The following is a 243,671-nucleotide window of genomic DNA, read 5'->3' as shown; positions in this document are numbered from 1 at the left end:
TAGGCTTTACACGGTCAGGATTTTTGGGGCCGATCAGCGAATTAAAAAAAAAAAAAACGATAACCGATCACCGATCCAATCACAAGATGGAGGAATGTGTCTATTTAAATGGCCTGTTCATTTACTGTATATACTTGCGTACTTAATTGCTCAAAAAATTATATTTACAATAAATAATGTATCTTTGTTCCTCTATTTATGCCAGTGACGCATCGTGACAGACAGAACAAATGAATGGTCTTCTATTTGCTGGCTGGAAGTACATACAGTAATTAATGTATCCACTTTTGTTTTGTTGGTGTGCCGTGAGATTTTTCAATTGTAAAATATGTTCCTTGGCTCCATAAGGTTGGAAATCACTGCTCTCATCAGATCGTGTATTCTAATCAGTCAGGTCAAACAAACATTACATGACAGAAATAATGGGTGCTAACTTACTGTTATTAAATTACTTTATTTTTAATTAAATTACTTCACCCACGCCGAAACTTTAGAGCGTGAGTCGACAGAATGGCGGCATGTTTTCGTCCAACCGTTCGTGCTACCGCTAGCTTGCTAGGCTACATGACATTTTATTGCCTGCTTGTGAGCCGTATCGTATTCAAAGTACGCGAACATACCTCAAGCAAGCCTGAAACGAACGTCCTCTCCTGTCCTGAGCATCGGTGACCACCAACACACGTTTTTCCACTCTTGTTGTCGTCGCCACGGTAACGAGTGTATCCGGTCGCATTTGAGCTGACAAGATAAAGCCCAATGATCGTAAAAAACGGGATGCGGTGGTATCGAAATACAAGATTTTATTGCAGTAGTCTGACAGTGAAATTGTGAAAGAGCAAATTTGACTTGTAGTCTGACGTGTTGCCAGTCTCAGACATGGTGTCTCTCCCACAACGCCGACAATTGTTTTTTTTTTTTTTTTTTTTAATAACTTTATTGGCCGTCAGGTATTTACAGTACTACGTCAAAAGACATGCGACAAGGCTAAAAATAAACTAGCGATTGGATTCAAATATACTGTGCACGCGGCGTTAATGTCTTTTGCGGAGCATTGAGCAGATCGGCGAATTATGACATTAAAGCTGATCAGCCGATCAGCATAAAATGCTAAATATCGGCCGATACCGATCAGCCCGATCAAATCGGTGTAAAGTCTAATTGTAACTGGAGTGAATCCTTGGCATCGGAGGCAATCATATCGCATTGTAATTGGACTTTATCATAACTAAAGTGAATTGTATCACATCGTAATAGTAGCAAATTGTATAGCAATGTATTAGAAGAAATCACATTGTAGCGTAATAGTCAGTCCTTTGGAATCGTAATTAAAGGGCATCATATCGCGGGGGAGTGGAAGGTATTGTATCGCATTGCAATTGGAGGACATTGTATCGCATTGTATTTGGACTCAATGTAACTTTTATCACATCGTTATTGTAGTGAATTGTATGGCAATGTAATGGAAGGAAATCGTATCATATCAAAATTGCAGGGAATCGTAACGCATCGTAATTGGAAAAACATTATCACATAGTAATTGGAGGGAATCATATCGCATTGGACTGTATCATATCAGTTCATTTTATAGCATCGTGATTGGAGTGAATCGTATCACATCTTAAGTCGCTTTATACGTATTTTGAATGCATCGCGTCAACATCCTTATCGGTGTCAATGATGGAGATTCATTCTTTGCATCCTTCCTTCTGGCTTTTAGTGCGCTTGCCGGCATTTTTTGTTTGTTGTCACAACACGTGACAGAAAGATGACCAGCCGACTGTAACGGGAATGATTTGACATCAGTCGTTTGTTGCTGGAATATCATTTTTAAGGGGCGGGGAGGTTCGCAGAGACACCCCCAGTGGCCCCGAGAGCTAATGGAGTTGAGGGGGGTCTCGCTAGGGATGCTACTGACCTATGGCCCCTTTTTGTAAAAGCTTTGCCCCTGTAGCAAACCATTGCGGGGAGGGAAGGCAGAGAGGGGCTGGCTGTGTTTACTCTCCGGGAGAATCTTCTTCCGCATCTCTCAACATCCCCGTTATGTCGCGGCGAGGTGAAAGCTCCCAGGCGACAGCGACAGCATCTGTCTGCCATCGAGCGAGGCGCCAGGGATACACGGCGTGAGATCTCGCCATCTCGACCGCGACTCTCCGTGTCAACTTGTCGCCGATCAATACGCACAGACGCTGGCTTCGGCTCGACAAGGTAGCTGCCGCGGGATCCCTGACAAGCGCCGATCAATATGGCTGTGTTCGGAATCCCTCCCTATCCACTGTAGTGTGTCCTATATAGTGAGTTTGCCGTTTTTGTGTCGTGAGTATAGATTATTCCCTATGTAGTGCCTACAATGTATCCCACAATACATCTTTAAAAGTAGTGAACAATGATGGTCACTAGAAAGTCAAGTGTATGCCTTGCGCTGTTAGAAAAAAAGAATTGTCCACTTCTGTTTGCTTGAATTTGTTATTTTTTTATTATTTTTGTTATTTTTGGGGGAGGAAAAAAAATCATTAGCTGTGGCGTGAAAATATCTTTAACGTACGATAAGTAGAGGACCATATCTAAATAACATATGAAGTGCTTCGTTTGTACAAAATTTGTAAATTACACTAAGCTTAAAATGGTCAAATGTTAATATACAAACCCCAAATCCAATGAAGTTGGAATTTTGTGTAAAATGTAAATAAAAACAGAATACAATGATTTGCAAATCCTTTTGTAACCTATATTCAATTGAATACACTATAAAGACAAGATGTTTTATGTACAGACTGATCAACTTGATTGTTTTCTTGCAAATATTCACTCATTTTGAATTTGATGCTTGCAACACGTTCAAAAAGAGCTGGGACACGGGCATGTTTACCACTGTGTTGCATCACCTTTCCTGTTAACAACACTTGCTCAGCGTTCGGGAACTAAGGACACTGATTGTTGAATCGTTGTAGGGGGAATTGTTTCCCATTCTTGCTTGATGTAGAACTTCTGTTCCTCAGCAGTCCGGGGTCACCATTGTCATATTTTGCACTTCATAATGCACCTGCACACATTTGCAATGAGAAACAAGTCTGGACTGCAGGGAGGCCAGTCTAGTACTCGCACTCTTTTCCTACGAGGCCACGCTGCTGTAACGTGCAGAATGTGTCTTGATGAAATAAGCTGGGACGTCCCTGAAAAAAGATTTTGCTTGGATGGCAACATATGGTGCTCCAAAACCTGTGTGTACCATAGGCAGGAACACACCCCCATACCATCACAGACGCTGGCTTTTCAACTTTGTGCTGAGAACAATCCGGGTGGTCCTTCCACGAGGACACGACGTCCGTGATTTCCAAAAACAATTTGAGATGTGGACTCGTCAGACCACAGCACACTTTTCTACTTTGCGCCAGTCCATCTCAGATGAGCTCGGGCCCAGAGAAGCCGGCCGGCGGCGTTTCTGGCTGTTGTTGATATACGGCTTTCGCTTTGCTTGGTAGAGTTTTAATTGCATTTGTAGACCAACTGTGTTAACTGACAAAGGTTTTCTGAAGTGTTCCTGAGCCCACGTTTACACAATGACCCCGGATTTTAATGCAGTGCCGGATAGTCAATGTTGGTTTTCGGCCTTGCCGCTTACACGTAGAGATTTCTCCAGATTTTCTGACTCTCTTGATGATATTATGGACCGTAGATGATGAAATCCCTAAATTCCTTACAATTGTCCATACAAATGTTGTTCTTAAGTTTTTATCTTAAGACTATATTCTCACGTAGTTGTTCACAAAAGGTGCCCCTCGTCCCATCGTTTCTTGTGAACAACAGAGCCTTTCGGGTATGCTCCTTTTATACCCAATCATGAGACTCCCCTTTTTCCAGTTAACCTCTTCACCTGTGGAATGTTCCAAACGGGTGTTATTTGAGCATCCCTCAACGTTCCCAGTCTTATGTTGCCACTGTGTCATCTTTTTTAGAATGTGTTGGAGGCATCAAATTCATAATGTGAGAATATTTGCGAAAGAAAACAATCATCTTAATCAGTTTGAACATGTATTCTTTTGTCTTTGTAGTTCATTCAATTGAATATAGGTTGACAAGGATTTGCAATTAATTGTATTGCTTTTATTTATATTTGATACAATGTCCTAACTTCATCTGATTGGGGTTTGTAAATAATTTATGTGCTCAAAATGTATTACGGAAGGTATACTAGCTGATTTTTCCCCAAAAATCTTGACTTTATCCTCCTAAAATTATGACTTGACGGAAAACCCCTAAATTTTGACATGTAAATTTGTGGCGCGCTTGCCGAGGCTCAAACTGCCCGGCGTCTCCCCGAGGGGGACCGATCGAAGATGTTACATGCCAACTGGCTGTCAAGACGATTCCGTCAGCCGCTGTTTAAAGATGCTGACACACCGTGTTTAGGGTCCCGATGTCTTGTTGCAAGTGATGGGAGGCTTTTAGTCCCGTTTCTCCCCCCCACCTCCAAACTGCCTTTATCCGTTTAAGTGTTCACTCGAGTGCGACGATTCCCGTTTCACCTCCCACACGTGTCTCCTGATACTTCTTGCCTACTCAAGCCTTCCTTTTCAGGTCATCTGCCCGCAACCCTTTGACTTTAATTGGAGACTTTTTCCTCCTCAAACTTGGTTTCAAAGAATGCAGCTTTTTTTTTGTTAACACGCAAACAGCGAGCTGATTTCAATAAAAAGCTCTTCAAGGACGAACCAAAGTTCAAACCAAAATGACTCATTTTGCTGCAGTGCTTTGGCCACACGCAATGCCGACGCAGCAACTTTTCGCAATTTAATGTTATCAGTCTAGTATACGTGGGTCTAATTCGATAGCAATCAGACCCTATCTCTAGGACCAGTTTGTCTTTGAGGAACTTTGGAAATGACCAAAATGACGTGGAAATGGTCGCTTCAAACCAAAATAGCAAAAATGCTTCACACACGCAATAACGAAAGCTAAAATGGTTTGCAATTTAGCGTCGCCCATCTGCCTTGTACGCAGTTGATTTATTGCTTTGAGGTCCAATTTTTCAAAAAAGAGGCTTCCAACTGTTTACTTGCCACTCCCAGTTCTGGTTTAGTCTCAAACTAAACGTAAAAGGAAGACAATTACCCCATTGTGTATTTAAAACAACCGCATAGCTTCGCCTTGATAGTCTGTTTAGCTTAATGCTAACAAAAAAAATGCAAATCGCCATAGACGGGCTAACAAACGGCATCGTGACCCAAAATGGACACGTTAAACCAAAATGACAAATACGGCTGCCGTGCTCTGCCCACACGCAATGGTGAAAACTCACATTCTTGGCAATTTAGCATTCGGCTCATTAATTTCAGGGAAACGTTAGCCCCCGAAACCTGTTTAACTTAACAAAAACATTTGCATCCCTGTCACAAGTAGACCCGAAAAACAAGTCCCAAGACGCCACGCCTGAAAAGACACAGGGAGTCAGCCATTTTGCTTTGAGGCGGACATTTTAGGCTCATTTCCAGGGGTCCTTCAATAAGAAACTTCGGACAGTTTTTGTCTAAATCTTACCAAATTCAAACCACATACAATGGACAGTGCTAAATTGTAAACATTTTGGGCTTTGGTCATTGGTGGTGGGCGAAGCATGGTGGTGAAGTTTGACTCGCCATAAAGCACAAAACTCTTATAATAACTAACTTTGGAAATTCAGCGGTTAAACTGAACAACATAACATTTTGTGGGCACGTCTACAATGAGTAGACCCACTAAAAACCCTTAAGAACCCGTGCCTGAAAAAGACACAGGAAGTCAGCCATTTTGCTTCGAAGCGGCCATGTTAGGCTCATTCTCAGTGGCCCTTCAAAGATTTTGTCTGATTGCTTGCAAACTTGAAAATTGTCGCCGTTGGTGACCATCGGTGAGGTTTTGAACAAAACTTGTTACCGATCCCGTGGTGTGTTGATGAAGAAAGCTTTGCGGGGCGGGATCAGATTCCGGTTGGACTCATCAATGTTTCAAAGGATGCCAGAGGGGGAACGGGAGAGCCGCTGCACTGCCTCGCGATCCATTTCTCTCCACTTCCGCGTGGGATTGAAGCATCAGAACAGTGGGTGCCCCTCCCTGGTTCTCTGGACCTCTGGAAGTACTTCTTCCCGGTGGCGCGCTTTGATCCTGCCGCTGTGTGACACATGACCACACGAGAGCCCCCGGATGGGCATTAGCGCAGGCTTCAGCACACCCGACATCCGCCGCCGCCGCCGCTCAAATCATTCATTAAATCAGAACACAAAAAGTAACTTTACTTGAATGCCTGGCCATCAATATTTCATGCCGGCTGAGGATGAATCTTTGTCGTTTTTGCACTGCGGGCGGCGTGAATATTGCAGGGAGATTCATCGGCGACATCATCGCGCCAGCTCTCGGAACTCGCGTCGGCCTCATTTACATACGTATGTTTGAGTTATTTATTTGAGCGCGCTAATGCACACGCAGGTGCGCGTGGGTCCACGCGGTTTGAAAGGCTAATGCCTGCCTCGGAACACAAACGTTTGGAAATGACACTTGTGTGACAACAACCTCACAAAGTAAACAACAACAACAATCGTTCTTGTAACACGTTCGAACATAGTGAACGTTAACGTGTCCGACGTGACTCGCATACATCAATTTCTAACTGGACGAAGACGATGAATTAACTGTTTTGGATAAAAACTGGTTAGACAAGGAGTTGTTGACATTGCCAACCACTAGCCTGGCACACTTCACAGATCCACGCCAACCACGATTGTCTGTCGATTCACGGCACACTTTTCGTCAACGGAAATGTTTTTACTGAATAAAGTTTTTTGAACAACGTTCTTTGTTTTAAAAGTTTTATTTTTACAAAAACAAATTCATATTTTGGGAGAATAATGTTTTTTTTTCTGTTAAATTGTAATCTTAGAAGTAAACAAACGGTGATTTGTTTAAATTTTTTTTTAGTTGTCATCTTTCAAGCTAGTGTGTATTTATTTCAAGGAAAAACGCACTTCTTTTAAAAAAAAGAATACATTTTAATAATTTCTTTCAAAAATGTTTCTCTGAAATTTTTTTTCATTTAAGTAATCTTACAAGTGTATTTGTTTGGAAAAAACGGTAGGTCACTTCCTTTGGGGGGAAAAGTTTACATTTTTAGGTTGCTTTTTTAAAAAGTTGCAAGCTTACAATGGCAGGAAAAAAAATACCCTAAAGTCGTATATTTTAGAGAAAAAAACTTTCATAAATTGTCATTTTATGACAATAAAGGACCATTTCTTTAAGAAAAATAAATTGCATGCTTAAGAGAAAAAAAGATGTAATCTTGGAAAAATACAAACGCTTGTATTTTTTTTTTTTTTTTTGTTCGCACCGCGTCCAATTATTTGAATGCAAGATTCGGCACTTCGGCGACGACTTTGAGCAACTAAATGTTTTACTGTACATGACAGAATACTTCTCGCCTCTGATTGCCACGAAGTCAGCATGCAAGTAGCTAGCGGTCTCATTTTATTGTATTCAGCCGCTTCAAAACCGCATCCATGTCCACAACAAAAAAGACACGTGAAGGCTTTTGTAGGAGAACGAGGACACCGTGGCGCTAAAAGGCCGTCGCGCTCTCGCTTATCACTTGTGCTCAAACTCGTCTTTTATTTCCCCCCCGAAGACAAAAAGAAACCTTCATCACATCGATCTGCTTTGAAGATGCACGGATTATTTGGAAGTTCATCGGGTGGGACCGAAAATGTCTTTTAATTCCGGAATGGCACGGGTGACGCTTAGTCGCGTCTGCTCACCGGCGGGAAGGTGCTCGCCTCACACGCAATCATTTGCTCATATCTGATGCTAAACGAAGCGGCTAAACACGCACGCGCACGCACACACACACACAGACACACACACACACACACACAGACACACACACACACACACACACACACACTGGCCCTCCAGACTCACGCTGTTCAGGGCCCCAGACCCGACTAATGGAAAGCTTTCAAGATGGCCGCAGAGAAATGTCGTCCCTCTTTTGGCCCCCACTGATTTCTAATGTGTGTGTGTGGGTAGTCTTAGATTTAGAATCACTCGCACACAAGCACCTGGGGACATGCCATTATAAACAAGTCTAAGGACTGAAAAGGGCAACATGCTGCCCCCCGGCCCCTCCCCGCACGCACGCCGGCCTTGGATGAAGTTATGCGAGCATCTGCATAGTCATTTGAACGTGTCAAAAAAAGAAAAAAAAGTCCAAATCTTTGTCGAAACATTGTAGTGTCTTGACTTCTGAGTTAATTAATTCCGTGACCACCCGCAAAATATCTCAGATCATCTTTCCCCAATGAAATTAATGAAAATGCCATTAATCTGTCCCAGCCCTGTTAAAAAACTTTTTTTTTTATTAAGAAAAATAGCACTCTACAAAATTGTACTGTATAAAAATATTACAACAAACCGTAATAACATTTCATTTGAATAGAATGTAAAGAGTTTGTGAATCATGATTTCCTGCTTCAGTGCCCATTGATATTGTGCTTTTGGTCTGTGCGCCTTGGCCACCAGGGGCAGTATAATACAGTCATACATAATACACGAAGAAGAGTTTCACAACTAAATGACTCAGCCAGCTGGAGTAATAGTTGTTTCTCTGCAGAGGATCAATAATATATGCCTGTAATATGGTCTAATTGTTATAACTAAGGCAACATTAGTGCTAATTTCGTTAGCCCGTCTATGCCGCTATGCATTGTGTATTAGCATTGGGCTAGCAGACTTTGGTAAGTTATGTGGTTTGGTTAAATACAAAACGTGTACAGTGGACCACTGCTATTGGCAGGAACAATTGGGAATAAACTGCCAATAACCATTTTGGGGGTTGCCTGCCCCCCCCCCCTCCCAGAAAAAAGTGGGGGGGGAAGAAAATATTTTTTAATATTTTAAAAACATCTAAATTAAAAAATATGTAAATATATATTTTTTTAAATCCACAAATAAGTAAATGTGCGTGTACCGAACTATGAGTATGCAGAGGTCCACTGGAATTCTTAAGTTTTATTTTCCATCTTCAACTGGGAATGGCAATAAACAACTTAAAGTAAGAACTTGGCCTCTTTTTTTGAAGAATAGTTCACTATCTGTTGCTTGTTGTGAACTTGACTGCCACCATGGCTAGCGCTCGTAATTCTAATTTTTGCTCGCAATTCAAGAACAAAGTAATCGTTCGAGCAAAAGTTCGTATCTTGAAAAAAGTGTAAGTTGGCTGCCTCGTAAGTCGACGTTCCACTGTACTTGTATTATCTCTCAAATAAGCTTTTTCTGTTGTTAGCGTAAAATGCTAACATAAAGCTACTAACGCATAGCTTCATCCTGAAATAAAGCTAAGCGGTTAGCCGCATTTGAATCTTTGCCTGCTCCAAGGTAAACAATCTTTTGTCAACTAACGCAAAGTTATTAGCTTTCGAAATTCATAAAAATTCCGCGCAAGGCTGTTCGGCCAACTTGCATATTCATTTCAATGTGTCAAAAAAATCTTTATCTTTTAATCTTTAAGAATTTTGAGGGCTAATTATGTGTGTGCTGTCAGTACTTTCTGGATGCACTGTATTTTTACACGTTTGTATGTTTCGCGCGCGCGCGTGTGTGTGTGTGTTTGCGCTAAAGGTATAAAGTAGCGGTGTTAAACGGTGATATGGAGGTCGATGTGTCTCTTCTTGTTATTATTTTCATGCTCTCTTCTTTTCTTTCTGCGGCGTCATGAATTATTTGTGCGCGCGCCTTGTTGCAGCACTGACAGCTGCTTTGCACCGTTTGTCACATGAGGTGAATAATGAATAAGCCTCCGTGTTGAAGGGAAGACGTGTTGGGCGGTGGGTGGGGGGGAGGGGGGCGGTCATGTCTACGACCCAAACTTTGCTGAACTCTTTGAATCCGCCGATGAGTTAATCGGTGCCGTTAGCTCGCGGGTTCCGTGCCCAGAACTCGTCAGACCTGCACAAAACAAAGCAGAGCAAATATTATGACAACACACACACACACACACACACACACACTGCAGTATAACAAGCAGCGGAGGCACCCAAGGGGAGTCATCGCAATCTCACTCTTTGTGTTCTCTACTCATCAGCAGCTTGTCTCTTTACCGTCAAACAAACAAGCGCCTCTGTCGTCTCGTTTACATAAACGCTTGAAAACGACACTCCGCGGTTGTCTTATGGACACTTGAAAATCCATTCAACGTGATTAAAGGATGGTTTCGATTCCACCGTGGACAAAGTTGTAATGTTACAATAACAACGAAAAAAATTGATCTTACGAGAATAAAGTCAGATTTTTATTTAGGGGGGGGGGGAAGTCATTCGTAAGGAGAAAAAAAGGTCAGTTTAAAAGAAAAAATGTTTTAATATTTACAGCACAAATGTTTGATATCCTCTAGAATGTTTTTTTTTTCATTCAAAAAGTCAATCTTACAAGAATAAAGTCACATTTTATTTAAGGGGAAAAGAAGTGTATTTATTTTAAATTAAAAATGTCAGATTTGTTTTTTGGATTTTTTTTAAAATCCATTTTACAAGAATTAACTCTGATTTATTAGGGGTGGGGGTTATTTTTCAAGGAAAAAGTGAATCTTGAAACAACTTTTTAAACAGTTTTTAAAAATTCTGTGAAAAAGTCATAAATTTAGTAGAATATGTCAGTAAATAATTTGCAAGGACAAGAGTTGTAATTAAATTTGATTTTAGTAGAAAAATGTAAAACACCATCCATCCATCTTCCATACCGCTTATCCTCATTCGGGTCGCAGGGTCTGCTGGAGCCTAGCCCACAATGCAACACAGTTTTCAAGGTATACAGTACTGTATACGGCAAAAAAAAAAAGTTGTTGCACGGAGATTTGCTAGCGAACGCACCTTTTTATTTTGTCATAATTAAGTGTTTTCACTTCTATATCGCACTGTATTTATTTTATGTTTTTTACTTCGGGGGAAATAAGGTAAGTATAACTTTGTTGATAGAGCTGGAACAGATTAAATGCGTTTCCATTCATTTCAATGGGAAGCATTACCTCGGTTCGCGAACGGAGTCGCGTAACCGATTCAATTTATGAAATGGTCCCGCCACCTCTAAGTACATTTTTCAATTCAATTCAAAGTCGATTTTTTTTCCAGGAAACAAATTTCTAAGGATAAGTCGTATTCTTTGAGATAAAAGTCATAATCATATTTTAAAAAGAAATATAAGTGGGACTCATTGAAGAAAGCTGTATTTTCTGAGTGGGTGAAAAAAGTCACACTTCTGGGGTTGGGGGGGGACAATTCCCAATAAAAAGGTTATCATACAGGAAACATTTTTCAGAAGTCTTATACTTAGAAGTTATTTTCAACTTTTAAAAATATATATATAAAATATATATATTTTTTTTTGCAAGGCAACTATTTGACTATTATGATAATAAACTTGAACAAATACGTTTTATCTCGATGTGTTTACTTCGTATGTGTTTTGTGTCTTCTGGAACCTTCAGGTAAGAACCCAATGTTGCAGTACCAGCAGGAAACCGTGGGGGCAGTGTTTGGATATGCAAGGGGGGGGGAAAAAAATTTCCCACCGACATCGTAAACCTCTCCTCTTCTAGACCACCACCCTCATTTTGTCTGCAACTCTTCAAATCCTCTTGTGTGAATTCAGTTAAATATTTCACAAAGAAATATGTATTAAAGCTCGTTAGACTGTGTACCTAATGAAGTGTCCACTGCGGGGGATCTAGGTCAATTAGCTTAAGTTGACATGTAAAGTTCTTCGATTTTACATTTTATTTTCTCCGCATTTTTGATTTCATTTGTTGTATTTATTTTTCATTCCAAATGTCCTGTAAGTAGAGTACATGCGTGTTTGACAATAAAGCCGACTGCATGTTTCTCACCTTAATGAGCGACACGAGTGAGTATCACAATATTAGGAACACAGGATCACATTGCTTTTATAGGCTAAATTTGCATTTATTTTAAATATATTTGAAGTGCAACTACAATGTAGCGCCATTTTTTTATCCCTTTTTTTAAAGTGCATTAATAAATCATATTTTTTTTTTCACAGACGTGGTCCATCCCGAGCCGAGCCGTGATTGATTTGTGCACGTGGCCCGAGGCATGGCGGGAATGTGGTCACGTTTAATGGAAGCTTTTTTCTTTTTCTTTTCTTTTTTTTCCTCTTGAGATTGACTTTTTTTCCCCTCTCTCTGGGGAACATGAAATGTTAAACATAATAATAATTCTAAGAGATGATCGTCCTCCTTCTCAACGTGCGCTACTGTGTTTTATTTCCACATGGCATAACTCATCCTCTTCATCGGGTTCAGAATTCCTGCTCTTCCTCTTCTTCTTCTTCTTCTTCGTTGGCCTTTAAAATATTAAAAACGCCTCCGCAGGCCTCGTGCATGTTAACCAAATGAGGCGTGAGGAAGCAAAATCTCAAGATGTCAGTCACTGATTTCAATCACAAAATTCCCTTTAAACAAAAGAAAAAACACTTTTATTTTGATGTTTTTCATATTGTTGCTGTTCTGAACGTGTTTTTTTTTTTGCAACTCAGCAGATAACAGATCAGCACACCTTCTTTTTGATGGGGGTGCAATAAACTTTGGGGATAAAAATTCAAAACAAACAAAAGAAATCAGCGTTTTGTTGCTGATGCAAACACGTGACCCGAGTGGGCAAAACAAACATGCGCCCGGCAGCAGCGGGCGCACGTGCACGCAATCACAGCAAAAATGCCAAACTTGTTGTTTTTATTTCACTCTGGCCCAGCAAAACTAGTGGAAAGCTTTGCAAATGAATTAAAAAAAATAAAAATAAAAAATGTCAATCGTTTTTCATTTTCTGCAAATAAATGTTCTAAATGACAATATTTGGAAGTTATGTTATCAGTATTTTTTATTTTTTTTTGGAAAACAGTTTCCTTTTATTCAAATATATACCAACAGCAAAATCAAAGAAACTCATCGTTTCACTGTGCTTATCATTTTTTTTCAGAGCTGTACATCGAGTCAAAAATGCAAATAAAAATGTATTATACTCATTTTTGTAGGTTTGTTGTTAGCATTTTTTGTGATTTTTTTTTAAACTGCATTTCTATTAATTATATTCCAAATAAATCATAGGACTCCTGGGGCGACCCCTAATGAGACAAAAAAAAAAAAAAAAAAAAGTTGAAAGTTGCAACAACAACAACGTTAATTATGTATTACAGTCATACAGTTTTATTTAATAAGCCTTTTATTACACCGTTTTAATCCACTTTGAGTTTTTTATGATAGAATATTTAATGGGTCTTGCTGACCATGCTCACATTATTTGCTATGTTTTCTTAAAATGTATATTTCTGATTTCACTTACTAAAGTTTTATATACAAGATTTTTATTCTTTTTAGGCACAAATTGAGACTAAATTGTGAGACAGGCTCTGCATATTTCAAAATTTTTTTTAAAAATAACTCTCACGTGTTGCAGTTTGGTTGGGGGGGGGGGGGGGGAAGTGAGGCCAAGGGATCATTTTGTAAAGAAAAAAAAAATGATAATCACATTTGTGAACATGTGCCATTGAAAATATTTGTTTTTTATTAAATCATCATCATCACATTTCACATTTATTGTGTTTGGTCAAACCAGTCCAAAAGGGCAAAAAAAATAAAACATTTTTAATAAACAAACAGCTGCTGAATGGTGAGAAAGGGAAGAAGAAGAAATCCTCCAATCTGACTTGATGTTTTGCCAGCATGACTTCAGAGGTCAAGTGACAACAAACAGAAAAGATTGCGATCTTTTTCTTTTTTTTTTTTTTTTTTTTGCACGCGTGCTTAACGTTTCTTAATAAAACTAAATGATGAATGATTCTCTTTTGACGAGGTGGGAATCGGCTCGTACGACGACATGACCACATTTTGCCAAGACGTTACAGAGATCGAAACAGCCGCGATGCAGCTGCAATGGCTCGATGAGCGCATGAAGTCTGAAGAAATGAAATAAAAACAAACTCTTTGACTTTTTTACGATAAGGACATATGTGGTATCGCCCATATGAGACGTTGCCATATCAGTACTTTTGAAACGTCTATTGTTACTCTCCGTTTACTCAACAAGTTTTTGAAAGCATCGATATCAATATCTGTATCAGTGATACCAACCTGTATTTTACTTCCATTGCGATATCGATATCGATACCAGCCTCGATGTTTGACTTGTTTTCGTCCATCAGATAGCGACGATATTCGTATTTGCGTATCAGGACACACCCGTCCGTCCATATTTTGTCCCACGACGGAAGACGGGAGGCGGGTCGGAAGCAAAGTTTTGCTTGCGCGTGGCCGTCACTTGATCCCGTGCTGCGTGTCCTTGTGCCTTCGCAGGTCCACCTTCCTCTGGAATCCTTTGCTGCAGAGGTGGCACGCGAAGGGCTTGTAGCCGCTGTGTTTGCGACTGTGCGTGATGAGGTTGGAGCTCTGGCTGAAGGCCTTCCCGCACACCTGACACTTGTGCGGCTTCTCGCCCGTGTGGATGAAGGTGTGCTTCTTCATGTCCGACTTCTGGTGGAAGCGCTTGCCGCAGTACTGGCAGGCGTAGGGCCGCGTGTCCGAGTGGATCAGAAGGTGCGTGGACAGCGTGGACGAGCGCTTGAAGCTCTTGCCGCAGATCTTGCAGTCGAAGCTTCTCTCCTGCAGGGGGCGACGAAGAGTTAGTCACCGTCAGCGGGGTCGTTGTATCGTACGATGTAAAACGTTTACGTGGATTTACAACAAAGTGCTGTCAAATCATGACAGGGAAAAAAAACTGTAAATATAAATTAAACATTTGCTTTGCTTTAAATAGAAAAACACAAACAGGTTTACATTTACATTAATAGCTTGTATATTACTTAACCATTCACTCACGCAAAATTTACAGAAGAGATACGTTAAAAGAATTATATGTTGCATTTACACAAAACACCAATATCCAGTAACCATAAAAACATCACGTGAAGCCAGGCAGTTCCCAGAGTGCATTGCGCCATGCAATGTTGTATTATTGCAGTAATAAGGACGTAGTAGTTCTTTCTTTTTTTTTTTTTTGCTTTGCGTTGCAAGCATAATTTTGATTGCCAAATGAGTTTGAGGTTGTGAAAACAATGTTTTGGGGGGGACTGGAACAGATTAGCGGCATTTCCATTCATTTCATTGGGGAAAGTTGATTTACGATATTTAGTGATGATGAGCTTGGTCGCAGAAGGAATTCAACTCAGAAATCATGGCACGGCTGTATTATACGTTATAGCGATTACGTGATTATGGAAAACATATGACGGCATATTTGCGGCTCATCGTTAGCGAATTCACCCTCTTGCAGATTTTTTGGGGGAGCCTATCCCGTCGTGTTGTTCGTGGCAAATCCCTGCTTATTCACAATTTGTTTGTTTGATTTCTTTTAAAAGGCGGGTCGTTATTAGTATTTTTTGGAAGCTTTTTGTGTGAGGCTAATCACTGTTAGACCCGCCTGACTTGAAGAATGAGTGTTTTTGGTATACAGCGTTCCCTCGCTGTATCAACATAATTCAACGTTGCATGGCGCAATGCACTCTGGGAACTGCCTGGCTTCACAGGATTCTCTTTTTATGGTTACTGTATATTTGTGTTTTGCAACAGATTTATGTAAATTCAACAGAGAAATATAACTCTTTTAACATATTTATACTGTCAATTTTGCATGAGTGGATGGTTAACACACATTACAAGGAATAAAATGTACGTATTGTAGCGTACAGTACTACTGCGCAGCTATTGTTTGTTTAAGAATTTAGAAGGCGTTTAAGCGTATAAAACGTTTTTGTATGGTTAATAGGAGTGTGGGGAAGATTAACAAGAGTTTGGGGACGACAATGCGGTCGGTACTTTGCGGATTCCACCTATTGCTGAGCGCCCGCGACAAACGAGGGGTCAAAGGTCGCGCTGACCTGCGAGTGGACGGCCTTGTGCTGCTCCAGACTGACGCCGTGGCCGAAGGTTTTGCTGCAGATGGGACACGCGAACGGTCTGGTGCCGCTGTGGGAGCGGCGGACGTGCACCTCCAGGCCGTGCGGCGTGGAGAAGACCTGCCGGGACGCACGGGGGGGTGTGGGGGGGGGGGGGGGGTTACACACGTCATCGTCGTCATCATCATGCAACGGCCAGAGGTGGCAAAAGTACTCGCGCGCTTCATGACGTTGAACCTCGCCAAACGTGTCAAAAATAAAGGAACTGCATTTTACTCCAGTTTGCGTCATCTCCATTTCAGCCAATCGTGAGGCTCTACGTGATGATGTCACCACGAACACGTCACGTGTGTCCTCAAACATGTCCGCGTTAAGAGTTCCTTCAAGAGATTGTAGTTCTAGTAGACTCACCTGCTGTTCATTCTTACGCACAAAGCACAACAATGACCATTTCCGTAAAATGAGGGTCGGGGGAAAATACCGCTACCGAGGCATCGAGTACTCGGGACGGCCGCCGATACAAGCCACCCAAAAAAAGCTGACATCGAGTAAGTCCTCCTCGCCAGCAGTTGGCGCTACACTGCGGCGGTTTGACTCCCTAAAATCAGAAAGACCGAAAGGTGTCGTTCGTTGAAAATTTAGGGATCGAAAGTCAGCATTGGTGAGTACTCAAGAGTGAATATTTGTATTGGTATCGATATGGCAAACAAAATCGACAACCTTAGTTACAATTTTGGAGCTGTCTGTTTCGGAAGAAAATTAGGTCAGGTTTTGTGATGAAATGACACGCAATGAAAGACTCTTTCGGTATTCCCCCCCCCCCCCCAATTAGCCCCTTGATTGCGTTATTTGTAATCAATTACAAAAATGAACCTAACTCCGCGATTTCCAGAAAATATTTCGAGAAAGGTGAGCCGCGGGAACCGACCAAATTTCTTCTGAAAAATATTCATTTGTCTTTTTTCATCTATTTATGTGACGAAATGTCCTTCCACGAGGCGAGGCGGCAGAAGCTCCATAATGGACCCGAGTAACAACTTTGTCGGCATTTTGGTTCGTGGACGTGAATCCCGCCACTTCCGCCATTTTGTCACCTTGCCGCACTTGACACACTTGTAGGCGCCGTCGAGCAGCAGACCGGCGCACGCGACATCCGGCGGGGCCTCGCGGCGGCGGGCGTGCGGGGGCCCCCCGTCGTGGAAGAGCAGCGAGGCGGCGGCGTGGCGGCCGAGCGAGTGCTCCGCGTAGAAGCCGTGCGCGGACGGGGCCGGGCCGGGGTAGAAGCCGTGAAAGGCGGGCGGCGGGTAGCCGCACCAGTCGTACGGCCGGAAGGGAACCGAGAGGCCCGGCGCGTCGTCCGCCAAAGGGGAGAAAGATTTCAGCGAATCCACTGGAAGAAAAAAAGCCAGCGAACGTTCAAGACGACAAAACGTGAACGGACTCCGGCGTCAGCTCAGACGAGCGGTCGTCAATGAAGTGACGCTTTTCGCGGCGTATCGAACTGGAAATCCGAATTGCTCACCGGGCGAAGCAGACGGCGACGGCGGCCTCCACAAGCCTTCGCACTCCGGCGCCGGGTCGGGCGCGCAGCTCACCGGGGACGTGCGAGAGGACGCGGCCTCGTTCGGGGCCGGAGGCGACGGCTCCGCGGTCTCCGGTGCCTCCTGCGGGGGACACCGGCCACCATCACTCCGCGGACCTACATCACCATCACCGCCGTCACGACAACGACAACAACAGTAATATTAACGTGATAATTAGTTACAATGTTGCGACATTTTCCCGGGACACCATTTTTACTATGTATTTCCAAATCATACATGTAAGAAATGTTCCTTTCAAACATAAATAGCACGACTAAAAACAGTAATTCGCCTCAATAAGTCATCTTTTTGATATTGTATGATAATAAATGTTGGAAATGTGAACATACACATTACTGCTCAAACGTCCAACAATAAAACAATATTTTGCACGACTAAAAACATCCATCCGGTGATTTACCTCATGGATTCATGTTTTTGTTTGTTTGTTTGTTTGTTCGTGATATGTTCAAATGTGCACATCCATACGGGTATTGACTGCTTAGTTGTGCTTAATTGTTAATTGACAGTAAAATCGTATAGTTGAGGTTCTTAAAAAAGCACATTTTCGCTTCGCTTTCAAAGGAACCAGCGCAAAAACAAAACATCGAATCATTTGTTACATTTGAATGTTGTCAGAGTGCACACACACACGCGTGTATTTACGGATCAAATGTTTATTTTAACAGTAAAACAGGTTTAAAGAACGCCCTTTTTTGGTTTGCTTTACTTTTGTAGCGAACATATTCATAACATAGCAGCAAAAAATACGAACAATTTGTGATATTTTGACGTTTTAGTGCAAATATGCACACACGTAAAAGTTGAGGTTTTAAAACGCAATTTTCTTTCCTGACTTTTGGATATTGAGAAGCCGCAACCGGTGAAAAATACGAACAATTTGTCACATTTCAACGTTTGAAATTATAATAACACACAGAGTGGAGGTAAAAAAAAATCCTAAATAATGAAAGGTGATTTTCAAATGTCGTGCGACGTATCAGGTGCGTTTGTTACCTGCGCAGTCGTGCGGCGCTCGCGGCCGGCGGTAAGTGTGCGCCCTCTTGCTCTTCACCAGGAACGCGCGAGGCATCCTCGCCGCTGCCGGTGCCGGTGCCGGTTTCTCCTCCGAATCCTCCTCTCGACCTTCCTTCTGCCTTGCGGGGGGAGGCCACGGCCGCCCGGGAGCGCGCATGCGCCACGCGCCGCCCGCCAGGTGTCACGGGGACAGGTGACGCCGAGGAGGAGGAGGAAGAGGAAGAGGAAGAGGAGCCCCCAGGCGTTTGCTTGCACTATCCAGGTGAGTGACCTGCACACAAAAGAAACTTTATTTTATTCATGGGTTTTGTTGTTAGCCGAAAGAAGAAAAAGAAACACACCTCCAGTTATTATCATAATTTTTAACTCTGTCAACAAAATACTGCACTCGCTGGCTGCCTTATATTGGCCAGAAATGTTTTTTATGTTCAAGATGTATTTTATTCTCGTGGTGCCTTGACTTACGAGTTTGGTCATTTTCCATGTACTCATCAAATCAATGTTCCCCATTGAAATGGATTGAAATGTTAATGTATTCCAGACCGCCCCTCCCCCCCCCCCCAAAAAAAAAAAACACAATGAAATTGTAACGTTTTAAAAAAGAAAAATCGCATTAAAAATCGCTAAAAAGAAACAAGCAGTTTTTTTCTTTGCTATTTTTTTTCCCCACGGAACTTCATCTACTCTTTTTTTGCTTAATTTTCCGCAGCTTCGCCATCTTTTCATAAAATGACACCAACATGTTTTCAATAAGGATAGGACTGCATTGCAAATTACAAATATAAAAAAAAAACACAAATACATAAGAACGTAAAGAAATATAATAGCAGAATAGTGTCATGAAGCCGAAATTCGCTGCAGTAAATCCGTGTTTTGTGTGACTTTAAGCGGGCGTGGCCTAATGAGTGACGTCAGGAGCTGTAGTAAATTAGGTAGTTGAGTATGAACTTGGGGGGAGGGAGTAATAGAATAAAAATAAGTATATGAGCTTGAAGCAGAGCAAAGCTTCTTGCAAGTGTTTTCATTTTCTGCTTGTCCCGTTTGCGAAACGGAAAGTTACCGGAAGTGTGTGTGTGTGTGTGTGTGGCTGAGCCAGTTGATGCACACACAAAATTAAGCACACAAAAACACACAGTCAAACATACAAAATAAAAACACGCACGTACGCACGCCTCAATGCTCAACAGGCTTTGAATGCGCATGCATGCTGCGCGTTCTCGCGTGCGTCGTCAATCAGGAGGAGCAGAATCGCGACAGGATGCGAGCGCGGACGCGTGCCCGAGCGCGATTAGACTTCCGCTCAGCGAGAAGCCCGCAGATAGGACGCGCGGGACGATAAAAACCTGCACGTGCACACGCGACCGCGTTTCCGGCCGGCATGCGCGCGCGCAGTCAGCACCGACACACGCACACACACACACACAAAGGAACGAATACATCCAATAAACAGCATAAAACACACTGTGAGCGCGCACAAAACGAACACAAAACACACACGCACACGGAATCAACAAACACGACATGAACACACAAGAATATAATTAAACCAATACACCCACAACGAACACACAGCAAATAAACGCACGAGACAAAAATGAACACACACACACACACAAATGAATACATTCATCCAAAAAAAAAAAAGAAAACAAACACACGCACGCGTAGGTGCACGTGCACAATCCAAATGAACACACACAAAACAAATAATTGTGTATTGTGTTTACAATACATAAAAAGAACACACACGAAATACCACTCACGCACACACACGTTCAATAAAGACACACGTGGAAATGACCACAAATTGAACAATTTGAAGTCCGCAAAGTTTTTGTGCAACTTTAGTGAGCCATTTTTTTCCGCCCCTGAGTTGGGCTTTTCGAAGTTCCACACAATAAACATTCTGAAGTGTTTTTCATCCGTGTTGGTAAATCACAGCTGAGATCTGAAGGCGCAAACACACACACACACACGTTTGTGTGACAGATTACCATCTGACTTTTGTGGTTTTGGTGTTTGAAATCATCAGCAGCCTCCAATCGCTCGCCTCCTGCCCTCATAAAAGCACAACAACACACCAATAAAAGTTCAGCAAACATTTTATTGTCAACTCCTTGCACCCAACAAGTTCACTTCCGTGTGTGCGCATGTGTGTGCGTGTTGTACTGCAGACTCCCAAAGTGCTTCATAATAAAAAATGAGTCGAACGCCGACACGGTCCTCACAGCCGCCGGACGAGCGAATGTACGAGTCTAAGTTCAGAGTCCCGATTGAGGTCCAGATCCAGGTCCTAGTCAGAGTCAAGGTCCGGGCACCAGTCCACATCTACAGTAAGTCCAGGTCAAAGTCACGGTGCACTTCCAAGTCCACGTGTGTAAAAATGGAGTGAACACAAGAGGAACAACTTTGGGAACACAACAAAGTGTCCTGAAATCAACATACACACAACAAGCAAACAAACAAACAAACAAACAAACATCTCCCTCCTTCCCTTCCTTGTGCGATGTCTTCTTTGTTACCACGACAACTGATTGCCCCCCACCCCCTGCTGTAAACAGTACAGTCTTTGTGAGGTACGGAGGCCCCCGAGGTCCATTTCAGTTGATTTTCCTCTCCCGGCCCGTCTCCGGGTCAATTTCAACGCAGCGAAATGTGTTATTTCTTTCAGGTCAGGAAGGAAGCAAAATGTCCTCTTAAAAAAAAAAAAAAAAAGTGACAAAACAGATGCACGCGCACACACACACACACGGACACACACACACACACACACACACACACAAAGACACAGTCGAGTTGTTGGTTTATAAAATAATGTTCATATAAAATCCCATTGAATGAAGTGTGATATCGCCTAAAATGTGTTGTTGTCTCTTTCTGTGAAGCTAGTGCCCCGCCCCCTGCCCCCCCGCCCCCCCCCCCCCCACCCGTCTCTGTGGCCTCTGTCACCGCGATAGCTTCCCTGCGCGTGTGTTGAGCGCCACGGTTCCCATCTGGAAAGTTCCATGCGTCACACAGCGGTGGACCTGCGATTTCCGACGTTAGCGGCGGCGGGTACGGAGAGCCTCAAAGCTTCGCCGTCCTCTTCTTCCTCGTCCTCATCCTCGCTGTCCGTGCCGCCCAGTTTGGGATGGAGAACGACGCGGCCGCCGCCCTCGGCGGCGTCCTCGTCCGAAGATAGGTACGGGCCGTCGTCGTGAGGGTCCTCGCGGTGGCGGCGGTGGTGCGCGTAGTGGTTGATGATGCGGATGCCGTCGAAGGCGGCCGGCTTGGAGGAAACGCCGCGCTGTCCTTTTAAGCAGCAAATCTGCGCCAGCGAGACAATTTGGGCAACATCAGAAAAAAAAAAAGACAAGACGTAAGTATGATGTCATTTAAAAAAAGATGACGGCTGAAGAGGAAAAGCATGACATCACCAAAATCGATGAAAGAAATGACAAAAAAAAAACAAAAGGCATAAATAAAAAGGAAAATACAACATCATTCAAAATATAATTAAAAGATAATTATAAGAAAGTGATGTCATCAGTAACAAGACAATAATGATATCATTTAAAAAATAAAAATAATAAAAATCACAGCTGCCGATCATTACATTGGGGCTCAGAGGCTGCCTCTCTGCGACCCGTGAGAGCGTCTCGCTTAGGAGCCCAGAGACAAGGCACGTATTTGATTGACAGGCGAAAGTTCCGGGGAGGCGGGGTTTTCGGAGCATTCAACAACACGCCCGCAGCCCAAAGAAAGTCTAATTCAAGCCTGATTTCACACACACTGCGATTATTTAAAAAAAAAAAAAATTTTTCATTTAAATGTATCCTGCTTGTTAACACAAACACTTCTCTGTGACGCGTCACATTGCAACATGCATGTGCGTTTTGATCCCCGCCAGCGTTTCTCAACCGTTGGCCTCCTCTTTGCGAGGGACGGGTCGCCGTGTGGTCTTGACAACTCGACGATGTCGCGGGGCTGCACAGGAAGAAGCGCTTTGGGTGGAGTTGACACTTTTGACTTATCTGTTCGCCTCACAGTCAAACCAAGCCAGGAAACAAATCTCAGGGCGAAAGAAGGTGCAGAAGAAGAAGAAGAAGAAAAAAAAAAGGTGTGAAAAGCTCAGTTGTCACCTCATGTTTGAGCTCTTGGATCTGATCTTTGAGTTCTCTGATGTACTGGTTGGAGTCGCTGTGGTTCAGCTGGCCCTGCACCTTCCCTTCTTCTTTCTGGACCACAATAAAAACAACAAGTCATAAGCCTTTTTTTTTTTTTTTAATTGAATATATCTGTACAGCGGCGGCACGGTGGCCGACTGGTTAGAGCGTCAGCGTCACAGTTCTGAGGACCCGGGTTCAATCCCCGGCCCCGCCTGTGTGGAGTTTGCATGTTCTCCCCGTGCCTGCGTGGCTTTTCTCCGGGCACTCCGGTTTCCTCCCACATCCCAAAAAACATGCATAAATTGGAGACTCTAAATTGCCCGTAGGTGTGACTGTGAGTGCGAATGGTTGTCTGTTTGTATGTGCCCTGCGATTGGCTGGCAACCAGTTCAGGGTGTACCCCGCCTCCTGCCCGATGACAGCTGGGATAGGCTCCAGCACGCCAACAGTGGGGCTAAGTGAGGAGAAGCGGCTCAGAAAATGGATGGATGGATGGATATCTGTACAGTGCTAATGTCAAATCATCCCCAAACACTGTATGTACATACTGGGAAGGAAGTCATTTTGATGAAACAAACTCAATGACTTATTAACGTTGAAGTTGAGGTCACAAGGTCGATAAGGCCGCCACTCGGGTAGGTGGGTGTTTGGAGGGCTGGCGGGTGACAAGTCCCCCCCCCCCACCGTATTTAAAAATATCAACTTCCTGCAGTACCGAGGGGGTCCCAATGGACCCTCGAAAGGAGGTCCAGATACAAGCCCGATGATGTTTTTGAGGGTTTTATCCAGTTTCCGGGAGCTCAGCTGCGACATTCAGCAGGTGGCAGCCAGCCGGCGAGCGGCGGCCGTTAAACGTCTCGGGAATGTTTTTAGTTTTATTTGGTGTCAATCTGCCAGTGAGGAGCTTAAAAAAAAATAAAGCGTCACATTGGAGTCAAGAGTGAAACCACTTCCTGCGGGCCCCACAGACGCCGGGACTGATAACAACTGGTCGACAAATCTGCTTTCTGAACAATGGAAAGAGAAATCATTTGACAGCCATAAAAAAAAATATATATATATAAAAATATATTTTATATATATATAAAAAAATATATATATATATATATATAAAATACAGTGATTTGGAAATTTGTTGATTTCTTTGGGGAACGACCGTTCAACCGTTATTCGCTGAAAGTTGTTGACTATGCGCCATTTTTGTGCTCAGGCCAAAGCAATGAAAATATTATTGTTCCGACAGCAGATGGAATCGTATTGTTAGGTTTTACTCGTTGAGTGTTTATTCGTTGTGGTTTGAGATGTCCTGTTTTGTTTGTGATCCTTGAACGCGCCTCATGCACAGTCAAAAATGAAACTGAAAGTAGGTTTTTCCTTGTCCTGATGCAGCTCCTATTAGCTTGTGTCATCTACTTTGTCATTACAATTTGCCCGTTTTTTGTGTGTAGATGCCAAACGGCGTGTTTAATGAGTTATACCGTCTGTGTTAAGTTCCAGTGCGCATATTTGTTTGCCATGTGACGATGTCACATCATTTTGTGCTAGCGTGTTCTTTAGGCTAGCATGCAATACTATTGATGAGCCTCATGTAAAGGTGGTTTGTTTGTGTTGAATAATTTCACTACTACATCCAGTTGTTATGTATGTACCATGGGTTCAAGATTGTGTGCCTTCTAGATGCACAGTGTTGATGCTTTATGATCCTCTCCATTTGAAGTTTTTTGTTGCCATCTTGTGGCATCTACATTCAATAACCAACCTTTTTTATGAGGGGTCGTCAATTACTTGGGAAATAGCCATTCTACGGTTGTCATCACACATTTCTGCCTCTTTGCCATCACCGGCACCCCGCGAAAGTTAAGAACAAAAGCGACATTCACAAAGCTAAAAATCCTGCGAGATTTACCATCTTCTTGCACAATAACGATTCAATTTGTTTGACATTTGAGGCCTGTTTTAATCCAAATGGCTTCACCTGAATCTCAAGCTCGGAGATTTGCTGCTGCAGCTCGGCCATGGCGGCCATGTTGTCAGCCTCCCGCAGCCTCACCGCCATCACTTCCTCTTTGCTCTGGAAAAAAAAAATGCATATTTAACAACCCCTTCTTACCCTCGTCTCCCAGCATGCATCAGTGAGAAGTCCACCTCGCATTCCCTCTCCGCTTGTCGCCGTTTGATGTCCTGCAGCTGCGAGTGGAGATCTTTGTTCTGAGACGTCAACGTCTGAACACGCTCCTGAAGGCTTCGAGCTTCCTGCTCCGCTCGCCGCAGCTGATTGCCATGAATTTGGTTCTGAAAAAATAAGAAGAATTTATTTACACGGGCGAGTGGAGATGGATTCATTTTGGAAATCATCTAAAATACTAAAAGCAAAAACGGTACACATTTCTGTGTACATCAATACGAATGAATTGTAAGCCTTTGATAACTATTTGAAAAAGCGACGAACCACACGTACACTTCCAAACAATTTTTATTTGTTTGTTTGTTTGGTCTGACCTGCGTCTCCAGCTCCAGCATCCTCTGTCGGCTCTCCCGCATCTCGGCCTGCGCCTCGGCTTCCCGCAGCCGCACGCTCATCAGCTCCTCCTGCAGCTCGCTCAGCGTGTTCTTCTTAGGACTCTCCCGCCAGCGGCCGGACGTCCGGGCTAGGTGGCGCTGTGGGGGGGGGCGCAGAGCTGAACTCAGTAGGATGTCACATAGGGTTGCAAAAAGTCCAGAAAAAGTTGGGAACTTTCCATGGGAATTAACAGGACTTTATGGGACACAATGTGAATAAACCAGAAATTTAGTCAACAAAAAAAAAACTTTTTTTGGTCAATAAAATAAAATCAATAATACGAAATAAATACTCCATTCACTGCCATGGACGTTCATATTAGTCAACTGGAATCCAACCGTTTACTGCCACCGACGTATATCTCCGTCAAGTATGTTTTTCAACGGGCAGCAGTGGAAGAGCCTGCTTTGTCTGTGAAATTCAGGTTTGTAAGCCAATGTAATAACTAACAGATCCCTGTAGATGGCGGCATTACATTGCTTTGGATTTTAGATCAGCACAGCTTTTGAGCAGAAGATAAACATTAGGGGGTAAATCTTGCAAGTTCGACAAGTTTAGCCACATCACACTCTAACAGAGCATTCACTGTATGTACAGAGTATGGGCCCTGGTGGGCAGTTTAGACACGACCTGGCCTAGAGTGAATAGGTTCCCACCTGCCAGTGGTCCTCCAGGTCTCGAACTTGCTGCCGCAGCTCCTTGAGGCCCGTGAGCGCCTCGGCCTCCCTCACAGTCACGGCCATCAGCTCCTCCTGCAGCCGTACCACGTTGGTGTCGTCCGGCAGCGACGTGTTGCGCTAATGCAGGGAGCAAAAAGGATGTTCAGGGATATTTTAGTCCATTTTGGTGCCCAAACAGGCATGTTTAACAAAGCCAAAATGAAGATTTTTTTAAGGCTTTATTGACCTCTCATTTACTAGATATAACCTCCAAGGGTCGGTTACATGGGCTCAATTTATTTGAAGGCATTTTGCAATTTGACTTACCGTATAAAATAAGTGCAACGATAAGGAAACATACCTTTTACTGTATTTACTGTAATAATTCCTGTTAAATAATCATTTTTGAAATATTTTAATTTATTGTACCATATTTTAATTGAATTGTTTTATCATTCTTGATTTTACATCTTAAGGCTCGTTTATTATGTCTTTTGTCGTATCCTACGAACCTCACTGGAGCAGTGTGCTATTTATTATAAAACAATATCATAATGAAAGCACCTTGAATGTCCATTGAACCCAATTTGTAACTCACCTTCTCCATGTCCAGGATCTTGTCCTGCATCTCTTTGAGCGCGCACTGGGACTCGGCCTCCTTCAGCCGGGCCTGCACCAGCTCTCGCTCAAGCTGCAGCAACGCCTCCTCCGAGCAGCGTAGCGCCCCCTTCTGACGACAACCACACCAAGCACAAAAAGGTACAGACTCATCACGCCACGTCAGACCGCGCTATCAATGATGACTGATTATTATGGTAATTGATGTTAGCGCCGGATTTGGATTGTGAAACCAAAGTCAGTAACACATTAACTAGTATCGCGGTGTAGTTGATCAAGATTATTATTTAAGTTATTTTACCTCATCTACAACTTATTGCAGTAATTACCACTATATCACAGATTTTGTTTTGTAGCTTTTTACAGTTGTTACTCTTTTTTTTTTTTTTTTTTTTTACAATATTTTTGTATCATTTTATAAAGTCGTATTTGTTTACCGGTGTTTATATTGTTTTAAAAGTGTGTTTAAAAACCTGAGCGCCATAAAGGCTAGAAAACATGCCTAGGCTCTATTTAAATAGGGTATTTCTATTTTGGGTTTGGAACGTAACCCCGCGACGGAGGGGGGGGATTACTGCATATCACAGATGTCAAACTCAAGACCCGGGGGCAAAATCTGGCCCGCCAAGTCATTTTATGTGGCCCGCGAAAGCAAATAATCTGTGTCAACTTCCATGAGTCTTGCTCAATTTCTCATATATAATAAACAGTATCGTTGAGATATTGCAAGCATTTTCTGTTTACAGTAACTTGAACAATAGTTGAACAAACTATTATCCTTGACTTATGATTTCAAAACTAGGAATCCATCAATTTGTTGTGTGTATGTAATAATATTAACGAGGTGACTAAATATTTATATGGTTTCACAGTCAACAGCCCTTTAAGGGAAACTGTGACTACCGCGTGGCCCGCGACAAAAGTGAGTTTGACGCACCTGCTGTATATCATCATCTGTGACCTGGCCCATCTGTCCCATTTAAAAACGAAATACAAAAGTTTCCCCAGCCCTGTTTTCACATCTTAACGAATCCATCTGAAATCCATTTCAAGGCGCTTAAGAGCGTTGGTGGTTTAATAGGAGCAACGAAAATGGTGCTATCTTGTTGCCTGCTGCATGAATAAATCATCCAGATTTCACATTATGTAAAACATGCGCTGGGATTAAAAATTAAACATGATTATGTCACGAGAGCAGATGTGTTGGGTGTGAAGACATTTGTGAGTGTAGAACAAGACGTTCTACACGCGTGTCCACGTGGGACTTCATGAGTGCGTTCACACGCAGCGACAGTCGTCATTTCCCCACCCTCACCAAATGTAGCCAGGGTTGTTAGCGGAGATTACAGAGAGTCTTTGCTGCATGTGTATGTTTTTGGTCTGCTGTGTGGCCGTCGACATGCTCAAGCTAAGAATCGACGGCGGCCTCGTTATTGCATGACAATTGCTATTTTCACAGGTTGCGACTGCAATATCTGTATGCCATTTATTTTTAAGGGTAATGCTGTACAATGAGTTTGAAATCAAATTCAAGTGATTTGGGTGCATAGTTTGTGATAGATTTAGGGTTAGGGTCAAACCTTTTCCACCAAGTACCACCATAATGACCGACATTAAAAGGTCCCATCAATTGATTGGTATGAAATCAAGTGAATTGCCACGGCAACAGTTTGACCATTGACACTGCGTTTAAATATTGCAAAATAAAATAACTGAACTTAATTCATGATTCAATTCAAATGTATTGTACGTGGAATAAATACAAATTGTACTCAAATAAATGCTTAAAAAGAAGCAGTTCTTAAAGTTGTTGAAATGCAATGTTAAGTTAAAGTTAAAAACAATTGAGCCGTTTCCGCAGTTTAAGAGGTAGAAATGCAATGTTCAATTCTACCTCCTAAGTCAGTGATTCCCAGTGATAATAGGCAAGTAAAAACAATGTAAGCACGGCATCAATAAGTGTCTGTCACATAAAACAAAAAAATCAGTATGTTTTCACCCCGCTTGACATATTGGCACAGGCACCACTTAAGTCTGGGTGGGCTCTCGTCCGCAGCGGCGCCGCCCGGTGGCCGTCCTTACCGCTTGCGGCTGTTGCTGAAGCTGCCTGATGGTTTTCTTGGCCTGCTCCAGCTGAGCGCCGGCCTCCTCGCTCTGCTGTTTGACCGTGGCCAACTCCCGCTTGACCAGGTAGTTCTCCTCCGCCTCCTGAGCCCGAGTCACTTGTCCCTTCGGACGCAAACGACCGAGAGCGGGGAACGGTGGAGGGAGGTGGGGAGGGGCAAGGTGAGCACGACAGCAAGTGAAAGACGGCGGAAGAGGAAGAAAAAGAATGGGGTTGTCTAAAAGGACATGGTGGCTTTAAAGGGGACTAAGAAAATTATATATATTTTTTTTACATATGAACAAGCAAGCACACACTGGGCTTGTTATACCACTTTGATCCTCCAGAGGCGCTACAGTAGCACAAAAGAGGCCATACACGTTCATTGACGTGACCTTCCACTTCTTTGTGTTGGAAGGAACATTTCGGGATTCATTTAGGAGAAGGTGCAAATCGAGGTGGGCGAAGTGTGGCCGGAGGGCCGCAGATGGTCCGCTCCGTTCTTAAACACGGCCCATCAAGCATTTATATGATCAATAATCCTGTAATATTTGTTACATTCATTTAGCATTACCCCCTAAAATTGGTTAATAAAAATGTATCATTACATAATTTGTTACTTTATGTATTTTAAATTAAAAAAATAAAAAAACACACATACATTCAACACATCTTAAAAATGTATTACATTTGTTCATTTATTTATTGTTAACTAGCAAAATAAAAATTGTAAAACAAAACATTGTTTCATATACATTTAACAGTTTAAAATGCCCTATTAAATTATTGGCTAATTCATTTACCATTCCAAAAAATGAATAAAGAGACTCTGGGCGAGAGGTGGGGTACACCCTGAACTGGTCACCAGCCAATCGCAGACTCAATGCACACCTACGGGCAATTTAGAGTTTTCAATTAACCTCCCATGCATGTTTTTGGGATGTGGGAGAAAACCCACGCAGGAGAACATGCAAACGCCACACAGGCAAGGCCGGATTTGAACCCAGGTCCTCCGAACTGTGAGGCAGATGTGCCAACCAGTCACCCGAGCGTGCCACCCCTAACTTTTACATTATATGATCAAAAAAATTGGTTAGTTATGTTTAAATTACAACACGCATTACAGACATAAATTATACTTCTAAGTCGTGAGGGCAACAGGTGACAAAGTGTTCCTGCCTGTGCCATTCACACGATGCAAATTAGGATTCCGCGCTGAGATAATTACATGACATCATCGTCAGATAAATAAGTCTGCTGAATCACTGTTAAAAAAATAATAATCAGCCTCTTTATTGACTGCGCTGCCCCCTAAAGGCTTGGAATGTGCTCGCTCGTTCAGGTGAACAATATTTCACCGTTTAACTGGAGTCTGTCATTTGTGAGTACCTCATGCACTTATTCAATACTGTTAACGGCGATAATTACCTGGTAAATTAAGAAATGTAGTATCATTTCCCCCCAATAATTGCATCAATAGCCCTTTAGGACTTACTAATAATCATTGGCATGCGGCGCAAAAGAGGCAGACAGGAGTGGGGGAAGTTGCAGCGAGAGGAAAAAAGAAGGGAAAATAATACCTGGATCAATCTATCTGCCAAGGAAGCACTTTCCTACAAAAACCACAAAATCCACAAAAGAGAGAGCAGAGAGACAATCCCGAGGAGAGTTTAAAGCACACACACAAGATATGCAATGATTTTTACGAAAAAAAGAAATGCAATGTTCATTTCTACCTCCTAAGTCAGTGATTCCCAACCAGTGTCAGGGCATATTTGTGTTCGTGTGAGCGATCGTCAGGTGTGCTGCGGGAAATTGTCCAATTTCACTTACATGGTCTGGAAATGATTATATATTTATTACAAATACTCTATCTTTGTTTATATATGTATGCCAGCGACGTATAGGACAGGTAGAACAATTAAATGCTCTTCCACTTGATGGCAGAAGGTACAATTAACCTGTGTATCAATCTCTTACCGTTCGTTCAACAGAATTATCGCTTTGTGTTCAACTAAACAGGCCCAGATTTCACACCAAGTACATCATTATTTCAGTAGACAGGGTTCCCCCGCTATATTCCGCTCCAACTACCGCCGCCCTGTTATATTGCAGATTTGTGTTTTGTCGAATGTATCTGTTTTAATCTGTGGCTCATAATTGATACAAAATGAGCGATTTTGATTCCATTATCGACACTGCTCGCAGATCCGATTCCTCATCGATTCTTATTGGGTGAGGGAATGAAATAACACGAATGGCAGTCGTCGACTTACTCCCCCACCCCCAACTTTTTGTATTGAAAAATAAATAAGCGGAATCATCAGGCAAACAAAAAATGTATTCAATTGAATTACAGAGAACTGATTTTCGATTCGCATCGCTAATAGAGATACTTTTTAAATGGGTTTTTACATCTTGTGATGTTAATATAAATACTAAAAACAATATAGATAAAAATGCAGTAAAAATTAATCATGAGTACCCATACTGACCTTAAAATGTTTCTTTTCATCCCATTATTATTATTATTATACATGTACATTATTTTCTATTCATTCTAGTTTTGCAATTTTAGTAAATAAAAACGTATACGATCGCTATACATAATGAGTGTGCCTGGAATGTTAAGAAAGCCCTGTTGCGAATAACGTTATTTGACGCCCGCCCAAAAAGCTTGCAATTGCCTAATGATGCCAGAAGACGGCAGCAAAGCACGTTTTGTATTTGACAAGGCAATGGCTTGACTAAAACGAAGCACCTCTCCTCACTTTAACATAGTTTCTTGACTCCAAGACACCACAAGATAAGATGGCACCAATGTAATTTTTATATTGGAAGTTGATTTAGCCTGAGCACAAAAATAGCAAAGGTGACTTTTTCAGCCAACAATGGAGGATAATTCCCCCCTCCAAAATTCCAGAACAGACGCAAATGCTCAACCGAGAATGTACGGGGGCTTCATCGTACACTTTTTTGATATTTTTGTTTGTAAATTATGTGCCTTAGTTCAATAAAGGTTGGGAAACACTGGACTAAATGTTTACATATGGGGGTGCAAAAAAGAACATTACATGCAAGATGTGAGAGATGCAGGTGGAAAAAAAATTCAAACAATGACAGGAAGCTGTCAGGAGAGAGAGAGAGAGAGAGAGAGAGAGAGAGAGAGAGAGAGAGAGAGAGAGAAGGAGAGAGAGCAAGAGAGAGAGAGAGAGAGGGTGTATGAGGAGGGGGGCGCAAAAACGAGTTTCCACGTTGGATGAGTTAGTGACAGAGATTCTGTGATGAAGAACAACGTCTGGACTCAGTTAGAATCCGACCACCCGCGTCATGCTATGTGCGGACCCAGCGCAAACCCGACATGCACGAACGACAAGCACGCTCGGCTCGGCCTCGGTTAGCGGCGTCACCGTGGCAACCGACCGGCCCGGTGACACCCAAAACAGCCAGTTAGTGCGGTACGAGGACGCCGCCACAACACCACGAAGATGTGAGCGACACTCACCTTCTCCAGCGTGTCGATCCTCTGCTTCAGTAGGCGGTTCTCCGTGCGCAGCCTCTGAGAGAAAGAAAAGTAATAAGTTCTGGAATGTACCAAAAAAGATGCAATAAAAAACTTTTTAAAAGGCAAAACTTGGTTGGCTAGGCTTACTTTGATCTCCACCTGCTCCTCCATCTCTTTGGTCTTGATGGTGGTGTATTCCTTCTCCAACCTGACGAGAGTAAAAGACAAGGTGAAGAGGCAGCAGGATGGAGTTTCCCCACTTGACCACATGGTGGCGACACAGAAAGCAATACAAATTCTAACTCCAATTATGGGTGTCCAAACGTTTACTTCCAAGTGTCGCACACAGAAAAGAAAATCAAAGGATGCAACAGCCACTCTGAATGTTACGCCTTTAAATTATTCAACACGCTAAAATCAGCCCATCAGTGTAGGTTCAGATACACGACTCAATTACGTTGTTTTTATAAACATGTACTATATATTTATCTAAATAAATAAATAAATAATAAAAACCCTCATCTGAGTGATCACGCAAAGAGTCACTGATTTTTCAGCATTTTTGGGTGCATCTTCCACCCCAAAGCTGGCCGAAACACAGAGCACAAAGTGGAGTAGACAACTCCCATTTATGCAATTTGCTGCAAACTTAATTTTCTGTAGTGCTATGAATAGAAAGTTCATATTATTTTCGATTTTAATAACTTTTTGGGCCAATTTTGCAAATGCAGAATAGTCCTACATAAACTAATGTTGTAGTAGTAGTAGTGTAAGGTTTCGACATGATTTTTGCATTGGCAGAAAGGACAAAATAAATGATCATTTCGACAACAGAGAATCTCCGTGTTTTACTTTCTCGCCACAGGTACCAAAAATTGAGAAATTATAAAGTTAAGTAATATTGTATAACAATATTTACATACTGTATTTAGTGTAATGGCATGGCTTGGCAGCGGTCAGCTGCGTCTCGCTTACGCTTTGCACCCGCAGACATCTTTTGGGGTAAAAGCTCATGTGCATTTTTGACTGGCTGTTAAATCTGCGAGAAAATGTAATTGCAGCAAAGCTAGTGGCCAGCGGTCGTCGAAAACTAGTCGCAGAAGCCCGCAAACTGCGCGACAGTTCAGTCAGGTTCGGCCACGTCGCTTGGTGTGCGGCAGTCCTGACTGAGCAAACTTGACTTGGGATTTAGGACGCAGTTTGGGTCTAAAATGTTTTTCTCCACGTACAAGCCGGGCGTTTGCTTACTTTTTCATCTTCTTGGCGTTGTACTTGAACTGATAAGCCGCCTGGATGACCTTGTCGGGGCCACTGTCCAGCTGGCGTGGGACGACCTTCTGAAAGTGCTGCGGTCGCCGGTTGGGGTGCAGAGCAGAAGCCCGATGAGTTCAAAGTCACGCCCGCAGACAAACTACTATTCACGACGTAGGAGCGAGCAGTCGTACCTGTAACATTCCCTCCATGTCCAGCTGGATGAGTTCCGCCTGGTTCATCTGCAGGATGGCCAGGCCCACTCGGAACACGATCTCCAGACCCTGATAGCGGACAACACCACTACTGTACAACACCACTCGGCTGTACATTAAGCCCGCGAGACGTGAAATAAGTTGCACTAAAATAGGACTTATCATTTCAAAAAGACTACACCTACATATAACGGTCCTGTGTGCCAATAAAACAAATATAATGAAACAATTCCTCCTCACTACTTTAGCTTATACCATGACCAATATCAAGCTCTGATATGATCGTGACGAATCATCACATGAATCTGACATCCTCGCATGAATAAAGTCAGGTTGTCGTTTGGTTTTTTTAATGAAAAGCGTATTGATACAGGAATAAAGTCCTATTTCTTTCAAGAACAAAGCCATTTTTTCCTGAGAATAGAGTCCTCTTTTTCAGAAAATAAAGGCATCTTTTCCAGAGTAAAAGGCATAATATTGCAAGAGTCAAATTTTATTTTTGAAACTCACTCATTAAATAAATGACTTTCTTCCCTTGTTAAAATCTATATTATGACTTTATCTTGGAAAAACATACAACTTTATTTTCCTCTGGATTGTGATGTTCAAATCCTGACAAATTACATTTTTGTTCTTGCAAAGAAGAAACAAATACTTTATTCTTGTAAAATTACAACTTTTTTTCTCTAAAAACAATTTTCACTTGATATCGTAATGTTACTACCTTTTTTCGCAAAAATAGGCAACTTTTAAATTCCTATAGCATTTATGGGTACACGTTTAATTAGTTTTAGGATTATGAAGGGGTCCTTAGAAAGCTAAAGTTTGAGAACCCCTTTAGAGCAGGGGGACTCTGCACAGATTCTCCAGGAGGTGGCATTAATGAACAACCAACAACAGAATGTTTTTTTGTCTACTTTAATCTTGTCTCTGGCAAGTACCCACCTCGCACATGAAGATGTCGAAGATGCGGGTGGCAACGGGCAGCGGGAAGGAGGTGAGGAAGATGGTGAGGAACCAGGAGGAGGCGTACATGGAGGTGTGGAAGCTCTGTGCCTGGAAGTGCACGTGGAGCTCGGGGAGATCCTCCTGGAAGGAGAAGATAGTCCAGTCACCTTGTTTAGTAGTTTTGTAGTCGGGGACTTTCCTGCATATACAATTTGGAGGCGGAAGATGATGAGTCGCAAATGACGGATTTTGTTTTCTACTGCAAATGTGTCGGAAGAGATAATTTTCCGGTTTTGGGTGTGCGAATGATCAGAACGGTATTGCCTTTGCCTCAATTTGAGCCAGGAAAACCCCTGGTAGTAGCGCCTTGATAGAGTCTCCTACCTGGATCATGCTCTCGAACTGGTACATGCAGAGGCCCAGCTCTGCCATGCTGGGCTTGAAGAGCTCCCGGAGCCTGTAGTCCTGCATCAGCTTGACAAAGACACAGAAGGCCTCCTCCTCCGGCATCTGGAGGGGCAAAACTCCCCGTGAGGATTTCGGCTTTGCTAGCCAAGACTGTGCGAAGACGTGAGAACGCGGCGATTACCTGCATGAGCAGCAGCCCGACGATGAAGGCGCTGCCTTGACAATAACCCACCTCACGGTCCACCAGGGAGTACGCCTGAGGAAGAGCAAACAAGTTGGGCCAGAAATTCATTTATACCAGGCAACTGAGACCCCGCTAAATTACTGTATTTGAGCCCTAAAATTAGATCTGGCATTTATCAGCGTGTGCCTTTCACACAAAATTCAGGGAAGCGGGCACAGACGAATAACTGCTGCAATTTTGCGTAAACTCTGCGTGAAAGGGGCTCGTCGTCGGTTACCTTCATGACATTGAAGAGAACCTCCTGGCCCAGGCTGTCCTTCTCCTTGAAGAAGTCGTGCTCGGGGTAAGTGCGGGCGATGTCGCGGCGAATCAGCTTCTCGCAGGGCGACGTCATCTTCAGCAGGTCCGAGTACTGGTCCTTGATGGCCATGTTCTGGGCGTTGCACAGCAGCTGCCACACGATGGCCCGGAAGTGGTGCGGAATCCCTTTTCGGACCAGATCCTGAAAGGGAAATTCCTTAGTATAGTTGGTGTCGTTCAAGTGTGTAACACTTTCAAGCCAAGACCGTCTTACACTGTATGAAACACATTTGTGTCAAAGCCAAAAGGTAAGCTGAGCTGCATAGTTTTGTTTAACGCACAGATTAGCATTAGCTAACTGTATACGTGTAATTGTGTGAAAAGCGGAATATACTTGATTACTCGTTACGTTGGTGGTGGATATTGTTTGGCGATATGTCCAATGCATGGACCACATGCATGGATCGGCACACAAGTGAATGAAGTGCTGTCTCCTTTCGTGAAAATGTTTTTTTTATTGTGTTTACAATCCGTACACTTCAGTGACAAGTGCTGCCCGAGTGATGATTTTTGTTGTTGTTTTTTTTTTTTTAACGGATGCTCCCTTTTCCCCCCCCCCAACGCTTCTGCACGTAGAAGCTGCTGGCTTAGTCACAACCCCCTAGCTCCGGCCCCGGTCGTCATGCGAATGATAGCTGGGCCCGGCATTGGCCAGCAGTATACAGGTATGGGGCGTGGTTTAAAAGCTGTTCACTGGCATGAGACAGGGTTGCCATATGAAAACAGACTACTTTCAGCAAGACAAGAAACAGCGTGTGAAGTGTAATGTAATTTTTTATGCATGCCACAGACAGCTTGGAACAGGATTAAGGATAGCTGCATATATCAAAATCTTCATTTAACCACACAATTGTCAAGATTTCATACAGTACGATTGTTATTTTTTTTATTTTCACTGTGGTTGATGACAGAAAGCTCTTAAAAATAACAATAACGATCACCCAGGTCCATGTGCAGATTTGTATTGTTATATGTTGTGCTTTTTGTTGCCAATTTCAAACCAATTTTGACTGTATTATGCAACAGAACCAGGCAAAGCAGAGGCCGCCGTTATGGTGCGACACAGCAGCCCTCCAATTTTGTTACGTGATAAAGAACTAACATAACGGTCCGCAATAATGTTATTATATCGTGTGTGGGTTTGTTTCCATGCATTATTGCTGACACGATGTGATTAAGAAACTTCCTGTGCTGACGGGGCACCCTGCTCTTTCCTGCTACGATGTGTGCACGTGTGTGTGTGTGTGTGTGTGTTTGCGTGCGTACATCTGGTCAGCCCAGGGTGCATCTCGGCCAGAGGTTGACTTTGAGCAGGACTTGTGCGAGTTCAGACAAGATTGTTGCTCTCGAGACACACATGTGCATTTTACAGGCACAATCGTCGCCTTGTTACAGCATGTTGAAAATGTGTAGCTCCCGCAGGTCAGCGGCAGGTGGCGCCACTTGTACAGCTGGGCCATGTTCCCATATGTTGGACTGTTATTTTAGAATAGTACAAGGAGTAACAATTCAATTCGGATTTGTTTACTGTCAATGTGAACAGCAAATGGGGGACGTAGCGGGCGAGTCGGACCTCTACTTCAAAACTTCAAAGTTCAAGATGTGTAATTTTAGTCGTACAGGTGCAGTACTAAAGTTGTACCAAATGGGGTGGTGATGTGTAGCTGGCAAAAAAAATAAATAAATAAATAAATAAAAAACGAAGACGAATTTGACCCAATAATAGCATGGTAATTTTTTTTTTCCAGATCAGCACATACAACTGGAATGTTTCTATGGTAAAAAAAAAAAAAAAAAGTCTGACCCATAGAGTCCCACTTTTCAGTATACTTTCATCGGTTGGCAGTCACAGCGAGTGTCAGGTATCAACATCAGCCTATCACTTCCTCGAGCCACACGAGAGGTTTGAAGCTGGAAATGTGCACTAAAATTAGCTTTAGCTAAAATAACACATCGAAGGACACACGGTGGGGGCCCCGCATACAAACATAGCAACGGGAAATAGTTTCGAGTAAACACCGTAGTTGGACGCTTCCCTCAGGAGATCCGAGGAAAGGAGAGGCGAGATTATTTTTATAGCACCATTCAAACACAAGGCAAACCCACAGTGCTTTAGAGAGGCAAAAAAAAAATTGATTACATAAAAAAATAAAATTCTAACATAAAAGCACGAAACGAAAGAGCAAAACAGTAAAATGATAACGCAATTAAAATCATAAACTAAAAGAAAGCTGAAAATAATTAATGAGCCTGCACCCGAAAATCAATAATTGCCGTGCCTCCCAAAAAGGTTAAGAATCGCCACAAGATGGGAGCAAAGCACTGCTTTTGTCTGAATGAAGCTCCTCAACACAGTTCAACATAGTTCCTTGGCAACAAGATGCCACAAGATAGCGCCAAAGTAATACTTTTATTGCTGTGGCGAGGGGAATGGAAGGAAACGTTCCAAAAACAATCTGAAAATGTGTGAATGTCGACCCGTGAATACGTGGGGGTACAGTCCTGCTGAATTATTATTATTTTTTGTGTTACTTCTTTTGGAAAAAGTAAAATATCGCTGGATTGTAGAGCATCGGTATCTTGGATGTGTGACTTTAAGTGGCGTAGTGCCAACCTTAATTGCTCGATTTTTTTTCCTCTCCACTTTAATGGCAGAGTATCTGAAGCTCGCTTGCAACAACGCAAAAAATGAACAGATCGAAGAAGCGAAGGCTCGCATCTGGAAAGAAAGCCATCATGTCTTCCACCGTGACGGCTCACGAAAGCATGGGACCAAATCTTACCTTGAGCTGCTTCTCCTTCTTCTTTCGCACATCCTCCCACTCGTTGACGATGCGCCCCCACAGGATCCACGAGTCCTCCTCCAGGTGCGAGAGATTGGACGAGGCCGAGGAGCTCGACACCAGCGAGGAGCCGCTGTTCCGCCGCGAGCCGTTGGAGCGCAGGGATTTGCTGTCCGTCTCCAGGAGCCTGCAATACAATCAAGTAGTGCCATTGACGGTCCACACGGGTTTATATGATATACACAATACAATGCAAAACACAATATGCGGATATTCAAAACAACAACAGATGCATTTTAGGTTGAAACCCGTTTTTATGCTTAGGCTATATGCTTTTAATGTATATATATATATATATATATATATATATATATATATATATGTTTCTCATGTTGTTAACACGTCAGCCACATGAACAATATTTTACCTTGAATTACATTAAAAATTTTATTACTCTAAAATAAAATGAATTATATCAGTGATTTTTTTTTAAATGTTTGAAAAATTTATATTGTAAATGTTTTGATATAATCATGGTCTATTTTTTATTTCCAGTGGTATTTTAACCTTTGTTAAAATGTTAATTGAAACTCAGCATGTACCGTAAATAAAGGTTCCTGTTCCCTCTCCATTACGTGTCTTCAAAAGGACGCGCAAGCACCCGGGCACCCGATCTTGGAAAACAGCAGCGGCAGCGTTGACGTCACGCAGCTGGCTCGAGTTTCAGCCGCATCTGGGTCGCGCGGGCGGAACTCACGGCCGCAAAGAGCCAGAGAGATTCCCACTCGGCTCAGGCGACAAGTTGAACAAAAGGAACGCCCAGAATCAAGCTCACACACAATCACAAGCGTGACCGTGTGTACCGTACGTCAGCATAATTTAAGAAAGCCACATGTAACACCTGTCATTCACTAAATATGACCACTACGGACAGATGTTAAGATGTTCTGCGATTGTTGTCTATTACATATTTAAAAAGCATGACAGTTTTACAGTTAGGTAGGTTGCGGCATTTCTTAATGCAAACTGCCTAAATCTAATTTATCATACATTTTAGTTTAACCAATCAGATCATTGATCCCAATATCACATCTTTTGACGGGTAACCAGACAAAAAGGCAATAGTAATCAGTAAGCAAGTAAATCATTAAATAACAAAAAATGCCCTGAAATATGATCCAATAATCCCCCCAAAAACTATTAAATATAATACAATTTGATGACTTAAATGCCTTGAAATAATTAAAAAGGCCATGAAAGAAATTTAAATCAATGAAATAAGTTCAATATAATGTATTATATTTTAATGAAATTTTATTTTAATTGAAATAGTGGCTTAATACAAAATATACAGGTAGGACATTTTAAATATTTAATTATCGTCTTTGTCTTTATCCGTATAGCTACACTCAATTAATGGACGTAATCACATTTTCTTTGTTAGCAGGTTCAACGATTGCATTCGCTCAACACAAATGCATCCAGTTAATATTACTAATTTATGTTACTGTAACGATATACAATTGTGTGCAATGAGCAGCAGCACCATCATAGTACAAATAAATACATCATGCTAAAATGCTAAAGGCTAATTAAAAATGTGTCGAATGCAAAAAAAATGATTTTGTGGCATTAAGACCTTCCAAGGCCGGATTTAAAGGGAATTCAAAGAGTTTTGAAGGCTCGGTGGACCACCGGTATGCAAACACGCGAGCTGCTCGGCTAATAATTCACCAGCACGAGACGCTTGTCTGTAATAAAAGGTCCAATTGGACCGCCTTCAAGTCCACAATGAGCGTCTAGTATAAAAGCAGCGTACCAGGACCAGTTCATGACGTTCTCCCCATGGTGTTGATCTTCGAGGTCCGGAGCCGTTTACAGACAACGTTGTTGTGTGCTGAGCATCTACAATCTTGGCTGACTTTTATCTGCTCTTGCAGAGTCCAAAGGCCTCGGAAAACCCAAGACAAACACAGCGGACTGTCCGAACGCAAAAATTCAAGCCTGCCCTTATGAACTCGCTCGATTGGACGTTACAGCAGTCTAATGCACACAGAGAGCCTATAAAATTGCTATGTGCCTTTGACGCAGAATCCAGAGAAGTAGGATATTCTTGCATGGTTTATATTATATTATATATAATATTAGACGTTAAGTGGTTATAGTAGTCTCTTTGCGTATCAGTAGATCGGCCTTTGCTTTTACGCTTCAGCTATCGAACTTTTGGGGAATTGATTTCGCTAAAGACTATCCTATCAATGAATTAAGGAATTGGATAAAAAAATTATTTTGCATTAACAACCAACAAATTGTGCATGTGAGGTGCATGTATTATTTTTGTCCACTTGAGGCCGCCATCAGTACATTCCACACTATAATAGCGTGTGTGGCTTTACAAGGCGGGGCCTGGCCTTGTGAGTGTCGTGGGAGTCAGCGAATAAGAATGTATAGTTGACCGTTAATGCGCTCAGGTTAGCGGCTGGCTATTTATTACCGAGCTAACCGTTATTGAGTCTGCGCCTTAAATGCCTGGGTGATAGTTTCGGTCGTCGCCACTTGTGTACAAATGTGCTTATTATGTGTTTCTTTTCTTACTGTTTGGTTAAAAAAAGCATTTAACATGGCACCGGTGACTGTGTCTATCCTAGACCATATGTGGCGGAATTACAATACATTCCAACTAGCGGTGGTAGGCTACATAAAATTAGCTAACATCGATATCTTGTGTTGGCGTTCGTACACGTGCTGTTGTGTTACATCAGTTCTGCTTTGCAGTAGACACATTACATTTCCTCTTCTTTTTTTAAGTGAGAAATGATCCCAAATTTCAGACACGTTATATATATTTTTTTGCAATCGTTGCTCCTGGCTCGTCACCATCGCGCCAACTCATTTCTACACGGCTCATCGAATTGTTCCCGTTATCCAATTAATTGTTTCAACTCCAGTTGCGTTGTAACAGGAGTCTATTTCACACAGAGATGGCAACATTGCCACATTAGGGCTGTACAAATAGATTGGGCAGTAAGTTTTACCACCCAGAGAAGTGTTAATAGTCCCGTTACTTTATGTCCTTTCACACCCATAATCAGATCATTTCATAATAAGTAGTAATGGTTATACACTTTCATTAGACTCACATTTTGGCGTTTACACGCAGTAAAAGTGAGGGAATACTGGCAAATTTTAACAGCAAAGTAACAGCATTAGTAGTAGCTGCATCGGGAGAGAAGCACACAAAAAAAAAAAAAAAAAAAAAAAAAAACACTTTAACTTTAAGTAATCCCTCGCCCCGAGTAAATTCAAGGACTGCAAACAAAACAGGATATCATAAATGTAGAAAAAAATGACCATAAAATGAAATAAACCTAACAACTCCAAGGTGGTGCCAAATTCATACTTTTCAGCAAATAGGCAAATTCGCGAATGCCAAACTGTAAATATGCGATGACTTACTGTCACTGCTCACCCTTTCAACACACTTTTACGGCTCTGAAACTACCAACAAAGAGTGTAAAATTTCGAGTCCACTTCGTCCCCGCGTTTTGTGTTTGTGCCATTCATACAGAATCCAGGAAAACGATGGCTTTTACATACAATAGCGTCATCGTGGATTTTATCGCAATTTAAAATTATTTTTTTTTTCCTTCTTCACCTGTTCTGCTCCTCCAGCTTGGCGAGCAGCTCCACGTCATCGGGGCTGAGGTGAGGCGGCGAGGACGGCGAAGACAACGACGGCGAGGAAGCGGAGGTCGGCAGGGACGTGGGCGGGGCCACCTGGCTAGCCATCTGACTGACCGTGTGCGACACCGACTTCTTCACCCATGAGAGAGTAGAACTCAGCCTACCAGGAACCTTGTCTGTCGCCACCTGCACGTGATAATACAAATATAAGAAATTAAGAAAAAATATATACATTTTTTTGCATTTACGTAATTAAAAACACAAATGCGGCAGATACAAGTCTTAAAAAGTGCAATTCAAATCTCAAAAATAAATAAGTTAACAAAATTCAAACGGCTTAAAAATAAATAAATGCAAAATTATAAATAGAAAAAAATACATTTAACTTTTAATTTGAAATGATAAAAAAAAGAACATAATTTGAAAACATGGTATATGCTTAGCCTGAAATAAAATATCTACATATAGGAAATACACTTTTTGTATTAAACAATCAAAAAAGGAAATGCAACAGAAAAAGGCTTTAAAAAGTTGATGAAAAATAAAAATGGATGTGAATCTGTATAAAAGATTAAACAATCATTTTACAAATTAGACCAATTTAAAAAACAAAACCTGACAGGTAAAAGTTTCAAAAATTAAAAGGTTATGAAAAATAAACAAAAAACAAGAAATCAAATAAAAGGCCCAGAGCTAGATAAAGGTTAAAAAAATAAAGTTTTTTTTTCCAAAAAAGAAACCAAAGAACTAAACATGACAAATATTAAGAACATACGAATAATGAAAAAAAAAAAAAAATTAAAAATGTTAACAACTGATTCGAAAATATTTCATGAAGTGCTGTGGCAATGCAAGGATGACAATTAATATCCGATTACAGCATATTATGTACAATACACAAGTCTCGTCTAAAGTAGGGTTTCCCAAACTCTCAGTTCTTGCTTGGTACATAACCTACAAATATATCATGTAGTACCGAAACATCGTGTCCTCAACTTCAACACAATATTGAGAAGCGGAGTGCCCTGTTCTTGTCATCGCAGCGGACAAGAAGTCTTCATGTTACAAATGCATGCATGCCGTTTATGCCACGCCACTTTGTTTTTACCCTGGGACAGGACGGGAATCGGCCCGGCCCAAAGAGTGAAAACTCTTCCTTAACGTTTGCCACCGAACCGAGCAAAGGTGACAATCCCTCAAATTCTCTACCTCCTATTCTTCCAAGTCATTCCCCGGCTTCCGTGACAGCATATCCGGTCGCATCCAGTCCACCATAACGCCACCGCGGCGTTCCGCTGCTAATCCTTCGACCGCTTATGGCAGGAGCTCATTTGGTCATATGCTTGATCACACTGGCAGGTCAAAGTGCTGCAGCAAAGATAGCGCCTTCTCGTCAAAGGAAGTGAACCGTCGCGCGCACCTGGACATCCGCAAAAACAAGCTCCAGAACAGGGGTTCTCAAACTTCTTGGGTTAAGGGATAGCCTTTCGGGGGGAGATATTTTCCCAAGGACCACCTCAAAAGTCTAACACCATTTTAATATGACAACCATGTGTACACCTCAATGCCAGAGCAATTAAAAATTTTAAATGTCATATTTTTAGAGAGAAAAAAGTCATGAGAATACAGGTTTTTTTTTTTTTTTTTTTTTAATAACGCCTCCGCCCTAAAACAAAAAAAACAAAATCTGTGAATCGGCAATTTCGCAAATACCAAACTGCAAATATGTGGTTGTGGACTGTAAACCTGAAGGCCATAGGAATTAAAAAGTTGCCTTTTTTCCAAAGAAAAAAGATGAAATGTCATAGTCATCTAGAAAAAGAAAAAAAAAAAAGTTTGAATGTCATGAGAATAAAGTTGTACTTTTCAAGGAAAGAAAGTCATAACCTTTACAAGAACAAAGATGTATTTAATATAAAAACATTAGGACTAAAGTCTTCAAAAAATATGTCTTTTGTTCTGGACAAAAATAGCACTTTATCCCTGTAATGATACAGTTTGCATTGTAAAAAAAAAAACACTTTACTCGTGTATGAAAGGTTTATGTGATAATACCTCACAATCATATCGGAGCTTTTCAATATGCCCAAAGCTTACGTAGGGCGAAGTAATCGGTTTTATCGCATTGGTTTGCTTGGCGAGCTGGTCCCAATATGCCAGTGTGAACTTGTTTAAATGACGAACCCTGAGAGAACCGTTTCTCGAGAAAGCCTTTCGTGCAGCCACGCCTACCTCTGGAGCCAGGTGACGGCAGCGGTCGCGCATTCCATTTGAGAGGCTTCCACATAAATCCTGACGGCACAGCTTTTGTGTGCAGGAGAGCTCAAAGAGACGGAGGAAAAAAAGACGGCGAGGAGGGCGCAGAGGTGGCGGGGATCTCAGGGACGTGGCGTGCATGGCTAATGGCGCGAGTCACGGAAAAGAAACCACTCATTCAAATGTCTCTCTCACAAGCCAGAGGACATTTGGGACTGTCACTTGTTCCTCTTCATGCGCTCCACGCATATTAACGAGCCACAATGCATACACACATAAGGCTGCTTTTACTATTATTTTGCTATATTTTTCCTAGTAGGGCTGGAAAATTTATTTTAGAACAGTGTATAAAAAGTCACTGGGTTTGGAGAAGAAAACAAAAACGCAATTGACACCCCCCAAAAGGGTTTCCAATTAGCTATAATAATGGTTCACAGTTACCATAAATATACCACAAGCTAAGGTCCAAAAACACTAAAATCATTTTAAACTTGTCATACAATATTATTATACCTTCAAAATAAATGCCTTACAAATTAATTGATCTTGAAAAAAAAAAAAATCATTCGAAAAAAAAAAAATACACGGCTCTCCGTAACTTCCACTGACAACCCAGGCTAAACTTAGCGCCTCCCTTAAACAAAGATCTAAAGTCAGTCGAGACGTATCGCTCCAACATACATCCTTGACACCAATTACTACTCTCTTATTGGCCTGGGCTTTGGGGCCATCTTGTGGAGTGTGACAGAAAGAGCACAAAAATACACATAATAGGAGAGGTTCCATAGAAAACAAATGTGAATAGGTGAATAGTGAACCGCGACTATGGGCGATTTAAGTGAATTCGCCCATATTAACAGCTCGGCATTTGCATGTTCGCATATTTTTCTATCCTCCTTTATTCACTGAAAAACTCAACTATTCCTAATTTTGTGCACATGCCAGAGCAATAAAAGTATCACTTTGGGGCCATCTGATCTAATCTTGGGGTTGTGTTTCGGTTTAATTATCGGATGATGTTTATTTGTCGCCGTTTGAGCTGCCCTGGTTTGCTGAATGTACAACCCCGAATCCAATGAAGTTGGGACGTTGTGTTAAATCAGAATCAGAATCATCTTTATTTGCCAAGTATGTCCAAAAAACACACAAGGAATTTGTCTCCGGTAATTGGAGCGAGCCGCTCTAGTATGACAACAGAACACATTTGAGACAAAGACATTGACAAACATAAATAACAACAGAATACAATGATTTGAAAATCATGTTAGACTTGTATGTAATTGAACACACTACAAAGACAAGACATTTAATGTTCAAACTGATCAACTTGATTGTTTTGAGCAAATAATCATGAACTTAGAATTTTATGGCTGCAACAGCTTCCCAAAAAGCTGGGACAGGATCAGGTTTACCACTGTGTCACATCACCTTTTCTTTTAACAACATTCAATAAACGTTTGGGAACTGACGACAATAATTGTTGAAGCTTTGTCGGTGGAATTCTTTCCCATTCTTGCCCGATGTACAGCTTCAGCTGTTCAACAGTCCGGGGTCTCCGTTGTCGTATTTTACGCTTCATCATGCGCCACACATTTTCAATGGGAGACAGGTCTGGACTGCAGGCAGGCCAGTCTAGTACCCGCACTCTTTTACTACGAAGCCACGCTGTTGTATCGAAATGCGGACTCGTCGGACCACAGAACACTTTTCCACTTTGCGTCAGTCCATCTTAGATGAGCTCGGGACCAGAGAAGCCGGCGGCGTTTCTGGGTGTGGTTGATAAATGGCTTTTGCTTTGCATAGTAGAGTTCCAAGTTGCACTTCCGGATGTAGCGCCGAACTGTATTTACTGACATTGGTTTTCTGAAGTGTTCCTGAGCCCATGTGTTGATGTCCTGTACACATTCATGTCGGTTTTTGATACAGTACCGCCTGAGGGAAGCGAAGGTCACGGGCATTCAATGTTGGTTTTCGGGCCTTGCCGCTTACGTGCGGTGATTTCTCCAGATTCTCTGAACCTTTTGATGATATTATGGACCGCAGATGATGAAATCCCTAAATTCCTTGCAATGGAACGTTGAGGAACTTTGTCCTTAAACTGTTGGACTATTTTCTCACGCACTTGTTGTTTGTGAATAACTGAGCGGTTCAGGGAAGCTCCTTTTCTACCCAATCATGGCCCCCACCTGTTCCCAATTAGCCCGTTCGCCTGTGGGATGTTCCAAACAGGTGTTTGATGAGCATTCGTCAACTTTTTCAGTCTTTTTTGCCACCTGTCCCAGCTTTTTTGGAACGTTTTCAGCCATTAAATTCTAAGTGTATGATTATTTGCTAAAAACAATCAAGTTCATCAGTTTGAACATTAAATATCTTGTCTTTGTCATGTATTCAATTAATTATAGGTTCAACATGATTTGAAAATCATTGTATTCTGTTTTTATTTATGGTTAACACAACGTCGTTTTAAAATGGTTCTCCAAGCAGAAGCATTGCTTCACTACACTCATTACAATCTAAAGCGCTTTCAATTCAGCTCGCATACTGGAGTCAACACACTGATGCTGACCACTGTGGCACATCAACACTTTTATTTCCTCTGCTGCTGCCTCGTCATCACCGCACTAAACTAGAACGAGGAAACCTGCTCTGGCGGTAGTGCATGTCGCCACTTGCACACCAGTGCTGGTGAAATCGCTTCATCTCACGGTCTCGGCCTACACTGAGTACACTGAATGCTGGTTCCGGTTCGCAATCTATAAACATAGCATTTTTGTTTTATTTTATTGATTTTTATTTGTTTTGCTCTGGAGTGTCCTATTGTATTGTATGAAAACATACAGTAATAACAATTACATCAAGAAATAAATCATTTATGCATATTTTTTCTTTAATAGTATGTAAACAAGTAAAGTTTTACTTCACTTAAACTTCCTCTTTTTGCCTTTTCTCCACACTTACTCATATTTTTTCCATGATTTCATGCTTCAAGCCAATCGACATCATCTGCTACGTACCTGCTACCTAAACTACACACAACTGTACCTGTACTTTTAACCCTCTGATGCATGACTAATGAGATTCCTATAAGTAGCTGTCCACCATAGTGACCGCATGCATCAATAGGTTAATGCAACCATCATGAACAGATGGTGGCCGGATCTTCCGATGTTTGCTGTCGCCATCTCGTCGGTGAAGTGCCTGACGATTATTCATTAGTCGATTTTTTGCTCGCAACACGAGGCAAAAAAAGACCCACAAAAACTTTTGACCACGTGTCGGGCCGTGACTCAAGAAAATGTGTTCATTGGGGCACTTGTAATTCAAGGTCAAACTGTATCCCCAAACATGAAGTGTTGTAACATGTTGTATTTCCGCTAACGCGAATCAATGTACCGCATCAAAGAGTCAGCCATGTCTGCAGCGAGTCCACAAACTAGAGTCAGTTAGTCATGTTTCTGGTGAGACTGCTGGATCAAGTCAGTTAACCAGACCATTGTGTATGTGTTGTTAACTGGTCAGTCTGTTAACTCTAGTCAGTGTACCAAATCATCTGAGCATACAGTGTTTCTCGTGAGTCCGCGTATGTGAGTCAGTGAGCCAAATCATCAGAGTTTCATGTTTCTGGCGAGTCTGCTAATTTGAGTTAGAGGACTCCGATGATTTGCTTTGCTGATTCAAGTTAGCGGAGTCAGCACTGCGAACTCGGATGATTTTGGTTCATCGACTCAAGTTAGGAGTCTCACCAGAAACACCGCAGACTCGGTTGACTTTGTTCACTGGCTCGTGTTAGAGTACTCAGATGATTTGCTACGCTGACTCAAGTTAGCAAAGTCAGCACTGCAAACTCAGATGATTTCGGTTTAGTGAACTCGGATGCTTTTGGTTCAGTGAGTCAAGTCAGTGAACGAAGTCAACCAAGTCTGCAGTTCTTCTGGTAAGACTGCTCACTTAAATCAGCGAACCAAACCATTTGCGTTCGCAAACTCGAGCCAGAATCCCAAATGTGTCGCCCTTGGATCCAACCAGAGGAATCATGGGAGGCACCAGACTTATTTTGATTCAAACTGTTCACTGACAGCTGATTCAGGAATCGTCCAACTCTATTTCACACTCACTTGTGACTCACTGATCACATTATCGTCGTCCTCATCCTCCATCTGTTGAGCAGACAAGCGAGCCACTTGGAAACAACAAGACTCATCTGCTCCTTTTATGGCTGCCTACTGTTGAGTGTTGAAAGGAGATAATCATCATCGAGCATGCACACACAGCATTAGCAACTAGCTGACAAACTCCCGTTAATTTAACATCCCTGCACACAAGTTAACGATTTAGGGAGTGGACTTTTATTTCAGGGTCATAAAAAGTCTAAAAAAAAAAATAATAAATCACACAAGAGGCTCCAAAGCTAACGATGCGCCAAGCTGGCTAACAGCTAACTCATAAAACATTCGTCGTGCTCATTTCTAATTAATCATTAACAACCGTAGTTTTACGGAGCGTTTCAGGAATTAGACAGACCCGAGAGGGAGAGGAGGGTAATTTTTTTTTTTTTTTTTTTAAATAGAACATCCATTTACCTTGAAGGGATATGAACACCCCGCGCCAAACTTCCTCGCTTGGCTCGCTTCCCGTGCATTAAGTTACGGTCCGCCGCATTCTCGCGTAGAAACAACCCAAGAAAAGTTATTTTTTTCCCCCGACACTTTTCCACCGGGACGCGTTACCACTGCTTACGCCGAGTCGGGTGTCTCCTCCTTACATTGGGCTGGGTGCCATCGCGTCCGTCTAATACGTGGACTGCAACGTCTCAGGCAGCCTATACAATGCAGGCGGTGTTTACATGCCACTGCGCATGCGCCGTTTACTCCGCTTCACCACGACGTTAGCGACACCGCCTGTCCGGAGTGCGCAACTGCAACTTAAAACGCAACTGCAACTTAAAACCACTACAGTAGTTACTTGCCTTTTAATTGTGTTTTATGGGAGAAATTCTGACCACAAAGCCAAACTGGCACTTGAACGCATCACTAAGTACACTAGAAAGATTGAATGTGTGGTCATTAGGTGCAATAATTATCATCATCTTCATCATCATCATACATACACACATACTGTACACACATACAATAGTTTTTTTATTGTATTATGTATTGGTACTCAAATGTGCTTATATAGAAATAATAGATAAACATAAATGGGGGGGTGGGGAAACACAAAAAAGTAAATGCCCAAAAAAATCAATACAAAATAATCATGAGTGTTTAAAAAAAACATCTGCTTAAATATAAAGGTTGACCACGAAATATCTCTATGTCAATTTATTTATTTATTTGTTTGTTTCTTTGTGCAACTAATGGAGCCCATAAAGAGTGTATTAAATGAGGAAAGACAAATTGTCTCGAGATACAAGCAAACATTTGCAATACGAGGACATTTCAGTCCCAGATTAAAATTAACTGCGCATTAGAAATTGGTTATTGAATTTTTTTCTGTCACTGAAGTCATCATGAAACATGTTTGAAACAGACAACACTAATGGGGATTTTTTGTTTCTTATTTCTTATTGTCTTACTGTAGTTCTTATATTCCAGATGCCCATAATGATCATATGGCCATCATAATATGCCACCGGTGCGTATGTTGAAATATGAAGATTTAATTTCATTTAACAAAAGTAATAAAGACATTTTAAGAAAACTGTAGAAAGTGTTTGTATTTTTTTTTAAGGCTTGGTTACCTTTCACCCACCCTTACTATCGACCCCAAATTTTGTAATAATTCCCAGAGATTTGTCTGTTCATTTGTTTTTGTAATAAATGTGTTATTGTAAAGAGCCTTTATGGAAGGACAAACTGTACGGTATATTTTATGTCCAACTATAGCTTTTAAACAAGACAAGGCTCTAACAAAAGGCACCAAAATATATCATTTTATTCAATCTTTCAACACCCAGTGCTCTTTCTTTGGGCTTTCAAAATGCACAAAATCCGAAACGTTCTTGTTAAAATGTTGTGTGCGTATAGTTACTCTTGTGTGTCGCCCTTATCTGATCAGCACCAGACTCCCAAGAATGCCTTACCTGATGTTCAGCTGGCATTTAGAAGAAAAAAAAAAGAAAAAAATCACTACAACACTTGTGTCAGACGACTGGTGGTTCCTTGAGTCAAGGCATCTTGTCTTGATGGTAGAAAAGTAAAATAAAAAAAAATAAAAAAGATGAAGCAATAATCCACAATTAGGGCATAGTATACTGTTTGAATCCGTCTGTGATTAACAGTGTATCCCAAAATGTGACAGGTGAAGGTTCCCACCAGGGCGTGACTTTAAGCCTCGCTGCCTGCCGGGGGTGAAAATGTGACGGCTTGCGTTTACATACCACGCAAGCAGACGTGAAACTTACTTTTCTGGTTTCATGCCGGTAAGTCTGACGCATGTCTATTGTTGCTGGCAGGACCGGGCACTCCTGTGCAAGCAGCAGGGGAGGGGGGGGGGCGTAGAAAAAGTCCATGGCGAGAGAAGGCCTCACATCCTGTATAACTGGAACTACGTCAGACATGTTTCGAAGCATCGCAATGACTTTTTGGGCGCGACTGACATGGTGGCAATAATTTGCCGTGCCCTCGTGGGCAAATTTGCGCTGACCCGTTCGTTTGGGTTTCAGAGGCTTTGCTGAAACTATGTTGGAATCTTAGTCCATTTTTGGCTAACAACTGGTCATGAGACTAGCAAAAAGAAGCAGCGCAACCTCGGGAAGCTGCTGGAATCAAAAGCGACGCAAAATTGGCAACATTTCTGCTCGACAGCTACGTTTATCACCTCTTTTTGATTTTAAATGAATTGTACATTCCCAAAAAAATTGATTTCAAAAATTTCGAACCAATAACATTTCGTGTTATAGTAACACTATGGTGAATAAGTCATGCTACCAACATAGCAGCTGTGGCTAACGTCGACTTGTTTACAGTGCTAATGCTAGCTCCGTATTGCTAGCGCAGCCATTTTGTTGGAGCTGGATAACGGTGACTACACACTTTCGCAATAACATTTTATTATGAATGGCCATGCTTTGAAATGGGGTGGCACGGTGGACGACTGGTCCGCGCATAGGCCTCACAGTTCTGAGGTCATTAGTTCAAATCCAGGCTCCGGCCTCCCCTGTGTGGAGTTTGCATGTTATCGCCGTGCCTGCGTTTGTCTCGCCGGGTACTCCGATATCCTCCCGTATTCCAAAAACATGCGTGGTAGGTTGATTGAATACTTCATATTGTCTGCAGGTGCGAATGGTTGTTAGTCAATATGTGCCCAGCTATTGGTTGGTGACCTGTTCAGGGTGTACCCCGCCTCTCGCCCAGTCACACGGGATAGGCTCCAGCACACGTGACCCTAGTGAGGATAAGAGCTACATACAATGGATGGATGGTCTGAAATGTAGACACTCATCGTGTAGTTGTGCACTCGTTTCACTTTGTTGCAGGCAGCGTGAGGTTTTAATGACGTGGATGAAAAAAATTTCATCCATGATTCGTGTTCGATTGATGTGGGATTGTCAAGTGGTGAGAAAAGAGAAAACCTAGCACCTTCTTCGTAGTTGTGGTGTGATAACAAAACATCTTCTGCAGTACCACTCCGACTCGATAGGTGGCAGTATGTCGGATTTACTCCACTACGGCAGCTCGGCCTCTCATCCTGTGACACGCTATTTACTACGCATGCGCACTGCCCAACTTCCTTTTCTCCCGTGCAGCGGAGTCAATTCCCAGTCTTTGGCTCCGGGCTCCTTCGTAAGGAGGCCAGAAAGACTGCAAAATGGTTTGTAATCCTGCCAATATGTCTCTACATGTGTACGTAAAACATGGAACTTTCTCTCGGCGCCGATTGTTGTGTCAAAACACGCATCTGTGTGTATGATGAACGTAGATTGTGGCCCAAGTTTTCGATAGCCGGCTCTGCTTCAACGTGGCCTAATGGCCGTGCGGACAAAAGCACCACTTCCTGTGCCATATGAACTCCTTTCACTGTCATTATTGGCTCCGTTTTTCTTTTAACACCTCGCACTGTCGTTGACAATGAACGCTCGACGTGTCATTGCAACTGTGAGCTTGGTTAGCATGTTGCTAACTCACGTCGTTCACTTCTAATGAAGCGTGCTAACTCGCTAAAACATTGACAGCCTGTCAAGTCCGCGCCAAATCAAGTGACTCTTTTTAATGACTTTTCAAAATTTACTATGGAATTAAACAGACTTCTAGTGTGTTCTCACCTGCAGGGTTTCGTTAAAGTGGTGAAGAATAAGGCCTACTTCAAGAGGTATCAGGTCAAGTTCCGTAGGAGGAGAGGTACTTTTTTCACGCTCACTTGCTTGATAATTACTGCACATTAATTTTTATAATTACACGCTTGTGCTTCTTTGTAGAGGGAAAAACTGACTATTTTGCCCGTAAGCGCCTTGTTGTCCAAGATAAGAACAAGTACAACACACCCAAGTACCGCATGATTGTCCGGTTCACCAATCGGGACATCATCTGCCAGGTGGGTCGCATTGCTTCATCTGTTGCCATGGTGGTGACAGTCTCCAAAGTATGCGCCGTGTGTTGTTGCAGATCGCCTATGCCAAGATCGAAGGGGACATGATCGTGTGCGCGGCGTATTCGCACGAGCTGCCAAAGTACGGCATCACTGTGGGTTTGACCAACTACGCGGCGGCCTACTGCACCGGTCTGCTGCTGGCTCGCAGGGTATGTATCGCCGCCCGTCTCGTCAAGCTTCGATTTGCAAGGATACCAGGCACGCCATCGACCGTGCACGTGGTTGTGTGTGCCGCAAGAATCGAGTGGTTGGCTGTCCCCCTACCCCCAAAAAATGCTGGTTGCACTTCCGTTAAACTTAAACTGGTCATTCAAACAAACTATACATACAACTGTTCAGTACACATAAGCAAACTTCACACAAATGACAATACACCTCTGTGCTCCACTAAAAAAAAAAAAAATTCTTCAACTTTTCTACTGAGGCAGACGAACTGTCCAAACAAGCGCGGAAATGAGAGAATGCGTGCTAGTTCTGTGATTTAAAAAAATAAAAAAATAAGTCAGTCTGTGAATCAATTTTTGTATTTCAAACAAGGCTTCAAATCTAAGCATCTTCCAGAAAAGTATTGTTTTTAAAAATGTTCAATTGCTGAGCTGTTCAATTATTATTTTTTTTAATTTTCATTATTTTCCATGTTTTGTGCAGTATGCTTCCATTGCTGAAATGTATTAGGTTTTTCCCCATAGTATTGTTTCAGTATCGATATCGTGACACTTAACTACGGATGAAGACAATTTGCGTCGGGTGGTTCAACTTATTTTTATTTTTTTTTGTACAAGCGCAAAAAAATTTTTAAGCAGTTAAGACTAAATCATTTAATTGTAGTTTTTTTCTTCTAGGAACAGTTTTTTTGTTCTAATCAAGTGAAGCGCCTTGGGTCATCATCGAAGTGCTTGTTTGAGTTTGTGTTTAAAAGATCAGTTTTATTAGAAGTGGTAAAAAAAAAAGTTGAGCACTGTTAAATGTAAAAATTCTCAAATGAGCTTAATGATAACGTACATTGTGACACTGGTCGACCTTCAGTTTGTTCAGAAATAATGTGTGAGTCATTATCTATATTATGACAGTGGAGAAGTTCAAGAAACTCCACAAGGAGTCGAAAATGTTACATGGAAAGATGTCTCTTTTTTTTTTTTTTTTTTTTATAAATATAAACATGCTTGTAAAATTAGCGCACCATGGAACAGAAATAACAAATTCAATTTTGAGCTTCAGTTTGTCTTGTATGTGTCTTTTGCATATGTCACTAAAAGGACAGTTACGACTGTCATTTGAGCTAACTTAACTATTGCAACCAGATTTTAATGCAATGTACACTCGGGATGGTGTGGTATAATTGAGGTATGTGTTTTTTTGCATAAAGATAATTTTTTTGTTATTTTGCCAGTCAACCAAAATTGCATTTTGTAGTGTATGTAATTTATATAACTTATTTCAAGTTAGCCGTATTTCAAATGACTTGAATGTTAACTTCCTCTTATTCCTGACTGATCGTATAATGTGCCAATACAGTAGTATAAAATGTATAACAAATTAAAACGTACAAAAATTTAAACAAAAACACAACGTGTAATAGTTGGCTTAAGCGTGGATGGATTGGCCGTGCCTTCGAGCGTTTTCGTTCAGTGACCAAATCACATGTTCAACCACAGAAAAGGGCTACAAATGTTTAGCAATCAATTCTCCCACTGCATGGCTCATTTTCTTTTGTTTCTCTCAAGTGAAACGGTAGATGCGTTGAAAAGCATTTGCAATAGACAACTTGTTTTGCTGGTGTTGGCTTTTGGAGCCGTTGGACTGACATGTCCCGCAAGCGTCACGTCGGGATAGCAACACGGAACACCAAACTAAGCTTTCTCCTCCTCCTCCAGCTCCTGAACAAGTTTGGCCTGGACAAGGTGTACGAGGGCCAGTTGGAGGTGACGGGCGAGGAGTTCAATGTGGAGAGCATCGACGGGCAGCCGGGCGCCTTCACGTGCTACCTGGACGCCGGCCTGGCTCGCACCACTACCGGCAACAAGGTGTTCGGGGCCCTGAAGGGCGCTGTTGACGGAGGCCTCAGCATCCCCCACAGGTCAGCTGATCCTCCATCATCAATGCGGTCAAGACCCCACTTAAAACAGACATCAGTGAATTCACCGAGTCGCTTTTTTTGTTGTTTTTGTGTTTTTGAGCCTATCCTCTGTCATTAATGGGAAAATGCACCTACTCGTGGTTTTTGTACTTGGGCCAAATCAGTGTCTCAAAAAGAATCCCATGCCACCGTTTGCTTACAGCTTGGTGCCGAGTATCTATGTGGAAGTGAGGAGAGGAGCTTCATTTAGTCAGGCCCTAAGCCTTGTAAAATAGGAAAAAAAATGCTTTGCTGCCCTGCTGTGGCATCGATGGGGGTCAATTACGGGCAGGTTTTTGGTGTACACGGCAGGGCTCTGTCCCACAACTGTACACCTTATGTCATCTTCATCGTCTTGAGTCCTCTACTTTCTTCAGTCATTTATTTATTTAATTCCCCCCCCCCCCCCAGAGTTGTCTTTGACTGTTCACTTTTTCTGGTTTTCTTCTACAGTTCACATCTACATTTGTTGTGGTCTTCTACGGTTTGTCTTCTGTTGCCATCTTTGTGCTCTACGTTTGCAGCTGACTTTCTCGTCTTTGATTTGTCTCGAACGGTTCACACTTTCTTAGCCTTCTGCTGTTTTGAGCGGTTTGTGGTTTGCTGCATCTTCCTCTGTTCGACCAAGGCAGAGTGATTGAGAAGTCGGAGTAAAAGGCTTGAATTAGGATTTTAACTGAATTGTCAGATGAAAAGGCATAACAGGAGGGAAATTGCTTGTCAGGAAGAGGGAAGCGGGCCATTTTACATTATAACAGTCAAGTTGAATTAGAAAAAGACCCGTCTGTGGGAAGTTTAGACATGGATAACGATAACATGGTCCTTGAGGGACTGGCTAATCAATTAACTTTTCTGTTGCTCAGATTAATGGCACACTGCTTGTTTGACACAGAAACGGATAGCGAGCTATAGAGCTGACGTTAGCTAAGGCAAGTGATTATGTTTTGCTAAATTACTCGGAGACAACCCAGCCAAAGCTTTATTGACACCTGTGAGAAAATGTCTTGCACAAACCCGATATTGGAGGTTTGGGTCCTGGTTTGTCCCTTTAGGAATGGCGACAATGACTCTAGACGGTCTTGTGATCTACTTTGCACAACTATTTATGACATCCACTTAATTCATCCTCACCCGCAAATTCTGAAGGATTATTTATTTTAGGTCAATTAGGAGGTGGGGGGTATATACCTTTGTGCAATAAATGTCTGTACAAGACCAACTAGTTCCAGCTCTGGTCAGTGCGATTACTTTTCTGCTACCCGGAAGTATCCTGGTGCTTATTTGCAGCAGGGCTTACTCCCCAAAACTCAGAATGTATGATTATTCAGGCTTAAATAAGTAAACGACAAGGTAAGTCTTACACAAGGTGTGTTTAGTGTATTAGGAAAAATTGATATTTTTGCTCAAGATGGCTATATTTTTCTTTTCGTATTTCCACCGTCCTTAGCACCAAGCGCTTCCCGGGCTACGACACTGAGAGCAAAGAGTTCAACGCCGAGGTCCACCGCAAGCACATCCTGGGCATCAACGTCTCCGAGTACATGAGCATGCTGATGGAGGACGACGAGGAGGCTTACAAGAAGCAGTTCTCGCGCTTCATCAAGAACGGCGTGACCCCCGATTCGGCGAGTGCTCTGTTAACGCCAGGCCCCCCCATGACCGCTTTAGATCTTCTCGTCTCATTTTGAATAATCTCCTAAATTTGTTTTTCAGATTGAAGAAAGGTACAAAAAAGCTCACGCTGCCATTCGTGAGAGCCCAGTCCATGAAAAGAAGCCTCCCAGAGAGGTCAAGAAGAAGAGGTGAGCACACGCTGTAGCTTTTTTTGTACATGAACACACACTCAAGATCTGGACAAAATATAAGTTCCAAGAAAATTACCTTGTCCCGCTTGCCAACAGCACTAATTCTAAGATTCAAGATCTCAGCTTTGTTTCTTAATTCTGTGGCTAACATTCAAAGATGGAATGAAAACAAACATAGAATTACACACTTAAAAGTGAAGAACATTTACTGTGGGTACGGAAAGTATTCAGACCCCCTTATATTTTACACTGTTATATTGCAGCCATTTGGTAAAATCATTTTTCATGTTTCCCCCCCACCCCCTCAATGAACACACAACACCCCATATTGACAGAAATAACAGAATTGTTGACATTTTGCAGATTTATTAAAAAAAGAAAAACTGAAATGTCACATCAGACCCTTTGCTCAGTATTCAGTAGAAGCACCCTTTTGTGCTAATACAGCCATGAGTCTGTATGGGAAATGATGCAACAAGTTTTTCACACCTGGATTTGGGATCATCTGCCATTCCTCCTTGCAGATCCTCTCCAGTTCTGTCAGTTTGCATGGTGAACGTTGGTGGACACCCATTCTCAATTGGGTTTAAGTCAGGGCTCTGGCTGGGCCCTTCAAGAACAGTCACAGAGTTGTACAGAAGCCACTCTATGGTTATTTCAGCTTAGGGTCATTGTCTTGTTGTAAGGTGACCCTTTGGCTCAGTCTGAGGTCCCGAGCGCTCTGGAGAAGGTTTTCGTCCAGGATATCCCAGTACTTGGCCATATTCATCTTTCCTTCGATTGCAACCAGTCTCCCTGTCCTTACAGCTGAAAAATACCCCCACAGCATGATGCTGCCACCGCCATGCTTCACTGTTGGTACTGTATTGGACAGGTGATGAGCAGTGCCTGGTTTTCTCCACACATGACGCTTGGAATTAAGGCCAACAATTTTTATCTTGGTCTCATCAGACCAGAGAATCTTATTTCTCACCATCTTGAAGTTCTTCAGTTTTTTTTTTTTTTTTAGCAAACTCCATGCAGGCTTTCTTGTGTCTCGCACTGAGGAGAGGCTTCCGTCGGGCCACGCTGGCATCAAGCCCCGACTGGTGGAGGGCTGCAGTGATGGTTGACTTTCTAGAACTTTCTTCCATCTCCCGACTGCATTTCTGGAACTCAGCCACAGTGATCTTTGGCTTCTTCTTTACCTCACTCACCAAGACTCTTCTCCCCCGATTGCACAGTTTGACCGGAGGGCCAGCACCACAGTTAAATATGAGTGTCACAGAAAAGGGACTGAATACTTATGGCTGTGTGATATTTCAGTTTTTCTTTTTTAATAAATATGCAAAAATTTCAACAATTCTGTTTTTTTTCTGTCAATATGGGATCCTCTGTGTACATTAATGGGGGGGGGGGGGCGGAATGATTTTAGCAAATGGCTGCATTATAACAAAGTGACAAATTTAAGGGGGTCTGAATACTTTACGTACCCACTGTACCTTTGCGCTTCCGTGGGCATCGTCTTAAGATTCAAGACCTAATGACCTCCCTGTTGTTACGATGCTGACGCTAATCGGCTCGTTCTCTTAAAGGTGGAACCGTGCCAAGCTGTCTCTGGCCCAGAGGAAAGACCGCGTCGCCCAGAAGAAGGCCAGCTTCCTTCGGGCTCAGGAGAAGGAGGAAGCAGAGTGAGGCCTCGCTCTGTGCTGCTCCCATGCCAGAATTTTGTTCTAATAAATCTATGGAAAATGCTCACACCTGCTCTCCTGTTTTTATCCTACTTACACACCATTTCATCCACTTGGATAATACTTTGATCCAGTTGGAAAAAATCCCACAGAGTAAAACTGGGTAAAATTAGATTTCCTGTAAATCTCCTGAAAGCTACATGGATAAATTAAGACACTAGATGATATTTCAGCTTCCATCTCGTCTTCCCAACGAGTTCACTACATGCAGTGATTCGAAGTCCTGGGAAAATAGTATGTAACTTTACAGAACAAGATTAACTATTTGCAGTCGGGGGTAGTCCCAATCCGCTAAAACTAGCGGGGTTCAACTACTGTAAATCACCAGGACCTTGTACAGATTAAAGACTACGTGGTGGTAGTTGCACAGGAAGAATCACCAAAAAGTTAAACAACAATACTGTAAAGGTTGCACAGTTCAACACAAGACTACCTCTCAAATCACCAAAAGTTGTTCAAATAAAGCTACTGTCTGTCCCACTAAATTTGTACTGCAATAAAATAAAAATACATTTAGCCTTACATTTCCCCGAAAGCAGTGCAGGATAAAACAAGACCACCCTGAATGCTTAAAAAAGTGCCAGTTAAAATGAGATGAGACTACCATGAATCCCCCAGGAGTTGCGCCAGTTAAAATAACTCCGCCCAAATAGCTGTGGAGAACGACTCATGTTGCACCAATCAAACTAAAATTGCCTTTAATTCAATCAAAAGTTTAGAAAAGCGTCGTGTCTGGATCCAGATGGCAGGCCACCCCAAGATTGTTTTGGTGCTTGCCTAGTCCTGAATATGCCAAACTTGATGGGTCATTCCAGAATTGGAGCGGTATTTAGGCACCAACATTTTTGAAAAAGCGGATAATAAATTATACAATTGGAATCGTCCAGCTCAACGATCAACTGTACACATTTGATCAAATATTTTATTTGGCATATACATTTTGGTGATGCTACGTACTTTGTTTTTGAAGACTATATTTCCCAAATAGATTAGTGTGAATGAGAGGCAAACTTTTTCGGATGTCGCATTAAATTTGCGATGTGACACATTCAACATGGCGGACTCACTATCGTATCGCCAACGACTGGCTCACACGACCAAGATGTTCACGTCATCAACAGGTGACGTCCGCTTATTGTCGCCAGGGGGCCACGTTGCCTTTGTTTTGGCTTCACCTCCTGTTTCACTTTATAAATCCCAATTATTTGTTAACTAATACATTTAGGATGATCTATTTAATATCATAAATTTCAGAACTGTATATTTTTTTGGATGTACTCCAGTAATTGAAGTTTGCACAGTACACAGCATAGTACACTAGACCAATGGCGAGTAGCAGGGCCTTCTCTCATGTTCTAAACACTATCAAAAGCTGTGACCTACAATTACGACTTAAATTCTAACATTATTTATTTATTCAAAAAAATGTTTTCCCCCAGAACTCTATTCTTCTAATTTCATAGTGTTCCTCATGGCTGCACTGCTTCCAGAGGATGTTGGATTTATTTTGTCCAATCAAATTTCAGCATCTATCTGTTGCTATCACAATCTTATCTGCCCAGGGCCTTAACCATCAGTAGTGCTGTTTGATGTAAGATTTTATTTAATTTTATTGCAATTGTAATCTCCTTTTTATGGTTCACATTCACTATACTGCTAAAATGTATTTTACTCATCTAATCGTATTCTATAGTGTTTTTTAAATTTAATTTAATTTCTGTAGTACTTTGATTTCTAATTTTTGGGGGTGTAACACATTCACCATTCAATCTCTTTTATTTATCTAATAGTCATTCGATAGAATTTTATTTTTACCGGTGTGGCACATCAGCCCTTCAATTTACATTCTTTCTTGTTTTTTCTTTTCTTTTCTTTCTTTCTCTCTTTTTTTTAAAAATCCGGTCCTGTTCAGCTGTTTGGTGAAGGAGAATGGAGAGTTTTTTTTAATGTGTTTTATTAAAATGTAACTTCTCTTTGTGAAATTGAAGCTGCACTTTTTATCGCTTTTAATCATAACTGAAAAGCAACTTGTGCGATTACATAATCCTGCTTTTTGGCCTTTATTTCCATCTATGTCAGCGGTTAAAATTGCCTTCATTCTTGCTGTGGCGTTTAATTAAAAATCAATGATTAGAAAAGATGATTTAAGGACACGTAACATGTACACTGGCACAGGAGGTAATAGAAGGCAAAACCTTTTTCAGTCCCCGCTGCAGTACAATTGCATTTTCGCCGAGTCAGCAAGTCATAATTCAGCCTAAATGCGGAGGCCGGGCTTTGCACAATGTGCAGTAAATTTACTCCTTGGCCCTCTGTTGTTTGGTGTGACATTATTATAGGCTTGCCTTTGGCATCGCCGCCCTGAGTCGCTCGAGTCTTATCTGTTTCATTAGCGGCCAACTTCTTACACTTTGGCTGCGTTTGACTTTGAGGGAGGGGGGGAGAATAGCACTTTGCATTTATCAACTGGAAAGGTGAAAGAAGCGAGGAAGTCAAAGAGAGGGCTTGGTGGCTGTTGAAGTTGAAATAAATGTTATTTATTTCCCATTAGGCCTCTCTTTCTCTCCCCCCGGGGAGGGTAGATATATGCACGCAACGTTTGTTGCCTGGGGCTGGCTTATTAAATCTTATTAAAACACCTAATCTTGATAGCACTGTAAGCATAAAATACTTTGGTTCCGGTGGAATAAAGCCCAACGTGATTCTTTGATTGTAATATATGCACGCCTGTCCACCAGCATTACAAATGAAGGCACTGTAATCTCATTTCTGTTTTCCCCGAAGATTTTGAAAGCAAACTAAGAGTTGTGCGCCTTCAGTGTAGTACCACGTTGTGCCCACAACATGGACGGCACCACTGAGCTCAACTGGAAGAGATGCAGCGTAATTAAGAGCAAGAGGAAGAGGCAGAGAATGTCCGCAATTAACTCCAGTAATTGTCGTTTTGTCAAATATGCCTGTGACTGCTGTTATATGCTCTGTTCGTATGCTTTGCTGCTCCGTGTGTGTGAAAGTAGCAGTTATTTTTAAGATTTTATAATTACCGTAACGTCTATGCTGCTTTCCGCTAGCCCGTCTATTGCGTTTCGCATTAAGCTAGCGTATTTCCGTTAGCCAACATGACATGGTTTGGTTGAACACGTTTGTGTTTAATTCAAATTTGTTTCAGACTCTATTTGGATGTGTTGCCTCTGTGTGTTATCGAATATTGAATAAATGCTCAACTGGCATTTATCAGATGCCAGTCGAGCATTTAGCTAGTATGCTCTTTATCCTCACCAGTAAGCGCTACTAGTATGCAATTAGTGTGTGACGACGTGCAAATAATAGGACATTTCTGGACACTAGTAGGATGATTTTGGCGTACTAGTAATGCAACTACATATTACTAGAGATTCAAAACTGCACTAGTTGACAAAAGTGTGCTACTGGTACAACTAGTGTCATTATAACATTCTACTAGTTAACATGTAGCACTTCACCAGTAGTACTAGTAGCGTGCAGATGTCAAGTAGTGCACAGTTTGGGCTCACTCGTAACATCAAGTTGTCCTACTAGTGTGCGGAAATGTCATAAAGTAGTGAAAAGAAACTTGACTTTCCTCCATCCCTCCTCCGTCTTGCTCAACCATGCCTTCCGAACGGGATAAAAATAAATGTTTATTGTCGGGCGCTCCCGTCTGCGAGTGGTGTGACTCGAACGGAGTTTTGGTACGAAACGGTCACCCTTTGAATTACGTGTTGTACGTTTGATTTTTTTGCCTGGAGGGCAAATGTATTAAGCAGCGAGACAGTTTTACAGTTTCAAAACACATCAACAAACTCGATAAGCCCGGTTGTAATTTCATAAAGAGTCATTAACGGCGAAGCAAAGTCCCATTGGACTTTGCTTCGCCGTTAATGTTGTTTTCGTCTCGCACGTCGTATTTCGCAGTCTGTACGCTGTCAAATGCGTTTGAGCAATGCACTGAAACAATAAAGCATTCAATTCAACTTCAGTGTTTTTCACACATTTCTAAGCAAGTGTTTTTGTGGGTTTTTACAGTAATACACCTTGACATCTGTGCTTTTGTCCTGTTAGCCCATCTATGGCGTTTTGCATTTTATGTTAGCATAAAGCTAGCAGACTGTCTTGATTATATGGTTTGGTCAAACAGTTTGACCTTTAATTATAAACATATACCCCAACAAAATTTCTCGTAACGGGTTTTTTTTTAATAAGGAAAATAGCACTTTATAATATTATATTGTGATGCCCTAGTACGTGTTGGGGGGACAACACAGACACACACACACACACACAAGACTGCCTGACTTGAGCCAACGTTCGAGCATAAATGTTCCTTTGCTCTTTCAACTTAGCTGAACTGTCAATCAACAGGGGCTGCCATTAGCGACCCACACTTTATAAAAAAAACACATAGCAGTGACATATTTGTGCATCATTAGTGGGGGGCAGTAGCTCAGTGTAAAGACTGTCAGAGGACACAGGTTTGAGCTTCCATTGTCAACAAAAATGTAAAAGAAAATGGGAAGTAGTCCGCTTACTGGCTACTGTCGAGGTGCCCTTGAGCAAGGCATCGCTCCCACCACCCGAGCTCAAGCGGTGAAACACACACCAGTCAGTTTAATAAATTGAAAAGTATAAATTCTTCATAGGAATCTGACAAGAGTAATATATAATATAATATAAAAGTATATAATCTTATACAACTAATAAGATTAACCATTTTTTTTAAGGTATTACATAGAATTGAAAACAAGTTGACGCATGGTGCCATGATTTAGCTCACGCCCTTTTGACAAAAACTAGGACGCCTACTTTGTGTGTTCCTCGGAAATCCCCACACTCTTAATTCACGATCTATATAAGATCGGGAATTGAATTGTTATTGTTTTTATTGTCATACTAAATAACAGTTGTGAGTCTTGTTAACAGCGTGTCTTTGTCAGATACGCTTGATTTGAGGGGATTTCCGACTGTTGACGCGAAGCGATACCCAATGAAAAAAGGGAAAATCCCGAGTGACATTGAACGCCCCACAATTCCCTCCCTCGCCAGTGTGTTTGGTTGCAGGTCCAACAGAACAGAACACAATCGCTGCTAGCATGTCGCTCGTTGGACGCGCTCCGACTTGTCTTCCCTCAACTCTCCTCCTCTCCGTTTAGTTGAAAAACCCGGTTCACTTCAACGTGGACGCGCCGGGCGACGGATTAAAGCCCGTCGGGAGAGAAGTGCGTCATAAAAGAGTTCGCTTGTTTTTTTGTTTTTTTTTTTAAGGTGGGGGAGTAGAAGTAGTAGTAGTAGTAGTAGTAGTAGTAGTAGTAGTGGTAGTAGTAGTAGTAGTAGTAGTGGGGGGGAAGCTTGCTAACTAGTAACGCTAGCCACAATTGGGAGATAAGGGACACAAGAGGTAAGTTAAATATGGAAATTGTGTTGAATTTTATGTGAGTTTTATCTATTCCACCCCCCACCAGCCCCCTCGGCAGGAACATTTCGAGCGCTGTAGAACTTGGTAACTTCACAAAGTTACCGCTAGCTGCTTTACACGACTTGGATGTAGTGTTACTGTACTCATAGCGTAGTTGCCAAACTTGCCATTCAATTATTTATAAAAAAAATTATTTCCCCTCCGGAGAACAAGAAAACTGCAACAAACGAGAAAAGCACAATTTCCTCAATTCAACCTTTGTTTATGACCATGACACTGGATGACTGAGAAGCTACACAGACATGATAAAGAACGAAAAAAACCAACATTATTAGCAAGCACGTTGGTAAATTAAAAAACATTTTTTTTAAATTGATATTGTGACAAGTTGAGAATGACTGAGGCAATGATGTTATTAGGCTAAAGCTATTATTTTATTGCATGTTGTGTTATATGTGTGTTGACATGGTACACCGAATTGCTTTGTATCCTGTAGTACAAAATGACAATCAACTCATTCAGTGAGTTCCCCATGTTGCCAGCCGGTTTAGAGCATTTGACTAATCTAAAAGTCGCACAGAAATGTGTGTTCTTTGACAATGTAAGCACCAGACCGACCGAAAGAGAGAGTAGATTCTCTTCTTTCACCAGAAATAAAGTTTTGTTCTTGCTTTTTCTCTTCTTTAGTAATCATCAGTAGAACATCGGTTGGTTTCACCGATTTCTGACCAAAAAGCGGACGCGATCGGATTTTGCGAAGCAGAACAGTGACTGATGTTAACACTGAGTGTTTTCTTTTGTGACGCCTCAAATAATGAAGCAACAAAAAACAAGACTGAGAAGCACCTTTTGAGAGCAAAAGAATCATTTGTTTACATATAAACACATAAGATATGTGCTGTGAGCGATGCTGATGCTGCAGTGTGTCAAAAAGCCCATTTTGTTGAATAATCAGAATTATCTTTATTGGCCAAGTATGTTAAAAACATAGGAGGAAATCACTTTTGGCACTTTCACAAAATATACTCCTACATTTACACCATATGCACAAATGTACATTAGCAATTTAAAGTTTGCAGTAGGACTGATCAAATTGAACCGTGCAAATCGTTAACCTCATGGCATAGTTGGGAACGTCATTTTTAATTTCCTGTTACGTGCTTTGCACAATGCTCATTGCACCGGACTGTTGTAATATTAGTCATTCGAACTGCTCTAAGTGCTAGAGGACTCTGCACCTTTTGCACAATTGTCAAAAAAAAGAAAATAATGTACCGGCATTACCAGATAACTAGCAACCCTTTATTGCTCAGTGACTGTTTTTTCTCAATGTCTTTATGTCTCAAAAGTGTTTGTCTGTCAATTGACTGTCTGTTGTCATACTAGAGCGGCTCCAATTACCGAAGACAAATTCCTTGTGTGCTTTTTGGACATACTTGGCAAATCAAGATGATTCTGATTCTGAAAAGAAAATACAAAATACAAAAGGGCCTGTTTTTATTTTTTTTATTTTTTTTGGTTTTGTTTTCCAAAAATGTTAAAATATGACTTAGGAAGCTATTTTATGAGGCTAAAAAATGATGCAGTGTTACAGCGAATAATGAGTAATGCTGCAGTTTTCCTCCCACCTTGTTCTGTCAAGTTACATACTATTTATTGCCCAGGACTTGGATTGACTGCGTGCAGTGAACTTGTTGGGGAGATGTGATGGAAGCTGAAGTATCCTCTGGTGTTGTCACATTGCATTGGGCTTACTGCAGTACAGTAGTTAGTTCCTACATAGCACGACTCAGCCAATCACATCAAATGGCTGCCCTCTGTGGCTGAATTAATAGGCAATGTTAAGAGTAATAGAGAATAGAATTTCTGTGGAAATTGTGTGTGAATGCGGAAAGAGATGAAGCGGAACTGCTGTGGAATTAATTGAATTGTTGAAATGAAGAATGTGAGACTTGAATTTGGAATAGTTTGTATCGGTCAAGAAATGTAGTAGGATGAGGTAAATATAAAATAACTCTTAAATTTGGAAATGTTATGATGAAAAGTGTGTAATTTTGGGAATGTGGTGATTATTGGAATGTGAGAAACAAACAGTGGATAAAAAATCTTCACCTCCCCCACCCCCGTTCACCAGATAAGCCATTTTAAAAAACCTTTTCACCATTAACATGACCCATAGACAATCACAATTAAAATAGAACTGATCATGTTGTACTTTTTTTTGTTTTTTTACTTTGTTTTGAAGGCGTTTTTTTGACATGATTTTCTATAGGTGATAATCACACAAAAACGTTCCCCATTTTTTCCCCCACACCAAAAACTCAATTCCTTCGGAACCCATCATCCTGTTGTCAAAATTCTTGCTGCGTTGTACGCAGGTTGAAGGGCCCGTTCCAACCAGACTCCGCACTTACAGACTGTCAATTTTGGGCAAATTTTGTCAAGTCTCTACCGACGTCATTTTGCTTTCCAGCAGAAGCATGACGGTTTTGTACCAACACTGATTGCTATTTTGAACTGTTCATAATTCCTTCCACCTTGTCTCACACACACACACACACACACACACACACACACACACACACACACAGACACGCATACGCACACACACGCATGCACGTACCTTCCACCATTTAAAATGCCTCTGATTAACACCAAATAAAGTTCAGTTGTTCTCATATTTTTATATCACAGAGCTGGGATTTGGCCCAGGGTGTGTAGAGTTTTTATATCCACTGTAGGTATGCACTTTTTTGAATGGTACAACATACTAATTTATTGCACATTATTTTTGCTGACCTGGTTGCTACGGCTCGCGGACCCCGTGGTGTCCCTGCACGCCAATTTTAGAACCAGTGCTTCACAGTTTGAGGCAGGTGAATCCATTTATCTATTTTGTACAAATTAGTTTTATGTTTGAAAAAAAAATATTTATTCGAGGCGGCATATTCCATTGCTGTGCAATTCCATCACAATTTCGCCATCCGAGTACGCGTGGGATCACAGGTCGCAGGTACGTCTATCCACTTTGCGGCAAATTAGATTAAACGTGAACTAAGCACCTGTGAGTTACTCTAATCAGGCTCTGGTTGGGGTTTTAAGTCGCTGTTTCTCTTTTCTACTCCTGTGAGACTAAAACCATCTTTATACCAATTCCTGCATGAGTGAGATTGGTTAATGAGTAATTCAGGATTTTTTTTCTTCTTCTTTATAATACATTTGTCACCACTGAATCCGTTCCCAGACGCTGTTGACGAACATTTTGCTCATATTTCCCGTAGGAAATAATACAAATGCAATTACAGTATGAATTAAATTTCTAGGGTCAAACATGTACCATCAGTTTTATTTGTTTGAATTGTTCAGGCAATTTTTAAGTAGCATGTTGAACGTTTTGAACGGTCATACAAGAGTTATTTTAGTGCAACTTGAGTGGTCGAATTCCAAATTGTATGACCTCAGGGACATTCCGATTCGGAGGTCCTGCTGTGTTGCTTTGTCATCTGTTTTCCTTTGAGCACAATGTCCTAGTTTATATATACAAATTTGAGTTTCGGCCACCTGAGTGAAGTGGGAAAAAAATAAACCAATTTAGGTACTGCGATGCCCACGCATGTAGTAGTCAAACACACAAAAAGAAAAGGAGAGCGCTTGCAAGGAGCCAACCAACCCAATTCCAGCTCCTGATGTTGCTCACTAGGCCACGCCCCTTTTAAGGCACACATCCACGCCACAAATACCACAGTACATACAGTAATTACACTTTAGAAAACCAGTTGATCAATCAATCAATCAAAACATTTACTTAACCAGATAATACAACCCCAAGTCCAATGAAGTTGGGACGTTGTGTTAAAGATAAATAAAAACAGAATACAATGATTTGCAAATCACGTTCAACCTATATTTAATTGAATACACTACAAAGACAAGATATTTAATGTTCAAACTGATCAACTTGATTGTTTTTAGCAAATAATCATGAACTTAGAATTTGATGGCTGCAACATGTTCCAAAAAAGCTGGGACAGGGTCATGTTTACCACTGTGTTATATCACCTTTTCTTTTAACACCATTCAATAAACGTTTGGGAACTGACGACACTAATTGTTGAAGCTTTGTCGGTGGAATTCTTTCCCATTCTTGCTCGATGTACAGCTTCAGCTGTTCAACAGTCCGGGGTCTCCGTTGTCGTATTTTACGCTTCATAATGCGCCACACATTTTCAATGGGAGACAGTTCTGTACCCGCACTCTTTTACTACAAAGCCACGCTGTTGTAACACGTGCAGAATGTGGTTTGGCGTTGTCTTGGTGAAATAAGCAGGGGCGTCCATGAAAAAGACGTCGCTTGGATGGCTGCATATGTTTCTCCAAAACCTGTATGTACCTTTCAGCATTAATGGTTACCCATGCCATTGGCACGAACACAGCCCCATACCATCACAGATGCTGGCTTTTGAACTTTGCGTCCATAACAATCCGGATGGTTCTTTTCCTCTTTGGCCCGGAGGACACGACGTCCACAATTTCCCAAAACAATTTGAAATGTGGACTCGTCGGACCAGAGAACACTTTGCCACTTGGCATCAGTCCATCTTAGATGAGCTCGGGCCCAGAGAAGCCGGCGGCGTTTCTGGGTATTGTTGATAAATGGCTTTTGCGTTGCATAGTAGAGTTTCAAGTTCCACTTATGGATGTAGCGTCGAACTGTATTTACTGACATTGGTTTTCTGAAGTGTTCCTGAGCCCATGTGGTGATATCCTGGACACCGCCTGAGGGATCGAAGGTCACGGCATTCAATGTTGGTTTTCGGCCTTGCCGCTTACATGCAGTGATTTCTCCAGATTCTCTGATGATGAAATCCCTCAATTCCTTGCAATTGTACGTTGAGGGACTTTGTCCTTGAACTGTTCAAATATTTTCTCACGCACTTGTTCACAAAGAGTTGAACCTCGCCCCATCTTCGCTTGTGAATGACTGAGCAATTCAGGGAAGCTCCTTTTATACCCGATCATGGCGCCCACCTGTTCCCAATGAGCCCGTTCACCTGTGGGATGTTCCAAACAGGTGTTTGATGAGCATTCGTCAACTTTCTCAGTCTTTTTTTGCCACCTGTCTCAGCTTTTTTGGAACGTTTTCAGCCATAAAATTCTAAGTTAATGATTATTTGCTAAAAACAATCAAGTTTATCAGTTTGAACATTAAATGTATTCAATTAAATATATGTTGAGCATGATTTGCAAATCATTGTACTCTGTTTTTATTTGTTTAACACAACGTCCCAACTTAATTGGAATTGGGGTTTTAAAACACGTTGAGACCGAGGTCTCTTTTTCAACTGTGATGTGGCTAAGAAGGCTGAGCACAAAATTTCATCATAACATTAACAATACAATGTTCTGTATACATAAAAGAACACAGTACAGATAAAAAGTAAACGTAAAAGTGTACAGAAAATATAAGAACACAGAACGATTAAGATCAGAGACCTGTTTGTCTGTGTAGATGTAGACCACTGTCCAAAGAGAATGTAGAGCTGTATATACTGACCAAATGTACATAATGCAAGCACAACAAAACAACAGCAGTCGTACATATCACAACACCTTGAGGAAGATTTATAAAGTTAATGTGCTAAGGCCTGAACGTCACTTACCTTTATTATATTCTCTCTTACTATGTTTCATTTCGTTTTTGTACAGTGCTATTTATCCTAAAACATGTAAAGCATTAAAACATGTCACAATAAAAATTGTGGTGCTTTATTTGGGGGGTGGGGGGGGGCTGGAAAGTTTCAATTCATTTCAATCTGGAATATTCATAGTAGTAAATTGAGTTACGAGCCTGGTCAGAGAAAGAATTGAACTCGGAAGTCAAGGTACTACTGTATTGTGGCTGGAGTAAAAAGTTGATTCACAGTCATGAACGAACTTGGGTGTTATTGCGTCGATATACTAAAGCCATATGTAAATGTCGGTCACACACGCATCCCGTGACCTGGTTCTCTGTACTGTTGATTAATCTGCACGTGTTGACCCTCTTTTTCAGCTCACGCCCAGGCCATGGCCTTAACCGAGGGATGGGAGTGACGTGACACAAATCAAGCCAGCGTCATGTTTTTCTGCTGAAACGACGACGACAGATGCTCGCGACAATGGACGAGTCGGTGCTGCTGGATTTGCTGGAGTGCCCCGTGTGCCTGGAGCGTCTGGACGCCTCGGCCAAGGTTCTGCCCTGTCAGCACACTTTCTGCCGACGCTGCCTACAGGGAATCGTGGGCTCCCGCGGCGAGCTGCGCTGCCCGGAGTGCCGCACGCTGGTAGAGTGCGCCGTGGACGAGCTGCCCAGCAACATCCTGCTGGTGCGCCTGCTGGACGGCATCAAGCAGAGGCCGCGCGGGGCCGCCAACGGCAGCGCCGGAGCGGCGGCCAGGGCGCACGCCGGCGGAACCCGCGGCGACCAGGGTGCGCCCGGAGCCCAACCCCAGCGTGCTCAAGCAAAAAGCACTCTTGCCCGGGTGAGTACACTCCCTCAAGTCTTTGGATGTGTTCAGAATCATTCGCTCGTTGCCTACTCCATCATCGCTTAAGAGGTGTAAGGTAGCAAAAGTTTGCAACGTTTCCGGTAAATTTCCATGGGAGGTTGAAATGTGGAAGTTTGGAATCATTTATTACTTGGCAGCAGTGGGCAAATGTTTGTGCGGTGTATGCATCCATCCCTCATCTTCTACTTGTCGGGGATGCGGTAACGAGGTAAGCAGCCTAAGCAAAAAGCCCAGACTTTCCTCTCCCCGACCCGAGCCACTTCGTCCAGCTCTTCCAAACGGATCCCAATGTATAATTCATTAAAATTTTTAATTGTCCGCCCATCCATTTTCTATACTGCTGATCCTCGTTATTTACAATTAATTTTATTATAATTAATAAATGATGCAACAGCATAAATCAAACTTTAAAGTGTATATGTAGTTTTAAAATTTCCCTATTACAGTTGATAGGTACAAAGCCCAACCCCGAATAGCAAATTCATTCATAGTTTTGATGCTGTGTTTGGTCCGAGTTTGGCGAAACTTTGGTGAGACAAAGCAGGCGCAGCAGACATGAGCGCCGCCACCCTATCTAGCCACGCCCGCGAACTGTCATTCAGAAATCCTAACACGCATGCTGTTTGATTTGTGATTGTATGAGCAAGTTGGAGGCTGGGAGCAGAGCGAATGATCATTTGCGTAGGTGCAACTTCCCCCTTCTGGCTTGCGACAGAAGTTTGGTTGAGCGGACAACTAGTTATTATTATTTTTTTTTGGTGCGTTTATGGCCTTACACACATTGTTCGTTGTCTCAATTAAAGAGACTACAATACAATAAATAAATTGTAAATTGACTGTTTGTTGTACTAGAGCGGCTCCAACTACCGGAGACAAATTCCTTGTGTGTTTTGGACATACTTGGCAAATAAAGATGATTCTGATTCTGATTCTGATAAATATCATACATGCTGTCGGCAGTTTTTTACGCAAAAAAACCCCAAAACATATATTCTGACCTTTTTGCCACGTTAAAGAAACTTGGGAATGGATAAATTGTATTTGATTAATGGAAGATAGGTTCCCGCCCCTAAAAATCAGAGAATAGATGAATTCACAAATGCTGCACCGCGAACATGTATTTATCCACTGTACTGTATTTGTATTTGATCATTTTTAAAATCAATAAAATTATACTTTTTTGTTTAATTCTTTTAAAATGTTATTTACACTACATAAATTAACAAATTATTTAATGATGATAATGGATAAACATGCTTAGGAAGGCCGGATTAAAGAAGGGAGCGGGCCACACATGCACGTGGAGAACATGCCAACGCCACACAGGAAGGCCGGAACCGATATGGTCGCATTTATTGGCAGTCCTCAATATATGTCAAACATACAGAGGGCCGAAATGACTTTTTCCAAGAGGCCACTATCACAAAAAACAAACAAACAAACTATATAACATAAGACATAAAACATCCATGCTGTTTGTTGTATGAAGCGGTTATAGATGAAAGAGGAGAACTCGGAGGCAGAAGCGCTAACCGCATGTTCACCGTGCTGCCCTGAGCTGAAACAATACAGCGCAAATCTGTGTGGATTAAAAGCGGCACGTTGCATTACCGCCGCTAATCTTTGCTGCGGATTAACTGCGATCATAGTGAAATGGAAAGCAGCCGGTTGACTAACGGACATGGTTAAGATAGTTAATAATTTAACACAGAAGGTTTACTGCTTTCTGCACCAGCCAACAGACCTTTCCTCTAATGAGATTTCTCACCTCCACACTTTTTTTTTTTTTTTTCTCCTGTTAGTCTTGCACTTGAGGTCCATTCAACGTTGCTGTTTGTCAATGTACTTGAGAGACTCAGGGTGGGACCCGAGGGGCGCTTGCGTTATCTCCACTTGCAAAATACACTCGGTGAAACTGAGACATTCTTGGAGCCTGTTTGCTGCATTACTCAACCATTGGAGAGATTAGTTTTTTTTTTTTTCTTCTTCACCCAAATCAACAAAATAATATCTACGAGCGTACATGAACGTACCATGAACAGTTAAGTGGAATTACACATGGAGTTCATTTTGTGCACATGTTCCGTTTCTATTCACACCGTTAAAAAAAATCCAAGCTAATCAAAATGTGTCGTAAACCATGCCGAAGTCATACACAGTAAGATCGTCAGTCTTCCGAGACATGCCGACCCCTTGCTAGATATTCTGAAGTCACGACATATGCAGGAATCTTTCGAGATTTGCTGAAGTCTCACACAATTCACTATGTTCTCATGAGATATTAGGCAGTAAAGCAAATCTCACGTTGTATGCTCAAGTGTTTTTCAAAGATTTTCAAGATGTTTTACGAGATAATCTGGTGTTGAGAGATTTTCCAAAGTCTCCAGAGATATGCTAAAGTCTTGTGAGATATATGCTTAAGTCTCACAAGACTTGCCAAGGTATTCTTAGGTCTCACAACATATGCAGAAATATTGCGAGAAGTTTTGTGAGATATTCTGGTGGTGTCACATGTACTAAAGTTTCTCAAGATATTGTAAAATCTCGCGAGATATGCCAAAATCTTACAAGCCATGGCGACGCCTTGCAAGGCACAGTCAGAGTCTCAGAACAGATGCAGGAATCTTGCAAGATTTGCTGAAGTCTCACAAGTTTTACTCAAATCTCAAGAGATATGAGTAAGCAAAGCATATCTCACGCAATATGCTCAAGTGTTGTGAGATTTATGAGATATGCCGAAGTGTCACTAGATTTGGTTAAAACTCATGAAAAAAGCAGATGTTTTGCAAGATTTTCTGAGTTTGTCATACATATGCGAGGTTAGATTTGACAAACTGTGACGTTGGTCTCAGACTACCCGTAGTATTTGGAAATTTGAAATTTGTTTTTGAAAATTGACTTTTTACTAATTACTTGTACACAAATATAGAGGTACCTTGACTTAGTTAGTCTGTCCCTCGGTCGATGTTTTTGCGAGCCAAAATTTGTGGAACAAGCAATACGCCACCCGTTCCACGAATAATTTGGTATGCGGAGAAACTGAGTTGCGAACTCTTCATACAGTAATTGACAATTGTAATTTGGCAGCCAGCTTGGTGATGAAGTGCTGCGTCCAAAAGTGAAAATAAAATCCACGCTTTCTTATTATTTTTATGGGGGCTCGACTGCACCTTGGAGTTCGTACTCCCTTTTTTATTTATTTATTTTTTACTTTTTGATGATGGCATGTCACAGAACTGTTTTAAATATGAAAAAAAAAAACAGCTTGATCACTTCCTCATCACAAACGGCAGAGTCCGATGGGAACTGTACTCCTGGTTTCTGGTCTGCATCCGAGTTTTATTACCGTGTTCACCCACCTGCCCAAAAAGAACAGGGGGAAAATGAACCAAAGTTAAAACAGATCAAGGGATGATAGTATGGAAACACATTAAGTCTTGGTGGCAGTTTTAACTAAACACATCTTAGCTAACCTTCTGGACATAGAAAGTCAGATTATTTTACAAACCTTGTCCCAAAGAAACCAAATGATCTTTTACTAGATTGTTCTCTTACCCTACATATATTTAGATGTCATTCATTAAAACAGTAGATAAATTACCCTACTACATTGTTACATTTCTGAGCACATTTTGGTTATTACTTGTTTACCGTGTAAATCAACTGACATCATATGTTCACGTCTTAATCTGTGTTTATCACAAATAGCTCCAGATAGAAACATGTTATTTCATTTCATGAGAACCAAAAACACAAGAAAAAAGTAAAATATTTGAAGGCCCCATTGTTGTAAGCAGCTCTGACCTGCACAAAAAAACAGGAGGATAGGGTTGATGAAAAGATGTCAAGGCCCTATGTAAAGTCATCAGAATGTCAACACGCTGATAATAGATCGGCCCGGCCAGAGATCAGAGGCCCTCCTGTAAATTGCTACTGCGCGGCCCGGCCCGCCTTGCTGGCTACAGTATCGCTCTATTCATTCGTGGTCCTTTCAAAGCTTGTTTGGGCTTTTGGGAATTTCCCTCAGCTCCGTAAAACCCCATCTCGGTGGACCTCTCACGCTTTCAGGGTGTGTTGACATTTGACACGTTTAGGCCCGAGTGCTTTGATAGTGCGGTTAATTTGATGAGGTGTGAACGCTATCATCCAGCTGTCAATACAAACCCAATGAGTAAACTAATAAACAGCATTATGTTTTTTTGGGGGGGGGTTATGTTTGAATTTCATTACACAATATACGCCACAGAGTCCATTGAGGGTGTGCTAACAAGGTGCTGACGATTCCATTGGCAACACTAAAGGTGCCGTTTCCACCAAACCATCCGCTTCTGTTCAGTTTGGCTTGGGACAGTTTGGATCAGGTAAACCCGGCCTTGGCTCCTATGGAAATAGCGTGCATACAGCCTGTACCAGCGAGATGGTATAATATGTAAAATGTCAGTTGCAACGTTTTCTTTATTTATTTAATCTTTATTCATCCAGGAAAGGAATTTGAGAACAGATTCTCACTTGCAATGCCAACTTGACAGCAGACTAAAAGAAAGCGAAATAAAAACACATACATAGACAAGAAACTGTACAGTGTGATATCAGAATCAGAATCATCTTTATTTGCTAAGTATCTCCAAAAAACACAAGGAATTTGTCTCCGGTAATTGGAGCCGCCCTAGTACGACAAGAGACAGTCAATTGACAGAGAACACTTTTGAGACATAAAGACATTGAGAAAAGCAGTCACTGAGCATAAAGGGTTGCTAGTTATCTGGTAATGCCGGTACATTTTTTTTTTGTGACAATTTTCAAAAAAGATGCAAAGTCCTGTAAGCACTTAAAGGAGTTCGAAAGACTAATATTGCAGTAGTTCGGTGCAATGACCATTGTGCAAAGGGCGCAGAGACTTCAAGCGATTAGTACGATAATCTGGGACATTGTTGATTGTGCAAATGTTGCAGATACTCCTCAGTCATTAGTACATTACTAATGTACATCATCCATCCATCCATCCATTTTCTGAGCCGCTTCTCCTCACTAGGGTCGCAGGCGTGCTGGAGCCTATCCCAGCTGTCATCGGGCAGGAGGCGGGGTACACCCTGAACTGGTTGCCAGCCAATCGCAGGGCACATACAAACAAACAACCATACACACTCACATTCACACCTACGGGTAATTTAGAGTCTCTAATTAATGCATGTTTTTGGGATGTGGGAGGAAACCGGAGTGCCCGGAGAAAACCCACGCAGGCACGGGGAGAACATGCAAACTCCACACAGGCGGGACCGGGGATTGAACCCCGGGTCCTCAGAACTGTGAGGCTGACGCTCTAACCAGTCGGCCACCGTGCCGCCTTAATGTACATCAGTACATTAAAAATGTATGTTTTTTTTTTTAATAGTTACATAATACATTACATCACATCATAGCACATGGTAAATAAAAGGGTCAAAACAGGTGCAGCAATCATGTACAATATCCCTCACTAACTTTTTGAATGATGATATTGGGATGAATGAGGTGAGTTTTATTATTTGTTGGACAGTGTTCCAGTTGTTTGATGCAGAAAATGAAAGAGAACTTAGTACGGACGTAAAGATAGAGGTTCATTAAACTGCTGCAATGGAGAGTGCGGATTGTGTAATGCATGGTGACAAATTAAAGAAGATAACCACATCAATTCACATAATTAATTGTTAGAGACGGAATATTTTAGGTACGTCTCTGTCGACCAATAATCAGGAAACAGTGTGTCTAGGCCTTTACAAACGTACCGAACCACACCACGACGACTGAAGTGTTGCAAAAAGTGCAAAGTTCAGGTTGGATAGTAAGGAGACCCTTCACAATGGAAACGCACTTCAGTGGGTACCGTACAGTTAGGTGGAAGAGGTTGAAACAGGCCATTTATGAAACCAGTACCTTTCTTTATATTCCGAATCACATCACTACAACCAAGTGTCCTAAAAACGAAATGATTTAGGTCTTATATTTGGGGACCCTTTACAGTGGAAAGACAACACTATGTACGAACCTAACCGGACCATACTACTAGGAGGAAACAAGGCTGAAAGAGTACCGTTAATGTAAGGCCTTTATTGGTTTCATTGACTCTAGGGAACTGGTTCATGGATCATTTCAGATCAGATGCTTTGGGAACCTTTACAATGTAAATGCGATAAAATGCATACAATCTGAACCGGACCATGCGGCTAGATGGAAACAAGGCTAGATTACGTCATTGGTAGAACACAAGGATTTCCTTAGTAGTTTTGCTTTATTAGTTACACAGGACTGTGTGATGTGAAACGCACCATGCATCATTTCCCCCTCAACCAAATAACAGTCCTTGACTTGTGGGAGGTTTTTATGTTATCTCTCGTGCCAATGGTTTCTTCTGTGTCTGTTCGGCCGTCATGAGGCATTCCGCTAATGACGGACAAAAGCCCGGCTGTGCAGGTGTAAGATCTTTGCAACATGAAAAGCCCTGGATCAAAGCTGATGCTGATTGGCCGCGCTGATCCCCCATAACTCCCCACCCCACGGACCTGTGCTCCATGGGGTCTTGAGCGCTTCACTAAGCCCGCTCGACACCCTTAGCCTCACTTCTTTATTGTTGGATGGCCGAAAATGTCCGCCTGGAAGCAGCTCTCTTTGGATGTCCATCCCCACCTTTTTGTAGAGCCGGGAGGGCAGAGAGCTGCCTGACAGATTCACAACAGGGTTTTGTCTCGAGTCCCCTTCTGATCTTACTGCCTAGCCGACACCAGTGATGAGTAACAGAAGAATGATGAGTAACAGAAGCCAATAGGTGTTAAGTTATGACATCATGACCAAAAGGGACAAATGTTTAGTGCAAAGTAAGCTTTGCGCTCTCTTCCTCTTTACACTATCTCCAGGGTTGCACCAGTTGTTTGACACTCTTTTCTGGCATTTGCTTTGACTTTGTGTAGGGGGTGGTTGAGCGGGTGGTCTCCTGGAACCCTTCAAAGTTCAGACACAGTTTGATGACTCACATCCCACAGTGCTTGGTAACATGGATGTTTTGACTTCCCCTCAATCGCCTCAAACAACTGCATTTTTTTTTTTTTGTGTCTTTGCCAATGTGGATTGAGAACAGACGGCGTGGCAAGCAATGCGTAGAGGCATTGGGTGCTGTCTTGGAGTCAGAGGTCAGGGTTCAAGAGTCATTGTAGTCATGTGTTGGAGTCAAAAGAGTGATGGGGGAGGGTTTAATGGCAGAGTTTTATGTGGATGTCCTCCATTATCACTATGGTCCACTGGTGAGTTGAGGCTTTACTCACATAGCAGAAACAAGTTTGCTGCTTGGGTTTATTAACTTGACCACAAGGAGTTCCTCATTCCCATCACTGACTTTGGCTCAGTTAAAGGAGGTGCAGATCAAGCTACAACTAACATGGGAATAAGCTTGCTTCATTTAAAACATTGTTTTTAGCATTTTGAGTCCACAGATGCCAGACATTTCTTGATTTTTTTTGACAGTCCGCTCCTGTTTGAAGCACATGCTCCCAACGCTCCAGGACTTAATTGAAACAAATTTAATAGCGCAAACATAGAGTGTGTTTGTCTGTCTGTCTTCAGTCATTAGCTTTGTCTGTCTTTGAGTTGGAATCTAAAACTAACACAAAAAGTGGGGCACACAAATCCGATAATCGGTCCAAATTTGAGCATTTCTCCCTTCGTCTGATTAATATAGGCCCGATTGTAAAGTCACAAATCATTCAACACAAAAAATGACAAGAAGAGTTTGTAACTGCAAACTAGCTACCCCAAAAAAACAAAAAACAAATCTATTGTTACTCTTTTTTTTTTTCTTTGTATTTTCCGTCAGTCTGGATGACCTGTGGCACAGTGCTGCCTCTCACAGGTTAATCTTGGTACTATGGGAAACTTCAGGTTTGGGGAAGGAGACTCGCAACTGTTGGTTAAGTTACATGTGTTGTGCTGTGTTGGCCATCTGGAGTACACCACACAGTACAAGAGCATTTTAAAAATTAGATGTTACAAATTGGTACACGTGTGTGTAAGTGCACATCTTTAGTTTGGGACAGGCTGTGTCCTTGACACGATGGAAAAGTGTCTTTCATAAATCCCCAGAGATCATGGGTGTTCCGGCTGCAGACGTTCACTGCATTGGCCGCAGCTGCTTGGGATGTTCTACTCTGTCAAAGTGATGGATGACCTTGTGTTTCGGTCATCGTTAAAAAGAAGAAAAAGTTGATTTGACCTGTGGCAGAGGGATGTTGTTACTTTTCCACAGCGTTCTTGACGTGAACACGTGGAGCCTCTTAATGAATTTGTTTCTTGACTGTTACTGCTGGTCTTTGCTTGGTCCTCATTCGTTGATGGGAAACAGGAAAATATTTTGTCTATGAGACGTCATCAGGCCTCTGTCTCGTGTAATGAAAGCCTTTAAGAAACAGTTTGTTTTACATTTTAAAGGCCTCTCATACGCACATCAAACAAACGGGATGCCGGTCGGTGGATTTTCCTTCCCTGTTATTTTTTGTCATTCAGTCGTTAATTTATACCCCAGGCAAAAAAGAATGTTTATATGTTTTTCTTATGCATAGGTTCTCATTAAAATTCCTGCACGGCTGCCTCATCTGAGGTCGATGAGTCACGCCGGCCCGCTTTGATGACGTCACACTGTTGTCGAAGCCTCTCCTCGTGGCCGGCTGGCTGACCTCCGCCTGTGTGACACAAGCCCATAATTACGCCGTCGCATTGCGCCACGAAGCTGGCAAGCCCGCCATGAAAGCTTTCCACCGCTGGGATGTTTTCCCGGAGGGCTTTTGGCCGCCCCATTCCTGATCACACGTTCCTCTTGTTTCTCCAGGAGGCCCCAAATTGCTAAATCTCCCCAATGTTACACTCTTGAATGTTTACACGCACTGTTTAGTCAAGCTGGAGCCAGTTGATTGGACTACTTGCAATGTCCCAGTATATGTACAAGGAAAGTCATATAAATTTTATTACCCAAAGTATAACCCCTGTCACACATATTCAAACAGTTGGACATGTGCATTCAAAAGTTTAGCGAAGGTCAAATTAAGTTCAATTGTAAAGGTTATAGTTAGTCCCAATCACGCTTTTTTTTTTTTTTTTTTGCGTCTGAGTTACTTGATTTTGAGTATCTGCCGATACTGAGTCTGGATCCGATACCTCGGCAATACCTTAAGAGGTTGTAGTGCATTTTAGGTTCATCCTGAAATTTCACTCAAAAGCCCATTATCCCTAACTTTTTGTAAGTAAAGTTTTGTAAGTACGCTCATGAGTTTACATACCCTGTCAGAATTTGTGAAAAATTGCCAATGCTTTGGGGGAAAATATGACAAGATTATGCATAAAACTTTTCTTTAGGGATAGTGGTTGGGTGAAGCTATTTGTTATCACATAATTGTTTGCGCTTTTAAAATCATCATGATAAATGCAATCACCCAGATGGCCGTGGTCAAAGGTTTACATCCCCTTGAATGTTTGGCCTGATAATATACACAGGTTGACACACACAGGTTTAAAATGGCTGTTAAGGAAGTTTCCATACGTGTGACTTGTTTGATTGTAATTAGTGCCTTTGTATAAATAGTCAATAATGAGTTTCTAAGCTCGTGAGAACCCCCTACACAGTTCACATTTTTCTGGATACTGAGCCAAAGAGAATGCAAAAGAGCTGTCAAAGGACCTGCGAGAAAAGGTAGATGAACTTCATAAATCTGGAAAAGGATATAAAAAAACATCTAAAGGTTTGAAAATGCCAATCGGTAGTGTTGAAACTCTGAAAAAGAAGTGGAGTGTTTTTGTTGATGCCAAGCCACGGTCAGGTCGAGCTAAACAACGATTTCAGTCACAGCTGCCAGGAAGATTGTTCGGGATGTAAAGAAAAACCCACAAGAAACCTCAGCTGAAATACAGGCTTCTCATAAAAATGTGGCTTTGCCTGATAACGCTACTGTATTTAGAGAAGTATTCATTGTCGGAATCCTCGCATCTCTATAACCACTAGCTTTCAGGAAAACAAACAAACAAATTGCTTGGGTTACAAAACACCACATCATTGAAGTTGGTATTATACATTGCTGTATATTTCTGTCATATAGCATATATAGAAATGAATGTTTATGCAATTTACCTTCGTGGCTGACTGCTTCTTTCTGCACCAAAGCATTACAACGTTTCATTTTTAAATAAACAGGCTTACTCAGATATCGTTAACCTGACCTTTTTCACTTGCTGTTATCTAAAAAAAAAACATCCTGACTTTCAGTCTTGAAGTAACATAATGCCGCACGGCTCCCTCCGCCTGAGGGAAGAGGCGAAGTTTTACAACACTTCTCAAACAGTTCAAGCATTCACGACAGTTAAGCGATTTGTTCTAAAGCCTTTTTCAGCACGTTAAATTGTTTAATAACGTGTAAAAATAAAAGAAGACTTGAGGACAGACCATAGCAATGATTTGGGAAATAATATGAAATTGACCATATTGGGACATTTTCAGCCGGTAGAGACTATATAAATGTCTGGTTGTGTCATTACAGAAATTGTCAGAATCTTGGTGGCCTGTCTAACTATTACTACCTGTAACGTTCAGTTCTGTACAAGCTTTTTTTTTTTAACCTTTCGTCAAACATAAAGGTACTGTGATAAATGATCCTTTCCTTTCCGAAACACTTCCCTGGGGATACACGGAACAAAACACATTGCAGTCCATTAATTGGTTGTCAGAGAATGGTCACAGAAATTTGAAAAGAGAGAGCACAAAATAACACTAAAAAGTCACCTTATATTGGCAAAGAGCCAGTCTGCAAAAATGGAGGATCTGCGTATGTAAGTATGTCACATTCAAAATAATAACAATGGAATAGAGGGCTGGTTTGGTGGGATGTAACGCTAGTTCTGTAGCTCATGTAGCTATTGCCGTCTAGCCAATGCAACTTGTATTGGAAACACAAGCCAGATCAGTGCTTACAGTTACAAACTGTGCCATGGTGACCTGAACTGAACTTTCCCTATTACAGACAGGTCCTGTCTACCATTCATCTTTTTCATAGACAAAAGTGTGTTGTAGATACCCTGGATTCAAACATAGTTTTAATTGTTGTACATTTGGGAATAACTCCCAAAATACTTTAAATAAATGCACAGATGTTGTAGATAATCAGTGAACACGATACTCTTGAGGCAGCTGGTCTGGCTGAGTTGGCCGTCCCTCATACGCAGGCGAGCTCATTCGTCATCGTCATAAATCCCGTTCGTGTTTTGGAAAACATGCGACGAATGAGTGAGTAAGCGAGCGAGCGGCTGCTTATTCTGCGGGTAATTACCATCCTCACCATGTCAGGTTTTACGTAATTCCCAAGGAGCGGTTCAAAAGAGCAAATCATGTGATTCCTCCCAGGTGGAGGGTAACATTACTCCCCCGGTGTGGACTTTGTGGTTCCCCTTTGTCTTTTTTGTGTCCCTTTCAAGACTGGCCAGCCCAAACACAACCAGGAAGGACTTGACGTGTTTTGCTCTGTCTCATCTTAACTTCTTTTTCCCAGACAGAGAGGGATGTGGTGCGTTAGCGTCAGCGTCTCTGAGGAATTCCATGAGTAGTTGCAGGTCATCGCCCCAGATCCCCCCAACCCCCATAAACGTGTCTAATCCTGTCCCGCACATGGGTCTTCTGTAGCACTATACGCTGGCGATTATTTGTATTGTGTGTGCATTGTGTTTCGTAAAAAAGAAGCGATGTCGCTCTTTGCCTGGTGAGTAAACGCCATTTGAAAAGATGCTAGGGGTCTGTCATTGAGGCACGATAAGCTACGCGCTTGTGTAGACAAGCCAGCGTGCGGCGACACGCATCTGCACCTGAAAGCCTTTGGGCAGAGTCTTTCCTTTTTTTGGTCTTCCTGCAAGACTCTTCGCCTAAGTACAAACTCTTTGACCGTCATTTTCGCGCACGTTTCTGCCGCGCGGTGGTTACTTTTAACAAAGACGTTCTTAATGTTGTTACACGCAGTGATTAAACTCTGGGTGGTCCAACCACCAAACATATTTACCAATGGCCTATGACGCCCCCCTGCCCCCTCCCCCGTTTCCCTCTGTCTCATCTCTCACAAGTCTGTCAGCATGACAATGGTAATGGAAGCAGTCATTAGCCCACTCACCGCATTCCTATCGCACCTGTACGCCTCCACAAAGTAGTTTTAAGCATGAGCGTCGTCCAGCTGAAGGGGGGGGATACTTAAATAGGTTGCCACTTGGAAGCTGTGGTTTTATTCCCTTGACAGGATTGGAGTTTGCTCCAAAAAGATTGACATGTTCAAAGTCTTACAGTTTATGGTAGAGTAAGTAACCCCCTAATTTTGTTTTTATATAATTGCCTATATTAATAGTTTGTACCATAAGCCGTGATCCCAAAGTCTTTAGACCCTGTAAAGTACATAGATTTGTTTCTAAATAATACATTTCAAAAGAATTGCTGAAAATGTGAAAAGACTGGGACCCATGTAGTACTGAACTGTAGAGATCGTTAAACAGTTTTTCCACCATTTGTGTGTTCCTGATTTGTTAATTTTCCCACTAAAATCGGGCAAAAGCCGACAAAGATATGACAAAAAAAATAAAAAAATAAAAAACGTATGGAAATCGGACAAAAATATGGTAAAAATACAGCAACTGACAAATGCTGATTAAAATTGGACAGAAACTTGCACAAAAATACAAAAAACATGTTAAGAAGGTGACAAAAAATAGGCAAAAAAGCTAACATTAATCAGGCAAAAAAATGACAAAACTTAGAATAAAATATGGCAAACACTGACCAAGTCTGTCAAAATTCGGACAAATAGATGATAGACTACAGTGCATTCTGACTTCAGCTTATGTCGCCGCCGTATGAATCAAAGTCTGCTGTAAACAGATGCCACTTCTTTTTGACTGCGACTGTTTTGTCAGCTGCCGGACACACCATCTTTTATTGTGCGGTTCGCCTATCCCCAAAGCGCCCCTATAGTACCTGCTTGGCCCATGAGTAAACCTTTGACCTGTCTCCCTTGGTTCTGATTGGTGGAGCAGCAGTGGTCAGCCATGGGTTGTTTGGCTGCTGGCATTTTAGGTGTTTTGTTCTCGTCCCCGGGGCCAAATAATCATTTGTCGAGAGTTTCATTTTCAGTTGTTTGACCCGCGACCCCCTGCGGCTATCACGGGCTCTGGATGCGTCTTTGATTCGGTGCTGCTGGCTGCCTCCACATTACCTTGAGTGATGTGCCCATTCAGACATAAACAGTGAAAACTTTGAGAATTCAGCCCCCAAAGCCAGTTTTCCTTCGCGACATGAAATATGGTAGGCTTGTGTATTATGAGTAGACCCACAAAAAAGCCTCAACAAGGAATACCCAAAAAGTTACAGAAAGTTCTCCATTTTAGTTTGAAGCAGCCATTCTGGGTTCAGTTGCAGTGGTCCTTCAAAGATGACCAAGATTTTGTCCGATTGCTGCCAAATTTGAGGCACCTGTACACGACAGAAACGCAAATACTCCACAATTTTCATAATTCAGCAACCAAAGCCAGTTTTACACACAGTGGAAAAAGTGAACACAGCCCTGTTCAAATGCCGTATTTCTGTGATTTAAAAAAATAATAATACCATAAGTCATTTCAAAACCTTTTCCACCATTAATGTGACCTATAAAAATTTGAAATCTTTTAAAGAGGGGAAGTAAAAATTAACAACCGAGATAATTTGGTTGCACAAGTATACACACCCTTTGATAATTGGGGATGTGTTCAGAATTAACCAATTACATTGAAACTCGTTCAGCACACACCTGCCACGATTTAAAGTGCCTCTGATTAACCCCAAATACAGTTCAGATGTTCTTGTAGGCTTTTCCTGATGTTTCAGTTTATTTTTAGTCCCTATGAAAGATGTCTTTTTTTTTTAATTGAGTTGTACAGATTATAGGTACCTTTAGGGTGGAAAATGTTTAGAAAAGATTTATCGAGGAGGGCGAGGGCGCTGACAAAAGAGTGGCAGTCGAGGCGGTAGGACTCTCAGCCATGATCGCTTCTTCTGTGCAAACATCCGGCCACGACAGGAGGATGACACACCCGGTCGTTTGCGTCTCATCCTAAACACGTCCGATTATCGGGAAGTGCACTTTGAGCCCATTTGTCTCGCACAAACACATAAATCTCGGGTCCTACCAAGTGGCCGCAATGTGTGTTTTAATAAGTCACAGGCCACGACATGTAAAAACACAGGTGTGTATTCCGTACAGCCTGTATCCATCTTCTTCGCGGCATCTTGATTCGTGCTCAGGTTTAAGGAGGCAACAACAACCTCAATTTACCGGACCGTTGTCCCCAGCAACCGTAGATGTTTCGAATCTGCACCGGCTGGCAGAATTGTCGGCTTGTACGATGTGCGTCATTTTAGGAGCCTTGTCCTTGCACCTTTGCTTGAGGAAACGCGGGCAAGAGCATGCTCTAGAACTAGGAACTAGAACTAATATAAACCGCTGACCTCCGTGACACCACGTGAGATCCGGGGGTTCAGTACCTCACGAGACCTCAATTCAAGGAACGCCAAATCATTGCTTCTGTGTGGGTTTTGGAACACAACTCTAGCATCGCCATAAGCGCCTTGTTGTCAAGGTTACAGGGTCGTCGATGTACGACGGAGTTCCTTTACTAGTTTTGCAGAATTTCTTTTGTCAGTTTTTGTCATATTTATGATTGATTTTCATCAGATTTTGTCCAATTCTGATCATGCGTTTGTCTTTTTTAAAAAAAGATTTTTGTAATTTTTTTCCCAGTATTTTTTTTGTTGATGTAACATGAATTTGTACGACAGTCTATACGAGCTGTAGTCTATCATTAATCTACGCTAACGCAGTAGTAAAGTCATAATTACAGTAAATATTTGTTTGAAAAACATTTCTGGGCCATAAATATAAAACAATCAAACAATCGAGGTACAGTGTCCTCGATGCATTACGGAGTTCATAGGCGATCAGATAACCTGACTTTTTGTTATAGTGTGCCATGATTTCATTTTGTGATAGTTTTTAAATGTTTTGTTTACATTTTTTTTATTTCCCCATTTTTTTGTGATTTTTTTTTTTGTAACATTTCTGTAAATTATTTCTTAATTTTTTTTCATACTTTTGTCCTGTCTTTATCAATATTTTTTATTTGTTAGTCACATGAATATGGACTTCAGTCTGAACGAGCCATAGTCTCACTAGCATATGCCAAGTAATAATTACAGTAAATATTTGTATGAAAAACACTTGTTAGGCCATGTATATAAAATAATCAAGTGAAAAACAGTGCGTATGGTGCGAACTGAGCATGCCTCCTTGTGCCACATGACCACATATTCTTACGCTGCTGCGCAAACTAGTTCATTGTGCCGTTTGAAACCTTGAAATATGATATGTTGGGTGTTGGGACTGTCCTAAGTTGAGGACCCAGTGTAGGTTTTAACTGTCTTTATCTCTTACTGTTAACACTGGTCAATATATTGTAGCATAATACCGCTTTGAAAAGCTGTATTACAATTTTGTTCCCCACAATTTAACATTGTATCCCCATGTCACTTGATAATGTCTGTTATATGCTGTTATCGAATTACCCCAAGGATCCATAAAATACCCCTTTTTTTCCTCAGATCACTGGAATTAGCCTATTTGAAGGGGCGGTTCTGCCTCATAAAAATTGTCCACAGCTCAAGGCATTGCGAGCGTCTGCTTTTTCCAAAGCAGCCCAGGGTCTAAAAAGACAAACAAGCCCCCATAAAGATGAAGTAAAATCATCATTGAATTTTCACTTGTGGATGCATCACTTTATCACATTACACTTGTCATTTAGTGTGCAAATAGCAGACACATTGCCAAACATGAATCTAAATCCCCCAAAATCTGACGTCTTGTTGAACCTGATGAGTTCCGCTGTACAACCTTGGCTGGGGAACCCGAAAGTTGCCACGTCTCGCTTAGTATTTCTGTGGACTTGAAGGCGCGCTAGCAGCAACATGTTACATCTGGGCTCAGTCAAGGGTGCAATGAACAAATAGACTCGCGCTTTGTTTATGAAAGTGAAAAAATGGTCAGTGCCTTCTCGAAGCAGTGTTTGTGCCTCGGACTCTTGCCAATTCTGTGTCAATATCCCATCTTTGTTTGCCCTCTGGAGGCGTGTTTAAATACTCACCGGCGCAAGCACATTTCTTCATTCGGAGCAATGCCGGCCGGGCCAGTTGGCAATAACAGGTAGGTATGTCAGGAACAGACCATAACGGGAAGGCAACATAGTCAACCTATAGAGACCACTTCCCTGACTTCCGCCGCTCTAATGGAAGTCGGTCCGGACGGGGCAGGTGGCTCCCGCTGAATGACTCCGAGGAACAAAAGAGGCGACAGTGCTCGCTTTCAGTTGCATAGTGGTGAGTAAAGTGAGGAAACGCTTAGTATTCAGCTGGTATTGACTGCCCGCTCCGTTCGCTAATACTGTGACATTTGTGGACCAAAGCCCTCTGTAGCTTGGATACAAGTTCACTTCTTATGTGCAACTCGTCTCTTGGTACTAATCCGCCAAATTAAATCTGAGCTGATTGGGGTCTGAAATAATGGGCCCTCTGTATGATCCGAGGTTTCAACAATCTACCGGCTCATCATGCCCATTTCCACCTAAGCCCAACGCTGTGGTTTTGTTTGGATAGGGTAACATTAAGAGTCTAATGTTCACCATAAATCATGATTTGGTACGTACCTTAATTTTAAGGTCGCGATTCGGTACAGTAGGGGCAAATTTAAAATGAAAAACACTTCCTGTAGTGACTTCTCCAATACATGTATACAATAAATAATTAATTAATCTTATAACAAATATTTTATGGCCTAAATAATTTATTTTTAGCAAGGTCAGCATCAATAGTTTGTCTTCCGTTTAGGAAAGTGCAACATCTATAGTTTTTCTTCTTTTTCGGAAATGTACCCATCATTTGAGTACTCTGCACATTGCGAAACTGCTAAATGTAGATATTCCTTGCTCAGCATTTGTGCAAGTGAACACTAACGCGGGTTTAGGATGGCACGCCATGCAGTCTCATCTTTGCCGGCAGCATTGTAGCTTGCTGGCTTCCTCCGCTGCTGTGTGTACTCTAGAACACCAGCGGGCTCCTGTGAAGGCGGTCGTTAAAGCCCACTGTATGAACTGGCATGCAGTGAAAGACTTCTGTGCTTTCGGCCGTAAGTCAGACAAGCAGAGTGGGTGATTCCCCCGGCCCACCCAGAATAGCCCCACGAGGGGCCGACCAGGTAACCCATCCCTCTCGCGCTGACACAAAGTGGTGCCCCAGTCCGGGTTTTGTGTTTTTGAAGGAAAAAAGCACAGCACAGGAATACACTCTCACGAGAACCGCATCTGTGTGACAGCCCATAAAGCCATATTAGCTCCGTGCTAAAACACTTGCCTTTTGGAGGCTAATCTATAGCTTACAGTCATGTCTCGGCACAAGAATGTTTTTCTAGACCTCACGGCTTGCACCTCTCTCTTTATAAACTCAAAATCTCAATGTAATTCCTACTTACACACATTGCAACCTTATGGGACCAGGTAGTCGACTCCAGGAACGGATGGCTTTGATCATCGACCCTCTCCCGGATTCCCACGAGCCTCCCTTGAAGTTCAGCACCAGGTCAGGACCTGGCAGTAAAACCTGAAGAGGGTCGGTGAGCGGTTACCGTGGCGATGCATTTTGCAACTGGGAGCGTGAAATAATGTACATTGTTTTGTTCCGTATGGAAGGTCGAGTTGCATCTCTTGGTTGGCACGAACATGATCTAGTACAATAATTTACATTCAAACGCTTGTAGAAAACTTCCTGTTCTCGTTGTGTGATCCATCTGGCTTCCAGACTGCGCCTTTTCGAGTGAGCGCTTTCGTGCATGCAGTAGACTGACGCCGAGCCTCATTTGCCGTTTCGTGAGCAGCAACAAACGAGCGCGGGGGAGTTGTTGTACAGCAAAGTACTGGGTGAAACTTCAGCGGCTTATTGCAAATTCTCCCAGTAAATGAATTATCCCCACAACGCCAAAGCTGAGCTCGGCTTTTTATGCTTTTGACTTGTTAGCTTTCACTGCAGCGTTGTACAAAAATGGTAGCAGTATTTCCTCAGACAGTGCCAGGGGTCTATAAGGGGTTAGTTGTTTATTATTAGTCTTAAAGGAGACAAATTACAGTGGTACGGTGTTGCCTTGATTTATTTATTTTGACTTTGACCTGCGAGTGCAAACATGAGATACGAGTGCAGTATGATGGCAGTGAACTCAATTCAACTGACTTCACAATAAGCAATAGTTTGGCAAATAGTGAACAATTAATCAGAAAAAAAGGCTTCAATCTGTTTAATGCCACTCCCAGTTGAAGTTTACTTTCAAACGAAACATAAAACAAAGCGAATTACACTTAGTGTATTTAAAATAACCAAACACTTGCCTAAAGAATGCTCCGCTAGAGTCACACCTGTAGTGTTGTGTGTGCCTTTAAGGGGCGTGGCCTAGTGAGGGACATCAGTCTGGTAGAGATGTGATTCTTGAGCTTGTCTGCTCGCATTTGGTCAAAACAGTGTTCCGAGACTTTGACGTCAATGACGTCACAGCAGTGTTGAACTGGGTGGGCGTGTCTAGAGCGCATTCAAAAAACATGATATAGTACATCGCAATAATTTTTAGGAAACAAGCCAGGGAGGGAGAAATAAATACAGGGTGATCGAAAAGTAACTCCCTATTTTTAAGTACTTGTAATTTATTTCTGAACAGTAATTCTTACAAGAAATAAATATGAGAAGAAAGTGTATTGCGTGGAGTTTTATTTAATATTCGATATGGGCGCCAGCATTAGCCACCAGTTTCTCAAGCCGCCTAGGAACCTCATTAACTAATTTCACAAGGAACTCTTGTGGGATGGAAGACATCATTTCTCGTATTCGCCCTTCAAGTTGTTCCAAAGTCGTTGGTTTGGTAGAATAGACTTGCTCCTTTAATCATGCGACATACACAAAAAACTTTAGAAAAATATTACAACACATGAATAAATGATAAGTATTTTAAAATAGGGAGTTACTTTTCAATCACCCTGTACATATCGGTGGCGAGCAGTGCTGGGAGTGTACATATACTTGCACCCTCAATGCCTTAAAAAGGGTGCTGGCTGATATGACTTGATGGCTTGACAACTCACATATAGCAAAAAGACATCTCTGATGTTGTGACAGTTGCGTGCCAGACAAGACGTGCACTAGCGATTTTATAAAAATAAAGTCATGGATTTATCGATGGTTCTATGAATCCCGGATGCCCGCCAGAGGTGGTGCTTCAGGAGGGAGGAACTAGAACAGTTGTTCACCACCCATTAGCCTCAGACTATAACAATACAGTCAATATTTCTGTTTCACAAGCATTTTTACTTCCAAGTTACCTTTCAAAAGAACTGAAAACACCTATGAGGACTAGTAAACAAAAATATTTGAAGGTTTACACTTCCAACCTACTATGAGACATCACTTGGGAACATTTACCTACCGAAGAACACAATGAAAATGATAGACAACTAGGTCTTTTTTGAACACATATAACAATGAGACACATGACAGCCATGAAAGAAGCTTGGTTAACACTTCCCTTAAAAAGCAATACGCACGTTAGGCCAACAGATGGAGCTCTTTTTTAGTGTGTTAAATGTTTCGAAGCAGTGAATCATTTTAGGCAAGTTGTCTCAAAGTGATTCATTGTTTTGGAAAGCCTCGGTTTCTCCATCCCTAACATAAGGACCTTGGCCGGTTAGTCCGGGTGCGATTTCTGGTCTACTGCAGCTCTTTGCGAGTGTTTTCCTTTTGTATTACTGTCCACTACCTTATTCGCTCCATTTTTTTTCTTTCACTTCACTCGAACGGCGGCGCATCTGAAGCTGGTTCGTAAGTCTCATTTTGGCATGCAAACACAAAGCAAATATCAACCAAGCGACTGCTCATTTCTTGAAAAACTGGCACACTCATAAGTCAAGGTAACATTGTACTGCGTTTCTTTCCCCAAAATAGCCAGTGTTCACCCCGCCCGCTCTTCTGTGGGACCAATGCAGAATAAGATTCTCATTCCCATGACAACCAGGAGTGAAGCTGGGGGGTTGCGATAAGCCAAACAACTTTACACACTTCACACTTGATGAGTGGGCAGGCACTCCAGAGACTATTTGTATACAAGCAATTAAAAAGTCCTTTTAAATAATACTTATGTTTATTTAAAAACACACACAACAAACTACAGCTTTACATATGGCAGGTGTTGCGTTAACAATGTCTACCGCAACACAAGGTGGTATCAGATTTCTTTGTAGAGGTAATAACAGCCACCTAAGTTTCATCACCTCTTGTTTTTTTTTCATTGGGGCAAGCTTCTATTTGAGATGTCGCGCTTATTTGTTCAAGCAGGCATCACAGCCGAGCGATTTAATTGGGGCTTTTAAGAGTGGCGTCCTTCGACGGCAACAACAAAGACAGCCTCCATTAGATGTCCATCAAAGAATGGCTCCTTGGCAACAGTTGTTACTTTGTATTTAACTCTCAAATAATGCGTGTACTTCGACCGGTGATATTTCCTTGAATATTAGTGGGATTCCTAATTACGTGTCATAGACGGCTAACGGAAATTTGCATAGATTTTACAGTAATTACGGATCTTCGAATAACTGCTTGTCTAAAACACAGAGAGCAGCAACACAAACAGACAGCGCACACAACCATACTCATCAGCATACAGTTGGTTTTGATTTTTTTTCTCCCTTAAGAATAAAAACCTTCATTTAAAAACTGCATTTTGTGTTTGACAAATATTTTACATTTGATTAATAATGGCAAACATGTAAGTGTGACAAACATACAAAAACATAAGATATCAGAAAGGGGGCAAACACACCACTGTATATACTCCTCACAAATATTATTGCACTGCAGCTTAGTAGGGGACCTTTTTTGCCTCTTCTTCTTGCTCTTATTTATGCTGCATCTTTTCCATTAGACCTCTGTGTTGCCCGGCGTATTGCAGCACAACGTGGTATGGCACTACGCTAAAGCCGCGCAACTCTCAATTTGGACTTGCCTGTATCCTGTAAAAACGCACAAAATATTAAATAAAATCATAAAATAAAAATCTGCAATATTATAGAGACGCAAACGATGAACCGCGATGTAGCGAGGGATCACTGCATAGTAAGTACAAGTAGTTGCCGATTGATATGACTTCTTTACAACAGTACCCTACCCCACCAAAAAATTGTTTCCATGGAAACCAGAGGCGCACAGCGAGGCAGTCGACATTGTGCCTTGAGATTGTGCTGTGACAAGGACTGGCCGCATTGTCACATTCTCTATTTTTAGTGTAATTGCCATTTTTACACTGACTTCTTGGTCCCTGGTGTGGTTGAATTATCACACCTCAAACTGTTCTTCCCAGGCTTTTCTTTCTATTTTAATAAACCTTATACCGCCTCCTTTTGTCTACCCTTGTGCTTCCTTCCATGGCCCAGTTCCTGGGTTTTACACAAAGAAGCCCTCAGGACGCGAAGGCAGAATAGCAGCGCGCTGAAAGAAGCCCTGCTGTACAATGGTCATTAGAAGAAAACGCCATTAGGAATCAATTTCATGCAGCGCTAATGGAGTCAAGATGGCCCTACATTGGCAAATGACCTGCTAATGAACAACAAATGTCCCGACAAATGACCACCTGGCCGACGGCTGCTCCAGATAGATTGGCTAACTTTTGGGTTAGCGCTCGTTGTATACTCGCACGGTCTGTCATTGGGCACCACCTCCAGAGCTCTGGGAGGTGTCCATGTGGGAGTGTAGACATGTCTGGCGTTTAAACACGAGGGAGGAGCGGAGGGGTAAAGGTTTCTGTCTACTTTGGCCAGCCGTCGACTGCTGACAGGGCAAACTTTGCTATAAAAATATTGCGGATGCGTGGGCTGTATAACACATCACTTCATGGTAATGTAGTGACATGGAAGGGAACAGCTAAATCCCTTTAGCACACTCTTGTAATTGCATTATCCGCGATAGAGGAGTGATTGTACACAGCAGCTGATCAGTGTCAAGTCTGCATCACAAAGTGTCTCTGTCATAACAGACGAGCCTTTGATTATTATAAAGCTGTCTGCACCGGTTCCATGCGGGTGACTGCAAACCAAAACTGTATTTATAAAAGCCCACGTTCCTCAGCTGACTGCGTGGAAATCGTGGTTATTTCTGGATTCCCGCACGCTTGATGTCCCAGCCGAACATTTCCTGCGTCGACAAGCGCAACAATAATGTCACACGGAGATGCGCTCTGTCTGTTTAACCACGTGTCAACGTCAATCACGATCCGTGGTGTGGTAGTGTTGACACTGGTATCCATTCTACAACATTGTACACTGGTTTCATAGCAGTTTATCTGCAGCGTCGAATTTAGAACTGGAGGTATCAAATAGTTGTATAATCTAGACGTGTAACAATGAATTGATTGATAAACTAATTGATTATCAAATGAATCGGTGACTATTTTGTTAATCGATTAATCGTTTAGAGACCATGCTTAACTTAAAATTGGCCAAAACCTCGGCATTTCAGTCTCTTAGCAGTAAATATTCTCTGATTTCTGTAGTCCTCCATGAAGGCAGACTGATTATTTTTGCAATGAATCAAAATAAATCATTTGCGAACATCTGCATTTACTTAAAAAAAAGAACATTTTTGCATATTTTCTGATGTTACGGACCAAACCAGTAACTGAATCATAATCAATGTATATCTGGGCGGCGCCTATCCTGTTGAGTGACGTTGGAGTCAGCGAATGAGAGTGTAGAGCTGGCTGTTGTTAACTCTGGTTAGGGACTGGCTGTTAATTGACAAACTGGGTGTCTGATGTAGCTTAGCAGCTCGTGTATGAATGTGCTTATTGTGTGTTTCTTTTGTTACCGTTTAGTACTTGGGTTTGCAGTAAAATGATCACTGCGAAGCTTTGAGGCAGAAGTTTTTCTTAAAACTTTATTTTGTAATCGAATTATGCAAGTTATTCTAATAATCGTTTCAGCCATGGTCAATTTTACGATTTTCTTTGGATCGCTTTGAAATTTTCATTGGTACTTCATGTCCCCAGTCGGGGGAAGAGTCAGCCCATGTCAACAAAACGTTATGTAATTTAATATTTGTATTACTTGTATTACTATTGTTTATGTCCATATCTTCACTGCTCACTTTTGGGAGTTATTTACATGCAATTTGGGGGTCTGTACATGCGGTTTGTCTCGTGTTCTGTCAATCGAAACACAGTCATATGGGATATGTTACTTGAAATGTACAAATATAGGCATTAAATCAGAATTTGACACTTGGACCTGCAGTGTAAATCCAGCTTGAATATGCTGTGGTTTTACATCCTGTCTCTCTAAGGAACTGTGGGCCAACGAGTCGAAGAATGTCAATGGCCAGTGTCCCTGTACTGTGACTGGAACAGATGACATCACCTGGAAAAGGGAGTAGAAAAAGAAAAACATTGGCTTTCTACATGTTGAAAGAACCCTCAGTGTTCTCAATGAATTACACTTTATGGACACAATTATTTTCTAACCATTACACCTACATGAGGTGAAAATGGAAGGAAAGATGTAACAGAAGATCATTTGTGATCATTCCTAGTTTGTTGGGCTTCAGGTCAGGGTTTTTTTTTGTTTGTTTGTTTTTTTTTTGCTTTGCTTGTGAGACAAAATTTGAGTTGTGAGCGAGCATTAGATACGCTGCTGCCGCTCAAGTGAAGTGGGAAAAAATATTCAGCTATTCGGGTGCTATAATGCCTTCGCATGTGAGCGAGCAGAGTCACAGTTGCCGATGCACTTTTAGCTGTCTATTGAAGAGGACAAACAGTCAAACGCGCATACAAAATAAGAACACTCAAAGAGCTGCTGTAGGTACTCCTGACATCACTCACTAGGCCACGCCCCTTAAAGGTACACATACAAAAGGAATACGATAGCACATACAGTAATTATACTTTATGAAACCAGTTTTTCTGTACATTCTCTTGTTGTATTTAGTTTTTATACAATACAAAGATATTTTTCTGTATTAAAAAAGATTAATGGCATTTCAATAGGGAAAATTGATTTGATATACACAAATTAGACTTTTAACTCAATGTACCACTCTACATTTGTCCACAAAGTGCAATAATGCTGTAGACACAGAGTAATTGCCAATATGTAAATGATCTTGAATGTTGAAAAAAAGACTGCCGGCGAGTCAGCATGGAAGAAGCAGAGCTGGGACGACATCCCCCCTATTGGCTCAAAGTAATTCAGTAGAAATGAGAGGGGGGAAATAGCATCTCATGTGGCCATTGTAGCCAATGGAGCGGACACATTTGCAGTGCAGGAGCAGCCCTTATGTAACCGCCGAGTCTTTAAATCTTTGACCCTCTTAGAACGGTCACGGTTATTTCATATTTACCGTGTCCTCAGATCCCGTGGGCTTTGTGTCATTTTCTTCCACTTTATCATTTGCATTCTCACCACAGTCCTGAGCCTCTCCCCCTGTACCCCCTGAAAGAAGGCTCAGTTCCAGTGCAAAATGCAGGGGGACTGCTGCTCCTCCTCCTCCCACTGTTCCTGCTCCCGGCTGAGGCGAGGCGATCCACAGGCCTCATTGGCTCTGTGCTTCGGTGTGTGTGTGTGTGTGTGCGTGTGTGATTGTGTGCAGCGGGGTAACGTCAAACCGGCTCACCATCGCCGCTCGTTCTGTACTTTCATTCCCCCCACCACCTCCCAACGCTTCATTAGCCTCCAACGAGACCATCCAGCCTCCTCCCAAACTCTGTTTACCCACCTCGCTCACCGGCTCCCCGTCCACAAGGCTTTACTCCCAAAGTATTTGGGATTCACATCACTGCCGAGGATGTCCAGCAAGCAGCGGGATAAATGGTTGTTGTTGTGGGGGGTTGGTTGGAGCTGAAGCCTCCCTCATAGACACCCCTAACCCTGAATGGAGAACATTGATGCTTCTCCGGCCTGCTTACCCCCCTACCGGCTTGGCCCTCTTTCCTTGGATTGTCATCCCCTGAATGGCCCTTTCAGGGTTTTCGGGGCTAAGATACAAAACCTCCTTCGGGGGGATAATGGGACTGGACTTCTGAAAGTCTTAGTCGGACACAAACGTTTAAGTCCTTGACAGACTTTTGGGCTTCAATTCTTCATCTACATTCTTTTTTTTGTAAAAGTCCTTCAATATGCCTTGCTTGGGTACTCGCTTCAGTCTGAAAATCTGCCTAGTATCTTGAAAAAATGTGTTTCAGCAATGAATATGCCATATTCTGCTTACAAAGCCAAGTTCAGAGAGAGGAAAATATTCTGTTTTAGTATTTTCTCATTGCCTGAGATATCCTGGATTTGTCTTGCAATGTTTTTCAACGTGCATCTGTTTTTTATAACTTAACTTTGTAACCTTGTTCCAACTTGTTCATGTCCCAGAGTTCCTAGGATCCTACTCTAATACAGTGAAGCCTTGCATATTTGCAGTTCTTCATTCGCGATTTCTTTTTGGGTACTTATCATTCCCATTTCTTTGAAAAACTCAACTATGCTGTTTTTGTGTTTAGGTGATTTAAAAAAAAAAAGGATAAATAAAAATATTCCTTTGGTGAAATCTTGTGGCATCTGTATGGCAAGGAAGTATGTTGAAGTGAGTTGAGGAGTTTCATTTAGTCAACTTTTAAGCTGCTTTATTCACGGCAGTCCCTATCTTCTATAAATCGTGGGGGTTCACTGTATACCGTGTAAAAGCCACCATATATTATCTTTTCCACAGCAGCCATTTTGATGGAGTAAAAAAACAAAAACTATTAGGACACATAATTCTAAGGTGGCATATTTCCGGGACGACTTCGTCTCCCCATTCCATGCCAGTGCCTTTATAAGAAACAGCGATCTGGAAAAAAAGGCAGAAAAATGCTGACTCTTACAGTGTAAAAGGGGCTTATGTCACATCGAATTACCACCTCAGAGGTTTGATAATAGAGCGGGGATCAGTTTGGCTGTTCCTTTCAGACAGAACTCACCAAAGCGAGATTTTACTTTTGACACAAAGGAGCGTGGGTGTTTTACTTCACACTCTGCTTACACACTGATGGAGTTTGGGTTTTGTATTACGCCTCTGATACTAACTACCTTGGAAGACGACAAATTCGGTGATGAACCCATCCTGCATCGATACCAATAGGTACCAGTTTCCCTCCACTACGATCAAAGTCAGTCAAGGTGCGATTGTCTGATGTCTCTGAAAGATTATTCTTTGTGATTATCATGCGGTGTGGGTGTGTGTTTGGAGTGAATTATTATTATTTTTTTCCTCCGAGCTGCTCGGGAAAACGTGCGGTGCCCGACAATCAAAAATGAAAAAATATCAATGACGTCATTGATTAATCGACTTTGGCTCTACTTCCATCACATTATAGTCTACTACAAAAAAGTTGCTCACCCCTGTAGGTACACCTCATCTTATCTTTATCTTGTCATTCGTGTCACTTTTTAAAAATCTGTGTTAAAAATATGTATTTTCACACAGGACAACTGTCGTTTAGGTCTAAGTCAAGTTGAGAGTTTCATAGGTATTAGCCAAGCAACTCCCAAGTCCCAAAATTGGTGACCTAAATTTGACTCGAGTCAAGCCACGTGACTCAAGTTCCCCACCTCTGCTATGGACTCTACTAAGCGAAATTCTGTATGATATTCGTCCTCATACCGCCTTGTGATTTCAGGGTGTCCCCCAGCTGCCTTGTGCCAAGGCGCTCTACAACTACGACGGCAAGGAGCCGGGCGACCTCAAGTTCAGCAAGGGCGATGTGATCGTCCTGCGCCGGCAGGTGGACGAAAACTGGTACCACGGCGAGATGGGCGGCGTGCACGGCTTTTTCCCCACCAACTTCGTGCAAGTCATCAAGCCGCTACCGCAGCCGCCGCCCCAGTGCAAGGCGCTGTACGACTTTGAGCTCAAGGACAAGGAGGCCGACAAGGACTGCCTGCCGTTCGCCAAGGTAGCGGAGAGACCGCGTGCTGGTGTCATCATCTGGAGTAGTTAAGAATCAATATCAAGTAACATCCATCCATCCATTTTCCGCACCACTTATCCTCGCTAGGGACGCGTGCTGAAGACTATCCCATCTAGCTTCAGGCGAGAGGCAGGGTGCACCGTGAACTGGTCGCCAGCCAATTGCAGGGCACTTATAAACAAACAAACATTCACACCTTATCAAATAACGACAAAAATCTGAGAAAATCATAAATACATCATACTTTACAGAGATGCTAATAATGTATTCATTTGTATATATCACTACAGATGTTTTTATTTAGTTATTTTTTTTAAGTCGTATTTGGCTATAAACAGTATTTGCTCTGACCAACCAATCAAAGGATGGAAAAATGCTGACATCTTCAAGGGCCAGCGCTCTAACATGGTTTAAGTTACTGGAGATGGGGCAGCAGTACTGATTCTGAAGGCCCTGGGAAGATTAAATTGATATAGCAACACATAGAGGCTGAAATCTGATTTGACAAAAAAAATTAAACCTCCTCATGTACTAGAAGAAGCGCAGCCAAAAGAAACTTAGAGATAATGGTTTCTTGAGAATAATTTAAAACAATTTCACGGAACAGATCTTTTGTTTTCCAGGATGACATTCTAACTGTGATCCGCCGGGTGGACGAGAACTGGGCGGAGGGAATGCTGGGAGATAAAATTGGAATTTTCCCCATCTCGTACGTGGAGGTAAGAAAAACAGGCCACGGCAGAATTAGCATTAGCCGAGTGCAGCGAGATCGAAGTAACCGCGTAGGTGGCTTCCTACTCAGACGCTTAGGTTTAGTCTTTTTTGATGGTTTGAGGTGGCGAACTCAGAAATAGCAGCACACGGCGCTATAAAAAAAGTCTTTATTCTGCAGTTTTCGTTGGGGCTTTGTTGCTTTTCTTTAATTATTAGACCTTTACACACTGCCTGGAAAAGATTGCATTTTACCATGTTGCTATTCTCTATTAGCACTCACACAGAATCTTGGTGAGTGACATTGACCCGGCAATTTGACCCGGTAGGGTCACCCATTGCAAACGGGTCCGAGGTGAGGGACCAGACAAAGCACGGCTCCAAAAACCCCTATGATGAACAAAATATATGGATCTAGGCTTCCCTTGCCCGGACGCGGCTCACTAGGGCCCCCCCTCTGGAGCTAGGCCTGGAGGTGGGGCTCGAAGGCAAGCGCCTGGTGGCCGGGCCTGCGCCCATGTGGCCCGGCCGGGCAGAGCCCGACAGGGTAACGTGGGTCCCCCTTCCCATGGGCTCACCACCTGTGGGAGGGGCCATAGGGGTCGGTGCAGTGTGAGCTGGGCGGTGGCCGAAGGCGGGGACCTTGGGAATCCGATCCCCGGCTACAGAAACTTGCTCTAGGGATGTGGAATGTCACCTGTCTGGAAGTGAAGGAGCCCAAGCTGGTGTGTGAGGTTGAGAAGTTCAGACTAGATATAGTCAGGCACGCCTCCACACACTGCTTGGGCTCTGGTACCAGTCCTCTTGAGAGGGGTTGGACTTTTTTCCACTCTGGAGTTGCCCACAGTGAGAGGTGCAGAGCAGGTGTGGGCATACTTATTGCCCCCCGCCTCGGCGCCTGTACGTTGGGGTTCACCCCGGTGGACGAGAGGGTAGCCTCCCTCCGCCTTTGGGTGGGGGTACGGGTCCTGACTGTTATTTGTGCCTATGCTCCAAACAGCAGTTCAGAGTACCCACCCTTTTTGGAGTCCTTAGAGGGGGTGCTGGAGAGCGCTCCCGCTGGGGACTCCATCGTTCTGCTGGGGGACTTCAATGCTCACGTAGGCAATGACAGTGAGACCTGGAAGGGCGTGATTGGGAGGAGCGCCCCCCACGATCAGAACCCGAGCGGTGTTCTGTTATTGGACTTCTGTGCTCATCACGGACTGTCCATAACGAACACCATGTTCTAGCATAATGGTGTCCACACATGCACTTGGCACCAGGACACCCTAGGTCGCCGTTCGATGATTGACTTTGTGGTCATCGGACTTGCGGCCGCATGTCTTGGACACTCGGGTGAAGACAGGGGCGGCGCTGTCAACCGATCACCACCCGGTGGTGAGTTGGACCATGATCCGTGCTTCTATTGCCGAGGCGGGCGATCGGAGCTGTGGCCGTAAGGTAGTGCCTGTCGTGGCGGCAATCCCCAAACCCGATGGTGGACACCAGGGGTGAGGGATGCCGTCAAGCTGAAGAAGGAGTCCTATCAGGCCTTTTTGGACTGTGGGACTCCTGAGGCAGCTGATGGGTGCCAGCTGGCCAAGTGGAATGCGGCTTTGGTGTTGCTGAGGCAAAAACCCGGGCGTGGGAGGAGTTTGGCGAGGCCATGGAGAAAGACTTTCGGAATGCTTCGAGGAAATTCTGGTCCACCATTCGGCGTCTCAGTAGGCGAAAGCAGTGCACCACCAACATTGTGTATAGTGGGGATGGGGCGCTGCTGACCTAAACTCGGGACGTTGTGAGTCGGTGGGGAGAATACTTTGAAGACCTTCTCAACTCCACCGACACGCCTTCCCATGAGGAAGCAGAGTCTGGGGTATCTGAGGCGGGCTCTCCTATCTCTGGGGTTGAGGTCACCGACGTGGTTAAAAAGCTCCTCGGTGGCAAGGCCCCGGGGGTGGATGAGATTCGCCCAGAGTTCCGAAAGGCTCTGGATGTTGTGGGGCTGTCCTGGTTGACACACCTCTGCAACATCGCGTGGACATCGGGGACAGTGCCTCTGGATTGGCAGACTGGGGTGGTGGTCCCCCTTTTTAAGAAGTCCCCCTTCTTAAAACATTGCTGTTGCTGGATGGATGGTATCGTTTACTTAATTATTGTAATGCTCATTATTTGCTTAGGCTTTGCAGTGTTTTAAAGCAGAGCATTCCCTTTCCCATGGCTCGCTAATTAACATAGGAGCTTGCGTTGCAAAATTGCCTCCTGATAAAAAGGTATTCTGTTTCTGCCTTCAGTTCAGCGCCAGTTTGAAAGGTTTTATGTCCGTCACACTGCTTGAATGCGTTGAACAATTTGCCCAATCCATGACAAGTTTCTCAAAACTAGATCTGTTCTTGACAAACCACACAGCGGAAGGCCTGCTACGACCACCACTGATGAAAACACCAGACTGCCAGAGTATACGTTTGGGCAAAGCCATGGAAAGTCTATCCGGAGGGCTCCACTGGAATTCAGCATCAAACAAAAGCTTGATTCAGCAGATGGTTCTGAGAGTTGTAAAGCTTTACCAATATGGAATTTAGGTTGTTCAAAGGCTTCAAGTGGAACATTATGATGCTCAACAACCTAAAGTTGGTACCGGTAAAGCTTTATCACTCTCTGAACCATTCGGTAAATCGAGATTATGTGGATCCTAAATTCCAGTGCAGCCCTCCCAATAAACTTTACTTGGCTTTGCACGAACACCTGCCTTCCATTGCATGGTTTGTCAAGAACGGTTCCTATATAGAGAAACTTGCCCTGGATAATGTAAATTGTACTACGCGTTGGAACATTGTGACTGCCATAAAGCTTCACAAACTGGCGCTGAACTGAAGTCAGGGACAGAAAAACCTCTTGGTGATGTGGCCCATAAGGTAGACAGCATCATCAAAAACAACTATTAGGAAATATTGTGACATCACAATAATGCAAAGTTATGAAGGGCTCGCTCACAGCCACATCTTCAGATATAGGCAGTTCACAAAAGATGTACCGTAATTTCTCGTGTATAATGTGCACCCATGTATAAGCCGCACCCCCAAAGTTGACCTCAAAATTGTGGAAAACCCTTCTACCTATGTATAATGCGCACTATTGACTTTTGACATTTTTGGGGGGGGAAAAATGCGCAATACACACGAGAAATTGCGGCACTTGGTTGTGTAAGTATATCATGCATAATTGGGCTGGCTGACACTCCACAGAGACCAAATTATTTGTATACAGGCAATCAAAAAGTGAATTTACCATATGTCCCCATTAAGTCATGGTTACAATGACTGTTTAAGATCACTCTAACCTGAGATGAGTTTAAAGTGCTCCACCTGACATTTTGCAATGACTCCTGCCTGTCTTGATTTACTGCGCAGACGTGTAGACGATGAACCGGCACTGCGGTGGAGTCAAATTCTTAACTTTTATGTACCCGAGATGGATCTGCTCGGGGGCAACGAAGCTTGGAAGAGCCTTTAATTAGAGTGCTACTGCTTTAAGTTGTGCACATCAGAGCACCTGAAACGGGTCACAAAGTAGACAGTTTCATAGCTGGCTCGTTAATCTCCCCCTGTGGGGATTGGGGAAGCCTCTTGATGGGATTCTTCCACACCAAACTGCTTCCACACTGACTGACTGACATTCAGGCGCTTAATAAACCAGCTGAAGCGGGCCTGACCAATATCTCCCCCGCCATTTTCTCCTCCCTCCTAGTTCAACTCTGCGGCCCGGCAGCTCATCGAGTTGGACAAGCACTCCGACACCAACGGCGAATCGGGTGAGGGGGCCTCCTCGGGGCCCCAGAGCAACGGCGGCACTCGGGACAAGAAGAACAGCAAGAAGCGACATTCCTTCACCTCCCTCACCATGTCCCACAAGCCCATGCTGGCTCCGCCCCCGCAACGCCACTCCATGGAGATCAGCGGCCCGGTGCTCATCAGCTCCAGTAACCCCACCGCCGCCGCCCGTATCGGCGAGATCAGCGGGGGGCTTTCCTGCAGCGCACCTTCACAGGTAACATGTCGAGAGAACTCCAGGGGAAACTACAGACCTCTGCCTCTGTTATGGCACGGTTCATCATCCACACCCCCTAATATACTGTTTTTATTAAGGGGTTGTTTTTTTATGGGTTTTCCCAGTGTTTTACATTTTACAATTTCCTCACATGTGGGAAAGGAGAGCCACAGTTGCTGATACACTTTTTCAGCACAAATACACTCAGGCAGGAGCTGCTGATGGCAACAGCTCACGCCCAGACACATACAGACTCACCGATGTCACAAGCCCACCACGCACACGCATATACACAGAACCGACAATATGTCCAGTATTTTCTGTACATTTTATGCTTACAATTTTTTTGTGCGTGTTTAAATGTTTACAATGTATTTAAAAATGTTTTTTTTTTTTTTTTTTTTTAAATAAGTTTAGATGTTTAAAACATGCCAGAGGGGTAAAAATATATATATATTTTTTCTCTCTATGTCGTTGATTTTCACCTATTGCAGATGGGTCTGGAACGTGTCCCTACTTTCACTCTATACCTCCTCTTGGCCCACCCTGTACATCCTGTATTCATTGTATTCATGGTTACCAAAATATGATTACCATATTTCATCTTCCCAAAGGGGTATGCTGATAATCTGCCAATCCATGCGAAAAACACACGAAATATGACATAATGGTAGCAATGCTCCATCCGAGCATCAAGCAATGCGTGGCTGCATGACTCCACTCGCCTGTGAAAAACGTCTTCAGGCCTCCGGGTCCCCGCGGTGCGAGCCAGACATGACAGCAGCTGCTTTATGGTCGTCAGCTGCCGGAGGTTTTGGACGTGGTTAGACACGCTCGCAGACGTGCCAATTTGTCTGAGCCCGCCTGCGCTGCGAATGGACCCAAATAAGCGGCCAGCATCAGTTAAGGTGTTTAAAGAGCGCTAAAATAATAAAGAGGAGCGGAGGAATGCACTAATCGCTCTTTGACATACATTGAGAAAAACCCAAACACGACCCCCCTCTCCCCCCCACCCAAAACTAACTTCAAGTTAGAAAGAAAAACAAACCTCTAACACCGGTTTTATTATTCTACACAAAATTTAGTGGGCATGTCTATCATAACAGGTTGCATGAAAAAGTCTCAAGCACCCATGCTCAAAATTGAACAGGAAGTCATACATTTTGGTTCGGTCACTGCCCCCACACATACTCACACACAACCCTCCTCCAACCTCCACCTGACTGATCTTTCCAGCAGACAGACAAAAAGACAACAAAGGTCGGCTCCCGTTGCCCGGGGGAGTATTTGGGAAGCCAACACTCCTGCCGTCAACTCTTTTTCTCAAAGCGCCGCGGTTGACACCAGAAAGCAAAATCATGTCAGTCTGGCAGGAAAGTGGCTTGTAGACACATTTTCGAGACTGCAGATGCAGTTGGAGCTTCACTTTAAGGGGCGTCCCGGCCTGGTGCAGTCATGCGTGCTGAGAGCGAGCGAGCGAGCACACAGGCCACAGGGAGATATTGTGCCAGCGACACTGGGGCCTTGTTACCACGACACCGCCGCGCTCTCACGCGCATGACGAGCCAATCAGGTGTCGCACGTGTCACCTGATTGCGGTCGGCCAATGGGAAGGGTCGCGGTGGCCACCTCGGCGAGAAGCAAGATCACACAATGTGACACCCCGGTGAAACTGTGTCTTCTGTTATTATGCTCTACAGTATATGAGGAGTGGACAAAGTATGTCCCCAGGGGTCACCTAACATTTATTATTGAGAGTCCTACAATAGTTGCATTAACTCTTTAACTGCCTCCTTGGCCAATCAGTAGAGCACATTAATCCTTTACTGTAGGGGCCATTTTCTGATGTTTTGTTATTGTAGAAATCAAATAAAGGTGTGCTGTTACACCCTACACAGATGAGACAGAAATACAGTGGTTACCACTGCCTTGAGACACAAATGTTTCGACATACGAACAGCCTTTTTTTATTTGCTTTGCCTTGCAAGCAATATTTTTAGATACAAGCATTGTAGAGTGGCAGTGAACTCAACTCATTTCACGACAAGCAGCCGTTTCGTTGGTAGCGAGCAATTTTTATGCTTAAACTATAAACTGAATGTTTTTATTTTTTTATTCTTTTATTACACATTTTCTATGCAGTTTATGATTGCTTTTTTTTGTTCAAATACATTTACTATATGTTTAAAAAGTGTGTTTGAAATAAGTTTGAATGTGTTTAAAACGTGTGGCTGGGGTTTTAAATGTTAAATTATTGGTAAATTATAATTAAATGCATTCTAAAGGATTATTTTAAGGTATAAAAATATATTTTGAAAATATAAAAAGAAAATTTAAAATGAAATATTTGTCTTGAAGCTCATCTACGAATAATCTAGCCCATGTGTTCATTTTAAAAATCCAATGTGGCCCTTAAGCACAAAAGTTTACCCACACCTCCTTTAGAGGTCATCTTTATGATGATTCCAAATCATTTGCATTTGTCACATGTGCGTGGAATTTGCCATCATGTTTGATGAGCCACATTTGTCGTCTGTTTGAAAGGTACACATTTGCACAACCGGACTGATCGTGACACCGCCCCCAAGCAGTCCCGTCACCACAGCAACGGTCTTCACGTTTCCTTCGGAGACCAGCTACACATCCATTCCGCTGGTAGGTGCAGACCTTTACCAAGGCAACAATAAAGAATACGTTCAGTCTGGCTACAAGCTGGCGTATCAACTGCCTACAAAGATTTTCTTTTGAATTGCTTGTATACAAATAGTTGGACTGCCAGCTCAACCGACTAGAATGAAATTAAACAACCAAGTAAATCTTTGTCTTCACTGTTATGGAACAGGGGAAGACAACAAAATATAAGTATGGTAAAGTAAGTTTTCTTCAAATGAACACTTCTATCTTCGGTATTGTGTATTGTCGAGTGCCCACACGCAGGCAAACTGACCAACCTGACTGCAGCACCTGATGTCCTGTTTTTGGTCACACCCCTTAAAGGGACACATCCAACACAAGAATACTACAGTACATACAGTAATTACACTTTATAAAACTAGTTTATTTCAATTCTCTTTTGTGTTTTATGTAATAAAGTGCTATTTTTCTTGCGTAAAAACGTAACAAAAACAATTGTCCTGTTTTTGTGTCTGAAAGGGATTACAGTGTGGACCCCTGCATACTTGTGGTTTGGCACCCACGGATTTACCTATCTACAGATATTTATTTTGCAATATTTTTTTCTTTAGTTTGATCACTTTTTAATTTTTTGCCAATTTTTTTTTTTTTTTTTTTTAATTATTATTTTTTTCTTTTTTGTGTGGAACCAACCCAGAACTTATTGGTGGTTTATCCCCGCTTATTTAGGAATTGTGGGGTTTAAAAAAAATTATTGTATTATTTTTTTCAATGCAATCGTAATGGCCGTGAATTATTTGCGGTTCACCGTAATAGCACTTCAGTGAATTTCAATGGGGAAATTGATTGGTTCCATTTGTTCCATATCCTGTGTTTTTTCCCCTGCCCATCCCTCTTCGCCACAAAAAGCAGAAGAAAACACAAAATAGTAAAACCGAAAGTGTTCGCCGATCGGAAGTCTCCCGAGATATGCAAGCACAATGCAAAATTAAGCGAAATCCCCCGGTGTCTACTTGTTAATGTTAGGGAAAAAATGGTAATAATAGCTCTCAGCCTACACAAAAGTGCACACAAGCTTCCTGTGTGTGTGTGTGTGTGTGTGTGTGTGTGTGTGTGTACACTGGCATGCCGAGTTTGTGAATGAGCAGGAATGCGCACACAAAAGGTGGAGCTCTCCGCTTCACTTGGGAAACCTTACGTGATGTTTTTGTACAGATGATTTCTGTATCCCGCAGGCGGCCTAATTATCTCAGGTCCAGCGTCGCCAGTCAACCGTAAGACGCTCTGACCCTTGTGCGCATGTCGCTCATGGGCGGCGGGGGACCACTCGGCACCCCTGTGATCGTGTCGTGGACGTTACCACACGGCCGCTCAGTTTGTTGACTTTTTAACAGGTTGTTGTTGGGCCCGGCGTAGAGCTGCGTGAACTAGACAGCCGCACACACATGGATACAATTATAGCGCTTACAGTGTAAAAGGGGGATTTTGCCATCGTTACAACCGCCAAGATGAATCTGAGTTGATCAGAGTTGGGATTTGTCATTTCATATGGTCTGCGTTAAATTCTGGGCTGGCAGCTCTGCTGCTGGTACAGCTGTTCTGTCTCCTAGCAACAAACAAACACGCAAAAAGCATAAAATGGAAGGCAGAGAGCAGAGGTCAGATGGGCTTACTTTGTCACTTTTAAAAACGGAAAAGGTCCAAACCTTTTCCACTGAGGGCCCATTTTGATATTCTTTAACTTTGAGGCATATTGGGCTCTGGGGGAAAATTCAGGATGAACCTAAAACGCACTTTAACAGCTGAACATAATTTGACCTAAACTTTTGAATGCACCTGTCCAACTGTTCAGTCTTTCAGTGCTTCACAACTTGCTGGTCTCTCACAAGGAACTGAACGACAATTCACAACAGGTGAACCAGGACGTTCCCTATATGCCTTTCTGTGACTCTTCCAGCCTCTTAGCTCCTGGCACATTTTTCAAATTTTATTCAATACCGAATGCCCTTTGAGCATTTATTCAACACCGTATTAGTCACAGAATTGTCTTAATTCTATAGACGGTGCTTTGAAATACAAGTTTAATTCAGTCCGTGACCACATCTAAAATCATGTTTCCCCATTGAAATGAATGGAAATGCCATTAATCTTTTCCAGCCTTTAAAAAAAAAAAAAAAAAAAAAAAAAAAAAACGTTTTGTTTTTGATGAGAAGAATTGCGCTCTGTAATGTACTTTTTAAAAACATACAGTAATGACATAATTAAATAGAATGTAAAGAATTAAACAGTTTTTGCTCCATTTTTTTTGCTTGAATTCAACCCTTCTGGTGAGCGCGCCTTGGCCACCTAGGGGCAGTATAATACAGACATACGGATCTATACATAGAGATGGTCACAAGTTACTTCTCCATAAGCTGTAGTAATAATAATTGTTCTTTGCAGACAATAAATATTATATGCCTATGAGTGTTGTTATATTATCTGTCTACGTGTTAAGCATTTGTTTGAATGCCCGTTGCTGAAAAGGGGTTATAACACCACGGCATTGATGCTGTCACTGATTCGTTAGCCACCTACTGTATGCCGTTATGCATTGTTTTTTACCATTAAGATAAACAAACTTTTGTACGGCAAAGCAATGTGGTTTTTTTAAAATACACATTTCGTTTTATGTTTAGTTTGACAGTAAACGTCATCTGGGAGTTGGAAACGGTTTGAAACTTATTTTTTGAAAAATTGTTTATGTTCTACCAAACTGCTGCTTATTGTGAAGTGAGTTGACAGTTCACTGTCACCATACGGCGCTTGTATCACAAATTTTCTCTCGCAAGTCAAAACAATCGGCAGAACGACAGCTCCTATCTCAAAGCACCACTGTACTAGTAAATGGACCTTAAACTGGATATCAAGGATGTGGAATAAATGCTCAAAGGTCTTACCGTAAACGGCTTGCCATCAAACAGGTTTCCCCAGATAATGCAAAGGTGTTCAAATTACTAGTTTCTGTTTCCCGAACAGTATCGAGAGAACGGTTATGGATTGTCACGCGATAATAATAATAATAATAATAATAATAATCACCTTTACCATTCTCTCTTGCCATCCCGCAGGACGCTCTCCCGCCACCGCCGCCTCCTCCGCCGCAGTCGTCCGCCGGAAGCGCTGGGTACTCGCTGGTAGCGGGGCAGAGGCCCTCCCCCAGCGTTGGCGACCAGGGCGGCAGACAAAGACCCACAGTGTGAGTTTGAAAAACAGTCGTGCCTTCTATAAAAACAGCCATCTGTCCATCCATTTTCTAAAGTGTGGGTCCTCATGCAGTTCCTGGGTGAGTTGGAGTCTAGCTGGAGTCCAGGTACACCCTGGACTGGTTGCCAGTCAGTGATACTGCACTTTTATACTACTATTCACTCTCATACTATTCACTCTCATATTTACACCTATTGACTTAATTGAATTAAGGATCTCACGTTCCTTCCAGTCGGCCACAGCGCTGCCCAATTGGTTCATTTATTTATTGAAGTAGCTTACTAAAACGAAAAATATTTGATTTCGTAAATAATGCTATTAAAGATGACAATGAATTATTCTTACAGGAAAAAGATTTATAGAGTTTACATGAACATTTTAACATTATTTTTTTATCCCCCTCAAGACTGTCCATTTTATAAATCAAATGTGGCCCTTCAGCACAAACATTTTCCCACCACGATTTGGTGTGCCCCCATTGTATCGTGGTTAATTTTTTCGCCCCCGCTATATTGTGGAATTTTAAGGAATCGTTTTTTTAAAATGGGTTTTTACACTATCCTTACTTACCGTAATGCCCTGGTTGTTGATGCTCTTTTCAGCTGTTTATTGAGCGCCGGGACAACAACAAAACTCAAACGAGTACACTCAGGTGAAGCTGCTGTGGACATCTCCTCACACTCAGACACTTACGCATACTCGTTAGGTTCACACGGCACCCCACAAGGCCCCGCCTCTTAAAGACACATGCATGTACAGTGGACCTCTGGTATGCCGAGTCATGACGGGATACCAAAAATCCACGAGTATTAGATGAACCCCCTAAAAAGGTATAAGTTCTTTTAAATGCCATACAATATAGTACTACTTGGAGCTCCTCAACTTACTTGAACATAGTTTCTTGGCATCAAGATGCCACAAGATAGCGCCGAAAGACCTTTTTTTTTTATTTTTTTTTTTTTATATATGATCTCTATTGCACACATTTTCACCTATTGTGGGCGGGTCTGGAATGTATCGCCCACGAAATACAGGGGCTCACTCCAGACATGAAGGCAGAGATTCAAACCCACAACCATTCAACATGTGAGGCACTACTAATGCCGCATTGTAAAAGTATGTCCAGCGGAATATCCCAGTGACATTTGCGTCCGCTTAATGTGTACACACGTCCGATGTCTCCATGGGATTTCATGTCGACAACATCCCAGCTGTGACTCCTCGCCGGCCCAATAGAGACGTGACCCGCAAATTCCGTGTCACGCTAGAGGGAGTTGTGGGGGGGGATGTTACTGCCGGAGGGTCCGCGTTGTGAGGATAGATAAACTTCCTGTGTTTGCTAGTCATGGACTAATGTCTTTGATGTGTTTATTTTGCGGCTCCAGCTACGTGGCCATGTTCCCCTACGTCCCCCGCAAGGAGGATGAGCTGGAGCTGAGGAAGGGTGAGATGTTCCTGGTGCTGGAGCGCTGTCAGGACGGCTGGTTCAAGGGCACCTCCATGCACACCGGCAAGATCGGAGTGTTCCCGGGGAACTACATGAGTCCAGTCAGCAGGTTGGTTGAAGGTTAACGGTTTTTGTTTTTAGTTCAGTTCAGTTTTGATACGCACGTAATGGGACCTCCAAAGTGGAACACAATCTATTGGCTCAGGCAAAAGCAATGAAATAGTTGCTTTGGTGCCATCTTGTGGCATCTTGGAACTACAGCGATACCTTGACTTAAGAGTAACCCAACTTGTGAATTTTTCAGAGAAACGAGCTGTCATTTGATTGATTTTTATTTTAAGCAAAAATAACAGATATGAAGCATTAAACAAAGAGTCTTGCACTTTGTGTAAAAAGACCACATGACTTTGCCTTAAAAAAGTCAATTTAGTTTAACGCTACCAAACAATGCAAAACGCCCTAGATGGGCTACTGAATAGCATTGGTGTCGCAGCGTTATAAACCTTTGAGCAACAATGGAAAATGAACGGCAACTCTCAGCTAGGGGCATTTTATAGCTATTGCTGTTATCAATGAATGAAAATGAAGCAATACGCTTGTCACAATAAGTTCATTTTTCCTGTGTTATGGTTATCCATCCATTTTCCGTACCGCTTATCGTCATGCGGGTCGCGGGCGTGCTGGAGCCTATCCCAGCTCTTTCGGGCGAGAGGCGGGGTACGCCCTTAACTGGTCGCCAGCCAATCGGAGAACCCGGGTCCTCTGAACTGTGAGGCAGCTGTGCTAAGCAGTCGATCACCGTGCTGCCGTGATAAGGTTATCGTAACACTTTAACCATTTGCAACGGCTTTTACGCTTCTGTAGTGGCATCACAAAGAAAACACACAAAAATGCCCAAATTCCCAAAACCTTTGGAAACACTTGTGGAGTTAATCCTGAAGATCACAGTTGTCAAACTCAACGCTCAGGGGCCAAATCTGGCCCGCCACATCATTTTAAGGGGTCCGTGTAATCAAATAATTTGTGTCAACCTCCATGGTTCTTGCTAAAACCTGTACCACAATTTCAAATAGTCATATGTAATATGTTGAGATATTTATAATTGTTTATTGTGACCAAACCCCTTTTTACAGTAATTTGAACAATAGTTGAACAAACTATTATCCTTGACTTCTGATTTCAAAACTACTTATCCATTTGTTGTGTATATGGAATACTATGATGAGGCAACAAAAGATTTACGTTTATGGTTTTACAGTCATAGTGGCCCTCTGAGACCCAAAAAATGAGTTTGACACTCCTACATTTAGATGCTAACTGAGCTGAAATTTCACGAGATTTGCTGACACGTTGCATGAGGAGTTTGCTCTCCAAGTTTTGTTTGACTTTTGGACGGTTTGACTTTTTGGCTTTCAAGTCCATTTTCATTCAGAATCTGATTCAGATTGCACATTTGGAAGCAATTGAAATCCATGCAAAAGCCCATTTAACATTTTCTAATGTCTGAGTCTTTCAGATCAGGGTGTAATTTGTCAAGTTTAAGTAGGCTGTCATTAATGCAGCCCTATGGGGGCCACAAGCCAGTGCAAACTGTAGGCCGGTCCCAAGCCTGGATAAATGCAGAGGGTTGCGTCAGGAAAGGCACCCGGCTTAAAACTTTGCCAAACAAATGCGAGCGTTCATCCAAATAATTCCGGTGGAAATTCAGCTACTGTGGGTCGAAGTCAAAGAAGAAGAAGAGGTCTATTACGGGTTCTTCGGCAGAAAGAGTAGAGGAAAGCACGGAGCCTAGAACTGAATGTGAGGAATTTGAATGTTGGGACTATGACGGAAAATCTCGGGAGTTGATTGACATGATGATTAGGAGAAAGGTTGATATTTTGTGTGTCCAGGAGACCAGGTGGAAAGGCAGTAAGGCTGGAAGTTTAGTGGCAGGGTTTAAATTATTTGACCATGGTGTCGATGGGAAGAGAAATGGAGTCGGGGTTATTTTAAAAGAAGAGTTGTCTAAGAATGTCTTGGAGGTGAAAAGAGTATCAGATCGCGTGATGAGGCTGAAACTTGAAATTGAGGGTGTTATGTATAATGTGATTAGTGTCTATGCCCCACAGGTAGGATGTGACCTAGAGGTGAAAGAGAAATTCTGCAAGGAGCATCCCAGACACAGAGAGAGTAGTGATTGGTGCAGATTGTGATGGGCATGTTGGTGAAGGAAATAGGGGTGATGAAGAAGTGATGGGTAAGTACGGCATCCAGGAAAGGAACTTGGAGGGACAGATGGTGGTAGACTTTTCAAAAAAAGATGCAAATGGCTGTAGTGAACACCAGGAACATAGGGTGACCCACAAGAGCGGAGGTAGAAGCACGCAGGTGGATTACATCTTGTGCAGACGATGTCATCTGAAGGAGGTCACCGACTGTAAATTAGTGGTAGGGGAGAGTGTGGCTAGACTGCAAAGGATGGTTATGTGTAAGATGACTCTGGTGGTGGGGAGGAAGATTAGGAAGACAAAGGCAGAGCAGAGAACCATGTGGTGGAAGCTGAGACAGGACGAGTGTTGGGCAGCTTTTCGGGAAGATGTGAAACAGGCTCTCAGTGGACGGGAGGAGCTTCCAGAAGACGACCGCTGTAGCCAAGGTAATCAGAGAGGCAGTCAGGAGAGTACTTGGTGTATCTTCTGGCAGGAAAGGAGAGAAGGAGACTTGGTGGTGGAACCTCACAGTACAGGAAATCATACAAAGGAAAAGGTTAGCTAAGAAGAAGTGGGACACTGAAAGGACCGAGGAGAGGCATTGAGATGCGACATAGGGCAAAGGTAGAGGTGGCTAAGGCCAAACACGAGGCATATGATGACATGTATGCCAGGTTGGACACTAAAGAAGGAGAAAAGGATCTATATAGGTTGGCCAGACAGAGGATAGAGATGGGAAGGATGTGCAGCAGGTTAGGATGATTAAGGACAGAGATGGAAATATGTTGACTGGTGCCAGCAGTGTGCTAGCTAGGTGGAAAGAATAGTTCGAGGAGTTGATGAATGAGGAAAATGAGAGAGAAGGGAGCGTACAAGAGGCAAGTGTGGTGGACCAGAAAGTGGCAATGATTAGTAAGAAGAAGTTAGAAAGGCATTAGAGGATGAAAAATGGAAAGGCAGTTGGTCCTGATGACATTCCTGTGGAGGTATGGAAGCATGTAGGAGAGGTGGCTGTGGAGTTTTTGACCAGCTTGTTCAATAGAATTCTACCGTGTGAGAAGATGCCTGAGGAATGGAGGGAAAGTGTGCTGGTGCCCATTTTTTAGAACAAGGGTGATGTGCAGAGGTGTGGGAACTATCGAGGAATAAAGTTGATGAGCCACACAATGAAGTTATAGGAAAGAGTAGTGGAGGCTAGACTCAGGACAGAAGTGAGTATTTGCGAGCAACAGTGTGGTTTCATGCCTAGAAAGAGTACCACAGATGCATTATTTGCCTTGAGGATTTTGATGGAAAAGTACAGAGGTCAGAAAGGAGCTACATTGTGTATTTTGTAGATCTAGAGAGATTCTATGACAGAGTACCCAGAGAGGAACTGTGGTACTGCATGCTTAAGTCTGAAGTGGCAGAGAAGTATGTTAGAATAATACAGGACATGTACGACGACAGCAGAACACCGGTGAGGTGTCCTGTAGGTGTGACAGACGATTTTAAGAGCAATGGTGTGTGTGGTCAGGAAGTGAAGAAATGTTTCCAAGCAGGCTGGAACGGGTGGAAGAAGGTGTCAGGTGTGTTATGTGACAGAAGAGTCTCTGCTTGGATGAAGGGCAAAGTTTATAAAACAGTGGTGAGGCCAGCCATGATGGACGGATTAGAGAAGAGACAACAGGAAGCAGAGCTGGAGGTGGCGGAAATGAAGATGTTGAGGTTCGCTCTCGGAGTGACCAGGTTGGATAAAATTAGAAATGAGCTCATCAGAGGGACAGCAAAGGTTCGATGTTTTGGAGACAAAGTTAGAGAGAGCAGACTTGGATAGTTTGGACACGTCCAGAGGAGAAATAGTGAGTATATTGGTAGAAGGATGATGAGGATGGAGCTGCCAGGCAAGAGAGCTAGCGGAAGACCAAATAGAAGGTTGATGGATGTCGTGAGGGAAGACATGAAGGCAGTTGGTGTTCGAGAGGAGGATGCAGAGGGCTTACATGGAAAAGGATGATGCGCTGTGGTGACCCCTAAAGGGACAAGCCCAAAGAAGAAGTAGGCTGTCTTTACATTATTCCCTTGGACCCAATTTGGAATCTGGAAGACATTTTCCCTTCTTTACATCCTAGATTGTATGCACTTATCTGTGTGCATCTGTCATGTCACAGTTGTAACATCACCTACTTTCCCCCCCCCCCTTTCAGGACGGCGTCAGGCAGCAGCCAGGCCAAGTTACCCATGCAGGCGGGCAGAGGGATCACCATCGTCAGCCCCTCGTCCGGCCACCAAGGAGCCATCGTGGCGGTCCCCGACTCCGTCAAACATCCCGCCGTCGTTAACGCCGTCACCTCCGTCGCCGTTCAGCCCGCGGTGCCCGTAACCGTGGCTCAGACCGCCACTGGCCAGCAGCCCAAAGTACCGTTACACCTCAGCTCACAGATGACTGTGAATCAGGCTCGCAACGCCGTCAGGACAGGTAGGTCCATCGGGACTTGAGCTTTCAAAGTGAAGCGAAAAGATTCGCTTTTTAGCTTTTATTTCCAGGTGTGGATCTGGCACAGCTTTAAATACCACAACTATAATGTCGCAATACCATCAAACCATCAATAGCTACTTCACAAAATAAAAGTAACTGTGCCACCTACATCATCTGGAGCAGTTCAGAATCAGTATTTACCGAACAGCATGACAAAAACGAACATAAATTAGATGCGTCACACTTACCAGAGATGCTGATTATTAAATGTATTAATGTGTGCAGAACTTGACTGTAACGAGTTTTGCTCTGACCAACCGATCAGAGGATGGAGAAATGCAGATCACATCAAGGGCCAGTCGTCTGGCTCTGTGAGAACGAATTTGAAATGTTATCGGTTACAGAAACAGAGCCCCATTCCTAATATCGTTTCAGCTACATGGACCAGCACGACTGATTCTGTAGGGCTCTAGACGATTAGATTGGCACGGAGGCTGAAATCTGATTTTGAGCATTTGACTGTATTCCTGGTAAGAAATTTGAAATTCTGTTTCCAGCTGCATGCCACGGTCAGGACCGCCCCACCGCAGCTGTGCCACCGCCCGGAACCTACCTCCCGCACCTCACTGCGTGCCCCCAGCCCTCCCCCGGCCCCACTCAGGGCTGCGCTCGGGCGGCGGTGTCGCTGGGTTGCGCCGCCGCCTCCCTCACCCCGCCAAACGTCAGCGCCGCCTCCCTGGAGGGAGACGCCTTGAGACCCGTGCCCGTCCTCGCCAGGAACAGTTCCGCTCTCGGTGTCGCCGCGACCAGCGCTGCCCTCGTATGCCGCCTGGACAAGGACATGAAGGTAGGAAATGATACGGCCGTCCATATTTATAGCGCTTGTCATGAATAGTTTGTCCTCTTTTTAATAAAGTGCTACATTAATAGTCTCTTTTTGAAAGTGCAACATCAATTGTTTGCCTCTGTAGGAAAGTGCAACAGGAATAGTTTGCGCTCTTTTTGGATAACTGCCACAGAACGGTGAGGCAGATGTGCTAACAACTAGTCAACTGTGCTGCCCGGGAGTCATACAAAAGAAACTAAAGTTTGTTGCATTCGCTGTTGTTTTGTTGTTACCACAGAGAGAAAAGAAAAGTCTTCTGAAGCTGCTGTCCAACAAGAAGAAGTCACGTCAGTCGCCGCCTTCCTCGCCCACACTTGAGACAGAGCAAGCCGCCACCGGAGAGTCGCCCCAAGGTGCAGCGGGCCCCGAGGCCTCCCTTCCCTCCTCCTCCTCCTTCGGTGGCCAGGATGTCGACGCCGCCCCCTCGCCGTCGTCATCGTCCGTCTCCTCTTCTTCGTCGGACCCATGCTCCCATCGGAGGACCGGCGCACTGGACGGAAGCGTGCCCATCGCTCCGCCTCCTCGCCAGCCGTGCTCCTCGCTGTCATCGCTGCAGCATGACGCCCGGCCCATCATCTGTGAGAGGTACCTGCCCGATATATTTTATATTATTATTATTATATTTTTATAAGAAAACAAACATCAAGTCAACTGAAAAAAGATTTTATAGTATTGGTATTATTTTTCACACTGAACTGGTAGGACTGGTTCATTTTTTTTAAAAATGTTTTAAAAGTTTTCGTTTAAAAATAAAGAGCCTCCTAAAGTGGCTGAAAATGGAAACCTATTAAATAGCATAAAATATTAAAGAAACATAAATTATACGTTTGAATTGCCACATTTGGGTCCATGTGCATGTACATTTGTAAATTGACTGTCTGTTGTCGTACGAGAGCGGCTCCAACTAATGGAGACAAATTCCTTGTGTGTTTTGGACATACTTGGCAAATAAAGATGATTCTGATTCTGATTTTTCCTCGATAATCTTCATAAGCAAAAATTATTTATTTATTATGACATTAAAAAAAAAAGAATACCAACAACTTGCCAAATATATATATATATATATATATATATATATATATATATATATATATATATATATATATATATATATATATATATATATATATATATATATATATTTTTTTTTTTTTTTTAAAGCCACACCCTCTGAAAAGTCACAGATATTATAGTCTTGAATATGAGGATTGTGACTCCAAGTGGACAACAATAATAATTGCACCTCACGTGCACATTCTATTCTTTAATAATAATACAAAATAAAATTTTATTGGATTAATGGATGGGATGATCGGAAGAATAACCTTTTCTAGAAATACTGGCTAGCCGCAGTCCTAATATCAAGCCAGCTGTGCTTGCGCTACCTACTGCTACCCCTAATGTGCTGCGTGCTCCCGCGTCAGGTACAGGGTGGTGGTGTCGTACCCGCCGCAGAGCGAGGCCGAGCTGGAGCTGAAGGAGGGCGATGTGGTGTTCGTGCACCGGAAGCGCGAGGACGGCTGGTTCAAAGGAACGCTGCAGCGCAACGGAAGGACCGGCTTGTTCCCTGGCAGCTTTGTGGACAGTATCTAAGCCGCCCCCCCCCCCCGCACACACTGCTTTTTTTAATTTATACCCTTAAATGTGTGCCTTGTACTGTTCATCACTTTATTGTACATAAGGACACAAAGAGGATTTAGTCTCGGACAAACGATACTCGTTCATATAGATATGTTACTCTTTTTTTATAACTTATTTCAACAAATACTGACCTTTTTTTTCTTTTGGGTAGTTCAAGGGGTTAAACTGGCACGTGCTCTTGTTTGATTTGTGGTGATTTTGAAATGGGTGGTCAACCTGTGCTTCATACAGGTGCATCTCAATACATTAGAAAATGGTGGAATACTTCATTCATTTTAGTAGTTCAGTTCTAAAAGTGATTATTATTATTATTATTTTTTATAATTTGGATGCTTGCAAAAGGAATACATTCACATTTTCTTAATTGACAGAATTTCAAACTTTGATGAATCTTTTCCCATAAGTATATACAGTCAAATTCCCAAAATGACTTTTTCTACCATTTTATAATTTATCGATATGCTAAATCAAATCAAGCCTCGACGGAAATATTCGAAATTCATCCGAGGTTCCTCCAGCTTCTCCGGAAACGACTCGCTTTCCTACCGTCGTCGTTTTACGGGCCGGAAGAGCTGTGCTGCTAATCAAACGGACGCCGGCGTAGCTCTGCATCGCCAGAGCGACTTAACATTTCAGCCTTTCCCCCCCCCCCCCCTGTTATTGTTATTTTTATTATCACGACAAAATGCTGCTCCTCGACGGTTGTAGTAACCTCACGACTCTTTAATGTGACTCCACCACCATGACGCAACAAAGCATGTTTGCCTCGCTTTTGTGAACACGCTGGAATACTTTATAGAGAGAGAGATGATCGCTTTGATTAATCCCTTTTGATTGTTTTTTGTATTGACTTGAATTACCGTAACATTTCTTTTGTGATCCGAGAGATTTATTTGTATTTGTTTGTAGAAGAAACAACACTGTGTTAGCAGTTAGCATTAGCAGCGTTTTTGTTCTCCGTTTTGGCTTTCCACAATTAGTTTTTATAATATGGTTAACCCTTGCATATTTGCATTTCGGCATTCACAAATTCACCTGTTCACAGATTTTTTGGGTGGGGGGTTGGGGGGGGGTCCACTGCTTATCTGTTATTTTTCAGAAGACATGTTTTGTTTTTATGACAATTGTTGCAGATTTTTGACATTCATGGTCAGTCTCAGTCTCTATCCCCTGCGAATAGCGGGGGCCCACTGTAATCGGTCCAGCAACTCACCGATTCATAATCCGGAAAATGTTGGACAGTGCAGTTTATTTCAATGTTTTAATGGTTGAATATAGGGTGTAAGATCAGTGGTAGGGAATGGACAAATTGTTCTTAATGTCCATCATTTGTCCATCGTATTTTTTTAATATATTTAATCAATCTAAAATGGGCACTATTCAGAAAAAAGGTTTCCCGTTACTTCTGAAGTTTAGTGTTAACTGTGATCATAATTGATAGTTCACTGTTTTCTATTCGAATATTTCTCAATACTCCATAATCTTGTGTCTCGAAACGTTCCCATGCAATGCGATGCATCCATGCATTAAGAATAATAACATCAAAAATATATATTTTTAGATGCAGGCTGGTTTGGGCCTATCAGCAGCTTTTATCAAGGACTATTATGGCCACAAAGTTTGACTTAAGTCAAAATATTAGGAAAAAATATATATTGTCAATTTACCCGAATAAAGTTGTAATATTACAAGATTCTTTCATGAGAATAAAGTCATACTATTTGGAGAAAAAATATGTAGTGTAGCAATAATTAAAATTTCCTTAAAAATAATCATTCGTTAAAAAAAAAAAAAAAAACTGCTATTCTGGTAATTTACATTTTGTTATAAAATGATCTTTATTTACACATTTTTTTTCATTACTTATTGCCAAAAATCCACCTAACCCTTATAATATTTTGCAAATGTTTGCATCATTTTTTTCTTGGGAACATGACTTTTCATTCCTCTAAAAATACTTTTAGGACATTTTCTCATAACTGATCACTTTATTAGCACACCGTTTTCCTGACTTATTTAAAAAATAAGTAATTCTCGTAATATTTTTAAAAGTATTCCTAGTAAAATGACAATTTTCACCTTGTATTTTTTTATTTCATAAAAGACAACTATTCTAATGACTTTGCATAACTGGACTTTTTTCTTGGTAAACAATATTACAACCTCAAAATTATGATTTTATTTAAATAGATACAACTTCATGCATTTTTTAAAAATAAGACAATATTGTCACAAAATTTACTATTCAGACAATATTACAACTCTGAGTGCACCTTTGTTATTGTAATGTGATGAAAAAAATATTCCCGTATTACCCCCCCCCTTCGGAAAAATGCAACGGTGGATGACTGGTTAGCACATCTGCACATCACAGTTCTCCAGATCCGGGTTCAAATCCCGGCTCCGCCTGTGTGGAGTTTGCATGTTCTAACCGTGCCTGCGTCGCTTTCGTCCCACACCCAAAACAAAAACATGCATGGTAGGTTAATTGAAGACTCTAAATTGCCCGTAGGTGTGAACGTGAGCGCGAATGGTTGTTTCTACGTGCTGTTGTGGCCTTAATGCTCCTTTTTATAGTTTTCAAACATATACTGTATAGTCATGTTTCACCACCCTTTCGTCCTTCAGCTGCACAGACGCAAAGCCAAAATAGAAAGTCTTCAATCACATTCATTTTGAAGAACGACTTCACAACTCTTCTGTTAAGTACTTGGTCTGTTTTTGTTTCTTATTGGTTTCTGGGGGGCCTGTAGTTCCACTGTCTGAAAGTGAAGTCAACCCGATGTGTGATCTATTGTGAAAAGTATTTGAGGGAATAGCACATTTTTAAGAGGCTGTTTAACAATAAAATGAATGGTTTCCACTGCATTTGCTTGCACACGTTGTGCTTTGTCTCATTTACGACGTGATTCTGCTGAGCTGGGAGAGCGCTGACGCCTGACGCGAAGTGACAAGCGTCCACGGAGGTCATTGTCACCGCGCACACACACACACAGCCCTGGAGAAGAGACGTTACCATGGGGACAAGTGATGCCAATCACATGCTGCCGCAGCACAACATTGAGTGCTTAACTTGGCGACATTATGATACACATGTACATTATTTAAGTATTATTGTAACAATGTGTGTACTTTCAAATGCACAGTATTTGAATGGCTTGGGGCGTCGCAGCGGCTGTTGTGTGTCTCGCTCGCTTTAAACGGAATCGTATGTGTGTCATTACATGAACAAAAGGTATTTTAATCAGCACATGCGGAACAGGTTTCTACAACTGCTTTATGCGTTGGTGTATATCGGTGGGTATAGTAGACGTCATATCTGTTGTAATGTAGAATTCCAGCGTGGGGGGGGGGGGGGGGGCAACAAAAGTTACAATTGCTTTCAAAACAAAATGAACCCAGGTGGACACAAAAAGTCTTTGAAGCTTTGATTTTGGTCATAAAGAAGTGTGATGCTGCTCCTTGTGGTCAATGTTTACAGGACAACATGAAAAACAATGAGGCGTAAGGAGGAAGCAGTCTCAATGGTGGTCTTGGTACTGGTGTGGTTTTGGGATCATGACCATGGACGGCACCATAGACAAGACCAGGAGCCACCTCATTAAGCGTCTGGACCAGCTGGGCTACAGGCTCCATCTTGGGATGGACTCGGTGCCCTTGGTTGCTAAGCTCTTCAGGTAGAAACACTTGGTCTTTAATGCCGCATTTAGATAAATTCAAGGAAAAACAGTCCGTATAAAAAGTCTAGACACCCCTGTTCAAATGCCAGGTCTTTGTGATCGAAAAACAAAAATGAGACCAAGATATATCGTTTCCAAACTTTTTCCACCTTTATTGTCACATAAACCTGTACAGCTCAATATTTTTTTTTCTTATCTTTTCAAAAGGGGAAGTAAAAATAACTGAATGAATAGGGTTTGCGTAAGTGTACACACCTCTTATAACTGGGATATGGCTGTGTTCAGAAGGAAGACCACTGCTACACTACGATAAAAAACGCATACCGTGCTATACCTCGTGCAGCCCTGGACTCGTCTGATCACTGCTTAATTCACTTAATACCGACGTACAGGCAAGAACTTAAATGTGCGAAGCCTACAGTGAAAACAGTCAAAAAGTGGACCAATGAAGCCAAGATGGAACTTCAAAGCTGTTTAGACTGCACAGACTGGAGTGTCTTTGAAAATTCAGCTGGCAGCCTGGATGAATATACGGACACTGTCACAGCCTGAAGAGTTTTGTGTACCAACAAAATCATTTCGGACATTCAACAACCACAAGCCGTGGTTCACAGCTAAACTAAAGCAGCTTCGCCAAGCTAAGGAAGATGCATATCAGAGCGGGGACAGGGCCCTGTATAATCGAGCTAGAAACCAGCTTACTAAAGAAATTAACATTGCAAAGAGGATCTATGCAGCAAAATTGGAAAAACAGTTTAGCGCGAACGACTCTAAATCAGTCTGGCATGCATTCCAATCGCTGACTAATTACAAGCGACGATCCCCCCCAAGCTGAGAACAATAGCACACTAGCCAACGACTTGAATACCTTCTACTGCAGATTTGAAAAGGACAGTTTCACACCACACACCCACCCGGCCGCACCCGCGACCACAACCGCACCTCTGACTTCTGCGTTTCCATCCATGAACAGGATGTGAGACGCATCTTCAAACAACAGAAGATTAACAAAGCGGCAGGCCCGGACCATGCGTCCCCATCCTGCCTCAAAGTCTGCGCGGACCAGCTCGCTCCAGTCTTCACTCAGATCTTCAACAGGTCTTTGGAAATGTGCGAAGTTCCATCCTGTTTCAAACGCTCCACCATCATTCCAGTCCCCAAGAAACCTGCAATCTTCGGGTCTGAATGACTACAGGCCTGTCGCTTTGACATCTGTACTCATTAAGTCCTTTGAACGTCTCGTGCTGGACCACCTCAAGAGTGCCACAGGTCCCCTGCTGGACCCCCTGCAGTTTGCCTACCGAGCGAACAGGTCTGCGGATGATGCAGTCAACATGGGACTGCACTTCATCCTAGAACACCTCGACAGTGCAGGGACCTACGCGAGGATCCTGTTCGTGGACTTCAGCTCAGCGTTCAACACCATCATCCCTGAACTCCTTTCATCCAAACTTCTCCAGCTCAGCGTCTCACCTGCCATCTGCCAGTGGATTTACAGCTTTCTGAAGGGCAGGCCAGGCTGGGGGAGCCCACCTCATCCACACGCAGCATCAGCACTGGGGCGCCCCAAGGTTGTGTCCTCTCTCCGCTGCTCTTCTCTCTCTCTACACGAACGACTGCACCTCAGCGAACCCGACTGTCAAACTCCTGAAGTTTGCAGATGACACCACTGGTGACGAGTCTGCATATCGACAGGAAGCGGAGCGGCCGGAGCTGCGGTGCGGCCGACACAACCTGGAGCTGAACACGCTCAAGACTGTAGAGATGATCGTGGACTTCAGGAGGCATCCTTCGCCACTGCTGCCCCTCACGTTGTCCAGCTGCCTTGTGTCAACCGTCGAGACCTTCGAGTTCCTGGGAATTACAATCTCTCAGGACCTGAAGTGGGCGACCGACATCAACTCCGTCCTCAAAAAGGCCCAGCAGAGGATGCAAATCCTGCGGCTTCTGAGAAAGCACGGCCTTCCACCGGAGCTGCTGAGACACAGCAGCAGTCATTGAATCAGTCCTGTGTTCTTCCATCACAGTCTGGTTTGGTGCTGCTACAAAAAAGGACAAACTCCGACTGCAACGGACAATCAAAACTGCTGAAAGGATTGTCGGTACCCCCCCAACCCACACTTGAGGACTTGCACGCTGCCAGAACTAAGACAAGGGCGTGCAAAATCCTCTCGGACCGTCTGCACCCCGGTCACCAGCTCTTCCAGCTCCTCCCCTCAGGTAGGCGCTACCGATCAACGCGAACTAGTAGACATTCCAACAGCTTCTTCCCTCTTGCGATCAACTTCTTAAACACCTAACCTATAATTCCATTACAACAAGCTGGCAATTTTTTGACTTGAGTTCGTTGTCACATTTCTGTGGGGCCAATTATGTATTACTCGTGCACTCACTGTAGTTGTCTCGCCATGCTGCACTATTTGCATATACTGGCCACTCATGCCAGAGTAGCATCTGCTCCATTTGCACACTGATTGAGGAGTATCTGTAACATTTGCACAACCGACATTGTCCCAGATGATCGCACTACTCGTCACTGTAAACCGCATCCACTCCTTGAAGTCTCGGCGCCCTTTGCACAATGCTCATTGCACCGGACTATCGCAATATTAGTCATTCGAACTGCTCTAAGTGCTAGAAGACACTGCATCTTTTCGCACAATTGTTTTTTGTCAATGTCTTTATGTCTCCAAAGTGTTCTGTAAATTGACTGTCTGTTGTACGAGAGCGGCTCCAACTACCGGAGACAAATTCCTTGTGTGTTTTGGACATACTTGGCAAATAAAGATGATTCTGATTCTGATTCTGATCACATTCCAACTCATGGGAGTTAGCACACATCTGCCACCATTTAAAGTGCCGCTGGTAAACCCCAAATAAAGTACAGCTGTTCAAATAGGCTTTTCCTGCCTTTTTGTGCTTTATAGCAGAAACCTGAAGACTTGTTCTAACATTAATTACTAGTTCAAACTGCTCATAATTCTGAAGGCCCAAGTCCCAAGTGTCCTGCCCGATGACAGCTGAGATAGGCTCCGGCACGCCCGCGACCCGAGTGAGGAGAAGCGGCTCAGAAAATAATGGATGGAGGCTCTAGGGCACCTTAATGTTGAAAAAGGTTTTGAAATGGCATTTGAACAAGGGTGTGTAGACTTTTTATATCCATTGTATATAATGTCTTTCTGTTCTAAACACAAATGGTTGCGATTTGAAAACTGCATTGTTCTGCTTCAGAGAAAGAAGGGGGGGAAAAAAAAAAAGCCATTGAGTAATAAATCGAATTGAATTCAAATCATTGACTGGCTCAGCCCTGTGTCATCACTTCATCTTTGGCTCGCAGTGATCTGGTGCACACCACGGTTAGCCTACGCGATGCTAAACTGTCAGGGAGGCAGCCCGAGCGAAACCACGATGATGACCTACTTGAGCCACCGTACAGGACCATGTTGGCCTCTGGCGACCATTTTATCAGCGGAGGTAAGCTGTCACCATTTGGCATCGCAAACAAACTCCGTTCACCCTCCTGCTGAGTTTTTTTTCATTGTTATAAAAAGACTGTGTTCATATGGACAAATATTAATGAAAAGATATATATATAAAAATGACAGTGGTCCCCTGACTGAGTGCCCCAACTTGAGTTATGAGCCAGCATTTAGTGTTTTTTTTATTTTATTCTGTGTGAGCAAACATTTGTGGTTTGAACTCGTTCAGATTACAGTTATAGTGGTACCTTGACTGACGAGTCGCTTGGCTGATTTTTCTCTTAGTTGAGAGCTAAAATTTCACTTTGGAGTGCTAGATGGTGGCAGTGAACTCTATTTAATGATGTTATCACTATGTTTTTATAAAGCTGTAGAATGCAATATTTTTTATTAAAAACATGCTAAGATTTTTTTAAATTGGTGTTTTATGAGGGGCTGGAACAAATGAATGGTTTAATGACTTCAACTTGTAAGTCAAGGTACCACTATAAGTCTTTTGGTCTACTTTCAGGTGGTAAAAAACGCAGCATTGCTTTGATGCACAAGTGTACACAGACGGATGAAGACAGACCTCTTCCTCCTCCTCGTGATGATGATGAAGCCGATTTATCTGCAAGGTTTGTTGGCTCCGCAGCAAATATGAGAAATACAGCGAAACATCTCCATAAGTAGATTTTTGTCAGGGTTGTTAAGTTATTGTTGTGTTTTTGTCTGACATGTTGCTAGCTTTTGTCAAAATGTGTCCATTATTCTTTCTGATTTTTGTGATTCATTTATTTATCTTTCCTATATTTTTGTCTGTTTTCTTTCCATGTTTGAGCATTTTTTGATCTGTTTAAAAAAAAAAAAACAGATTTGGGCGGGGTTTTTTTTGGGGGGGGGGGCTGTATTTTTTTTCCAGCTTTTGGTCTGTTTTCGTTCCATTTTTTGGTGCAGTTTTCCATCTATTTCTTTAAAAAAAAAAGCTCAAATTGGATCGGTGCTTTCCCATTTTTGGGTGATTTTATTTTTCTCTAGTTTTGTATGTATTTGTATAGTTTTCTTTTTTTTTTTAGCTTTTTGTATGTTCTCTTTCCATTTTTTTTAATTTCATCCATTTATTTAAAAATAGCTCAGATTTATTTTAAGGCTTTTTCTCTGTTTTTGTTCACATTTTGTTTGTCTATTTTTCATCTATTTCTCATCAGTTTGGGCCATTTTTGCCCAGTTGTTGTCTGTTTTGTCAGTTTTTCTCTCTTTGAGCAGTTTTTAAAAAAAAATTATTTTTTTTAATCTAATTTTGTCAACTTTGTTTACCTGCAAATGTATTTGTCCACAAAAGAAAATGTTTTGGGGTCAGATTTGGTCTTTTTTTTTTTTTTAACATTTATTTATAATTTTTTTTTTTTATTGTCCAAGTATTGTCCTATTAGTCCTGTCAGTTTTTGTCAAATGTTGTCCATTATGTATTTATTTATTGCGATTTGCGAATGTCCGAGGGTTTACTGCGGATGCTTTTCCGTGCACATAAAGTGCCGCGTTGATCATTTCTAGGCTGGTGGAACTGCTGGAGGAGCACGTCGTCTCCATGAAATCGGAGCTGGACGACTCTCACGGGCGCGTAAAAACCTTAAACGGCCAAGTAAGTCGCCAGCGGGCGTGCGCGGGCGTCGTCACGGAGACGTCTAACCGCCCGTGTGACGCAGTTGGCCGAGCTGCAGGAGGCCAAGCGGACGCTCGAACGCACGCTGGAGGACGAGCGGCGGCGGTCGAGCGCCGAGGCGGCCGAGCTGGCCTCGCGGAACGAGGAGACGCGTCGGGAGCTGAGGCGCAAGGACGGCGCCGTGGCTCGGACGGTGGCGCTGAAAGAGCGCGTGCTCAACATGGCCTACAGGAAGCTGTCCGCCTCCAGGGAGGTCATCCTCAGCCAACAGGAAGTCATCCAGGACCTGGAGGAGAACCTAAGGAAGATACAAGCGGTGAGCCAGCTTTTGAAGATTTTACAAGTCATTTTTCTATCTGGGTAGAACGGCGGGGAAGTGGTTAGTAAGTCTGCTTCACAGTTCTGAATTTTGGGGTTCATGTCTGGGCTGTGTGGACTTTGCATGTTTGCCGGAATACTTGGCGAAAACCAAGAGTTTTGCGTGGCTTTTCTCCGAGTACTCTGGCTTCCTCCCACATTCCAAAAACATCAATGTTAAGTTGAAAAAAAAAGATGTTGCACTTCCCTAAAAAGAAGGTCCGTTTGAAGGTCCGTCGGGCTTTGTCTTCCTCTGCTGTGCTCAATGTGTCGCCTTTCTATTTGGCAGGAAGTTAGCGAGCGACGACGTCTTCGAGAGCAGCTGGACGAGGCGAGAGGACGAAACCACAAACTGGAGGGATTGCTCGACTTCTTGGAGGCGGAGAAGAGCGCCCTGCAGAACAAAGTGGACACGATGACGGACACCCGTAAACTTGTTGATTATTAGCTATCCATCCATCCATCCATTTTCCGCCCCGCTTATCCTCACAAGGGTCGTGGGCGAGCTGGAGCCTATCCCAGCTGACTCCGGGCGACAGGCGGGGTACACCCTGAACTGGTCGCCAGCCAATCACAGGGCACATAAAAACAAACAAACAAACCCTTCACACGCATGTGCACACCTATGGGCAATTTCGAGTCTACCGTGCATGTTTTGGGGATGTGGGAGGAAACCGGAGTACCCGGAGAAAAGCCACGCAAGCAACGGGTAGAACATGCCAACTCCACACAGGAGGGGCCGGATTTCAACCCGCAACCTCAGAACTGTGAGGCGGATGTGCTAACCAGTCGTTCATCGTGCCGCTCTCGATTATTATTATTATGATTATTGTTATGTAGCTGTAGCAGCAGTAGTCAAGGCTCCATCACCACGAATGCCAGTTACAGCCGTAATAGTTAATGCTTTAAAAAATACATACATAGTGTAAAAGTATATAATAAATTTTTATTCATCATTTCATAAAGTTTGTAAAAGTTAAAAATGTAAAACTGCATATAAAGTAGTTCATTTTGATCATAAAATAATAATTCTAATATAAATTCTATTATACTTTCAGAATCAACCATTGTGGAAAATTACAATTATTTTTAAATATATTAAAATGTGTGAAATAGTTTATTTTGATTTTAAAACTGTCACTTTATAATTTAGTCAATTTCTATTGATTAACCAGCCAAGATGCTTAAAATTGTTAAAATATGTTTATAAAATAAGCTCGGTGGACGACTGGTTAGAGCGTCAGCCTCACAGTTCTGAGGTACGGGGTTCAATCCCCGGCCCCGCCTGTGTGGAGATTGCATGTTCTCCCCGTGCCTGCGTGGGTTTTCTCCGGGCACTCCGGTTTCCCCCCACATCCCAAAAGCATGCATTAATTGGAGACTTTAAATTGCCCGTAGGTGTGAATGTGAGTGCGAATGGTTGTTTGTCTCTCTGTGCCCTGCGATTGGCTGGCAGCCAGTTCAGGGTGTACCCCGCCTCCTGCCCGATGACAGCTGGGATAGGCTCCGGCACGCCCGCGACCCGAGTGAGGAGAAGCGGCTCAGAAAATGGATGGATGGATGTGATATAAAATATAGATTTTAATAGTAAAATAATTCATTTTAATATTTTATTAGGGTTTTCAAAAAACAATTACAAACAATTTTTGTAATTGTTCAAATGCGGATGTAACATAGTTGAGTGAAATGGCGTCTGCGTGTGGTTCAGACAGAGACCTGGTTTTGGAGTCGGATTCGTCACGGGGCAAATATGGCGACGGCGACGGCGGGCCTGCGCTCGGCGTGGCCGCCTTCATCGAGAGCCTGGAGGAGGAGCGCAATCGCTACCGGCGCGAGGTCCAGAGCTACAGGAGCCTCCTGAAGGCCACGACGCCCACCGCGCCCACGGTGCCCAGTCCCACGCAGGCCAGGAGGAACAAGTTCGTCCTGGCCGCCACCTTCCAGGCCGATGCGGCTGAACCGAGCGGACGCTCTCGTTCTAATCAATGAGCGTTTTATTCCTACGGCGACGACACTTACCTCATGCAGAAGAAGCGCTTTACGAAGAACCGAGAACTCTCCTCCGAACAATTGGATCGTTATTGTACTGTTGATGCTGCGCCCTAATAAACTTTTCCACCACCAAATCTGATCTGTACGGTTGCACCATCATTCAATTTTATTTTTGGAGGGTTTTCACCTTTTTTTTTTACCTTTTTTTCAGTTTTCTTGTCTGGTTGTTGTCATTTTTGTTAGCTGTTTTATAGGTTTGTTGTCATTCTTCATATATTTTGTCAAATTTGAACCCATTATTACCCATTTTTAGCCATTTCTGTTCATTTTTCTTTTTGTTTTTGCTTGACCGATGCCAGATGTTTTTTTTGTTGATAGTTTCTGTAAGCTTTTTGTCAAGCTTTTGTCAATTTTTGTCATGTTTCTGGCAGTGTTCTAAAAAATAATACCTCGTTTTCTGATAGTTTTGTGTGAATTTTGTCAGTCATTTTTCTACTTTTTTGGTCTTGGCTTTGTCAGATTAGATTTCCCCCTGCTTGTTTATGGTCATGTTTTTCCATTTTATATTATTTTAATTATTATCTTTTCGGGAGCAGTGTCATCTTTCCGTCCATTTTATTTCCGGATATTAGTTTTGTGCCGTTTTTTTTTTTTTTTTTTGGTATGATTTGGTCAGATTTATACCTGGTTTTTATGTTTTTGTTCTGGTTTTTGTCAGTTTTGCTGTTTATTTTGTTTGTTTTGACACAATTTTTGTGTAAAAAGTGCAGAAGGGTCGGCTTACAGACACATTTTTAAAATTAGTCAGATAAAAATGGATTTACTTGGTTATGTATTTTGACACTTGAAGGGTGGGCCGGCACTCCAGACAACTTTTTGCAGACAATCGGCTGTAGTTTAAATGGCGTCCCCTAGTGGCAAATCATGGGCACAGCGCGCACATGATGAGCTGGGCACAGCGCGCACAGCGCCGTCTGGCGGTTTGGTGTATAACGCCGCAACAAGCCGAGGTACCGAAGTCACTTTTTGTTGACAAAAAGTATAAAGTTAACATTAACATCAACGCGCGGGTTTTTACTTTTATTTTCCTCTCCTCACGTTCATCAGAACCACTGTCACCTCTTGATGACGTCACTAAAGGCGTGAATAGTCGACTTTTGTTGCTTCGAATCCACGCATTAATTTGATCATTTTAAGTAATGTATATAAAAAAATAAATGGGGGGTGGCGAGTTACTCCGCAGTGTCTGGCAAACTCCAGAAGTGTTTTTTCTTTTTAAGGGGTGATAAAGGAGGAGCTATTTTTTTGCACAGTCAATGTAAGGAATCTATATTTAAAAATGTACCTAGGTATTGTTGTGCAACCAAGCGGTTTTCTTGGAAAAATGACACTCTGATAAAAAAATACTTTTTTTGCAGAATATTATGACTTTTTTTTTTCTTTCGAAATTGCAGCTATTATTGCAAACTCGCAACCCCCTGGAAAAAATGCTTTTTTTTCTAGTTTTTCTATAGTTTTTTTTGTATAGTTTTTCCTTTAAAAATGACCATTTTCTTGAAAAATGACAACATTTGAAAAATGCAAACAATTTTCACGGAACATTGTGACTTTTGACTTGATAAAGGATACATTTTCTTAGATATTTTTTTCTTCAAAAATGTCACCTTTTTGAGCAAAATATGACCACTTTACTGTTCAAAATTAAAACTTAATTCCGCGTGAAGTAAAAATGATAAGCGATTAATGTGTGTGTGTTTATGCATGTAGGCTTTGACAGAAACGTCACGCTATCTCGTTAGAAGAATCTTTATTTGCAACTTTCATGAACTAAAATAATATCGGCGGCGGAGAAGAATCCATTTACAGGCATGGCTGGCCATGGAAAACACACACACACACACACACACACACGCTTGATGATGGATTAATAATAATCATAACAAGCGGATGATAAGAAAGATGGTAAATGATGTTTTGGCACTGTGCAAACACACGAGTGTCCACGATCACATGCAAAGAAAAAAAAAAAAAGAACAAAGAAACACGTGTTGTTGTGATATAGACTGATGATGAAATTTTAAATGTCATGTATGGAAATAGCGGTTTTTTTAATTATTTTTATTTTTTTTTAAATACAAAAATAAACTGGACGATTTGTGACACTGAAAAGCGTTCATGTCTAACAGAAACAGCAACAGTTCGTCTTTGCAGACCCAAAACCGACAGCCGACTTTCCCGTAGTCATCCTTGAAGGCGCGGCCTCGCTCGACCGCTTCACCATCTCGCACTTTCCAGTCGCTTGAAAACAAACAAAACAAAAAGAGAAAAGCAGGAAGGTCTCGACACCCGCGAAGGGAGGGACGGCGCCCCCTACAGGTCGTCGCTCTCCACGAGGGAACCGGGCGGCAGAGGGCTGCAGTCGGGGAAGAAGGCCGCCTTGACGTCCAGGCCGCGCTCGGTCAGGGCGGCGTAGCGGCTGCTGGACGGACGCAGCGGCTTCACCTTCGGCACGCTCGCCTGCTGCCACTGGGCTGCACGCGCGCGCGCACACACATTACCTTTGAAAATGTTCATTTACTTTCACAAGCTATTATAATTTTGTATTGTTGTACTTTTTTTTAACAATAATCTTTACTTGATCTTGAAAATATTTGTCTTCTTTTTCTGAATATGCCATTTTATTATATGTGAGTTTTTGCAGATTATTATCGTTTTTCTTGTAACGTGACGTTTCTTGAAAAAAAACGTGTGAAATATTTTCTTGAAAAAATACTTTTACAGAATATGACTGTTTTCTTGAAAAGATATGGCTTTTACTTTTGAAAAAACAAAAACATAATTTGCTCTTATTGCCACATTATGACTCGGGGAGAAAAAAAAAACAACCGTTCTCATGGAATATTGCAACTTTTTTCAAGGAAAAAATACAACTTTTTCCTTTGTACTATTATGATTTATTTATTCTTGAAATATAAAATGATCTTTATCTAAAAATTGTTTATTTTTTCTCACAGGTCAACATGACTTCTTGATTTCTTTTATTTCTAGGCAGGATATTATCACTTGTTTGTAAAAAAAAAAAAAAAAAAAAAAATACTTCCATTTCCCCCCAAAAATCCATCTTTGTTTGCAGCTTACCGTGCACGTCGAGGCGCGCGGTGCTGGACACGATGCCGGCGTCGTTCTTGGCCGACACGGTGTACCATCCGGCGTCCTCCTTGGTGGCCGGCTGGATGATCACGCACAGGTAGCCGCAGTTGTCCTGGTGCATGCTGGGAGCAACACAAAAAACAACAACTACACTGAATGAGTAGTGCAGTGCAAAAGCTATTCTTTTTTTTTGTCTGGAGGCGCTGACCTGATTCTGTCTGTGTCGTGCGTGAGCGACTCGTTCTCGCGTTTCCAGAAGATCTGCGGGTACGGGACGCCGCTGACGCGACACTCCAGACGCACGGGGTGCCCGTCCGCCACGCTTGTGTTCTGAAGCTTCTCCGAGAACGACGGAGCCTTGTGCATCTCCTTGGCTGCACCCGAGGCGCACAAACATTACAAAAATGTGGATGTTTGATTTTTTTTCCTGAGAAATTCCAACTTTTTTAACAGAATGATAAAAAAGATTTCTTAATATTTTGAGTTTGTGTTTTGAGCAGTAAGTAACATTTCCTGTACTCTGGTTATCATCAAAATGTTCCTCTCTCTAAACCCCCCCCCCCCCCCCCCCACACACACACCCAAAAAAAGCAAAACACACATGAGTGTTTTATTTGTTTTGTTGTAAAAAAAATAAATATTGCTGAATACTACAGGTTCTTTCTTGCAATATTATGTCCCCCGACTAAATTGAGAACATTTTTTGACTATTTATTATAAAAATTTTCTTGAAAAATAAAACATATTTTTCCATGAAATAGTATGATGTCCTTCTGAAAAAAACATTTCCCCCCCCCAGGAATCCATTTTCGGGTAATGCTTTCCCCCTAAAAAAAAAAGACCATTTTCTTCTCTTGAGTTTTAGACTTTTTTTTTTTTTTTCTCCAGAAAAATGATGAGATTTTCTTGAAAAATTACCTTTTTCTTTGAATATTCTTCATAGCTCACTACTACTTTTCTTTTCATGAAAGTTAACTGTATTTTGCATAATATACCATTTTTCTTGAACAAATCTTTTTTCTTGTAATAGTCAGATTTTTTTTAACTTCCTTTTGCAAGTTCATGACTTTTTCATGGAATATCCTGGAACACAACATATAACATTTAAACTTTTTTCGTATGAAAAGAACTTTTTCAGGAAAATATGAAAACATCTTTCTTGCAATACTATGAATTTTTCTTCCTTGAAAATGTTTTCTTTTTCTTTTCACAGGTTGTCATGCTCCCCGTTTTTTTTCTTCCCTTTAGAAAACATTTCTGCCCTGAAAAACATATTTTCTTGAGGATGTAAAACTTCTTTCCAACAAAAATGAAATATAAATAATATAATTGTGTTTTTTTTTCCTTGAAAAATTTGATTTTTTTTTTGAAGAAAATGACAACTTCTTCTTTGCAGCCCCCCCCCCAAATAATATTTTGTTTTTTCTTGAACTTTCCTGTTCTAGTTTGAGTTCTGAGCAATAAGTTCCGTTTCCTGTTCAATGGTCGTCATCCCCCCCCCCCCCCCCCCCCCCTCCAAAAAAGCCCCCAAAAAAAGCAAAACGCAGATGTGGATGTGACTTTTTCAAGCTTATATCTCGGTAAAACGTTGGCCGTCTGATAGTTTACCTGCGACGATGAGCTCGAGGTTGAAGGAGTTCTGCCCGGCGCGGTTCCTGGCGACGCACGTGTAGACGCCGGCGTCGCGGGCGCTCACGGGCTCGATGACCAGCGAGTGGACGCCGTTCTCGCGCACCAACATCTTGTGGGCCGAGTCGGGCCGGACGGTCTGGCCGTCGAGCTGCCACAGCAGGTCCGGGGTGGGCAGGCCGCTCACCTGCAACGCGGACGCTTTTATCGCTACTAGCTTCGAATCCTATTAAATATTTCCCCGTGAGGCTGCACACATGCCAGAAACCGCCACAGCGTCCGCCGTAGGGTGAAAATCCATAAGACAGAGAGACCATGAAACAATTGAAAGTCGGACTTGCTCGCATACTTGAAAAACCCATACAAAAATGATCGCTTAAAAATTGGCGATATTGCGGAGGCGCAAATGATGAAGTGCGACGTAGCGAGTCTTCAGGTTGTGTGCGTGTGCGTGTTAGGCTGACTTTCTGCCATCTGGAATTTTCTCTGGAAACTTCTGGCGGCCTCGGCGCGGCGTAGAAATAAATAAATGTGCGCTACAAATAGCGCTGACATTCAGACGGCGGGTTAGAATCACAGCGGCGAGACGTTTTGTTTTATTACCTTTCGACATTTCTAAAAGAATTCCTGACGGCGAGACTTCCAGATGAGACGCGAGTGGAAAACCGCTAAGAAAAGTAACAAATATTTCCAAAAAAGAAAAGAAAAAAAGTCCCAGTGGAATAAGGACGAGTTGTTTTGTGAGAAATGTCATTATGTTGGTAATATTTGGATATTGTTTTGCATACATTATTCATACTCTATTTAGTATTCATATTTAATTATGATTAATTTTGTAATATTTTGACACTTTTGCAGATGTGTGTGTACTTTCCCTTTGCATTTTATTCTACATCTTTATTTTTACACTTATGGATATAGTATTATTATTAAATGTTATTATTCGACTAAAATTGTATGAATATTATTTGGCTGATTTCAACACGTTTTGTTTGTATTTCCTATTCTTATGCTTATCTTCGTATTTTTCAGAGTTTTCTTCATTCATAAGAATTAGACAGTAAAAGACAGTTTCTTAATTATCTATTGTTTGTGGTTGTATTATTTATTATATTATTGTCATAATAATCTTGCAAATGTTAGCAGATTTTGTTCCCCTTGTTTGTTTAACAATTTTTGAGTGTCATTTTAATTACTTTCAGATGTATTATTCTTTTAATAATTTAGTATTCAAGTATTTTTCAGATAATCCTCTTATTTCTTATGATTATTGTATTGGTTCATTCATATTTTATTATTTAGCAGCATCAATTATGTTAAATTAAGTATGCTGATGCTAACGTTACCATTTATTACATCTGTTTGATTATTTTGTAATTATTTATTTGAAGCTTTTTTTTTTCCCAATTTCTAATTTGAATTTATTGATTTATTATTACTATTTGAAGTTGGATTCTTTGTACACTGTACATTGTTTATTTATTAAGCTTTTTTTTTGTTTTTTGTGTTACGATTGAATTATATTACTTTGGAAAAAAAATCCATTTTAATTTGTTTTGTATTGCTATTTTTTGCATAAATATTTGGGATTTTTCTTTTACAGCAGGTTAGACTTCATTATGTTTCTATTTGATTTATGAGTATGATTTAATGATATTATTATTTTGGCAATATTGGCATTATTTTGCAGATTCAGTTTGTCTTTTTTTTTCTTCCCCATGGAAATGTCGGGCAATTTGCGAAAATTCCATTTGTTGATTTGTATCGGTAAAATGTGTCTTTTTTGTGTGTGTGCGTGCGTGACCTTGCAGTCCATGCGGCACAGTCGCCCCTCCTGCACGATGATGTCGCCGGGCGCCTGCAGGAAGTGCGGGCGGAAGTGACGCTCCTGGATGCCGTCGTTCTCGTCGCCGCTGTCTCGGGAGCGCGACCTCGGCCTGCGAGAATTCCGTACGCATTACTCGAGTAACCTACAACTGTTCTCCAATGATTCTATTATTTTGGTAATAACGTACGGTGACGTTTGAGCTGATTTGTACACGCCGTTGATTTATATAGAATAATCATCATTATTATTATTATTGTTGCGGAGTCGACTTCTTTCGCATTTGTTTTTCATCATCATCATCACCACCACCACCACCACTCAGTCAACAACCGCCGAGCCGAAAGAGAAGCAAACAGGGCCTATCGTTACAGCAACAGGCCCGCAAAGGAAGTGTGACGCGATCAGCGACGGGCCCTGGCGCGTGTGCGCGTGGGCGTCGCCCGTCACCGACCTGCGCACGTGCCCCGGCGCCGATCGCTGGCTGCGCCCTCGCTGGTTGACGGCCTGCACCATCATCCTGCCCGTGCAGCTCACCCGACCCTGTGCGTAACACAAGCAGCGGTCACAAGGGGGCGCTCGCAAACATCCATCCATCCATCCGTCCATCCATCCATCATCTATCCATCCATCAATCATCCATCCATCATCCATCCATCCGTCCATCCATCCATCCATCCATCATCCATCCACCCGTCCATCCATCCATCCATCCATCCATCCATCATCCACCCATCCATCCATCATCCATCCATCCATCATCCATCCATCCATCCATCATCCATCCATCATCCATCCATCATCCATCCATCATCCATCCATCATCCATCCATCCATCCATCATCCATCCATCCATCCATCCATTCATCCATCATCCATCCATCATCCATCCATCATCCATCCATCCATCATCCATCATCCATCATCCATCATCCATCCATCATCCATCCATCATCCATCCACCCGTCCATCCATCCATCATCCACCCATCCATCCATCAATCCATCATCCATCCATCCATCATCCATCATCCATCCATCCATCCATCCATCATCCATCCATCCATCCATCATCCATCCATCCATCCATCCATCATCCATTCATCCATCATCCATCCATCATCCATCCATCCATCATCCATCCATCCATCCATCCATCCATCCATCCATCATCCATCCATCCATCATCCATCATCCATCATCCATCCATCCATCCATCCATCCATCCATCATCCATCATCCATCCATCCATCATCCATCCATCATCCATCCATCCATCCATTCATCCATCATCCATCCATCATCCATCCATCCATCCATCCATCATCCATCCATCCATCCATCATCCATCCATCCATCCATCCATCATCCATCCATCCATCCATCCATCCATCCATCCATCCATCCATCCATCATCCATCCATCCATCCATCCATCCATCCATCCATCATCCATCCATCCATCCATCCTGCACTCATCTTGGCTGCAGTGAAGCCCAGTTTGCACAACCGCCCGCAATCGGCGAAAATCCACCATACAGATGGACCATATATTTAAAAAGAAAACATTGAAATAGTTTGAGCCCCTTCCTCACGCTTTAAACACATGTTAACTTGTTAAAAGGCTTTTATTTATGTATTTTTTTTTTAAAGAAAAATAAATTGTAACTGTATTTGAAGATGTGTTGTTTTCTTTTTAGGAAACAGCACCATCAGTCTTTTGTTTTCCTTTATGGAAGTGCAATAGTTTACTTCTTTTTTACAAAAGTGCAACATCACTAGTTTGTTGCAAGTTATTCTTTATTTTTAAGTCCACGTTAAAAACTCTTGTTTTTTTGGGCAGGATTTTTGGAGCATTTCCACTTTGAAATGATCTTTCTTGTGCTGTTTGCTGTTTTTTTCTCTTTGTTGTAAACGTTTATAAGCTGTTTCTTTGTTTTTAAAAGCTTTTCATCATTTGAAGCAGGTTGTGTATGAAACGCGCTATATCACTGCATTTGCGTTGCGTTATTTTTAGGAAAATGCACCGTCAATATTGTTTCATTTCAGGTCAAATGTAACATTAGTTTTTCTTTTTTATGGCTTTTGTAAGTGCAACGTCAATTTTTGTTTTCCTTTAAAGAAAGTTGCAACATCACTTTTTCGTTTTCTTTTTCGGAAAATGTTCTCGCAAACCTACGGACAATTTAACGTCTTTCGTTTGCGTTTTTTGGAACGCGGTACTCCGGCGAATCCCCGAACCTCACAAGTGTGAGGCGCACATGCTAACCACTCCGCCGCGCTAGGAAAAGAAGCGGACGCGTATTCCTTCTATGGTCAAGTGATGAAAGAAAAGCGGATTCTTTTTCTCCTCGGCACCTCCGGGTTTCCCGCCATGACGGTGTAGTTGCCGTCGTCGTCGAGGGAGGCGGCGGCCGTGCGCAGCGTGCACGTGCCGTCGGCGCCGCGGGCGATGCGGTAGTGCTCGCTGCGCTTGGAGATCTGCTTGCCGTCTTTGAACCAGTACACCTGAAACGCACATCGTGCACTCGACATGAAATGCGAAGGTCGCACACGAGGAGTCGCCGGACGACGAATTAACGTTCGGCGGGCGCTCGCCTTGGGTTTGGGGTCTCCGTGCACCTTGCAGCTGAAGGTGACGGGCATGCCCTCGAACACTTTGTAGTGTTTGAGCTTGCTGAGGAAGGAGGGCGCCGCCCCGCGGCCCGCCGCGCGCCCGGCCTCGTGCTGCACGTCGTCGTCCGACTCCTCCACGGGCGAGCGCTCCAGGCGGAACTCGATCTCGCTGATGAGCCGCTGCTCGAAGCTGGACACCTTGTACTCCTGACGCACACACACACACACACACACACACACACACAAAAGTGAGAGTTAGCTCGACGCTAACGTAGCGGCATGCCGCGCGACATCAAAAAGCGCCCCGCCGCAGCAACTTCCCGTCAAGCAAAGCGTGCAAAAAGCGGTAACTGCGGTCACTTCATTAGGTACGGCCCATGTCAGCAAACGTCACGAGAATTTGGAATTTTATTATATTCTTATTATACAGCAGTTTGCTTGTTTTCTAGATTCGTATGTTCAAAATATGACTTAATATTACAGGCTGGCTCAAAAGTAGATTTTTTTTTTTTTAACCGTTGTGACGACCTTGGGCAGTTTGGTATTTTTCTCTCTTTTTTTCTTTTGTAATTATTTTGGCTGCGTTAACATCTCGTGGCAAGAATTTTTCTTTTGGGTGAAATATTTGTCATCGTTTACTCTTCCACCTCAGCTTTAGTGTGTTGACTGACGCACTTTGTGAAAATGCACAAATCGCAGCAGTTAAATTGTCATGCAGTGAGGACATCCATATTTTATTCATGAAGGTGGGGAGGAAGGAAAGATTTATGGAAAGAAGGAAAAGAAGCATCAAGGACAGGAGGGAAGGTAGGAAGCAAGGAAGGATGAGGAAAGGACGCATTTATGGAAGGAAGGAGAGAAAGGAGGCAAGGAAGGACAAAGGAAGGTAGGAATAAAGCAGGACAACAACACACGATTCCGTAACCCGTATTTTAGTTTGATTCGCCCGCCGTTAACTCGTCGTCGACGTGCGAATGACGGCGAAGAACGCAAATGTTACTCGAAACGCAAAATGTTCTCCTTCCGTGATTTCCCGACGGGGAAAAGTCAAAAGTGCGTTGGGCTTTACAAGTTCATTGAACACCGAGCACACCGACGCACAAAACGGAAGTCTGCGAAGAAACGAGACGCGGCCTTTCCACCGACACGCAACTTTTTAGGCCGCCCGCTGCTCGCCTTTACACATTGTAGGTACTGAACAAAAGTATTGGGACACCTACTGGAAGTGAAAATGGAAAAAAAAATATGGGCAAGTACTTAGAAGTACAGTATCTGCCATGTTGACGGGACGAGTGTGTGCGTGTGTGCGCGTGTGTACCTGCGTGGCGGGCTCCTCCTCGGCGTCCTGCGCCTTTAAGACGGTGGCGGCGTTGTCGGCGCCCAGCAGCCTGCGAGCCATCTTCTCCTCATAGGTTAGCCTCTGCAAGCATGGATGCATGGGAGGGGGGGGGGGGGGGGGGGGGGGGGGGTTTAGCAGCGGTTAGTGTGTGAGTAGCGCCACGCACGCACACACACACGCACACGCACACTGAGATTAACACTGTTAGTGGCCGTTTGTTACGGAGGCCCTGCAGCTGCGGGGGCAGAGGGGGCGCCGGGCCGCAAAGTCACCTGCTGGCCGTTGCTGACGCGCTCCTCTTTAAAGCGCAGCTTCCTCTCCAGGTCCTGGATGACGGCGTCCTTGGAGCCTTGGATGTCCGAGTCGGACGCCAGGCGAGGCGCGCGAGCGGCCGGCGACTTCTTGGGGAAGGCTTTCCTGCACCGACCAAAAAATAAATAACAAAATACAGACAAATCCATTTGTAGGATATACAGATAAAATCACGTGCATTTTTTATTTGGAAAAAGAAGAATTATTAATAATTCATGAATAGCAGAACCTTCAAATGCTTTCAAAAGCAGCCAGTGGAAGAAAATCAGAATAGTCAGCGAAGTTTGGACTCTCACATTAGGCCTTTCCGTCAAAGCGTGAGTAGTTCCACTTGATGTCCGCTAACACGTTAGGCCCATTTGTTTTTTTGGGGGGTTTTCAGAGGATATTTTGAATACTTCGAGATCACACGTATAAATAATGAGACTTGAAGATCGAGAGCGAAGGGGGTGGTGACGGACGGGCGAGGAGGAAGCGGCCAGGTTCACGTCCCGAGATGATGCGGACGAGGGTCCGGACGGTTACTGGCAATGGCGGACGCCGGAACGTAAGATAGAAGAGATATTTGTGACAAACTGGATGAAAATGACATTATTTATGTGCCCAAAAAAATTAACTGGCTAACAGGAAAGTAGTAATTGTTACTTTTACAGGCGGCGAAGTGCTGACATCGTCTAAATTCTGGTGCATTTGTTTCGCAATCGGTAAGCCACTTATTTTTACGGGTGAGGTTGTAAAATGCGTTTGAAAATCATAAAGTCTTTCGGGATTATAGTTTGCGGTCTATTTAGGGGTTCAACTATTAAGACAGCATCGGAAATTATACACATAAACAAAATTCTAGGGGTGTGTCTACTATTCGGTGGGTATTTTTTCACGTTTCTAATGTTGCGGCCATATTTTTTGCCATTTCTTTCTTTTTGCTAGGTAATTGTGCACAATAGAAATAAACACAAACACTTGAAATAATCCAGGATCAAATTTTCCACGACACGCTCGGTACGATGAAAAAAATGAATGCGATCTCTCCTCTTGCTTCTCTTGCCGCTTATAATTAATCGCTCCTCTCGTCAGATATTAATGATAATCACCATTTTGCACAAAAGAAATAAACAGAACCAGTAGAAATAATCCACAGAGTCAAAACAATCCCTAGTTGTGTCTCCATCAATTATACGCATTTGGGAACTCACACTGTGCCGTTGCCTCTGGGGAGGCCGAGCGCGTTGACTGCGGGGCCGCCGGGCGCGGTGGGCGTGGCCGGCAGCACCGAGGACAGGAAGCTGGAGGCCGGAGACAGGCGGGACGGACGAGAAGGGCGAAGACGCGTCCGAGAGGGCGGGGGACACGCAGGCGGGCGGCGGCGGCGGCGGGGGAGGAGGGGGGGGAGGAGGCGGAGGAGGGAAGTCCTGGGCGCCGCCCGACGACGAAGGCAAGTCGGCGGACGCGAAGAAGGGCGGCGGCGGGGGCGGGAAGGAGGGCGAGCCGGGCGAGTCCACGCCCTTGGAGAACGGCGGCGGCGTGGCCATCTTGCCGAAGGCTTTGTGCGAGACGGGCGGGGACAGGGGGGACGACAAGCTGGAGGCCGAGGACCCCGAGGAGTGGGTGGCGTACCCGCCGCCGCCCCCGCCGGGGTTCTGGGCGGCGATGAACTGCTTGGGCCGGGCGTAGTTGAAGGTGCTTGCCTGCATGGCGGCGCTGCTCTCCAGCTCCTGGAAGGATGGAGGAGGAGGAAGGGGCGGAGACGGGGAGTCGGACGGGATCACTTCCTGCGGAGGAGGCGGGACTTCCTGGCCCTGCTGTTGCCAGATGGCGGCTTCCTGCTGCTCCAATAGAATCTGCTCCTGAAGCTGCTTCAGCTGGGATGCGTTGCTGCATTTAAACAAACAACAAACACGTCCATCTGAATTTTCTTTCACACGGCTCCTCGCAGGTCCTGACGAGAAACAAACACAAAAAAAAAAGCACGTGCGCTAGGAGCATAGCATTAACGCGATGTCGTTAGTGCGTCTTAATTAAATGCGTGACTCGGCGGAGCTGCGTTGCTGGTTGCTCAGTGCTCGACTCTGCTTATCAACCAACGACACTAAAATCATTAATTGCCTCGTCAAATGTAACAAGTTTGCTTGTCCAAAAATATTTCACACCCAGACTTCTATTTGAAGGTAAGTCCTTGAAACGCATCACATTTGAATTAATTAATTAACTGTCGGCCACACCGTTCCTTGCTGTTGTCTGTGAGTCTTTGCAGAATTACTTGTTAGCCGCGTAAGCGAAATGTTTCCACATCTCGCTCCGTGCCTCGTTTTGCTTAACAAGCTGTGGGCAAGCGCGAAAGCTTGCGGCGATTTCGAACACAATCTTTGCGAACACTACGGAGCACCGCGCCTTAGAGACGATCTTTTTCAGGCTGTACCGATCATCTGAAAATGTTGTGATCTGCCCCCGATTCCCGATCACGGGAACGAATCACGACGACTCTTATCAACAGTCAAAAATATGATCCAAAACAACATCACAGTAGATATCCATCATCTATGTATCACCGATCTATGACAAGAAAACAGTCATTATCCAAAGCATACCACATCGTACGACGAACATGCACAAGTACTTCTCAGTGAAAACAATAATTCAGCAGCACGTCACCATTTTAGCACTCGTGCTGGCGTTCCTAATTCAAATTCCCTTTGACTTTGGGGAAGAAAAGCCATGTGTTCACAAAGCGACATCGCCGACTACTGGCCTGGCATGCACATTGCAGCGTCATCTGGCCCGTGTGAACGGGGGATAGTATTGACAGTTCCAAGTTGTCGTCATTTAGATGACAATCAAATCCCAGACGTCCATCCCATCATGACGCGGCGAGTCAACCGCGCTGACGACCGCACCTCAGGAGGAACCGCGCAAAGCTTCACCTAAAACACTTGAACAATGCGCTTCGAAACAAAACATACGCGGTGGCAACCAACGGGAACTGCTGGTGTGACGCTTATCTCCTCCGTGCATTGTCGACACGTTTTAGCCGCTCTTTGCGGACGGCTCCGGGCTGATAAGCTATCAGCGCCGTGCTGCCTTTCCTTCCCACAAGTCACAAGAGCGCACACACACACACACACACACACACACACAGATTAGGACATTTAAACCAGACGACGGGGGGCGTGTCTTGTGGTACGAGTTTAGTTCGTTCCGTGATCACGCGCCTAGCTAACGCTCAAAAATGAGTGAATGAAATGAAATGAAATGAACGGAAAGTCATTAATCCGCTCCAGTCTCCCAAAATAAAAAAGTGTTTTTCCATAAGGAAAATAGCACTCTATAGGATGCTTTCCAAAAGCATACAGTAACGACATGATTAAATAGAATGTAAAAAAATTAAACAGTTCTCACATTTTTTTACTTCACTTCAATAGACACTGTGCTGCTACTCCTGGTGTGCACGGCTTGACCACATGGGGGCAGTGTAATACCTATCTACTGTACATATAGCCGTTCTCAGCTTCTCAGCGAGCCGCAGTAATAGTAGTCATTCTTCGCGGAGGATAAAAAATATATCGCTGGCGTGGGGAGGAATTCCCACATCTTCGAAACCGTCACTTTTCCGGAAACCCCAAAAAACGTTTGCTGAGTCATTAACATTGCATCGTCAAAGAGAGCAAGCAATTTTCAACATGTTTTTCTTGTATTGTGGATGCATTTTAGTCAGTCTGTTCATTTCTGTTGCGCGGGGTTATGGTTTTCGTGACTACCCGGCGAGCCCGGTGAACGCTTCAATCGCCAATGAATGCAAAGAATTTATCACACAAAACACGAATGTAGGTCAGTTTAAGGTTGGAACTTTAAAGCTTAGTGCCTGTTGAGTACAAGGCATATCCCAGACTTAAAGAAAATTAGGAGTCCCTGAGGGTTGCGTTCAAGTGCCCCCCCCCCCCTCAATCTTTTCCAGATGTCCAACAATCACAATAAAAAAAAAACATCACGCAAGCGTGAAAAGTGTTTTTTTCTAACAATTCTGCATCCCTCCTACACACACACGCTAGCGTCTGTCCAGCATGTATATAGATTTGCTCCTTGCATTCCCCAAGGAGCGAAAGAGGACTTTTACAGGACTAGTTTGGCAGCTGCCAGGCGTTCTGCAGCAGTTTGATTTCCTTTTTTGGCTGTGCTCGAGCGCGAACACTCCAGCACCAGCGGAGGGGAAACTTTCTCGTCGCGGGCCTCGTCTCCCACTCGCGTCACTACGCAACAGACGGAAGACCACCAACACATCGAACACATCTTATCTATCGATCTATCTATGAAAAGCTCATGATCCAAAGCATACCGCGTCATCTATCTGTGTATCTTATCAAGGTTGGGGCGAGGTTCACCACTTTGTCAACAACTGCGTGAGAAAATAATCTAACGTCTTAAGAAAAAAAATTTTCAACGTACAATTGCAGGGATTTCATCATCTACGCTCCAGAATACCATCAGAGAATCTGGAGAAATCTCTGCACTTAAGCAGCCAGGCCGAAAATCAACATTGAATGCCCGTGACCTTTGACCCCCTCAGGCGGCACTGCATTAAAAACCGGCATCATTGCGTAAAGGATATTGCCTGCACGTGGCCTCAGGAACATTTCAGAAAACCTTTGTCAGTTAACACAGTTCGTCGCTACAGCTATAAATGCAATTAAAACTCTACCAAGCAAAGCCAAAGCCATATATCAACAACAGCCAGAAACACCGCCGGCCGGCTTCTCTGGGCCAGAGTTCTTCTGAGATGGACCAACGAAAAGTGGAAAAGTGTGCAGTGGTCTGACGAGCCCGCATTACAAATTGTTTTCGGAAATCATGGAAGTCGTGTCCTCCGGGCCAAAGAGGAAAAGGACCATCCGGATTGTTCTTAGCGCAAAGTTCAAAAGCCAGCATATCTGATGGTATGGAGGTGTGTTCCTGCCTGTGGTATGGGTAACCGGCACATCTGTGAATGGCACCATTATTTCTGAAAGGTACATACAGTTTTGTAGCAACATACGCCGCCATCCAAGCAACGTCTTTTTCAGGGGCGCCCCTGCTTATGTCAGCAGGACAATGCCAAGCGACATTCTGCACGTGTTACAACAGCTTGGCTTTGTAGTAAAAGAGTGAGAGTACTAGACCGGCCTGCCAGCAGTCCACACACCTACCTGTCTTCCATTGAAAATGTATGCAGGCGCATTATGAAGCGCAAAATACGACAAAGGAGACCTCAGACTGTTGAGCAACTGAAGTTGTACATTAAGCAGGAATAGGAAAGATTTCCACCACCAGGTGATGTAACACAGTGGTAATCATGCCCCTGTCCAAACCTTTTTGGAACTTGAAAATAAGTGAATATTTGCACAAAAAAACACAAAGTTCATCAGTTTGAACATTGAATAGCTTGTCTTTGTAAGTGTATTCAATTGAATATTGGTTGAAAAGGATTTGCAAATCGTTGTATTCTGTTGTTATTTACGTTTTACACAACGTCCCAACTTCATTGGAATTGGGGTTTGTATATCTACGTGTACATGGAAAGGAATCCAAAGCATACCACATCATAAGTCCAACAACCAAAAGCAAGCATAAATGTTATATAAGAAAAAAAGCGGTTGTGGTCAGCAGTCGAATAAAAAAAACACAAATGAAATAGACAGAATAAAAAAAAATAAGACAAATATATAAAATCATTTTTAAAAAGAACCTAATCCACAACATGGCTACTTAAAAAGAGGGCTGTCATGCGTGATTATAAGGTCCGCCGCCGCTCACGCGTCCTGAGGCAGAACTAAAGAGGGAAGTGTTCCTCTATCGCCATGACAACGCAGCTGTGTTTGCGCTCTCGGGCCGAGCCGCAAGTCGCTTTGAAGGCGCTGCCCTCGCCGCGCTCCTCATTCCAGCCGTGACACCGCATTTCAGTCTCGCTCTGCTTGCGATCGAAATAGCCGCTGCCGCATCGCCGCAGCTGCAGGCCGCTTTAAAGGTTTTACAAGCCAGCTGAAGAAAGGGAACGTCGGAGGGGGCGGGGCGGGTGGGGGACGACAGGAAGTCGATCAGTGTGCACGGCCGCTAATGACGTCGTAATGGGTGTTTGCAAACAAGGCCGGCCGGGCCAGAGGCACGAGACATGGGGTACTGTTCAGGGGCTGTAGGAAATGCGAGTGTTCACTAACAACAGACTCTCCGGTGTGAGTCAGGCGCCACGAAAATGCTGCATCGGCTGATTCGGGCCTCGGACAGGAAACGTGTCATCATTTCCCAACTTTGGCATGACTTTTACGTGCATCCTCATATGACGTAGTCGAGCCATGTGACTTCTGCAAGCCAATCAGCCACACAAGAAAAAGCTGTGGTTGAATATCCTGGAAAATAAATCCTATTAAACTGTACATTCGTACTATAAAATATACCTCAAAAGTCAGAATTGTAATAAAAAGTGTTTCAATTACTCCCAATAATAATCATGGTAATTATTATTATTATTGTGAAATACTAAAAATAAAATTACAGAAAGGAATATATATATATATATATATATATATATATATATATATAATAAATGGATTTAAAAAATTAATACAAATATTAATATTTCACAACTTAAATTACAATACATACTATAATACCGATAAAACATTAAATTAAGGCAAATGAAACAATAAAATGCAAAAAATCTAAATAAAAACAAAAATAATACAAATAATACAAATGAAACAATTAAATGCAAACAATAAAAATAAAATTATACAAATAAAACAAAAACATACTTAAAAAGATCAAATAAAATATATAATAAGTCAATTAAATTCTAAATAATTATCATCCTCATTAATAAAAACAAGAAAATAAAATCCAAAATAATATACCAACAAAAAATAACATTATAATACAAACTACAATAGCTATAATACTACTACTAATAATAATTATTATTATTACAATAATGAGACATGCACACTTGCATAAAACCTTAAGCCGTGCTCAAGTTACCAAATATGGTTCCCAGCCTAACACAATGACTAATTTGACCCCAAAAATAACTGCAACCAAAAAAAAAAAAAAAAAAGAAATCAAACACTTATGTAAGTAAGTCATAACTCATTGAAAGTGGGAGTTAAAAAGCCTCAAAGACAGCTTTGGCAAGAACTATGCAGATAGGAATGTTCCAGGACAAATCTCGACCGACCGTTGCCCCCCAAAACACGGACGGGACGGTCAAGGTACCGCGCGTTTGAAAGACGTGAGCGGTTTTATTTCGCACTCGCCTGCCCTGTCAGCTGACGTTTGAGAAAGACTTTCTCCTCCTCGGCCCATTCCGAAAGCAAACCCCCCATTCCATTCAATCCGGCCTCCAGGCCCTTCGCGGCCTATAATTGCGCACACGCACGCACGCACTGCACGCACACACACACACACACACATGTAAAATAGAACCAGACTGTTTTTCTTTCAAACGCAGCACAGAGAAGCTTTTTCTTCCTTTTGCGTCTCACGTTTCACGTCCACCACCATCCTTCTGCGCCTTCATCCTTCCTCCTCCTCCTCCTCGTTCCCTCGATCACACGAGGAATGACGGACGCATTCTTCTCCGGATCGCAACGGGACGGGCATCTCCATCAAATGGGATTAGCAGGAGGAAGAGGAAGCACTTCAAAGAGTTACGCAAATCAAGCAAGAGGCTACCTTTGTCTAATCCAAAAACGCACAAACACAGGAAACTATTTCAACTTCTCCGCGGTAGCATCGAAGTTGAAATACACAACTTCATCCTCAACTTTGAGTCCCGAGCAAACGGTACGGCTGTTTGTTTGTTTTGTTGTTGTTGTTTGTTTTACCTTTGAGCGTTCGGCGTCCTCACCGCGCAGGAGCGTGCAGACGACTGCAGCCCCGTCAGGTAGAAGCGAACCTATATAGCGAGCGCTCGCTCGGCGGCCCAGACGCTGACAGACGCGCTCTGCCTCCCTCCCTCCCTCGCCCGCCCGCCCTCCCGCCGCATGAGTCAGGCTGTCTGCCAGGCGGGGAGGGCCGCCGCCGCCGCCGCCGTCTCCTCCTCCTCCTCCCTCAGCCTTCACAATAAAAGAACTTTCAGAGTAAAACAGCTTGACTGTCTTTTTCCAATCCAAAGCGTACCACATCATATGGCCACCATCTATCTAGCTATGGAAACAAAACAAAAAAACGCCTTTATCCACGGCACACCACTTTATATCCAACTCTCTATCTATGGATGAGAAACAGTCACGATTCAAAGGAGACCTCATTATTGGTTCGGCATCTACCAATGGAAAGGAAATGCTCAGGATCCAAAGCATACCACATCACACCTCCTACAGCCTTCACAACAAAGCCCTTTTAGAGTAAAGCATCTTCCCTGCGATAAGAATCACTTGACTGTCGTTGTCCTTAAAGCGGAGATCAAATGTCCTGCGTTGCGGCTTGTGACGGTGTCAAAAAGGAAGATGGCTTGAAGGCGCCGTTCTCAAACGTATCATGTGACACGGCCACACGCGGGTCCTCCTTTGGCACTCTTGACAACCATTGTGTCGGAAACATAATGCTTTCATGTGGCCCGTACGGCAGTTTAAGCCATGCGAGTGTCATGTTCATTGACTGGTTGACGAAGCTTGAGCCCACAGAATGAATGAAATGTTCCCAGAATCCAAGACGTACCACATCAAAGGTGCTACATCTCCAGAACTATCTGTTCGAAGGAAAAACATACCACATCATGTGTCAAATATCAGCGAAAAAAAAGGCAGATCCCATGATCCAAAGCATACCACAACATATGTTGGGTTTAAAAAAAAAAAAAAAAAAAGGTCTCATACTGCATGGAAGCGTGTAAATTCTGGTGTGCATTCAAAAGGGAATCCATCAAGCGCGAAGGGGGACGATTCATGTGTTCAGTATTCAGTTTCTCAACATTTTAAAAACAAATACCTGTGGGAATTAACTCATTTCTATTTTTGTGTGTAAAGCCCCCACGCTTGCAGTGTTTTCCAGCCTGTTGATGAATCACAGTGTCGATGGAGGCCGGCGGGAGTGGGGGGTCCTAGTGGATGTTCGTGTGTGTGTGTGTGTGTGTGTGTGAGATCATGCTCGGTGTTGTCCAGGTCAATGTGTCAAAGTAACATGAGGCCAGGGTCTCGAGTCATTGCTATTGTTGAGTCACGGCAGTACTTAAGAGGCCAGTCGAAGTGTAGAAACATCAGCGTTCATCACACGAGCAGCTGCAAACGCTCATGACACCAGAATACAGATTGAGATCACCATCAGGACAAGAAGCACCAGTAAGACTGCGATCAAGAGTAGAATCCAAATGAATATTTGGATCGGAACCATAAACAGGATTCTGAAGGTCTAGTTATTATCAAGGACAAGGATCCGGTTTAGAATTTGAATCGGCCTTTAGCACACTCAAAAGTGAGAGGGGGATCAGAACAATATGATCGGTGCTGGAATCAGAATTAGGATTGGGATCAGAATTAGGATACTGTTTCGGAAGATGAGGAACTGGATTTTAGACTAAGAAGCAATAAGGATCGGGATCAATATTGAGATCATGATTAGGATCATAATCAGGATTAAGATACAGATTACCATCGGGATCAGGACCAGGAGCAAGGTTGACATCACATTTAGGACCATTATAAGAATTACGATTTAGCTCATGACCAGAATCAGGATTAAAAGAAAAACAAACAAAAAAAAAAAAACCTTTGGGATATATCTGGCGGCGCAACCCAAAACAAAGAAAAGTATTTGTCAACAGTTCAGTTCAGGTCAGCGATCGTCAATCACTTATCTGCTAGCCGGAAGCACTCTGGCACAGATTGTTTACAAACATTCTGAAACTGGTCCTCATTTGGATATAACAAGATTGCCTGCGACTGACATTATTGCACAATTTATCCGCGTGCGGTGGTGCGCGTTCAGCATAGCCCAACGTTCTTTCCGGGGAACCGCGGCGTCTGCAGTCTGTGAGCGGACCGTTTAGTTTCCATGCTGTCAAATCGCAAACATACAAGAGTCCACTCAGGTCTTTTCCGTGATCCGCTTCCATCATACTGTTCACTCAGCCCCCCCCCACACCCCTTTGAGAGGAAGGTCAGCTCCGACAGCTCTCTTCCTTATTTGGAAACTTTCTCCATTCCACGCAGGTCATTCTAGCCTGACCGACCAATTGCGCGTCGAGTTGGCCTGGCATCTCAGCCAATCCCAGGCCTCGCGTGTCCATTTAAGGACTGCCCATCTCTCAACACAGGAGGCCAACGGGACGTTAGATGATTTTTCTTGACTCTTGTTCAGATTTGCTCCCCCTCTCGGGCCTCTTTCTGTTGTCTTCCTTTCGGAAAGTGAGCCACTCTCACTTTCACTTGCCGGTGAACCACATCCGAAGCATACATGCTGCCGATTTCGCATACAAAACCAAAAGCAACACCTCAGCAAGGGAGCCATTGTTAAGACTTCATTAGGGACTCGATTACTTCCACTTCCACAAACACTCCGTGAGTCACGCCGCAGATATTCCACCAATGCCTGGCAGCCGCAGCCCTGATTAGCAACGTAACACAGACGGAGAGAAGGACTAGATCTCCATCCTGGTGTGACAAACCAGAATTAAGCTTAAGAGCACAAACAGAACCGTGAGTCTATCAGGATCAGACCACAAGATTAACAACGAGATCTTTTTGTTTGTTTATTTTGGTTTTTAAGGTTGTTGTTTTCAAATTTTGTTACAGGTGAAAATATATTATATATCTTGGCATATAGCATATTTCATGTGTGTGTTTGAAATAAATACAGTACTTAAAAAAGGCACAATAAAGGTCAGTATTAAGACTGAGATCAGGACCACAATCAGATGTTTATTGTTAGCATCATGAGCAACATCAAGCTCAGAACTCATGATCAAGACTGAGATCAGAATCAGAACCTGGATCAGGAATAAGAATGAGACCAGAATAGGAACTTCAATCAGGAGTAAGATCAGAATCACAACCAGTATCAGGATCAATATTGAGGCCAGAACCGGCACCAGAATCAGGATTAAAATGGAGAGTGGAATAAGGATCAGGGTTAAAATTGAGATCAGAAATAGTATCAGAAAGATTTAAGATTAGAATGTAAGATTTCAGATTAGAATCATGAGCAATATCAGGCTCAGAACACAGGATCAAGATTGAAATCAGAATCAGGACCAGGTTCAGGAATAAGATTGAGATCACAATAAGAATTTCAATTAGTATGAGGATTAAGATCAGAACCAAACCAGTAAAACTGAAATTGGGACCAGACTCAGGATTATGATCAAGGTTGGTTTCAGAATCATAATTAAGATTAATATCAGAATGACCGATATCAGGGCCAATTTTAAGATGGGATCAAGACACACAGGATCAAGACTGAGATCGGCATAGGGACAAGGATTCTGTTTAAGGTTGAGGTTAGGATCATCAAAAAGATTAAGATCAGAATCAAATCAATATTAAAATACAGATCTGGACCAGAATCTGAATTATGAACACGATTGGGTACAGAATCTTAATTAAGATTAAAATGAGAATGCCCGGTATTAGGATCTATTTTTTTCAGAACACAGAATCAAGATTGAAATCAGAATTAGGAACGACATTAAGACTGAGATTGTTTTAAGAAGCGCAATTAGGATTAAGATCAAGATAAGGTTCAGATTCAGGATCAGATCAGAAAAAAGACCACTATTAGGATTTTCATAAAGATTGGGATCAGAATCACGAGGAGCATCATAACTAAGATGAATCTTAAATTTGAACTCATGATCACAGTACGGGTTTGAAACTGATATCAGAATCAGGATCAGAATTAAGATCCCCTCATCGGCGTCCGTTCCAGCGGGAAATACGGACAAACGCAGCGTAAAGCGACTCCGGTTTGCGGCGATGTAAACACTCCTGACAACCTTTTTGCCATCTGCCCCTTCCTTTTCTCTACATCTAAAACAGCTGACACCTGTCAATCACAGGACTTACACACAACCGTTGGGACCCAGAACCTTATTGCTGTGAGGCAAAACCGCTCAACACAGACGCGCTGTGCTGCTGACTGTACGTGTCAAATCAAAGGATTCTGCGCTTTGCTTTTATGGGCACAGGCTTCTAAAGCGGCACAGGATTTTGTCGAGTCGCGTTGTTCAAGTCAAATCGAGTCTCGTGAATTACCAGGTTTTGGCCACGCGAGTCCTAAAATGAGCAACTGCACTCTGGAGCCGTAGCCAAACACCAGAGACTACAAAAGGAATGCGGACGCACATCACGCTGTTGCCTGTGAAAGGCGGCAAAACACACAAACATCGCGCACACCGATTCCTTCTTTTCCATTTGCAATCGGCAATCGGAAAACAAAACGGCTGGTTTTTCGGATGTCAATTTTAGGCTCGGAGCAACTCGACAAGATACAATTTTAGACAATCCAAAAAATAATCAACCTTAGAAAGCTTACAAATGGAATAAATTGATATAGGTGAAAATGGACATTTTTGATAGAAATATTAAGTTTCAATAATTCTGTGAACAAACAATGCAGTTTGATGTAGTTATGGTTTTTCTTTTTATTTCAGTTTTATTTTCAGTTAACGAAAATGTTTTATGATTCGGTCATTTTCATTGACTTTAATAACTTTGCTTTCGTGAATCTTAAAATCAAACCTGAACCTCTGGCCCATTTTTTTATTGAGTATTTTGGATCAGAGGCTAACATCTAATTCTTTTATCGGTTTGTTTTTTGGGTTGTATTAAAAAAGAAATAGCAAATAATGCGTCACTGTTTACATTTTTTTAAATTTCCATTTGCCAATTGAAAATGTAAAGAACCAATGATACACAGATGACGGTGTTCCCCTGCTATTTGCAAAGGATAAAAACCGAGCCCTGCCACAAATAAGTAATTGACGCCCATGCAAAAACATTTGCAAATGTCTGTATATGCCACAAGATGGCGGCAAAGCACTTTTTTTCCATTAGACAAGGCTATGGCCTGACGAAGTGAAGCCCCCCCGTCCCTTAACTTCAACATTGTTCCTTGGTGACAATTATTTTATTTACATTTCATTATTATTGCCCATGGTTTGTCCTGTGCACAAAAACCGAATAATGGAAGATAGAGCCTCCCCTTCCCCAAAATCAGCGCATTGGCAAATGCCAAACCTCTAATGTGCAAGGGTTCACTGCGCATAAACATACAGACGGCAGCTGGCGGACTATCCTGGCAAATGGCAACACTGTCGTGGCAGCGGAATGCTTTTCTTAACCGGTATTCCCCTCTTCCCCCCTTATAACCCTTTCACAACGCTCTCAGGTATCCCAGCGGCGACTCCCTGGCGGCAGGTCTGATCCCCCCCAGCTCACCGCCGTCCGTCCACCCTCCCCCAGGGTGCAGGCAAGAGGCGGGGGCAGGTACTTACAGCTTCGGTTTGGGCTTGGTGGGAAGCGGCGGGGCCTCCCTCCCGGGGGATGGAGACAACTTTCCGGGGGTGGGAGGTGAGTCTGATGTTATCTGGACGGGAGTGTGGTCAGATCGCGGTGGAGGAGAAGGTGGAGGAAGTGGAGGCGGAGGCGGGGATGCAGGTACTGCAGGTGGAGACGGTGGAGAGGAGGGCTGGCCGTCGGGCGCACAGATCGTCTCCTCGTGCTTTTCCTCGGCCTCCGGCGGCCACAGCTCCGTTTCCTGAGGCGGCATCTTGGGTGGCAGTTCCAGCAGGCTAATCTCGGTGGGCGGGGGCGGCGGTGGGGGGAAGGACGCCCCATCCTCCAGCGCGGCGCTATCTCCAGACACGCAGTTACTGGTGGAGGAGTCCTCGGCTCCTGAGGGGAAATCGACATCAGGGAAAATGGGAATATTTAGTTTATTCCGCCCGCTTTCACTCTGGCTTTCATCTATCTCAGTGTCTGTGTATCATCTCATCTGAAGCAGCCCCCACTCAAGTTCAGGCACTTCCTGTTTAGTCAACTCTCCCTCTGAGTGTGTGATGCACTCGCTTGTGCACAAAATGACCACAACATTAGGTACACTTAGGGTGACAAAGGAGTGGAAAATTTCCCCTAAATTTCCAGAAGTTTCTGATCCTAATTCTGGTCCTGACTCTAAAGCAATTTTGACCCTGGTCCGGATCCTGATCTCAATCTAGATCCTCATCTAGATTCTGATGTCAATCTTAAACATGATTTCTATTCTAATTCTTATCTCATCTCAATCTTGAACTTGGTCCTGATGCTGATCTCAATCTGGATCTGATGCAGATTCTGATGCCAATCTGCATCCAGATTCCGGTCCTAATTCTTGTCTCAATCTTGATCCCGGCCAAATCAAACGTGATTTGTTTAATAAAAGATAAAGTTCCACTGCAGATCTGCAGTTCTTGGTAATGCGCAGGTCAGTTCCCTCTCATTTGGCCCCAATGCAAGCGGACTGGAACGGCGACAAACAGAAAATGCTCTGTCTGCACTTTTAGTCAGCTCTACTATCTATTAAGCTACACAAAAGGGTCAAAATATTCTTCAATTTTTGTACAGTTGTCATAAAATAGGTGTACTTAATGAATTGTCCGGTGGCACCCAGACCTATTGGTCAATTCTCATCATCCTCCCATACAAGCCTTCATTCAACTGCCATATTAAAAAAGATCCATTGGACGCACCCGCTGTGACGGTCAGTTGGGCGGAGGTGTTCACAGCGCCGTACGAGTTGGAGGCGGTGCAGCAGAACAGGCCTCCGTCTTCCGGAAAGGCCTCGGCGATCACCAGAGTGCAGATCTCGTCTGGGGAAAAGAAAACATTAGAAAAGTAAACAACTGTAAGAAATGTACTGTAGATCCAAGTAGATTATATGCCCTGCGGGGTCCCACAGGGATCATTTCTAGATCCTCCAATGTTCTCTCTTTACATTCTTTCATTCTAAAACGGCAACAAAATGTCACCAAGTTTTCCCTGTGGAGTTTTTGGGGGGAAGCTGGAATGGATTAATGGCATTTCAATTCATTTCAACGGGGAACATTGATTGTATGTACGAGTAAGATGAGTTACAAGCTTGGGCAAGGAAAGGTTTAAACCCGTCAAGGTACTTTTTTTTGCTCTGTATTTGTGCTTATTGAGCCGAACGCTGAGGTAATTGTAGGTCGACTGTGCTTCATCTCCCTTTTTCTAAACTGCAAATCTTTCACTGTGACTCCATTTCGATTCATTGCACCAATCAAACGTGCGGAGTGTCAACGTCACCCTCGGGATAAAGCAGTAAAGTGAAAACGAGACACCGACTGCGAGGCTGACACGCTATTTGTTAGCAAATGAGACATGACAGACACATGAGACGTGGAAGTGGAAGACAGCGGTTTCCATGTCGTATGCACACCGGTTAGTCAAAACAAGCGTCCATCCAGGTGAGTCACAGTCTGGAGAGCGAACACCTGAACGTGTGTGCGTTGTTGTTATTCAGTGTATTTACCTTGGCTGGCGACACCGCGTGTTACACCTGTTAAGTCAGACAAGCGATCATAGGGCGTACCTGACTCCGCCGCCGATCGAGGCTCTGATGTACATTTCACACCAAGAAAAAAAAAAGAGAAAATGTAATTATTAGAATGGCCAGGTATGTTAAAACTGGAAGCAGTTCATGTTATAGACAAATAGTGAACAGTATAAACGAATGTTGAAAATATTGAAAGATTAGCGGAAAATTTGCATTAACATGGTTAGCGTTAAAAAGTAAAAGTCGCGTACTTTTCTGGAGGATCCGAAAATCCGGGGAGTCCAGGATCTCCTCGCCTTGGCGGTACCACCTGACCTGGAGAGGCGGGCTCCCGCGGACCCTGCACTCCAGAACCACCACCTGACCCTCGGACGCCTGGGCGTCCTGCAGCAGCTGAATAAGAACAAGACGAAGAAGAAAAACAATGACAACATTAGAATGTGTTTATTCGAAAAACAACGCATTGTAGATTCAGTTTGAATGAGTTGAGACACCTTGGAAGATGAACCTGTGTGGACAAAAGTATTGGGACACCACCGACCACTCCACCGACAGGGGAAAAACACGGAAGTTTCAGCTTCCGGGAAGACTTTTTACAATACAGGGGGTCCTCAGTTTCATGGTTACCAACGGCTCACAATGAACTGGTTGGTGCAGCGGCGCAACAATATGAGGTCACGCCACACAAGAAAGGTCAGTTACCACCGTACTTACTGGTTTTCATTTGATTATTATTGGGGTTTTTTATGGCCTAAAGTGTTTTTTTGTTTTTGGTGTTTCTTCACTACTGCGTTACTGTAGGTTAGTTGATTGGGTGGGTTCCGACTTGTGTACAAATTTGGCTTATGTCATCACCCTGGCAACAATACTCCGACGGCGGACAAAATAATTACAAACGAAAAATTAAAAACATCTGGCAAAATGTGATAAAAATGCAGCAAAAAAAGAACAAAAATGACAAAAGTTAACCAAAAAAAAACAAAAAACAAAAAACAAAAATGGACAAGAATATGATAAACATCGGGCAAAAAAGGGAAAAAAAATCTCACAAAAACTGACAAAAATCTGACAACTGACTTGGACAAACATAGTAAATAAACCAAAGCAAAAAGGACCAAAAAATGACCAACAAAAACTAACCCCAAAAATATGTAAAATAATAAAGAAAAAAAATAATCTACAAAAAAACACTTTACCCAAACAAACAAAAATAGACTTAAAAAAAACAGACAGGAACATGACAAAAACTGGGCCAAAATAAAGAAAAATATATTTTTAAATAAAATGACTAAACACTGATCAAATCTGAGAAAAATCTGTGAAAAAAAATATCAAATTGGGGTTACATCACCAAATGATCACTGACAAAAAAAATATAACTATCTGGAAAAAATTGGACAAGTATAAAGTGGAAAAAGGAGACCCAAAAATGATGCGCAAACTACATTTCTGTCAAAAAATGAAGAAAAAAAACCTTGCAAAAACTGCTAAAAAGTGGACCAAAAAAAGTAAAAAAAAAAAAAAAGGACTTCAAAATAGACTAAAAACTAACAGAAAGCATGTCAAAAATTGGGTAGAGAATCTCACAAAAACTGACAAATTGACAATCGGCAAAATAATCACTATCTGGCAAACATTGGACAAAATACAGAAAAAGAAGACAAAAAAAGGACTCACAAAAACCGACCCAAAAATGGACAGGAACATGACAAAAATCAGGAAAATAAAATCTCTCAAAGAATGACAAAAATCTGGCAAAATCAGCGAAGAATCTGACAAATTGGGCTTACGTCGACAAATAAAATTGACTGACAGAAAATTACAAATATCTGGAAAGAATTGCCAAGTAATATGTCAAAACCTGCCAAAATGTAAAGAAAACCTTACAACAATCACAGAAAAAATGGCAGGTGAAGAAATACAAATATCACACAGAATCTGACCCTCAAAAAATAGAGACAGAGAGGCCAAAGTTCACAGCGTTGCAATTTATTGTACCAACACGGCGGCCATGTAACCCAAATTTGTCTTGTGGCTCCAGAAGCGGGATGACAAGTTCAATAAAAAGTTGATTGTATTTCCACTTACTTTTGTGAATGTAGGCGGACCCGACCCTTCGCCGCCATACAGCGACGACAGCGGGCTCTGCGTCTAAAGGGACGACACGCGCAAAATTCCTGAACACGGGGGCCTGAAACGGCATTTGGCAGCGCGGCGGCATCGGAGAGTCACCCGCTGCGGAGGCCGCGACAGCGACTGGACCAGCGTGGAGCGATGCGGCGGCACCTCCGGCGTTTTGGGGGACGGCGAGCGTATCGTCAGGGACATGGAAGTCGTTTTCTTCTGCAGCCTAGAAGAGAAAAGGGAGAGTTGATTTTGGAAGTTTTCAAATACAAACATTAACTATCAACTATACTGCAGGTGCAAACCTTGCGCCTGTCTCAAGGCAACGTCTGACCTCTGACCTAGTTTTTTTTTTTTTCTCTTTAGAAAAACTCATCCAATTTCAAGGTGAAAGAATGACATTTCGGGTATGCATAAAAAGAGGACGTACAGCGGCATGCTTCCCGATCTGGACTTTGACGGCGAGCCTTCCCCGTCTGAGTCTGATGACGACGCTCCTGTAATCAGACAATAACAATTACAACACAGTTTTGGGTTACATTTTTGTATTTATTATTATTATTTCCGCCATCAATCAAGCAAGCTGTACATGTCGTCGAGCTACGTGGTTGTTTTAAATACAGTGCTCCCTCGCTATATCGCAGTTCACCTATTCCGGATTTCCCCCCCATGTTCGTATCACGCATCATTCACCGTACGGTGGGGTTTTCAATATATGCTGTAATTGTTTTGTAGTAAAAAAAAAAAAAAAAAAAAAAAAACCTTTCCCAGCCTACAACAAAACATTAAAAAACACATTATAAGGAATAAAATGTACGTGGTGTACAGTCCAACTGTGCATTATTGTACGTTCAAGAGTTTAAGAGGTGTTTAAGAGTATAAAAAGTGTTTATAAGACTATAGTAGAGACTAAGAGGAGTGTGGGGAAAATAAGAGTTTGAGGAGGTTGGTACAGCTTGAAAATATGTATAAACAATCTAAAAAAAAAATGCGCTCATTACTTTGCGGATTTACTGTACACAATGGGCAATTGTCTTTGTTTTATATTTTGTTTGACAGAAAACATCTGCTAGGAGTGGCAATAAACAGTTTGAAGCCTCTTTCGGGAAGAATTGGTCACAATCTGCCAAATGCGTGCTTGTTGTGAAGGGAGTGAAGTTCACCGCCACTACGCAGCGCTCGCATCTCCAATTTTTGCTCTCAAGTCAAAGCAAAAATTGCCCGAATGACAGCTCGCTTCCCGAGGACCTCTTAAGTCGGGCCACTGGTATCTCAGGGCACCACTGTGCGTTGCAATTAGAAAATTGAGGCAACGGCTGACCTTCGATGTAAACCTCGGCCGAGGTGTTGTCGGCTCCGAGGCTGTTGGAGGCCACGCAGGTGTAGCGTCCCGTGTCGTCCTCGAAGGCCTCGGCGATCACCAGCGTGTGAAGCTCGCCATCTCGCCAGATGTGGATGTCGGGGGAGTTGTGCAGCTCGCGACCCTCGCAGAACCACCTGGACCGTCATGACATCATCAAAACGCTTACGTCAAAACACTTTATTTGTTAAGTGGCACCTATTCGCAGGAACGTATACTCCTGCATTCGCTGAAAAACGTATGTTCCAAAAATGCCACAAGATGGCACCAAAGCCCTAATATAAAAGTTGTGCTTTGGCGCCATGTTGTAGCGTTTTGGTGCCAAGGAACTATGTTGAAATGAGGAGAGGAGCTTCTATTAGACAGGCCAAAGCGCTGGGAAACATAAACGTGTGCTTTGGCATCAATTCATGGCATCGAGAGGCATTTGTAAACAATCCGTTAGTGAAGATCCGGTTCATACTGTATCTCGAGTTCTAATTGAGCTATAAACGAAAGGGGCAAAATATGAAGCCGATACTGTTACGATCAAGGAGTGCTTTAATTCAGACTCTCTCGAGTTCAGTGAGCTCGCCACCAAAAATGTTTCGGCGAAACTTAAATACATGTCGGTTTGCCAAACGCGTGATGGAGGACTGCAAGTCTACAAATCACTCATTCGCACCCGTCACACCCTTCACAGCGCACGCACGCACACAAACACACACACCTCCCCGCGGCCGTCTGAGAGTCAAGTGGCAGTCGTCAGCCAACCCCGAGCCCCGAGGCGGAAGTGCGTTTACGGGAAGCAGAGCCACCCTTTCCCCCCCTTCCTTCCAACCATACTAAAAGTGGATTTATGCTCTCGTGAGTGGCAAACACTTAAATCACCTTTTGCATTTTATTTATTTATTTATTTTGAAAGTCGCTTTCGTTAAGGATGTCCCAACCGCGCTATTTAAGGAGACAGCGCACAGGCCTCGTTGATAGAAAGACATTCATACGTTTCAAACGAGTGTGAACTCCGCTAATGTGTGACCCATCCGAACGTTTCCGACAAAGCGACGCATCGGACAAAATACTCAGACGACGTTTCATGCTGGAGGATTGACAACTTGACAGCGTGGGCTGGAGAAAGTGCCGTTTGAGAATTAGTCCGGCGGCGGGGGCGAGGGAGGAATAATGTGGACGTGACGATGACGGGCGGCGCAGAATCCGACTGGGCGTGTTGCGCCGTCTTATCGCGACAGGAAGCGCTTAACCTTGGCCGACGGTCTCGTTTTAACACGTCAGGCTTCGTGTCAACACAATGGGGAGCAGACCTGCGAAGTGATTTTAGGCGGATGGGGAGAGAGAGAGGAAAAAAAAAAAAAAAACGAGGGTATGAAAGAATTTAGACAGACGACTTACCGGGAAAATGGTTTCTCTCGTTATCTGATGTCAGTTTTAATTCCAATTCAATTTGTGAAGCAATAGAAAACTGTACGAATGAAATACAGTAAACCCCCAACAATACGGCATTCTCTCATTGCGACTTTAACAACTACTCGCTGAAACACTCCCATATTCACGAGAAAATACAAATTTGTGTTTTTGTTCACAAAAAGTTGCTCAATACCGACTCTGGCAGAGAATCCTCCACTCGTGTCAAGTAAACCGTTAAAATGGCGCGCGCACACGTGAAGAGTGTATGCTAGCACAAGAAGCTAACGTAGTCGTCTACTTATGCACTTTGCGTTCCTTCTCGTCAATTAGCACATACAATTGATTCAGTCCTTTGTTTACAAAAAGCTGGACAATACCGGCCTTGGCTGAACATCCACCATTAACATAATGTGAAACATTACACACACATATAACCTCTACCTTTTGATCACAAACGACAAGCGTATGCTAGCGCGAGAAGCTAACGTAGCAGTCTACGTCTTCACGCTGCGCTCCTCGTCAAATGACACACAAAAAAACGGACTAAAATGTACTGCACTAAGTACAGATGATCCAAATTGCAGTGTTTGGATCACTCAAAGTCGGTCAATACCGACTCCAAACGATAAAACACGCATCACGCCAGTCTTAGAAGAGACGAACCACTTTTTAATGTTCTTCCAAAATGTTTATCAATACCAATTCCAAACATGAAAAGATAACACACATGTATGTAACACTCTACCTTTGGATCGCAAGCGTTTGCTAGCTTGAGACGTTAACGTAGCAGTCTGTCTTAAATGAGTGCTCCTTTTTTTGTCAAACGGTGCAAACAGATGGGCTGAAACGTAACACGCCAGTCACAGAAGATTCAAGGTACAGTGTTTTTGTTCACAAAAAGTTGACCCACCTTCCATCATTTGAGAAACCTGCAGTCGTGTGTCGCCGATACGGTGTAGCGATACCGCTGGTACTTCCCTCAGACTGGCGTTATCGAACAACGCGGACACGAAAACCGGCCGACGTTCCGATAGCCTTACGTATCGGTGGCCGGTATCAGCGGCCTGCGCCAATCACGAGTACGCAATAAGTTGAAATAAGACCGGTATCGACCCGATATCGCTACCTGGCATCGGTACTCGCCCATGCCTTGTTAAAACCTAACACACATATACCGTAACACTCGAATTGCCTTTTAAACACAGGTGATCACCGCATGCTAGCGCAAAAAGCGAATCTACAGTAGTAGTATACGTACTCACAAATTCAGAAAACGGATGAACTCAAACGCACCACACCAGGAACAGGTGATTCGAATCAAAGTCCTTAGTTTACGAAAAGCTAACTATGTGCAAAAGTACTTGGACAACACTCAGAATGAGAGTTTTTATATACATATATATATATATATATATATATATAAAAAAAAAAAAAAGAAGGTAAAATCAATCTGACGAAAAGCATAAGAGTCGACAGCTGAACTCGGTCTCATCGCAGCCAACAACAACGTCCCGGATTAATCAACTTTAATGGTCCGGCATCATCGCACGTAATTACTCAGCCGACGTCGGCGAGAAACAGATGTTAGCGTTTATTTCTCTATGGCGCGCGGCAGTAAAACATCTATCAAAACGAACACACGGGCCAAGTCATTCCTGGATTAAATGGGTTCAAAGTTCAAATGTGCATGTAAAATAAGTAAGAGTTACACGTAGGAAGAAAATAATAAATTCTCTTTTTTTTGTCCATCAGAATTAATTCAGTTGTGTACATGTTTTATGCATATTTGCTCAAATTGAGTCATCAAAATGTATGTCTTAATATTTGATATTTTTGATTAGTTTGTATCATTTATTTGTTAAATTATTATTTATAATATAAATAACTTAGAATTCGTAAATATATATATATATATATATATAGAGAGAGAGAGATAGATATATAGATATACACACATAAAAGTATGAATGAAATGTTTGGAATTGTTAACTGTTTTCATAATGAGTAAAATAAAACAAAACCAAAATTTGTATTTTTTATTTTACAAATATTCCTTTAACATTTTATGAATTACAATATTATTATTATTATAATTATTAATAATAATAATACCATTTAAAATACAAGTGCATTTTTTCATTTTGCTGTTCGGTCCGGAGTCAGAGTTTGGTCCGCATATCCGGCAGTAAGTCGGACTCGTTACCGGAGAGGCTCGGACTCCGCCAAGGCTGCCCTTTGTCACCGATTCTGTTCATAACTTTGATGGACAGAAAAGGATCTCAGAGTAGAGCCTCTGCTCCTCCGCATCGAGAGGAGCCAGATGAGGTGGCTGGGGCACCTGATTCGGATGCCTCCCGGGCACGTCCCACCGGGAGGAGACTCCGGGGACGACCCGGGACACGCTGGAGAGACGACGTCCTTCGGCTGGCCTGGCAACGCCTCGGGATCCCACCGGAAGAGCTGGAGGAAGTGGCTGGGGAGAGGGAAGTCTGGGCGTCCCTGCTAAAGCTACTGCCCCCGCGACCCGACCTCGGATAAGCGGTAGAAAATGGATGGATGGATGGATGGCTGGATAGTCCTACATCAATTATAAAATGAGCATGCCTTATTATTTTATCAATGAACAATTTCACCAAAAAAATAGTAGAATATTTGGAAACTATTTTATTTTTTTCACTTTATCAAATAGTTAAGGTAATTATAATTACTTAGAAATAATAATACAAAAATGCGAAATTATTCTAATCAACTATTTTGCATGTTTTAAATACAAATTTGATTCCACTTTCTTTTTTAACCTCCTCTGGCAATGACCTGCCCCATCTGTCCATTTAAAAAAAATAATAATAATTAAAAAAAAAAAATATATATATATATATATATATATATATCTCAAATGCGGGCCTTGCGGAAAACGTTTGCCCGCCATCCAAAACCATCACCATCTCAAAAGTGCCTTTTCCAGAGTTTGAAATAAAAGAGTTTTGTGCGCTGGCCTTCCGAGTGCGTGCTAGGAGCCACCTTGGCCTGCGCTCACCCTGTTTTTAGTTTTGCCGCCGCTGACAGAAAATCCGCCGGAGCGGCTCTCTCGTTTCACCGCAAGCCTTAAAAGCGTCCCGTGCCAGATGGCGGGGATGCGAGCTCCACAGGAAGCGTGGGAGAACGCTGAGAAGCAAACACAATTCACATAATCAATGTAGGATGCAATTTTTTTTTTAAAGCTGGGACAGAGAGTACGTAGTTATACGTTTGTCTGTTGTCGATCCAACGTTGAGGATCTTAGTTCACCGCACGTGTTCAAGCAGAGTGCAGCTGGACCCGCAGCACTTGTCTTTAGATTTGAATCACAAACCACAATAGAGACGTCCAAAGAGAAGGCAGATGAGGTTTCGACTTTCCTACACTCCAAAACAACAATAAGCGCTTCATAAATGAGAGGATTCTCACCAAGCACAGTGGAACTTCGGTTTTCATGTGCTCTAGTTTACGTACGACTCAATTGGACGATTTTTTTTGTCTAAACGTTGTCCCAGTTTTTATACAGTCGCTTGACTTCATCAGTCATTTATATTAATTTCCCCACTGTTTTTGTATGTAAAGATTATAGTTATTCTTTTAAAAAAAGATCTTTTTGGTAAATATTTTTGGGTGTCTGGAACAGATGAATTGAATTTACTTTATTTCCTATGGGAAAAAATTGCTGTGGATTTCATGCAGTTCGGTTTTAGTCAAGACTTTCTGGAACGCACTGCTCACCAAAACCGACTTTCTAGTATAAACAATAAAATCAGCCTATAATGTCAGGTGAAAACAAGGTGTGGCAGGAATATTCCAGGACTGGTGTCACAAAAAGATATCTTTCCAACCCAAGTCCTCCTTTCAATGTGGCCCAGACGAGCAACCGACAAGTCTACAAGGAGTTCCGAGTACGCGGACTTCTATGCCTTTCTGTGACTCTTCCGGTCCCTCTGTTGTAATTATTATAATGAGGAGGATAAGGCCAGCCAGAGATGACACACGCAGGAATGACAGAAGAAGACGTTTCGCGACAGCGGGGGGGTTCGGAGGTCAGGCGGAATATTCCGGACTCGGCAGACAGCTGCCGGATGACGAGTTGGGAAGCGGAAGCGGCGGATAGATGTGCGCTAAATCCGACTTGGACATTAAGACCTTAAAATTCACGCATTATGCACGGTGAAATTCAAGAGCATAACAAATAATGCTCGCTAGCTGGACAAATTCATGAATTTGCATCGCTAGCCTACTGATGGGAAGTCAAAACTGGAGGGTTCGCTATTACACTCGGCTCGAATCTGACAAGATTCCTTGTTTCCCCCCCCCCCCCCCCCCCCCAAAGAAAAACTAAAAATATTAGATTACAAAAGAAACATAAATAACAGATTACACAAATGTTAGAAAATAATCAGAAATTATTTGATAAAATGGAAAAATAAAAAATACTGAAAATATTAGAAAATACCGCACAAATACAATGTAAACAAGTTAGACAAAAATAAAAGAATTGATAAAAAATATATATACAATTACAAAAAAAATACTAAGGTAGTAGGACGAAATAAAAAACGTTTGACTGAAAGCGAATCACATTCGACGAAAAGTACTAAAATATTAGAAAATAATACACAAATGTAAAAAATATGAACGTATTAGACAACAAATGCAAAAAGAAATGATGACAAATTTAAGAAAAAGTATAAAAATTAGACAAAGTATACACATACAGTATTAGGCAAAAAAGAAATATGAACAATATAAACAAATTAGATTAAAAACAAAAATATTAGAAAATGTGAAAAAATAAGACTTGAAAAAAATACAAAAAAAAATAAAAAATCTATAGAAATAAAAGAATTGATGAAAGCTATTCAAATATAAAATAAAAATATTACACAAAAAATAAAATATTAGCTAAAAATATAAACATATACACACACACATATATATATATGTATAAAACAATACAGAAATAATCGCCCAAAATAAGAGGAGAAAAAAAATTATAAAAATACAAAAATATAGGACAAAAATATCAAATAAAGCTACAAAAAGCACACACATACGAGCCAAAAAAAGATCTGAAAATAATACACAAATATTACAATAATATCAGATGAAAAATACACAAAACATTCGGAAAACCAACTAATGACAAATACAATATGAAACTGTAATACGGTGGACCAACCCCCGCTATTTGCGGGCGATAGAGCCCGGACTGGACTGGGAAAAACTGCAAACCCCCCACCCCAAAAAAGAAAAGAAAAATGAAAAAAATACAAGTCAATTATTATTAACATTATTATTTTTTAAAATATATATAGTGGACACCACTATACTAACTGTGTGAAATGTTATCAGCAATTAGTGTGTGCGTTTGTGGTCATGTGGGCGTGAGTGAGATGCAGACACACCACTAAAATAGTGACAGACATATGCAACAGCTGATCTACACACACACACACACACACACACACACGCACACACACACACACTTTTACCAATGAAGATAGAGAACCCGTAAATCTTTGCATTTAAACCTAAAAACGGGCCTTCCTGTTTGATTCAAAAGAACCAACATAGCACAGCCACTCATTCATTCACTCATTCATTCATTCATTCATTTGACTCAAAATGAGGAATATTCAGACTTGAAGCTGCCAATATATCACCCAAAATGTAAACTCAAGGAAACGCACAACCATCAAGTATTCTGTTTCAATGAGCCATACCTGAGCTGAGCTGCAGTGCCGCTCGTCGCACTCTTCATCAAAATCGCAGCCTCGCGACCAGACACTATGACTCTCACACACACACACACACGCGCGCAAACACACACTCAAAGTGACACATGCACGGACAAACAGAGCGGGGGGGGGCACGCCCCGAGTCGCCAAATTCCACGAGATGAAAGAAGGGTCGCCAGAATAGAGATGTGCAATATCGAAGGGAATAACCACCAATGTGGTGCAATTTCGGAGACTGTTCTGGCAAAAATACGCCCCACAGGTCAAAGATGGAGTTCAAAAACATCGTCACGGGTGCCAAATCGCGCGACACAGTGAATTTGATAACGCCACAAGTGTGGTTAGCTTTTTCTTTTGCTTTTTTGGGGGGCAAACAAATACAAATACACCAAAGCAATAAAAAAAAAAAAAAAAGTATCTAAATATATATATATATATATATATATATTTCTTTTTTAAAATACAGTACTGGTAAAAATACCCCAAAAATGAAATGGAAAAAAATGACAAAAATACAACTAATCACGAAAAATATACCAAGATCAGAAAAAATAAATAAAAATAAATAATCTATCAACAGCCAGAGCAAAAGAACCTCTAAAATAAAATTACAATATTTTTGAAATACAATATAATTGGTAAAAAGACAAAAAAATTCTGAAAATAAAAAAATAAAAATACAACAAAATGAAATATATACAAACATTAGAAAAAAGTAATAATGTAAGCAATAAAAAAATAACATCTAAAAATAAAATGAGTTATTAAAAAAATATATAAAAGAAATGCAGATTTGAAAATCAAATACAAAGAATAATTAAACATACAAATATAGCATTAAAATATAAGAATATATATTTCAGAATAAAAAAAAATTTTTTTTTTTTTTGTAACTGAAATTTTTTTTTTGGGGGGGGGGAGACCATTACATTCATTTGCACTTCTATAATTATAAAATATTTTAATTTAAAAATATAGCAACAATAATAATAACCAAAAAAATAGAAAATAAACAAAACAACAAACATACAATAAATCATGAAAAAAACACAGTGATTAACTTTATACGTTTTCTTTGGCTTTTTTGGTGTTTTGTGACGGCCAAGAAGAAAATTGTGACGATAACCATAGAACAGAAAACAAAATGTGCTGCAACAGCGTAATGCGACTGCTAGTACAATACGAGCGATGCAATTGAACGTGAGGCACACAAGAGGACATAAACGCACCCAACGTCCCTCCTGCAAATTTGACAAATGCCACACGGCACAAGGAGACCGTCTCTCTTCAGGACGCCACCGAAATAGCGGCCACGTCTGAAAAGACCGCTTTGGCGGGCGCCACCTGGCACGGGCCGGACACACGGCTGCGGCTGTACCGCTTCCGCACGCACACGCGCGCACACACACACACACACAAGACTAAAGAGTGACGCCAAAAGCGGATTCTTCTCAGTCAGCACATAGAAAATGGTTTTGGTGGTTGCTGTGTTGTGCTCTCTCTCTCTCTCTCTCTCTCTCTCTCTCTCTCTCTCTCTCTCTCTGTCTGTTGAGGATTACATCCACAAGTGCAGAGACTTGTATTTCGCTCAGGGGAGAGACCCCCCCCCCACACCCCCCCAAGAGCGGGATTATTTGTGGCACTTGTTACTAGGAGAGTCCAAACTATGTTTGTGTATGAGGTGCTCAAAATAAAACACATACAGTAAGTCATTTCATTGAGTTTTGGAACTCACTCACAATCACTCTCTCTCTCTCTCTCTCTCTCTCTCTCTCACACACACACACACACATTTACCGTTAAATTTTCGAAAAAGTGCAACATCAATAGCTTGTCTTCTTTTTAGGAATGTGAAAATTTGGGGACTTTTGGTCCGTTTTTGAAGAAAATAATTTTCTAAAAATCAGCCAAAATGGAGAGGTCGCTTTTTTTGCGTTTGAAGTTTCCATTTTTTTCCCAAAAATTCCAAAATGTTCACATTCCTAAAAAGAAGACAAGCTATTATTGATATTGCACTTTCCTACATACAACGATCGCATCATTCCTAGAACGATGGGCCCGCGGGCCACTGACGTGTTTCTCGGGGGCTACCCGGCGCCCCCGTGCACCGCGTTGGCGACCCCTGCCTCGGCCGTTCCTTTTTATCAAGACGACCTCCGCCGCGCTTGACCTCGGCGGAGGTCGTTCTTAACTCGACTTTGGAGCCAACAGTCGTGTTTACTGTCAATATGGAGCGCTCGCACAGCTGCTTTCTTGTCTCATCTGCTCATAAAAACATGCACAGACATGTCTTATGTGTATTTTTTTTTTTTTTTTTTATTTGATTCTTTTTTTTTTAACTACTCTATCAAAAGATGTTGAAACATGAAAGACAAAGACAAAGCGGCCGCACATCAAACGCTGCGCTCTTGGCAGCCGGCATCCAGGAAAGGAATCGAGTAAGCCATCAAAGGGCTTTTTTTTTTATTTTTTTTTTATTTTGTATATTTTTTTTTTTAATCGGCATGCAAGTCGAACGGCCATCGAGTCACCCAACAGGTGGCGCCGGCGAGCAGATGTGGCACGCGGGCCGAGGCCGGCCCGATGACCCGACGCTGCAAAAGCGGAGACGCGGCCCGGCCCGTGACCGTTTGAAGCGGCAAGCGGCGCGTCGACGCTTTTATAGGCTCAGACTTGCTTTTCCTGATGTTTTGTCATCGGGCGCCCGCAATTACCGCTCACACGGCAGCGTCTCCTTTCAAGTTTCCGACGCTCATCCTCAAAGCGTGTCGCGTCGCTGCGACGCCCGCAATCGGATTTCTTGAGATCTCCGTCGCCGTTTGTTCCACGTTTCACGTTCCAGAGCCGCCCGCAATATGCGAAAAGCTCACAACTCCAGAAACCATAGAAAACCTTTTTTTCCCCCCATAGTTCTATTTAGACTTTTATAAACACATTGTAAAAGTACTGTGTTGATTGTTTGAAGGTTTATAATTACCGTAATATCTATGCTACGTTTGGTTTCGTGCGGTATTATATGTTAGCAGACATTGTTAGCTAGCAGACATTCCTTTTTAGATGGTTCGGTTGAACATTTCGGTGTTTGAAGATACAATGCTCAATTCTCCTTTGTTTTGTGTGTCAGTTTTACGCTAAACGTCAACTGTTCGACACACGTAAACAGTTTGAAGCGAGCACTCTTTGCCTCTCTTTTGGAGAAGTGCCAAAGTCTTCTTTTCATTTCCTCAAAGTGCTGTCGGATAGTCTCTCATTTTTTTGACAATATGAGCTAAGCAATCCTTGAAAAAGTGTTTAAAAAAAATGCATTTCAGCAAGTTGAAATGTGTTTCAAGCATGCGGAAGGGTTAAACTATCAAATGAATTGGATTTTCACTTATCCCCGCTTGGGTTTGAAATGTATCCCCCTCCGATAAACAGAGGTTCACTTTACATACTTTTTGTGCCATTTTTGTCTGGCGGTGCGTCATGAGATTTTTCAAATCTAAAATGTGTAAAAATAAAGGTCAGGGGCGGGGGGGGGGGGGGGGGGGGAAACTGGGTTACACGCTATCACGCGGCGATGATGTCATCATGCCATTTACGCAGCTGACGTCACGTCCGGGGCGAACTGAATTGAACTCCGCTTTAAGAGACACGTGTTAAATTCCTTTTTAAAATGTGAATCATTTCAAAAATAAAAATAAAAAAATAAAAATCGATCTCCACAAACAACATTTGAAAAAAATGACAATTGCTCCCACAGCAGAATTTTCGAAAAGCCACTCACGTCTGCCTCGCTTCGCCGAGGCCAGTTGGCCTTTATGAGCCACTTTGGAGGCAAAAGCACAACTGAGGCGAGAATCCAGCGGCGGATTTGCGGGTATTCGGGGACGGAGCGGTGAGAGCGGGAGAAGTCTCACCTTGTTGGGTGAAACTTCACACCCGGTCTCCAGGCGACCTTCGGGGAGAGGCCACTCGAGCATGGAAGACGGAACGGATTCCACCGTCACGACCGCTGTTAACGTGCTGGCGAGAAATAGCGATGGCTGAGCGTGTGAGCTTTTTTGTTTTTTTTCTTTGTTGTTGTTGTTTTGTTTTTTAACTGCAGATATCTTCACGCGCATCAGTTATCGCGACGGTGAGACGCAAACAATACGTCAAAGTGACAGGCTCACATCCACTCGCTAAATCTCTGCAGATGGCCTACTTCAACTGGATTTAAAAACATTTTTTTTTTGCTATCGTGCTGCCATGGGAGGTATTATAGTGAAGCCTCGCTATTTACGATACTTATTTTCTTTTCATTGGGGCTCGGACCCTCAACACTTGACAATTTGCTTTGCCCTGCAAGCAAATATTTGAGACATAAGCGCTGAATGGTGGCAGTGAATTTGCAGTTTGGCAGACGGCAACATTTTTTTTACTTTATTGCCAGCCCCACTTGAAGTTTACTGTCAAACTAAACATATAATGGAGAGAATGACACATTGTGTCGACAATATATGAAAACAACAACCACATAAATTTGCCTTAAGGAAGTCAGTTTAGTTCATACTAACAAACGATGAAAACCGCTTTTCATTCAAGTGTGCGCCATGGACCCCAGGTGGGCACTTGAAGGAGCAGCACAATGTGCATTGGATTGAAGCAAAAAAAAAAGGGAAACAAATATTTCATTCCTTTACATTCTATTAAATTATGTCATTACTGTATGTTTTTATGAATTACATCATTACACAGTACTATTTTTCAGATTTATTTTTTTTGGTGGGGGGGGGGGGGGTTGGAACAGATTAATGGCATTTCCATTCAGTTCAATGGGGCACTCCATTTTGAGTGCAAGTGAAGCGTGCAAGCGCTCGCTCTACTACTTGGAGCTCAAAGGCAAAATGATGTCAGGGTTTGCTCTGATTTTCCTTTTTTTTTTTTTTTAAGCATTAAATTCAGTTTCCTCTTGTAGGCATGAGGAGGAGTTCAAGTGAATGGGGCGAGGGGTGTCGTTCAAAAAAAGAGTCAGCATTGCGACGGGCCTGCGTCACGAGTCAGCAGCCGGTCCCCTGCTATGACTTCATTGCACTGTTGCACTTCTCATCTGCTCGTACAGTAACAACACATGGCGCTCGTCTGTGTGAACGCACATGTGGGGATTTCAAAAAAAACAAAGGTGAACTCATGTTTTTTTCTAACCTAATTACAGCCGCCGAAGCGCAGCATCCTTTTTCGGATCTCATCTCACCGGCATTTCACGGAAGCGCGTGTTCCAAAAGGTCATCCCCGCTTCCATGGGCGTCGGTGGACACGAAGCGGAGATGATAAACCGACCCCCCCCCCCCTGCCCCCCCCCCCCCCCCCCCCCCCACTCGCCTCCCGTCCTGTGTTGTGTTTGTACAGCGTTTAGCGTAATGGCACGGAAGAGCATCAGACTCAACTAACATAGCAACCTTGAGTGCGCTATAATTGAGCAGACTGCTCGGCAGCGCGTTCAAATGTGTCATCAAGCAACCTGAAGGAAGACCGCACACAGAGAGTCAAGTGGCAATTTTTTCATGATCATCTTGGGCTCCGTTGCCACAGCAACGCCACACTGTGCGCCCGCACATAATGCACATGCCGGAAACCGTCACATTTCTAAAGGGGATTTTCAACGTAAAGTTTGTTCAAGTTCAATAGCGGTTACTGCGAAGGGTTCCCCCCCTCCTGTGATTTTGAAAAATGAAAACCCGACCCGACTTTCGTCACGATCGTGTTGACATAGCAACGTGCAACCCCGAACGCAGACTCACATTCAAAAACACACACTCGCATGCAGGCAAACACACACGTGCATACACACACTGAACTCACAATCATACACACGCGCTGCCATTCACTCATATTTACACACACACAAACATGCACAAACTTTCACACTCACTTACAGTATACACTCACACTTATGCTTACACACACACACACACATACACACACACACAATCAAACACGCATTCAAAATGAGAACACTCGCGAGGAGCTGCTGCAGGCCACAACTCACGCCAAGACGCTCACACATTGTCTGACCGACTCCAGCTCCTGACGCCACTCGCTAGGCCACGCCCCTTAAAAGCACACATCCAACACACAAATACTACAGTAGGGACAGTAATTACAATTTATGAAAATTTTATTTCTTTACATTTTAACGTGTGCGTTATTATGTTTTCATACAATGCGGTGCCATTTTCGTCATTAACACGTTCACCGCCATTGACGGCTTTAGAAGCCGAATATCCATGTTAACTGGGAAGGCTGGCAGTGAATTTAAAAACGTAACCAAAAAAAAAAAAATGCGCGGTTTTGTGGGAGCTGGACCAACGATCAAAGTTCCACTGCACTCAAGCACGAGAGGACGAGCAGAAAGGCCGTCACACTGCAAAGCTTTCCGGTCCGGTTTGGGGCATTTTTTTGTTGTTTTTTTTAAACATTGTTACACAACTGTATGCCTCACACAAGGTGACTTCATATTCTGACGCACGGCTGATTAGAGTAACTGGTAGATTTGCGGTTGGGGAATATTTCTTGTTTCTTTAAAACAAGCACTGCGTACGCTGCTTTTGCTGTATGGGTGTTCGTCCTTAAACTACATCACGTTTAAACGGATCCTGCGAGCAGAGTTATTATTGAAGTCTCTTTGACTCGAACAAAGGGAGACAAACTGCAGTCGACCACATGAAGGCCACGCCCGGGAGTCAGAAATGTCTTTTTAAAAGCTGCCATCCACTCGTTCATATTTTGGGTGGAACAGAAAGGCGAGGAGCAGGCGCACACACACACACACACACATCACAATATAATCACTATGATTTTGTAAATACTATTAAATGGAGTAAGGTCTCACTCAAGTCCTGCGGAAATGAGCCTCTGAAAATATATAGTAGATAATGGTTACTTATTATATAAGTGAGATGTCATTTTTCTTATAGTAAGAGACTGCCGGAGACAAACAAGTTGTTGGACTCGTTGTGGTTTGCTGCCCCCTGGCGGTCATTACGTGGACGCGCAGTCCGCAGAAACGGATTGACAGATGATTCATTTACACCACGTACCAGCTCAAACAATATTCGACTCTCCAAGTACCACCATAATGACCAACAGTGAAAGAGATTAAAGATTAGAGATTAAAGATTAAATGCGAATGTATTGTACTCTACAAATGTACTGCACTGGATTAAATGAATAAATAATTAAGCCTGCGTCAAGTTTTGCACAGACACAAACATTTAATTCAGTGATTCTTTCACATACCACTGGAGGGAGCCTGCGTACCACTAGTGACATTTGTACCAGATGATAGATAGCGAGAGATAGATACAGGTCATTATGGGCTGTGCCTTTCCATATATACTGCAGATGGATGTTGGACATACTGTACCATATGATTTAGTACACTTTGAGTGATGATCAGTTCCTTTCCAGAAAGAGAGACAGCCGATGGACATGATGTGGTATGCATTGGATCATGAGTGGTTTCTTGTCAGCGTTAGCTTGATGGATGGATTACAGCATACTATTTATACAGACACACGCAAGGAGAGCGCACCCGGGAGCGTCTGAAGCGACTTTACTTCAAATTGCATTGCCACTCGTGCACTATTACCCAAACAAACATCAGGTCGTACATCTCGTTTTTAATTAGGAGAATAGCACTATCGTGGTCCGGGGGGGAACTTATCGTGATAACATGAATAAATAGTAAGAATTAACCAGTTTGTGCTAAATTGATTGTGACTCTGCAGCTCCTTCAAGTTCTGGTGCGCGTCTTGGCCACCTGGGGGCAGTATAATACAGACATACCGATATACAAGGAGACGCTGGCAAACGAAGCTCAGCGAGCTGCTGGAATGTTCGTCGCTTTTTGTCGTTTCTCGGAAATGATGAAGAAAACATGCCTGTCAGTATTGTTGCATTGTGCGTCTGCATGTTTTGTTTCACATATGCCTTTGAATATGCACTGCTTCAAGTGTTATAACGTTACTACACAAGTGGTATTCATTAGCCCGTCTATGGCATTCTGCATTGTTTGTTAGCAGCAGGCTAAGCAGACTTTCCTTTGGCAAATAGCCAAACACATGTGCTCTATGTGTACATTTTGCTTACCGCCAAATAATGGAGCCCTATTCAACTGCTTGCAAAATAGTGAACCAGCATTTGACTGGACCGGTTTGCTTCTTGCCAAATAGTGAACCCATATTTCATTGTACTGTACTGCAAATGGTGAAGCCACCTTCAACTGCTTGCCAAATAGTGAACCCCACTGTTAACTGTTGTATTCCAAATGTGGTCTAAGTGATGAATTTGTTTGTGTACCTGATGAGCGGCAGCGGGTTAGCGCTGACTCGGCATTCCAGACGAATGGGGCTGCCCTCCGCCACTTCCTGACTCTTCAGCTTCTGCACGAAGCACGGCGGTGACAGGGTTCCCGACGCGGCCGGCGCCCCCCCGTCTTGGCGCTCTCGGGCGACCGTTCGCTGCGTCCGCTCCGTCTGCCCTGAGGGCCCGGCCGGGTCCCCCCGAGGGCCCGGCCGCTGGCTCCCGGGTGACAAATATCCGCTATCCGGGGAGGACGATTCCTCCTCCGCCGCTCGCTCCAGGTGAGAAGAACCTTTAAAGATGGACGACAGCTCCTCGATGAAGGTGGCGGCGCGGCTGCAAAACTCAGAGGCCGAAGACGCGCGGTCGTTGAGCTCCAAGCCTTCGTGGAGCAACCGGGGTTTATCCTGCTTGTAGACCGGCGGGACCGGCTCGAGGCGGCCCACCTTCTCGGGCGAGGACGCGTCAGTCCGGCCGAGGGCGGCGGCGTCATCCGTGTCGGAGGCTTCGGTCTCCCGGACGAACTCGCCGTCGTGGGAGGGGCTCCGCCGGGGGTCCGGACGCTGATCCTCCACAGAGTCACCGAAGGCCTCCCGGGCCAGGTCCAGGCTGCGGTTGATCTCCTCGGCGCTCAGGAAGGCGGTGAGGTCGGCGAAGTCCTCGTCGCCGGCGTGCGGCTCGGCCCGGAGGGCGGCATCCCCCTGCGGGGCGGCGGCGGCGACGTCCTCGAGCAGCGCAGCGACCGGAGGGAGTGGCCGGTTCTGACTACCGTCCTGCATCCTGCAAAACACCGCAGATGATTTCATCGATTAAAATTTGACACACCGAAGAGAGGGAGCGCTGTTAACAAAATTGCCAAATTGGAATGAGTGGGAGGGGGGGGGGAAAGGTCAAATATACGAAACGAGGCTTCAAAATCTTGGAAAATCATGCCGTTGTCCACGCTATCAAACGCTGTGGGCGTGTCCGCTGAACGCGTGAAACCACGCCCCACTGAAAAATGAATGCAACTTTGTCCACCATCTTTCTTATTCCAACACAACTCTCCAGGTTGGAGCCAGGAAAGCATATTCACTGAAAGAAATCCCACCAGGTCATCGTGGGGCTTTCCGCCCCGCTAGCCACCAGCTAGCTTGCGAGGTTGAGGCCCGCCGCACACCGAGCTTCGCGGTCGAACCTGATTGGCCCGGACCATGGCAAAAAAAATTCAAATAAAAATAAATTTAAAAAAAATGTAAGATTTAAAAAAATATATTTTAAAAATAAAAATATAAAAAAATGTAAAAATGAAAACAATAAAAAAAAAATAAAGACAGCTGCTGCATTTAGAAACAAATCTCCAAATTCACTTTGACCAAGTATTTAAATAAAATACATAAGACACACTAGAGATGCTGATTATTAAATTTCATGTGTAAAGACTTTTACTCGCACTACAGATTCTGATTCTGAAGGCCTTGGGCAGATTAAATTGAAGTGAGGTTGGAATCTGATTGGACAAAGAAAAAAAAAAAAACTTATTAGAAGCAGTTCAGCCAAGAGAAAGGCTACGAAATGAAGATACAAACATTAGATTACAAATCTTAGAGTTTAGGTTGTAAATGTTGGTCAACAGAGAAGGCCTTGCTGCCCCCGACCTGCATGAAAAGGTTTTTACTGTTCTAACATATCAATATTGACGTCATATTTTTACATTCAACTGTCGCTTTTTGTTAAGCGTGAGAAGGCGCGGCGCGTTATGAAACAAGCGCGCGCGTGCGTACCGCTTCGTGCTCGGGTGGCTCACGCCGTCCCGAGGAGCAGCTGTTGTTATTTTTAATCCCGCCGGGGCCGCGCCGCAGGCACCGCGACGCCCGCCCCGGACGGCGGGCCGAGCCAGAGGAAAGGGAGGGCCGGGTCCTTAAACGCCCCGTGAGCCATCAAGTGTTTATGGAGCCAAATGGCGCCCTTAAACGCAGCGTCGATCGACGAGATGGAGAACGCCATTAAATATGAATGTGGAAACTTTCACACGACACCGCGCGAAGCCTGACGTGCCTCCATTAAAGTATTTGAAATGATAGATTTGATTTTGTACAAGAAGAAAGCAGCCTTGAAATACTAAAAGGCATTGGGGATGATGGTTTGGTATCGTAAGCAGGGATGGCGCGATATTATTTCGATATCGGGATTGTATCATGATTAGGGGTGCGAAAGGGGTGGAAAATTTCAGGTAAAACTGCGGAATTTTGGAAATACTCCAGATTGGAAAGATGCCAGTGGAATTAACAGGGAAGTGAGGATCATTTAATGGGAAGGAATCACATTCAAGCATAAATGTAAACATTTTGGTTTAGCATAACCAGAGCAGGACCGTCATACGAAAACAGCAATAATATGAGTAATTCTTCGCAGAGGATCAAGAATATATGCCGGTGAGTATTTTAAAATTTGCCGTGCAACAGCTCGGATCTCGAAAAACGCTGAAGTCAGTTCACTGGTTTCCCAAGGCAACACTGCATTGGCAAAATGTGTATTCGTAAACATGTAGCAAAAGCACAATTCAAGAGTTAAATGAAGCACATTTTGACACATATCAATATTGTACCATGAGAATGGCCATTTTCTTTTTTTCATCCCAGTCCTAATAATCAATAATAAACATCATTTGCTGAATACGAATAATCCTAATAAGGGCACACACTCGCCTCCAAGTGAGTTTCTGGTGCAAACTTGCTTCCTTTCTTGCCTTTTGTCCTTCCAGTTTCGCCTCGGGAATCGGCCCACAAAGGAAGAAGCGTCCTTCACCCTACTGGCCCGTATGGGAGCTAGCGGGACCACCTCTCGGGTTCGGGGTCCGGTGTGCCTGTGCGGTCCCGGGCTAGGGCTGGGGCTGGGACTGCTGGGGCTGCTCGCTCTGTGTGTGTCTGTGTGTGCGTGTGTGTGTGCGTGTGTGAGTGTGGCGCGGGGAGGGGGGGGGCTAAATTTGGCTCCCCCCCGGCTCAAGTTTCACGGCCCGACTTCTGGCTACGAGGCCGAGCGGTTGCGAAGGTATCGCACCTGACAGACGAATGCAACGCGTCACGCAGACAAACGCAACCGCTGCCGTCGCGTCAGCGGACGACCGTCCCAGTGACGACACGATCCGTTACGTCACCGTGTTAGTGTCGCGGTTACGGGTTGTCTAATGCACCGTTAAGTGTCTCGCCGCATGCTCCGCTGTGTTATGTCTGTAAATGGGCATGGGGGTCACGCGTGCGGTCAAGGTCAAGTGCAGATCGACATTATGCGCCGTGCACGATGCCCGTAAAGGCAGACGTTTTATCGACTTTTTTCGCACGTCACTATTTCAACTATAGAGCCCCAGACATGACAAGAGAGGGGGAAAAAAACTCAACATCGAAGTCATTAGACACTTCCGTTGTAAGCATATCATTTGCAGTAACGCGACATTGAAAACTGCTATACTGGTATAACAAAGAATTACTGAATTAAATGTTCAAACCTCGCGCTACGGTGACTTAAACTGTTTTTTTTAAATCCACTATTACACATTTGTTAAGTTCAGTTCAGTTGTATTTAACGTTTAAGTACAACACAGTTGCGTTTATTCTTTTCGAACAGTTTGTTTCCAGGCATTTATGAAGGTGAAATTTGCATTTGTTTTTTTATATTTAAAATAAAGCTTCTCCCTCATTTTCGATGAACACTACGCTGCTGTATCTTAATGTTGGTGGTATTCGGAGAGCCAAGTGTTTTTTTTTATGTGGTACTAGAGAACCACTAGTCAATTAGTGGATGGAAATAATCATAATAATAATAATAATAATAATAAACATTTAATGAGCAGCAGTCTTGGCTGAAAAAGACAAACAAAACAAAAAACCATCTGAGTCGGATTCGGATGTCCATTAAGGACGGGGGCTTGACGGTGCCAAGCGAGGGGGCTTCTACGCTTGGCTGCGGAGCAACTGTGCCCATATGAGGAGCATCCCGGGCTTGAGACAGACGACTTTTGGAGCGCGTCCGGCGAGCGCGGAGGTCAGGGTGGCGGCTCGGGAGGTCTATTTGTGGGGCCGCGCTATCGCGTTCGGCGCTCTCGCCGAGCTATTCCCGGTACTTCGTCAATCTACTGATTACAGCGGAGTGGGCTTGCGATAGGACAGGAAGGAATTTCCACTTTTAAACGCACGCACGTATAAAACCTGTGTACAGTACTCGTCATCCATGCCACAGTAGTGTCACGTATTGAGAATTTTAAAATAGCCACATGACTGCACTGCGACTTGACTTTATCTGCGCGTGGCAGAATAGACGTCGAATATTTCTATTCTTACACCACATATCCGAACTATGACCTCCTGCACGGCAGATTGCACTTGCATGACACAACGCGTGTGTACGCCACTCACAAACGCTGAAGGCCAGCGGCCTGTCGGGTGGAATTTCAGGAGGAACCTCGCACGCACACGCGAACGGGAAGAGCCTGGAAAGCGCATTTCGACATGTCTGTCGGAAAAACGGAAGATCGTTGGTGAAAAATGTGGGAAAAAAATGTTAGCCCGGCGACACACAAAAAGGAAAGTCACGATCAGTGATGTTGTGCGGGTCACTTGTTAAAGGGGGCATTATATAAAAAAAAAATGTGTGTTTGGGAGCGAGCTGGTGATCGAGGTTAGCGCAGTTTAAGGGTTTAACTAGTCAGCGGCGGCTTTGCGCAAGCGTTAAACGCCTTTCATTCGCAGTCTGGGCGAGGAACCGGGTCTCAAGAGTCTCACAAAAGGTCCCTAGATTTGCTGCTTTTTTTTTTTTTTTTTTTTTTTTTATAAACTAGCCGCTAGAAAGGTTTGGAACAAAGTCGCTACGTAGGCGACGCGCCGTAGCCCTGGCTTTGCCACCGGTCGTCACGGTAACAAATGCTGTACTCTGCATTAGCATGCAACAGATGACCCCCCCCCCAAGAAAGTTGGCCATTGCCCATATTCATGGGTGAAACCTGAAATATCAACCATAAAAAATGCAATTACTACTTTCCAATTAGCCATTTCATTACGTTTCTCAGTGATACATAGATAGCATCATTGTCTAAATAAATAAAGGCCGAATATCTCAAATCAAGGCAAAATATGCATGTTCTTTGTCTGCCAAGACTTTTCTTCACTTTTGTGGAAGATCATTTCACCCGTGTCAAGCATTTTTGTATTTTCTTTCAAATCTTCATTGGTTGGACTGTCTGCTGCCGGAGTGTCCTCGGGCAAGACACTGAACACTCGATTCCGAACTGTTCTCAATCGCCTTACCTCGTTAAGCAAAGGAATAATCACAATAAGGTCTCGTTAACTTGTTACTGACATTTTATTACTGGTTATTAGTAAGTTTAGCTTAAAATAAAATAAAAAAAAGGTCATAAATCAAATTGTATAGGTATAAGCTGCATAAATACACAAATTTGAAGACATTAGTAGGGGCGGGGTTGAGGCTATCTATGTTAATTTGACTTGACAATGACTGTCCTGAAATGACAATGAAGACAAAGACGTGCTGCGGTTGGAGTTTCCCCGTCAGCTATACCACAAATAGTCTCAGGGTTTTTTTTGTTTTTTTTTAAAGGATTCCCTTTAAAAAAAAAAATATATATATATATATATATATATATATATATATATATATATATATATATAATAAAAGTGAATCTAGAGGAACCAGTAGTTGAGGAGGATCATTGTGGTAAAAAGTTGAAGAAGAAGAGAAGATTGCAAAATGTGGCAGCGACTTCTAAGGGACAGACTGGGACCCAAAACCTGAAGGGCATTTCCTCACAGGTCTGTCTCAAATGTTTGCTTGGCTTATTTCTGAATAATTTAGTGAAACATACCGCCTAGCCTGCTCGCTAACGTCAGCGCTAGAGGGCGCTATCCATTGCAGCTTGGAAAGCGCACGCCCGTGCCACTAATCCGAGCAACGGAAAGTCAAATCCTTTGCCAGTTGCTCAACGACCATGTTAACTAGAGTACGTCTGAATTTGGAACTTGTTGAAATGTAAATTACTGCCGACGTTGCGTCTCATTTCCAAGGACTCGACGTCACGCAACATCATTTTTTTTCCCGCGCCATTTCTGCCGTTTTCTCAATCGCACTGCCTCGGCCAAACGACACAGAAGTATTTCCCCAAGTGTTTAATGAATCGATATAATGTAGGAGTACTGAAACCAATGGTTTTTTTCGACCATATTGGAATTTATTGAGATGTACTTGTATCACTCCACTACTTCCTTGACACCGGTAACTACTTATCGGCAAGGAGGGCTTTGGCGAAATCGGAGGACGTTACAGAGAGCACAAAAATACGCAGTCAGGCGCGGATATTGAGTTTTTCAGCGAAGAGTCGGTGAGTTCATCTGAAGAAACTCAGAGACTTTTTATTAAGACACCTGTGAACTGTTTTAAATTGTTGGAGGTTAAAACAAATAAAGAATGTCTCCTTTAAAGTCCCTCAGCGTCTTTATTGCTTTTTTTGTCCCCGGTACACACGTGGCTGTTGACTTGCGACTTAAAGGTGAATCTTTTCTGACAGACGTCGCAGCTGAACAATCTTTCCCCGGTGTGCGTCCTCATGTGCATGGTGACGTAGGCTTTGGTGGAGAAGCCTTTTTTGCACACGGAACACGTGAAGGGTTTCTCCCCGGTGTGCGTCCGCATGTGCGTACTGACGTCGCGCTTGCAGAAGAAGCAGCGGCCGCACACTTCGCAGCTGAAAGGTTTCTCCCCCGTGTGCGTCCGCATGTGCGTCTTCAGGTGCGCTTTGGTGAAGAAGCGTTTGGCGCACACGGTGCAGCTGAAAGGCTTGTCGGCAAAGTGTCGCTTCATGTGGATCCTCAAGTATTGCTTGAGGGAGAAGGTCTCGCTGCAGACGGTGCAGCCGAAGGGCTTCTCGTCCGTGTGCGTCTCCTCGTGCGTCTTCATGTCGGACTTGGTGGAGAAGCTCTTGGCGCACACGGCGCAGCTGAAGGGTTTCTCTCCGGTGTGCGTGCGCATGTGTCGTTTCAAAGTTCCCTTCAGGGTGAACGTTTTGCCGCATTCGGCGCAGATGCACTGCGCAGTTGTAGGCGGGCTGCGTCGGCTCGCCTTTAGGCGTCTTGTGAGGCGGGTCGGTCTCGGAAGAGTGCGACGCGGCGTCGTCCGCGTCCGCTCGCGATCCGCCGCAGCGCTCGCCGTCGCCGTGCGCTTCCAGTTCGGCTTTTGTCGAGAAACCTGCGGCGCAGGCTGAGCAGGCGAAAGGTTTATCCAGAGAGTGTGTCCTCATGTGTATCATCAAGTATTTCTTCACGGAGAACTTTTTAGCGCAAATGTCACAGTTGAAAGGTTTCTCGCCGGTGTGTTTTGCCTGCACATGTACCTTCAAATCGGATTTCCTGGTGAAGCTCTTCGTGCAGTACGAACATGCAAACGGTTTCTCTCCGCTGTGCGTTCTCATGTGTCTGTTCAAGTTTCCCCTCTGGACAAACACTTTCCCACACTGGCTGCACGTTAACGGATTGTCGTCACCTTTAGTGTCCGAAGGTTCTTTGGCGTCGTCGCTGTGGTCGGTGTCGGAAGACGGCGACATCGCGTCGTCCGTGTCGGACAGCGGAGCAAAGCGGGTGTCAGCTTCGGCTTCCGAGCTTCCGCCGTCTCGGTTTTGCTCACCGGGTCGAGCGCCGTCGTCTTCACTCTTCACGGTGACGACGGTACACTTGCCCTCCTCATCTTCCTCTTTAATATCGGAGGGCTCTGCTGGATCCTCCCGCCGCTCAGAGGGAGCCTCTTCTTCGCTCTCCACCAACACCTGCCGGATGTCTGATGGACACAAAAATATTGATTATTCGATGCATCGCAATTCAATATCAATTGAAACGACAACAGCATTGTGACCGAAGCAGTCGGCGACGTGAAGCCAGAGCCTTCGACGTCGAAATCTCACGTTTAGGATCGATTTGGATTCCTGTGTCATTCCAGACTACAGCAAACAGGCACAGAAATGCAAACACCACTTTGCTTTTTTGTTTTGGGCTCCAACTTGAGCCACGTCCATGTCCACCAGCACCCGATGCCTCAAGTAAGAATACTGTTACTTGACAATAATGTGACACTCCTTCCAAAAAATCACGTAGAGTAGAGTGAAATAATTACTCGAGTACTGAGTAAATAGTGAGCAACTTCAGATTTCTTTCAAATCCCGGCCCCGCCTGTGTGGACTTTGCATCTTCTCCCCGTGCCTGTCTGAGTTTTCTCCGGGTACTCCGGTTTCCTCCCACATCCCAAAACAAAAACATGCATGGTAAGTTGATTGAAGACTAAATTGCCCGTAGGTGTGAACGTGAGTGCGAAAGGTTGTTTGTTTCTATGTGCCCTCCGATTGGCTGGCAACCAGTTCAGGGTGTACCCCGCCTCTCGCTAGAAGATGGCGGACAACAAAACATGAAAGCTGTTGTTTTTGTTCGTCTAAATGTAAACACGACGAGTTGCGCGCCGTTGCCGTCATGGTAACGACGACCCTCCCAACATGGCCGCCACGTAGGCACAACGATCAGCGGGGCTGGCTTATCTAGTGTTAACACCTATGCCCGTGAAGCCCAATAGAAGACGTCGTGTGATGTCATGTGACTTTCTTGTGTCGTTTGATTGGTGAAATAGACTTAAACGTCACTCGCGCTAAATTAGAAACATCGCCCAATGCGGAAGTCTAAAGTCGTTGTCTCCCGCAGGAAATAGTTGATAAATAATCAATAATTGATAAATAAAAGTAGCGAGCGACATTTAGATCATTGTAACGGAGTAAAAGTACCGTTACTTCTTAACAGCAGAAGCGGCTTAAGTGTTTTTTTCTGGTCTCGTCAACTCCTGTAACTTATCCAGGCGGAACGTCAGGCCGATGCGCTCGCATATTCGTCCGCCGCGGAGTAATATTCAGAAATGACGTGTGTGTGTGTGTGTGTGTGTGTGTGTGTGTGTGTGGAATGGATCTAGCTGCCATCGTTGATGGGGTACGAAACAGCCTATGACGATGGCGACCCCCCAAGGAAAAATCCATCGGATCTATACGATTCCCATCAATGGCCCAGTTTCAATTCAAAACGCAGAATTCTGGAGTTTGCCACTTCCCGACATCAAAGGACTTATCAAATTTTGGATACTTCAAAGATTTCTACTCGAGCTCAAAAGTCTCAGTCGGACTTCTGTTTTTTTTTTGTCTCTCTCTTTATTTTCTTTGGCTTTTCAGCACCAGAATACTGTTTTGACCTTAGCTCCCTTTAAACTTGGACACATTTTTTTATGAAAAATGTTTTTGAGACCAGAAGACTCAGCACCGAATGTTTTCCCATGACGTCATATTGGTTACCATATTGCTGGTTCACTTTCCTTGGTGCAACACCCTTCAGCCATAACAATAACTGTTATTATGATTGTTGGATAATGACTTTAATTGACTCGTAATGGTCTCGCTGATGAATATTAAATATTGCCATAGTTTGAGTGCAATTTCAAAACAAATCATATACGGTGAGGATGAATACCAGCACATGTGGTTACTTTGACTTTATTTTTTGCAAAGATTTCAAAAGTTTTTTTCCCCCCACGTTGTCTTTACGGTGTTGTCGTTTGTCCAATTTTAAGGGAATAAACACAGGAAGACATGAATTTGACTGAATCAGCTTCTGATTGCCAGCATAGTGACGTCGTTTAAAACGACAATGGGATGACCGTAATGCAGACAGGCAAATCGAAATTGTGGCCGCAGCGGCCGACTGGAACAAATTAGTCAAAGAAAAAAAATTAAAAAATAATTTGAAAAAGTGGGCCATGCAACATGAAAAACGAACATGAGGACAAACCCGATGCGCGTAATCCAACTTGAGGCTTGAGCACAGCGTCCAGAATTTGGCGTTGTCGCTCGTTCTCCACTTTGGTGCGACAAAGTTCCTCCTCGTAGTCCGCGATGGTTCTCTCGAAGAGTTGGAAAATCTCTTCGACGGCCACGTTCAGCCGCTGCTTCACCAACTCTCGCAACATTCTCACTTTGCACATTTTCGCGCTTCCGCTCGCGTTAGCTAGCCCGACGAGCAACGTGTTGCCAACATCCGCCTTTCATTCTTCTTCGGTGGTGAGTTTTAAGCGGGAAGCGACGCGACTGCCATCTACAGGATGCGCTTGGTCATTACAGCAACCGTTGGTGAGTGCGGCGTTTCTCGATGACGTCAATTATCACATTTTAGCAGTTATTTTCTCCCCATTTTTTCAGGTTTTTTTCTCGAGTTGTCAGCTCTGAGTATATTATTTGCCAGGTTTGGGTAATTATTTGGTCTGCTTTTGTAAATTGTCATTTTTTGTAAGGTTTTGTCAGATTCTTACAGCTTTGCCTGATTTTTCTCATGCGTTTTTTGTGTTTACTCTCATAGTTTTGTTATTGTATCCTTTTAAAATTATTTTTGTATCTTTTAAAAATTATTTTTGCATTTGTCACATTTTCTTATTAACAGATTTTTGTTTCAGGTTTGCAGGATTGTTATCAGTTCTGCCATGTTTTTTTGTGTGCCATATTTTTGTCCATTTTTAGCACATATTAGACCGAGCTGTTTATTGTCACATCTTTTTATTTTTATTAGGTTGTTTTTCTCAGATTATTTTGCCAGTTGGCACACTTTGTAATTTATTGTCAGATTTCTGTTCGTTTTGCCAGAGTTTTTCCCTGATTTTTGTCACCTTTTTTGTCAGACTGTATTTTAGTTTGCTTTAAAAATACTATGCATTTTTGTTGCATTTAGTTTTAAGTTTAGTTAGTTTTTTTGTTTTTTTTGCAAGATCGGGTCAGATTTGTCTGTTGCTTTGCATGATCTGTTTAATTTTAGTTTTTTATATTTAAAAAAAATATATTATTTTTAAGTGTTTATCAGACTTGTATCAGTTTTACAAAAATGTGTTCTTTTTTGCATGATTTTCTTCATAGTTTTGCCAGTTTTGCCCCCCGATTTTCAATGTTTTTGTTTTTTTTACTTTACATAAGCGGAAATTGTACGCAAGGCAGAACGTATCTTTCTATCACTGACGTACTTTTAACGTTGTAGTTGAACAGTAAATATTTGTATGAAAAACACCTGGAGTCGATAAACATAAACCAATCAAATGAAAAATAGTCAAGTGCGGTGGTAACTGAGCGCCCGTTCTTGTGACCACGTGACGTACTTCACAAACATAATTAGTTAATTGTGTGCTATTCATCCCTTTGTATAATAGTTATGTGCAGTCTAAATTTAACTCATAAGTGGTGAATTATTATTATTATAATTTTTTTACATTTAAGCCTGAATTGAGAAACCCAACACTCAAAAGACAGTAAAAAAAAATGTCATCGTTAACCACAACTACTTTGCTTTTTTTTTTTTTTTTTTTTTAAATGCATTTCTTTTAATTTGCTCCAGGCTGTCACCATCATAAACATTAACTGTACAGGCAACGTTTCAGGTAACATTCTAAAAGAGTCGTACGAGGACAAAGAGATGTTAAGTCAATGTAAAATCCAACTAAAACCAAGTCAAACTACAGGAAGCGTAAGGACACATCATGAGCTTTGATGCGAGTTATACTTTCAGCTATTTCTCACAGTATACCGACAGTGGGATGACATCCATGACACACATTTATAGATATAAAAATATCAAATGAGAACACAAGGTGACATGAGTTTGATGTACGCTTAATACGGACACACGGGGTCGGATTTTGTTTTGCGCTCGTCCTCATTCGGGCGGCCCCTTGCAGGGCACACAGAGACAAACAAGCGTTCACACTCACACCCCCGCCGGAGTTTATTTACAGCAGTGAATGTCACCATGTCATTTTTGTTCCGTTCTGTTCAATTCTAATTTGCTGTGTGTTCATGTCAGAGTCTAAATCATTTTGTGTCTGACTTTCATCATGTTTAGATTTGTTGCCTTTTTGTTTTAAGTTTGTTCAATTTTTTTCCCCAGCCCAAATGTTTTTTCTGCTATTTTTGCCAGCTTTTTGTCCTTTTTGGGGTGGGGGGCTGCTTTTTAATGGTCATGTTTTCCAAGTTTTTGTAAGCTTTTTATAGGTTATTACCCCCCCCCCCCCCCGATTTGTCTGTTTTTTTAAGTCACATTTGTATCAGTTAGCCCTCATTTTTTGCTTGATTTGAACTTGTTTTTGTCAAAGTTTTTGCTGTATTTTTTTGCCAGATTTGTGTCAGTTTTTTGATAGACTTTTATATTTTTTTTGTCTGCTTTTTAAAAATCACATAGAAAAGTCTGTCTGATTCTTGTAATATTTTTGTACTTTCTTTACTCGGTTTGTTTGTCGGATTTTGAAATTTTCTTTTCATGTTTTCTTAAAAAAAATGTCGACGCTTTTGCCCAATTTATTTTAAAAAAATCCTAAATTCGGCATATTTTTGTGTGGTATGGTAAATTTCTTTTTATGATTGATTGTCTTTTTTGTTAAAGTGTTGTCTCTTTTGTCCCTGTCTGGGTTTTTTTTGTACTTTTTGTCCCCTTGAAAAAAAAAAAAAATAATCATAACAGATTACTGTCTGATTTTTGTTTTCCATTTTTGGAAACACTTTTGTTCATGTTTTTGTTAGATTGGTTTGCTGGATGTTTTTTTTTATTGCACCTTTCTACATGATTTTAATCACATATTTGCCAGATTTTGTTCAGGTTTGTTAGGATTGTCTGTCTCTATAATTGACCAGTTGAGTGTGTACTCTGCTTTTCAACGCAGGTCAGCTGGCATAACCGCTACGCCAAGGTGCTGCCAACACGTTTAACAAATATCTACAAAGCACTGCGGTACTTGAAAGAGATTGACAGTCTGTCACAGCGTTTAAATTCCCGCAGTGTCGTTATTGCTGTTTTTGTAGCCGGTGCACACGTGACTGTAGACTTGCGTCTTGAAGGTGAATCTTTTGTGACAGGCGTCGCAGCTGAACAGCCTCTCCCCGGTGTGCGTCCTCATGTGCATGGAGACGTACGTTTTGGTGGAGAAGCCTTTTTTGCACACGGGACACGTGAAGGGTTTCTCGCCGGTGTGCGTCCGCATGTGCGTCCTGACGTCGCGCTTGCAGAAGAAGCAGCGGCCGCACACTTCGCAGCTGAAGGGTTTCTCCCCCGTGTGCCTCTTCATGTGCGTCTTCAGGTGCGCTTTGGTGTTGAAGCGTTTGGCGCACACGGAGCAAGCGAACGGCTTGTCGGCAAAGTGTCTCTTCATGTGTACGTTCAGGTAGTGCTTGAGGGAGAAGGACTCGGCGCACAGCGTGCAGTTGAAAGGTTTGTCCGCCGAGTGCGTTCTCACGTGGATGGTCAAATCGCCGTTTCGGGAGAAGCGTTTGCCGCAAACCGTGCAGCCGAAAGGTTTCTCCCCGGTGTGGATTCGCATGTGTCGGTTCAAAGTGGCCTTCTGGACGAACGACTTGCCGCACTCGGAGCAGATGAAGCCCGTGTGTTGCGCGGCGTCGCGTTTGGCGTTCTTATTGCGCTCCGGTTCCGAAGAGTGCGGCGTCGTGTCGTCCGCTTGCGATCCTCCGCATTCGGCGTCCGTCGCTACGTGCGTTTCCAATTCTTCTTTCGCAGAGAAACCTTTCCCGCACGCCGGGCAGCTAAACGGGAGACCGGCGTTGTGCTTTCTCATGTGCGTGATCAGATATCTCTTGACGGGGAACGTTTTGGCGCAAACGCTGCACTCGAAGGGCTTGTCGCCTGTGTGTTTGACCTGGACGTGTACCTTCAGATCGGACTTGCGGGTAAATCGTTTGGTGCAACACGAACAACCGAAAGGTTTCTCCCCGGTGTGCGTTATCATGTGTCTGTTCAGATGCCCCTTGTGGTAAAAGGTTTTCCCGCATTTGGAGCAGATGAAGTCATTGCTGTCGCCGTCGCCTTCGGGCTTCTTACTGGCGTCGTCGCTGTGATCCGTATCAGAAGAGGGAGACATAGCGTCGCCGTCATCGTCGTCCACGTCCGAAAGCGGGGCAAAGTTGCTAGCGACTTGTGACGGAACAGGACGGGCGCCGCTCGAGGCCGAAGCGTTCTCTGCCGCGTGTGTCGTCACGTGCAACGCCAGACATTCCCGACTGGAGAAACGTTTCGTACAAACCGAGCAGGCGAAAGGTTTCTCAGCCGCGTGCGTCCTCATGTGGTTGATGAGTTTGTATTTATCTCGGAAGCCCTTAGCGCAAACCGAGCAGGAGTAGGGATGCTCCCCCGTGTGAATTCGCATGTGTCTGTTCATGTGATGCTTTAAGTAGAAGGTTTTGGCGCAAAAGGAGCAAGCGAAGTGTTTCTCTCCCGTGTGCGTGATCATGTGGATTTTCAAACTTCCCTTGTGCGCGAACCTTTTGCCGCATTCAGAGCACTTGAACTGTTTGTTGTCTGCGTGGTGTCCGGTATCCCTTTGGGAGTTCTGAACCAAAGTTTCTTCGGCGTGGTCGCTGTGATCAGTTTCGGAAGAGTGCGACATCATGCCGTCCATGTCTGATCCTCCTCCATCCGCTTTTCTGCTGCGCTCGCTTTGACCGCGATGAAGCCGCAGAGCTTCGCCGCCGCCGCCGCCGTCGTCTTCACTCTTCACGGCCACGCCGCCGCCGCCGGTCAGCGCAAAGGCGGTCACGTCAGCCTCCTCATCCTCCAGCGCCGGAAGCCGCTCGCTATCCCGACTGCTCCACGCTTCCTCTTTTATGCGAGGGGGCTCTGCTAGCTCCTCCTCCAGATTGGCGCGCCACTCCCGCTGCGCCGAAGGAACCTCTTCTTGATGCTCCACCAACACCTGCTGGATGTCTGCAGCACGCAAGAGACACCGCATGTGATTAGATTCTGGCATTTGAGCACTGACATCACCGCCCACTTGGACTATTGCAACAATCTCAACATGAACAACCATTAAAATGCTTGTTAAAAAATGAAAATAGCAAAACGGCTTCGGTGGTACAGTACACTTTTCACACAAAAATCTGGCTGGAAGCGCGTTACAGCGGACAGTAACCACTAACCAATTACGATCAGCAAATTAGCAGGTAAATTAATAAGCGTCTCGAAAGAACATAATCTAACAGCTACAGAGCACGTCCAATAACCAGAAATGAATCCGCACGTTATCGCAACCCTCAGGAGAGGCCTATAAACTCAAAAGTGTATGAGTATAATATCAGTAATCTCATTTGTGTTTGTTTGCACTGTCAAGTGTTAACTTTTTGTTTGGAGTCAAAACATCTGTATGAATAATGTTCTCAAAAGTACACAACATATTTGTTTCATTATTATTTGTTTTTACTTCTTTGTCTATTATTACCATCCTTATTTTGGACTAGATAACCCATTCAAAAGCACTCCCATTCCCATTTTTACACTTGTGCGTATATCGTGATATTAAAGCGTTGCCGTGAATGGATTGCCATAGATGTGATGACGTTAAACTGCCGGGAAGGCAGTTACATAAATTACATTTCAACAGGTAAATGGCTTCCGAAAATAGACATTCAGACATTGTTAAGGTCATCGTTGAGGGACTGCATAATTGACCCTGGCGCTTATTGTTTACAAACATGATTTATTTTAAAAAAATAAAAAAGGTATCTTCTCCTCCTGCTCCCTTTTCGCCCTCAACTGTCACGAAAAGCACGCTGCAAATATTATTTAGGATTATTACAATTTAATCAGAGGCAATGGAAGAGACGTGTCAGATTAGTTTGTTTTTTGTTACGTTTGGTTTTGCAATAATGAATGGGGTTTTCAGTGAGACTCCCATGAGGCTTGACCGCAGTCTTTACACAAGGTGGGACGGGGTGGGGGGCGTGAGATTTCACATTTGCGTGTCAGAAAGGAGCACATACCTTCCGATGCCGTAAAAAGCAGGTGAGCTAGCGCCAGTCAAAATGGTGGCTGGCTCGCAATGGCGGACTACAACTCATCGCGAATTAGTTCCAGTTCGCCATGACGCCAGTCTTCCCATCTCCGACTTGGCAACACGTCAGCGGAAAATAAGCGAAACAAGTACCTAGCTGTTGAACACGTGAGATGAAAACGGTCCAGCAAACCTGTTGAGTGGACTCCAACTTGAGGTTTGAGAACAGCATCCAGGAGTTCGCGTTGTCGCACGTTCTCCGCTTTCGTGCGACAAAGTTCCTCCTCGTACTCCGCTAGGGTTTCGTCGAACAGTTCGAAGATCTCCTCGATAGCCACGTTGAGTCGCTGCTTCACCAGCTCTCGCAGCATTCTCACTTTACACATTCTTTCCCCCCACAGCGTCCAAATGACGCTAGCTCTCCCCAGATCAGCGATGTGGCGCTAACTTCCGGCGTTTTCTTCTTCGGCGCTGCCTTTGCGGAAGTGGACCATGCACGGCGACGCGTTGCTGCCATCTTCCGGATTTGCTTGGCTGCTACAAATATTTTTCTTCCGCTGTTTCTTTTTTAACTTTACGATGTGTTTATTTAGGTATGTGTTTCATTTAATTTAGCTTGATCAGTGCCTCTTATGTTATTTTATTTTTCAATAACACCAAGTAGAAGAATGTTTGAAGAATGAATGTTTGGCATAAAAGTGTGGTGAGACCTTTATTTTACCTTCATAAGTTGTTGAGTTAAGAAAATACTTTCCGTTATTTTCCTACTTATAAATCAACAGTTGTTAAAGAACAAATGGAAACACATTGAACTTCAAAGTTAAACACAATTGAACTGTGCAAAAGCAATTCTTTTGAGTACCACCAGAGGGAGCATTCATACCACAATTTGAGAATGACTTTGCTTGTCCATTATATTATTTCGGAGACGTTTACATCAAATTGAAGCTTGTAAACGGGCTCCCGCTAGTGTTAAGCGACGGAATCACCGGCCCAGAACAGTAGCAGTATTTAACTTTGAAGTTCAATACATTTTCATTTCATTTTTAACTCTGTTTTTTAATTTAGGTAAGATTTTTAATCAACTTTCACGTGCAATACATTTCAATTGAATCATTACTTAAGTACAGTTTTTAGTTATCTATATTTAAGTGCAGTGCTATTGTTAAAACTTTTTTTTTAAATATACTTTAAGGGGGAAGAAAATGTGTCTAGTTTTTATGAACGCTTAGGCTTACTACTTTATTATTTTAATGTCGGTCGGGAGTGTTTTAAACTTAGGAGTTTTTTTTTTTTTTTTACTTGGTGTAAAAAAGTTCAAGGATAACTGAACTAGAAACGGGCAACATTTGATTCTTAAAACAATCGTAGGTGATGAAAGTTCAAATATGTATGTAAAATAGTGAATTTTAACAATATAAAACAAATTGATTTGCGTGTTATTTTTATTTACAAATAAATGAATCAACCACTTGAGATAAATGAATAGATATTTTAAAAAACATTTTAACCTCATTCATAGAGGAGTTTAAAAAAGTAAAACAAATATATATATATTTGTGTGTGTGTATGCAAGATATGTAAGCTCCACCTAACCTACAAGTAAGTACTTCTACGCAAATAAGTAAAGCAGGAACAAAAGGTGAGCCACTCAAAACTGGCCAAGGCAACAAGGCTCCTTTAATAAAAACTAAAAAGGCACAGACAATAATCACGCAAGTACAAAGAAACAATATTACAGATTAAAGCTGCAAGCAGTGACGAATAGACGCGCTCGTCTCTTACCCGCTTGTTCGCGGTGAATCCTCCAAAGGATCATCAAACATTGATGCCGCGCCCCCGCAACAATGTCAACATCATGATCAATTTGACTCATTAAAATACTCAACAGCAATTCCAATTGACCGAGGACATGTCTCGGTCCGTCCACGCTCCCGAGCTGCAGAAAAACGAGCGGTTGACGGTCGCAGAGCGCCTTTTGTCCGCCTTGAACTTTCACCCAAAGGGCAATTTTTCCCAACTTGTTCTGAGTGAGTCAATATCACCTTAAGGTGCCTTTAATTGAAGACTTCCCCGCTTCACCCCCCCCCCCCCCCCCAAAAAAAGTTTCCATTTTCCATTCGAGTTCATATTCATTGTATTAAGTCAACGTTATGCTTTTAGAAATGCATATTGGTCAAGCGCCCATATTTTTTTTTCTTTTTAATTAACTGCAAGCAGACGCCGTTCATGAAAACAGCATAATATGTGAGCCGAATGACATTTTTGGCGGATGTTAGCATTTAACTAGCACCTGGTGGAACTTCACTTGATTCAGTTCGGAAGCCGGGCTGCTTGAAAAGTATATTTCTAATCTCGAAAAGGTTTTTACATCAACTGATATTTCACTGTGCCAGAGTGGACATGTTAACCACGACATCCGACGACACATAAAATGATGACAATTACTAAATGCAAGTGTAACTAAATACTTAATCTGCAACTATTCGCTGTTTCAACCTCCATTGCAGAAAGACAAAATGATGGGCGTCAAAAGGTTTCTTGAAGGGACAGTTACCCCATCATGACAGGGCGGACAGCAATTTCAAAGACGCGTGCAAAATGTTCGACATGATTGTGAAAATAGAATATACGGGATCAAAATGACTTAGTTGATCAAATAACTAGCGGTGGACAACAAACCTATATCAAAAGATCACATACATCCACTGAAAAAAGGTTTGGTACAAAGTCAAAGAAGGAGACTTTACGAGACTTCTCATTGTACTGATGTTTGGTCACTTCTAATGAGACTTGAAGAGTTTCAATATTCTGCTACATTTTCATGATGACGGAGTGATTTTGATGCGGACACCAAAGGCACTTCGGAGTGATATTGACCCGAAAGGTATTCCGTCGCTGTCGGGCGGAAACCTCACATACGGTAAACGTTTTGTTTTTTGTTTTGTTTTTTAATACCCCCACAAATTGATCCTGTTGGTCTGTCCCCACATCTTATACTTACTTTATGCATGATTACCCAAAATAAAGTGTGGAAATTAGCTTGAGCGCAAAACCATTACCGGTAACTCTTGAACGCGTCTGAGAAGTGTCAAAACTCCGCCTCTTCTCTCACACCGCAGGAGCTGTGCGGCATTATGTCCCCTCAAGATTCAAAGTCTGGATATATATTTTTTAAAAAGACAATAACGAGCGAAAATAGTTACGTTAGACATATTTGAGTAAGCCTGTTTTGTTAAAAATGGAGCGCTATAATGCTTCAGCCGCAAATGTGCAGTAAGATTATTATCTTGGCTCTTTGCAACCTTTGCGAAGGAGTTTGGGAAGATGATTGCTTGCTGTTTGTGGGGGTATTAAAAATGACTATTGTCCTACCGTTTCAATCAAGAGAGCGTAGTAAATCAGCAATTTTTTCCGCAATTAAATTAGTGACTGAAGAGGATTTCGTGGCGGCGTTGTGCTGATGCAGGTGGGCAGCAGTATATGACAGGATTATAAACTCGAACAATGCGACGCGTGGCAATTCCGTTTCATTTGATTTCCTGAACGATTTTGGAGATCGCAAGGATTCCGCCCGACAGCGACGATATGTTGCTCTCACCTCAACTCGTCAACTCGTTTGACCGTCGCTTCAGAATGCAACGAAACGGCTGCGGCATCCATCGAGGCGCACCGGTGTTTGTCCAGCTGATACTTAGACGAGAATCTCTGACCGCACGCGTCGCAAACGAACGCCTTCTCCCCCGTGTGCGTCCTCAAGTGTATCATCATGTTCTTCTTATGCGTGAATCTTTTATCGCACACGTGGCAGCTGAACGTCTTCTCCCCGCTGTGTTCGCCCATGTGCGCTTTCAAATCGTCACCCCGGCTGAAACTGTCCAGGCAAACCGAGCAGGTGTAGAGCTTCTCTCCGCCGTGCGTCGTCACGTGTCCGCTCAGGGTTGCCTTACCGACGAACGTTTTGCCGCACTCTGAGCGGCTGAAGTGATTTCCGTCGCCCTCTGTCGTCACGTGTTGCCTCGCGTGGAGCACGAGACATTGCGTGCTGGTGAAAACTTCGGCGCAAACGGAGCAGGTGAAAGGTTTCTCGCCGGTGTGCGTTTTCATGTGTATCATCAAGTATTTCCTCAGAGAGAATCCTTTAGCGCAAATCACGCAGCTGAAAGGTTTCTCGTCCGTGTGCGTGGCCATGTGTATCTTCATGTCGCACTTTCTGTAGAATTTTTTGGCACAAAACGAACACGCAAAATCTTTCTCTCCCGTGTGTATGATCATGTGCGTTTTCAGCGTTTTCTTGTATGCGAAGGTTCTCCCGCACTCGGAGCAGACAAAGCGTTTTTTGCCGCCTTTGGCGTCCGAGGGCTCTTTGGCGTCGTCGCTGTGATCCGTGTCGGACAACGGGGACATCATGTCGGCCGTGTCGGATAACGAAGCGAACTTGTTGTCCGGTGAGTGTCGATTTCCAGCAGGTTCTCTCTTCCCCTCACTTGGACTGTGACGAAGCTGTGAGGAAGCACCTTCGTCCTCTTCCCTCTTGACATGGACGCCAGAAAACGTGAACTTGTTGACATCAGCCTCTTCCTCCTGCCTCGGAAGTTGCTGCTCATCCCGACTGCTCCACACGTCCTCCTTTTCCTCTTTAATTTGGGGGGGCTCTACCGGCCCCTCCGGCTCCGCACTAGGAACCTCGTCTTGACTCTCCACCAACCCTTGCTGCATGTCTGCACCACACAAGCAAAGCAAATATTACAAAAGATTCCTTCCGGAGAAGGGTTAGTCAAGTACAGTAAACGTGTTGAGTACAGTTCAGTTGTATTTGACGTTTAAGCACAATACAAATTTGCATTTAAATATCTACAACTGCTCGTTTTCTAACATTAACTAAATGTGCAATACATTTTACCCTCCTCAGTATTTAAGCAAAGACTTTTTTTTTACTGTCCTATGTCACTATACATTTCCTTTTTTTCCTCCTATTTGCTTTCTGGAATGATTCGGACAGACTTGACGCCATCAGCATTTGACATCTTAGTCTAGTGACTTTTGGGACAGCCTAAGTTCAAGCACAGTGTTAATGTTAAATGTTAATGCTAAAAAAATACGTTGCTACTTTTCTTTATTAAAAACACGTAAGAAAATGTTTTTGGTTTTTTTTTATGGTGGGGGGAGGGGGGAGGGGGGGGGCTAATGGCATTTCAATTCATTTCTATGGGGCAAATGTATTGTTTGACAATAACCAATGAGCAACGTTGAGCCCTGTGTGACGTTAATTGCCAAAGACTTTACGGAGATGGACGTCGTTGACGTTTGAATACAGCTACACGTTATTTACATACATGGTGCAAATGTGATAATGCTAAAGGTATCCAAACCTGCTCTGTGGAGTCGAACATGAGGATTGAGAAGAGCGTCCAGGAGTTGGCGTTGTCGTTCTTTCTCCTCTTTGCTTCGATTAAGTTCCTCCTCGTACTCGGCTATCGTCCTCTCAAACAGTTCAAATATTTCTTCGACGGCCACGTTTAGCCGCTGCTTCACCAACGTTCTCAGAATTCGGACTTTACACATTTTGGGACACAATCACAGTCACTCTCTGCTTAGCTGTGTGTTGCTAACGTCCGCCGATGTCTGGCTGTAGAGGGCGGGAACGTTGGCGCTGCGTTGTGACGTCAATTGTAGGCGACACGCAAGAAAAAGGACTACATTACCCACACATTTCTTACAGCGGTAGTCTGTCTGTATGCCAAAAAAATATCGACAGTTCAGCGGACAAAAACTCTTTTGGAACTTAATAAAAAAAAAAAAACTGTTTTAAAAAGTAAAAAAAAAAAAAAAAAAAAAAAAACGTCGAATTGTAAACCTTTTTCTAGTGGCTGATTATTTTATAAATAGTTAATTTATTATTGTGAATAGTTTAGTTAAAGCGACATTGATGGGCAATGTCCGAATTATCACATTGCGATTTTATACTTTGGTGCGTTTGATACTGATTACAAATAATTGATCAGAAACAACTGCCCAGTTACTCAGTTGTATTTTATTTTTATTTTATTTTTTCACTGAATACTTCGTATTTGGAGGACTTCTTTTTAGTTTTACTTGAGTCATATTCTCAAGCCTAAAGTAGTCTCAAGCAACAGTACTCTTGCTTGAGTGGATTTTTTGGCTACTATTGACCAGCCACCCAGTTTTCGTTGAGCAATTTTAGGCCATTCAGCGTGATTTTATGGTAATTACATATTTCCGGATGCTCACATAACAGGTATTTTGGAGTCAATTCGGTGGGAGATTGTTTTATTTAAAATGGATATTATATGTGCCTCGGATCAAAAAAGGTGGGGAAACACGGCTAGACTGCCGACGCACCCCTGTGGGATCCCGCTGCTGGGCGTGGGCCCACTCTCTAATCGGGATACAAAGCTCTTGTGATCACTCGTCTTCCTAAACTGTCCTCTCATTTGCACCGCATAGCCACGCCCACTGGAAAACTTCCTCTGAAAACGTACAGTGTGTCTTACTTGGTTAAGTTTGTGAAAATGCATAATTGCGGCAAAGCGGGGACATTTTGGAATGTGGAAAAAATGTTTTCCTGAATGTCCTGAATCTTGGGATGAGGAAGTTGAATGGTTTGAATCGGTTGCTAAATGAGGAAGAACAAAAAAACTAAAAGTCGAGAACTTTAGTGTTAAATAGCGTGAATGTTTCTACAGGATAATTGCCAGGGGGTCGCAGGCAACGTTGTTGTTACGGTTTCACTCAACGGACCGTTTATGACTGTGAAACCATATAAATGTTTCATCGCCTCATCAAAGTATTACATATACACAACAAATTGACAGATAACTAGTTTTGAAATCAGAAGTCAAAAAGAATAGTTTCTTCAATTGTTCCTGTAATAAGGAGTTTGGTAACAACAACAAAAAGACATTCTTGTAAGATCTCATCTTTATTTATTACATACGACAATTTGACATTTTGGAACCGGCTTGAGCAAGAATCATGGAAGTTGACGCAAATTTCATGTTGTGGGCGACCATGCAATTCCAGTTATTGGAGGGATGTTGTCATTACAATAAAAGCTCAACAGAAAATGAAAATGACAAAAGTAGAAAGGTTCACACGAGTGTTTTTATTATAAGTCAAAAATGGATACATTTCTTACAAATTACTGTATTTAAAAAAAAAAAAAAAAACTGATACGTGACTTTCAGGTTCAGCTAGATGTTCACTTCATGACAAAACGTTCTTGGAATCTTTTGGCACAGAGTAAAATGGGAAAGTATTTCTGCAGTGGCGCATCTCGACTGAGAGACACAAGCGGGGGAGGAGCAACGTTTAGCCTGGGTTGTTCACGAAAGTTGCGGAGCCTCTTCGCCGCACGTGCACGTGTATATGCACTTTATTTTGCATTTTTCTCAAAATCATCTGTAAGCCACTTATTTTCAAGGCTAATGCAAAATAAGTTGGACTTCAAAGTGTTTTGGTATAATCATTGGTGGAATATTTACAGTTTATACTATTACTATAGGAAATTATAAACAATTGTGAGGAGGGTTCAATGACTAGCGATTTTTAAGGATAGGGGTTGAGCCCTTCTAGGGGGATTACTGTACACATACCGATTTTTAACAATTTAAACTTCTTTTTTTTTGAGAGAGAGAGAGAGAGGATTCCTCCCCCCCCCCCCCCCCCCCCCCACACACACACACATTTATGAGCATTCATTCAATACCCTTGACAACCCTCTTAAGGCCCAGGTACTAGTCTGCATTTTGTCCTCACTAGTCAGACAATGCAGCACACTAGTACAAAGACTATCTCACTAGTACCACATTTCTGCTCTCTCGTAGGACAACTCTGGCATACTAGTTGGACAATTACATGTTACTAGCGAGGCAGAACTGCGCATTAGTTGACATCTGTGTGCTACTAGTAATACTAGTGAAGCGCTAGATGTTGACAGGTAGAATTGTATGTGATTAGTAGTACTACTAGCACGCGTAGACGCAGTTATTCTACAAGTGCCCTGTTAGTAGATGGACCTTAAGCTGGAAATCAAGGACATCGGCTAAATGCTCAAACCGCTTTCCATAAAGTACTAATGGCATACAGGCCCAAAAGTGGAACTAGTAGTGGCGGGGGTGGGAAGAACATTACAAGTATGACACAATTATTCTGCTAGTGCGCCCTACTCGAGTGTTGTATTGTTTGAATTGTGAGGACAGAGAGCACGAGTACATTGGACCTTTACCTGGATATCAAGGATAATGGACAAAATTCTCAATCACTGTTTCATATCGAAGGATTTTGCGCATTTATTCAATAGCAAGGATAGCGAAGACAGGGAAAGCTGCTTCAGCATTTATTCAAAATCAAATCTTGATATCGAATAAATCCATCCATCTTAAGGTTGCACTAGTAGGCCAAAAGTGACACTAGTAGCTGAACAAATGTTATGCGTAAGACAGTCTTTCTACTAGTGCGCTGAATTGTCTCAATAGTGAGGACAAAGAGCGTACTCGTCCACGGACCTTAAGCTGGATATGAAGGATATCGAAACGGCCAAAACCATATAGCTGTGGTAGTACCGCGAGCTACCTGCGGGAGGCAGCATCGCGCCACAGTTACTCTTGGCTGTCAGTGTGCCGTTTAATGTGTACCGTGAGCGTTTCTTGACGGGAGAAACATTTGCTACAAATGGGGCAGACGAAGGGTTTCTCCCCCGTGTGTTGTCTCAGGTGGACGCTGAAAGACGAGCTGCCGGAGAAACCTTTGCCGCAAACCGGACAGGTAAAAGGTTTCTCCTCGGTGTGCAATCTCATGTGGATCCTGAGCGAGGAGTTACACGACAGACCTTTTGCGCAAATTGGACACGAGTAAGGCTTCTCGCCGGTGTGTTTACTCATGTGACTTCTCAAGCCGAACTTGTCTCGGAATCCCTTGCCGCAAACCGAGCAGGAATAGGGATGCTCGCCCGTGTGTATCCTCATGTGTCTGTTCACGTGATGCTTCAAGGAGAATCTTTTATTGCAAACGGAGCACGCGAAGCGCTTCTCTCCCGTGTGCGTGACCATGTGATTTTTCAAAACGCTTTTGTTGACGAAGGTTTTGCCGCAGTCGGAGCAGATGAACAGTTTTTTGTCACCTTTGGAGTCCGAAGGTTCTTTGGCGTTGTCGGTGTCAGACGAGTGCGACATCACGTCGTCCATATCCGACAGCGGGGCCGAGTTGTTTGCTTGCGATTGCAGATATTCACAGAAGTCTCCGCCGGCTTCCGTTTTCATGCTCTCGCTTGCGCCGCCGCCGTTCTCCTCACTTTGACTGCGACGAAGCTGCGAGGAATGAGCGCCGTCGTCTTCGCTCTTCACAAGGACACCGGACAGCGTGACCGTGGCCATGCCGACCTTGTGCGGGGCTTGACTCTCCCACGCGTCCTCCTCCTCCTCTTCCTCCTTAATGTGGCGCGGAACCGCCGGCTCCTCCTCAGAGGGAACGCCGTCGTCGTCTTGACTCTCCACCAACACCTCCCGCACGTCTGCGACACGCGGGAGAAAAGCACGGCGGCGAGTCAGCGTAAGATGTTAAAGATACTCAACTCGTACTCGGGGAAGAAAAAGGCCGCGATGCTACGACATCGATACCACTTTACGAGCCTGGCGTTTACATCGCGGGGAGGCGGAGAAGGAGCCGAGCTGCGCCGTGTGTGTTAAAGCAACGGTTGTTTGGAGCGCTCTAATTACCACGACATCCATGCTCGTTTCCATAAGGCCGTCTTGTCATGTTTCACATTGTGGTACGTTAGCATGAAGCATCGCGGGGCTTTTCAAACGGGATGTTCATGGAGCCATGTGGATACGGAGCTGTGAGCGTCATCAGCGGGTTGCAGCAGAATTACAGAGACTGGAAGCGTCACAGAAAGTGTTTTCTTAAAAAAAAAAAAAGATACGGAGCTGTGAGCGTCATCAGCGGGTTGCAGCAGAATTACAGAGACTGGAAGCGTCACAGAAAGTGTTTTCTTAAAAAAAAAAAAAGATACGGAGCTGTGAGCGTCATCAGCGGGTTGCAGCAGAATTACAGAGACTGGAAGCGTCACAGAAAGTGTTTTCTTAAATAAAAAAAAAGATACGGCGCTGTGAGCGTCATCAGCGGGTTGCAGCAGAATTACAGAGACTGGAAGCGTCACAGAAAGTGTTTTCTTAAAAAAAAAAAAAGATACGGAGCTGTGAGCGTCATCAGCGGGTTGCAGCAGAATTACAGAGACTGGAAGCGTCACAGAAAGTGTTTTCTTAAATAAAAAAAAAAGATACGGAGCTGTGAGCGTCATCAGCGGGTTGCAGCAGAATTACAGAGACTGGAAGCGTCACAGAAAGTGTTTTCTTAAAAAATAATAATAATAATAAAAACATTTTTTAAAAAAAGCCTTGCTTGACAACAGCAGGTTGTGCAAAAAGTACCCAAACACTGTTTTATTTATTCTTTATTTTATTTTATTTATGTTTTTAGCTGCAAGGTCATGCAGTCACTTGCGCCGCTCTGCAAACATCCAGTTTGGTGCGTTTGAGCTTTTAATTGGTGTCGTCTTGGTCTCGTGATGTCCTAATACGAGCGCACTGTTTAAATGCCAAATGCTAATTGAACCGGAAAATGCATTAGTTAGTACATTCGTGGATCAAACGCCTGTTGTGAAATTCGCTCCTTGTTGGAGAACAAGCAAGTTATCCAAAAAATAATAAATACTGAAATGTTTCGAGGTCAAATTAAGTTCACTTCTAAACGCATTTAGGTTCCTGCTAAAAAAAAAAAAAAAAGTGTAACTGAAAGCCAAATATGCCTAACATTGTGTGAAATGTGTAGATTACACTATTATACCACACGTTACGCAAATGAGCCACTCTTCAGTTGTATCTTTTTGTATATTACCGTAATGCTAAGTATAAACAAGCAAAACAAAATGGTGGCTGGCTTGTCCGCAATGGCGGACTGGCGAACTTCTCAGTCAAATATGAAAGAAAGAAGACGATACGATCATGTGATGTGGATTAGGAAACCAACCTTGTGCGTGCAATCCGCCTTGATGCTTGAAAACATTGTCGAGAAGTTCGCGTTGGCGCTCGTTCTCCTCTTTTGTTCGGCAAAGTTCCTCCTCGTACTCGGCTATGGTTCTTTCGAACAGTCCGAATATCTCTTCGACGGCCACATTTAGTCGCTGCTTGACCAACGCTCTCAAAAGTTTGACTTTGCACATTTTGACAGACTAGCAATAGCGCTCTGCTTAGCAACCGCGGTGCGAAATTCAGCTTTTTCTTTCCTTCTTCGGTCGGAATGTGCTGTTGCGTGGGCTGTGGTGACCTAAAACGCCTACGTCGACAGTTCCGCCCAAAAAGCCATACTGCGCATGCGCAGAACGGGCCGCCATCTTTGGCAAATCTACGGTGCGTCTTTGGCGACGAAACACATTTCAATTTGCGATTCTGAAAGAAGTCATTTAAAAGATGCGCAAATTCCTCATTCGACGTGTATCACTTTTACCGTCTGTCAAACATTATACGTGTTCGTTCGTTTGTTAATATACTCATAATGTTGTGCCTTATTATATTTTTGCGCAGGGGTGGGTAAAGTATGCCTGCCACATTGGGCATTTAGGGTATTATGTTACAGCTCGAGATCTAAATTAAGACTATATGAAGATTTTCCTGTAATATTTGTTGCATTCGTGTTGCATTTTCCCATAAATCCGGTTAATTTGGATTCATTCATTTAAAAAATTACACCATTAAATCATTTAACAATATATATAAATAGTGGAATAAATATGAGTCAAATCAACAAGTTCATATTTTTTATTTTACTAAATTGTTGAATTACAATTAAATAAATGATAAAGAAACTTTCAAGCAAAAACGAGAATGATTTAATTAGAATTTGAAAAAAAAAAAAAAAAAAAAAGTGACAGATATTATCTACGGCAGCGCTTCCCAACCACTGCGCTGGAGCAAACTCTTCCACGTAATTGGTCTAACAATGATTTATTTACAGAAAACAATGCATCTTCGTTCATCTATCTATGCTGGCAATGTATAATGACAGGCAGATCAATTAAATGCTCTTCCAGTAGACGGCAGAAGGTCCATTTTGACAAAACAAAACCGTGAAGGTCTGCCGGGAATGCAGGCCTCACTTCAACATGTTTGAATGCATTGACACGGCGCACCGGTGTTTGTCCAGCTGATACTTGTAAGAGAACCTCCGCCCGCACAGGTCGCAACAGAACGCCTTCTCCCCGGTGTGCGTCCTCATGTGTATCATCACGTTTTTGTTACTGGCAAACCTTTTGGGACAAAGCGAGCAGGTGAAGGGCTTGACGCCCGTGTGTTTGACCTGCACGTGGAGCTTCACGGCGGACTTGCGGGAGAACCTTTGAGGGCAGATCGAGCAGGCGAAGGGCTTCTCGCCCGTGTGTTTGACCCGCACGTGTATCTTCATGTTTGACTTGATGGGGAATCTTCGGGGACAAAAGGAACACGCATACGGCTTCTCCCCGGTGTGCGTTCTCATGTGTATCTTGATATCCGAGTTGGTGGAGAATCTTTTAGCGCAAACTGCGCAGCTGAAGGGTTTCTCTCCGGTGTGCGTCCTCATGTGTCGGTTCAATGTTCCCTTGTGGACAAACATTTTCCCGCATTCGGAGCAGATGAACTGTTGGTTGTCGGCGTGATGCGCCGTGCCGCTTTTGGACTTCTTTTTAGCCTCGGAAGGTTTTCTGCTGCGGTTGCTGTGATCGGTGCCCGAAGAGAGCGACGTCGAGTCGTCCCTTTGTGTTAGTGGCGCCGTGTTGTCCGGTCGTGAGTGTTCCCCGTCAGCTTCCGTTCTCATTTTGCTGCCTCTGTTTTTCCGTCTCGGACTGTGAGGAGGCTGTGAAGCGTGACCTGTGTCATCCTCGCTCTTCGAGTGGCCACCGGCGCGCGCGAACGTGTTGACGTCAGCCTCCCCATCCCGACTGCTCCGCACGTCCTCCTCCTCCTCCTCCTCCTCCTCTTTAATGCGCTGGAGCTCGGCCGGCCCCTCATCTCGACTCTCCGCCGACACCCGCTGCACGTCTGCGCCGCACAAGGAAAACATAGAATATTATTGTGGCCGCGGGGGCGATTTTTGTAAAGTGGAAAAACACATTAACTGCAATTTTGTTTCTTCTTCATAGAACTGCTTTGCTAGTTTTGTCCACTGGAGGTCGCACTGAGACTACATTTCATTTCTGTGACAGTGAGCACCAACTGGAGATATATTTTAAGAGACTGAATATTGCAAAATGTCAGTCAGCAGCTTCAGTTCAAACGAGGTTGCTTTGGTGGAATACTTGGCAAATAAAGATGATTCTGATTCTGATTTCTTTCTCTCTCTCTTTTTTTTTTTTTAATGCACTCCCATCCCCATTTCCAAGGGGATAAGTGCTTAAACTGTGGTTGTGGAAATGTGGCGGCAGGGTGAACGACTGGTTAGCACATCTGCCTCACGGTTCTGAGGACCGGGGTTCAAATCCCGGTCCCGCCCGTGTGGACTTTGCCTGTTCTCCCCGTGCCTGGGTGGGTTTTCTCCGGGCACTACGGTTTCCTCCCACATCCCCAAAACATGCGTTATAGGTTGAGTGAAGGCTCTAAATTGCCCGTAGGTGTGAATGTGTGCGCGCATGGTGGTGTGCTTCTATGTGCCCTGCGATTGACTGGGGACCGATTCGGGGTGTACCCCGCCTCTCTGGGATGGGCTCCAGCACGCCCGCGACCCTTATGAGTATAAAGCGGTCCAGAAAATGGATGGATGGATGTGGAAATGTATACAAATGGAAAATGATTCCTGTATCTTTTTGGGTTGTTTCATACAAGGTACATGTATATGTATATAATTCCACTGTGATCTGTAAGTTGCACACGTGCCCACCCCACATCCATTGCAGTCTGGCCATCCTGGAAGGGGGATCCCTCCATCTGTGGTCCCTCTTCTTCCCCCAAATGGGGTTTTGAGTTTTTCCCTTGCCGATCGGGGGTTTTAGATTAAGGTTTGTCGTCAATCTTTGTCAACTGTGGGCCTGTGAAGCCCTTCGACTCTTTTGTGTTTAAGGTCTCTACAAATAAACATGGGTGGTGAACAGGAAGCTATCTAACATATAGACCTCCAACGCGGTAAACAAACCTGCTTCTTGTAATTGAACGCGAGGCTCGAGAACTTGTCGTCGTCGTCGTCGCTCGTTTTTCTCCTTGGCTCGACAAAATTCCTCCTCGTACTCCGCGATCGTCCTCTCAAAAAGCTCGAATATCTCTTCGACGGCCACGTTGAGTCGCTGCTTCACCAGCGTTCTCAGCATTTTAACTTTACACATTTTCACACAGTGACAAAAACTATCTGCTTAATCATTTCCGGCTTCCCCCCCCCCCCTTGTGGTTTGTGGAGACCCAAAACGGAAACGGAAACGAGTTCCGCCAACAAGCCACACTGCGCATGCGTACAACGACCGCCATCTTGGAAAGATCTACGGTGCGCCATTTGGAACAAAACCCATGAAGATTTTTTTTGGCGTATGTGATAAGGACAAAGTGATACTAATTTAACCACAACAATGTCGGAGGGGGGGAATTTGAACGCTCTGCGCCCCACAAACGTATAAAATAAGATGTGTTTGTTACTTTTTTAAGAAAGATAAGGGCCACGCACAAAAGAAAAAGAATGTCACTAGGATATTATTAATCTCATTAGTTTTTAGAAAAATAATCGTAAATTGGTCAAATTAAAGCCACATCACATGGATAAAGTTGTAGTTTAAAAAAAAAAATTGTATATATATTTTTTCTAAATTAAAGTTGTCATATTATAACAATGAAATGAACTTTTCATTTCGGCACATCTACATCAGATTACATCTAAAAAAAAAAATAGGCAGCTGTTTCGTCAATCAAAAATATACTTTTATTGTTTCCCAGAAAAAATATTTGAACCTGTAAAATTTGCTACTGTTTTTCTAAGAATATTCTACTTAATTATAGAAACAGTAGAAGTACTCTAATACATATATTTTTAAACAATACTAAACTTTTTATTTTTAAAATGACATTTTTGCGCCAAAATATACAACTTTATTCTCATAACACTACAACCTTAATATTGAAATAATAATATTTTTCACATACTATATGGCTTTATGCTTGTAAAATCAAGACTCTAATTGAAAAATTAAACAAGTTTAAACTTGGAAATATCTAACCTATTTTCTTCAAATTACTATATGTTAAAATGATTTTTTTAACATTTCTATAAAAGTATTTATCTAAAAATATGCAACTTTTTTCATTAAGATAATGTTTTTTTTTCTTAATTGAATTTTTCTTAAAAATATAAAGCCTTTTATCTCAACTATATGACTTTCATGAAATTAAGACCTTAATTCCAGAAAATCCTGCAACTAACAATTATTTTTATAAACGATTCATCTGTCGACTATTTTTTCTTTTAGATGAATCGGATTTAAAATATACATATTTATTTATTTATTAAAAACAGGACATTTCAAATTGACAGCGCAGAAAACGCACAAACATAAGTTGATTATGATTCAGGTTTGGTTTGTAATGTGTCAGAAAATAGGCAAAAATGTTGATAATTGTTTTCCGAAGTTACAAATGTTTGATAATGTCTTTCTTTAAATACAAAGGTCATCAGTTTGTTTTATTCATATAATAAATGATTAACATTTACTGTTGAGAGGCTGAGAATTTGGACAGTTTTAAGTTAAACAAGGTCTCTAAATGATGAGTGCATTATCTAAAATATTGATCTATTAATTTGATAGTCGATTAATTGTCGATTAATCGATTGTTGCGCCTCTGGAAAATAGACATTTTCCTCGGAAATGTATCACTTTATTGACATAATGTTAAGACAGTAATCTCAGTATATACAAATATTTTTGGAAAATTCTTGAAAATATAGAACTTTATTCTTGTGAAATGAAACCTTAATCGAACATATTTGACTTAAAAAAAAGATTCTGCAATAGAACTTTTTTTCTTGTAAAATGATGACTCGAATTGAAAATATGACTCTCTCTCCACACCAAAGACCTTGAAGCATATTTTCCTATTATTCCAACATTAATCTATTTCTCGTCCATGACTGACAACGGAGCGAACGAGCTGGCGCTCGCAGGCTCCGCTGCGCTTTGACCGCCGACTGCGTCATCGTCACTCTTCTCGCGAACGCCGCTAAATGCCGACTTCCACGTGTCCTCTTCTTCCTCTTTAATGCGGAGGGGTTCTGCTGGCTCCTGCTGCTGCTGAGAGTCACGGGGAACCTCTTCTTCCATCTCCTCCGACACCTGCTGGACGTCTGCAGGGCTGTGTTTGTGTGTTCTGTGTGCGCGTGCACATGTATGTGTGACGGGTTACGGTTCTAGAATATTCTCTCGTTGGGGTGCAGTACTCTGGAACGCCCGACCCCCGTACATTAAAGTGTCCACCTCGGTAGAAATTCATTCTAGACTTGTTTCTACACTTTTGCATTTGGTAGTCAGTCTTTGTTGTCCTTGTGATGCGTCGTATCACCTTTAAAATCCTGATCAGAAGACATGGCGGCGTCCATATCCGACGACGGCTCCGCTCCACTTTGACTCCGGCCTGCGCCATCTTCACTCGGGTATAGAAGCCAATTGGGCAAGTACATCACTACCCGCTTTGCCCCAAATTGGCATCATGCAAGCAGTACTTGGTAAATATGAATTTCAATCAATTTGCTTTATTTATTTAGTTTCAGCGTAAGTGTTGTTTATTTCAAGCTCAGTTGCTTTTTGTTTGTAGTCAGTGAGGAAATGTTGGCGTATACCGTAATTTCTCATGTATAATGCGCACCCCCAAAGTTGACCTCAAAATTCTGGAAAACCCTTCTACCCATCTATAATGCATTTTTTTCAATGCATGATTTTGCTTCAAAACATGTATTTGATCTGTATTTTCTTAGTTTTTTCAAAGAATTATTCTGAACCACTTTAATTGAACACATAATCCCTTTTTATTTACTTGCTCTTAGTCTATATATATATATATATATATATATATACACACACACACACACACACACACACATTATTGGATCTGGAACGTTTGCTGTAATATTGTAAAATGAGCTTGATGTGATATTAAACTGCTGAGGGATTCTATATTGTTGCACATTTACATTTCAAACGATGTACATACGCAATTCTAAGCGTATCGGGGGGTTGGTCAATAACCTTTTGTTATTTGTGGCAGGGTGCGAATGGCGAGGGATTACTGTAGACAGTTTTCTAGTTTAAAATATATAAAATGTTCATTTCAATGGTCGCATTTGAAGTCCACGTGATCTCTTAAGTTCCCGCAGCTTCATCTGTCGTCACCGGCACACACGTGTGATTGTCGAGCATCCTCTCGCTGGCGAATCGTCCGCGGCACACGTTTTTTTTCCCCCGTGTGCTTCTTCATGTGTCTCTCCATCTCCGCTTTGGTGGTGAACCGTTTGGGACACAGCAGGCAGGCGAACGGTTTCTCCCCGCTGTGTCTCCTCATGTGCAACGTCATGTACTTCTTGACGGCGAACCCTTTGCCGCAGACGGGACAGGCGAAGGGCCTTTCGCCCGTGTGCTTCACCCGGATGTGGATCTTCATGTCCGACTTTCTGGAGAAGACTTTGGCGCAGAGAGTGCAGTTGAAGGGTCTCTCTCCGGTGTGCGTTTTCAGGTGACGGATGAAGTGAGACCTGTGCTGGAATGTTTTGGCGCATTGGTAGCAGTGGAGCCGCTCGGCGTCGGCGTCATTTGGGTCAGAGTACGTCTTTGGGGGTTCTGTCTCGGGAGAGTTGAGCTTTTCGTCACCCATATTCAATGACGCGGCGATGTTGTCGACGTCTCGTGAGTCAGCTTCTGTTGTCGCGATTTGACTCGAGGTGCTAAGTGAGTGTTCTTTCGTGTGTAATATGAGCGACGCTAAACTGGAGCAGCCTTTTGTACAAACCCTGCAGGTGAAATGTTTTTCCCCGGAGTGTTTCTTCAGGTGCTTTATCAACCCGGCCCTGTATCGGAACCTCATGGTGCAAACCGAGCAAGGAAAGGGTTTCTCCCCTGTGTGCACCATCATGTGCTTTATCATTTCGGACTTATCCCGGAATCTTTTGGTGCAAACGGGGCAAGCGAAAGGTTTCTCCCCGGTGTGTATTCGCATGTGTCGGTTCAAGTTGCCCTTCTGGACGAACATTTTGCCGCACTCCAAGCAGATGAATGGATGGCTGTCGTTGTCGTTGTTGTTACCCGCCGCGGGTTCTTTCTTTCCGTCTCTTTGTGATCCGCCGGCCGTCGACTGACTCGGCTTCTCCCTGATGTGCATCGTGATGTGTAACTTAAGGCATTCCCTGCTGTAGAAGCTTTTCTTACAAATGGAGCAAGTGAAAGCTTTGACGGTGGTGTGCGTGCTCGTGTGCATGATCAGTTTGTACTTGTCGGCGAAGCCTTTGGAGCACACCGAGCAGGAGAAGGGATTCTCCCCAGTGTGGATTCTCATGTGTCTTTGCATGTGATGCTTCAAGGAGAATCTCTTGGCGCAAATGGAACAAGCGAACGGTCTCTCTCCGGTGTGCGTGATCATGTGGATTTTCAAGCTTCCCTTGTGGGCGAACGTCTTCCCGCATTGAAAGCATTTAAAGTCTTGGTTGTCCTTGTGATGCGTCTTATCACCTTTAGACTTCTTTTTAGCCTTCGCTTTTTTGGCATCGTCGCTGTTATCGGTGTCAGAAGACATGGCGTCGTCAACGTCTGACATCGGCGCGAACGAGCTGGTGCTCGCGGGCTCCGCTCCGCTTCGACTGCGGACTCCGTCATCTTCGCGCTTGACGGGGACACCGGTGACTGTCAGCGAGCTGATGTCGGCCGGCTCCTGCCCGGGATTGCTCCACACGTCCTCCTCTTCCTTTTTAATTTGGGCGGGCTCTGCCGGATCCGGATCCGGATCCTGCTCCTGCTCCTGCTCCTCCTCCTGCTGCTGCTGCTGCTGCTGCTGCTGCTGCTCAGAATCAAGGGGAACTTCTTCTTGACTCTCCACTAACACCTGTTGGACGTCTGCAGGAAAAAAGAGAAATAGACTATTGGTCAAGCGTTTTAGAAAACTGCTATTATTCCATTAATTTAAAGCACAGACCAACTAAACAATTCAAGTTACAAAAGAAAACATGGCATCAATCTCGCAACAAAAATGAATTCTCAACTTTTGACTCATTAAAGTAGTCACCTTAGCTAATTTTTTTTTTCTACAATGTAAATCAAATATTCTTCAGGAAGTTCTTCCCAACTCTGTTGCAGAAGTTCCTGTAAATGTTTAGCACTTTGCTTTCACTCTTTTGGCCACTTCATCTCAAACTACCTCGATGGGGTTTAAGTCTGGAGATTGTGCCATTTTGTATAATTCTGAAATGTACGTTATTTCTCACCAGGCCAGGCCCTGCCTTTTAAAGCCGTACACACTCAAAGTCACAGATGCAACAGTAGAACATGAGGATGGTGACCTCAAGTGGACAAAATGGAACCTGCACCCATCATGTACTGTATATGTTATAGTGTTTAATAATACAAAATCATTTTTTATCCAATTACTCGATTAACCGATATGATATCGGCGCATATTTAGAAGAGTTTCTTCTTTGGTTTTGTGCGATCACGCGAGATTTCCAGATCGCCGGCGGAACAGAATCTTTGTGTGTGTGGTGTGCTCTGTATTGAGATTATCGGCGCACACCACACACAATACGAGCAAAGCTTTTTATCTTTATGTGCGGCGTCTGTCACAGATGCAAAATCTTTTAAGATTTGAAAAAATCCTTGTGTGTGTACCAGGCCTTAGGATTGTGGATTTATTTATTATTATTATTTTTTTTTTTACATTTCTTTTAGTAGTATATTGATAGAACCGCGGTCATTTTCGTACTGTTTCATCTGTAGCGCAGGACTTGGATCCCTACTTGAAGAGATGGCGAAGCAGCTCAACTTTTCACAGCGACGTGCCAGCTACACGCCCCGCGGGAGTTTGCGGCGGCCGCGCTTCTCACCGCCTTGCAGCGGGATTGGCGCATCTGATGCAAAAGTAGAGGTGTCACTTTATCGCCTGTGTCCTTCACACAGATCTCGCCTAAGTGGGACATAGCAACGTGTGTGAGAAGCGAGTCTCGGGATGCAAACGCCACACCCTGGTATCGGCTTTCCGCAACTCGCTCGCAACTAATCCCGACTTGGGACGGGACGGTTACCGAGTTCAAAGCAAGAGGCGCTTTTAAAAAGTCACGGCTTGAAAAGCCGCTCAAACTTTCCATCGGTGGTATGAGCTTTTTATTTTTTGTCGTTTGAGCCCGCCGATTCTTGTATTTGATGCGAGGAGACAGCGAGCCCTACCACCTTTCCCCTTGTCCAAGAAAATTCTCTCTTTTGGGAATTGTTCCACTACGAGGAAGGATATGTATGCAATATTTCCGATACGATATCGCAATTCTTCGACAAATTCAGAGCAACGTTAGTATTATTAATATATCGCCGTCTCGGAGTGAACGTTTGCGAGCAGTTGCGAGAGTTGTACAATTGGCGAAATAAATTCGATTGACTTGCCACCGAGGCAGATAACGAGCATGGCTAACATCAGACATCACAAAGCGGAGAAGAGCAGACAAGTACACCACATGTAACAAACATGGAGGAACGTGAACCGAGGAGCTTTAACAACAATGCCAACAGTTACGATTTTTCCCATTTATTTAAGATTTATTTATTTTTTTTAATTGTTGACTAAAAGCGTTCAAAAATTCCGAGTCCAATCTGAAAATACACACCCAGGTAGGATGTATTTTTTTTTTATATATTTGTTATCGAGGCATCATCCGAGTTAATAAAAGAGGGAAAATATTTTGTGTGAACAATTTTGTATTTCTCATTGTGTCACGTTATCAAAATGGGCAGTAAAAAAAAAAAGATGTTTTAACTTCACATTTAAGTGCCCTAATGGGACCTATCGAGATCATGTGGTTGCACAAGTATGCACACCCCCCTGCCCCCGGGAACTGTAAATGGGTTGGCCTTGTTCAGAATTAACCAATCGCATTCCGACTCGGGTTAAATCTGCCACTTATATTCCAAATAAAGTCCAATTGCTCTAACAGTTGTGTTGTTTTCCAGTAGAAGCCTGAAGGTTTTATGCTAACACTGCCTGCTATTTGGAACTGTTCATAATTCTAAGGTCCCAGTTCCAGCCGAAGAAAAACAAAGTATATCATGCTGCCACCACACTATACAATAGTACTCAATACTTTTTTTTTTTTTTTTTTAATGTTCCTATTCCTATTTTCCTTCCATGCTGGGGGGGGGGGGGGGGGCAACAGTTTTCAGGCTTTACCGTAATGCCGAGAAAATAAAAAATCACGAATGGCTTGCCTGAGCGCAACTAGTCAGTCACATGCAACTAGCTAGTGAACGTGTGAGATGAGATTTTGCAGTAAACCAACCTGCTGCGTGCATGAAAACGTTGTCGAGCAGTACTCGTTGTCGCTCGTTCTCCTCTCTTGTTCGACAAAGTTCCTCCTCGTACTCGGCAATGGTTCCCTCGAAGAGTCCGAATATCTCCTCGACGGCCACATTTAGTCGCTGCTTCACCAACTCCCTCAGAATTCTGACTTTACACATTTTTTCCTTGCAGCCCAACTCGAACTTACTGGCGTTCGCAGCTAGCCGATAAGCTAATGTGAGAAAGCGCGCCTCTTTTTTTTCTTTTATCTTATCGGAGCCGCTCCACCACGTCGTCTCTGGTAAACTACATACATTTATATACGGGATAAAATTTTAAAAAGTCGGTAATGGACAAAATGAAGCCACCTTTAGGATGAAAAAAAAAGACTGGTTGCTAACTGTGAAGGTTACCCAATCTGCATCTGAAAGTAGTTGCCAACAAGTGACACTGCGCATGCGTACAAGACCGTCTCGCATTGAACTACATCTACGGTACGCCTTTCGGGACAAATACAGTGCAACAATGCGATTTTAATTTTCCCTTTATCGTCCACATTTCGACAATGCATTGTTGCAGTGCTCTTATTTGTCTAATGTGCCTCATGTTTATAATGACAAACTTTCATGTATACTCTTACCGTGGCGTTGTTTGTCGAATGGAGTTGTTGTACCTTTTTTTTTTTTTTTTTTGCAAGACAGTGGTTTAATATAATTTTGGGGGGGCGGATTGCTGACATAGAAACTTCAGAATATTTAATTTTGGGATTGTACTTGTACTAAAATGTTTAGTGGAAGCATTACAACAGTGGGTATCTGAAAAGGGACAACAAATCACCCAAGCTGTAAAACATTAAATATGGAATAATATTATTCTCAGGGCATTGAATGGATCGTGAATGGACTGTTGTGGTTGTCTTAGAAGACGTTTCGCCTCTCACCCGAGCAGCTTTCGTCGCTTCTTGCAACAATTAAGGCTAAATTAGGACAGACGAGCCTGGAATAATAATACAACATAAAAAACGGTAACTGATGTATAACACCCTGATTATTACTGCTAATATAGATTCGTAAAATGTCACCCAGTGATTGTAGTTTATATGAAATGAAGTAAAGAAACAAATAATGAAATGGGTCAAAAGCAAACAAGCCTTGACTGTGTCCGTGCTGATGTGACTTTCGGCTTTTCTCTGTCAATAATATGAATGTTTTCTTTTCTGATTAGACCGATTCATTTTTATTAAGAATTATTATTATTATTTACTTATATGGATGTATTATTATACAGTAGCTGTCATTAATAAAGAGGAAAAAAACCCGTCATGTTTCTTCTTCGGCCGCCATTTTACGACGGTAAACACCCAGAGACGTCACATTGACGCCATCTTACGGAGACTTTTATTTTTACACATGCAGATAAAAACTCACAATATCAGAATTCCCACCCAATAATCATTTTTCTCACATTAAAATAAATCACGTATTAATATAATAATGACATTAATATGTACTTTTGGCGGTTTGATTTAAGAATTCCTATAATCCCTGAAAAACTACGGTGTGCCTTTTGGGAAAAAACACGTTTGATCTTTGAATGTAATAAACACATTACAACTGTAACTGCACATTACAACTAAAGTCAAAGTTAAGCGTGGCACACACGTACCAACAATCGGGTTAAATGTGAGTATTTGTCTTCCCTTGCGATCAATGTCGGCAAAGGCCCGATTGTCAGATGTCTTTGGATATGCCTGTGGCACCACACTGACCCTCACAGGTCAGTCTTGGTACTACAACAGACATCTGGTTTGGAGGAGGAAACTCACGATTATCGGTGGGGATATCGTTGCGTTTGATATCGTACATCACGCGAGGGCTATCTTACACTTCGGTCACACACGTCGATTTTTAACATCTTCACCGATTTGTTTATCATGCCCAGGTATTTGCCATCGGAAATATTGAACAGATTTAACATTTACGACTGCCTGCTCTAATGTTTATTTATTTATTTATTTTAAAGCCGAAAAGGGAGGAGAATAATCACTTTTCAAACACCACACCATATCATAATCAATTTATTAGACATCGGACAATGGGGCCTTTACTAACTCTTATCGAAGGAGAGAATATGCTCAAATTTGGCTTTATTATCATTACAGTATATGTGTACCCTCACTTTTAATGTTTTCGTGACATTCGACAATCAAGGCCTTTGTTGACTTTAATCATAAGTGAAGAAAAAGGCTAAAATTTAGTCCAAATACTGATTTCCTTCTCCAATATGTATCGGGTCGCTGCCGTTTGAAAAATGGGTTAAAAATCAGTATGAGTGTACCCTGTTTTAGTCATTTAGTATCGTTGTGTTCACCAGACACTTGTGTTTGTTCACATGGCACTTCCGAGTGAATCTTTTGTCGCACGCGTCGCAACTGAACGGTTTCTCGCCCGTGTGCGTCCTTCTGTGTCTCATCATGTCCCCCTTGATTGTGAATCCCTTGTCGCAGAACGAGCAGGTGAAGGGTTTCTCGCCCGTGTGCCCCCTCATGTGCGTCACCATGTTTCCCTTGCTTGAGAACCTTTTGGTGCACACCGAGCAGGCGAAATGTTTCTCTCCGGCGTGCGAGCTCTTGTGCGCAATCACTTCTTTCCTGCTGGAGAAGGTGGCCGAGCAGGCGGCGCAGGAGAAGGGAGGCGCCCTGCTGTGTTTTTTCAAGTGCGTCAACATGTTTTCCTTCAGGGAAAATCTCTGGTCGCACACCGAACATGCGAAAGGCTTCTCTCCGGTATGCGTCCGGGCGTGCCGGGTCAAGTGCGTCTTCGTGGAGAACGTTCCGCCGCAAACGGGGCAGGAGAAAGGCTTCTCGCCCGTGTGGGTTCGCATGTGTAACAACACGTTCCCTTTCGTGGTGAACCGTTTATCACACACGGAGCAAATGAAGCGTTTCTCTCCAGTGTGCGTCCTCGCGTGCCTCTTCAAGTGCGCCTTTGTGGAGAACGCCCCGCCGCACACTGAGCAGCCGAAGGGTTTCTCGCCGATGTGACATCTCAGGTGAGAGAGCAAGTTCTGCCGGTGGCGGAAAGTTTGAGCGCAAACCGAGCAGTTGAAGGGTTTCTCCTCGGCGTGGCACCGCATGTGCGAGAGCAGACAGTCCCGCCGGCTGAACGTCTTGGCGCACACAGAGCAAGCGAAGGGTTTCTCTCCCGTGTGGCGTTTCATGTGCCGGTTCAAAATCCCCCGGTCGCCGAACGTTTTCTTGCATTCGGAGCATCTGAAGTGTTTTTTAGACTCGCCGTTCGCCTGCGAAAGTTCTTTGCCGTCGTCGCTGTGATCCGTGATGTCATCAGACGAGTGTGACATCATGCCGTCCATATCTGATAAAGGAGCAAAGCTGTCTGGTTGCGATCCTCCACAATGTTCTCCATCTTCTCCACCTTCCAAACCTCTGCTGTTCTCCTCACTCGGACTGCGATGAAGCTGCGAGGACAAAGCTTTGTCGTCATCCTCACTCTTCACAAGCACAATAGTCAACGGAAAATCGGTGACATCAGCCTCCTCCCGCTCCCCGTCCTGACCGGTCCACACGTCCTCCTCTTCCTCTTTAATGCGGGGGGGCTCAGGCTCGTCTCGATTCTCCATCGTCAGCTGCCGGATGTCTACATGACACATGGAAAACAAACGAATGGCTTAGAATATGTTGTTGGGTCCCTGGGAAGAGGTGGGTACTAAATGAGCTACTCTGTCACTACTTGAGTTATAGTATTTTAAAGTAACAGTACCCTTACTTGAATACAATTTTTGACTCCAGTACCCACCACTGGTCCTCAGTTTACAACAGAGTTCCGTTCCTGTGGCAGCAACGTAAGCAGAATTTGTAGTTGGAATGTGCTGTAGACTATCAGAATCAGAATCAGAATCAGAATCATCTTTATTTGCCAAGTATGTCCAAAACACACAAGGAATTTGTCTCCGGTAGTTGGAGCCGCTCTAGTACAACAAACAGTCAATTTACAGAACACTTTGGGGACATAAAGACATTGACAAAAAACAATTGTGCAAAAAGATGCAGAGTCCTCTAGCACTTAGAGCAGTTCGAACGACTAATATTGCAATAGTCCGGTGCAATGAGCATTGTGCAAAGGGCGCCGGGACTTCAAGGAGTGTATGCGGTTTAAAGTGACGAGTAGTGCGATCATCTGGGACCATGTCGGTTGTGCAAATGTTACGGATACTCCTCAATCAGTGTGCAAATGGAGCAGATGCTACTCTGGCATGAGTGGCCAGTATATGCAAATAGTGCAGCATGGCGAGACAACTACAGTGAGTGCACGAGTCATACATCATTGGCCCCACAGAAATGTGACAACGAACTCAAGTCAAAAAATTGCCAGCTTGTTGTAATGGAATTATAGGTCACGAACCTAGTGGCTTTTTGTCAGATTTTTTTGCCACATTTTGTATTTTTATTTTTAGATTTTTTTTTAAAAGACTTTTGTTGACAAATTTTATCGCATTTTTGCTAGATATTAGTAAATTATTTTGACAGTTATTACCTGACAAAAAGGCACTATGTTCGGGAGATTTTCTTCCGTTCTTTTTCTTTTTTTTGCCAGATTTTGTCACTAGAGCGTGTGCGTGACTTTCGGCTTGATTACAAAAAGACTTTATTTCCTCACATTTTCTTTTATTGTGTTTAATTAAATTTGTTATACAATGCAGTGTAGAGGTGCAACAATTAATCGATTAATCGACAAATAATCGATTATCAAATTCATCGATAACTATTTTGGTAATCAATTAATCATTTAGAGACCTTCATCTTAAAATTGTTCAAATCTTTGGAATTTCAGCCTCTCAGCAGTACATATTGTCAGATCACGGTAGTACTACATGAAAGCAGGCTGATTCATTTTGTGTTTAATTAAAGTAAGATATTTGCAAACATCTGCTTGTACTTTGGAAAACAATGATCAACATTTTTGCATATTTTCTGACCTGCTTACAAACCAGTAACTGAACCATAATCAATTCATGTTTGTGCATTTTCTGCACTGCCAATTAGAAATAATGTCCCGTTTTTTAACAAAGGCCTGGAAAATATTATTTTTTAACCAATTCATCGCATAATCGAAATAAATAATCAACAGAATAATCGATTTTATAATCAATCGTTAGTTGCAGCCCTAATACAGTGCTATTTTTCTTTATTAAGTAAAAACACTTAACAAAAAGTTTCGGGTGGTTTCTTGGGGGCTGGAGTAAACTGAGTTACGAGCTTGGTCACGGAACGAATTAAACTTGTAAGTCAGGGTACCACTTTTTGAAGGAACAGAACTCCAGGTCGAAGACGTAACCCAAATCTTTACCTAAGTCGGACACTAACCGACGGTAACAGCTGTACACCTCTGATTACAGTAAATGTTTGTATGGGAATAAAACAACACTTGGGTAACAGCACACAAAGAATTATCCTCACTCCAAAAATGAACAGAGAAATTATTAATGTTCCTCCTCGTACGCTGTGAACATTTTAGTCGCTTTTTCCCCCAGACACACACGATCACAAAGCCAAGCTCCCTCCCTGCGTCTGTTTGCAGCTAGCATGCTAAGCTACCTCGAGAGCCTCACAAGTCGACCAAGACGAGCTTACCGCAAAACATGTGATATTTCTCTTCGGATAAAACATCACGCATATGTGTACCGAGTGGACATATAAACATAAGAACAAAAAAAATAAAATACAGACGTTTAATTTACGACGATGTCTCTCTTAGCTCCGCTGGGAAGATATTGCTAACTTCCGGGTTGTTCTTCTCTGGTGGTGAGATAACGTTGACGGCACATCACCGCCATCTTGGGGAGGTACTCGTCTTCGACCGTCAGCCTAGTAACTGAGCAGTCTGTTAATATAATATAATATAATATAATATAATATAATATAATATAATATAATATAATATAATATAATATAATATAATATAATATAATATAATATAATATAATATGCCGCGACCCTAGTGAGAATAAGCGCTAACGCTTCAGAAAATGGATCGATGGATTAGATAATATAATTAAATATGAAAAAACAAAAATCAAACACAGAAGCACTTATATCTTTATTTTAAGAAAATAACAGCTGCATTTTTCCATTTCATGTAAACAAAAAGTAAGAAAACCAAGTAAACAGGTAATCTCCATCTGAGTCTACAGTTCAGACGTTTCCTCCGACTCCAAGTGCTCTTCGGTCTTCCCCGCTTCGTCGCGTCCGGCCTCGGCGCTCTCGTCTCCTTGGCTGGCCATGGTGGCGTCCGGCGTGTCCTGCTCGGCGGCGTCGTTCTGCTGCTCGGTGCCCTCGTCGTCCTCGTCCTCCACGTCCATCTCGAAGACACGTAGGTGCCTCAGATTTTCGCTCAGCTGCAGGAGAGAGGTGTAAAGACAGGTCACCGGAGGCATTCTGTTCGGTACGTGTACCGTAACTTTGAATTAGTGAAAACAAAAAACAAAAAAAACTGTGAGTAATTGATGACCCCGCAAAAAAAATAATTGCTTATGTTAATAGTTTAAACCGTAATTATACAGTAAACCCCCGTATGTTCGCGGCTTGGCATTCGCAAATTTGTGGCTTTATGACAACAGCAGTACTTTGGCACCACCTGGTGGCATCTTGGTACCAAAAAACTGACGCAATGAGTTGAGGCTCATTTTGACAACAGTCGTATTTTGCCGCCATCTTGTAGCATCTATAGGGAATTAAGAGTACTGTGTAACCCCTTTTAGGGGAGCATCAATTATTGACGGATTTTCACTCTACCACAAGCTACGATCCAAAAACATTTTAATATCCTTTTAAACTGATCTTATAACGTAACTCTCAAAATAAATAGCTTACAATGATTCAATTTCAGCAGAGCAAAAACAAACGCATTCAATAGACACTCTGGAATTTCCGCTACCAACCCAGGCTAAACTTAGCTCCTCCCTCCCCAACATACAAAGAGCTTAAACTGTTGAGATGTGTCACTTAAAACATACTTCCTTGACCCCCAATTACTACTTTGCTGTCATCTTGTGGCGTCTTAGGGCGTTATCAAAATTGTACCAAAAACAGCCGAAAGGTGTGAGTAGGTGACTTTTGTGACGCGCAAATATGCGGGGATTACTGTCGTGTACGAGTGCTTGAGGCTTACCACGCAGGCTACTTCTCGGATGCCGTTGACTGCGACGAACTGGGCCTTCATGCCCTCCAGCTCCCGCCACTGATTTCCCAGCACCAGGCCTTGGCACGGAATGCTGGCGCTCTGCTGGTCCAACCTGAAGGTTCAGGTGGCAAATATCACACTGGAGCGGTGATAATATAGGTACAGTCAAAAGTTGGAACGGTCCGCCCGTCTGTTCCTAACATCTAACGCAGCGGTTCTCAAACTTTCTACACAGAGTAGCGCCTCCCAAAAATATGAAGCTCTTCGAGTACCATCCCACTGAGCAACATTAAAATAAAGATGTAGTCCTAAATGTTGAGCAAAAATAAAACAAAGGTTTTATTCCTAAAAAAGTATATTGAACATGACAGAAAGCCACTCTAACTTGACGGACAATTTGAACATGAACACTGTGCTTACATACAGGCTTTCGGGTAGCACTTCTGATACCAGTACCGCACTTTGAGAATCGGTGGTCTACCGTTATCCTCCATGAACCAGGAAGTAGTAGCGGTAACAGTCAACTTGACGGGATCGCCGCGTGAAAGAGGCAACACACCTCATATTGGGCGTCCAGTCGAATTCACTCTCACAGTTCAGGGTCGAAGAGAGAGGAAGCTGTGCCAGGACACTGCGCCCGCTTTCTTCTTCCGCTCCCTGGAGGACCACCGTCAGCATCTCGTCGCTATAGAAACGAGCATCCAGGCACCTGTAGACGTCGCGCGGCCTGGAAAAGACGACCGAGAGGATCGGTCGAAGAAATGCGGTAGCGGCCCCGCCTCCTCGCTGGGCCCGGGTTTCACGTCTCACTCACCGGGGTTCCGCGGTCTCGCCGTCCGAGGAGTCGAGATGGTGGCTGAGGTCGAGGGACGCCACGCCGTTGGGGATGTGTCTGTCAAAAAACACTTAGGTAAGTGAGTACATTCTATCCACAAAATGAACCCCCGTTTATCGCGGCGGACCGCAATTGGTGAAATAGAGGGACCATAGAAAAACATTTTCTTTTACAGTCTCACCCCTCCCACATACATTAAAAAAACAGAAAAAAATTTTTTTTAGCTTTTTGTAACACAAATGTTGTAAAGTGTATTTGAACACACACACAATTGAAAGCATCAAATGTGTAGCAAATACTGTACTGTGTCTAGATTAGATATGTGCCTTTAAGAGGCGGGACCCGGGTGGGGGCGCTGAGTGTGACGTCGGCGAGTCTACGCGGGGGTGTCAGGCCGCGAGCAGGGGCTGACAGCAGCGCCTGTATGAGTATGCTCATTGTGTTAAAAGTATTCAATACATGGCCCAAAAAATGCATCAGCGACTTTGGCTCTCCTTGCCCACATGTGAGGGCATCACAGTACTTTCAGTGCTCCAATTCCCCCCGCATCCCCCCAAAAAAACGTCACCTGCTTGGGTCGCTTCCTCTGCGCAGCAGGTAGAGTTTGTGCGGCGAAACGTGCGGCATGCAGAACACCACGTAGAGCATTTTGGCCTTCTTGTCATTCCACCTGTGGAACAAACAAGCAGACACACATTAGCAGCTCATGTCTTCATCACGTCATTGTTTGCGGGTTTTATTTAAAAAAATACATTTTTAAAAAAAACGAAAAATGTTATAGCCCCTTTTATTCAAACCCTCCGTATCAATGTGAGCAAAAGTATTGGAGCGTGTGCACATTGATAATTGCAACAATAATGGAATGTCTGGGCACGCTTTCAGATTTGTTCTTCTTCTTCAAGATAACATTCATACGACTCAGATGTGTAACCAACACGAAAGCCGGAGAGCTGAGCAATTGCGAACACGAGAGAAGAGGGGAAATCAATCAGCGCTATTGCACAATCCAAACAATACCAACATTTGGAACGTGTGTACTGTCTGTAGTTTTTAAGTTTTTAGTAATTGCAACCTCTCTTTAATATTGAGGGCAATATATTTTTTTTGGGGGGGGGATCTGCAGGTTTAAAGAAGACAAATTCAAGAATTTTATTGACCTTTTACAGAAATTAATATGTCTAGGAATGGGCTCAGCTGTCTCAATACTTTATGAAATTTAGCAATTTGTATTGATATGCTTTATGAAATTAACACGAAACTTACAGACCAACTAAAACTGATTTCCAAAGACAATTGATCAGTTTTGTTGATTGGGTTTTGTGACATTTAAGATTTTTAAAACACGGATTGGATGACTGTGTGTCAATATAATGTGGGACTAAATGGAATCCCTTTTTATGGACCCCGAAAAACAAAACAAAATAAATTCTGAAATGCAAAACACTTTTCTCAGTAAAAATGTGTATGAAGGGTAAGAAGGCATAATATCAAACCATGACCATATGGATCTGTTCCATCATTTGCATTTAACATGTATGGATAGTTCATTTGACTCACAAGGATGGAAGCTCAAAAAGTCGCGGGGTATTTTCAGAGCTGGTGGATAAAAAACAACAATAGAATAAATCATAAATCATAAATGGTATTTGGAACAAAGCGCCGTTAATACAGAGAGGTGAGAGATCGTACCGCTGTGGCGCCGAGTACAGCGGTAGAAAAACAGCCTGCTTCACGGACTTCCCGATCACTTCCTGCACACAAAACAAGAAAAAGTGTCACATGGCCACTCCCATTTTGTTAAAAAAAAAGAAAATTAAAACACCACAGGCGAGAATCATTCAGTAGACTCACCGCGGGTTTCTGCAGACACAGCTCGATCACGTTCTCCATCATCCTCTTGACAAAGTGCAAAGACTTTTGGGGAAAGGAAGGAAACAGCAGAGGGCTCTCTATTTATAAAAAAACAAAAACAACAAAAAAAACACGACATGAACTTCTTGCAATCGGGGTAACAAAAGAAAGCGTGCAAACGTCGTGTGGAAAATCACCCTTCAGGTGCGTGCTGTCCTGTAAAAACTTGAGCCACTGGTTCCCTGTGCTGCTGGGTGGAGATACGAGGTCCTCGTCCTCATCCTTCAAGTACTGCAAATGACAGCGAGCAAGCAATTGCTCATCGCAGAAAATACTCAACAACGCTTCTTTTTGGGTATGACATCATCATAAGAGGGAATATCACCGAGTTGACAACATATTGTCGGATCTGTAAAGCCCTAATCAATACCTTTAATTTTATGTGTCACTTGAGATTGATGGATTTTTAAATGGGACATAAGTGAACTTTGGCGATCATTCACTTAAAAAAACAAAAACAAAAACAAAAACACCTGCCACTACATGCCAGCCGGGTTTATAGACAATCGGGTGAACATTGTGGAATAATTTTGACATTTTTGACTTTGACTTGCAAACTTTGACCTGTGAATAGCTCGCAAAAAAAATAAAAAATAAAAAATAATAATAATAATAAATAAATAAACAACAACGTTTCAGTTGATATCAAGTGTTTCTGTGCCGAATTGAAAAAGCAATTGTTGGTTTATGATGTCCACCGAGACAGAGATCAGTTACTGACCTGACCGACCCGCTCGATGTTGAAGTACTTCCCTTTCCGATCAAAGAGCTGCTCGTTCTGCGGGAGGGACACGAGACTCAAAACTTGGGACTTCCGCAATGTTGCTGTTGTTTTTTTGGTTTTTTTTTTTTGGGGTTCCTGTCTCGCCGGGCTCACCTCGCTGAAATGCTCCGAGAGGAAATCGGCGACAAAGGCGATGTCCTTCTGCGTCATCTGAGAAATGCAAGAAATGAAAACGAGGAACGGGCCTGCGGCAATCTCGACGGCACCGGGCATTTAGTCAGTCTCTGACCTCGTCGAACTGACTTATTAGAGTTTTGTCTTTTAATGGAGAGTTATCAACTTTCGCTGCAAACTTGGCAGCAGTCGGACGAAACCTCTTAGTGTCGATATTTTTTCAAGGACCACTGGAAAAAGCCTAAATGACTGCTTCAAACCAAAATGGCTGACTTCCTGTGTCTTTTTGGGCCATGGCTTCTTCAGACTTTTTGGTGGATCTACTCATGATCGTAGTAGTCGTGGTTTTATTGCAAGGAAATCAAGCAAATGATTAACAACGTATATATGGACAAGTAATACCAATTAATAGGACAAAATGGACACAAAAAAATATATAGAAAAGAAAACAACACAACAATTTCCTGTACTTACATGTCCGAACTACTAATTGAGCCCCATGTGTTAGCCATGCCAACTCAATTTCAGGGGCTGGATTTTGCAACAATCCCAGCCAAATGTCAATTTTCACCTGGAAGAACCGCAACATTCGATTCGTGAGTCTGGGAAATCCCCTAAAAGTGGCCCACTAAAGGCAAGGAAAAAAAAAAGAATTACAATTCAACTCGATTAGCTCGCAGCTCCTTTTTCATGGTGGATGCTTGAAAAATGATCATCAAAAAAATTATAATAATTCCCTTGTAGGAGTTAGTACGAGCCCTGGAGTTGACCCAAAATGGCTGACTTCCCGTTCAGTCCTTAACCATTTTTTTCACGTGTCCTGTTATAACAGACATGTCCAACCAATTTGGTGTTAATCTGTGAAACCGGTGTCGGGGGCTAATTCCTTCGGCTGGTTTAAGGGGGCGCTACCGAGGGCGCTTTTGAAGGGGTTGCGATGGACACCCCAAAAATACGTGCAGCTCACCTTGTTGAGCTCTGGAGGGACGTGCTCATCGCACATTCTTAGCATCGCTGCCGAGAGAAACAAAATAAACAAGCTCATGTAAACCAATTCAAATAGTGGTGCCTTGACATACAAGTTTCATTTGTTCCACGCTTGTCACTCGCAGATCATCTTTCCCCATTGAAATGAATGGAAATGCCATTGATCCGTTCCATCATTAGTATTTTAAGTTTTTGCTTGCAAGTCAAGGCAAAAAAAAAAAAAAAAAAAAACAAACAAAAAAATCGTCTGAACGACAGCTCGTATCTTGGAAAAACTCCCAAATCGGATCACTTGTATCTCAAGGCACCACTGTACTTCACATCCTCAGGGTGATTGTTGGGGAAAAAAATAATTAAAATCTACATACCGACATACAGCCAGCGGAAAAAGGCTTTAAAGTTCTTCATGCTCTTGTCGATCACCCTGCACGTCCAAAGACGATTGCACGTCATCGTCGTGTTGGAAAGGTTTCAAATTAGGCTTTCAAACTACATTGTTATGAAAACAGCAAAAGAACTTACTGCAGGAGTTCGCTGGTCTTTAAGGAAAAGGAGCCCACGGCCGTGATGGCCCCTACAAGTCCCCCCCAAAAAAACAATCAAAAATCTCAACCGTGTGAAACATTTGCACTTGCTCGCTTCGTGAACTTGGCACGCTACCGTCGATGGCGGCCGAATCCAGGCCGAGGGGCTCGAACTTCTTCTTCCACAGGGACATGCCCTTGACCTCGCTCAGGTGGTAGAGCAGCGCTTCGGAACCACTGCCAGACAAGCGAGCGAGGGGTTTGTTGGGAGGCGGCAAACGCAAAAAGGACACTGAAGAGACGCGCTCCAACCTCTGAAGGTGGCTAATCACCAGCTTCTGGATGCTGGAGTAAGACGACTCGATGGTCTGGCCGAGCTTCTTCAGGCCCTGCGATGGAAACGGGAGAAAAAAAAAGCTTCACGTCGATCATACGAGGACGCACGGAGAAAAGTCTCAAGCCGCTCTTTGGGCAAATTCCCAGATTCGCACTTTGACGGACCACTAAGTGAGCCCCAATCAGAAGCACGTACGTATCTTAAGGCTGGGCTATTAACCGAGTTTATCCAGTCAAGAGGATATATTTATTGGCTTATCGTTTGGGTGGTTTCATCTCCTAATAGATCTCCTTGTGCGGACAAAATAATGACTGAGTAAAAATGACGAACATCTGGCCGCTATCTCACAACATTTGAACAAAATCATTGGGCAAAAAAAAAAAAAAAATAGAAACAAAATCTGACCAAACTTGGACAAAAATATGACAAATTGACAAAGTCTGATTAAAAAAAACAACGACAACGGAAAGACAGATTGGCGACAAAATAAATACTGGGCAAAACTGACAAATACCTGGCAAAAATCTCACATAAATTCACAACACGTCTCCATTCAATACCTGATGCGGCATCTCAAGCAAAATATCACAGAGTGGCACCAGAGTGGCACCAAAGCGGCACCTTCCCTGGAACACTTTCGATACATTTTGCTGCATAACTGCGAATCAATTCTCACTTGCACTCACCTTGACAGTCAGCTGGTTCATGAGAAGAGCCTGCAGTTCAGGACTGTACAGTAGACACAGCAAGTTAAGGTTCTACCATCACAACACTTTAGCGCGCTGCAAGGCCGAACGAACTTAAGCGTCCTCACCTCGACTGTCCCCACAAAAGAAGCTCTAGGAACTCGTCCTGCACTTGTGTGCTGGTGTTCTTTTCCTAGAAAACATATAACGAAACATAACTAGAGTTGTTTGTGTGACAAAGCGGCACGGTGGAGGGACTGGGCCCACCTGCACAAACTTGGTGAGGCGGAGGTCCATCTGCATGAGGATTTCCTCCCAGGCCTCGCACATGCACGTGAGCGACAGATGCAGGTACTGCAGCAGCGTGGAGATGTGGGTGAACTTGCGCGCCATCCTGGTCAGCTCGGCCAGGCACTCGGACAGCAGGCCCGTGTCCAGCTGAGGAATGTGGGAAAACGGGAACGGAGTGTCCTCAGTTGACCACGGACTTCTGTGCTCAACGGTAGCGACGCAAGCCCGAATTTGTACTCAAGTTGGAAATTACTGCCGATTTGCGGGCATATTTTTCTATGATTTTGTCAGTTTTTTTGCCCTAGTTTTGTCAGTTATTTGTGAGATTGTTTTTTTTTTTTTTTTTTTTTTTTTAATTTCCTCTCATTTTTGCCCGTTTTTTGTCATTTAGTTGTAATTTTTGCTCCAACCAGAATTTGTATGCAGGTCGATTAATCTATCACTAAAGTAAAGTATTCGTCGAGGTATTTCGGGTCTATTTTTTCTCTCCAAGATTTTTGTCAGTCTTTTGTGAGATATTTTTTACATTTCCCCTAATTTTTGCCTGTTTTTGCTCTTTTTTTTGTCATTTAGTTGTAATTTTTGCTCCAACCAGAATTTGTATGCAAGTCGATTAATCTAAAGTAAAGTATTCGTCATTTTTCTTTGTAGCATATATTTTTGTCAAATTTATGCCAGATATTTGTACATTTTGGTCAGTAATTACTTTGTCTGCCGTAAAAGTTTTGTTCCTATGACGTGAGCTAAATTTGTACGCACGTCTAAACGTGCTGTAGTCTATCGCTAACGTCGTAAACTGAAAACACCCAGGAGTCATAAAAACAAGAATATGACGATGCCGCCTAAGAGCGTCTCACCTGAACAAAGCAAATCTCTGCGTGGTCCTCAGCAGACTTCACCTCGGTGATGACGGCCAGAGACTTGAGGTCACTGGCCAGACTCAGTGTGCGACAGCTTCCGGAAACCTGCACGGTGGAGTCAAAAACGTCGTTGTCGTTATAAAATCTCGCAATGAGAAGTGTGTCACCGTCCACATAGCGCCACGAGGACTTCTTTCCTGACATTTTAGTTATTACCGCCCCGCACTAAATGCAAAAAGCAAAAAGCCGAGTTTTGTGTTTTGGGTCGGTTCGTTAAATGATCAGCAGGGTAACACGACGCAACTGCAGAACCGATTTACATGAAATTACTGTCGCGGAAAGGCAGCGCAAAGTCATCCAAAAGCAATACGTGCTTTATCCCCTTCAATTTGATTTATTTTCTGCTTGACCACAACCGCCACATCCTAGCTTTACGCACACGTCCTACTTCACGTTTTGTGTTTATTATCTATCTTATCACTTTTTCATAGTCGCTCATTTATTCTTTATGTTATCAGCAGTTGAGTTAATTAAAGTCTTCTAATGTAAATAGGACCGTAGAGGCAATGTGTCCGGTCGGCACTCACGCTGTAATGCGCATTACTGCCACCTACTGGACTGGACTGGAGTGGAATAGTACGGCGTTTCACGCCTGGATTTGTCAATCAAACAATTAAGATGAACAGGTTTGCCGAGGTCCGCCATTCGAGCTCAGGTGAATTCGAGCACATTCCAAACGTCTTACTCCGGCTAACGTTGCAATCTTGTACATCCCGTAGGCGTAAAGCTCCACGTGGCCGACGTCTCCTCCCAGGACGAGTATGTTCAGCCTCCACAAAACAAAACAAAAAAGCAAAACATGCTTGCAAATCAACGACAAATTCAACTACTCTTACGCTTTGTTGTTGCCACACAAAGCACGTAAAACTACCTGACTTCTCCAAGGAGGTTCATGATCTCGTCAGACTTCTCCTCACTGTGAAATAAACACATTGTGACGGAGTATGAAGAATATTTCAATTACGCTGGGGCAGCCGTGTTAAAAACGGGTTTACCTGAAGAGCTTCGATGTTGTGCTGTAGCTGGAGAACAAAAAAAGGGATATTAGGGGGTTGACTTGAGGACATGTTTGTAACCGGTTTCTCTTACTTCTTGGGGAGGGACGCTAATTTGGGTAGGAACAATTTGGATTCATCCTCCGACTGATAAAACGATCCGAGGGCACTGGAGCACAATGGCGAGAACAAAAAGCATTCGTGCATTTTAATATGTAAGTGTCTTAATTGAAGATTGCCACGCCCACCTGCTTTCTTCCGTCACCTCCATCCAGTGCATGCAGCTGACGGGGTTCTGCATGTGGAACACGTGCAGGATCTCCGCCTTCTCCACGCCGCACAACACCACCTGCTTCATGTCTCCCAGGCTGAAGGCCAGAACTGACACATCAAGAGAATTTTGGGACAAGCGCAACGAAAACAGTGAACACGGCCGAGGTGAAAATCCACAATATATATTTATAAACAAAAATAAATTCTCATTCTTTCGCTGTCAAGAAATGGTTAGTTAATATCTCTGATGACATCACTCAAAGGGCACAAATAAACAAACAAAAAAGACTGATTAGCACACTTCTGCACATAGACGGCAAAGTGAGCTTGCTTCAAGCAAGGTTATTATAGTCAACATAAGAAAATAACCAAAACTCCAATTGAAGAAACAAAACACCTTTTTAACTATAACTTGTCTGCTCACAAAACTATTTCCAAAAAAGAAGATTTTTGTCTTATTCATACATTAGCTCAATCAATTTATTTTGGCTCTGCTGTTTTGTTTTGTTTTTTTACAGTTGTTCATTTGTCCTAACAAACTTTGAAATGGTATCTTTGTTGAGTCTTTATGACACCATAAAACAAATATTTTACTAATTGTGACCTTTTTTACAGGACAAATACCACGAATTACAAAAACACTAAAACTAAGCATTATACCCCAAAAATAAATAAGTAGCAAAGTCACTCGAAAAACTATGTAAAACTAACTAAATTTTGAAAAACAAAGAGTAAAAAAAAAAAAAAACTAAAATTTAAACACCAAAATGTTCAACCAACCATATAACAATGAAAGTCTTATAGCTTAATGTTAACATATAATGCGAGGCGCTATAGATGGGTTCACGTAAATTAGCATGGATATTACGCTAATTATAAACAACTGCTACTGTAACACACACGGAGCGTACAATACTCACAGACTCACGCACATTCCCTCTGCTCTGGGAGAACCACTATTGCTACAGCTTAGTCGGGGGCCTTCTCTGCCTCTTCTTCTTACTGTTAATTATGCTGCAGCCACATCCAGTAGAGCTCAGTGCTGCCCGGCATGTTGTGGCACAACACGGTACTGCCCTAATGGCGCACAGTTCTAAATTCGGACTCCTGCGTACGGCAAAAACCCATAAACGATCCGCGATATAGCCGGGGGGGGGCGTAATAGATAAACAACGATATAGCGGAGGGGAGTTGACTGTTTTTGATGGACACAAGCGTTGCTCACTTTTGCCGTCGGGTCTCCAGGCAAGAGCGGTGATCTCCTTCCCGATGTGCTCGCTGGGCGCTAAGCTCCAAACCCGCTGGAAACCGGACAAGCGGTGCAGCAGCAACTATTAAAAAAAAAAAAAAAAAAAAAAGAGAGAGAGAGAGAGCGAGAAAGTAGTTGTGAAGCTGCAAAACAGTACAACCCATCCATAACGATTCCATCCGTAACGATTCCGGAAGCGTACTTCTCCGGTTGTACTGGCCAGAGCGATGAGATCTCTTTTGGGCGACCATGCCATACACAGCACGGGGTTGGGGAGCTGCTTCTCCCCGACTTGCCGGAAGGCAGGCATCGTTTGTTCTACATGACCCAAAACAATACAAAAAAACAAAACAATTATTGCACGAATACTTCTGTTATATTTTAATCCACAGTATTTGTAAGGCTCATTTTTTTTGCCGTTCAGCTCCCTTGGCAGAGAACAGCAAGTTGTGCAAAAAGTCCTGAAACGTTGAACAGTTGGATATATACATTCAAATATTTAGAGAAGCGCAAATTAAGTTCACCTTAAAGGATATATTCAAGTGTGTTTTTGTGTATTCATTTTAATAATGTATTGTTCTTTAGCTATACTCTGTTATTATGCTGGTAGCGGACAGCTAAAATCTTACCTTTATTCTCCTCCAACGTTACGTTACGTTGCGTTGATTAGCGAACTTTCATACGAGAAGAAATCTCGTTTTTGTTTTTCTATCTTCATGTGACTAAACACAAAATTCGATTAGTTTTGCTACTACGCGGGCAGCGCCATCTTCTTTCCCCCTAAGCCAATCATCGTGAAGCGACGGGAACCGAGAAGAGACAGATTTTCTCTGAAGTAATAACGCAAAACCGTTAAACACTACTGTTTGCCTATATTCAGCAAATTGTCGAATTATATAACCCACGAATACATTAAACAGATTTATTTAATACATTTTTATCCGACAAGTTGACGATAAAACACTGTCTATTATCGTTGTGTACCGTGCCAATATACAGTACGTCATATGTGTGCGACGCACCACAACCACCACTCGAGGAAATTCAGGGAGGCATTTTAGTAATCGCTACGGCGTTAAAATGTGTAAAGTCCGAATGCTGAGGACGTTGGTGAAGCGGCGACTGAACGTGGCCGTCGAGGAGATATGTGAACTGCTCGAGAGGACGATCGCGGAGTACGAGGAGGAACTTTGTCGAAGCAAAGAGGAGAACGAGCGACAACGCGAACTATTGGACGCTGTTCTCAAGCCTCAGATTGGGCTACGCGGGGCAGGTTTGTTTACTATTTATTGCTCACATGTTCAAAAGATGCAAACTAAAACAGTCGCTGTTTAACACGGATTGCTTTGACCATTTCGGCCCAACGCTTGTTATACTATTTTTAAAAATGTATTTCGTTACATATAGGGGGGGCAGGCATATATTTACACAAAAACAAAAAATATGAATGAAAAAGAGGAGAGGCAAGATTCACTCTGATATATTCTGGCACTCCTTACTAAAAAAAAAATTCATTTCAAATTTCCCTTTGACCTCGCTATTTAAATATATCACAATTTCAGTCTTCTAAATTATTTTTAACTTATTCTGCAGATCGCCGTTTGAACTGTTACCTAGTTATTTCATACCCTTGATTTTCTGAACTTTTTTTTCTTTTTTAACTTGACACCTTTCACTGCTATACTCAATCCCATCACTATAGTTCTAAATCTTCTCTACCTTTCCAATTGTCGTCGCTTGCTCTTGTTTTCAAAGGTTATTTGCATATTTATTGCTAAGACACTTTTATTCTGTTGGAAGAACGGCTGACTGACATGGATTTTTTTAGGCTAATATTTGGCATTAAAAAAAAAAAAACAATAACCGATTAAACGGCTGATTCATTTTAAAAATATGGATTGAATGATATAACTTCTTCTTTGGTCCCTTAACTTTAACGCTTACAACAATATAGATATGAATTACAAGCAGATCATTTGACTGGTTTCACAGTACTTTGTCCTTTAGTATTTGTTTAATTTGACAACAGAGAGGAATTTTCAAGTACAAAACCACATTTTCCTTAGATTTAGTCCATAAATGTATGCAATACATAAGCAACATAATGAGTGAAGTTACCCGCAAAACATTATGCGTGATGCCTTGAAGCCTTAAATCACATTCTTCTACTTCCTTATTTCCTTAGCCATGATGTGATGACTTTTGGCGATTTGAAAAGGGCTAATTGTCGGTCGATGAAATCGTCCGGCCGATTAATTGATTGGGCCCTACTTGTAATATTTAAATATCTACTAAATCAGGGACTATTATTCATAATCGTTAACAATAATAAGAATTTTTGGTTTGTTTGTGCCTTGTAGACATCCAGCAGGTGTTGGCGGAGAGTCAAGATGAGTTTCCTTCTGACCACGAGCGGCAAGAGTGGGGCGCCAATGTGCACGTTAAAGAAGAAGAGGTGGAGGAGGTCATGTGGGGCGGACAGGACGTCGCCGCCGTCACATCGATTGGCGTCCCTGTGACGAGTGAAGGGGACCGAGCTCCAGCCTCACAGCTTCGACACAGTGAGGAGACCAGAGGCGGCGGCTCAAGTCAACACCGTGGTGGATCCCGACCGGAGAAGTTTGCTACACTATCAGCTACGGGCGACAGGATGTCACATTCTTCTGACGACGACACCAGAAAGACTAATAAGAGCTCACACGGCGATGCCAGTCCGTTTATCTGCTCTGACTGCGGGAAGACATTCGTCCAGAAGTTCACTTTGAACAGACACATGAGGATACACACGGGAGAAAAACCTTTCGGCTGCACGGTTTGCGCTCGGAGCTTCTCGAGGAAGTCGGAAATGACCGCGCACGTGTTGTCGCACACGGGTGAGAAACCTTTCAAGTGCGCCGTGTGCGCCAAAACGTTCTCGGTGAAGAAATACATGACGGCACACATGAGGACGCACTCCGGAGAGAAACCTTTCACCTGCTCGGTTTGTGCGAAAGGTTTCTCCACGAAAGCGCATTTGAAGATACACACCAGGACGCACACCGGAGACAAACCTTTCAGCTGCGAAGTCTGCCACAGAAACTTCACGAGGAAAACCGAGATGATGACTCACATGGCCACGCACACGGGCGAGAAGCCTTTCGACTGTTCCGTTTGCGCCAAACGTTTCTCGGCCAAGAAATATCTGATGATGCACATGAAAAGACACACGGCGGGGAAACCTTTTACTTGTCCTGTGTGCGCTAAAAACTTCTCCAGCAAAGCTTATGTCATGATACACATGAGGACGCACACCGGGGAGAGACTGTTCGGCTGCGACGCGTGCGATCAAACGTTCACGTTTAAAAGCCAGCTCGACAACCACGTGTGTACTGGGCACAAAAATAGCAATAACGACAGTTTGGGACTTTGAATGTTTTGCTCAAATGCATATTTGACACTTTGTGATAAACTATGCAGTCGTATTAAAGGTGCATGTCAATACAGTGGCAACTTGACTTGCAAGTGACCAGACTTGTGAGTTTTTCATGATGTGAGCCATTGCCTTTGTTTGATGGTTTTTGCTTTGACTCGTGAGCTGAATTGCCACTCACTCTTGAAGTTTACTGACAAACTAAACAAAACAAAGAGAATTACACATTGTGTATTTAACGCAACCACATAACTTTGCTGCAGGAAATGATGCCAATGATGGTTGCAGGAATCCGCAGCGCTGGCTGTCATCACCGAGGCGAGTTCTGCAGGCGATCACGCAGAGATCTGCTTCGTTCAGGTGAGACGGTTTGGGCCCGCCTCGTCTTTATGTTTTGATGAAAAATTACCGCTCCCCCACAAATTTGCAAAAATACGGCAATAATCTCACCTCAAAACAATGGGGGGGAACAAATTAAAATCAGGAAAAATAGGGTCGCGCACACAAAAAACGACAAAAATATGGGACGAACGGACAAAAAGAGATAAAGAAATATGACCAAAAATGACGAATACAAAAAATCAGAGAAAAAAACAACATTTAGGAAAATCTGGCAAAAACAAAAAAAAGACAAAAATGCTGAAAAACCGAGAAACTCAGTCTATCAAAAAATTTAAAAAACATTTAAAATTAAAAACAATGACAAATATGTAAGTGATGGACAACGCCATTTTTGCACACAAATTCAGGTTACATCAGAGAGCAATTACTGACACAAAATGCAGCAGAGGGGGGGAAAAAAACATGGAAAGCTGACTGAAAATACTGTGGAAAAACTAAAAAGACAAAACGTGCAAAAATTGGCAAAACCAAATTGCATAAAAAAGGACAACAATATGACAAACTGAGGTAACGATGAAAGAAACTGACATTTAAAAATGGGTGGAAAAACTTAAAACTCATTACAAAAAGCTTACAAAAATATGGGAAAAAACTGCAAAAGGTTAGTGATCTATTACGGCGTGCTGCGATTTACGCACACATTCGGGTTATATCACTTCGTAGAAGCTTTTACATTCTACCAGACGGTGGCAGCATTGCAACATTTGAGTAGACCGCAAAACACCACCACCGAAGAAGAATGAAACCGGAAGTTAGCAACACGTCTAGAGTCGGAGTGCTAGCGTGACTGTGGAAAACGAAAATGTGCAAAGTGCAAATGTTGCGAGAGTTGGTGAAGCAGCGACTAAACGTGGCGGTCGAAGAGATATTTGAACTCTTTGAGAGGACCATCGCGGAGTACGAGGAGGAACTTAGTCGATCAAAAGAGGAGAACGAGCGGCAACGCGAACTCCTGGAAGCTGTTTTTACGCCTCAACCGGGTTGGTTTACATTTCCACCTTTTTCGTGCTCTCACTATACTTCTACTTTATCATGGAACACTTTTGTCTTTCACAAAGGCGGCTGGGTGGCATTTCTCAGGGTGTTTGCATGGGTGGCCAGCGTCCACCTCCAGTATATCGTATGTTACAATGTAATAAAAAATCATGTCATTTATTCAAACGTTTCCAAAACTCGTCAGTACTGACGCTAAAATGATATGACGCGCCCAGTTAACAATCATCACAGAGCAAGTGAGTTGACCTGTATATTGTAAACGACATGAAGTTGTCAAAATTGTGACTGAGCATGTGAAAGTGACAGCTAGAGTGAAAATCTCTTTGGACAAAATGCCTTTTGTCGTTTGAAGGCCACTGTTCATTCGCTTGTGCGAGTGACTCAAAACATATCGGAGAATTGTTTTGTTACTATGGATGTCACTCACAGTTTTTCTCTTCCGCAGACACCCAACATTCGATAGAGGTTCCCGCAGAGCCACAGCAGGAATGGAGCTCCCTCGTGGCGCAGGAGGAGCCGGTCGAGCCTCCCCACATTAAAGAGGAAGACGAGGACGAGTGGCGCGATCAGGAGGACGAGCAGCTTCCAGGGCAGGAGGAGGCCGACGTCCCCCGGTTACCGCTGACCGATCTCCCTTTAAAGCATGAAGACGATGAAGACGGAGCTCACTCCTACCAGCTTCATTACAATCAAAGTGAGGAGAACACGGAGGCTGCCGGAGGACCTCAAGCAGACGCCAGCTTTGCTCCGCTGTCCGATATGGACGACGTGATGTCGCGCTCGTCCGAGACGGACCACAGCGACGACGCCAAAGGACGTACGAAGCCTTTTAACCACGTTAAAGGCGACCGACTCTTCAACTGCTCCGAATGCGGCAAGACGTTCAGCCGGAAGGGAACTTTGAACCGACACATGAGGACGCACACCGGAGAGAAACCTTTCGCTTGCTCATTTTGCGCCAAAATATTCTCCTTAAAGCATCACATGGACAGACACATGAGAATACACACTGGGGAGAAACCCTTTTCCTGTTTGTTTTGCCCTAAAGGATTCAGAGACAGGTACAAAATGATGACGCACATGAGGACGCACGCTCCCCAGCTGCCTTTTCCCGCCAGCGACTCCAGTCAACGTTTGTCAACAGAAGCTGACGGAGAACGCTTTCAAGCTCTTCACTCACAACCGGGCAACGTGGCTCCACTATCAGATATGGACGACGCGATGTCACACTCTTCCGGGAGCGAGCACGGTGACGACACCGAAGGAACTAACAAGGACTCCAAGAAATTCATGTGCTCGGAATGCGGGAAAATGTTCGGCCGCATGGGAAGTTTGAACCGACACATGATAACGCACACCGGAGAGAAACCCTTCGCTTGCGCAGTTTGCACGAAAAGATTCTCTTCAAAGGAACACATGAAAAGACACACTATGATCCACACGGGGGAGACGCCGTTCCCGTGCGTCGTTTGCGCTAAAAGATTCAGAGATAAGTGTGAAATGATACTGCACATGAGAACGCACACCGGCGAGAAACCTTTTACGTGCTCGGTGTGTCGCAAATGTTTCTCGCGAAAGGACGATTTGATGTTACACGCGAGAACGCACACGGGAGGGCATTTCACCTGCTCCGTTTGCCATAAGAGATTCTCCAGTAAAAAGTATGTGATGATACACATGAGGACACACACCGGCGAGAAGCCGTTCAGTTGCAACGCGTGCGATCAGAGGTTCACGTATAAGTACCAGGTTACCAGACACAAGTGCTCCGGCGAGCACGAAAGCTGCGTGGATTTAAACGCGTCGGAAGCGACGTCCCAAGCTGGGATGATGTACACATGAACAGACTTTCCATGTACACTGTTTAAGCAGTTATGATATTCATAATTACGTCCAATTCCCTTCGGGATGAACCGATACCACTCTTATTTTTTATTATTATTTTTTTATTATTATTTTTTTAATATATACAAGTACTGTACTTACATTTGAGTACACAGTGATACCATGTACTGACTACTTGATAATCCCATTGCGTTTTGCAATCATGATGGCAATAAGTTTTATTTTTTTAAACAAAGACTGTTTTTAAAAAAAAACATTTTTCTTGAACATGGCATAAGTTGCACTCTAATATATATATATATATATATATATATTTTTTTTTTGGGAGTAACAACTTGTCATTACTGACATTTTTAACATCCAACCGCATGTGTCTCAGTCTTAACACCGTCACTTGAAAGTAAAGTATTTTTTTCCTCAAAAATCTCAAATAGTGTATGTTAGTTGAACACATTAATTAAGTGCAATCAAAAGACTTTTTCACTGTAGGGGGCACTGTGTAAAAGGAGTACAAATAGTAGTTAAGAGACAACGAAGAACGTAGAGGCTGGTGGATATAAACAAGTAGGAATATGGCTGTCATGTTACCTCTGTGTGTTCACTACAGCGTAAAGTGCGTAAAGAGAAATACAAGACTGCTTCTTGACAGTATCACCAGCAAAGCATAATTGGCAGTTGGCGAAATGTTTTGTCGTCTATGTTTACCTTAAAGTGTCGCCACGCGGCTCCTAGCCGGAAGGTAAATGTCACACTGGTCAAGTGGTATCGGTATGTAGTACCGTTGTACTTTTAGGAGTACGAGTACCGTACAGATGTACAAGACTGTCATCTATACTGCTATCGGTTTCGATGCTGTTCTACGATTACTCCAACGGTGCCTGTGGTCAATGTACGTATATCATATTCTCTGACATTATGACTCAGTTAATAAAAGAATCCGAACATGCAAACCGTGCAGTCGTACTTGAAACTACCTCGGCCATTTTTCAGGATGACGTTCACGCAAGTATGTTTATATCGCACTTTTTACAAAGAGGACTTACAAAATACTTCCCCTATTTCAAGAATATAGTCAGACATCATCAGTCATACATAGATAGTGTCATATATATAATATATAACTTTTTTTAAATTTCATAGTCCATTTGATTCATTATCTCATTAAATCCTCCATCCATCCATTTTCTGAGCCGCTTCTCCTCACTAGGCTCACGGGCGTGCTGGAGCCTATCCCAGCTGTCATCGGGCAGGGGGCGGGGTACACCCTCAACTGGTTGCCAGCCAATCGCAGGGCACACACATTATCGCACTCACATTCACACCTACGGGCAATTTAGAGTCTCCAATTCATACATGTTTTTGGGATGTTGGAGGAAACCGGAGTGCCCGGAGAAAACCCACGCAGGCACGGGGAGAACATGCAAACTCCACACAGGCGGGGCCGGGGATTGAACCCGCGTCCTCAGAACTGTGAGGCTGACGCTCTAACCAGTCGGCCACCGTGCCGCCTCATTAAATCATTATTTCAATATTAGTTCAATAAAATAAAATACATTTAGCAATGTTTTTTTTACAAAATTGGTTAGTTAATCCTAATTTAATTATAAAATAAATAGGACTCATTTTATCAGTAAAATCAACTTGTATTATTTATTCATTTGTATTTAGTTTTATTAATTGATCTCATTTAAAAATAAAACGACTACCAAAATAATTGTACATGCAGTTTACAATTTGTAACATTATTTAATTAAAAGTTTAATCATAACAAAATTATAAATGTGTCAAAATGGTGAAAAATATTGGAAAAAACTCTTTCAATTTTTTTTATTGAATTTTTTATTTATTTTCCGCATCTACAAATCACCTGGCCTATCTAGTCATTTGAAAATCACTTTAACTCACTTAATTGGTACATTAATAAGAATGAGAACGATAATATTAAAAGCAAGAATAATTATATTGTATGGGCAGCACCGAATTGGAAATCATTAACATTAATGCAATACAGTAAAAAAGCCAAGGAAAAAATAAAACAAAATGAGCACAGTTCTCATTGTGTTACTCATGTAACCGATAATCAACACAGGAATATTTTTCATGCATTTTTGTCCAAAAAGACATACCGTAGATAGCTTCCAAATATGGCGGCAGATCTACATGCGCTTGCGCAATGTGGCTTTTGTATGGCGACTCCTGAACGCATGCGCAGTCGTGACCACGACTTGGAAGCTAAAGTTAGCCTCACGTCGCGGACAGCCGAGCGCTAGCTTGCGTGTGTGAAAATGTGCCAACTGAGCATTCTGAGAACGTTGGTGACGCAGCGATTAAATGTGGCTGTCGAGGAGATATTTGAACTAGTTGAAAGGACGATAGCGGACTACGAGGAGGAACTTTGTCAAGCAAAAGAAGAGAACGAGCGACAACGCGAACTACTGAACGCCGTTTGCGAGTCTCGAGTTGTTTCACGATCAGAAGGTGAGTTTACACGTGTAGATACAACTAAATCACTTTGACAATAATATAAGTTTCATTTTAGTGAGCCACCGTGACGAATGTGTTCATAACTGTAACACGGCAATGTCCAGGCCTGATTATTTATGACTGAGTTAGTGTCTCGTCTGTGACCACTTGGTTTGTCCCAGTGGGCTTGCCGTACAACTTGTGATTGACCTTCCTTCTCTCCTGCCCTCCTTCCTCCCTTCGTCCCTTAAATAAGGGCATTCATGAAGTGTATATCTATTGTTCACTCATTCTGTATGTGCTGTATCGATGTGTGTTGTTTATCTATTTTTTTAATATCATTTCCATATTTTTCTTCATATTACATTCTGCTGTGTGCCACTTTCTCCTGTAATGACGCAACAGTTGAATTTCCCTTCTCCGTACCAACAAAGGATTAGCATACCTTGTTTTTCAATATTATTATTCTAATTTAGTTCTGTAAGTCTTTATTCACAAAGGTCATTTTAGTTAACCATGTTTGCGTTACTCGTGTCGTGCAGACAAGCGGCTGGTGGCGGTGAAGCGTGAAGAAGAAGAAGAGGAGGACGAGGTTCCCACGGAGAGGCAGGAGGAGCCAGCAGAGCCCCCCGACATTAAGGAGGAAAAGGAGGACGTGTGGCGCGGTCAGGATGGAGGTCGACTTCAAGAACTGGAGGCGAATGATGTCACCTCGTTCGCACTGACATGTGTCCACGTAAAGAGTGAAGAGGATGAAGGTCCGTCTTCGCAGCTTCATCGCAGTCAAAGTGAGGAGACGTTGGGTCAACACGTCACTACGCACGAACAGCGTGGAGGCCTGCGCTCGCCACCGGGCAGCATCGCTCGAATATCGGATATGGACGACGTGACGTCACACTCTTCTGACACGGATCGCGGCGACCGCACCAAAGAGCCTTCGAAGACTAATACGAACGCTGAAGGTGATCTGAGGCGTCGCGCCGACAGCAAGCACTCGCACTGCTCCGAATGTGGGAAAACGTTTGTCCACAAAGGAGCTTTTACCAGACACATGCGAACGCACAGCGGCGAGAAACCTTTCAAGTGTGCCGTTTGCGCCAAAGGCTTCTCTTTGAAGGCCAACATGAAAAGACACATGGCGATACATCACGAGCTGAGCGGCGGCTCCGCCCGACACGGGACAAGCGTTCAGTTCGGCTGCTCCGTATGCGGGAAAACGTTTGGCCAGAAGGAGCATCTGATCGCGCACATGAAAGCGCACAGCGCCGAGAAACCTTTCAACTGTGCCGTTTGCGCCAAAGGCTTCTCCTGGAAGGCCAACATGAAAAAACACGTGGCGAGACATCACGAGCTGAGCGGCGGCTCGACGCAGCACGCGACAAGCGTTCGGTTCGGCTGCCCCGAATGCGGGAAAACGTTTGGCCAGAAGAGCAATCTGATCACGCACATGAAAACGCACACCGGCGAGAAACCTTTCGCTTGTTCGTATTGCGACAGAAGATTCCACACGAAGCTTCACGTGAAGAGACACACGGCCATTCACACCGGCGAGAAACCGTTCTCCTGTTCGTTCTGCGGGAAAAGTTTCCGAGAGAAGTACGACATGATGAATCACACCAGACTGCACACCGGCGAGAAACCTTTCCCCTGCTCCGTTTGCGCTAAAGGTTTCTCTCGCAGGTCGTATCTCAGAATACACATGAGAAGTCATGCTGGGGAGAACGTTTTAACCTGCAGCAGCTCCAGTCGACACGTGACAACAGAAGCTGATGGGGGACACTGCGGAGATCGCCGCTCACAAGACGATAACTTTGTTCCTCTGTCAGATATGGACAACATGATGTCACACTCGTCGGACACTGATCACGCCCGCAGCCACAGACATCTTATACCATAACGCCTTGGCCCGTTGCTGTGATACAGCAGCTAATCCGCCATATTGGATGGGGCAGATCTGCTTGTAAACAAATGCAAGTTAACGGACATGAGCTTTCAAAAAGCGACAATCTACTCACAGCCGACATACACGCTTAAATGGGTCATTTTTATATGATTTGATCATTACTGGTATTTTATAAATATATAATAATAATAAAACTAAATGAGCACTGCACTTTTTGTGCTATATCTGAAATGGCCAAAGATGGCGCAAAAGCCCTGTCGAAATAGGAATCGGTGTCAAGGAAGTACTGTATGCTGAAGCGATACACCTTGACTGAGTGACTAGCTCTTTATGTCGGGGAAGAGCTAAGTTTAGCCTGGGTTGTTAGTGAAAGTTACAGTCGACATGAAAAGTCTACACACCCCTGTTGTACATGTTGTAAGATGTGACGACTAGCACTCAAACTGTCGATTTTTTGATGTCCACCATAAATGTGCACTTCATTTGCATTTTCTTTTTTTAAACAAATAATCTGTAAGCCATTTCTTTTTCAGTGTAATGTTGTATGATGAGGTTGAATATATATTAAAGTGTTTTGGATAATTGTTTTTACGGTTTAAACTATTAATAAAGGGAACTATGAACAGCGGCGTCAATTATTTTGCAGTTTTCGCAATTCGTGTCAGGGCTCGGTCCCTATCCTCCGCCAACAGCAGGTGTTTACTGTACATACCCTTGCTAAATTTAGTTTATAAAACTATCACATTGACTTGAAGATTAAAGAAATGACAAAGGTTGACTGTTTTCACACCCAAAAAAAAAAAGGTTTTCAATATTAAAGCATTAATGTACGCAGTGCAAGAGGCTGTATATATGTATGTTTAAAGTAGCGGTTATTTGAAGCTTTGGGATTCGCTGTAACATCTGTGCTAATTTCAGTTAGCCTCTGTATGCCGTTTTGCATTACATGTTTGCATCAAGCTAGCTGAATGATTGGGTTTTGTTGACCATTTTGTTGCTTAAATACACAGTGTTTAATTTTCTTTTGGTTTATGCGTCGGTTTTATGGTAAACCTCAACTGGTAGTGAAACCATGACACTTCGGGGATTCTTTAAGAGTCTTCTTTTCATTTCCTCAAAGTGATGTTATGCTATAGTCTCCCATTTCCTGACAGCCAGAGGGTGCGAACAGGCTGTAACGAATACTTCGAAAAGTGTGTTTTAATATTTTTAGAGGTGTTTAAAGCCTGTTGGAGGATTTTTTTTTTGGAGGGGTTGCTCTATAACGCAGCTACACCTCGTGCCCTGTAATAAACGAGGTTCACTATATGTTTTTATATTCTTGTTTGTAGAAGTGGCAAGTTGCATCGTGTTCGGTGGAAGCGGCGCGTCACGGGGGTCGCTCAAGATGACACTTGGCTGGGAAGTTTCACACCTGACGCCCACTTCTCCCATGCGGGTGGGCTGAAAGCAATTATCGCCATCTGGCAAGTTTTCGGCACAGCGGCAGGGGGTGGCCGGGGACACTTTCGCCTCTGAGATTTTCAAAAAATATACTTTGTAGTATCCAAAGCACGTAGACAGATTTTTTTTCCCCCCACAGCTCACTTGGAGAATAAAGTTGTATTTATCCAAGAGCAAAATGTTTTAATCTTTATAAGGACAAAGAACAGAAAAAATTGGGGCGCAATATTAAGTCGTAATCATCCGAGACTAAAGTTGTACGTATTTTGTCACGATAAAGTTCTAATATTATGATACTTAAGTCAAGGTTTAACAGGAAAAAAAGTTAGTAGAGTAGTTTTAATGCACGGTGACAAAGTAGGTTTTTTTTTACATTTACTTGGGCATTTCAGTTTAGAAGAAAAGCTACTCCATTAAATAAAGCATCATTTGGCTCGCTACAGGTATTTTTTTTTGATTGCTTGTGTGATCCATTTTTGGTTAAAACCAGCAGGTCGAATGTCGAAAAAGTGTATGCAGAGCACTGACGATAAAGATGTAAGTTGGCAGAACTCAAATTATTTTTATTTGGGGGAAATGAAACAGCATTGCCGCATTGCTGACAAATGTAGGCGAATCCACCAATATAATCAAAAAATATATATAATTATAAAATTAATCATCTCTGCCGGGTGACCTTATTGTGCTGATTGAGGTATGTAAGCAAAGAAAGTTCGTTTAAGACCTTTTTTTTGTGTGAGTATGAATTTTCCCAAGTTCGTGTTATTTCAAAATACCAAAAAAATGTGTTGTTTTGAAGTGATATTGTTGGGCAGTAATTGAATTTGTGAAGTCTGTCTATCTATCTATCGACCTCTCTATCGTATACATACCTACCTAACTACCTACAGTGGTGACGTCAGATTAAAGGGGCGGGTACGTGTGACGTATACGGAAAGTCTCCCGAATGGGACCGCCCCATTTGTGTTTAACAAGACGACTTGCTGAAGTTGAGCAGAGAGCAGAAAGTCGCAGTGTGAGTTTGTGTCAAACAAGCAAAAAACATGTGCAAGGTGAGAATGCTGAGAGCGTTGGTGAAGCAGCGACTCAACTTGGCCGTGGAGGAGCTCTTCGGACTGTTTGAGAGAACCATAGCGGAGTACGAGGTGGAACTTTGCCGAGCCCGGGAGGAGAACGAACGGCAGCGGGTGCTGCTGGGAGCCGTTGCCTCCACTTTGCGTCGTCGAGTCGGGCGACACACGGAAGGTTTGTTGGCGTTTACTTTATTGGACGGAAAACCATTTACAAGTTGAGGAATCTTGGTGAGAGTGAGAATGCTTACCAAAAAAAACACACAAAAAATCGTCAATGACTGAGCCGCTCTCCTTCTGGCGCCAGAGGTGCGCATGCGCCAAATCTGGCCATAAAGTGCGCTTGAGTCTTCCACCGTTTCACCTCCCAAAAAGATTTTCCAGTAAACTTCATATTTATTATGGTATGAAGTAGGTGTTATGCTGTAAGAAATGCATATTGGTCATACTCCAACACTTAAAAAAAAACAAAAAAGGAAAAAAACTGCAATCAGATAATGTACATGAAATCAGAAACATTTGTGAGCTTGCTGACCTATTTGCGGCTTACATGAATATTGTGTGATATTACATGAATATTGTGGTATTTGGAGAGAAAAAAAACCATTGTTTTTATGGTTCCTTGAATTGTTTCCTCTCCCCGTGTCGTGCAGACATCCAGCATGTGTTGGCGGAAAGTCCAGAAGAGGTTCCCTCCATGGAGCAGGGGAGCGGCCCCAGAGCAAAACAGGAGAAACCAGCGCAGCTCTCCGGTGTTAAAGAGGAAGAGGAGGACGTGTGGAGCGGTCAAGATGGGCACGCTGACGTCACCACGTCCACGCTGACTGGCGAAGATGACCAAGCGCAGTCCTCGCAGCTTCATGACGAGAACGAAGCGGCGGCAGGCAGCGGCTCTTCGACTCGACCCACGTCGAGCGCCCCGTTGAGCTGCCCCGAGTGCGGCAAAACGTTCGGCCAGAAGGGCAATCTGATCATACACGTGCGGACGCACACCGGAGAGAAACCTTTCGCCTGTTCCTATTGCGACCGGAGATTCTACACAAAGCATCACGTGAAGAGACACACCACCATTCACACTGGCGAGAAGCCCTTTCCCTGTTCGTTCTGCGCCTAACGATTCCGGGATAAGTTCGAGGCGATAAAGCACACGAGAACGCACACCGGCGAGAAACCCTTCACCTGCCCGGTTTGCGCCAAAGGCTTCTCTCGGAGATCGTCTCTCCGCTTACACGTTCAACAACACTCCGTGACGGCAGGAACTGGCGGAGGGCAGAATTTGGAGGCCGGACGGGCGCGCTCTTCTGAGACCGATCGCAATGACAACAGTGACCGGGATGGTAAAAACGAAAAGATGTATCTCATTGACAACGAGCAACGGAATTGCCCTGTATGCGGGAAAACGTTTGGCCAGAGGTGTAGCTTGATAAGACACAAGAGAATACACACGGGGGAGAAAACCTTCTCCTGCGGCATTTGCGCCAAAAGCTTCCGGGACAAGTTTGAAATGCTGAAGCACATGAGAAGCCGTTCGCTTGCGGCGTGTGTCAGAAAAGATTGAATTTTAAGGTGCTGGTGAAGAGACACAAGTGTACCGTTAGCCAATGACGAAGCAGGAGGCGGAGGAACTGCGACTCACTCACAAGCTCTGACAGTTTGTTTCCTATTTTGCGAACCTGCAGGCTATTGAACTTTACACACTGACGTCACACGTACATCCAGGTGGCAAAAAACTGTATCTGATGGATTAATTAACCGTTTTTCAAGTCAATTGAAGTCAAACAACGAAACGTTTCAGTTCAGGTTTCTGCCACACGCCAGTACCCGGGCACCTTTATGAACATTATGAAAAGGTCCGTCGCAGTCGTACCTTGACTTATTTGAACTTTTACCTACCTCCCTTTTATTATAAGCACACGCACAGTTGTAGGAAAAGTATATAAAGCTTTTGTTTTATTGCCTGGATTTTTTTTTGTGCATAATTTGGTCATAAAATGTGATCTGGTCTTCATTACGTCACGACAATACACATTCTACTTTTACTAATACCACACAAAAGTAATATGTAGTAACTGGAAACAAGAGGGAAGCGTTCACGCTGCAGGGGGGGGGGGGGGGGGGGGGGGGAAGTATATGAAGCGCGCTTTTGGCTAATAACTGAATTGGAGTCAGGAGCCAGCCAATCGAAAGTCCAATCAATGTGATGAGATTGGAGGTGTGGGTTAAATCAACAGTTTTAAGTT

General features: G+C 43.0%; 17 protein-coding genes, 1 long non-coding RNA gene and 1 pseudogene across 29 annotated transcripts; 7 read left to right on the top strand and 12 right to left on the bottom strand.

The window, feature by feature from the left end:
* Positions 1–13,580: 13,580 nt before the first annotated feature.
* Positions 13,581–18,860, bottom strand: LOC133406862 (zinc finger protein Gfi-1-like). Its single transcript, XM_061684889.1, has 5 exons — positions 18,579–18,860; positions 17,501–17,677; positions 17,073–17,368; positions 15,961–16,098; positions 13,581–14,686 (listed from the first exon to the last, which is right to left on the bottom strand). Exons 1-5 carry the CDS (start codon positions 18,754–18,756, stop codon positions 14,342–14,344), a joined length of 1,134 nt encoding a protein of 377 aa, XP_061540873.1. The 5' UTR covers positions 18,757–18,860; the 3' UTR covers positions 13,581–14,341.
* Positions 18,861–20,683: 1,823 nt separating this feature from the next.
* On the bottom strand, positions 20,684–50,608 carry evi5b (ecotropic viral integration site 5b). 6 transcript variants are annotated; one of them, XM_061684882.1, is made up of 20 exons: positions 50,365–50,608; positions 41,998–42,212; positions 38,343–38,529; positions 35,477–35,701; positions 35,197–35,271; positions 34,992–35,117; positions 34,605–34,748; positions 33,639–33,728; positions 33,442–33,539; positions 32,341–32,401; positions 32,194–32,247; positions 30,269–30,301; positions 28,667–28,813; positions 26,565–26,696; positions 25,964–26,104; positions 25,247–25,405; positions 24,893–25,039; positions 24,723–24,818; positions 22,721–22,816; positions 20,684–21,906 (listed from the first exon to the last, which is right to left on the bottom strand). In XM_061684882.1, the coding sequence occupies exons 1-20, from the start codon at positions 50,380–50,382 to the stop codon at positions 21,610–21,612; spliced, it is 2,541 nt and encodes an 846-aa protein (XP_061540866.1). In that variant the 5' UTR covers positions 50,383–50,608; the 3' UTR covers positions 20,684–21,609. The 6 variants fall into 6 exon arrangements, with proteins under 6 accessions (XP_061540866.1, XP_061540868.1, XP_061540864.1 ...); XM_061684884.1 differs by lacking the exon at positions 50,365–50,608 and adding an exon at positions 48,863–49,088; XM_061684880.1 differs by lacking the exon at positions 50,365–50,608 and adding an exon at positions 48,398–48,578.
* A 1,395-nt stretch (positions 50,609–52,003) lies between these two features.
* LOC133406593 (large ribosomal subunit protein uL18) lies at positions 52,004–58,529 on the top strand. Its single transcript, XM_061684292.1, has 8 exons — positions 52,004–52,094; positions 52,552–52,621; positions 52,699–52,814; positions 52,886–53,020; positions 54,746–54,948; positions 56,435–56,612; positions 56,701–56,789; positions 58,367–58,529. Exons 1-8 carry the CDS (start codon positions 52,092–52,094, stop codon positions 58,464–58,466), a joined length of 894 nt encoding a protein of 297 aa, XP_061540276.1. The 5' UTR covers positions 52,004–52,091; the 3' UTR covers positions 58,467–58,529.
* A 5,089-nt stretch (positions 58,530–63,618) lies between these two features.
* On the top strand, positions 63,619–119,747 carry sh3rf1 (SH3 domain containing ring finger 1). Of its 2 annotated transcripts, none has more exons than XM_061684400.1 (12): positions 63,619–63,756; positions 70,006–70,474; positions 97,342–97,617; positions 98,256–98,351; positions 102,073–102,372; positions 104,917–105,027; positions 108,117–108,244; positions 109,638–109,808; positions 114,078–114,349; positions 114,907–115,196; positions 115,474–115,824; positions 116,667–119,747. In XM_061684400.1, exons 2-12 carry the CDS (start codon positions 70,100–70,102, stop codon positions 116,829–116,831), a joined length of 2,535 nt encoding a protein of 844 aa, XP_061540384.1. In that variant the 5' UTR covers positions 63,619–63,756; positions 70,006–70,099; the 3' UTR covers positions 116,832–119,747. The 2 variants fall into 2 exon arrangements, with proteins under 2 accessions (XP_061540384.1, XP_061540383.1); XM_061684399.1 differs by lacking the exon at positions 63,619–63,756 and adding an exon at positions 63,766–63,935.
* A 526-nt stretch (positions 119,748–120,273) lies between these two features.
* LOC133406388 (centrosomal protein of 135 kDa-like) lies at positions 120,274–128,492 on the top strand. Of its 2 annotated transcripts, none has more exons than XM_061683960.1 (7): positions 120,274–120,556; positions 123,897–124,033; positions 124,550–124,655; positions 125,572–125,659; positions 125,724–125,996; positions 126,327–126,465; positions 127,746–128,492. In XM_061683960.1, the coding sequence occupies exons 1-7, from the start codon at positions 120,438–120,440 to the stop codon at positions 128,024–128,026; spliced, it is 1,143 nt and encodes a 380-aa protein (XP_061539944.1). In that variant the 5' UTR covers positions 120,274–120,437; the 3' UTR covers positions 128,027–128,492. The 2 variants fall into 2 exon arrangements, with proteins under 2 accessions (XP_061539944.1, XP_061539943.1); XM_061683959.1 differs by having other exon boundaries at positions 125,551–125,659.
* A 1,820-nt stretch (positions 128,493–130,312) lies between these two features.
* On the bottom strand, positions 130,313–157,864 carry palld (palladin, cytoskeletal associated protein). The gene is given in 20 exon segments (XM_061683109.1): positions 130,313–130,560; positions 131,168–131,301; positions 131,388–131,553; positions 132,788–132,995; positions 134,613–134,745; positions 135,088–135,176; positions 136,990–137,139; positions 137,230–137,454; positions 138,566–138,667; positions 138,859–139,003; positions 140,092–140,199; positions 140,201–140,770; positions 152,349–152,748; positions 153,582–153,701; positions 154,385–154,468; positions 154,660–154,801; positions 156,497–156,559; positions 156,641–156,758; positions 156,963–157,029; positions 157,854–157,864. Coding segments are annotated over 19 exon segments (3,126 nt in total). The 5' UTR covers positions 156,971–157,029; positions 157,854–157,864; the 3' UTR covers positions 130,313–130,399.
* Positions 145,538–146,951, bottom strand: LOC133405981 (uncharacterized). The gene is made up of 3 exons (XR_009769009.1): positions 146,743–146,951; positions 146,401–146,518; positions 145,538–146,274 (listed from the first exon to the last, which is right to left on the bottom strand). It is a non-coding gene; the product is annotated as an uncharacterized LOC133405981 (long non-coding RNA).
* A 21,209-nt stretch (positions 157,865–179,073) lies between the features above and the next one.
* Positions 179,074–184,672, bottom strand: LOC133406761 (gastrula zinc finger protein XlCGF57.1-like; annotated as a pseudogene).
* A 121-nt stretch (positions 184,673–184,793) lies between these two features.
* On the bottom strand, positions 184,794–189,693 carry LOC133406760 (oocyte zinc finger protein XlCOF6-like). 2 transcript variants are annotated; one of them, XM_061684658.1, is made up of 2 exons: positions 189,407–189,693; positions 184,794–188,190 (listed from the first exon to the last, which is right to left on the bottom strand). In XM_061684658.1, exons 1-2 carry the CDS (start codon positions 189,483–189,485, stop codon positions 186,242–186,244), a joined length of 2,028 nt encoding a protein of 675 aa, XP_061540642.1. In that variant the 5' UTR covers positions 189,486–189,693; the 3' UTR covers positions 184,794–186,241. The 2 variants fall into 2 exon arrangements, with proteins under 2 accessions (XP_061540642.1, XP_061540641.1); XM_061684657.1 differs by having other exon boundaries at positions 184,795–188,190; positions 189,447–189,693.
* A 1,263-nt stretch (positions 189,694–190,956) lies between these two features.
* LOC133406314 (zinc finger protein OZF-like) lies at positions 190,957–194,882 on the bottom strand. Its single transcript, XM_061683837.1, has 2 exons — positions 194,626–194,882; positions 190,957–193,974 (listed from the first exon to the last, which is right to left on the bottom strand). Exons 1-2 carry the CDS (start codon positions 194,816–194,818, stop codon positions 192,851–192,853), a joined length of 1,317 nt encoding a protein of 438 aa, XP_061539821.1. The 5' UTR covers positions 194,819–194,882; the 3' UTR covers positions 190,957–192,850.
* Positions 194,883–196,926: 2,044 nt separating this feature from the next.
* Positions 196,927–200,612, bottom strand: LOC133406270 (zinc finger protein 664-like). The gene is made up of 2 exons (XM_061683763.1): positions 200,303–200,612; positions 196,927–198,785 (listed from the first exon to the last, which is right to left on the bottom strand). The coding sequence occupies exons 1-2, from the start codon at positions 200,493–200,495 to the stop codon at positions 197,875–197,877; spliced, it is 1,104 nt and encodes a 367-aa protein (XP_061539747.1). The 5' UTR covers positions 200,496–200,612; the 3' UTR covers positions 196,927–197,874.
* A 592-nt stretch (positions 200,613–201,204) lies between these two features.
* LOC133406479 (zinc finger protein 32-like) lies at positions 201,205–203,664 on the bottom strand. The gene is made up of 2 exons (XM_061684132.1): positions 203,435–203,664; positions 201,205–202,347 (listed from the first exon to the last, which is right to left on the bottom strand). The coding sequence occupies exons 1-2, from the start codon at positions 203,619–203,621 to the stop codon at positions 201,425–201,427; spliced, it is 1,110 nt and encodes a 369-aa protein (XP_061540116.1). The 5' UTR covers positions 203,622–203,664; the 3' UTR covers positions 201,205–201,424.
* Positions 203,665–206,331: 2,667 nt separating this feature from the next.
* On the bottom strand, positions 206,332–211,226 carry LOC133406378 (gastrula zinc finger protein XlCGF57.1-like). Its single transcript, XM_061683942.1, has 2 exons — positions 210,797–211,226; positions 206,332–208,373 (listed from the first exon to the last, which is right to left on the bottom strand). Exons 1-2 carry the CDS (start codon positions 210,972–210,974, stop codon positions 206,650–206,652), a joined length of 1,902 nt encoding a protein of 633 aa, XP_061539926.1. The 5' UTR covers positions 210,975–211,226; the 3' UTR covers positions 206,332–206,649.
* Positions 211,227–212,116: 890 nt separating this feature from the next.
* Positions 212,117–216,604, bottom strand: LOC133406117 (gastrula zinc finger protein XlCGF57.1-like). 2 transcript variants are annotated; one of them, XM_061683439.1, is made up of 2 exons: positions 216,542–216,604; positions 212,117–214,451 (listed from the first exon to the last, which is right to left on the bottom strand). In XM_061683439.1, exon 2 carries the CDS (start codon positions 214,432–214,434, stop codon positions 213,139–213,141), a length of 1,296 nt encoding a protein of 431 aa, XP_061539423.1. In that variant the 5' UTR covers positions 214,435–214,451; positions 216,542–216,604; the 3' UTR covers positions 212,117–213,138. The 2 variants fall into 2 exon arrangements, with proteins under 2 accessions (XP_061539423.1, XP_061539422.1); XM_061683438.1 differs by lacking the exon at positions 216,542–216,604 and adding an exon at positions 216,446–216,524.
* Positions 216,605–216,894: 290 nt separating this feature from the next.
* Positions 216,895–228,675, bottom strand: anapc4 (anaphase promoting complex subunit 4). Of its 2 annotated transcripts, XM_061683428.1 has the most exons (28): positions 228,530–228,675; positions 228,103–228,218; positions 227,877–227,982; positions 226,627–226,759; positions 226,473–226,547; positions 226,379–226,405; positions 226,255–226,299; positions 226,069–226,153; positions 225,321–225,428; positions 224,440–224,610; positions 224,301–224,365; positions 224,173–224,215; positions 223,462–223,538; positions 223,286–223,386; positions 223,148–223,199; positions 222,994–223,049; positions 222,606–222,652; positions 221,618–221,674; positions 221,462–221,518; positions 220,878–220,971; positions 220,681–220,778; positions 220,519–220,580; positions 220,387–220,425; positions 219,398–219,499; positions 218,809–218,886; positions 218,554–218,721; positions 217,983–218,106; positions 216,895–217,209 (listed from the first exon to the last, which is right to left on the bottom strand). In XM_061683428.1, exons 2-28 carry the CDS (start codon positions 228,208–228,210, stop codon positions 217,000–217,002), a joined length of 2,388 nt encoding a protein of 795 aa, XP_061539412.1. In that variant the 5' UTR covers positions 228,211–228,218; positions 228,530–228,675; the 3' UTR covers positions 216,895–216,999. The 2 variants fall into 2 exon arrangements, with proteins under 2 accessions (XP_061539412.1, XP_061539413.1); XM_061683429.1 differs by lacking the exons at positions 228,103–228,218; positions 228,530–228,675 and adding an exon at positions 227,572–227,758 and having other exon boundaries at positions 227,877–227,956.
* Positions 228,676–228,944: 269 nt separating this feature from the next.
* LOC133406547 (zinc finger protein OZF-like) lies at positions 228,945–231,309 on the top strand. Its single transcript, XM_061684216.1, has 2 exons — positions 228,945–229,173; positions 230,261–231,309. The coding sequence occupies exons 1-2, from the start codon at positions 228,981–228,983 to the stop codon at positions 231,307–231,309; spliced, it is 1,242 nt and encodes a 413-aa protein (XP_061540200.1). The 5' UTR covers positions 228,945–228,980.
* Positions 231,310–232,468: 1,159 nt separating this feature from the next.
* On the top strand, positions 232,469–235,468 carry LOC133406114 (gastrula zinc finger protein XlCGF57.1-like). Its single transcript, XM_061683433.1, has 2 exons — positions 232,469–232,691; positions 233,153–235,468. Exons 1-2 carry the CDS (start codon positions 232,514–232,516, stop codon positions 234,547–234,549), a joined length of 1,575 nt encoding a protein of 524 aa, XP_061539417.1. The 5' UTR covers positions 232,469–232,513; the 3' UTR covers positions 234,550–235,468.
* A 1,311-nt stretch (positions 235,469–236,779) lies between these two features.
* On the top strand, positions 236,780–239,524 carry LOC133406115 (gastrula zinc finger protein XlCGF57.1-like). Of its 2 annotated transcripts, none has more exons than XM_061683434.1 (2): positions 236,780–237,030; positions 237,558–239,524. In XM_061683434.1, exons 1-2 carry the CDS (start codon positions 236,838–236,840, stop codon positions 238,910–238,912), a joined length of 1,548 nt encoding a protein of 515 aa, XP_061539418.1. In that variant the 5' UTR covers positions 236,780–236,837; the 3' UTR covers positions 238,913–239,524. The 2 variants fall into 2 exon arrangements, with proteins under 2 accessions (XP_061539418.1, XP_061539419.1); XM_061683435.1 differs by lacking the exon at positions 236,780–237,030 and adding an exon at positions 237,230–237,309.
* Positions 239,525–241,348: 1,824 nt separating this feature from the next.
* Positions 241,349–243,356, top strand: LOC133406122 (protein glass-like). Its single transcript, XM_061683447.1, has 2 exons — positions 241,349–241,606; positions 242,085–243,356. Exons 1-2 carry the CDS (start codon positions 241,405–241,407, stop codon positions 242,543–242,545), a joined length of 663 nt encoding a protein of 220 aa, XP_061539431.1. The 5' UTR covers positions 241,349–241,404; the 3' UTR covers positions 242,546–243,356.
* The last annotated feature ends 315 nt before the right edge of the window (positions 243,357–243,671 follow it).

Source organism: Phycodurus eques, chromosome 8 (assembly GCF_024500275.1).
Source record: "Phycodurus eques isolate BA_2022a chromosome 8, UOR_Pequ_1.1, whole genome shotgun sequence".
NCBI lineage: Eukaryota > Metazoa > Chordata > Actinopteri > Syngnathiformes > Syngnathidae > Phycodurus > Phycodurus eques.
This window is presented reverse-complemented; position numbering and strand designations above follow the sequence as displayed.

Coding starts and splice junctions, on each gene's coding strand:
- LOC133406862 (XM_061684889.1), bottom strand. CDS start 18,756: ATGCGCGCTCCCGGGCGGCCGTGGCCTCCCCCCGCAAGGCAGAAGGAA. Junction 16,099..17,072: donor AGTGTGTCAAGTGCGGCAAG/GTGACAAAATGG, acceptor GCGTCCCGGCAG/GTCTTCTCCACGCCGCACGG. Junction 14,687..15,960: donor ACAAGGCCGTCCACTCGCAG/GTCAGCGCGACC, acceptor CGCCCCCTGCAG/GAGAGAAGCTTCGACTGCAA.
- evi5b (XM_061684880.1), bottom strand. CDS start 48,439: ATGGAGGATGAGGACGACGATAATGTGATCAGTGAGTCACAA. Junction 33,540..33,638: donor ACATGGAGGGAATGTTACAG/GTACGACTGCTC, acceptor CGGCGACCGCAG/CACTTTCAGAAGGTCGTCCC. Junction 24,819..24,892: donor AAGCGGAGAGGGAATGCGAG/GTGGACTTCTCA, acceptor TTTTTTTTCCAG/AGCAAAGAGGAAGTGATGGC.
- LOC133406593 (XM_061684292.1), top strand. Junction 52,815..52,885: donor ATCGGGACATCATCTGCCAG/GTGGGTCGCATT, acceptor GTGTTGTTGCAG/ATCGCCTATGCCAAGATCGA. Junction 56,790..58,366: donor AGAGAGGTCAAGAAGAAGAG/GTGAGCACACGC, acceptor GTTCTCTTAAAG/GTGGAACCGTGCCAAGCTGT.
- sh3rf1 (XM_061684400.1), top strand. CDS start 70,100: ATGCTCGCGACAATGGACGAGTCGGTGCTGCTGGATTTGCTGGAGTGC. Junction 105,028..108,116: donor GCTACACATCCATTCCGCTG/GTAGGTGCAGAC, acceptor GCCATCCCGCAG/GACGCTCTCCCGCCACCGCC. Junction 115,197..115,473: donor GCCTGGACAAGGACATGAAG/GTAGGAAATGAT, acceptor TTGTTACCACAG/AGAGAAAAGAAAAGTCTTCT.
- LOC133406388 (XM_061683959.1), top strand. CDS start 120,438: ATGACCATGGACGGCACCATAGACAAGACCAGGAGCCACCTCATTAAG. Junction 120,557..123,896: donor TTGGTTGCTAAGCTCTTCAG/GTAGAAACACTT, acceptor TTTGGCTCGCAG/TGATCTGGTGCACACCACGG. Junction 125,997..126,326: donor ACCTAAGGAAGATACAAGCG/GTGAGCCAGCTT, acceptor TCTATTTGGCAG/GAAGTTAGCGAGCGACGACG.
- LOC133406760 (XM_061684657.1), bottom strand. CDS start 189,639: ATGTGTAAAGTGAGAATGCTGCGAGAGCTGGTGAAGCAGCGACTCAAC. Junction 188,191..189,446: donor AGTTGGAGTCCACTCAACAG/GTTTGCTGGACC, acceptor TGCGTGCTGCAG/ACATCCAGCAGGTGTTGGTG.
- LOC133406314 (XM_061683837.1), bottom strand. CDS start 194,818: ATGTGTAAAGTCCGAATTCTGAGAACGTTGGTGAAGCAGCGGCTAAAC. Junction 193,975..194,625: donor TGTTCGACTCCACAGAGCAG/GTTTGGATACCT, acceptor TGTGTGGTGCAG/ACATGCAGCAAGGGTTGGTG.
- LOC133406270 (XM_061683763.1), bottom strand. CDS start 200,495: ATGTGCAAAGTCAAACTTTTGAGAGCGTTGGTCAAGCAGCGACTAAAT. Junction 198,786..200,302: donor AGGCGGATTGCACGCACAAG/GTTGGTTTCCTA, acceptor CGCGTGTCGCAG/ACGTGCGGGAGGTGTTGGTG.
- LOC133406479 (XM_061684132.1), bottom strand. CDS start 203,621: ATGTGTAAAGTTAAAATGCTGAGAACGCTGGTGAAGCAGCGACTCAAC. Junction 202,348..203,434: donor CGTTCAATTACAAGAAGCAG/GTTTGTTTACCG, acceptor TGTGCGGCGCAG/ACGTGCAGCGGGTGTCGGCG.
- LOC133406378 (XM_061683942.1), bottom strand. CDS start 210,974: ATGTGTAAAGTCAGAATTCTGAGGGAGTTGGTGAAGCAGCGACTAAAT. Junction 208,374..210,796: donor CGTTTTCATGCACGCAGCAG/GTTGGTTTACTG, acceptor TTTTTCCTGCAG/ACGTCCAACAGGTGTTAGTG.
- LOC133406117 (XM_061683438.1), bottom strand. CDS start 216,515: ATGTTTATATGTCCACTCGGTACACATATGCGTGATGTTTTATCCGAA. Junction 214,452..216,445: donor GAAATATCACATGTTTTGCG/GTAAGCTCGTCT, acceptor TGTGTCATGTAG/ACATCCGGCAGCTGACGATG.
- anapc4 (XM_061683428.1), bottom strand. CDS start 228,210: ATGCCTGCCTTCCGGCAAGTCGGGGAGAAGCAGCTCCCCAACCCCGTG. Junction 223,539..224,172: donor TGAACCAGCTGACTGTCAAG/GTGAGTGCAAGT, acceptor TTTCCATCGCAG/GGCCTGAAGAAGCTCGGCCA. Junction 218,887..219,397: donor AGAGGAAGCGACCCAAGCAG/GTGACGTTTTTT, acceptor GTTTTTTGACAG/ACACATCCCCAACGGCGTGG.
- LOC133406547 (XM_061684216.1), top strand. CDS start 228,981: ATGTGTAAAGTCCGAATGCTGAGGACGTTGGTGAAGCGGCGACTGAAC. Junction 229,174..230,260: donor GATTGGGCTACGCGGGGCAG/GTTTGTTTACTA, acceptor TGTGCCTTGTAG/ACATCCAGCAGGTGTTGGCG.
- LOC133406114 (XM_061683433.1), top strand. CDS start 232,514: ATGTGCAAAGTGCAAATGTTGCGAGAGTTGGTGAAGCAGCGACTAAAC. Junction 232,692..233,152: donor TGTTTTTACGCCTCAACCGG/GTTGGTTTACAT, acceptor TCTCTTCCGCAG/ACACCCAACATTCGATAGAG.
- LOC133406115 (XM_061683434.1), top strand. CDS start 236,838: ATGTGCCAACTGAGCATTCTGAGAACGTTGGTGACGCAGCGATTAAAT. Junction 237,031..237,557: donor AGTTGTTTCACGATCAGAAG/GTGAGTTTACAC, acceptor CGTGTCGTGCAG/ACAAGCGGCTGGTGGCGGTG.
- LOC133406122 (XM_061683447.1), top strand. CDS start 241,405: ATGTGCAAGGTGAGAATGCTGAGAGCGTTGGTGAAGCAGCGACTCAAC. Junction 241,607..242,084: donor AGTCGGGCGACACACGGAAG/GTTTGTTGGCGT, acceptor CGTGTCGTGCAG/ACATCCAGCATGTGTTGGCG.